Here is a 288,358-nt window from a genome sequence, read left to right as displayed (position 1 = left end):
CCCTTTTAATGCTTGAACCTACTTTAGAAGACCTGTCCTTTGTTTTTATTTGATCACTCTAACCAATAAACCCTTCTCTCAAAAAGTTTCTGGTGAGATATTTTCCTTTTTGTGTAGGTACAATTGCTTCCTTCTTGTATTTGAATCTTTACATGTTTTCCATCTTATTGCTTCCCCTGTTCACAAAACTGTTTTGCAGTTCACTTGTAGCTAAAAAAATGTATTGGTAGCTAAGAAAGTACTGGTAGTTCTACCACTGATGGACAGAAATTTATTAGTATATCTTTGGTTCTTTAAACCACAGATCAAATTACTATTTTGAACTGGAAACAAGAGAGATGTCATTTCTTTTCTAGGGCTTTTAGAAAACATTAAGGATAAACACTTTTAGTTGAAGTGAGGTGGGACATAATTTTCTGCCTGTAAATACGTGACTTTTAATTGTACAGCCAAGCATAGAATTGTTATCTTGTGCTCTTCATTTTAACTTTTTCTGAATAATAAAATTTGGGAAGGAATTGAATGTAGAGATGAAAAAGGTGAGGAAGACAGGAGGAAAAAATGGACAGACAGTGTTCAGTAATATATTTCTGCAGTAAGAATAAAGCCAGATAGGTGACTATTTTTGTTCTGGGCTTCTGGCAGCACTGTCATTTTATTCTTATTATTAGAAAATATTTACGTTAAAGTACTTTCGAAAATCAACAGTGTTTTAGTCTGCATTAGGAGGAACATTGCCAGCAGGTCAAGGGAGGTGATCCTTCCCCTCTCCTCAGCACTGATAAGGCCACACCTGCAGTACTATGTACAGTTCTGGGTTCCCCAGTATAAGGAGACATGGAAATACTACTGGAGAGAGTTCAGTACAACATGAAGATCATTATGGAACTGAAGCATGTCTCATATGAGGAGAGGCTGAGTGAGCTGGGACTGCTTAGCCTGGAGAAGAAAAGGCTCAAGGGGGATCTTGTCACTGTGTACAAATACCTGAAAGCAGGTTGTAAAGAAGACAGAGCCAGACTGTTTCCAGTGGTGCCCAGTGACAGGACAAGAGGCAATAAGCACAAATTGAAACATAGGAGATTCCTCCTGAACATCAGGAAAAAGTTTTAACACCAGGAAAAAGTTTTTTCCTGTGACAGTGATCAAGCACTGGTGCAGGTTGCCCAGAGAGGTGTGGATTCTCCCTCCCTGGAGATACTCAAAAGCCATCTGGGCAGCTGGATCTAGTCACCTTGGCTGGAGTGGGGGTGGTTGAACCAGAAGACCTCCCTAACTCCCTTCCAACTTCAACCGTTTTGTGATTAAAAATCAGACTACTGCTGTTTTGTAAAACTCCCTGTGTTGAAATACTACAGAAGAAAGTAAGTACCAGTAATGTTCAGAAATGCTACCATCCCGTGGTGCCTGAAATGACCAAATATGCTGATAGCATTCTTACATTCAAATATTTACCCACGTATTATATAATTAGACATAGTGCCTACATGCCTGGTAAAACAAGCTTTCAAATTAGTTTTGTGATTCCTTAGTACTACTGTAATGATTTCTTTCAGTAGATTAGGTTGTTTTCATTTTGAAATGAAATACTTTTTAATTACTTTGCAAGAAATTACTATACAAGATTATAAATTATATATGGCTTAATGGCATATAGAAGTTTTGTTTTATGAACCAAAAGGCTGTATGAAGGGTTCTATAATCCTCAGAAAGACCCTCAAAGCAGAATAGAAAGATTCTTTGCTGTCAAGAGCTTACAACTGATATGCTCCTTTTAACGTTACACGATAATATAACGTTAGGTACTGGTTAACAGATTATGCCTTTTATAATGCTTGGTAAAGACTTTGTCTCCATTGATTTTATACTTCCACTAGCATGCCTTGGTGTCATATGACATCTAACATCTGTAAGTATCACTCCCCCTGGCACTAAGTGTTATGCCTTTGCCTGTTTACATAATCATTCTCAGGTACTGAGAATGTTGTTTATTTCTTTAGAGAAGACAGACTAAAAACATATTTTACAAAAAATGCATATAGTTTGAGTTTCTTAATTACAATGTACAGAAAATGAAACTAAAAGCTTCTAACATTACAGCTAAATATGATTTATAGTTAACATAAAATTATTGTGCTGGCATTTTCATTTGATTCAATGAGCATCATAGTTTATTGAAAACAATATGCTATATTAGGCACAGTATTATTATATCTACAAAACTATATAACCTGACAAACTTTTTGTAGAGCTTCGTAAACACAGAATGACGCCAACTTTCTAAAAATCTAAATCTAAATCTTGTGATGCTAAAGACCTTTTCTGAGAACTGTCAACATTGACGTATATGGATGCATATGTGTGCACACAGACACACAGATGTTTAATACGACTTTAGTAAAATGCAGTACCATATCTTTTGTAAGAGTCAGTTTTCAGGCTTTTTCTCAAAGATATTCTCAGTTGTGAGGCCATCCTGTTTTCAGACTTGGAGCTTCAGCTCTCTGAGTAGGAGTATTCCATTCTAAGTAGGAGTTTGGAGATTCTTTACAGCTCTAGGTACTGAATAGATCTGGTTTGATTACTGAATGTAAAAAAATAGGAAAAATATTATCCAGATTTTGAAACAGTACTGTTCTTCCTTAGAACTTTAAATCTGGAAATTAGAAAGCATCTGTAAACATCTGGTCTCAGGACACAGCATATCTAGGAATTACCATGTCCATTGTATTTAGAAGAAGAGTAGCGCTAAAAAGTCTGGCTTGTTTAGGAATATACACACACAAATGAGAATAAAAATATTCTGAGACCAGAATATTGATTATGTGCTTATATAATTGTGTTTTTGCATATTTCGGTATATTGTAACTATTTGGATATGTTATTTGGTATATTATCAATAGATCCCTGTTTGGATCTATTGAAAATATATTTTTCCTGTGTAATTTTCAAGTTCTAAGTGTGTGTCAAGAACCTCTTGTTCACCAAACAGAGTTAATACCTGCCCCAAAATATCACCATCTAAATTAAGGTGTCTGCTGGTTAATAAATAAATAAAATTTTTCCTTACCTGTGTGTGCTTTCTTACACCTTCCATTTTCATTCTTCTTAAGTTCTTGTTTCCAGACATCATATTTCAACAATTCAAAAGAATGTAGGAACTGAATTTTAAAAGTTGACATGCATACTTAAAAACATTATTGTCTAACTTGCTTTTCAGATGTTCTGATAGAAATTGCTTTGAATTAATGAAGAGTACCCATTGATTTAGAACAGCCTGAAATATACTGACAGTATTCTGAAAAGCAATTGTCAGAAAGTGTTCATACCATGGTAAGCAGCAAGAAGTATACATATACAGATGAAGCGTTCATCTCCTTTATTGATAAAAAGAAATCCATTGTTTTAGAGTATGGTCAGATTGAAATAATTTATATGAAGTAAAGTGCTTTTGATCAAGTTTTCAATTTTGTTTTAAAACTATCATCCATTTCTAAGTAGAGGCTTAACTTTACTGGAATGCAAATCAAGAAGATTCTCGCAAAAAATCCAAATTAATTGTAGAGACATTTCAAAAATTACTCCAGCCATATACAAGTGGGAATGTACAGCTCAATAGTTTGATTTAGACTTTTCTGCCTTCATTCCCTGCCCACATCATCGTTAAGATAGCTACAAGAACAAAAGTACTACAGAGTTGTTATTATGGCCATGGGAAGGCATTTTTGGCAACTCAGTTAAAAGCAGAAATAATTTGGAAGCTGTTAATTGTTTTTGATGTTAACTGATCTGAATCTTTAGTATTATTTGAACAGTAATTCAATGTAGTATAATGTTCATGATTCACAAAGAGTCTGTACAAATAAGAAACACCTTTGAGACTGCCAAGGCATTTTTATGAATGGAAGGTGTATATCTCCAATGAGAGTTTCAGCAGTAGCCATAAAGTTTATAGTTCACTTATCTTGAGCTTTATATTTTTCTCCTTTATTTGTTGAGAATTTTGGAATTTTTGTTTGTTTGTTTGTTTTGCTTATCTTATTTCTAAGAATCAAGTGTGACACTGGTTTTAATGAGTGAAGATGTAGCCAGAGAGTGTATCTGTGTAAGTTTGCTCTGGAACATGTATCTCCTGATTCATACCAACAGTCAAATCAAAACTAATTTTTACCGCATCACTTAACATCTGTAGCTTTTCAGGATGATGAGTAAACTTCAACAAAAAAAAATCATTAACATTTTTTGTTTATTTGTTTGTTTTATATTCTGGGGCAAAAGTCAGATACATTAAGCAGTAGTTTCAGCTACGGTGAACTTGTTCTGTATAGTTATTCTAGTTTTACATTACATGTACAGAGAAAAAGGGGGCTAAGAATAAGGTTTCTGTTTCTGTGAACCAAGTTTTGCTATATCTAAACTGCAATGAGCAAGTTTGTCTTTGTGCAATTTCCTACTCTTTCTAATTTCTGCCTTTCATCTGCTTTTTTTGGTTGGCTGGTTAATTAGCTGGTTGGTTTACTTGATTACATTTACCTTTGAGAAGATGAAGCACAGAGCAGAGCTCCTATTTTATGAGTATTGTTCAAGAAATTAAGACTTCCTTCTGTGCATCCACAGAATTCAGATTTTTTAATTGGGCCAAACCTTGTCAGAAATCCTTTCTAGACAGGAGGTCTGGTACCATTTCCTAGAGCAATGCACGCTTTGTGAACTCTGACATCTTCCTTCTGTGAACAGCCAAAAATAAACGTTTTGTGGCTGAGAAAGGGGATCTAAATGGAATCATAAAATCGTAGAATTGTAGAACCATAGAATCATAGAATAATAGAATAGTTGGGGTTGGAAGAGACTCTCAAACCCTTCTGCAATGAGCAGAGACACCTTCAAACAGATCAGGTTGCTCAGAGCCCCATCCAGTCTGGCCTTGAATGTCTCCAGGGGCATCTACCAGCTCTCTGGGCAACCTGTTCCTGTGTTGTACTACCCTCATTGTAAATAATTTCTTCCTCATGTCTGGCCCGAATCTAAAATCATTGCCCCTTGTTGTATCATATGCCCTACTAAAAAGTCTGTCCCCAGCTTTCTTTTAGGCCCCTTTTAAGTATTGAATGGCCATGATAAGGTCTCCCTGGAGCCTTCTTTTCTACCTGGAGTTGATCTAAAATTTTCTAATAGAATATTTTCCTTTAGAAACTACCACTTTGATTGAAATGCTTCAAAGAAGGGTATTTGTTTTGTAATACAAAATAGAAAAAAATCAGACTTCTTGTTTGTCTGAGTTTGAAAGATTTTCATAAGATGAAAACTTTCTTTTTGTAGCTCTTTGTATTTTCACTTATAAATTGTATAGCTGAGATGTATATTATTAAGTTTAAAAGAATTACTTTATATTGAAAATGTAAATAAGTAGGTTTTAAGTAAGTGCCATATCCCATAGAATGGCAAGAAGCTTCTTACCATATTTCATATGATTAGGTGAAGTTTTTAAATCTTAAATCCAAATTCAGAAAAGGTGGAAATTAATTCTGCGGCCAAAATGTACTTGTTAACATACCACTGCTAAATGTCAGTTATGTCGTTATTGTGGAAAATTGCTCACATGATTGCTTATATGTTTTCTTCATTGAGACAGACTGCACAGCACCCTACATATACGACTATAGACAAGACTCTGCCTGTGGAAAACCTCTTACTTTTTTTTGAGATGTAGTTGGGATTGAGTGATTCAGTTACTGCCATGGCTGAACGACAGCAGAAAATAGAATTATTTCAGGTCCAGAGGAACTGTTTCGTCAAACCAAATAGATGCATTCTCTTTTCCATTTTAGTGTTATTTTAAACTTAAAAAATAATAAAAATGTATTTAATTTATAAATAATATTAAGGTCATTTCAAAATGGAATGTTGCCTAAGAATTACACTGTAGTATGTTAGCAGAATCAGCATTTCAAATTTTTCATCATTAAAAATACTTACATAAAGTTGTTTTGTGAACTCTGGATTAACAGACAATTTCGTTTGATCCAGAACTGCATTTTATGGCAGATAAATTATTTGCCACGATCGCATCAGCTGTAATGCAGACTAAACTCCACTTGTTAAAAACAGGAGTAGAGTCTTCCCTGCTTCTTCATAATGAGCTGTTTTCTTTTGCAGATTTAATGGTAAACCTGAAAGGATAGCATGGTTTAATCACATGTATGTGATCAAACCCAATTATGAACCAGTTGGCAGGCTGATTGGGAGAGTTACTTCATGCCAAATATTGTCTCTTCTTCAGCACTTAGTCTTCAGGACAAAATAATGTTTTTTTTGTTTGTTTGTTTTCTTGTTGTTTGTTTGTTTGAGGGTTTGTTTGGGTTTTGTTTGTTTGTTTTTTGTTGTTGTTGTTTGTTTGTTTGTTTGGGTTTTTGTTGTTGTTGTTTCAAAATAGCTGGTGAGATTCTAGGAGTAAGAGTAAATCTCAATATCTTCAGAGATTATAAGCATAGGAACAACTGTTAAATGTACCTTGTTTCATCCCTCAATTCTAAAATATCTTTATTTTAAAAATTGTATGGTTCTCTTTAAAAACAGCTTGACATAAATTCTGTTTTCTTTGTTACCTTCTAGGGATACCATGTTTCAAATGTAATTCCGATAGGTACATGGATGTTAGGTAAGATTCCTCTAGACTTATGTGGTCAGAGGGTAGTGTCTACAGTTTCTGCCTACATCAAGAAATCCAGGAGTTTCTCCTAGTTCTGAAGTCCATGTTATTTCTTGATTTCAGTGTGAGACTTAGACATGCTCTGTGAAAGGAGGTAAGGACAGACATCCTGGATATGGCCTAGTGCACAGTCCAACAGGTCCCTTACCTAGGTAGCTCTCATCCTGGGGAACACCAAGACTGCTGTGCTCTGGTATGCCACAGCCTAAGAAGTCCAGTGGAAATGTAGCTGTGCAGGCTGATTAGCCTGTACAGGCTTCTTTCACTGTGGAAGAACCTGTGCATTTGTCAGGGTTTAACCCCAGCTCACAACTAAGCACCACACAGCTGCTCACTCACTACCCCTCACTAGAATGGGGGAGGAGAGAATTAGAAGGGTAAAAGTGAAAAAACTCTTTTAAAGTACAATAATAATAATAACAACAACAATAATTATTTGTAATGAAAAGGAAAAGAACAAAAATAGAAAGAAATTAAACCCAAGAAATGAAAGGGATGCAAATGAAAAACAATTGCTCATCACCAACCAACCAATGCCCAGCCAGTCTCTGAGCAGTGGCCCCTGGCTAAATTCCGTCTGAGGTTATGTACTGAGCATGATGTCATACGATCTGGAATATGCCCCTGGTCAGTTGGGGTCAGCTGTCCCCACTGTGTCCCCTCCCAGCTTCTTGTGCCTGCCTGCTGGTAGGGTGGGGTGAGGAGTACAAAAGGTCTTGACTCCGTGTAAGCTCTGCTCAGCAATAACTAAAACATCCCTGAATTATCAACACTACGCTGCTTCCAGCACAAATCCAAAACTTAGCCCCATACTGGCAACTTTGAGGAAAATTTGCTCTACCCCAGCCAAAACCAGCACCATTGTACACTAGAAGTTATATGTATTATACTTTGATAAGATACCTATGACAGGACTCTGCGTTGACCCTTTATCCACTTCTGTTGGTATCCTCAGATTCCTAAACTCAGCTAGGCCATCTTTCTGTTTTTTCCTTCTCTTACCAGTTGCCAGTTAAATATTAATATCTTCTCTGTTAAATTCTTGTTATCGAGCCAATAAAGAAAGTTCTTCCTGCCTTTTCCTGCAGGACAGCCATTTACAGAACCAGCTTGGCCTAGTTAATAATTCCTTTGTGGGTTTGTGGTTTTTTGGGGTGTGTGTGCTTTTTTTGTTTTGTTTTGGGTATTTTTTGTTTGTTGGTTGGTTTTGTTTTGGTTTGGTTATGTGGTTTTGGGGGCTTTTTTGTGTTTGTTTGTTTGTTTGTTTTTTAATCTGAGAACTACTCACATAGTGTTTGTACAGACTTGAGTTCTGGCCAACAGTTTTCACAGATTGTTCCTTCTAATACCTTTTTGTCTTTGACCCCTCTCCTACATCTGGACCACAAAATAATAAACCTCTGTTCAAACCAGCTGGTGAATTTTCTCAGCTATTCCCTTGTTGCTAGTTCGTGTGCCAATCTCTGAACAATGTTGTTGGCGAACATTTGAACCTTGTGCTTGTACATAATGTTTTCTGCGGTAGGTAGGAGTAATTCTTGTCACCTCCCTTCAGTAACTTTCTAACTTCCAAATATAAAATTAAGAAAATTAATAAATCTTTTCCACCATCGTTAAGAAAACAAGTGTTGCAATATATTAGTAATAAATATTTTCAGACTTGCTTTTCTGCTGCTGCTCTGTTTGATGACATCTTACTTTTGCCCTAAATCCGATCATGATTTAGACCCATGTTCTTCAGGACTGTTATCCCACGGGCGACCAAGATATGCACCACACTATTAGTCCTATAGCTTTATACAAATAGGTTTGTCATAGCATAAACAGCCATGGAACAAAACATGCCTCTGGAACACCTCTTCAGAAAAAAAGTTAAATAAAACTCATTCAGCAGTTTCAGTTCCATAGAAAAAATAATTATCAGCCAGTACATACTGAATAGAGTAGCCTTCTCTTAGTAACTACTTTGGAACAGTGCAGTGCAGGTGGTCATTTAATTCGGTTCATTCTCATGTTTGATTATTGCATGCAATAAAGCTTTTTTGCTTATACTTTTTCCTTACTGACCTGCCACTTGCTTGTCACTCAGATGAAAAGCTGACCAGCTTGGCTTTACAAAGTAATTTCTGTCAGTGTCTGGGCATAATTGTTCCTCCTGCCAGACTTGTTTCTGTGTAACCACTGCATTTGCTGATATAAACTTTGTTGCTACTGTAGAACGGCAAGAAATACAAGACCCAAATTTTGTGCACACTAAAAAAAACCCCTTTTGAACATTAAAAATACTATACTATTGAAAAATGTTCGAATCTACATTACTTATAAAATAAGATTTGCTATATTTTAAAGCTGTATTTGCAAACAAGAATTTATACTGGGATGGTTACAGAGGTAGTGACAGAATTCTCCTATGTACAAAAACATTGCGACACTGTATTTTCTACAGTCATTCCAAAACTGGCTTGCAGAAAATTTCTTCTTCAAAACACAAGTTCCTAGGAGATGAAACCATTCTCTTAATTCAATTGATTATAAATTCATCTATTTAAATAAATTATAAGCTGTTTCTTACGAGAAAATAAGATCTTTCTGTTAAATGTGAGTCACACCATGGAGCTTTCTTTGCTTCTTTTTCTGAATACCAACTAAAAACTTCGTCTTCTCCAGTTGTTAGGAATAGGTCAAACTATTTTGTTTATGTCAAGATGGTGAGTGGTATAATTTCTGAAAAAAAAATAAGCTTGGGTTGAGGGAAAATGTAGTTTCTCTATTTGTGTGAGAAGTGTGTGAGAAGGGAAAGCAGCTCTGTTGTTTCTGTCTCACTCCCCTTTTCCTGTTTCTTGTCAAATCATCATCCTCATTTTTTTTTGTTGTTGTTTCTATGGCCTTGAAGTTCCTTCAGAGCTTTCCATTCCAAAAAACCACTTCATTGTAGACTTCTCATGTCTGCCACCTGATGTTGTTTCCAGTTTTTTCTAAGTGTTGTCGGCCAAGAGTTTGCAAATTTCCCTATTTCTATCCTTTCCAAAATTCCTTTCAATCCAAGTCCTGTTTGTCCCACATAAAGCTTCCCAGTGTCATGCAAGTTCTGAATCTCTTCTAGTCCACTTGCTCCTAGCTTGCCCATTCATCCCAGACTTTAAGCCCTCTCAGAGCTCTTCTGCCTCACTTCAAAGCCTGGTTATTCCAATCCCAGGCTCTGAGGAATCTCCATCTGAATAGCCCACCTAAGAAAGCTGTTGCCCTTATTTTTCTGTTCCAAGACAAATCATAGCTTCAAACCTTTACATACACTACTTTTCCCATCTATTTTGTGTTTCTATTAGGCAGCAACAGGCTTGTTATCAGTTGCTATAGCCCAGCATGCCTGCCCATGCTGTTTTTGAAGAAACAAAGCACTGAAATGGCTTTTAAAACAGTCCAGATACATACTTACTGTACCAAAACCCAGCATCTGGGCAAAAGTCTAGGGACAGGAAAGAAGGACATATCTGAAAAAAAATCTGATTGCTAACTCTCCAGAAACAACTCCCATTATCAGAATCAAAAGGAGAGGCTCTGTCATTCCTCCTTTCCTTTATGTTAATATAATATATCTAATTCTGTAGGTGTTTCTCAAATATGTGACTCAAAAAGCTCCAAAGCACATTTGATTGATCTTATTCTGAAGATTAGTTAAAGCTTCCACAATGCATTAATTCCTTCTGAAACTAAAAATCAAGCCTGACTTCTCAGATGCCCATGTGAATGCCCTTTTAGACTTCTAATGTTGGATACAAATATGATTTTTGCTTAAACCTATAGAACATATGCAGTGGTATTGGAATTATGCAGACCTCAAGTCATGTTATGATGGTTTTATGCAACAATTGGTGTTTGTTCTTAGTTTCAAAAATCATGCATGTATCTTTGATACACTTTGCAGACAGGAGAAGTTGCTAAAAATCAGAAAATTGCGATAGTCTATTGGTAGACATAATATTTGAGTTACCAAACAGGGTTACTTACCAAATAATAAGATGTTACAGCATTTTCAAGTTAATGAAACTTCACTAGAAGGTAAGCAGTAGCTAATTCAATGCATCCACTGGTGTCAAGAAGTAAATCACTGGTGTGGTAAAAGGGAAGAGTGCTATACATGATATTCTGAGAAACTACACCACACTGAGTTAATGCAAAGCAGGCAGATAGAGCTCTTAGAGGAGCAATGATAGCAGCTTTTGGGAAACATGTCAAAGGGAAGATAACAGATGTAATTGTAGTAACAGTAGAACTAATAATAATAGTGCTAACTAACTGTAGAACAGTAAATATACTGCTTACATTAATAATTTTGCTGCAAATAGAATAATGTTTGAAATGTAGAGGGAGAATTGTCTTTTCTTCTGAGTCTTTGTCTGTTCTATCCTTCAGTCTTTACTTCATGATTATATCTCCTTAGTCTCTCAGCTTCTTCAGTATTTTTGCCTGTAAGGCTATTTAATCCTCTTGTCTGCTTTGTCTGAGAGACAAAGTCCATACCCTTCACAGACGAGTGCAAACCAACTGTGTACAGTGTTGTCTCACCACAGTGGGAGAGTGGGAAAGCTTCTGAAGAGCCACTGTGCCACTCAGCTGGTCATTTTTCAGGCCAGTTTCAGAGGAAAAGTTTTCCTCCAAGGCCCAAGCACTTGTGCTGGCCATATTTCTTTTTGGTATAAGCCTGTGAAATTCTGTTACTGTAGAATCTGAGCAGCTGTTGGAGCCTGATTTTTATTGGTTTTATATTTAAGAAACAAAGTTCAGCCATGGACTATCTACGTACAAGTTCACTAACTGGAATTACACCTTTGTTATGCCAAGGCAAAATGATTTAGAGTGTACTATGCTTTTAACTAAATGAATTCCTCCCTATCTTGACTTAAAATTTCAAGTTCTGCCTTTTTGTGTGTCTGTCCTGTTTCTAAATTTATACCACCTTAATTTTAATAGAGCTGCAGTTTTTCTTTGCTGGTACACATCCTTACCTGTAGTTCCTGATGTGAAGATATACATAGCTGTGTTTCTTGTGTTAGTGACGACTTTAAGGTGAGGCACCTTGTCTAGTTTGTCTGGTATAGGATAAACATGCTAGAAAGGAGGACTGGTGCTCAACAGCTGGACATCAACATTGGAAATAAGTGATTTCTCTATTGGAAAATAAATGATTTCTCTGTTGATCCCGAACAGTCTGCCAAGTTAAAAAAAAAAAAAAAAAAAAAGATTGTTATTAAAATAATTACAACCATGAACCTGATTACATGCATTGTGTTTATATGTCTGACCACTGCGTACAGTGAATCTATCTTAGCTTGCAGCAGGAATAACCCACCTATTGGATAGTGAAAAAAATTAATGATGTTTAATTTCCCTATACATCTCGTGTGACTTTGATTATGGCAGGTAAAATTTCCTGATCTTACTTGATGATGCTGATACGTAGGATTTCATTTGATCAGTATGTTATAACATTTGTTTTAAAGCTTTGTATACATACCATCTAGTGAGCCCTCATAGGTTCATATGGAATTATGGGAGTATTGCCAACCTGTACTGAAGATGGAAGAAGAGTATTAAAGTTAAATAAATTGCCTAGTATTACCTAATATGCTAGCGAGAAAGCCAAAATTACAGCTCAACATGCTGCAATCTTTGCTTCAAGCAATTCTACCTCAGGATCACCAGTTTAAAGTAGTTCCATGAAGATAAATTTGCATGTGAAAATTTTTAGCTGAAGGAAATCACCACTAACAAAGAGAATCTGACCCTTCTGCTAGTCAGTGAATTTGTACCTAAATAATCCAATGGATAGGAATGGAAATGAGATGGTGCTAAAATATCTCCCCAGGCTGTTTGCTTATCGATGCATGATTGTTTCTGCTGATACCTTCTCTGGTATCTGGAGAGTTTCAGATTTGTCCTTTTATTATACTAATTAATTCCACATTTTTTTGGTGCTTATACACTTGAAATTCAAACAAGACTGTATCTTTCCTCTCTTTTTTAGCCAGTATATGTGTATGTATGTATGAAGTGCCTGAAGCTTTGAATGGCTCTGATTTTATACTTTTGATAAAAAGCATAAAGCAGTAGAAACCTTACCTTCTATCACCAGTGCTGTTGCTGCACATGTATTAACTTAGTGCAGGAAAGATCTGGAGCACACATTGTAGTTGAGAAGAGCCACCAAGCAGCCCAGCTTGGCCAGCCCAAACCAGACATGGATAAAGTCAGGTCCATTACACATCAGCAGGGCCACAGTGTCACCTTTTTTCAGATTCACATAGTGCAGCAAGACCTGTGTTATGCTGTTACTCCTCCTGTCCACATCCTGTTAGGTGTGCAATTTCCCTTCATGGATGAGAAACAGCTTGTAGAGAATCTTAACCACTCCCTGCATGAAAAGGTCAGTTATGGAGGGAATTCAGTTGCTTTCCCATTTCTTTTAGTCTCTTGTGAAACACCTTATGTGACACTCTAGGATTCAGGAACACTTCAGCTGTCTGGGAGGCTTTCTTCAGTGATGTGGCCTCTACTGTGTAGTTTAGAAATATTTTACCAACACTCTGTGCTTTTAGTATGTTGATCAAGTTCGTTTACATTTTTAACAATATTCAGTGTGTATAGTGGATTTTTTGCAGCAAGCAGGGTCTTGTACGTACCGTAAAGCTTATGTGATGTTGTAAGGGTAAAAGAACAGCTTAAAAATGAAAGCATTCTGGCATTAATTGCATGCAAACGTATAAACCAAGTTAAGGTGCGTAATGTATGACATTTTAAAATTCTAATCAAAAATTTAAATCTCATGGCTTTCTGAACTCTCTAATTTGTAAAGTGACAGTCTTAGTTATTCTGAAGTCTGCTGATTATTCTTCTTTATTTTTTTTATTTACTTTTTATTTATTAAATATTAAATAAATATTAATAAAATAAATATTAAATAAATTAAATATTTTTTATTTATTATTTATTTTTTATTTATTTTGTCATGTCACATATCAGGCCAATTTGTTGTTCTTTTTTTTTACGTTGAAAAAATGAAAGTAGCTACAAGTTTACTCTTACAATAGATGAGCCATTAAAACATCTTGTGTTTCACTTTATGTGACTCCCTCATTGAGTTTCTGGCTTTCTCAGAATGTTGTTACTGACTGGCCAAGAGCACTAACAGACTGCCTCATGACTTTCATGGATATTAAACACTCCTTGACTCTGACTTGGAAATGTTTACTAATTTTTCTTTGCCACATGTACAAGCATGCAAGATTCACTATAGCTCCAGTCAGTAAATTTAGCTCTGGGGTAAGTCTAAATGGCAGAGTTTATAAACTGAACCAATAAACATGTAGGCACAATCTTAAGAGAAAATAACTATGAAGGATAATGCCATAAGACCAGGTTCAGCCCCAGCTTTCTTCTAGGCCAGATCAGAAGTAAACTCAATAAATAATAGGCTGGCTATGGTGTTCTTATGTCACTTCTATTGTCAAATATAGCCATGGTGTATAAGTGAGAACTCATAACAAAGTAAACCAGAAAAAGGACTAAAGCATGCTACATGAAACAATTTTGGTCTTCAGAGTTGTTTCAGGATTAATTTGGGCTGATTCTTTTCACACTTTAAAGTATATGGGAAGACCCACTAATCCCTTATTTTAGAAATGCTGGAGCAAAATATTGTTTATGGGGCAGAAAAAGTAAATGTAAGTTAAACAGAGAAAATGAAAGGAAAGATGTAGAGTATATGGATGGAGAAGAAAATGAGCAAATATTAGGAAAGAGTGACTATTAAGAAGGAGTGTACTCTTCTCTGAGTGAGACTACACTCATACAGTTATGGTCACCTGGAGTACAGAAGCTGGACTGCCGTGACCTGCCCTACACCTGGTATGACAAGCCTGATACCTGCTTTTGGCTGCAGTATCCTGGCAGCAGCACCTAGCTTTCTTTTGATTACTGGACTTTCAGATTCCCTAAAACATTCACAAAAGCTGTGTGCACAAGAATTTAATCCACACTCCAAATGAAAGAGCTGCTCAGAGCAGTGAAATATCTTCTTAACTCTAGACAAACTCAAAGCACCTTAGAAGAAAAAAGTATTCATAAACTGTAATGAATAACTTATGATTTCACTATAAATGCAAATAACTCATTTTTTCACCAGTCTTATCAAATACATGCTCAATTTGCAGTCTAAACAAAAGCTTTGTATTCTTATAATCTGTTGTCGAGTTTTGGCATGGCTCATTGTTTGTGTGGTGGCTTTTTTTGGTTTGTTTCTGATTTTGTTTGGTTTTGTGGTGGCTGTTGTTGTTTGTTTGTTGTTGTCTGGGTTGTTGTTCTTTTTTTTAAGATCTCTCTCAAAGTAAGAGATAAGTGCTTGAAATCTGACTGCGTTATCTCTTCTTTGCATTCTTTTCACCAAGCTCCACACAGTGGAATTCTGCTGCATGTGCATCCAGATTTGTATCCCTGCATGATCAGAAATAAACTTATTCCAATGACTTAGTATGCTCTGGGATGTTTTCCCTGAAGTCTTGGAAAGGGCACTTGAGCAATTAGCTTGGAATAACTGAGTAGTTCCTTCAGCCTTGTTTTAATTATTGGACAATCTGTAATTTCCAGTCCTTAGTCTTCATTTGTTTTTCTGACAAAAGAAAAGTGCCAAAAAGTTTTAATGCAAACTGACTGCTAGCTCTTCTAAGTCTGAACTCCCTTTCTCTTTGCCTGGCTGTGGTCTGGGGTTGTTCTCTTAGAAAAATTGAAAACAAAAGAATGAAGCTGCCATCTCAAACACAAAGCTGTTACATGTCCACAACTTCGCAGACACATTCAGGGTAGCTCTGGGAGCCAGGGAACATACTGGAGGAAGGAAGAACACAGGAATCAGTCAGTCAGTTAGAGAACAGGTAAGCCTACCCTGAGATGTTCTCCAGTCCCAAGGGAAAGTAAACAGCCCTGTGTGTTGATTCCGACGTCAAGTTCATGTCCTAGTTCTCCAAGGTATCTGAGATGTCTGTGAATTACCTAAGATACATAGACCTTATGTAATTGCCCTTATAGTTGTTATTACAATGACCCTAGAAGTGCATACAAGACTAAGTATGTCTCATACCAACTTTAAATAATGATCTATCTATTTGCCTAAATTTCTGCTGTGGAAAAAAAAAAAAAAAAAAAAAGTTTTCAAGATAGAAATAGCATTTTAATAGCCTTTTAATAGTCTTATTATTTTAAAGTGTTACTACATAGCCTCTGCTTTGGAAATACAGAATTACAATTGAATTCAAGGAAACTGGTCACCAAATTCACTGGTTTTGGTTTGTCAAGGTTTGGTTGTTCTTTTTTGCTATAAAGTCAGAAAGTGGAGAAACATGAAGATTTGTTTACTTACTCCCTCTGCTTTGTTACAATGTTTCTTTTCAGCTTTTCCTCTGCAATCACAAGGACTGAAAACATATTCTTTTAATAAAAACTGAGATTCTTAAGTATCTATGGATATTTAGAGGTTGAGTTTGAAGTAAAACACAAATTCTCTCAAAGTACTCTATGGTATCAAAATGCACAATTAACTGGTTTTTATTATTTAGGCAATCACATGAATAATGATAAATATGAAAGGTTTCCAAATACAGTGAACCAAAACTTTCACTAAGAATTCAAGTGAATATTCTGTTTTATGAGTAATCTGCCAGCTTTTCCGGTAAGAAAGATGGGACAGTGCCTTTGCTAAAATAATCTAATTAATGGGCAACAAGTTCAGTTTTGAAGCTCACTGTACTGTTTAGTTAATAGGAATAGATGAGGGTGTTTATCCAATTGAGGCAGAGAGACAGAGAAGACAACTTCAGAGAAGTGTAATACAAGCATATAAAGGAGTTAGTTTAATCTGACTTTGGAGGCATACAGTGAACGTTGTTTAGTGTAAGTAATAAGAAATTACCTATAAAAGAAATGCAAACATCATAGTTCATCTAAGTTTCTAACTAGTGTTTTTTCTGGCATCTGAAAGATAAATAAAACTAATATTTTCTTACCAACTTTTGATTTTATATTTTTTTTAGTGTCCTGTATTGTTAGAGCCTTTCTGTCCCATAGGAAGGCTACATGAGTAATCTGAATATGTTCATTTTATCCAAGCAGGTGTTCTCTTGAAACTCCATGCCTGTACGCCTGGACATACAGCTAAAGACTCCTTTCTGTGTCCTGGATGTCTCAGGTCTCCTGTTCTGTACTTCCTCAGCTTTGCAGCTATCTCCAAGCATGAGAGTGGAAGAGAATCAGACAATATATCTTGGAACGTGGTGTATTTGCTGACTGTATTGAGAACTAATTCTTAAAAGACAAAAGACATAAAATTTTCTCTGCTAGTTTATGTGCTTAAAAGGGCCATAAGCAGCAAGACATAGAGTTATACTGAAGGACAGGACCAAACTCTTTAAATGACTGTTTCAAAGTAACACAGAGCTTATTGATGTTTCTGTAAACTCCTAAGTACGATATATTTAGTATACAGCAAACATTTCTATAGCAATTATCTCACATTGTCATATATTCTCTGTAATAGGTTGAATAATATTTTCTGATTGACGTGGTTTTTTTAAGGTTAGCCATACAAACCTCAGAGGACATTTTTGTTATAGAATGTAAATTCTGAAAAAGGACACTATAATATGTGTTGCTGACTGCCTAATTGGTTAAAGAAGCACATAAGATTACAGGAAAACATACAAAGTGTTGGCTAACAATTTAAATAATATTGATCAAACATTTATTATCTGAAACACAAAAATACAAGCTTAATACCTCTTGAAAAAAGGTTGCTAAATACACATGGGTTGGCTGCATGCCTGTTTGTGTAATTTGAAATTTTTTATAAGAAATCTCTTCTGACTTGGTATTAATATTTTCTGAGGCATAGTTATGGTATTCAGTTTTTAGAAAATCTATAGGCTATTACTTTTTTCATACCATTTATTTTAAAGTTTTGTCAAAATGGAAGTTGGTATCTATGTCCATCCACTGTGGTGCAGAGGAAGCAGCGGTTTGCCTGCACAGTGATTTCTGTTTTGTTTAACGTGTATAAAAGCTGAACAGAATGGTAGATTTTACCAGGACAGGAGCAGAAGGATTACTTCCTCAGTTCCTCCACCCGGATTCCCAAAGAGTGAAAAAAATGGAAGAATGAACAAGAGCACTTTTTATCTGTGCAGCAGAAGTTGCAGGACATGGGAGAAGGATTTGGCCTTCTCTTGTGACAGAGTAAAGCTGTTCCCTAGACTGTTAGATGTGCAGACGCTCAGTGAAGGTTCAAATCCTTCTGTGCCCACTTTTTTTGACAGGTCTGAAAAGCAATCAGATTTTCAGAGTGCGTGGTGATTTATAGCTGGAACAATGTTGCATGTCAGCCTGGTGTGAAGTTCTCTGCGAGGAAACGATCACCAAAACAGTCAAACTAAACGTAACAGTTCAGGGTGTACAAATTTCTGTATGGGCTGCCCCTTGGTTTTGAACCTTTTTCCGCTTGTAGGTCTGCAAAATCATTGTTTACAATTAAAGAAGCAATACTTCACTAAGATGAGCACTGAAGATACTAGAAATGAATCGGTGACAGCTGCTGGTAGCCAATATGGAGGAAAGGGCTCATGGCAAATGCAAGCAAATGGTGGTATTTTTGTAGCACAGTCATCCAGCGGTTGGCAGCTCAGAGACTTCCTGAATGTGTCTCTATGTTTGATAACTCTCCAATGGACTTTTCTTTCTGGGGCTTGGATTCCTTGTTTCCTTCTTTTTGAACATTTGGAAAGCTTCCTACACACAAAACTGGTCAGCCAGCAGTTCCATTGCTTAATTACACGAGAACTGCCTTCTGTATGCTTTAAATCATCCACCTACTGCTTGCATTTCATGCCACCTTTCTTTTCATTACCCTATTATCCTAAAATATACAAACACTCAGCACATTCCTTTTATTCAGGGTATCTGTATTTCTTGTTTTGATGTGGGTCTCTGTGTTTGCCACTCAGAAATTACGGAGGTTCCTCAAGGAAAAATTGCTGTAGAAGGTTCATCCAGTTGCCATGCTACTTCTTCAGTCCATCTTTTCTCTGATCTCTTTTTCTCTTTCATCGCAAGTGCAGCTACCTCTAGATCAAATTTAATCAGGAGAGGGCAGTATTTCACTGATTTCAACAAAAGAGTTTCCAAGCTTTTCATCCTCTTAAAAGTGAGTGGTACAGCTTGTGGAGCCCTCAGAACCTTCTCTGATGAGGGTTTGCTTTTCAGCTTTGCACACTGCTTAGCTTCCAGACCATGATATAAGCAGTTTTACTCACAATGAACATATTTTTCCTTAAGCTAATTAAAAATACCATATCCACAACACCTCAAATTCATAAAGAGAATGCCCTGAAGGATTTCTACTAGGTCCTGGGGGAATTTGACAAGAGCACTTTCTATGTGCAGTTAAAATTGCCTGAAGTGGCACAATTTTGTGCAATTGCAGAGAAATATATCTCATTTATAAGGCTTCAAATTTTGAGTGCTCTAAAATGCCTCATCTGATGGCTTATGGGCTTTTGTTGCAAGTGAAGGAGCTTTACTTCAGCAAAGGTTGGCTTGGGAGAAAGCAAAAGGTTGTGATACCATGGAAATGCTTCTTCCAATATGTTTACAGTTAGAATTACTGTGAGTGGTAAAATGACATTTGACTCTGGACCCCAAAATAATGTGTGTGTGTTGTGTGTGCGTATCTTTGAAAATATGTCTAGGGTCCTGTGTCCATTTGGAGCTTCAATGGTTTGAGGGGTCAATTAGTCACACACGTACATCCTCTTGGAGGGAAAAAAGACTCAACTGCTGAAAGCATCACTGTGGCTGTTGAGGGTGAAGTAGTGGTATTTTGTTCATGGGGTTTTTTGTCATTGTCATTGCTATTTTTGTATCAAACCACAGACCTGGAATTGTCGCTACAGGAAATGTATGTACTTGGATGGGTATTTTTGCCAACCTTTTAAGTTTTGCAAGTGTAGTTTTCAGCTGGAAACTGTGAACATGCGTACCCACAATGGATCTGTATTCAGGGGATCAAAGCTGATGTGCACACGGGTGCAGAGACGCAAGGTGACCGCAGAAAGCTGTCAATGGCAGTGACGGTCTGTAGATGGGAAGGGTATCCTGGCAGTCATTCTAATTCTCACAGATCAAGATAAATCACACTGGAAATTTTTTAAAGTGCATGAAGCAAGGAATTTCTGTGGTTTCTATTTCCATATTCTGCATATTAGCTCCTCCCTCTTAAAGCTGCAGAGACATTTCAAAGCACTAGGAAGAGAAGTTCCATAGTTACTAATTCCTTGTTTTGTCTTTCTCTTTTGAATGACTCTGATTGAGAAAAATGCTGCACTATTTAAAGTGAAAATATTCACAGAGCTTTGTGAAAGCAAGTTAGAAGCATAAGTGTTCAAAATTTCTGGAGGCATCAAAAGTAATATTGAGGTGCATAACCTTGGTGCTAGAAAAATGAATGCATTATGTGGTATATTTTCCTGTGCATATATTTACATGTACTTCTTACTACATGTTCAGTTACATGCACACCAGGCAGTTATCAAAAGTAATCTGTATGAAAATGTGTAGTCACTCATTTTCTAAAGTGTTTCTAAAGTGTTGCAAATTGTGTCTGCAAACTGAGAGTAAAATGCTAGCAAGTGTTGTTCAAATACAAATTTGCTGAGTGTGACTCCAGGTCAAATGCTCCTTGCACTGGGTCACACTGGCAATTAGAATATATAATGCATGAATACTGAGAAATAAACACCACCAAGAATCCAAGCCAGACACAGCCTGGAACCTGGATTAGACCACAGCGCCTCTCCACATGGTCTGACCTCTTAAAATGAGACCCTTTGCAGAATTGTTGTCGAAAGAGAACTCCAGGTCCATATGACAGAATTGCACTCACTGGCAAAAACCACCATGTTGTTCTAAGACCCAGTCTACCTACAACACAGAAAAAGCAGGACATCACTATCTGATGTATTTTCACTGTCTCAGAACAAATAGGAAGGGATTAGAAGTTAGTGATGTAAGTAATCGTAACTGTACAAGTTAATTTAAATCCTGGCCCTTGCGTCCCTAACTGAAACACTGAACGTAATTCCATTTTGGATGGAGGAAGTAAGTGAGAAACTTTTTTGTTTTCCAGAATAACATCATCAATCATAGAATCACAGAATCGCAGAACAATTTGGGTTGGAATGGACATTCAAAGGTCATCTAGTCCAACAGCCCTGCGATGAGCAGGGACATCTGCAACAAGATCAGGTTTCTCAGAGCCACATCTAGCCTGGCCTTGAATGTCTCCAGGGATGGGGCATCTACCACCTCTCTGGGCAACTTGTTCCTATGTTACTGCCCTCAGTGTAAAAAATTTCTTTTTCATGTCTGGCCTGAATCTCCCCTCTTTTAGTTTAAAACTATTACCCCTTATCCTATCATTACAGACTCTGCTAAAAAGTCTGTCCCCGTCTTTCGTATTCCCCTTTTAAGTACTGAAAGGCCACAACAAGGTCTTCTCGAGCCTTCTCTTCTCCAGACTGGACAACCCCAACTCTCTTAGCCTGTCCTTGCAGGAGAGGTGATCCGTATCTCTGATCATCTTGTTGGCCTCCTCTGAACCCTCCCCAACAGGTCCATGTTTTTCTTGTGCTGAGTGCTCCAGAGCTGGACACAGGACTCCAGGTGGGGTCTTATCAGAGCAGAGTAGAGGGGCAGAATCACCTCCCTCATCTTGCTGGCCATGGTCCTTCTGAAGAAGCCCAAGATACAATTGGCCTTCTCTGTTCTGTTCCTATGTCCCTGATGGCAGTTTCCCAGGGTGTCCTGTTGACTAACTCCTCGAAGAGCTGGAATTTTGCTTTCCTAAAATTAAGGGTCCTGACTTGACTTTACTCTTTACTTTTCCCACATCGCTCAGGACTGCAAACTCCACAAGCATGTGACCACTGCAACCCAGGCTGCCTCCAATCCTGATGTCACTTATTAGCTCAGTCGCATTGGTGACCATCAGGTTCAGTATTGCAACTTCCCTGGTAGGGCTGTCTATTATTTGGCTTAGGAAGTTATCCTCAATGCACTCCAGGAGTCTCTTGGATTGCCTACAGCTCAACATGCTACTTTTCCAGCAGATCTAGTCTCCCAGCAGTGCAAGAGTCTGTGAGCATGATGCCTTCTTGTAGCTGGAGTAAGAAGGCTTCATCAGTACTCTCTCCCTGACTGGGCAGCCTGTAGTAGACACCAACCACAAGATTTCCTTTGTTGACTCAGTCTCTGATTCTTACCCATAAGTTTTTAACCTGCTCAGCACCCATTAGGCTCACTTGGGCACTACATCCCACTTAAGGTCCTGGACAAGAGGGAGGCTGACAATCCAGAGAGGCTGGGGGGAGGCTAAGATGGTCTGTGAGGCTGGGGCTGGTTCAGCATGGAGCAGAGGAGGCATCAGGACACCTCACAGCACAGGACATCAGGACATGGGGCATCAGGGCACCTCACAGCACAGCCCGGTGCCCGTGGGGTGGGCATCAAGGGGATGGGGACAGGGTCTTCCTAGCACTGCCTTCTGGGATGGCAAGAGACAGTGGCATCTTCTGAAACTGAGAAGGTTCAGGCTGGCAGTAAGGAATCAAACCCCAAATCCTTGTAAGATCCATGAAGCACTGGAGTGGGTTACCCAGGGAGGAGGTTGGATCCCTGAGCCTGTAGGTCAGCCTTCAAGACCTGAGTGGTCACAACCCAAAGCATCCAGGTCTACATGGATTGTGGACCCTGCCCTTAGCCAGTGGGTGGACAAGAGACCTTGTCAGTTCCTTGCTAGTAGTAGTGGTTTTGTGGTTTGGTGATTGGTACAACCAAGCTTGAAGGGGAACTTCTGAGCATGATGGTGTCAGAACTGGTAGAAAGAGGGCAGTGAGAATAGCAGGTGTTGTTAGCACTGACACTATCACTTCATCAAGATCACGTCTACCTGCAGCTTTTCAGAACACTCAGGCAGAGACAGTCCAGGAGATGCAAAGAGGCCTCCAAGGGCTGTGTCTTTTCTCCTCTGTCTCACTGCAGGTAATTCTGTCCAGACAAGGTAGAGTTTCATATTTAGGTGCTTGCAAATAGGTGGATATAACAGAGTGAATGTGAATGGATGAAATAAATTTTAATTTGAAATAAAAATGTCCACTCCTCAATTTGAACTTTGCAACATTATTGAGATTTGTTGATACAGTTTGCAACAGAGGTTTTAGGCTGGAATACCCAGAATGCCCTGGGAGACCCTCAGACACTCTGCCTTCAGACCAACAGTGCAACATAATTTATATGATTAAAGGATAAGTTTACTTGTCATATTGCATGGCCCTTCTTCTTGCTCACATAGGATTTGGAGGGGCTGGGCAGATTGCTATTCAGGGATTAAAGTGGTTCTATTTATAAATGAGTACAATGTGATATAAAGAGTCTGAAAGAGCATGATGTCTAATTATTTATATATCCCCAGGTTCTTAATTTGTGTCAGATATTTTGATATAAGTTGCCTCATGTAATCAACAAGCATATAGAAAAAAAGGCTCTTGAACTCATTACATTATGAAATTCCATCCTCTAATTTTATCATATATTTATAACTTGTTGTGCAACATGGCCACAAAAGAACTAACAAAGACAATAAAAACAAGCAAGCAAAGGAGAGGCCAAAGAAGTATAACATAATGATTACTCTTTCTCTCCTGCCCTGGCACCCAGTAATCTAAATAAAAAAATTCCCAACAAGTAATGCATTCTTGCCAGCATCAGAGGAATGTGTTAGATTGCATGAGCAATTCAGAAAAGGTGATACACAAAAGGGAAGATTTGAGGTCATGGTGGCTTTGGTGGCCCTGTGAGCTGAGAGTGAAATGTACTCAAGCCTCCTTTTTTTTTTTTTTTTCTCCTTGATTCACCAAAACTCCTCTGAAGTAGTGTTGTTATTGGAAATGGGCTTACAATCTGTTCCCAGAGGAAATGAAAACTCCTTTCCCATTCATTCTTAATGCTTCAGTTCCTTGGAATCACACATTTCTCCACAAGGAGTGGGCTTCCCTCTCAAAACGTGGTTCCTAGGGCATGACTCATGGCAGCTTCCCTGAAACCAGTGGGGAACAGTATGAAAACCCAAAACTTGGTCTATGGGCATTTTATCAGATGTCACACTGAGAACAGAATTGCATTCTGGTTTGGCCTTTGTCCTTCCCTGAGAACAGGTTGTTTTTCATGGCATGGTGCAAACATACAAAGAAAATATAGCAGAAATGAAAAATACAAATTCATTCTTGATCTTGATACTTCTGAGTGTGCATATTGAATGGATAGGCAAGCCATGACAAACAGCACTTTTTCATGCAACCAAGATAATGTTGGGGATTTCCACTTGAAATCAGCTGCTCTCATTGAATTCAGAGTCCATTCACTCTCAAGTCAGTAAAGACAGAGCTGGAAAACATATTTCTCCCATAATGTGTTCTACTGTACTACAATTAGTATTACAAAATAGGAGAAAGCTGGGTAGACATTGTGAGAACTTTTTAAGTTCTACAAGTCTCGTTTTAAGTATCACTTTCCTACTCCTAAGGATAATTTCACCTCAGTCCCTTTCCTGTATTGCTTGAAGTTGATTTTCCAGCCCTTGTGACTCCAGATTTTATTTGCATTATCTCAGGACAGGCTTAATTTTCTATTGATATCTCACTGTTCACGTGCTTTTTATTTCACAGAGTTTGGGTATTTATAACTACTCTGGAGCTGATGATATGCTGTAAAATAAACCTTTGTTTAAAACTATAATACTTTCATTAGCCAAAACACAAAGCATACAGCCTGAATATTGAGTGAAAATCATAGAAAATAATTTATCTGTTCAATGTGTCATGAACAGAAAGCCGGCTGTCCTTTATCATCTGACTGTCTGGGTAGGGCAAAGCCATGATGTTCTGCCACCAGTGTGGTCCTTCCAGCTGGTGAGGGCTAATGGTGGTCTCCATCAAAGTCAGACGTTGGCTGGGTGCTCAGGCTTACTTCTCTGCACAGTACAGGGAGAAAAAGACATCACCTAAGCCTGCAAAGGGTTTCCTGTGGAAATAAGGGACAAAACAGATATGTTAAGTACCTAGTCAATGAGAGAGCTTTGGCATAAATGTCTCTTTCTTAAAGCAAATAATTTGATTCCTTTAATAACATATCCACTTTCCGCAACTCATCCTTATGGTTAGGGCAAAATCCTAAACTGCAGTAAATCACCATGACAGCTTTCAAGCCTCTGGTCCTAATTATTTCAAGTAAGTGAGAAATGAGAAATTTTGTCACTTTTTTTTTTTTTTCCCCTGAGTCATGGTGTGCTTGGGTCATATAATGTAAGCTGGTACCCAAGCTGGCAACAGAAAAGACTTCAGAAGATCAGTGAGAAAATGGTGTTGGACTTTTCAGAACTGAAAAAACCTCTGATCTAACTGTAATGTGAAAGATGACCAAATCCAATTCAGAGTACTCTCTAAACTTCTGTTGGCAACTGACTAGCCTCCTGAAGCCTCAGTTTCTGAAAATTGCATCCATCCTTATTTCAAACCCTTTTGCCAGAATCTTTTGTTTGTTTGTTTTGTTGGTTGGTTTTGTTTGGGGGGTTGTTTGCTTTGTGGGTTTCATTTGGTTTGTGTTTGTTTTGTTTTGTTTTTTCATTTCTGGCCAGTGGGAAGGAATATGCAAGTGAGTTTATTGCAGAAAGACTGGCATAAGCCTTCCTTAGACAAACACTTACTTGCAGTCTCACTGTTCTTTCTTGGATGTCAATTTATAAGAAAACATGTACCTGGAAGCTGCAACTTTCTTGTTCAATTTTAACAGTACTTGTAGCCTTGTGAGGCTTGCATCCGGGTTCTTTGCTTTCATGGATCATTTTAAATCAACAGTTCTGTATAATTCTATAATGTAACACACAGATCACTATTTCTGTAGTTTTAGGCATTAGAGGAAAAGCAGGGGACAGAGTCAAGATTTAGCGGGATGATGACACTGAGTCTCCTTTTGCATGTGATTGATCAGAGAAGCTACGTGGGGGAATCTGGCACTACTTGGAAGACAAACCTTTTCAAATTAGTGGCAGGTGCATTCCCATCTCCATGATCCTTTTCATTAAAGGCTCATTTAATCCTTGTTTGCAGTCCAGAACTCAAGACAGTGCTATGATCCTTAAAAGAAGGTAAGACATAAATGACAGCAAGCTCATATCAGTTTTACCTGTCATATACGTTCCAAGACCATTCCTCTGTGCTTATAGGTCCATGTGAAGGGGTTTGCCATGGTGCTGGGCCTCCTGTCCACAGGAGGAGCTGCTGACCTTTGGGAAGAAGGATCCTTTTATGGCTGTGGCCATTGGTGGAGGTTTGCTACTCCCCTTTGCCAGCTGTGCTTTTCCTATAGAAAATTTCTTTAAACATTTCAGCTAAAAAGACTGGCACAAACTCTGCTTCATATTCCACTTGTCATTTTCCTCATTTCCCAAGCTTTTGAGAAACTCTCTCCTCATTTTTGCATTTCACTTCAGACCTCAGTAATCCTCTCCTTTTCATACAACTCTTTAAGCTTTAGTTTTTTGGCAAGCAAAAATCAATGTCATTTTGGTCTCAGCAGCAGGAATAAAAACATTTTTATCTATTAAAAAGCAAGAGCATTTCTTGCTCTTTAAATCAATCCCTGTTTTTCTTTCTGTAAAGTAGATTGAAAGCTCTTGTATGAAAGAATCAAATGAAATCAAATCAATTGACATGTCATAAAAGAATCATGATTTGAAATGATTTTTAAAGGAAGTAATGTTTTTCCATACAAAACAAATTACTACTAATGTCCTAATTACAGTAAAGTGTTACCTTCTTTGTCCTGTCTGGCTTGAAATCAGAATTCTCTGATTTTTCTGTAAGTCAGTAGAGACTTTGTTCCTTTCTTGGGAGATTCTATACCCACTCTAAAATACTGTTTCTGTGCATACTCTTGCAACAGATTATATGTGTATATATCCATGCATTTGACTAAACCCATGTTTCTTGGATGTCAATTTGTAAGAAAACACATACCTAGAAGCTGCAACTTTCTTGTTCCATTTTAACAATATTTGTAGCCTTATGAGGCTTGCGTCTGGGTTCTTTGCTTTCATGGATCATTTTAAATCAACAGTTCTGTATAATTCTATAATATTCTATAACAATTCTAAGCCTACAACTATACTTATGCCTACACCTAGTCCTACATCTATACTCACACCTATACCTGTACCTATATTGTCTGTATGCATTTATCAGAGAGCCACAAAGATGACTAAGGGAGTGGAGCATCTCCCTTATGAGGAAAGGCTGAGGAAGCTGGGTCTCTTCCAATCTCTAACATTCTGTGATTCTGTGATCACTGTGAATTAGGAGTTGTTTTAGTAGGTGTGTTTAAAAGACTGACAAATCTGGACAGTTTTAAACTGTATTGAATTAATTCATTAACAATGCACTTAGTGCTGATGGGCAGTTGTCACACAACATGACTCAATATCAGTACTTGTACAAAATTATTAGTCCTAAAGAATCACACTCTAAGTTAGCTGTGGGTATATAGTACCATGGAGCTGATGCCATAATGTGAGTTCCCCTGTCTAGAGTCGCTCGTGGTTGTTGTTGTGAAATCATGGTAAGTGGGCTGGAGAAATCTGCAGTGAGAAAAATCAAAAACAAATTGTTTTGTTTTGATTTGTTTTTTTCCCCCTCAGGTCCTCCTTGCTCATGTCAAGTTTTATGCTCTCTTTCTAAAACAGCAGGGAGTAACCCTTCTGCCTACTGTGTTGCTTGATTTATTTTGTCTTGATGATCATTCTTCTTCTGTATTTGGGAGAGTGTCCTGCCTCTTTGCATGCTCATGTGCCTGTTTCGTTCTTTCTTTCATGGCTTGCATGCCTTCTATGTGCAATTTCACTCACCTTCGCATTTGGATAATTACACAGCTCACATCCTTATCTAAAACTGTGCTTGGCCAACAGTACTACAAAAAACTTACCTGCTATTGTTATATCATTTTAGAACACCTATATTCAGTTTCAAGGCAAACTACTGTTAATTTTATCTTGATTAGCACATTTATACCTTGTAGGTGACACAGGCCTCTTCTTTGGCAACAATACTGACACACCTATGAATATCTGGCAATTCCCCACAGCGTTAGAGGACTGTGGCTTGGAGAAGAGGGATTCCTTCAAAATCCAGAGAAGGCTATTTGAAGTGCCCTCCTGGGTTATTCAAAGTCAGAGCACTTGGGTAATTAATTCTGTGGCTTGGAGGGGCAAGAATGAATCTGGAGGCATCCTTGTTTGAGTTATGTGACTCCAGCTGGATGACTGTCTTAGAGCAAAATGAAAAATATTAGTTTATTGAATTGAATAAAGTGTTGCCAAATTTTTGAGTATATAATTAATCCATTTTAATGAATGAAACTTTCAGAGGTATGTTTTTAATTGGTATTTCAGCTTTGCATTTTGACATGGATTTTTCCTTTGCTCAAAACTTTTCCAGAATTTTTTCACAAAAAATGTTGTTGTAGCCCTCAACCTTTTGTCCTTCATTTTCATGTCTGACCAGTAAATTGAAAATTGTTTGTGCAGTTTGACTTGGGACTGCAAAATTTGAGAGAATAGATGCTGACTGATCTGGACTCTGAGTAAACAATGTCTAACATAATAAATATAACCAAGAGTGTGGTTAATGAAGTGCTTATGGCAATCAGTACAGTGTCAGCTTATGTTTTATTTAATAGAGGAGTAAATATTGCACAAAATGAGAATAAATTTTCTGGGACTGCAATTAAGGAAAAAAAAAAAAAAAGCCATCCAGCATGACCAAAGTACAGCTCAAAACATATGCAGTGCACTGAAATAAGGGATGAGGCTTTGTGTTCTTTATGATTTCCAAAAGATTGCAATGTTTTGAAGGGAGAAACAAGTCAATGAGTGAATTAGTTTGCAAACTGTTTTTGTTCTCTATAACCTAAAACATTCAGGATGACTGACAAAAATTGCTCTGTAATGAATGATGCATTTGCTATAAAATAGGCAAGTACTACCTTTAGCTTGGTCGTAAAAGCTGTCAACAGGCAAACATGGTGATGTCCCATAGAAATTTACAGCCTGTACACCAAGGCCCCGTAAAGTTTAACATTAATTTGTAAGGAAAACTCCATAGGAAACAGTTTCTTTTCTTTTCTTTTTTCTTTTCTTTTCTTTTCTTTTCTTTTCTTTTCTTTTCTTTTCTTTTCTTTTCTTTTCTTTTCTTTTCTTTTCTTTTCTTTTCTTTTCTTTTCTTTTCTTTTCTTTTCTTTTCTTTTCTTTTCTTTTCTTTTCTTTTCTTTTCTTTTTTTCTTTTCTTTTCTTTTCTTTTCTTTTCTTTTCTTTTCTTTTCTTTTCTTTTCTTTTCTTTTCTTTTCTTTTCTTTTCTTTTCTTTTCTTTTCTTTTCTTTTCTTTTCTTTTCTTTTCTTTTCTTTTCTTTTCTTTTCTTTTCTTTTCTTTTCTTTTCTTTTCTTTTCTTTTCTTTTCTTTTCTTTTCTTTCTCAGAGATGAGTTTCTTCTTGCTTTCATAATGATTTGCAAGTGTAAGAGGGGCAGTGCAACTAACTTTGATTTTGACTCATAAAATACCATGCAAACCATCTGTACTGAGGCTGTGTTTTATTCTCAATAGATGAAGGGATGGTCCTACACAATCTCTCTGATATCCTGCTATCATTCCTCAGTCTGCCTGATTTCTTTGATTTCTCTCTGTATTGAACTGTGCATCTGACTGTATGTACATGTATTTATGTATTATACAGGTGTGTTTCTATGTGTACACCTGCTAGGAGTGCATGTTTAGCCTCACTACCTGTTAGACTTGGGGCAGAATCAGCAGCTCCCAACATTAGCCTTTTGAACTTTTCATTTCCTGGCTTTTCTCTCTGCTAGCTCTTTTATCAGTTAATCAACTTTTCATGCATTTTGATCTTTGGAAAAAGAAAACAGTTTCAGTGCCTGACCTCCATCCTTGTACACCAACAGTCTGAAATGACAGCGCTGCCTTACCTCCTATGTTCCATGCCTCAAATTCTCTTATTTTGTTTCCCCTTTGCATATTGCCACATGCAAGTTTTGGTCAAGTTTTGTTCCTCAGCATGATTTTTCTCCCCAAAGAAGATCACACTACTGCTTAAGTAATAGCCTTGTTCAGTCTTTTGTGTGCTGATTTTGAACTACTGGTGGGCCAGGCTTACTGTAAGTAAAGAAGAGGTTTTTTGGCTCAAATCAAGTGCCCAGAAGAGAAGCTTCTGTTGTGAAGCTGCTGAGTCTTTCTACTGGTTTTGATATGGATACTCAGAGTATAGCCATGTACTGGTGATGAGACCTGTGTGGCACACAAATCAAGGATTTCTTACAGCAGCTCCAGAAGGTTATTCCAGAGCAAATGGTTCTGGTTATTGGTTTGCAATCCTTTCCTCAATTTTTTGCCTTTTGATTCTGGCTTTTAATTTGATAACCTTTCTCAAGCTTTCTCCAACCTGGCTTTTTCTCCAACCTGATGTGTTCCATTATCTTAAAACATTTCTTTAAAGCTGGTACTTTTCAGCAAAGTGCTGGGCTTAGGGCTTTAATTACTTTAATGTTTTCTTGTAATTCTGTTTAGAAAAATGTCAGATTTGTACCATTTTTTAAATTGTGTCTCTTTGCATTGATTAGCTCCCCTTTTAATCTACTTCTCTGACTGCAGCTTTATTTCTTGACTTCAACATATGTGGTCTCTGACTTAACTACTCCAGCTTTTCACTGTTACAAGGACCAAAGACTTTCTGCTTTTATTTGACTGAGGGTTCCTAGTCACTCTCTCATTCTTTTTCTGCTTTGAGTGAACTAAACACCCATCCCTTAGAGCCTTGATGGTTTTTTTTACTAACTTTTATTGCTTGCAAACAATCACATGGATCATGACTTTTAAAAAACAAAACTTACCAAAACAAAATAAAAACACACAAAAAAACCCCAAACCAACAAACAAAAAAGCAAAAAGCAACCAAAAAGCAAGCAAGCAACCAACCAAAACTACAGTAATTTGATATGTTCCCTCAAGGTGGATCAGTAAGGATGAATTGTTAAAAGTCAACCTCTCCTGACTGATTTGCTGATTACCATGACATCCATCCAGGATCAGTATTAAAACCTTGAGCATTTTGTCTGCCACGTTGGAAAGCTCTTTAAGACTGTGCAACTCTCCCTTGTGCAGATTGCAAGTCAGTAGTGTGGAGCAGCCCTTTGTGTCTGCAGAGTGCTTAGTACCTTGTGGTACCAGACCTGGTTTTAACAGGGTCAGTTTGCCAGACTGCTGCAGCAGTCAGTAGTAACTGTCTACAAAACAAACATCAAAATTGTGCAGAACAGCCCTTTGGAATGCGTGGTGGGGATCTAATGTTCAAACTGACTGAACCCTTATTCCTGTCAGTCTCTCCAGTCGTTTTGGTCAATTAGGACCTTGCCTTGCACTAGTAAAATCCTACTTTAGCACAAGAGAACCCTGAGGATCTGCTGCAAAGATCACTGAAATCAATGAGAAAAGCCTGTCAGGGCAGGCACTGGGGTTGCAGTCGGGTTTGGATGAAGCCAAACTTGGTCAGTCAATGGTGGCTCAGATTCCCTGATGCACTACCACAGGGCAAGTGAGTAACGAATAACTGATGCCAGTGGCATAAATGTTCCACTTGAAGTAATATATACAAGCTATTATTGGGGGAACTACTTAAGCTCATGGAATAAAGAGGTTTTTTGTTTGTTTGTTTGTTTTTCCTTCACAGTGTGATCTAAAAGATAAAAAAGAGCAGTGATAAGATTCGTGTGCCAAACTATCAAAATCTTCAGTTCCTCCAGCTTCAGCTTCTTCAGTCCACCAGCTCTTCCCATGCTAGACATGGTAGAAGAATATCTTGTGATAGGAGTGTGACCAGAAATGCCCTCAGCATTTTCCAAAACTCTCCATCCATTTCAGATGTCCTGGTACAGACTCAGCAACACCTGTGAAGAGAGGGACCTGTGCCATGGACCCCACTCTGGGTGGCTCCCGGGGGCTGGAGCAGGAGCTGCCATGCAAAGAGCAGCTGGACACACCATCGTGCTGTCTGAACATCCCAGCAATGTTACAGTCAAAATGTCTCTCCCAAGAAGTGGATGCACCCCACAGCTTCTCCAGCTGCCCAGCAGGCAGGAAGGTTGCCCACACAGATCAGGGTGCTAGGAATCAGTCCCTGCTAGTTTATCCACTGGTGTTTAGCTCTCTGAATGCCTGTGTTTGAAAATTAGTCTCCTGTATACATTACTGAAACTGCAGCTTTGACTTGAGCTCTTTGGAACATTTTGACCTTTAAGATGTACTGACTTAGCTGTTAGTAGCACTCATATGCTGATTGTTTGTTGGATTAAGAAAAGAGCAGAGAAGTATCTGCACTTTGTCAGCTCATTATTAATATATTCTGTCCTTTGCTTCTGAACTAAAGGAACAATTTAGTGCAAAGCTCATAAAGTAGAAAGATGCGCTTCCAAAGAGCGATAAATCAAAGATTTTTATGATTCTTGCAACCGAGAAAACACACAATGGAGAAGCATTCAATTCTTCTTTCTAAAAACAGTTAATAAATTTAAGTGATAATACAAGTTTTTAGAGTGTGGAAACCATTAGACAATAACTCTGAAGTACATACATTCTTTTACTCTCCAAGCTAGAATTACATTCATATATGAAATGTATCCAACATAAGAAACAGAACACAAGCACTGTCCATAAATGACTTAAAGTTTGATCAGGTATACCCATGAAAGACAAATAGAAATAACAGAATATGGAAGAAAGTCTCATTACAATGTATTGAAACAAACACTATAATTTGAATAGGACTGAGTGTGTACTTAGAGTGTATTTTATACTCTTATTTTGAATCAAACTTCTAGTAGAGCCTGTTTAGAACACTCAAAGGTCAGAACTCCATGAATAAATCTCTTAAAACTGAAGTTGTAAATGTAAGATCTGGAGGAGAATTAATGTTAACCCATTCACTGACACAAGTAGTTTAGAAATCCTTGAAAATTAGTAAAACCAAGGAATTCTTGAAAGGTCTAATGTAATGGCAATAAAACCTTTTTGTAGAACACTTTTCCTATTTTTCCTCCTTTTTTTTTTTTTTTTTTTTTTCCTCTCCTCTCCACTCCTCTCCTCTGTATAATTCTATGATTGGTGGCTGATTCTATATAATTATTGTCTGAAATAGCTGAATTCAGTGTAGCTCTAGCTTGTGGCTGTGAGCTTAGGTTTAAGGTTATGTTTGGAAAGAGAAGGAACATCTGAAAGTCTGTGGGTATGAATTCAGCCAACAGGGTAATCATCAAAATTTGCATTTGAACACGAGCGTTTTAAAATCTCTTTATATAATTTTATTGAGTTACAGAGAAAACAGAAAATCCCATTTTTCCTCCATTCTAGAATGCTTTGAATTATGTGTAGGTAGTAAATAACATTATTTTAATTTAGAATATATCAATGTTTGCATCATCATTTTCCCAATCAAGCCAAGAGCAGACTTGATGATGTTCTGTAAGAAACATGGTATCAAATCCTTCTCTGCTTTCACCACCTGGAGGAACTGGATTCACTTCTAAAAAAGTGGGACCTCTCTCTGGCTACAGCTTTGAGGTGTCGATCTTCTCCCATAGGGAGCTCACTCAAAAGACCAAACGTTTTTTGAATACAGATCAGGTGTGACTTGCAGTTTTCTTTGTGAATAAAGAAAATTCCCAGTGATTAAGCCAGTCTAGAAACAAAAGGCATTTCCAGCTTACTCTTCTGTGCCCACTGTGTCTTTAGAAGAGTCCCTCGCTTGTACATCTGGAGTCAGGCCACGGAGCTTCAGTGAACCCTACGCAGTTGAATCTGGTCCAAGAGAGTACATTTTTCCTTCTTCCATGTAACCTGCTAAATGTGTTCCTGGTTTCTTTTGGCAGTGGTATGTGACCTGAAGGTTTCCATAGGTGCAAAGCTACAGCTTTCTCTTTCATGTGACTGTCACATTTTGAAGTGTGGTGCGTGCCTTGAGCAGGCTATGTAGCCATCAAAGGGAAGAAGGGAAGATGATGTGTTGTCTTTGCAGAGGCCTTTGCCTTGCTCTTTGTTCATAGAGTGACATAGCCCTCAGTGAAAACAAGACATTCATACATGTCAGCTGTCTCACATGATAAAAAGGAAAACTGAGGAGGCTGGGAACAAAACAGCTCTTAATTGTGAAAACTTCAGAGTTGTAGTGTTCGTGACTACTTATCATAAAGATCGTGTTGGAGAAATGATGCTTCTGTTCAGACCTTCCTGCTGCATGTCATGCTCTTCCCAGCCCAAGAGAGAGGGTGATATTCCCTGACACGGGGCCTGCATCTGTATGGAACACAGTTTTATCATTATGTCTAGGAAAAATGGCACATAAGTAGATTTTAAGAAGGGAAATATAAAAAATCCTCTAGAATTTATGGACTGAGAGTATCAATTCTTCATCATAATCTCTACTTTCTGTTTTTAAATTATCTATACCAAAACTTCTAATAGGACACAATGTCCTGAGCAGCCGCTGTGAGAATATAAAGACTTTTGGTGTTATCAGGTAACAGAGAGAGTAGGGAAGGGAAGTGGTGAAGGATAAGAGCTTAATTTAGTAAAACCTGATTGCTCTGCTCCATTTTTTCTTACTATTTTTCTTAGTGGGTCAGTCATGAAGTGGTAGATGTGCAGGCATATTAAATGAGACATAACCTGTAACTGGGCAGATATTTCTTCTGAATCTTTTGTACTAAAGAATAGGAAATCAGGTTCTTCATTAAATCCTTTTCCTCCCAGAATGTCCTACTGTACTGAAAATGCCAATATATTTTATCGGGAAATTCAAAACTTTTAAACATAATTATTTCCCCCACTTAATAATTTTCACTTTAAAATAGCCTCCTTCTCTAAGCTGTCCCACCAGTTCTAAGTGTGGCTGCACCTTTTCTCCTGGCAATAATTAGCTCTCTGATCCTGGTTGGTCAGAGATATGCAAATGTTGTGGTTTTTTTTTCCCTGGAGCAGTTGTCTGGGTTTTAATGTGCGTGTGTCACCAGACAACATCACATCATCTGCACTTGTCATCTTTTATCACCTTCTCTGCAAGATGCTCAGCCCCTGACAGTGAATTGTAAAAATGGAAGAGGGCTCTTCTTCACTGTCTCTAATTACCCCTTGTTGAAAGAATTTACTTTCTCTCATGGTTGAATATATAATGCCTAGGTCTACTCACTACTCGCTCCTTTGAACCTCCTCAACAGAAACCTTGGATTATTATTAATTTACAAGTTTACCTTTAGTGCAGTTCCTTGATTGTGGACTTTTACAGTAGCAGTCTGCATGTCAGTAATGAATTGACTAGGTTGGTTGGTAGTAGAAAATGCAGCACATTCATTTTTTGATTCCCTGATGCTTCATATTTGATTCTGGTTATGGGGAATTCGGTTTTTTTCTTACCCTTCATGCCTAATAGTATTTATGGACTTTTACTTCTCCTTCAGTTCAGCTTTGATGCAATGTCTGTTCCCCGCACCTGTATCAAACACAGTTCTATTGTTATGTCTGAGGAAAATGGCACATAAGTAGGTAAAAAATCCTCCAGAATTCGTGGACTGGAAACATCTATTCTTCATTGTAATCTCTGATTTCCATTTTCAAATTACCTACACCAAAATTCTAAAGAGCACCTTGTAGGTTACAAAGTGCTGAACAGCAGCTGTGAGAATGTATAAATCTCTGACATACTGTCGAGCTTCATAAAGGGCACGCTGGAGTATTTCAAATCCCCACTTTAGTAATCCTCTGCCTCATCATAATTCCTCTGTGCACTGTGAAGTCTGTTCGTGTTCAAACCTGGGGTGTTGAGGATATGGCAAAAAGAACCCACAGGGCATTAAAGATGTTGTTTTTCGAGATATATGCACAGATTCTCTTACAGCTAAACTTGTCTTATATCCAAAGAAACATGATATCTTTGATTTAAGCTGAAATTCATACCTTTCCTGGGAAAAAAAAAAGAACATAGAACCAAGTGATAAAAGCCCATGTGGTTGTGCACAGGTGATGAGAGGTAAGAATGAAAAATGCCAAATAGAGTTGCATTTTAGTACTGACAAATGTTTGATTGTCTGAATTTGAAACCTTTAGAAAGTTACCATTAGAGTCCTTCATTACTGGTGTTTTACCACCTTTTCTGAAAGAATGAGCCCTCCATAAAGGAAAATAAAGTGTGGATCTCAAGAATTAAAAGAGCATTGAAGGATCTGATGCATATAGCATATTTAAATGGAAGGTGTTGGTGAGGTTTACTCCAAATCTGTTGTTATCACAGAATGGTTTGTAAAGGGTTTAGCAGAGAAGACATTTCATAAGGGAACATATAGAGTGACTTACCAAAAGGACGATTTTCACTTGCTGAGATGAAAATGTTGTTAATTAAGCAAAAAAAATGCAGAAAGGGACACTTTGATTACAAACAAATATTCACTTTGTGAACAGAGTTGAACCATTTCAGTTGAGAGGAACAGCTGACTCATTTCATGAATGGAAAGAAGTGACCAAGCTTCGGGAAGAAGGAGTCTGTCTCAACTCACCTTAGTTTCTAAAAGCCTTCAACAGGCAAGACTGGCTGTAAAAGCCAAAATGTTCCATGGGGAGGGGTGTCTTCATAGTGAGTCAAACAGAGTTTCCTCAACAAACTGTGTGTTAGAAAAAATTACAAGTTAGTCTACTGGCGGGAGAGGGTGACCACTTCTGATTTAATTCAGTTGCAAGGAGATTAAAAGTGCTTTTTCCTTTACTTTTTCACTTAAGTCTCTATAACGATAACTATATTCTGGATGTTGTGAATGTTTTTAATTGCTGGCAAGACATTCTTCACAGAGCAGCACAGTAAATCTACAAACCTGGGCACTGGGACACTATCTACCTCCCAGAGGCACGCTCCTCAGAGTATCCCAAGGGTGCCAAAATATATTGTGCTAGCACTGAACTAGGCTGCTAGAGAAGTGGTATCACAATTTTCAAGACAACAATAAACATCTTCAAATAAGTAAAGGTATTCAGGAAAGCTTTCTGGCACTTATCAGCTGGAAGCCTTCTCTACAAGGCTTTTCCACATTGTCATTAAAATACTGATTAACAAGACCTAGGTGAGGGAAAGCTTCTTTTGTGTATTCTGGCTTCTGCTGATATGCTTACAAGATTTCAAAATACTGAAGAACATAGTCTTGCTCTTAGGAAATAGGGAGTTGATGATGCACAGAGAGGAGAAGAGAATGGTAGAATTCTCTGGGAAGATCTGAGGCTGACGTGTTCCTGGTCTTGGGGTGGGGGTTTTAGCTTTGTTGGAACTTTTTAAATAAAATACTGAGGGAGATGGGATAAACTGTGCTTATCATTTAACTTCTCTGATGACAAGCATAATTTACAATCCGATCAATAGTTAGGGAATCTCTGTTTGACTCATTAGAGATAATCTTCTACTAAAACCAAATGTCCCCTTCTCCCTTCCCCCTTTTTAAGCTGTAGTCACTGCATGCAAAGAGGATGAGGGAAGCCACAAATTTGGATCTCTGCTGCATTGAGAGTGTCCAGATACATGACTTGCATTCTCCCAGAGGAATGCTCCAGTCCTTATGGCTAGTAACTGGTGTTGCCAAGCTCAGGGGTCATTGCTAATCCCTATTCATACTGTACAAAACAGAACAGCAATAGAAATCAAGAGTATCTCATGAACGCCTCAGCTTTGGAAAAGCCAGCTTTGAATTCTTCTACTTAAGGAGGCTTCAACTGGAATCATGCAGAGAGGATTCATACCATTCTGTCCTTATCACAGAGTGCAAATGTTTTCTGACACATGGAGTGTGTGTCAGGTCAGTAATCAGCAACACACATCTTCTGAACAGAATTTTACATCTCTACAAGAAGGCTAAGGCATTTTTATTTTGCAATAAGTAACAGAATTATACATCCTTGTCATGTTGGACATGGCTATAATTAAAAATATCACTAAAGTCTGCTTCCATATGCTTCCCCTACTTGTGTACTTCTGCATTCACTTAGAGATGATACAAATGGTTTGATTATCTTAAGATTTCCACCCAAACAGTTTTCAGCTGTCATATGATTGGTATATTTTTAGAGTCCCCTATTCTACCTGGCTTCCTCAAGTTAAAACAAAGGCATAGATCTGCTCTCTCAGCTACCCAGTTTTCCTCTCCTTTTTTCAATCTCAAAAGGTTTTTACTGTCTCACTGAATTTTTCAAGTTACATACATTTTAAGCACAGGTAAAAATGCAAGATGTCCTAGATTAATACAGCTGAACTCAATTGTGTTATAATAATCTCTTTAAGTCAAGGTTTAGGGTCACATTTTCTTTTAGTCTGTAAGGTGCTACCATGTAGTGATACTTAAATGGAGAATACTTCAAATCAGTCTTCAGAGAACTAACAATATTTCAGGTGTAGTGTACATGGGGGAGAAAAAGAAACATTGTATTCATTTTTTGGAAGCATTTTTTCTTCCTGCTACCTTTGTTGTTACTATCAGGAGGATAAGTGATGTAAACTTTCAAGGGAGAGGAAAAATATTTTGTTCCCAGTTATGATCATTGTTTCTCTTAGATCTGATTTATTTAATCATGAAGGTCTAATCATTCAAATCCAAATGGCTGAAATTCATTATTTTAAAAACATATTTCTAGTTTCCAGCTCTTTGTGTGCAAATCTGAGAAACGCAACTTCATATTCCTTCAACGCTATTGAAACAGATCAAAAAATGACATAGCACTGTGTTGATGAACTACATAGGGTAAACAGTAGGCCACTGGTTACAAAATGACAATGTTCTCAATAAACAATCATGTTTTTATCTTTTTAAAAAAAAGGTCTTGGATGTTTCAAATCTATTCTAATGCTATACTTCAGGCTTGTAGCACTATTAAATAATCTCCTTAATACCATATAAAAGTAACACTGAGCCTCAGTGAAGTACTAATGGCCAAAGGAATTATGATTTTTAAGCCTATAGTCCACAGCCTCAGTGCAGTGGCTTCTTTCTTTTTTTTTTTTTTTGTCTGATGGAAGAAAATGAACAAATACTTCAATGCACTTTAGCAGTAGCAAAGAAAGATAAGTGACAATATGGGGTTTAATCATGTGGCTGTGTCTTCTGTTTCAGCAGCAAAGAAGTGCTTCAAATAAGACTGTCAGGCTCTTGAATGAATGATTTCAAGGTCAAATGACCTTTGACTTCCATGGTCTTCCATCAGGCCTTACAAGGCCCCAGCTATCGTTGTTCCTGAACCAATGACATTTGCTTTATGAAAGGAAAGTTGTTATGAACAGACTATTTACGTGTACAGTTTTAATTTTTAAGTTTTTTGTTTCTCAGAAATTGATACTCAGAAAATGTATGCTCTTTTTGTAGTAATGTCTCTTGTGCTTGGAAAGATACATACAACAGTCTCTGTTTTCCTAGTAGACAATTTAATCACCACCACTGTAAAACTCAGTAAGAGCACTTGTGGGTGTTTAATCTGATGTGGTCAACCTTATTATGGCAGATTATGAAAATGCATGATCACTATTCCAGGCTGCTGTAGATACTGGGATATCTTCTGTACATGGCTTCTGGAGGAGAATGCACTTTGGTAGTTTTCATTTTTTGCCAAAGATGATGGTTTGAGGCAAAGGTGAAGCTACTTCATCCTGCAGTGGCCTTTGTAGGGACCTGTGACCAGTTACTAAAACCCTGGACAAAAGAAATGGCCAGTTCTTTGGCAGAGCAAGGGTAACAGGCTGCTCACTTTCCCCTATCTTGTCACCAAAGTTCAAGGAAGAAATAATAAAGTTAGTGGAGAATAATTATTAATAGCTGGAAAAATATTGAAGGGTTGGATGGTTAAACTTGTAAGCCAGTTGGGTTTGAGTACAGCAAAAAATTCTGACAAAGTTTTGATTTCTGTTCCTCTAAGAGTATAGTAAATATGTCAGATTTATTATCTATCAGGATAAAAATTCAAGGTTATATTACAGGTTTTGGACTCTCACATACTCATCTTTTTTCTAAGGAGTAACCTTGAGTTGGAAGTATTTGAGTTTACCCTCAGATATTTTAAGGTAAACACTTACTGCATATTTCCATCAACAACACAAGTAACTATGCCTCCAAGAGTCAGCATTTGTTCTTTACATTTTGAAGTTCTTTAAATAAGCCAGGGAGGAAAATAACCAGCACACTAAACTGGTATAAATTAAATCTGCCAGTGGGTGAACTGAGCTAATATTTCAATTTCATTTAAGTTTTATGTGAATATTTGGTTTGCTTTTAAATAAAACATGAACAGGTAATCTTGGAATACCTATCAGCAGTTCATGAAAACACACACCTTCAATGGTATTTGTTATGGCAAAGTTTAGTTGTTAGCTGAGATCAGTCAGAGATTTTGACAATACCCGCACTAGCTTTAGAAGGTCATTGACTATAGGACAGGAAGATCATCCCATCTCTGACTTTGAAATGTGTCTTATTGCTGAGAGACAGACAAAGAAGGACTGCAGATCCCTGATTGAACATTGCATCCTTGTTCAACAGAGTCAAATATGAGTTCAAGTGCGTTCGACATGATTTGCCTTACTTAAGAGGCATATGCTTAAATGCTTTGTTTTAGTGTATTTGTTTAAATGCTTGCAGGAGTAATGTGAAAAATGCTTCTGAGAACTAGAGGTATAACACCAAGATCGAAGTTGATTGAAGATTTTCTCAGGGCTTACTCAAAGGGGATTTGCGTCTATCCTAGTTGTCAAAACAGGAACACCCAGGCAAGAGCAACACATTTTCATTGGTCTGAGACTTCCTACTTAAATTTCTCAAGTGAAGGTTGTTTCCAAACCAAAATTTTACAGAGATTTTGATTTGACAGTTTGGCAGCTGATTTAGAGCTGGTGGAAACACTTTCCTGATCTCAACAGATTCTTCATTGTGCCTCAAACATAGTCTTGTTATTGTCATATTTTATATTATCAGGATTAACGTGCTTTGAACCATAAAGTTGTCAGCTTGGTCGTGGGGATAAGTAGAAGAGAATTTCCCTTGATGGGTACCTCTGGTTAGAAAAAGAAAGGAAAGTTAGCATGGAGTTAGCTAATTCTGGCACTTATCTACTGAAGCACAACTTCTCTGCAAGATCTAGGTACATGACATGTAATTCCCACTCGAGGACTAGCAACTTCTGTAAATTACTAAAATTTCTCTGTCCCTGATGCTCTTGAGGACTTTAACTCCCACAGCATGAGCAAAAGTAGTATAAGATCATGATGTTCCCCAAACAGGGTTCTTTACCTGGTGTGCATGTAAATGAGCCAAATTTAGCACACAGACAAGGTATTGCTTATGACAGAACTGCACAAGTCTGAATGCTGAATAAAGCCAGCACACCAGAAAGAAGAGTAACAGCCATTATATACAAACTCTTAATCACTACTCAAAGCAGTCCTAAAGAGCCAATTGGTAATACATTTGCATATTGGTTACATAATCATTTTAGCATATAGTGAGCAACATTCAGCTAAAGGGCACTTTAGCCAGTGGTCTCGAGATACATGTTAAAAGAAGACTCAACTAATTATGTGGGTTTCAAAATGTCTAAAGCTTGCAAGGTCAGTGGTTTCTGTAGTTTCTGATTAGGTGTTTTGCAAGTCACTCTTATCTTTGTTATATGAGCAGACCAACCTAAAACTGAAAGGATTTACATATCTTTAGGCTAGCAATTGCCGACAAGATTGATTCTTTGAAGTGGTAATGGCTACAATAATTCCTTCTATTTTTGCCAAGACAGTCATGGAATAGAGTCCTGGGTTATGGACATAAACATAGTGGTTTAGATTTTGCTTAATACAAAGAGTATTACTGCAAGGAAAGTAACTTTTTCTCTCAACTTCTTAAAGACTGAAAAGTGAGATTTTTAGTATTTCCTGAATTAGTTGCTGGAACTTGTCCTATACTTACTCATTCATGTGAAAACTTTTGACTAGAACCTACTTTGAATTCTCCACCTTTCTGTAATCAGTGCAAAAAAATATTTTTGATGGTCTTGTTTGTCATGGTGAGAAAGTCTAGTATTCCAGAAGGGCATACCTCCAGACAGGGCCTGGAGGCATAAGAACAAGTAGTAATGAAAGCATCTTCATTGCTACAAATAATTCATCATATCTCCAAAGAAGTAGTGGCTAGGAACTCGTCATGGAGTTTTATCCCTTTTAAACTCTATGTGTATTAGTCAGTACAACTTGGAATGCGCTTTCCTATCACATGCAACTTTAAAAAAATGTTTCAGTTAGTCATACAAAAATTGTCATGTGTCAATAAGCTGCACTATTTGACTGTGAACAAAGGAAAACATTTATTTTCTGATGCAAATGTTAATTTTTCTACCTCCTAATATGAATGCAGTTTTTTTGTTTTACTCAAGAAACCGTATGCAAACATGATTAAATCAATACATAGACACTGACACCTCCCCCATGCCTTTCCCACCACAAATGCTGGAACATGAGGTGTGAAGGTGTAGAATATCTGTCCTCAGAGACATGCAAGACTCCCTTGGACAACACTCGAGCAACCTTTTCTAAGATGGTCCTGATTTGTGTGGGCAATTTGACCTCCAAATATCCCTTCTGATCTATATTACTGTACACTTTTCTAAATTTACTTAAAAAAAAAAAAAAAATACCCCAAATCGGTACATGTGGAGGAAACAGAAGCAATGACTTTACTGTCCCATTTTAGGGCTGACTAGGGATGGTAGACCTAGGCACATACTCCTAATGCACTGCAGCTCATTTTTGAGACAGACACATGTTAGTAGTTCTGAACACAAAGCAAGGTGCAAGATACACTGCAAAAATGAAGCTTTCAAAGAAGATTCTCTCACATTTGGAGAAAATGTGTTCACCAGTGCTCTGCTGAGTCAAGACTATTTTTATGTGTGCCATAGTGGCTCAGACTTCTTTACAGAAGGTACCAGTCAAAAGTAAATAGGCCATATCCTGAAAACACAGGAGTCTGATTTCCTGTGTTCAAGTTCCTGGGCCAGATGCTATTCTTGCAGTTCAGTTCTATCCCTCCCACATTTACCTGACATTAGTTCCTGCCTTGTTGCCAGGCTGTTGCACGCTATGCATGTAGATATACTGTAGCTGGGCAGAATCAACAGTTAACTAGTGAGCAGGCAGCATGCCACAACACCGTCTTCCTTACGGGAAGCCACAGATTTTCTTTGGACCTCTCCCCTGCTTCACACTTTGATGGAAACCAGTCCAGATTTTCAACAGCTTAATAGCTAAACAGTTCCAAGTGTGAAGTCCTGCACTACTTAAAGAAGCAAACCAGGAACTTCTTAGCAAAAGATGTTTTGCTAAAAAAAAAGCCAACTTATTGCAGTCTCTGCTTTTCAGAAAAGAGTACCACTTGTCAAAACAAAACAAAACAAAACAAACTGTACAAGGAGACTTGTAGTTCCAAAGACAAAATGGACACGAGGTAAACAGACATTCAGTGGCATTTATGCATGTTTTTTTTAAATCTCAGTCTTCATGGTCTGTAGAACTAGTTTGATTCCAGCACTGTCCATATAATTTGTCAGACTGCTGAATAATAATTTTTTACAGGTTCCTGTCTTAGTGACCGTGCCGAGGCTTTCTTCCAGAACATGTAAGTTAATTTGGGAATGTCTCTCAGTGTTGGTGCCTAGAAGTATTACTGATTCAATAGTTGGAGTTTCAGGAATATGAGAAACAACATTTTTTATAGCCTTGGGCAAAAGTCACACCTGGCTATAAGTTCAGTTTCAGGCCTGGTGTTTCAGCACGTCATGAATGTTGCAGATGCTGTCCCTGCTGTCTGCAGTCACCCAGGTAGTGATCACTTTGTCATTGCCAGTTTTGTCACTGGCAGTTTTAAGAAGGATTTTGAAATATTATCAGGGAGATGCTGAGAAATATATTACCTACTTATACCTGCCATTTCCACTCCCAGATACCTATAGCAGTCAACAAATCACATTTGGGTCACAAGGAAAAGGACAAGCAAAATAAACATGGGTTTGTATCTTTTTTTTTTTTTTACTACACAGTATCTTAGGTTCATGAACACTTTTCATTATGTTTATATTCAGAAGCTGTTTTTTTGCAAGAAAAACAGGAGGACAACACTTCTCATTTAGGAAAATGGACAGGAGGAGATTCCAGAGCCACGAGGGCAGAATGTATGTGTTTGTTCTTTTTTTTATTGTTCTCTGCTTCTTATTGCAGTGGCCCAGAATCTTGAATGGAAGGAGAAGAAAACAGAGCGGAAATGCTGTTTTTCCTACTGGCAATATTGCTCCTGCACTTGTTCGGTGTTTCATCGTTTCTTTCTCCCATGTCTCTATACTCTTTTTTCAGAAATTGTAAAATAATTCTTGGTCCCTGTCAGCATAAGGGACTTCCATATTTAGGATACATATAGGTCTACAGAAAGTGGGAGAGGAAGAAGTATGTAGTCTTGGAACACAAAGAAAGATGCTCTCTACTTCAGAGATCCCTCTGATCTTGCAGGAGTTCTCTTTGGCAACTGAACACCATTGTAATTAGCAAATAGCATCTGGATTCATTTGACTTCTTGGCTGTGTCTGTGCTAACTCATTAACAGGTAATGATTTATCCTGAATAAATGATGAATTCTCACCACAAACAAAGTGATGAGCCTTTGGAGTGAGATTTTTTCTGTGATTTGTTTCATTCTAAAGTGGACTGCTACACTGGAGTATCAACCTCAGCCTAGGATAATCCTGCACTGTCAGTATTATCACCATCTCTCCGTTAACTGTACAGGGAAGACAGACTATTCAGGTGTGAACATCTGTACTGTTAATCACTGAAATAAAATGAAATTAATTCACTTTTGTAGAGCTCCTTTTTTCCATTTGTCTTTCCTGCATCCATTATATTTTTCCATTTTAATTTCTTTATCCTGTTTCTGTAGTAATCAGAAAGAGCTGTACTTTTTACTAACCTTGTGTCGATCAGTGGTTCTGAGACAAATGCCACTGAAACACAGGAGGAATGTTTGTAGCACCTGCTTACAGTCTTACTCCAGTAGAGACAAACGGTTTCTATGTTTAAGATGCAGCAGACTTGCTGAATGAACAGAGAAAGCTCCTGAACAATCATATTCTGTCTCCTGTTCAAAAGTGTAATTCTAAGATAATGAGTTTTTCCTCCACTGTGAGCGCATTTGATATCCCTGTGAACCAGAAGCAGATTCTATGAGTGTGTAGAGTGAATTGGGGTGAGGATTATGTCATAGTATTATATGTAATAATCTAGCAGAGACTGTGAAGAAAGAACACAGGGTGTTGATATTAGTGCCTTTTTGCTGATCATGCCAAAGCTTTCCTTCCACTGTCACCATTTAACTCAGAATGAACAGATGGCTTCAACTAGGAACAAAATTTTAAAATTCTTATACATGCTGATAAGATATCCTTTGAGCCTTCTCTTTCTCAGGCTCCAGTCACATCTCACTCAGCCTCTTCTCAGAGGACAGAAGCTCCTGAATCAACTTTGTGCCTCTTCACTGGGCTGTCTCCAGTATGTCTGTCTCTCCTGCACTGGGGAGCTCAGAACTGAGCAGAGTACCTGTGTATGGCCCCACCAGTGCTGAGAATTGGGGAAGTATCCCCTTCCCCAATCTGCTGGTGGCACTTTTCCTAATGTAGCAAAGAATAGATTTCTTTGCTGCAAGAGCACATAACTGGTTCATGTTCAAATTGGTTTCCACCCCCAGGGTCTTTTTAATCAAGCTGCTTTCCAGCTGAGTGGCCCTCATCGTATACTGTGCATGGGGCTGATCTTCTCTAGGTGCACAACTTTGCACTTCTCAATGTTAAACTTTATGAGGCTCTTGTGGGCTCATTTCTCCAGCCAGCTGAAGGTCCCTCTGGATGGCACCGTGATCCTCTGGTGCATAAGTTTCTCCTCCCATTTTTGTGTCATCTGCAGATTTGTCGCAGGTGCACTCTGTCCTGCCATCCAGATCATTAATGAAGGTGCTGAACAGGGCCGGAGCCAGTACTGATCCCTGTGGTACACCACTATTTACTGGCCTCCAACTACAATTTATGTCACTAATCACCACACTTTGGTCATTCAGCCAATTTTCAATACACTTCAAATTTATTTGACCCAAACCTTAGGGTTTTTTTTTACTTCATGATAGAACTGAGTGTTTGAGTCGTTAATAAAGCCAAAAAAACCCAAACTTTTTATAGGCCTATTTGTAAAATGCAATGTTCCAAATTTTCTGGAGATCTTCACTGCTTTCTTATGAGCTGTAAATGTTCCTGAGGAAAGCCGCTACAGTTACAACATCCTTGTTGAGTCGTTAAACTAAGTTGAAGAAACTAACACTTTGAACAACACAGTCTCAACTCTGATATTGAAGCTCCTAAGTTGTATCAATTGACTTTTACAAACATTTTTTTGACTAACTGTTTTTTTTCACATTCTTATATCAGTTTCAGCTATACTGATTTTTTTTTTTTACCTTGTCTGTTTGGATTGAGTTGTACTGATTGTGTTTTACTCATTCTTGGCTAAAACAGTCTGTCTTAAAAATAGATGTTTCTGTTTATTATTTTAGAAATAAAATCTGTTGTGACTTCAGCAAGAAATTGCAGAAACTAAAAAGAAATAACCCCCACACACCTGGAGACACATTTTAGCCATACAGTTCCTACAGGCTTATGATCCACACAGTGTTGCTTTCTTCTTTGTTCCATGTCTTGCCTCAGTACTGTGGTTTGCATGTAAAGCTGGTTTTCAGCAGCAGTGGGTGTGGTAGCTTCTGCGGCAGGGTGCAGAGGTTGTCACTCCTTCCTTGTTAGATCATCTCGTGTGTTTCCAGTGTCCCTTACTGCAGCTGACCTCCAAACAGAGAGCTTGTCACAAAAGGACTGTGGCGACCCAGAAGGAGGGCCTGCCCTGAACTGTGGCTGTCCAGGTCTCTGGCTACAGGGAACGCCAGAGCCTGTTGCTACTGGGGCAGGGAAGCACGCATTCCACCTGAATAAGGTGTGAGCAGGTGCAAGATCTGCTCAGCTTGGTGGTAAAACTTAAGGAGGAGGTCAAGAGACTGAGGACCATCAGGAAGTGTGAGAAGGAGATTGGCTGCTGGAGCAACTCTCTGGCATGCCAGTCAGAAAGAACCCAGGGCGATACCCCCCTAAAACGTGATGGACCCCCCGCCTTGTTGGGCAAAGCCAGGACACCTGGGACAGCCCCTGCCCTGTCACTGTTGGGCAGAGGTAGGGGACCAAAAAGATGAGAAGGGTTGGAAGCAAGTTCCATTTTGGCATCACAGGAAACCCCCCTCCCTATCTGCTTTGCTTCCACTGTGCGCCTCTGTAACTGGTTTGACACCCTGGATTTTGAAGGAGAGGTAGGTGAGGATGTGGTGCAAGACCTGCCTACAAGGTCACATAAGAGGCAGTTGACCCCACACCTCAAGATTGCCTCTGATAAGAAGGAAAGAAGAGCAATTGTAGTAGGCAATTCCCCTCTGAGAGGGACAGAGAGCCCAATGTGCAGAGCTGACCCTCATCATAGTATGTAGTCTACCTGGAGCCTGGATCAGGAACATCACCATGGCACTCCCCATCCTGGTGCACTCAACAGGCTACTACCCACTGCTGATCTTCCAGACAGGTGGGGAGGAAGATACATTCCATAGTCTGAGAGGAAAGAAGAAAGATTTCAAGGCCTTGGGACAGTTGGTGAAAGAGTCTGGGGCACAAGTTATTTTCTCTTCCCTCCTTCCATTTTTGGGTGCCAACATAGGATGAAATAGAAGAATTCAGTCCATAAGTTATTGGCTACAAGACTGGTGCTACAGACGGGGCTTTGGATTCTTTGACAGCGGCTGGTTTTATAAGACACCATTCCAGACAGTGATACATGGGAAAGGGTTATCTTATAAGGGCAAAAGTATGCTGGGGCAGGAATTAACAGGGCTCATTTGGAGAGCTTTAAACTAGATTCAAAGGGAGATGGGGTTGTAGCTGGGCTTGCACCAGTGGAACAGCACTCCAGAATTGATGAAGACCAGGAGGCCTCCCATCCCCCTAGGGTGAAATCAATGTACTCAGCTCACACCCCGAAATGCCTGTACACCAATGCGTGCAGCATTGGGAACAAGCAGGAGGAGTTAGAAACCTGTGTTCAGTCAGGAGATTATGATCTGGTGGCAATTACAGAGGCATGGTGGGACAGCTCACATGACTGGAATGTGGTTATGGATGGCTATGTCCTTCTCAGGAAAGACAGCCCAATAAGGTGAGGAGGTGTAGTTTTTTACGTGAGAGACCAACTACGATGTATTGAGTACTGTTCAGGGATGGATGAGGAGTGAGTTGAGAGTCTGGGAATTAAAGGATAGGCTGGCAGGGCTGACACTGTTGTGGGTGTCTATTACATGCCACCAGATCAGGATGAGGAAGTTGACGAGGAATTCTACAGGCAGCTGAGAGGGTCTGCTTGAAGCAGTAAAGGTTCAGGACTGCCTTGGCTGCAGTGACTGTGAGATGGTGGAGTTCAGGATCTTATGTGGCAGGAACAGAATACGAAGCAAATTGTGACCCTGGACTTCAGCAGGGCCAACTTTGGACTTTTAAAGCAGTTACTAGGGGAAATCCCACAGGAAAGCGTACTTGGCAGTAAAGAGGCCCAAGATAGTTGGTTAACATTCAGAGATTGCTTCTACTAAGCTCAAGATTAGAGCATCCTGACATGTAAGAAGTCAAGGAAGGGAGACAGGAGACCTGCTTGGTTAAACAGGGAACTGCTGGGCAAACTCAGGTGGAAGAGGAGAGTTTACAGATCACGGAAGGAGGGGCTGGCAACCTGTGAAGAATATAAGGCTGTTGTCAGAGAATGTGGGGAGGCAACTAGGAAAGCTAGAAGGCCTCCTTAGAATTAAACCTGGTGAGAGGGGTCAAGGGCAAGAGAAAGAGCTTCTTCAAACACATGGCAGATAAAACTAACACCAGAGGCAATGTAGGCCCACTGATGAATGAGGCGGGTGCCCTGGTAACAGAAGATACAGAGAAGGCAGAGTTACTGAATGCCTTCTTTGTCTCTGTCTACACTGCTGGAGGCTGTCCTGAGGAGCCCCGTACCGCTGAGGCCCCAGAGGAAGTCAGGACAATGGAGGAGTTTGCTTCGGTTGATGAGGACTGGATTAGGGACCAATTAAGCGATCTGGACATCCATAAATCCATGGGTCCAGGTGGGATGCACCTGTGGGTGCTGAGGGAGCTAGCTGAAATCATTGCTAGGCCACTCTCCGTCATCTCTGCTAAGTCATGGGAAATGGGACAGGTGCCTGAGGACTGGACGAAACCAAATGTCACTCCAGCCTTCAAAAAGGGCAAGAAGGAGGACCCGGGTAACTATAGACTGGTCAGCCTCACCTCCGTCCTTGGAAAGGTGATGTAACAACTTATCCTTGGCACCATCTCAAGGCACATCAAGGATAAGAGGGTCATTAGGGGCAGTCAGCATGGCTTCACCAGGGGGAAGCCATGTTTAATCAACCTCATAGCCTTTTATGAGCCTTTTATGTGGGCAGATGATGGCAAAGCAGTGGATGTGGTCTATCTTGATTTCAGTAAAGCATTTGACATAGTCTCCCAAAGCATCCTCACAGCTAAACCGAGGAAGTGTGGCCTGGATGATCAGGTAGTGAGATGAACTGTGAACTGGCTGAAGGAAAGAAGCCAGAGAGTTGTGATCAGTGGGGCAGAGTTTAGTTGGAGGCCTGTATCTAGTGGAGTACCTCAAGGGTCAGTACTAGGGCCGGTATTATTCAATATATTTATCAATGATTTGGATGAGGGAATAGAGTGCACTATCAGCAAGTTTGCTGATGACACCAAGCTGGGAGGAGTAGCTGACATGCTAGAAGGCTGTGCTGCCATCCAGCGAGACCTGGACAGGCTGGAGAGTTGGGCAGGGAAAAATTTAATGAAATGTAACAAGGGCAAGTGTAGAGTCTGGGTAGGAACAACTCCAGGTTTCAGTATAGGTTGGGGAGTGACCTGTTGGAGAGCAGTGTCAGGGAAAGGGACCTGGGGGTCCTAGTGGACAACAGGATGACCATGAGCCAGCACTATGCCCTTGTGGCCAGGAAAGCCAATGGCATCCTGGGGTGTATTAGAAGGGGGGTGGTTAATAGGTCAAGAGAGGTTCTCCTCCCCCTCTACTCTGCCCTGGTGAGACCACATCTGGAATATTGTGTCCAGTTCTGGGCCCCTCAGTTCCAGAAAGACAGGGAACTGCTGGAGAGAGTCCAGCGCAGGGCAACGAAGATGATTAAGGGAGTGGAGCAACTCCCTTATGAGGAAAGACTGAGGGAGCTGGGTCTCTTTAGCTTGGAGAAGAGACTGAGGGGTGACCTCATTAATGTTTATAAATATGTAAAGAGTGAGTGTCATGAGGATGAAGCCAGGCTCTTCTCGGTGACAACCAATGGTAGGACAAGGGGCAATGAGTATGAACTGGAACATGGGACATTCCACTTAAATATGAGAAGAAACTTCTTCTCGGCAAGGGTGACAGAGCACTGGAACAGGCTGCCCAGGGAGGTTGTGGAGTCTCCTTCTCTGGAGACATTCAAAACCCGCCTGGATGCCTTCCTGTGTAACCTTATCTAGGTGTTCCTGCTCTGGCAGGGATATTGGACTAGATGATCTTTCGAGGTCCCGTACAATCCCTAACTTTCTGTGCGATTCTGTGATTCAGCTTTTATTCCCAGAGCTACAGTGGAGTTCCAAAGGATTTCTCTTCAGCCTCTCTGGACCTCAAAGAACTTTCTTCAGCTTATCGCATGATAGTTGTTTTCCTGTGTAGTTGATTATAAGAAGTGGACAGCATGGTAAATTCGGTGTTTACCAAGCATGTCAAACATGTTTTAAAACTGAAGTGCTTGGTGATGAAAAGGCGTATTTTATAAGATAGCTACATATTGCAGCATGAAATATGCAGGTAAAAGAAAATCTTTTTTACATACAGTCTTAAACATGATAGTGTACTAAGAAGAAAATCCTAAGCAGGTATGATTCCTCATTATCAGGTACAAAATTTTATATGGGACATAGTCATGATCAGTATCTTTCCATGTTTACAATTGGTTTTCAAGTAAGTTTTAGTTTCAATAAGTGACCTTTAAAAGTGTTAAAACGTATTTAAATTAAAAATATGAGATTGTTCAACGCTTCTGTCATTTTCCTGTAGCTTGTATCAAAATATACTATTGTAATAAATGTTCATAGTTTAGTAAATAAGGTTCATAAATGGAAAAGCCACCATATGCACACACAAATATATAGTTAATAAAGACAGTATGTAGGGCCCTAGGATTGATTTTAAATATATGTTCTTGTATCTATTTTAGGTGTATCCTAAGTGGGAAAATACATTCTAATAAATAGTTGTGATTGATAGATCTCTAGAAGGCTTCCAATTAGAGATGTGCCAGTTCAACTGTCCCAAATATTTTACAAATCCATGTTGCCTTTAGCAGGCTTTAGAGTGTTAATGCCAGTCTGGGTAGTGTTCCCCTTCTTGGAGCTTTCACTAGGGAGCTATACTGTGCAAAATCCTAATCCATAGACTTTATATAATCTCAGATTTCCTTTACCCTAAAGCTATGTCTGCTCTGTCTGTTGCAGACAGAATTAAACTGTCTCTGTCTGCCAATTGTGATCCAGCTCTGAGCTTGAAGTCAGTCTCTCAGAAAGACTTATTAACTTGGGCATAGCACAGTTCTCACAGCAGTTTCCAATTGAGAGCTGGCTGGCATCCAGTTGAGCTGAAGCACAGGCAGAGACTTGGTTGGTCTGCAGAGATCATGTGGACTTGCTTTAAATGTGCTGAAGCACTTACTTCTCCCGTGCATGTGAAGTACAGACTGCCTGTTGTCTTCTCACAGAAGTGGCAGCAGCTTGCTCTAACCTGTAAGGTCACTGCTTACCCCTATGCCTTTTCTTAGTGTAAGCAGCACTTTTCAGCATGATGGTGTTGTAGTCAGTATTGCGGACATGTGTAAAGAGTGCAGATTTTGCATACAACTGTAAAACAAGTTACTCACTGCTATCAGAAAAAATGGAAGTACGTAATTAAAATAAATCCTCTGTGCACATCCATGTCTGTTTTGTCATTTTTCTGCAGTATTCATTGAGCTTGGGTTTACATCTCTTTCCTAGAGAATAATTCTGTCTCTCTAGAGTAAGTCAGAAAGCCATTACATTTTTCTTTCATCAAAAGAGCAGTTCTCTCCACTGTGCTTATATATCTGTGTGCATGTGTGTATTTCTGTATTCTCTCTAGTTCACAAGTGCTCTAACATCACACACTTTTGCCATCATTGAATTTTTCCTGTAACTATTTCAGCCTACTTTGTGTCTCTGCTCTACAGACAGGAAGTATATTCAGACAAATCTGAGCAGATTGTTCTACCTCGAGCATCAAGAGGAGGGACAGGGAGCTGGTGAGACAGGGCTACAAAAAGCAAGGTGCAGAAACATTTATTTAACTGCAGCCCACACTGTCATCTCCAGGAGAGACATTGACCTGACCAGGTCGCTGACCCTACCTGTCCTTCAGCAGGTGAGTCCAAAAAGGGTGGGATGCTTAACATCTGTTAAAAGGTCTTCAGCTGTAATATGGCACAGTATCTTAATGTACCACAAGTGAAAGAGCTGCAGGTATATCTTTGTACAGCTCTGTCTGTATATCTGTACATTAAAAAATGTCACTTGTGCTGCAAGATCTTTTTCAGAACATTGTAGCTTCCCTTGCCTGCATGAAGGCTTGCACACATGCAAGCAAAGGCTGTATTTAAAGTTTTTGCTTACGACGTCCAAGAGTTATGTAATAGTAGCTACTAAAAGAAACAAGCCAATGTGCAAAAACCAAGACAAAAATTAAATGAGTAAGAAATAATAATCTGTGGCATTCCTAAGGAGTCTGAAGGGAGCAGTAATAAAGACAATACAAATGCCACAATAATATATTGCAAAAATGTAACCCTTACCTGCAATAAAATTTCCATTATAAGTAACTAATTATTTAACTCAGTTAGGTGCCCAGACTATTTATCTGCTATGGAACAAAAAGACATTTAGATGAGAAAAAACAGTTGTCTTCAGACTCCACTCCTTGGAAACTTCATACGTGAGTAGGACCCAGGCCAACAGTCAGCTGTCATTCACTTGTGAGTGGTACTCAGTGAGAGTCCAATCATCTCTCATTTCTTACTTTGTTTAAGAATGAGATTTGTCTGCTTTATTCTGAATTCTTTATCAATTTATTTGCCTTCAATCAAGGTCTGCAAATTGGAAAGATTTCCCTGTATGTGCTGTGCTGTGCTATCTCTATCTATCTATCTATCTATCTATCTATCTATCTATCTATCTATCTATCTCTCAATCTCTCACATTCCATGTTGACTACTCCATGGAAACAGAGATAAGCTCCTAGCCCCCTTACCATTCTAGGGCCTATCCCATCGTCACACAGTTAACAGATATAAGGAATCTCACTGTCTTTGGTTCAAGATGACTGAGGTCTGAAATGTCTTTTATTGATTATTAGACTGTTGCTAATAAAGTTTTTTGGTAAGCTGGAATTCTTTCAAGTTAAAGCATCTTAGAAAGCTGACATCCTTAGAGTCTGCAAAATATATTCCTTTGCAATGAGCCATTTCCAATGCAAAGAGCCATTACTATAGTTTCCCACTGGCTTGAAGACACACAGAAATCGGTACACTCATAAACAGAACCATTTTTACAGTCACTTTTCTGACTATAACAATAATACAAGATTTATTGTATAAAAATGTACAGGGAAGTTAATTTTTCATTGACATGAAGTTTAATTACTAAAATATTTCTCATATAAATATACACATGTAAAATAAACAGACAGACTAACAGACCCCAGAAGCATATTACTAATTCTTATACAATAATGTATACACATGTACAATAAGCACATTAAAATGCCATAAGAGTTATCTTGGGAATGCAAAAGAAAAAAACCTGCAGTCAGATGACCATTTGGAGTCAATAAATGAGGAAGCCAATAATGTTAGTGTCTATAGAAAGAGATCTTTCACGTAGCATATTTTTGTTCTCAATAAATTTTATTTCAAAGAGGTTTTGTTGGTTTGGGTTGGTTTGGTTACACGGATTTGTTATAAGGGTCCAAGTTTTGACAAAAAATCAGAGAACACTTTCTTCTCCCACCATTACAGGGTTGTTAATGCTTATTTGCCAATAAAGCCTAGCCATGAAGGAGAAATACTTGCTTCTGTTAATTTATAATGAATGTAAAGAAACAAAGGAAGAGAGACCAAAAGTATGCTGACAACTTTACACTGAGAAATTTTGGGTAGATATACCTTGGAGTGAGGCAGAAAATCACTGAGAAAATTTTTACTTTTCTGAATTAATTTTCACTGCATACTTACTATTACTTTTGATAATGTAAGGTATTGAATTCTCTTTCTGGTAGTAATTTTCAATCATGATACCTGCTATGTAAATGCACATCAGATGTACGGGATTTTGACTGAAAGCTCTTACAATCACTGAAATATAGTTGTTGATATAGACATTTAGTTGAAACAACCTGTTTTGCTTTTTTACTTTCTTGAAAACACATCTTAGAAGACTAAAACAAAAAAGAAACATGCTAGGATTTGCTTTCTGCAATACGAAAAACCAAGCCAAACCAAACCAAACCAAATCAAACAAACGAACAAAAGAAAAAAGAACAAAAAAAACCTCTTAAAATTGATCCTTTTTAACATTAAAATTAATACCTGATGAAGTAAGCCTCATAGAGGCTGACAATCAGACACTTGCATCTGGGCCAAACTGCATGACAGGGAGCAGCAGATTCCTAAAACAAAGCTTAGTTTTGTCAGGAAAAATGCAAGAAGTTTGTTTTACTTCATAATGAAAAATAAACTGGCAAAAGTACCTGTAATTATGCCTAAATTATGAGCATTTTCTCAAATGGAGGTATATAAATCTGTATAATTATGGCTTTCAAAATGTTCTATGGATAGTGCAAATATGTCTATTCTTCCGCGTTTGTCTGTCTTAACATCCAGAGCTACACAGTCACAAAAAAAAATAAATCTTACTGGTTTTGATAATTACCCACGGAGTAAAAATTCTATTGCTGTGATTAACCACGAACTCAAATATAATCCACAGTTCTGAGCACTCACAAAGTTGCTTAGTATGAAGCAAGATTAGGTGACTTCTTCACCTCTCAAATTCAAGTATTGAGTAAAATTATGGCTAAATGAAACAACAAAAGAGTTGCATTTATCATATGTATTTAAGTGCATCCTTTAAGTGCATAATATTTAAAACCAGATGCAAATTTCTGTCATTGTATTATTCCAACAACTTATTGGTGCTCTCAAAATATATTTGTTTAAAATAAAGGTAGTGAAATTCTTGATTTTATTCAGCAAAGTTGCTGGTCTTTCTAACAGCCAAATTGTACCACGTTGTCTTGTAGAAGAGACACTAGATAAAAATCACAAGAACAGACTCTGGGATATTTATTACTCTTAGAAACACAGATTTCAATCCGCTATATGGTATTTCTGTCCTGTCTTTCAGGTTAGAGAGAGATTCATACGTTAATCAATTACTTCTTTGAATCGTGCAGAGGCAAGTTTGCTCTCAGGTAAAAGAGCTGTCATCTTTCTTTTTGTTTTATGCTCTTTATCTAAAACGCTTCACTCTTTTGGAGTATTTGCAAATCTAAGACTCCAGTTAAAAGTTTTGATTCTCTGCAATTATGACCCTTTTGTAGAGTTTCCATTTTGAGTGACCTTTATTTTGGCATAACATGTATTTCAGAATGAATACTTTTATTCACTATTTTACTGGATGTATCTAGGCACATTAGAAGATAACACAGATACAATTTGTTTAGGAAAGCCCTTGTATCTTAAAACCTTAAACATCTTGGTCAGATCATATTTAAACTAAATTTATAGTCTGGAAACGTGGCTGTTTTCTTTCATTATACTGAGGTCACTTTGTATTTTGTTCCATGTGATATAGTTTATCAAAGCAGTAGGTGGATATCAGTGCACTGGAAAATGGGGTTTATGCAAGGGGGCTTATGCTTGTTCTTTTTAGTGCATGCCAAGCTAAACCATTCTGGTCTGATGTACATATAGTGGCTCCAAAACTAAAACAGGTAGCAAGGCTGAAATGCAGTAATACATGATATAGTGATCTCATGTTGAATGTTACCTGTTTTGTTTGGTTGTTTGTTTTTTAATTTCACAGTGATCTAACCTTTGATCTGCTGATGACAGCCTGGTAGTTTGTGGTGTCCTGATTATCTGCTATGAAGTGACTTTTTCATGAGGATTTTTATGGCAGTTTCAGTGCACTCTTAAGTAGGTATAAAAGGAGCTGCTGTTTTAAAACTGCTGTCAAGGTTCTGTGTAATCTGGAGATGTGTCATTAGTGAAATGTGTGAAACATTTGTGTGTGTTTTCTCCTTCAGCCTCTCTCGATTAGAGAATGACTATTTACTGTAATATAAAGGAAGTAGACATGGGCACAGACTGAAGCACAGGAGGTTTCATCTGAACATGAGGAGAAACTTCTTTACTCTGAGGGTGCCAGAGCACTGGAACAGGCTGCCCAGAGAGGTTGTGGAGTCTCCTTCTCTGCAGACATTCAAGACCCACCTGGGCACATTCCTGTGCGATCTGCTCTGGGTGAACCTGCTTTAGCAGATGGGTTGGACTAGACGATCTCCAGAGGTCCTTCCAAACTCCAACCATTCTGTGGTTCTGTGATTTTGTGCGATACCCACTCTTATTTACTGAGACCAGCAGTTGCAGCTAAAAGGTATTTTGTCCATAGACAACAATGTAAACATTTTTTATATGTGCTGTATCATTCCATATTTTACCTGCTTTCACATCAGCATCCTACAGATTCAGCTGGGCCTTATTCTAGTATTTTTTTCATTTTATACTTAAGATAATTTCCACAGTCAAACAATATTGTCTTACTTAGAAAAACAATGTATGTTTGAGAGGTTCCATTAGAAAACGGAAAATAAAAGCAGGTAGCTTTGAAGAATGAGCCTGTGATGCCAACCAATATAAACACAAATCCAGATGTTTCAGCAAGCTAACACAAACTAAAAACTCTAGAGTCTTTATTTACATACTACAGCAAATATTTTACTAGAAGGAAGTGAAGAATGTTGACATTTCACCACTTAGACCCCAGTCAGAACAGTGTCCTGAATTCCAAAATGTCAACATTCATTGCAAAGTTTCCTTCACATCAACACACTAGGACACACATCTGGCATCTTTCTTTCTTTCTTTCTCTTCATTTTTGTGTGTGTGTGTGTATTTTGTGTGTCTCTGTGTGTGTGTGTTTTCTTTCCCCTTCTGGCTATGGTAGGTATGAAAAAGGGAAGGCAAGATAATTTTCATTTCTTTCATCCAACCATCATCACCAGTATTCAGCTATTTGGGGAAGAAAAAAAAAAAAAAAAAGGAAAAAAAGAGAAGACAGCATAATCTCAGGTGTACATATAATTAAAACATCCATATTTATTATCTGTAATCTATAAGCTTCACATTCCTCATAGAATATAGATTTACTTATTATAATATCCATTCTTATGACTTCTAATTATTATAGAATTTCTTACTCTTAAAGATTATAAGCTAAATATATTTTATCCGTCTGTCTGTGATTTGATCTGTATGATAATATCATGGTCAATGCTCTAATATGAAATTAATTTCATGGACACACATTAGGAAATAGGCCGAACTGTGTGCTCCAAAGCTATAAGAGAAACACACTGATTTTGGTTCAATTCCTCATCACCTATGCAAAAAACAGCCATGCAGCTTTTCGAGGGACATCTAGTAACAAATAAAGACCATTTTCTCCACCCAAATCTTCACTGTTTCAAAGAGCAAGTGGCTTTCCTGCTTTGCTCTAATTCAACAATTGTGAACTGAAAAGATTCTAGCATTGAGTCTGGAGGAGATTTTGCCTCCTGGTTTAAAGCAGAAAAAGAAGACAAACTTATTTTCTTCTGTATGAACTGTGAAAATGAAGAGTTGAGGCATGGTGTTCTTGTCCAGCTTTTCACTATTAATTTATTGCCTTTGTATATTTTTTCCCTGATAAACTGACTGCCTGAAGAACCAGTTATTAACATATGTGTTCCTGAAACTTCACTATTCCATTTACAAACAAAAGTAGAAAGTGCAAAAGGAATCCGTTATTGTGTAAGTATAAATTATTCCGAATTACTTTGCTGAGCTCCTTCTTTTTCTAACTGTGGGAAATCTCCAGAAAGAAAAAAAAGATACCCAGCCACAATAGTTCAGGCTTATTTCTAGCAGTCTAGAAATAGAAAACATGATGAGGAATATATACCTTTTTTCTCCTTCAGAATTTAGTTAACACTTGTTTTGCTTTGTCTAACTGTAGTTTGGGGAAAAAAATAATGTAAATACTCTCTCATATTAAAAAAAACTTCTGTGTGAATGAGCAAAAAAATCCAAAACCACCCCATAAAAATAAAGAAAACAAAATTAAATAATAATAATAATAAAAACAGTAAAAGTAGAACTGAACTGAATTCCATAATGCAAAATTCCACCATGCTTCATACTCTGGAAAAAAATATTAATTGTTAACAGGATTTGTGAATCAGTTATAGTATCAGCAGGAATACTGTGAAATTTACGCACTGGTATGCAGCACAGATAAATAACTAATAATTTGTCATTTAAAATTTTATATGCACCCAAGTAAATCAAAGTCAATAAAGTCAGTATCCCTTCTATTACGAACAGGAATAACATGCAGTCATCACTGCTACCAGCAGTAAGTAAAATTCCTTTTGGCAGTCTCTGTTCTCTCTCTTACAGCAATCATTTTAATTGAAGTTAGAGGTTTTTCTTAATTTTAAACCTATATTCATTTATATTTTCATCTTTTTACCATTATTGCAAATGTTTTTTGAGGTGTGATGCAATTTCAGCAGAATGTAATTGTAGAATTTTTTAGAGAGGAAAAGACCTCTAAGGTCATTGAGTCCAATGACTAAGCTAACACTATCAAGCCCACAACTAAACCATGTCCCTAAGCACATCATCTACATGTCTTTTAAACATGTCCAGGGATGGTGACTCCCTGGGGAGCCTGTTCCAATGCCTGACAACTCTTTCGATGAAGATTTTTTTCAAAATAGGCAGCCTAAACCTCCCCTGGTGCAACTTGAGGCCATTTCCTCTTGTCCCAGCAGTTGCTACTTGGGAGAAGAGACCAACACCCTCCATGCCACAACCTCCTTTCAGGTAGTTGTAGAGAGCAATAAAGTCTCCCATCAGGCTCCTTTTCTCCAGGCTAAAAAGCCCCAGTTCACTCACCCACTTCTCATCAGACTTGAGCTCCAGACACTTCACTAGCTCTGTTACCCTTCTCTGAACTCTCTCCAACACCTCAATGTCTTTCCTGTAGTGAGGAGCCCAAAACTGAACACAGAATTTGAGGTGTGACCTCACCAGACCTGTCTACAGAGGGATAATCACTTCCTCAGGCTGGCTGGTCCCCCTGTTTTCGGCACAAGCCAGAATGCTGTTGGCCTTATGGCCACCTGGGCTCATGTTCAACCAGCTGTTGATCAATACCCCAGATCCCCCCCAGGTAAGCAGCTTTCCAGCCACTCTTCCCAGAGCCTGTAGCGCTGCCTGGGGTTGTTGTGACCCAAGTGCAGGACTCGACACTTGGCCTTGTTGAACCTCATATGACTGGCCTCAGCCCAATGATCCAGCCTGTCCAGATCCCTCTGTAGAGTCTTCCTGCCCTCAAGCAGATCAACGCTCCCACCCAACTTGGTATTGTCTGCAAACTTACTGAGGGTGCCCTCGATCTAGATCATTGATAAAGATATTAAACAGAACTGGGCCCAATAATTTTTGTGATTATGTTTATTTTAAACTACAGAATCTATAGATCCATAAAGATATTGTGATCTCAATAATTACTTGCTAAATCCACGTGTACTCTTAAAAACAAATCTAACACATTTTCTTTTATGTTTTTTGGTTGTGGAGCCTACATCAGATCACAGGGAGACAATATTTGATCTCCATTGAAAGATTTTTGACAGTTTTGTGAAGAATTCACAGCCTGCACCTGAATGGCATCTTACTGACATTCAACCTAAATAAGTTTATTCAGAATTTGCTGTAATTACTGAAAAGATGTCAAATATGTCTGGTTAGCAGGATGGTTACCGTGACCCTTTGCTTGCATTGCCTGAGTTACCAATATTCTGGACCAAAAAAAGGCATTACAATATTTAAGCCAGGCAGACAGCCCATCACTAGTTAGCATACTCAGTATGTTTGTGCCTTGCTTTAACAGACTCACTTCGAGTAAGAACTGAGTTGAACCTTTACCTCAAAAGGCAAATCAAACCAAAATTTCTTACGCTTTTAAAAGATTTTGTAATATTGTCTTTTTTTCTTTTTTTTTTTTTCTTTTTTTGGCTCTTTGTTTCCTGTTGTTGACCACAACAAGAGACAGAAATGAACTGTAAGAAAAGCTATCTCCTCCAAACTAGACTGGTTTGTATAAGAAACTTTGGGAACCATGCACTGAACTTTTGATGTTTACCCAAAAGTTCACACCCACATTTCATGCCCCCAGCCACAGATTTGACAATGAATTCCCTGTAAAATAAAATGTCAGCTCTGTCCTCACAATTCTAAGGTTTCTTGGATTCTTTTAGTCCATTATTGTATCCCTCTCCCATCCCAAAGGACCCCCACCACAATTTTTTAAATTCAATTACTAATTTTAAACCCTTTTGATCAATAAAAGCTTCAGTTATTTTTCTGTCCTTTCCAGACAATGAAAAGACAAAAGGCAAATAAAAATATCTTTCTAAAATGTTTATCCCAGTTGATCTTTTCTCCTAGGAACACTCTTTTGTCTTAATAGCACTGAGTGAAGATTTATACAGTCTTAAGTTAATCGTTGTTTGGGATTTTTTTTTTTTTTGCTGTTCTTTCCTTGCCATTGCCTTTCTAAGTGGCTCTTTACATTTCCACGAAACACTTGTCAAGTAGTACATCATTCCAAAACTCTCTTAAGGTCTATGGGGCCCAAAGTACAGGCCCTAGTTTTGAAATATTCCTATGGGGTGATTTGCACGTAAGACCACAAGGTTTAAACCTTGGCCTCTCTGATCCAATTTCTGCTATTCATTTCTTCTATTTCCACCATCTTTTTCCCTGTTCTTAAATTTTTGAGCACTTGTGTTTCTTAATCTTTTTCCCATTCTTTTTCAGGCATTTCACTGATGGAAGCATTTCCCAACATTTATTCTTCTGAAAAAGATGGAGGAACAGTCTGTGCAAATTACAGCCTGTTTCACATTGGGAATGGAGCAACACCACCCCAGGCAGTGGTCCAGAAAGTACTGCAGCCACCAAATGCATGAGAACTTTTCAAAGCACAGAGAGACAAGGGTATTCACGTCTGCAGTCCATGCTTATGCTCAGCAGTGGATGTTGTCATGAAAATTAGTACCAAAGATATTTTTTAGCTGGGAACTAGACATATTAGAGTGAACATATGCTGGATTTTCTTGTTGCTTGTAAGCATATCCCTGAATTCAGGTAGTGCAGAACTGCATCATCCCCAAAGGAACCTTATAATATCTTTTACTTCAATAAGATACAGTGCCTTACAGACCTCTGAAATGTAATGTGGAAGTGCTGTCTACTGACCCTTTTTCAGGATGCACACCATCCACACACCTGTCATACAGCGAAGGTACAAGGAAATAGGTGTCACTTTGTTACCTTTCAATACCTTCAACCTGCTTTTGGTTTGTGATGTTTACCCAGAAGCTCAGCAGATCTTGATATTCTTTGTCTGTCACCATTATCTGATGCATATAAACAATTCAGGAAGAAGTTTGGGTTGGTACATTTGTTCAGGAAGCAAGCAGGGATTCCTGTCTCAGTATTATTTTTTGTTCTTCTCAGTATTCTTGCTTTAGTCATAAACTGAACAATGTAACTTGTTCTTACATATTGATTTTAGAGAAATAAATAAGTTGTTTCACATGTTGGCAACTTAAAAATATTCAAGATAGCTAGCCTTGAAGAAATGTGGAAAGCAATATGATTCTACCATTTAGCCAGGAGTAAGTCAAGGAAGGAACCTGATAACTGTGGTCTGCTCAAAAAGTATGAGCATAATTTGTACAGGGTTTCGCTTACTCTGTGTGCTCTAGCAGTCCAGATAAATATGGCACTTCCTTCGCCATCAAAGTCTCTTGAAAAAGGATCTCTAAAGAAAGTGCTTCTAGAATCTTGTTCTTAAACATAAAAAAAAACAAAAGAAAAAAAAAGAAAAAAAGGTTTTTTTTTTCCCTTTGTGAAAGGGAAATTTAAAGATCATGACATCCTGAGGGTCAGGACAGCTAAACCAGACTAATCATCACACCAGTCCTATTGGCAACTCCCTCACTAGTTTTGTCAGCCAAATGTGGAGCCAGCCAGCAGCAGAAAGAAATCCAGCCAGGAAGACAGCTACAGTCCCATATATTGATGCTGGAAAAAATGCATTCCAGAATTGGCGTCTGTGCTCCAGTGCTTGCCAAGCACACCCTAGGAGTGGCCACACATGTGCTGGCTTTTGCAGCAGAGAAGCATAATGAAAATAAAGCTTTGCAAGCCACAGCACAAGCAGTAGGGATCACTCTGCCATAGTCCATTTCTTTCTTCTAGATAATTGAGATTTTCCTGATAAGTCAAAGTGAGGGTGCACTTATTTTGCATAACGTACAGGAGGAATACTACTTTATATTTGCATCCATAAATCTTATTTTCAGTTCTGCTGAAACTTTTCTAGACATATTATTATAGGACATTGTATATATAGCTTGTCAGTTATTCCAAGTCATTCACATGGAAATTAGTTGGGATGAAAATGCATCCCTGACAACCTGCAGCATTCAGACAGCATTCTTAATGCCTGCCTAGCGCCATCAAAAGAGATTTTACTTCCATTGAAGTTTTTACCTATATATGCATTAAAGATTATTCCCTTAGGTGATGAACATTTAAAAATATAGGAATGGTTGCACTTTTTCAAACTAAGAAAGGTTGTCTTGGGCTGAGACTGGTCTCCAACACTGACCATAAGATGGTGGTATCTGGTGTTGGCTGTGGAAAATTTTGGCTTAGTGTATGTATGCTCAAGTCTTAGGAAAAGACATACCCTCATGCCATGAGTCAGAACACAGGGTCAGCTATCAGAATCTGAGAATGTATCCAAAAGACCAAATGACAGAGTAACTGATGATATTGAATAGCATTTGCTGTACCAGATGAACTAGGAATCTGTCCTGAACTAATCCAAATTGCAGTCTTTTTTCTTAGTTTGGCCAGGATCAGAATGTGCACAATTCTATAGCACTGTAGAAATTCCAAGTAGTATGATATCCATAGAGCTATTTAAGGAGGCTGTCGCAGTGATGATAATCCATCACATGTTACTAAACTGTTGAAAACTAGTTCAGCTACTGAAACATCCAGGATCACAAAGGCATAGTTATGGTTTAGAGGTACTACTTTCATCTTTAATGAGTTACATCTCTGAGTTGCACCTGTGAGAAACATCAACTCCAGTTGATTGTATCAAGTGTATTCGGTTTATGGATACTTGTTGTCATGCAACAATGATGACAACTATCCTCTACTAAAAAATGACAAAGTGAGTTTGCAGCTTTTTAGAAATAAAATGTTGGCAACCTTAGACTTCAGCATTATAAGAGGATTGCATTACATTCCATGAAGGATTAAGCTGACTGTCATATATAAGGAATATACAAGAACTAAGCACTATAGTTAGTGACTGGGAGGAATTCTGATGTCAGTTTAAATTTTAAAAGAAATAATGATAAGGTCCATCTAATCTCAGAGAAGTAGTTATCTCAGATACTCAGAAAGGCAATCTGTAAAATCTGACCATTTCCTGGGGATGAATTTGGTGTCTGCATTAAGCTTATTTTTACCTATTTTATTGCTTCAGTAAGCTTGAGTTTTTGTGAACAGAGTTATCTTTTGTTCTGAAACACTACAAAGTGTTTTCTTAAGAATGACGTCTCTGGGTCTCCTACTTTCTCTTGCAGTCAGAACTACAGAAAATTTCAGTGTGAACTCAATATAGTATCTACAGTTCCACCAAGATGAGTTGAAAATATATTATTGTCTCAACAGTTCTATGGCACCAAAGTACAAAGTACTCTGCCCATCTAAAAATACTAAATCATTCCAAGGATTTAACACCTTGTAATACATTCTTTCCAAGTATCTCTGCTATTAACAAAAAAGGTACAGACAAGCAATATTTCCCTTCAGTACTGATTTATGCACTGTCACCTATACATTTTAAGCACCTTAAGAGAAGGAAAACCATAGTAAGGAAGCTTGCTTCAGGTATGTTTTCAACTATAATATCTGTCCAGGCGGTGATACTGAAATGAGTACTACCATAGCAGGGTAGTGTCAATGTGCATTGGTTTGTTGAATACATCTGTACATAAAATGTGAATTTGATTTGTTGGAAAACTATCTGGAAAATTCTGAAGTTGTGTTTGTATACCATGTAGCTTTCATTGATTTCAGAAGGTATAATTGAAATGGCACCTAGTGTTTTATCGTCACAGTAAATCCACAAGTCGGTCTGGCTTGTCATACTCATAAATGGCCCACGTGTAAGTAGTCACTCAAATCTCCATTCATTTCTGGCATGGGCTTTCAAGTTCAGAATAGTATACAGTGTCATTCCTATAATATACATCAAAACACTACAGTGGTTGTTTATCAAGTTACTTTATATACAAATTCAGCAGATTGCTTTACAAATAACACTGAGAAAATTTCACTAGAACTGATTACCTCAGAAAAAAGCCCAAATATTTTTTTATTTCACAAGATTTCTACAAAACTAGTCAAATTATTGACAATTTTTTTCAGACATGAAGAAAGCCTGAGATAATTAGTCCCTGACAAAAGACATCAACTCACATTCGTGGAATCTGAAGAATTTCTGAATGGAAGAAATATTAAATACAGATATACTTCTATTTACTTTCCTCAGGCCAACAGGGAAATAGCATTTTAGGCAAGTTATGAAAGATGGTTGCAAATTGCTGATCTACAAGGAAAATCCAGAAGCTGGTTACTTGTTGTAGGTTACAGTCAGAGGTATGCAACAATCAAAATTAGTATTCCTCAAAAACTGTTACATGAGGAATAGAAAGACAAATTAGAATACTCTGAAGTGTAGTGCTTACAAAAAATAGAAGACTACAGTGACATTAAATATTTTTCTTTTACAATAATGGCTATGATAAATTGTGATTTTCCTTTAAAAAAAATAGAGAACATTTGAAGAGTGAAGCCAGAATATCAGGGAGTGGTTTTCCAATTACCTACATATTGAAAACAGCTTTCAAATTGCTTAGATAGCTCTATATATTCATTTGATTAATATAATATGGGTGTAAATAACACAGCAATAAAGAAATAAAACTATTTTAAGATGGAGAGAAAAAATAGTGTTTTCACATTTGTTAAAGGCAGAGGAAATAAAGTAATAGCAAAAATCAGTCAGTTTCAGTGTTCTAAAGTCAGTAATATCTCACAAAGCTGAAGCTGTTGTGGGGCATCTTATCTTCTGGCAGAACATAGGTGGTGTTAGATGTGCTTGTTCATCAACTTCTCAGACACATTTCCAGGAATAAAAAATCTCCTGTTTTAAGTGACAGTAATAGTCTGTCTTGAGTGCTGTGTTTTTTTTCTCTTCTTTCAGATATTCCTGGCAAACATCTATTCCTCACACACACTTTCTGAAAATGCCTATCCGTGAAAATATGTTCTTGCTCTGATTTAATTGTAAGGCTGTTTAAATCTCTCGATCCTGGATATATTTTTCATTAAACAGGTAGTAAAATACTAAAAAATTATATAATACAGGAAGTATGTTTTAATCTACTTTTTACAAGGATAGTGTCGATATACCTACCTTGCAGTTTCCCAGGGAAAACATATTTTCAATTAGTCAAAAGCCTGAAGCCTGTTTCATACTATAAAAAGCAGAAAAATGTTCTGATCATGGCAACCTGTCAGTTTCAGAATACCTGCTATTTTAGATTTGTGACGAGTAACACTCACAAATATTACTTAGGATGAAGAGCAAGAGGTTGTTCTTTATAGGATAAAGGAATTGACTGCAGCAGCAGTGAAAGGTTTACAAGCAAGAACTGGATCTAGTTTTAATGCTTTTGGTTTTTGCTTTGGCGAATAACCAAACTGTTTGGATCCAAACATTGCACGGTAGAAGTACAAATAAGAGACATATTTTCTATCCTACTTATTCTTAATAGAATCCATATGTACTTTTTAATGGCACTGCAACTTATTAAAATAATGCACTGTACATATTTTAGACATACTTAATGATTTTTGGAGGTTGCTGAACATGTTTGGGTGTTTCAACAGTAGGATCTGACACTTAGGGAATTAACAAAATAACCTCTGTTCTGCAGTTTCTATAAATAACAAATTTAATGTCCTCTACCTACAAAAGAAAGTAAGAACATCTGGAACTGGTGAAGAATAAGACCATGTAAATCTGAATCGACGTAAATGTAAATGATATCAAAAAAGTATGTTAACACCTTTCTGTAGCTGAAGTCATGCTCAGTCACGGTTTTAAACTCTCCTATGAGATTATGGAAGCTGATTTTTAGTAGATTAGGATTTGACAACCAGAGAATAAAAGCAGGTAAAGAAGGAATTATTTTAAACCTCTGTAGTTTTTTCTTGTTTGGGAGTTTTAAAAATCTATTTGCAGTATGTTCTGCAGTAGTGGGGATATGAAAAGGCTCAGCTTTACCTTGCACCTAGTATACTGTGATACTACTAATGTGCTTTACTGAAATAAGCAGCTCTAATAATTCAAATTATCTTGTTCTAAGATGGAAAATGAAGCAAATGTCAAGTTGAGTTACAAGTTAAAATGTTATGTGTGGTACCTGGATGTGCCTCAGTCTACATTTGGCTGGCTATGTCTTAGAACCACCAGAAAGTTTAGCTTAGTTGCCAGGCTGTTGAATACTAAGACAGTTAAGCTATTGGAGGTCAAAATACGAAGGAATATCTGTAGTAGCTTGCATAGCCATGCCTCCGTCAGAGATACTACATGCACCTCATGGCAGAAAGAACTGCCAATTTTATTTGTTTGTTTGTTTGTTTATTAATAATAGAATACTGTCCCTACAGAATTTAAAAGGAAGATAATTTGTGTCTGCAGGGATGGATTTATTTTATTTTTTCTTAGTTTGAAATAATCACTTACATGTAAAAATTAAATGCCACTGGCAAACATGGCCTCACTTCTCAAGTGAATGCTCCCAAAAATGTTTCTTGCATCTACACAAATTATGAAAGATCGTGGTATCCTTCTTCTGATACATTGACATTAATTTAACTTGTGTTAAATAATATGAGGCAAAACAGCTCCTGTAAGACTATTTTGCTTTTTTCAATACATTCTGAGAGTTCCTAAAGAGTGAAAAAAATCTACTATTTTAAGTAATTTTTATCAGACAAATTAGATCTTCACTATTATGCCACACTTACGACAGCTTACAGTTGCAGTAGCTGTTAGGTATGCAAGTCTGATGTGAGAATCCTTTAGAAATTCAGAAGCAGCTAGCAATTTTTATTTCACTTGTCAATTCACCATTAATACTAGTAATAAGTTATTAGTTAAACATACAGTGATGGACAGGGTAATCTACTAATAAAAGGAGATTTTTTTCTTCTCTTAACCTCCTTACACCTGTCCCTCAGACCTTTTTCATTCAGCATTAGTTTTCAGCCTTTCTCAAATTCTAAATCTCTGCATTTTTGAAGTGACTTGTTCCTACTTACCTTTGGTAAATCCGACAGACTGCTAGTAGACTGTCAGCAGACAACAGAAAACAACTTCATGCACATATAGGGTGAAGAAAGGGGGATCTTTGCCAGGAAAACATGCAGCACATGCTTCCTACGTATGTTGGTGAAGGTTATCTAAATGCAGTGTTTGGTGCAACACAACAGTACACTTCAAGTAGATTTGAGTAATCTGAGATATGTCTGTTTCATTTTTGGGATGTCAACAAAGGCTCAGATTTAACAGTCTATCATCCCTTTATATTAAAATCTATTTTTGTTTTGGCACTAGTGAGGATGTTACTCTGCCTTCCGATAATTGTCCTCTGAGGAGAGACTCAGACAGTCTCTGTGTATTTATTAGTCTAATACTCAGATGACATTAGACTGTTAACAAACACAGCTTTCACAATTAATTAGAATCTCTTGCTTTAAGTATAAAACAGATTATCTCTATTTTTATGCCACAGTCCATGTGAAACAGGCTTCAAAAAGATGTAAAGCACAAATGCAAAGCACATACAGTCATAAAAGAGTGAAAAAATGTATCAGTTGTCTAGCTGGAACAAGTCTTTAATGTAATGGTGTACTTAGAGTACGTCCAATACAAAACTGCAAATTTAATAAATTGCAGAGTATGTAATTTTCTTTCAGGAGCAAACTACTCTTCACATATGTAATTGAGTCACAGTCAGCCTACCCTCCCTTAATCAGAACAGGCAAGTACTATGGAAAAACCTACCTCTTCAAATCCTGCAAGTTAGAAAATAAAAGGACCTGTTCAGCTTTTCAGTCCATCTTCTTGCGTAGTGGGTGTCTTCCCAAAGTTCAGTCTACACCTTCCCCTTTCAGTTGCATCCTGTTACTTACACCCTTAATTATGGCACTAGTGATTCTATGGTATTCTTGATATTCACACACTTGAGCTACTTACAGACTCTTCCCATGTTTTCTGCTTAGTTAATACTTCACATATTTTGTCATAAGTTAAGATTTAAGCTCTCAAGACTTTTGGTTTGGTTTGGTTTGGTTTTCTTTTTCTCCCTTTGATTTCCCAGTAGCTTTCATCCTGTGTATATGTTAAGTTGATTTAGTGAGTTCAAGAACAGTTATAGTAGCTACTTTGAGGAAAGATAAACCTACTTGCTTTATGGTGGGCTACCTTAATATGTGAGGATAAACACATCCTTGGTGTGTTTGATTCTTTCTGTTCAAACACCTACACAGCATAGTGACAAGGTTCAGCATCGGGGGAGCTGGAAGCAAATGAAGAAGGTGTTAGGTAAATAGAATGCTGGGCATGGATACTAAAAAAAAAGCTGTCCATCGAACAGAGTCTCTAGTATTTACTCTTTGCTAAATATCAAAAATAAGAGCCTGTTCCTGAAAACACTAACATCAGTGTAGCTGAAATCGAGGGAATGTGCTTTTCAGCCTTTGGCATGACAAACCATATGCATCCACTCCAAAGAATTCAACAGAAACACATGCATGGGATTAAGGTGGTGTATAATTGCATGTTCTCCCATTATACAGCAACAATACAGCTAGTATTGTATATTGTTCTATATTTGCAAAACTTGCTGGCTAAAACTTTTAAAAGCACCCAACACTGACTACACTCTGTTGCTCTTGAAGTTAAGATAACTTTTACTGGGTAGTTCTCAAAATCCATCCCGCTGCATTAATTTATGTTTACCTATTAGTATAACAGTAGTACAGTGATCTTTTTGTAAACCCAATGTGAAGCAGGTTGGCTGGCACTAGAATTAGGTGAATGTTAAAAATCAATCCCTAAATCTTAATTATTTCCTACCCTGAGATACCAAATGTATTAACACTACTTGTTTTTAGATAAGTAAGTGGCAAACAGGCACAGTTTCTTTTCTTTTTTGACCAGGGCTGAAGCTGGAGCACAGTATTGGTGGTAGAGATGAGGTGGCTGAAGAGAACAGAACAGCTACACCAACACTGCATGTTCCAAGTGTCATGTGTTGAGTGTTATTTAAGTTGCATAGAGTGCCAGACAGGAGAAAGTCAGACAACAGTAGTACAAGGTTTTTAAGGTCTCAGCATGAAGGAAAGGTGCCCTAACAAAACAAAACCGAAACATTTCCAGTTAAAATAATCACAGAATCACAGGAGTTAGATCATCTTTTCCACTACCATGACAGTCTTTACTCCAGTCTAGTTCTAAATGACTCAAGCAAAAGAGTTTCCCTTAATAAACAATTCCACTAGTAGATTTCTCAGGAAATATTGCTTAGTGTTTAGATTAAGTTCTCTTTTCAACAGATTTCATTACACAGTTTCAGCAGGTTCTTTCTTTCATTGTTTACACCACTCAAGATTTTACAGAGGGGTATTGTGTTCTTATATCAAGTTATAGTTTATGGTTTCTCTAAGTCTATCCATACCTTCTATTTTAATCTTCCCCCAGTATGGGATGCACTTAATAACTGTCCAACTTCTTGTTATGTTATTAAGTAGTAGCTATGCATAATAGTCACGGGATAGTCTGTCTTGCAGTGAGTTATCAGATCTACATGTCAATTTGTTCAAGCAGCTCTAAGTGTATAACGTCTTTTAAAACAAGATAGTACTCATCATAGTGTCTTCTCACATGGGTAGAATTTATCTAGTAGAGTTTTCAGCAAAATAGTCCTCATAGTGCTTGAGATCTCCCTAGGGACTGCATGGGCTGACTGCCTGCTGTTCGCATACTGTAGATGCTACTTGCAAACCCTTGTGGTGACAGGGGTTAGAATAAAAGAGGTTATAGTGGATAAAACTACAGATCAATGATATGTACCTAAAGAAAAATATCTGTAAGAATTTATGTTTTAAATATGTTTATATAGTTCGGTCTAATTGTATCAGGTTTTTTATTGTTGATATATCAATCAATACCTCACAAGCAACTCCATATATACCTGAAAATAACAGCTAAATTCTGAACTGAATGCTTTTTGAATGAGGTGACATTTGAGGTTATTATCTAGCTGCTACACATCAACTGTGCTTAGGCAAACCACAATGAAAAACTGTCATTCTCTGATGCTTGTTCAAGAACGTTCATAGTTGAACACATAAAAATTTTAGCACCTGATTAATAAATAAATGCAGACCTTCTTTTAGACTATTGTCCATCACTGAAATCAGCTTTAAAGTGAAATTTCAGAACTAGGTTTCTAACTTTCAAGGAGTTTATCAGACACGTAATCACCACTTTCCCCTGGTGGCAATCATTTTGAGAAACCAATCTACATTTAATACTTTCACTCATGTCCTTTCTGCACTTTCCAGGTAGGAAAACCGACTGCAAGCTAAGAAGCTAACCTGTTGTAATTTCTCTCATTCTTGCAACCTCTGCACTCTTGTACAAACAGTCTCTCTTTTTCTTCAATTCTGTAAAATTTGATCGTAAAATATGTACAGCACAGCTGTGTATTTCAAAAGAGGTCTGGTAACCCAAGCAAGAAAAATAAGGGCAGTGGTTTCTGAGCAGCAATTACAACAACAGGTTATTTTTAATACATTGTGCAAAGAGAGGAAGCTTCATCAGATCTGATTAAACCCTGCACACTGGCTCAAGGATACCAGGGTTTTCATCTCCTCTGGAGCCATGTAACACAAACAATGACTTACCGATTCTTCTAAAGAGGGGTGCCATAAACGAAGGTGCTAATTCTAGCAGCAGTGTAGCTACCCTACAGTTTAAAAAGCCCAGCCTAAGAAAACTACACATAAGCCAGTCTTAACATGGAAGGCTTCACAAAAATGTAATGAAAGTGAAATCTTAATGATTTAACTTAATGATCTAAGTTTAGAGAGAGGCCAAAAGACCACAGGACGCACCATCCCTACAAAAACTGACTGAATGCTACAGATGGGATATCAGCTTTAGCAGTGTATCTGGTCAATGTTCTCACCTACAATGTTTCTGGAATGCTAGGATGCTGACTTCTCTGTAGTTATCAGATTTTTTTCTGTAGCGAGACTCAATATATGTCAGATTTTTGCTTTCTGAAAATATAATTCCTTTTAGTGTAACTGCTTCCTGAAACCTCAACTCATAAACGGAAAAGTCACTATAAAATTTAGTGAAGTATCGCATTAGCTTCCATTTACTCTAGCAGAAAGTACTTTAACAAATATATATTAAAAATTCAGATTTCGTATTTCATGAAATCTTTTCAAAATACAAATGACCCAAAATAATAATGACACTTTTTGCTTCGTTATAGAATAATAACATACACATCAAAGGGAGGAACTTGATTCCTCCACCTACCTTTGTGAATTACTTGTTTTTGTAAGACATTATGAGATTTAGATTACATATTTGTTTGGAGTTCTTTAATTAGAAAGTGGACTTCTGCAGCTGAAGTAACTTTAGGAAGTATAACATGTTCTTCTATTTATAAACACAGTGGTAAATTGTCACCTTTTAAATGAAAGAAAGAGCCTATTTTAAACCATAAATGCATAGGTTTATAAATTATTAAATTATTTCCCTATACACAGGTATATTTACTGTTCTACCAATCTGAGAGATAAATTAGGTTCACCAATATAGTGGCTGGACCCTCAATAAATAACAATAAAAATTTCCCATTTTCCCAAGACTGTTTTGATGAGATTTTGTCATCAAGGCACAGATGTTATTTACATTGGTTTTGTTTAGATATTAATGTATGAGATTTACAATATTCATTCAGAGACAGTGGTATATAGGGAAAAGATTTGGGTCATTCATTAAATGCAAGACTTTCAGCACCATGTGTGGTGAAATATTTACGAACTGTCGTAAGAAATAAAACTGTAATGAATTCAGGTTAATATTCCTCACAGAATTTCTTTCCCCCTTCTACACTTTATCAGGTTGGAATACAAATAGATGTCACATGTGGGAAATACAGAAAAGACATGGTTGTCTTAATTACACTGAGGTGTCGGGGCTTCACTTGAGTAATATCAGTAGTCAGACTTTTTGATGCCTTCTCTAGTTCCTGGGAAGGATTGGAACATATAGCCATACAACCCGAGGCACCTTTCTAGATTCATTGACCATGAAATGAAGTCACTTTATTTTCAATTTCTAATTTTAGAGCTGTATGAAGGAGAATTGAACACACGCAGTTCATAAAACAAATAAGTAGGCTGGATTACATTTCTAAAGGGACCAAAAAAGTATTTTAGGACAGGAAAGATAATTTTTCTCCAGTGAGCAACTTTTACCACTCCTGAATCCTGACAAGTTATCTGTCATGTCTGTATTTTCATGAGGCAATTCATACAGTATATACCATAGACTGTACCACTGTTATCCATCTATTAATTTATCCATTTTCAATAAAATGTGTAGCACTAAGACACAACTATAGCATAAATGTGAATGAAGTAGCAGACATGTTTGCTTTTAAACAGATACTTTTATTAAAGCATAAGAGATGGATAAAAGTCACTGGCACATCAGTGACTAATGCTTTCATTAAAGATTTTATGGTTTATTTGTTGAGGTCCAGTGACATACACAGATGCTGAGGACACTTCATGCAGTTAAACTGAAAGAACACAAGAAATATGAACCAAGCTGGAACAAAATACTCCAGTGGGTCCAGAGAGATGTAAACATTACCTGTGCTAGCAAATGCTGTCATGAAGTCAGAGAGCTGTGTACTGTCCTTCCATTTCAATAAGAAAAAACGGTTATCTGTGTTTCTTTTAATGGTCCTGTCTTATACTGAACAATAATAGGAAGTATTTTATTGACTTAAGAAAACTTTAAACTTATAAGACAAAATTTTTAATTCTGTAAACTTTCCTACTTCTTACCGAGCTGCAGCACAAGAATTTAGTTTTACTTAGGGAAACAGGGAATGCCTGTTCCTAAAAAGGAATTTAAATGACAGTCTTTTTTTTTTTTTTTTTTCCCCTCTACATTGTAAAAATAGGGAATTAATCATAATTTGCCCTTTTCAGATAGACCAAAGTCATTACTTCAATTTCCTCAAAATCAAATACTACTGACATAGAAATAGCTCCCAAGAGGAAGAATACACTGTGTACTCCAGTCAACCTACGTAGTATTCATGAGCAGTGCTAGAGCTGTCAGTAGGTCAGAACAGTTAGTGGAACAGTTTACCAAAGACCCAGATGCTGCTGTTGGAAGGATACTAACAACACCTCACCTGTATGGCTTTGAGCATTGAAAAAGGAGTCAAAGCAGTAAATAAAGGTTAAAAAAAATAAAGCTTCCTAGACCTTTGGCCCTGTTCAGAACTGTAATTCAAATGACAATGCTAGTTATATAAAACCTAGTTTTCTTATTCTATGAATGTAAAGGATATTCCACATGAATTAAAAGACAGAGATCATATTGCCAGAAGTCTTTTTTTTTTTTTCCTCTTTTCTTTGTTCCCCAAAGGTAGAGGAAAATGGGAAATAAAACAGCTGCAACTTAGTTTCTCTGAGCATGGCAACAGATTCCCCACTGTTGCAAAATAAACCCTGTCAAAGTTCTGAGTCAATGCATAGTTCAGCAATTATATTAAGCCAAAGAAGCCACATTCAGTACCGGGATTTTGCACCCTGGGGTCCTTTCTACTTTTCATGTAAAAATTTTTCTACAGCAAACACTGTTTGCTACAAAGTCTGCTTCATTTGAGTCTCTGGGTCATCCTGACTAATCTCTTTAAATGTATTTAAAGGAAGTGATGTTTACAGATTTACAGAGTGTTTCAAAAAAGATGGACTGAATTTAAAATCACTATATTTCTGCAATCACAAACAGTGGCCTTTTTTTGTGCCTCCATTAGTGACTACTCAGGATGACCTCAAAAGCAGAATCATAGCAGCAATGACCGGATATCACAAATGCTTGTGCCACATTTTCAGATAAGAATGAGGATATGACTGAGCTGTAACTCTGGACTCAGTATTTGCACGGCAAATAGCATCGAGTTCTGACTCTGGTGGTATACAGTATCCTCTGCTTCTGATCCCCACATGAATTCAGATAGGAAAGAAAGGCAGTGAAGCACAAATCATACAGTTTATATACTGAAGAATTTGCAAGAGCCCAGTTACAGAACAGTGAGGGCCAGAGTCCGCCCATTTGCTTCATAAGCACGGACCTTACCCAGCAATGGCCTGTATGGTCATTAATGCCTGTTGTCCCTTTCCTCTTACTTTTTAACACTGTGTGTCCCCTCATTGCACGTCCTTCAAAACTAGGGAGGGAATCTCTGGCACTTTTATTATCAGCTGCTATTCAGGCACTCTGAGAAGCTCAAACAGAAGTCATAAAATGATGGAAACAAAGAATCATTTTGGTTGGAAGAGACCCTCAAGGTCATTGAGTCAACCATTAAGCTAACAGACACTAAACTATGTTCCTAGCAACCTCAGCTACACGTTTTTTAAACAGTTCCAGGGATGGCAGCTCAACCACTTCCCTGGGAAGCCTGTTCCAATGCCTGACAACCCTTTCTAGGAATAATTTTTTCCTAATATCCAATCTAAACCAACACTGCCGGGTCCTTTTCCACCATGCAGCTTTCCGGCCACTCTTTCCAGAGCCTGTAGTGTTGCATGAGGTTGTTACGACCCAAGTGTAGGACCCAACACTTGGCCTCATACGATTGGTACATAAATCCAGTCAGTCCAGGTTGCTCTGTAGAGCCTTCCTACCCTCAAACAGGTCAACACTCCAGCCTGAATTGGTGTCATCTGCAAACTTACTGAGAATGCACTTGATTCCCTTATCCAGATCATTGATAAAGATATTGAACAGAACTGGCCCCAGTACTGGGCCCTGGGGAACAACACTCATGACTGGTCACCAACTAGATTTTACTCCATTCATGACAATCCTTTGGGCCCAGCCATCCACCCAAGTTCTTTACCTAGCTACGAGTACGTCTGACCCTGCCACAGGGTTGGAGAAGCTGAATGCATGGCATGTTTTTGGTGGGTCACTCACACATTAGCGTATCAACAGAACAGGGAAATAATCATCAGTAGATGTGTATGTACTGTATTGCATACCTTAAATAGACCAATGGAACGAGGCTCTGGGAAAAGAAGAATTTTCAAAATTGCCTTTTCCAGTGCAATTTAGGGCTGTCTGTCTTCTGAGTTTTACATCTCAATCAGGTTTCCTAATTTAGCATTATACAGAATGGGTAACAAGGGAATAATCCTACTTCCTTGCTGCAGTTTTTTGTCAGAGTTCTTTTCCTTCAAAAGAAATTTTCTGAAATCTCTTTACTGTATCATCCTGAGAAGTTTTCAAACTCTGTGCTTCTTATTTTGACAGAGAGGGGTCTTACTGTGCGCTGTAATGTAATCACAAGAAGAAATTGAAATGTTTATTTATTTTTTAAATTCTTTAAAATTAAAAATCTTGCTGGTAGTCTCTGATTCTATAAACTGTTTGGCTGCCATGCCTGAGCACCACGTCTAGGTGATGCTTACTGGTCTTGCCTCTGCAGCATACATTAATTGACATGGCATGTGAGAACATTCAGGAAAGCAATTATACACCCTGCACAGTGCCTGCATAAACAATGACAAAAAGGCACAATGTATCAGGCTCTGTTTATATTTTCTTGTTGTAGGAGTTAACACTTGAGATATAGAAAACTATCTGAGAAACTGCAAAAGTCATAGGCTGTCTCCATTTTCAGCCTTTTATTTTTCATGTTTGTTTTTAAATTGCTCTTGAAAGCAGGTGGGCATAAGCCTGGAGTTCAGGGAAGGAGTAACAGCTGCCCCCCTGGCTCCAGGCTGGCCAGGGTGACAGCAGCTGGACAACAGGCCAGGAAGGTGGATGACACTAGCCTGAAAAGGAGCAATGAAACACTAGCCTTCTCACAGATCAGAAGTGCCAAAATAACAGTCAAAACCACAAAAGGTAGTCAGGGTGTGTAGGTACAGTTTGCTGTGTGGGCTTTCAAAATTTAAATTACACTACTGTTTTATTTGGGGATTTTGTCCATTATAGAACAAGTTTAGGGTAATGGTAAGATTCAACAACTTTAAACGTATGTACTGTTTAAAGTGTTTTGCAGGGAGGGTAGCTAGAGAAGAGAAAATACATATGAACAAAAGTCAAATTAGGTGTGAGTAACCCATCTGATTTTATGAGACATTGGTCTACAGTCCTGTATTATAAGACTGGCTGGAATCTGTGTATCTTAGACTACTGTTGCTTCCTGTACGGGCAATTCATTGCTTTAGCTCTACCTTTCTGTCCATAGCTACCGCTGTGTGAGAGGCTGGGACTGTAGTAAGTAGCCAAATTCTCATACCCATTTCTCTGAACAGTTTGACTACCAATAAAAAGCGACTTGCTGAGTGTGGTATAACAGCACGGCAAGTTCAGTTGAGCTTTTCCTAGGGAATGCTTTAAGTTCTTGAGTTCCATACCTCTTCCCTATGCCCAGCCTCCCTGGCTTTCCAAATAAGAAGACATTTATAGGCTTCTGTAGCAAATGTGTAGTTATACTATCTATCATCTCAGCATGGTAAAGAGAAGATGATCTTCTATTTTAAAGCATGTGTAGGAAAACCACTATACTATTAAATCTCTGCTCTTGTTGAAACATTAACTGCGCACTCTCTGTTTCTTCCTAAAAAGTAGCTAAACTTGAAAAATAAGGTGAATTAGTTCTCAAATATTCATATCACATCTTTTTTTCTTCAAGCTGAGGTACTGCTACATTAAAAAATCCATATTCTTCCCCTGCCACAGTTTGTTCTGAAACTATTTCTTTAACTGAAGAATAAATCATGTCAAGCTTGATCGTGTATCACAAGAAGTTTATATTTGACTATTGAAATTAAATACAGGTTATTCTAAAGAACAGTGGCAGAGCCTCTTTAGCAGTGCCAACTTTGTCATACATGAACTAGAAATTTAAAAAGAAAAGCGTGTGTAAAGCCTTTTAAGTTCTCTTCAAATGCGTTCTGTATCCAAGAGTGGCAAAATGAAACATTATTTGTTTTTCTGAATCTCATTTGTAAGTGAGGGAATGTCGTAAGAAATATTGTGTAACAATTTTCCATCAAACAGTGATTTCACCATGGAGTATTTTATTGCATTATGTACTGTGTAATCTCAGTAGCTGGAAGGCTGGAAGATAACATGGTATTTTCTCCTTTTTTTTTTTTTTTTTTTTTACTCCCTGCTGTGTCTGAAAGCTAACAGTTGCAATTGGTGGTGATAAACACTCAAAATTTGATGACAGTGTTTGTTTTTCTGTAGCACTATACAAACGTATAGTACTTTCATATTCCAGTAACTCACAGAGTTTACAGGAAAGAGTCAAACAGAATAGAGTCTATTCCCTCTGGCTGTGTAGTAACAGGGCTTTGGAGACTGATCAAATCCTTCAATTTTAAGCAGTATATCCTATGTAAACGGTGAGGAAAATCACTTTTTGTGAAGGAACATTTGTATAGATATAAGAAACACTTACATGTAAATGCCACATTTCTTACTAAAGAGCTGCTTTCTACTCAGTCTCTGCTATGAAATGTTTATTCAGCTTTTCCTTCAACTTTGGGAGGGGGCCATTTTTCTTACAAGGTCTCGAGTCTGCCTTCTATATTCTCTGCAGTTCAAATCGAGGCAGAACTACAGCACAGTTAAACTCTGCAATGTCTGTAATCTTTTTCCACCTACAAACAACCTGGAATCCTTTTCTAGCTACAGACAATTAAGCCTGGAAGAAAAACTCTGAGGAGGTCAGGTAGACTTCCAAAAAAGAGTTATTTTTTCTTCTTCCTACTCCCCCTAAAGTCTTGAAGGTCTGTCGCAAAGAGCCATGTGTTTCTAAGTGGTGCCTTATAGAACCTCCTCACTCACTCTACAATAAAGCAAATATTTTCTGCTTATATAGCTATTATTTTTTTTTCCTGTTGCTTCATTGCAAGAACAGAATCATGGTGCAATGTCAAGTTTTAATAAGTAAAGTTTATAAAGATGAATACAGCTATCAGGCACACAATTCAGTGTAATCGTATGATTAGGCACAATAGGAGTTTTCTTGCTGTCACCTTCAGCTTTTTAGACATCTATCAGTCTGGATTTAAAAAGTTGCTTTCTTCATAACCGGGAATGGTAGTGTTTGGTATTTGGTATTTATTTTCTAAGTTTCTTCGAATCAACCTAAAGAATTTCTTTCTTATGACACAAAAGAGTGAAACAAAGGGTGATCATTTTGATAGTGGACTTTATAAGCAACGAGCCATCTCTCTTTAAAAATAACACTTAGAAAAAAATCATATATTTGTTAGTGGTGAAGGAGCTGTATGATATGTAGGGTTCCCTAGTTTCTCTACTTCTTCACACAAATAATTCCCCCAAGCCTTCTAGCCTTTGCTTTCTGGGAAAGTCTTAAATAACATGTTAAAGGACTTCTAGGGCTCCAGAAAAAAAGAAAAACTTAAGATATTTTAGATGGAAGCAATATGAACTGGTATCACTAGCTTTTGTTCATGCTCCCAAATCCTGTTTGGAGTTGTTGTTTTAAATCTTGCATATGCCTCTGTGTGTTTCTTTTTGATACTGCCATAAAATAAAACTCACCATTAAAACAACATAATTGAATGCCTCAGATGACAAAAAAGGAAAGAATCACACTCAAACTGTGAAACTTTTGTATTAAAAAGGCCTTCATATCTCAAAAGTGTGGTTCTACAAAGTCACAGAAAAACTTCGGTTCAAAATGAAGAGTGGATGGGGTGTCACTGATTTGAATGGAATATGAGAGCACTATTCCCAAAAATTGATTCTGCTGTTGTTGATTCCAATAAACATCAAAGTATTCCCACTGAAGTCAACAAGAATGTAATCTCCAAATGAAATCAAAATTCAATCTCTTCCCTACATGCATAAATAAAATCTATAACTGCTGTGTGTCTAAGGAAAACATTTATTTTAGTGAGAAAGACAAAAAGCCATATATGACAAGAACGCTGTAATAGAATACCCTATGCTTAAAATGGGCGTTTCTAGCAGCAGAAAAACATTACCAGCATACATATTGTTTTTCTTACCTTCCTAGCATATACACAATATTGGAAATTGTGTAAGAAGAAATATTATCTTGGGCTTTTAAGGATGGAATTCTTTTTGCACTCTTGCAAGAAGTCTTAACATTTGTTCAGTTTCTACTGTTTAGAAAGTTGTAGGTGGTGTAAAGTGGGAATGGAATTAGCTGATGCAAAAATAGAAAGGTAAAATAGACAAAGTACATGGTGACTTGTCTAACAAAACATATTGCCCCAATTTATCCACCTTTACTTGTTTACTTCTTCAGACCATTTTATCAACATGACACTGTTATAGCATAGGTACGGCAAGCTATCCTTAGAGTGAGCAAGCAAGATTTTGTTTCTTTAGAGGATCTGTTTGTCTGACAGAGTGGGTTTATCTCTGGTTAGTTGTAGAATCAAAAATTAAAGTCAATAAATAAGAGACAAGAAGGGAGATGTAAGAAATCAGAATATCACACCTGGAAAACATACAAATGCTGAACACAGTGGTGTTTTTGTTTACCATCATATCTTCATTAGCTGCCTGAGTAAGCAATATCTAGTTCATTTTTCTTAACTGCAGTAGAGCATTTTGATGAGTTCATTAGCATTTTGAACTTACTGATGCTTCAAATACTAAAAATGTCAGGTATTAAATTGTGGTTTGTCACAGTTGTATATATTTGGAGTATCTCCAGTGAAGCTTTTAAAATTACTCCAGTTCATATAGGAGACAGAACTTGGCTTAAAAGTAAGACTGAAAAGGCAATAGGAAAGCTGACTGGTATGCACCATTGCCCTGTTCCCATTGGAATGTCAAGGTCCCTCAAGCAGAACAGGGGGTATAGAGGTGTTATCTAATTGTAGGGATTATCTATGGAGCAACAACACTGTCTTTGTTTGAAAAGCCCGATATGCATCTGTTTACATCAGCAGGCTCTTCAGTTAGCAGCAAGAACTAGTAAAGGATGTGTTGTAAATCAACCCTAGTTCCTACACTATTGCATAAAACATCGATGAAAAGAATGAAAGATCACATTTGCTAAAACTGATGCCACCATTTTATGAGTAGGGAAAGAAATGATTGTTAGCTATTTTTGGTTTGATAAGGTGCCTATAATGTACTAGAGAATGACTAGTATGTAATAAAAGTCTTAGAAAAATGTAGGGCTTTTTTCTCTTATCTTCAGCTGAATTGTCTCTATAGTTTAATCAGAAGCAATGTATGCAGCAGCTACATTGCTGTGCTTGAACAATGTGTAAATTTTACAGTTTGATTTGGAAAGAAAATACTCCACCTCCTATTATGAGTTTGCATATTGTTTCCAAAGGTTGGTACTTATATATGAATTATAGTCTTGTTTTCTACTCTAAGATATGGATAAGATATGGAAGAAATGCTTTGTTCACTGGCTACCCTCTGAGTACAATGCAACCCCTGGAATAAGAGCAAGGTGGAATGAAAGGTTAGCAAGACAATTCTTCCTTTCAATTCAGTTATGATTCTAAGCAATTACATTAAAATACTCCTCTTGCATCAGGGGGGAAAAAGACTCAGATACATCTCTGAGTATGTAAAAGGCTGAAAAGAAAAAAAAAAAAAAAAAGAGAGAGAGAGAGAAAATAATTCTCCTGGCCAACCTAAAAAGAAATGGGCTTAAATTGGGAAGGTCTGGATTAGGCACTAGGAATAATTTAATAATTTTCTACTGGTGAAAAACAAACAAACAAACAAACAAACAAAACTCAGCAAAGACTCAGCAAAGATCCAGTGTAATGTATGGTTTGAATCTTTGTGGAAAAATGAGAGAAGAGCTTTCTAGAAATGTATTTCCAAGACAACTATTATTAAACAAACAAACAAAATGTGAACTTTTTCCTGGTTTTTATCCCTTTCTTATTAAATTATAATTTAACATTAGTTTGTATAACACTTTACCTTACCACCCTATTTATGTTTGGTAATTTGTATATGAACAGTACTTATGACAGCAAGAGTTAGGGAAGAAATACCAGGATGCAGCATTCATGGTTTTTGGATGAGGCCAAGTCTGGAGTTGTTGGCTGGGTCTATACTCTCTGTGGTCCTTTGCACAGCTTCACTACAGATAAAACCTTCACTGACTTTGATCAGGTTATCAGTTACCGCTGCTGGTTTTCCTCTTTCCAAATACCCTTGCACTGGAAGACTGTGGAGTCTACTGGAAGACACTTTAGCTGGTCACCTGCCAAGCATGAAAGACTACAGGATCCTCTTTCCGGCCATTACAATGCTTTTTCTGATGCACAGACGACTGTGCTCATTCTAATTTTCCTTCTAGAATAATAGGTCAAAATTGATTTTGTGACCATGTGGTGATCTCCACCTTAAACTAGCTTAATCCAAACTCAACCTATGTTCCCATGATGCTGGAGTAACAGCATTCCCACAGCAATGCTCTAAAAGTGTGTCTCTGTTTAAATTCCCTGTTTCCAACCTCTCTGTAGCATTAGGACATCTGGTACTTCTACAGAACAATGATGCTCTGCTCTCCAAGGCAGGCTTTGGAATAGAAACTACAGCATAGAATTGGGAAAGAACACTTCTGTTTCAGTCATTACTATAGAAAAAATAATAATACCAGGCAGCTGAATGAAAAATGACCAGACAATGGTAGTCTGTTGGCTTCAAAGCAAAAAGATAGCTTCAAGAATTTTTTTTTAAGAGACACAAGTGAAGCAGCATAATAGATTAAATGTTACCAACAATGCTCTCATGATTTTTATCACAGTTCTTAAGATAGTTAATGGAGTCAAAATGGTGTGTGTCAGACTTGGTGGGGAGAAAAGACAAGGAAAGGAAAATTTCTTCAAAATAGGAAGTAAGTACCACCAAAGTTAGAAATCCACTTTTTTTTTTGAGTCTGTAAAAAATACTTTGAAAACTTGGAGGGGTGGGGTTAAGCTGATTTTGTGGCCTGACATTATGTTTTTAGCCATAATAGCTTTTCACTGATTCCAGCCTGTTCAAGAATGAGATGCAGTTTAAGTGTATCACCGCACATTTTCAAGACGTGAGTTTGCATTTGTTTGACTCAATATCGCACTGTGCTACACACAGTGTAAATGTGCCCTTGGAGTGAAAAGCAAACTGCAAAGTTGTAAATTGAAGCAGTTAGAGGTTCAAAGTTTCTGAATGTCTAGAGCAGTATGGAATTTTACTCTGTCCCTTGAGAATGAAGGAACACTTGCAATTTTAAGTTTTATAAGGCTAAAATTAAGTTTTATTACTCATTTCTTGTGAGAGATCCTGTTATATATTTTGCTGTAATAAAAAAAAAAAAATATATAGTGATATAATATTGTCACCATTTTATTGTATCAGAATGTGTAGCTGGGCACCCTGGGGAAGCCAAAGCTTAATGAAGCTCACACGCTATGAAGACTCCTTGAGAAACAGTCAGGCTTGGTATTTTCTTAGTATGTTGTAGATCCAAAGCAAACTGGATACTGTTGTTTCCAGAGGGTTTAATGAACTTGTAAACCTGAAATTCAACCTGTTGGAGAGGAAAATACTAAAAAAGAGACAACTAAATAAATAGCCTTTCACAATTATGAATGAGGAAATCTATTATTTTAACAGGCAAATTGGTGTGGCAACATTGACTTTATTGAAAGTTAATTCTCTTTGATCTTTTCTTCTTATTTCTTTTTCTTTTTTTCTTTTTTTTTTTTTTCCAGATTTTAACACGTCAGTAGATACTGCATAAATACTTAATGCTTAACTAGTGCTTTCACAGTGTGGAAAAATCACAGGTTTGCTTCTAAGTGCTGCCTACCTTGTACATTAACATCAACTACTTTCAGGATTTACAGTGGTAGAGATCATAGTTAGTAAGAATTTACTAGAGGATTAGGATGCATTAATGCAAAACAATTACCATCACCTCTAAGATGTACCTGTATATCATACCAATGCTGTATATTTGATTTTATATTTAATAAAATTATTTTATACAAACTGAAAATGTTTGAGTTTATGGTAAACATCAATTTTAGGAAGCTGTTCGGCAGGAAAAAACTGGTGCTGGGTCACTACTTGCATCTGAATGTACTCAAAAAACACAACAGGAAGCTTGGAAATATGTATAGAACTTCAGTCACTGTTCCCTTCCATGCTATAGTGACATGGCAGAAAGATGAGCTGCAAGGCCGTTCAGGGTGGGAGGAAGAGGAGAGGACTCCACATTATGCTATCGGACAGGGATTTGCCTCTCTTACGAAAGTTACCAGCCCCTGACTGTGCAGTGAGCACAGAGGTGGGTAGCACCACTCGCCCATTGCCTGCCCAGGGCTGTGGAGCTGATTTCTGTCCTCTGTCTCTCTCACAGAACAACTCCAGGTGGTGTGTGGAATCTTCACGTCAGGCTTTTCCAAAGCATGAGGGGATTTGGATAAGAAAACTGAACAAGCAGATTGGTTTCATTGACTTCATGCTCTGTTGTGATAATAGCTATTATTATTTTTTAAATCATAATATAATAATAGCCAATATTTGTACAGAAAAAGCTACATAATTTTCTTGGGGTTTTGTAATTATAATTACAGTTGTTTTCAATACACATAATGCTTTTGTAAATCCTATCATCAACATCAGCCTGAAGACAATGCTATATTGCAGCATCATAAGTTTAGCAATCCACTGTCTTGCTCTGTGGGGAAAACACTTTTCAGGGTAGAAGGGCTTGTTGGAAAGTATTTCTGTGTGAGTACCGTTTCTGGGGTCAGTGCAGTAGGCTGGCACAGTAAAGAACAATCTCTACACTGTCCATGGTTTTAACCATTCAAGGCTCTAATCCAGAAAGCAGCATCACTTGTCTCTTCATTGTGACAACAGTATATAAATCAATAAATGAAGTTTTTGCATTCTCTCTGGTCTCTGTGAAAACTAATATGGCGTTTGCTATATTATTAAAGGAGTTGCTTGATGCCTGGTCATTTTGCAGCTCCTGTCTGTGAAATTAAAACTAAGAGTAGTTGATTTTTTTTCTAAATTAATATAAATGCATTTCCTTCAGCTGTAGCTATTGCATGTGCAATAAAAGTAAAGTTTCTGTAGCTTCCTATAGCTGTTCTGCTAGAAGCAATAGCAAAGGGAAATATTAAAAAAAAAAAAGAGGAAATATTAAAAAAAAAAAAGTCGTGATGTTTATCCATTCTGCTAGAGACATTTTCTCTTAAGTTATGGCTGAAATTGTCATATGAAGGACTTTGCGTAGGCAATTTTTACATTAAAAAAACAAAAACAAAAAAAAAAAAACAAAAGCAAAACAAAACCAAAAACAACACAAAACCAAAACCGAAACAAAACAAACACACCAACAAAACCAAATACAAACACAAAATTTCATGAAGCGTACCAATTTTTTACTGCTTTTTTTATAATGGGATGGCTTACACAGTACCAGGTTTGCTGGCATCAGATGGAGTTCACCTTTCTCATAGTGGGAAGAAAGTCATTGCACATAAATTAGCAGGGCTCATTGACAGGCTTTAAACTAGATACAATAGGGGTGGGGGATATAATCAGGCTCACCTGTGACATGCTTTGTGATGAGACACCAAGCATAGAAGAATGAGGTGAAGTAGGCTCTAAACTGATGAGCTTGAGGGCCGAGATCCGAAGTGGTGATGTTCATGCCATCACGTCCAACAGGGGAATAAGCCAGGTCAACCAGAGTAGTGACAAATATTCCTTAGCTGCCTTCCAAAATGAGAACCAGAAGGCCAACCACCTCAAGGGTACACACAGCTATCGTGGACCTTTCTGTACCCCTCATGAGAAACTTGCATGCTCTCTGAAGTGTCTACACCAATGCACGTAGCACGGGGAATAAACAGGAAGAATTAGACACCTATTGATTTTACAGAGATGTGGTGGGACAGCTCACACCACTGGGATGTTGTCAGGGAAGGCTGTGTACTTTTTAGGAACGACAGACTAGCAAGGCAAGGTGGCGGAGTTACTTTTTATGTGAGGGAGCATCTTGAATGTCTTGAACTCTGCCTAGGGAGGGATGACAAAAGAGTTGAGTCCTTATGTGTAAAAATTAAGTGACAAGCTAACAAGGACATGTCAAGATTTGATTGCAGGGTGACATTAAACCATGGCAGAAGCTTTGCTAACCCCTCTTCCCCCTATCCCCCCTTTTAGCCCCTCCACTCCTCACTAAGTGCAGGTGATAGGAAGGCAAAGAAAGACTAAAAAAGAGAGAGAACTGGAAAAGATTAAAAATGTTTTACTAATGCTACTAATAAAACAGAGAAAATAATACAAAATACACAAAACCGATCTTGAAAGCAAAGATTAGCGCTGCTCCAGCAGCAGCAGAGCCTGCACCCAGAAGTCCTGGACTGGACTCTGCAGCAAACTGGAACTGGATTCAGTCTGTCACTAGGCCTCAGTTCGTAGCAACAATTCGCAAGGTCCTTTCCTAATGTCGGCCATAGGGAAAAAAGGGACAAGATCCTTGAGATCTCCCACTTTTATATGAAGTATCATGTGAATGTGATGGAATACTTAGTTGGTCAGTTTTAGTCAACTGTTTCAGTTCGCCCCTCTCATGGGATGTGCATCCTTACCAGTGACCTTGGATTCCATCGCTATGTTTACCAAAACATGTATCTAGCTTTCAGAAAAGTGCAGATAGTAAGAAGACTTTAGCTGACAGGAAAATTAACTAAAAGAGAAACTTGTGTTGTTTTTAACAAAACCAAGACAGGGGACACAGTCGTGGGTGTCTACTACAGGCCACCTGATCAGGAAGAGGATGTTGATGAGGCTTTCTATGGACAGCTGACAGCAGCATTACAATCATATGTCCTGGTTCTCTTGGGAGACTTCAATCACCCTGACATCTGCTGGGTGGCAACACACCTAAGCACGCACAGTGCAGGAGTCTCCTGCAGATGACTGGTGACAACTTTTTGACACAGATAGTGGAGGAGCCAATGAGAGGCATGCTGCTGTACCTTTTCCGAGCAAACCAAGAAGAACTGGTTGGAGACGTCATGGTTTGGGTCAGCGTTGACTGCAGCCACCATGAGATTGTGAATTTCAGGATCCTGCATGGAGGAAGTAGGACTAAAATGGACTTCAAATCACTCTTTGCTTAAGGAGATGGTCACCACATTCACCAGTCACCTCATGTTTAAGGAGATCCTGATTTTTATGGCATGTTGAAATCACTTGAGAAATTCTGTGACTCTATTTGCCAGAATTAAAGACTTTACAGAAAGATTCATTAATATAATTGTTTTGCTTTTCTTTGTTGGCTCATATACTCATACAAATCTAGGTACCACTTAGAGATTCAGTTTAAGAAAATAACAAACTTTGAATATCTCTACTACTGGAGCACCTGTTTGGGGCACAGTTGCATAATGTAAGATTTTGGTTTAAAGGGTTATGCAACCAACTAAACTGTGTTGGTTTGGATGACATTAAAAGAATTGCTTTAAAGATGTTTCTTAGTTTCATGCGTGGACTTCAGCTCTGAGATCACCAAGCAGCTGTATTTAGTAGCTGTTGGCACACTTTGGTGGTCTGGCAGAAATAGGAATCAGGAAAACTGATGGCAGTGTGCTACTGACAGTGCTTTAAGACACCGTTCCTTTCAGCAATAAAGGGTTAGTTGATAAAAGGTTAATTGTGAAAATCTTGCAACAAGCTATGAAAACTCTTTTTCAGCTCAGTTACACCACTGCCCTGGTAGGAGAACAGGGAAACCAAAACCAGCGTCTTCTAGATTTGTAGCAACCATTCCTCTGGGACGAACTAGAAGCTGTGTCCACTCATCCATGTTGAAGATTTAGATAGGCGTTAAAAGACACATTTGGGTGGAGACCAGGCAGGAGGGGGTTGCATAGTTGAGGTCACAGAGTAATGGCTGTTACTATTCAGAAAGGTTCATTTCTTGCCACTTTTCTTCATGCTAACTATTAGTGTACTCCAAGAGCAGTCCTGTTGGAATCATTATGGCTGTTCATATGATTATAGGTTAGCTTCTGTCTGTATGCCAGCACCTGGCCCAAAGGAAAGGGAAAAATGTCAATGAGACATTTTTCATTCCAGTCATGAGCAAGTAAAAGGGTGGGTTTCGCAGTTAGAATAAGGACTAACTAAGGACTGACAGTGAAGTGAGTAAGGATAAAGTTGATTATTGCCTGATGAGGACCGTGTCCTTGTCACCAACGGTGGACAGGACAGACCCTAAACTGTCTATTTTTTCTTATATCAGTTGCTCATAATTTACTGAAGTTATGGTGGTAAAAGGGGGAAATACATTAGAAATTGTTGTCTCTTAAAAACTTTAAACCTTCACTTGGTATGTACAAACCAAAACTAGTATCGAATTTGAAAGAAGCCACATGGACTTGTAGGAAGCAAAAGATTTACCTGTGATTGTTCTATCCATAATGGATATTCACTTCATTTAATGGACTCTGGGATCTTAAATAAAGGCCTCAAGTAGCTCTCCTGCTTTAATTTCATCTCTGAAATGTTAATTTCAATGGCAATTTCATACATCTTCAATACTCATATAAAATTGTACATCTTTAAAATATTTTCTTTTTCAGGCTAAATAGAAACATTGTAAAGAACATTGTAAGGATTTTAAGGGACTGACGTGTTTTGTGTGATCAGTCCATCCAAAGTATAGATGCATCCCAGGAACAGTATTTTTATTCAGATTTTTTCCCTTTAAAAATATGGATGGATATTTAAAATTATCTGAAGACACTTCATTACTATTGAAAACATTGAGACTTTCTATTAAAATAATAGCAATCTGATTGATTGCACGTGCCTTGGTTTAGCAATATTGGGGTGTAATTCCCTCATTTAATGCCTGCTTTCCTTTTCATTCAGAATTCTGTGGGTAAATGCAGCGTAATATCTCCCATATATGATATGCTACGGCCAAGGCCTTTGGTATTGTCAGCTTTCCTGTTCATGAGTACAGAGGGATAAAAACATTCTAGAAATATCATTGCATTATGCCCAGCTAAGTATAACTCGGTATCTTAACCTTTGTCAAGCTATTTGAAGGTGCATTGAAAGAAAATATTAGTATAATCTGTAAATACCAATAACATTTTCTGTAGGACAATAAAGTAAGAAAACTAGCAAAAGAGAAGTTCCTCCTTACAGGTTCAGACCGACCCACTGAACACGTGTCTATGCAGGTTTCTCTGTTGGACACAGGTAAGTTATTTCCCCATTTTTTTTACCTATGCATAAAAGCAAAGTTTTAGAGAGTAAAGAACCTAAAGACTTCAGTGAATCCACTTATTTTGTTTGCATTGGCCACAATAATATTCATCAATAACTAGTCCCTAAATTCCAGACAATATGCTTCTTATATGGCAAAGGTTGCACATAATGGTTTGGGCTGGAAAAGATTCAATTTGCTTCACAGTAGCTTATATAGTACTAGGTTTTGGATTTGTAACCAAACCGATGTTAATAAGGACCAATGTTTTAGTTATTGCTGCGCAGTACTTCCACAGCATCAAGGCCTTTTCTGCTTCTCACACCACCCCACCAGCGAGTAGGCTGGGGCTGCACAGGAAGCTGGGAGGGCATGTGGCCAGGACAGGTGACCCCAACTGACCAAAGGGATGTTCCACACCATATGACGTCATGGTCAGCAATAAAAAGCTGGGGGGAAGAGGGAGAGATGGAGGGGGCATGTTTGGAGATAGGGCATCTGTCTTCCCAAGTAACACTCGATGGAGCTCTGCATTCCTGGAAATGGTTTAATATCTGCCTGTCAATGGGAAGCAGCAAACAAATTATTTATTTTCTTTGTTTGCTCATGCAGCTTTTGCATTGCCTTTGAAAATGTCTCTATCTCAAGCTTCAACTTTTCTGACTTTTACCGATCGGGTTCTATCTCCCATCATACTGAGGCAGGGGAGTAAGCGAATGTCTGCGTGGGGATGAGCTGCCTGCTGTGGTTAACTCACAACATTATGGGAGCAAAATGTTCCACTGTTAGCTACACAGTCACTTTTCAGATTTAACAGCCCAGAGCTCTTGAACTTCACTTAACCTGGATAATGAACTTAATTTTTGGACCAATGGCTCCCAAATACTTTGCACCAAAATGATTCTTAAACTTTAATATGTTTTCATGTGTCATTGTTCAACTTTACAGTGAAACTGAAGTCTATGAAACGTAAATAGAATCTAAGCATTTTAGTGCTCTAAATAGTTCTGTAGGGCAGCCACAAGCTAGTGACCATGGCTTTACAAATCAAGTATTAGAATCACAGTTCTAGACCAAACTAGATTTTTTGTCGTATTAGGCTTTAATGACTCCCATATGAGACCTGGAGTCCACTTTTTAAACTGCATCATTTAATCAATGTATAAATCTTCACTGATAAAATTTTAAATCTTCTACATACAACTTCTACATACAACTTAGGTAATGTCACACATACAGTTTTTCTGGTTGAAAAGCGAGGCCCAAACATATTTTAGTTTTAGAGCAAGAGCTATGAGTTTCTTAACACTCCACTTCTATTCAACATTATCATATATAAACTTGTGCTTAAGTTAAAGTGAATAATTCCGCCTATCCCATGGAAGGCTAGAAAAACAGCTTGTGTTCTCTCCACCCACACAATCTTTAGCTATGGAAGTGATGGACAGAATATGGTCCAAAATAAGGAAATGAAAACAAACAAGCTGTACTTGCAGTAATAAATACTATACTACAAGACTTTGTCTAAATTATTTGCATTTAGGTTAAAGAAAAAAATGAAAAGTCACCATTAAAGTGATATATTTCTCTCCCCACTAACATTGAATCACCTCAAAAAACTCACTTCAACAATTAAACAAGACATAAGTTAGTGCAAAAATAATGTAGCAAAATAATCTGTGCTTCTCACATGCACACAAGCACTTTTCACTGAAAGATTCATATCAAACAGTGCGTAACCAGGGACAAAGAAGTAGCAGGGACCACACGTGATCTGGAATGGGAAATGCATTCTTAAGGAGCTTTACTTAGTGTCATTAAATGAAGCATGATGTCCAGATGCATCTTTCAGTTCATGTTCCCGGTGAGCCAGACTTTGATTTGTCCAGCAGAAGGTAACTCTTTTCCTTGCCTGCCTTTCATGATTCTCTCAGCTACAGGTTCAGGAATTGCTATAACTTGTTCTTTGGGATACATGCTTTCCTGCTGCTGTAGGCAGCACAGTTTGATCACAGAACTGCAGAGGTAACACGAAGTAGAAGCAAGATGAGATGGAGATGAGAGGTTTAGGTGGGGTTTTTTTAACCAAAATTTAACTAGCAAATGCAAAGGTGGCTGGATACGCCAGGACACTCTTAGCCTTTCCATTTCCTAGAGACAAGTGTTCAGTACACCACAGAAACACTCTAGTATGGAACAGAGCTGACACTTGCAAAGACCAAACTTGAAGGAAGGTACAAGAAAACTATCGAAGGTTGCAAGGTCAGGTCGTTGGTGGATTCTGGTTAGCTTTTGCTCGTGATCTGGTCCCTTCTGTCTCAATGCTCGTGCCAGTCCAATGTGACTGTGAAGTTGCTAAACTAGGCAATATATGAGAGATTTGTAATTAGCTGCACAACTGGGTTGAGTTCTGTTCTGCAGTACGCATTTCACCCATTCCAGAAATTCCAGTTGTCCTAGTTCAGGGTATTTCTCAATGTCCATCAGTAAATTCCCATGCATTTAGCATATGATGAAAAGTATTGAATATCACTGACTCTGGAATATTTGAAATGCTGATTTCAGTGCAGTCAGCAAGAGCAACAGTTACATTGCACAATATATCCATTAATTTCTTTTAATAATGTCAAATTTTCAGAATTTTTAGCCATGAGGGAAAAATGAGGGTTTGTATGTCCCTCTATTGTTTGCTTTGTTGTTGTTGAAACTAAAGGAAAAAAAGGGATGGTATTGTCATATTGATTTACAATAAAAGCACAGAGATGTTGGAATAAAGATTCTGTATCTTATTTTTTGGCAGTTGAGACCTAGATGAATTTTATTGCAGATGGGAGTAAGAAATGGTTATCTTGCCCCTTATTGCCTTTTAAAACACTTTTACCAGCTGAGTTTTTGCCTCCAGTCAGAAGGCAGAAACTGAGTTTTCAATTTGCAACAAATGAACAAACTAATCCTCCCCACAATCTGTCATAGGCTCTTCTTCAAGTGAAAGAGGAGTTTCATGGAAAAATACCCAAATGCATGCTGAAGTCAGTATCTGACAGTTAAAGAAGTTTGCAAACTTTATATGTGTGATGTACCTTAATCTGGCCGTTTGGAATGTAACCTACAGTGCTAACAGCATGCGTTTTAGTAGTTTCTGTTGGTGACATTCTTCTAAACAGGTGAGTGGCAAGTTCCTAAGATTGGTTGTTTCAGTATCGTATGAATTATATTTCTCCATCGTTTTAATTTCGTGGCCTATGAATCTGTTCCTGATCGCGTAACTCTGTCTTTTACCCTGCTACATAGCTTTCCCATCTGATGTCTCAGGCATGGTCTTGAACCTCTTTCTCGTAGGTCGGCTTCCATAAAGCTATGAGGAAGCAACTGAATAACCAGAACATACATTTACTACGTGGGCACCTGTTCAGTAGAGAAATGTGTCAGGCCTAATCCAGGGCAAAAATATCTTGCTAGAGGGGACAGAAAGAATTTCTTACTACAGCTGGAATTAAAATGTTGAGCTCATTAAAAACCACCACTACCAACAACCAACCAACCAAACAAATGAAACAACATAAAGGGAGCTGGAACAAATGGATTTCTGGAAAATAAGTGGCAGAATTAGGGAGCCGACCAAAATGCTGTCTAGGGACAGCTTGCTTATACATGGAATATGCATTAATCCAAACTCAGCAGTGACAGGCAGCAGGAAAAAAAGTTCTTTACATTTTTGACACTCATTTCACACGGAGCACTTAGAAACTGTCTATTTTCATTTTCTGTCATCTACAAATAACTTTGATTTATTCATCCATTATCCACCTTAACTGACAGTCTCTCTTACTAGTAACCATGAATTCGAATGCATTATGATGTTGCCAGCTGTCTAATGTGAGCGATGTGCCCTTGCTGAAGCTCATAAGGCCTAATTCGTGAGTGGTGTGAAGCCACACTGAACCCAGGAAAGAAACTTTATTTCTTGCAGAATACCTTCCTATTATTTGCTAATACCCTTTTAAAGTGTGTTGATTCTTCCACATTTCTTCTTGGATTTTTGATATATTAATAGACAGGATAAAAAGATTTTAAAGGTTATTACTCAAGAGCAAGTACCAGAGCTATGTCAAGCAGACCTGGCTAGTCCCTGCTTGTGCAGTATTTCCAGTTCTTTCCAAGGAGCACTGCCATGTAGAGGAAAGAAATAAATGGAACACAACAGAAAATAGAATAGTCCAGTTGGAAGCAATTTCCAGTGATTTTCTGATCCAACTGCCTGACCAGTCCAGGGCTGACCAGAAGTTAAAGCCTGTCAATAAGGGCATTTTCCAAATAAATGCCTCTGAAACACTGACAGGCTTGGGGCATTGGCCCAGCTGACCCTCTAGTAAGCCTGTTTGACCACTCATGAAACAGTGAGCCAGGAAAAGCCAGGAAAAGGGGGAAGAAGCAGCACAGGTGGGGACAGCAACACCACCCGAACTGTTAGTAACAGCCAGACACACTCTGCAGTTTTCAGGACTTTATTGTCTTGTACTGTCTGACAATCATGCCTAGAGGTCTGGGAGCCCTTGCTGGCCGGCACAAGCCCCAGCTGCTGGCCCAGCCCTGGTTTTGGCAGAGTCTGGGCCATTCTAGTGCTGCTGGTGGGGTGGCCTCTTGGCGGCTGGAGAAGACTCCTCAGGGCTGCCGGCCCTCCTCCGCGGGGCTCACTGTGGCTCCCCCCGGGGAGGGTTCCCTGCCCCGGCTGGCAGAAGATGGACCTGGTGCAGCCTCCTCCTGGGGCTCTTGCTACTCCCAGGGGATGGGAAGCAGGGCAGAGGGAGGGCTGCTGGGACCCCCAAGCAGGACAGCTGCTGAGGTGCTGGGCCAGTCACCCACGTTGTCTCCTTCAGGGCTGCTAGAGAGGGCTGGGCCAAGCGTGGGAGACCATCCTTGGGAGGCAGCAGGCACCATCTCCACAAGCTGGAGATGCTGCTGGGCTGGGCTCAGCTGGATGGCCAGGAGCTCCTTCTGCCTGGTCGCCAATGACTGGTGATGCTGCAGGTGGAGGGATGACAGGCTCATCAAAGCCCTCATCTCCCCACAGTGAATGTGTGATGGAGAGGACCCTCCCCTTGCAGAGAGGGCACTCAGGCTTAGTCTCTGCCCACTGCAGGATGCACATGAAGCAGAATTGGTGGAGGCATGGCATCACATAGGCAACATCGTCCCAGCTGTCCAGGCAGATGGGACAGCTGTCTTCCAGCTCCATGGCCATGCTGTTCATTTGCTGCGGTGGGCTGGGGGGAGCTGGGGGTGTGGAGCTGCCCCCTCGCACTGGTGCTTCATCAACTGATGATGTGCTGGAAAAAGAGAGGCCACGGTTACTGGCTGGCCCGGGAAGGGGTGGTAGAAATGCCCAGGTGCCTCCAGAAGAAAACTCTCCCAGCTCCCCAGGGTGAGGTGTCCCTGCCCAGCTCACCTCTGCTGCTGCGAGCTGTCTCCTGGGTGCCCCGGCTGCCTGAACCTGGCAGGGCCACGGAAAATCCTCCAGTGGCTCTGGGCTTGTGCGCTGAGAGCTGCAAAAACGACTCCCTGAGCACAGCACCAGCACCAAGTCCTCATTCAACACTCCAAACCTCATAAACTTGCAAGTGGAAGGGTGGGGAGAGGAGAGAGAGAAAAAAGGGAGAAGAGAGGGAGAGTCTATTACTAAGGGCATTGTTCAAATGCTTCTGAAACACTGTCAGTTATCAACCACCTTTCTAGGAAGCCTGTTGCAGTGTTTGACTTCATTAGGAAGGATGAAATATATTCGCTATAGTACTACTGGCAGACGCTTTTTAGTCCCAATAAAAATGGAGTGAATGTGTCACTTCCCATGCTACCTGTCTCTTAAGCGGAGATAATGAGTTGTGCTGGAGACAACTTTCATCTTAGAGGTTGGTGTAAACAAAATGCCTTTTAAGGGGTTTACATTTTCCAGATACTGATGCTTCTTATAGGAAGAGCAAGCTATCAACAACCCTGAAGAATACACTAGTAATGTCCTCTCAAACAAAGACTGAATTTACCTATTTCCCATCTTGCCATAACTGTGTGCCAGCTCTTCATCTCCCAGGACATACTGAATGCTGTACACCTTGGTAGGCTGAACTTAGCACACGGGATGCGTTCTTAGCAAGATTTAAAGTTGATTCTGTAGTGCAGAGAGTGTGAATTCTGACTACAATTTGTAGAACTCACAGAAAACCCAAGCCAGTCATATCAGCTGTGTCAAAACTCTGTGTGTGTTGTGTGAGGGGGCAAATTATCCTGCACCACATGTAGCCATTGCATTTGTGCCATGTGGTGCTTAACACATTCTTCCCTGCTGGGACCTTGATATCATGCTTTTTCCGTGTTGTAATCTGTCCTACTCCACTGCTCACAGCATGCAGAAAACTGGCATTAATACACACTCATGTCTGCAGTCTTAGTGGAAATACCAAAAAATCTGGACACGAAAACTAAACTCCTGTAAGTATCAAAAAATACTTAGTAAGGTGCAATTCTCCATTGACAGAAGGAATAGATAACCTGATACCTATTTGTTCCCCTTTTGTTAATATTTGTTACCATTGTTAATTCTCTGTTTTTTGAAGGGAACAGAGGTACTTTCTTACTATCAGAATTGTATTCCCTAGAACAGGACTATCATATGAGCTGGCTAGTATACAGTAATTTGTGCTGAGTTTAACCTTTGCAAGGGCTTAAGGAAGAACTACAATCTCCAGATCTGTCATCTTGACCCTTTACAATCACAGTTAAAATTTTTTTGATACCATAAATTAATAGGATGGGACTATATGGTAATATATCCACACTTCTCAAGTGGAAGAACTTGCAAGACATGGAGTGGGGGAGCAAAGTCGCTCCCACTGCAAGTGAAGATCAGCTTCATGACCACTTGAGGAACCTGACCATACATAAGTCTATGAGACTTGATGAGATCCATCGCAGACTCCCAAGGGAATTGGCTGATGTAGCTGTCAAGCCACCCTCCATGACATTTGAGAAGTAATGACAGTCAGGTGAAGTCCTGGGGACTAGAAAAAGGGAAACATTGCACCCATTTTTAGAAAGGGTAGAGAGGAGGACCCCAGGAACTACCAACCTGTCAGCCTCACCTCTGTGGCTGGAAAGATCATGGAACAGATCCTCCTAGAAGCTATGCTAAGGCACAGGGAGAACAGGGACATGATTCGAGACAGCCAGCATGGCTGCACCAAGGGGAAGTCCTGCCTGACCAACAGAGTGGACTTCTATGACGGAGTTACTACACCAGTGGACAAAGGAAGGGCTACAGATGTCGTCTGTTTGCATTTCTGATGACCCTTTGACACGGCCCCCACAACATCCTGCTCTTGAGGTATGGATTTGATTGGTGAACTGTTCAGTGGATAAGAAACTCAGAGAGTAGTGGTCAATGGCTCAATGTCTGGACGGACACCGGCAACAAGTGGTGTCCCTCAGAGATCCATATTGGGATCAGTACTGTTTAGTACCTTCATCAGTGACACAGACAGTGGGATCCAGCGCACCCTCAGCAAATTTGCAGATGATACCAACTTGAGTGGTGCAGTTGACACAGCCGACTCTTAAACACATACATTTTTAGACCAGCTATGATATGAGACTGCACCCCTCAGTGCACAGCTCAGCGGAGGATAGCACTGTCATGGGAAATGAAGGTGCTCATCACCATCCTAGCTGACACCACAATGCCGCATTCCTAGTTGTCACTCTGAACTACTTACAAAAGTTCAGTCTCTCGTATTTTAACTCTATTTCTTCAAATCTTGAGCTGGCTGACCCTCAAAAGAAACATATTCCAGGATTCTGGAGAACAGAAATACCAAGGTAATAGAGGCCTGTCTCTCTAAAGGAGGTGATAAGCCAAACTATCAGTGGTTTTTACACCTAAGTAGATTAAGAACATTAAAAATGTATGTAAGTTTAATTTCATGAAACAAGTAACCTTTTGCTACTGAAAACTACTACTAAAATGACCCTCTCCTCCCCACACCTGTACAGTTAACTGTCTTGAGTAAAACCAAAGATGTGGGATTCACCACTGTGTACACATATTTCCTTATAGAAGTTTTATCTACATAGAAGTTTATCTTTATCTAGGACACATTAATAGTTTCTGAATTCAGTTCCCAGAAGCAGAATGCAGCAAAAAAATCTTACCTCAACTGGCTGTGTGCTCAGATTATGTTATTGTGAAGAGGTTTTAGAAACCACAGGAGAAGTGAGACTGACATACAGAAATGCAGTAATCAAAATAACATTAAATTATTTAAAATGCATGCAAATACAGTGCAAACAAATTGCACCAGCATGAAAACACCTGCTAAAAAAACTGTTGGACAAGAAATAAATTCTTCCAGGTGATCAGGCTGATTTACGAAAATAAAGTTTTAAGAGTTTTAGGAGACCATATGCATCCTATACATACATAACACATGGGTACATCATAGGCAAAGCTCGGTGCTTTGTTAGTGTCAGCTACCAAATTTTCTTCTGTAGGTTTTATTAGATCTAACAGCAGTAAGATTATGATTTTTTGCATGATTCTGATAGTCTTTGATAATTATCTTCTACAACTGTAAACACTAAGAAAGGACCTTGCAAATGACAGAATTATTCCCTGCTTGTTAGCCCACCTGTGGTGAGGAATGGCAAGCCTTGAAATCACATTAAAGGAAACTAACAAGAAAAATCTAAACACAGGGGAGGGATGAAGTAGGTATTAGAAATCTTGGGAATCTGCTACCTGTGGGTTGAGGGATGCTGGGTGCGGCTGGGGGGCTGTTGGCACGGGGAGGTGTTGTTGCTGGATTGGTTTGGGTTTTGCCTTGCTTTTGCTGCTCTCTAGATTTTATTCTAGGTTTACGTAAAATTCTGCTGCTAAGCCAGGATAAGTCTTCTGCCTCCAACACCCTTCAAAAGACCTATCTTGTCCCTCAATGTGTTGCTTTCAGCATCTACCTGCTGTTTTAGTGTGTTAATATGGTAAAACACAGATTATACTGATAGAGAGAAATACAGATGAAATGGGCATTATGGAATATGAATTTGATATTTAAGAGAAAACATTTTTGGCAAAAGCTAGAGCTAACAAGAGGAAAATTAGACTTCATCAGTAATTAGAAAAATCCTGGCAATGTTAGAGACATGAGAAATGGGAGGACTGTCCTTGAAGGGTGAAAATTATGCAGTGATGAGGTATTGGTCACCCAAACAAAAACTGAAATGGTAGGTACTATACACCATCTGCTAAAATATTTTTTCAAATCGGATGTTTCAGACAAGATGTACATGAAATCTTCAGCATGGTTAGCCTTCATAATTTCTGCTACACTGAAAGAGTGGGGAAAGTCCAGGTCTGTGGAAAAAAAACTTCAGTCAATACTTCTAAAAGGTCATCAGATCATACAGTCCAATGGATTACAAGTTTAACTTCAAAGTTAACTGAAAGTAGGCAACTAAATGATACAGTTTTCAAATAATGAAGACTTTCTCAACAATACAATTAATACTTAATATAGTAATATATTATATATGCTCTATATAGTTAACTATAATTGATACACTTATGTGGAAAAAACACCTTGTCAAGCACTATATTTTGCAGAATGAATAAAAAAAACCACAAGTAACTGCATGTGTAATAATTTAGCATCTACATGGCATCTAATATCATACTATGTCATACTGATCAGATATAAGAAAATGTAGTATCCATAAAGCATAGTATATGGTGTGAAGTTGGCCAACTGAAGGATCTCATAATTCAGTGTTAATGGGACTTTTTACTGAATATTACTCTGAAGTTTACTTTTTCTAATGAAGCCCTGAAAAGACCAGTATCTACTACAGACTGGTACCGATATTTTCACAGCCAATCAGATAAAAGCCTGGATTTCATGTAGTCAGATGCCGCATAATGTTTAGATACAAAGCATGTAGACCATATAGCAGTATGAGAATTGTGCTTGGGAGAGAAGAAATCAGAAAGGCTGTTTGAGTTAATCATGTAAGTATAAACTTTCTGTGTGACACTGCGTACAAAATTGTGGCAATTTAAGCAGCCTAGCAAAGGGAAAGCTGAGAGGAGTCCTGTTAGTATAGTACTGCATAATTTCGTTTTAAAAAGCACATAGAGTGTTGAATGAGGCTAAAAGTTTAATTAATTAACTCAAACAATGTTACAAATGTGGGGCAGAAAATATTCCAGGATATAGAGTGCAACTTCCCTTTTCTGAGGTGACTATGCAAGTTATAATGGGCTTATTTAAACTGTCCATGAGTTAATGTTTATGTTTTTTGGACAATTTACTTTATCCTTTAGGTATTTTGTAGTGAATGTATTTACTTTGCTGTAGTCACTTTAATCTGGTGTAGCTGTTTTTTAGATGTGCTTAATTAGGAAGATTTTTTTCAAAAAGATATTATTTTAAAATTACCAAAAAAAAAAAAAAAAGGGTAGAGATAAAGGGTAGAGATAGAGAATGGTTCTAGTGACTGAAATTAAATGCATTTTTTGGAAAATGGTTTAAATGTCAACTTGATAAAAGAATACAACTACTCAAACAGTTTAGTATATACCAAATGTGAGAAGAATGAGTAGAGAGTGAAAGATGCATTACATAAAAACACAGGGTCCAAATATTAATAGATTTACATTCCCTCAGAAGTCTGACAGTCTTGTCTCAGTCATAGTTGGAATATGGCTCTCTATTTATCTAGCAGTTGACCAGCAGCATCCCTGTAGTCCTTAGGAAAGTCTTGCCAAGCTAAAGGGACTTTGCCTTCTCCAATACATCCTTGTGTGTTTTGATAGTGCTGGAAAGTCTAAAGGAAAGCAATGAAAGTAAGTTATGCTGCCTGGATTCATGATAGTTTAACAGAGTGAAGTTTGGGGCTAGTTAAATTTTTCAGTTATTTTAATTTTGATGAGAGTGTGTAGAAAGAAATGTAATATTTTTTGTGTTAAAGGTGATTTAATTGATTTAAAATTTAATGGGAAATGCATCCACTTTTAATACTGGGAAGTCCAAATTCTGGCTGTTTTCTTCTTTATTTAAAACAGATAATTGAAAGTGACGGCACTCTGTGTTAAACCACTCTTCTACCAAAAAGTCTCTTGCAGTCAATATCACAAGTGCCATACTACTACTGATAGTAGATCATTGTAACTTTTTTTTCTGGTATCAATGTAAATTTGATTCAACAAAACTGTGTTTGAAACTGTTGTATGTTTTGTTTTTGTTGTGGTTGGGTTTTGTTTATTTGTTTGTGGTGGCAGTTTTTTTGTGTGGTGGGTTTTATTTTTTTTAACATTAGCAATTTAGCTACTTCTTGGTGAAGTAAAAAATGCATTCTCTGGAGTTTCAAATTACCTATTTTAGGTACATGACACTTAAGAGAATTCATAAGGTCTTGGTAGTGTATTTTTAAAATTCCAGGAAAATCTGGAAATTAAATTACTCACATTTTCCAAAGGAACATGTTACATTGCAGTTACACACACACACAAAATAAAAAAATTATACCCTTTTATTAATTTAATGAAGAATAAACCTTAATATATTTTAGGATTCTTGCCAGCAAAAGTATATAAAGTGATATTTTACAATTTTCTTGATACTTCCACGCATAGGAAGACAACTGTTTGTGGTAGGATGACTATGGATGCAATCCTGTGAATAGAAACCTTTTTTAAAAAATGTGGTTGCATCACTGTTATCTTGAAAGTAAATTAAGGGAGGGAGAAGCTACTTTTTTTTTCCTTTTTGTTATCTTCCAATGTATCTAATGACATGCTTTTCTAAATGACTGTTTATGAAGTATGGAGAGGACTAATCTGCTCTTTCTCAAGCGTGTGTTCCAAATTAGCCAGTAACAAGATGCAAAGCATACGGATGGGGGAGGGAGACAAGAGGCATACTTTCCTTTGAGAAGTATCTAAGATTAGAGTCATGAATTGGTTCCTCAGTACTGGAAAGGGCATAAAAGACTGTTTTAAACTGGGCATCTAACTTTGAAGCCACACAGCTAAATTTACAATAGAAATTTGTATTGCATACTGCCCTTAACGTATCTTCCATTACTGAAGCTCATTTACAGACTAAACTAACTTCTCAATAAGAACTGTAAGCTCTCTTTCTTAGTGTTAATCTCCTAATTGTGTTGTCAAAATGGGACAAAAGCATACGATGTTACATTCATGCAGTTGAGAATATACTGAAATAGCAAATAGAGCAGGTGTCAAATGTTCTGGTCTTTAGAATAATTAGCTGTCTGTCAAGAGAGTTGGCTACAGGAAACTGGCATCATTTACACTCTTAAGATTGTTGAAAAAAAAAAATCTGAATCTGACTTGCAAAATGATTGGTGAACACAAATCTTAAAATTTCTGCAACTAAGATATCTGAGATGAGATGAGATAAAACTCACTCTTTAGCGCTCCAGCTTTGTTTTAAAACCTCAGAACTCTGTTTCCGGGTTTCTTATTTTTCCATGCTTTGCCTTTTATCTACAGATAATTACTTTTCCAAAGAAATGAACTATATTCTCCTTTATGGTTCTAGTCTCCTCATTTTGTCAAAGTCTTTGTCCTCTAAATTAATCTGGGCCTGTTTCTCTAATTTGTTGTCTTGGTATTCAGGCTGTTAGTACAAGCTATGCAAGGATAAAACAAAACTTAGCTCCATATTTTTCCCCACCTCTTTTCTCTAACCATTTGTAGTAGGATTGCCATTCTGCCTGTCATTCGGGCCTGTACTCCTACTATAATTTTCAGTTTGCATCATTTGAACATGATGTTCCATCTGTATGACTAAAAGTCTTGTTCTGGCTGTCATCTCACGTGTCAGTGATGACCACTCCTTGTCTAGTGCTTTGAAATGCAGTACATATATGGATTGCTAATAGAAAGAGAAGTGTCTCTCAGTGTTTCACTGATTCCACATTCTCTATTATATCAAATATAGCTTCTGTGATCTTACTTTCTAAGACTCTTGCAGCCACTCTTCCTTACAATCAAGAGACTGCTGTCTGGCCTGCGGAACAAACCTTCATAGACAAGCATACTTAACAACAGGATAAGTTTTTGCATCTTGCTCTATTTCCTCTTTGGAAAAATAAATAATGTATCTGTAAAACGTCCTTTCCCTGCCTCATTCATATCTCTGTTTTTTAGTAAATAGCTATGTCACATGAGTAATGAATCCACCTGTCAAGCTTACTAATACTTCTTCTGTGCAATCTCCCATAGATAATTCCTGTCTCTTTTGTATTGATTGTAATATTTTGCTAATAAGAAACTTTAATTCATGTGTTCATCCCAAACTTGCAGAACACAGTCCTGATCCATTAATAAATCCCTTATATGTCACTATAATAACATAAAACCCAGTAACAATTGTAAACAGTAGCAGAATTGTTTTACAATTAGGATGATCTTGAATGACACTCCAGTAACTGGATGTTAATCAACAGATTAGGGAGAAAAAAAAAAGACATTTTGTAAGTTGTTGAAATTCGAGAATATTACACAGAGGTTGTGTTCCTTCTGCCTTTGGCATTACCTGGCTAAAAAGAAGTTTCAATGACAGCACTGTTTTAATAAAATACCTGAGCTGTAACAAAACAAAAAGTTATTTTATAAAGCAGTGAATTAGACTATGATGACAAAGACCATCTGCTGCATGAGCTGGTGTCCATCCTGATCCCCAGCACATTCTAAGTGGCCTGAATTATCCTCGTGTGTTCGAGTATTAATTTTGTTTGACTGATAGTTAAGACCACTTCTGTTTGGCGAGAGACCTTCACGAGTTTCTTGAGCAGTGATTTAAGATAAGTTTTGCTACACTGTTTACAAACTGGAATCACAGTACTAGCTGTTGAAGCATAGCTGTCACTGGCAAGATCCAGTATGCAGCACGGAAGGAGGTTTTGAACAAATAAACCATTTGGAAATCTGTCTTCTTTTAAAACTGGATTGTGATGTCCAAAGGTGACTCTTAAGCCTGAAAATTTTATAAAGGCTTCACCCAAGGCAGCATACTCTGCCCTTCTGCTTTTACTCTAGTCATTCCATCTCTAGCTGCTTCTACAAATTTTCTCAGGCTGGGAAGATGGATATTGGATGTTTTCTACTGTCACATTTACATATATTTTCCACTATTGAAAGTCTCTTTAAGTTCTGTGCCAATGGAAATCAGTGGAGAACATCTCTTGGTTTTAACTGCTGGTCTGGAAAGCTCTGTCATGGTAGTCTTACAAGTCCTTTCTCTTATTCTGTGTGTTCTATTATCTTCTGCTCTTACTCTGTACTTTCTAGGCTAAGGTAAGTATTATCACATTTCCTTTGTTCAGTTTTCTTAGCTGTAGCTGGGAAGTTGGTACTAAGACTTTCTAAAAAAATTTACATTTTACATATATTGAAAAAAAATTTGTGTATTTGCACATATCTAAAAATATAAACATGTTTTCTTTCTAGGCAAGTAGAACATCTAAGAGAAGAAAGCTGTTCATGTTTTTGTGTATGCATTTTGAAAAAAAATCCAAGGCCCAAAGGTTAGGTTTCTTAGATTGTTAAAAATATATATCTATCATAGATAGGATGCTTGAATTAGCAAGCACAGGTTTTCAATTTTAAAATGTCAATGACAAGTTAAAAACAGAGGATCTGGTCAAAAAGATGTACGACTATTTTTCTCTGAATGAAAAACACATATGCAATCTGTGAAATGTTCTACTGTAGGCTGAAGGGGAAAGGGGTGTAACTAGCATTTCCTTTTCAGTCTGAAAATTTACAGGAATGCAAAAGCACATCTGTATGGAATTAGCATGGCTTCTTTCCCCAATACATTCAGATTCATGTGACTGCAAATCTAGAGTCTATAATCTTCAGTCTGGACTTGTTTTACTTAATAAAAATATCAGGACTGATTGTACCTTAGCGTCTAATATTTAAAAAGACTATAATTATATTTTTAAGAAAATAAAAATAAAAGCAGACAGTTTCATAGTATTGTTGAGCACTTTCATCTTCAGATATCCATTTAAGATGCTGTGTGTAGCAGGCTATATACCAAACTGATATTTGCAGGCACTACAGCTGGATTTGAGACCATCAGTATACTCAGACAAATCCTTCTTATTGGAAAGCCACATTACAAACTTTTCTGCTGACTGTCAGTTTTCTTATGGAATTTACACTGATGTATGACCTATTCTGTTTTTCTTTCATTAGTCTATACAAAAGCCATGCTGTATGTAACATGGTCTAATTACAATATGCTGGCATAATGCTGCTGAAGTAAGTTAATACAAAGTTAGAATTGCTCTTAGTATATGTAATGTCATCACAGATTTTTTAAGCATTCCATAATGGCAACATATATATAAAATATTCTATATAATATTATATTATATATTAGAGTTTTATAATGTAACATATAATAGACATTTATTTCTCCATTTGTTTGGAGCATAGACCTTTTTAAAAATCTCCTGAGTAATGATCAGACTTTTATATATCAAGATAATGCTGATTTGAACCATACATATAGTTGGCATGCATTTCAATTTGCAGCTGAGTGAAAATTACCAGCTTTGCATTTCATAGATATGTGTTCATATAAAGAAACAGCCATGATAGTAATTTAGCAACAGAACACATGCATGTGTCTTACAGTGTGAAATGAATCAAAGTCTACCCGTATTTATATTTCATAAACCTATTTTAATTTCATAAAAATAAAGCTTGGTTCTAGTATGCAAAAAAAATCTTAATTCACATCGATCGGATAGAAAGAACACAAACAAACACTGCTGTCAAGATTGCTTTACTTTCGTGACTCCATAGATGAAGTGAAACTTTATAAAAAAGAGAGAGACCATAGGCTTTAAGCATTGATGCAGCCAGAATAGCAGTCAGTACAAAATTGCATCATTTACATAAATGGTGCAATTCAGGTGAACTGACACTTGGCTGCAACTCTTAAATACTCTCTCAGTTTGTCCTTGCCATCTTTAGTCAAAACTTTATCTTCATGTGGACATGTGGAAGCATTGAAATGTAGTACGGATCACTTTAAACGTGATCTCCAGTTTTTCAGATTCCTAATTTGTGGTGCAACGCCTATGTGCTTGTAGCAGCAACTCCTAGAACTTCACCACTGCTTTGAACAAAGAAAACTTGTCTCAGTGAATGAACTGTGGAGATGTTCATATACTGCATAATATATTTTAAGCATACTTTTAGGTGAACAGCTAGAGGAATGTGTATTTGAATATGTCAGCTCAGTGAGACCAAGGATATTTGAATCGTCTATTTTTAAAGATTTTGTTAAAGAGAAGCTGAGTCAGAAAATAATGCTTAAAGGAACCTATAAAAGAACAACTTTTAAATCATACATCTATAAAATTACTAATGTATTTAGATAATTAAAACCATGTAGTCCAGAGCTTACTGACAGACAAAACTTCTCTTGAATAACTAAGCCCTTTTACGTGCTTCACCTACACATTCCCCTGGATAGACAGCGAAGACAAATCAAAATAATTATAACTACAGACATCTTCCTGTAATCTGTGAAGTACTGCAGCATCTAAATGGGTTTTTTTCATAGACAAAACAGAATATGCAAGAATCTCTGTTGTGTTTTGTATTTAACCTGATTCATTTTAATATAGGGACTGAGGTGTTTTAGCGCTGTGAAAGGATGACTTCAAACTCCTCTTTCATTTAAGACATACATACAGTAAGAGGGCTACTCATGTCCTGAGGTACATCTGCACTGCTCTGCACTGGTGAGGCCTCACCTGGAGCACTGTGTGCAGTTCTGGACAACACAGGATAAAAAGGATACAAAGCTACTGGAGAGTGTCCAGAAGAGGGATACAAAGTTGGTGAAGGGTTTGGAGAGGAAGCCGTATGAGGAGCAGCTAAAGTCACTTGGTTTGTTCAGCCTGGAGAAGAGGAGATTGAGGGGACACCTCATGGTGGCTACAGCTTCCTCACAAGGGGAGGAGGAGGGGCAGATATTCATCTCTTCTCTCTGGTGACCAATGACGGAACCTGAGGGAATGTCAGGAAGATGTGCCAGGGGAGGTTTAGGTTGGACATTAGGAAAAGGTTCTTCACCCAGAGGGTGGTGGAGCACTGGAACAGGCTCCCAGGGAGGTGTCATGGCCCCAAGCCTGACAGTGTTCAAGAAGAGACTGGACAATGCCTTCAGACACATGGTGTGAACTGTGGGGTTGTCCTGTGCAGGGACAGGAGTTGGACTTGATGATCCTTGTGGGTCCTTTCCAACCCAGGATATTCTATCATTCTATAGATCCAACTTGCATTGCTAATTCTTGCACATAAAATCTGGTTAATCTTTTCTGCATCTACTAAAAAAAAAAAAAAAAGACATAGTGTGAGTGCTTAATATATGTATTTTTTATCCTCCCTTGACTCCTTCCTTCTGATGACAGATTTTGGAGCTTAAAGTAGAATTCCACTTCTAGTACCTGAGATGTTTAATTAGGAACATTTCATTTTGTTTATTCTCACTTAAAAGAAAAATCAGTACAGACGAGTATACCTACCTCTCCCATTCTTAAAAAAAAAAAAAAAACAAACACAACAAAAAAACCCCAAACCAAAAACAAAACAACAACAAAAACACATAAAAAACCAAACCAAACCAAACAAACAAAAAAACAACTTTCAAATAATGTGAGGTTTTACAGACAAAATAGTCAAATCAGTCCTGGAAGGATGTGCTGAGATATTCTGCTATGTTTACATTTTTGTGTGTATCATAAAGGTGAAGTAGCATAAAGCTAAAGAATCAGACATTCAAAACTAGGTTACATTCCTGTAGCTGAAGATTTTTAGCACTGAAAGATTTTTTTTTTGTTTAATTGCATGGAACTCTTATGTTGTGTTACGGTATTGTGGTAGCTTTTTTGCCTTTTTTCAAATTGTTGTCTGAAGTCTTATGTATTTCCTGGTTTTATTTTATAAGCTCCACTTAATGGTTTCATTTCTTCTTTTCAACAAGCCTCAGTTATTGTATACTTTTTTTTTCTCATCTTCAGTGAAAGCACTACTTTGAAACCACTGCTAAAGTAATTTTGAATTTTAGAAGTAATAAACTTGCAATTCTGTGGGATGATTTTTCTATCTGTAGTAAATGTAAGGGACTTTATGTTGAGGTTCTAACTGCAGAGAAACTATAAATAAATTAGTCAAAAATATGAATCGGAATTTCTTCTTAAATGGTTGTAATATTCTTTTATGCATTGAAATTTTACAGATGAGCACAGACATGGAAGAGATCAGAACTATTTACTTATTTTTTTAAATTTAGAATAAATTTAGAGTTGGAATGAATTAGTTTTCTCTCTTTTTGCTTATTAGTTTTTATTTTTTTTCTACTAAATTAGAGGCATATAACAAACGAGTGCATATATTTAAATATAGGAAAAAGGAAGATAGAACAACTAATCTAATTTCCTGTCCTCAAATAATGCTGAAAAGAAATGATTGAAGTTTCCATGTGAAAACAAAAACATTGAAAACAATCAAGTGAGACTTGTCAAAAGCAAGGAAGACACGGTCAGATAACAGGACAGATGGATAGAACAAAAACAAATAGATATTGTCTACCTCATTTTAGTAATGGTTTCAAAACAGTCTCAACTGACATTCTCCAAAACAAGCAAGAAATCACAGCCCAGATTAAATTACTCTGTGAATATATAATTGATTAAAGAAAACATACTGGAGCAGTTATCAATAGCATATTGCCAAAGAGGAGGCAAGTACTATGTGTCAGTTTCAGATAGGCTTGGACACATCATTTTTTAATATGTTCTTTTAAAGAGCAGATGATTGAAAATTTATTCCATTTGCAGATTAATGCCAACCTGGAGGGAGCACAACTACAGTGAAAGACAGGATTAGAATTTAAAATGGTCTGATAAATTAGATAAATGGAAAAAAGAAAAATGAAAATGTTAAAAAAAAAAAAAAAAGAAAAACTATGTAGCTCAATAAATTGTGTTTTCACTGTTTAGGTAACACTCTTGCAGAAAAAGATTGGAGTTTTATAGGATGCTGTAAGCTGAAGTGAGTAATAACATCAGTACTGTTTTGAAAAATAAAAGCACCCTGTAGTCTGTAAACATTATTGATTTTAGGCTGTAAAATCAATGAATTACTCCCTCTTCTCTGATCAGCCTGGGCACCATCTCAGCTAGAGAACTGTCTTGAGCTTAAAGTACCCCACTGAAGAAGGATGTTGACTCTGTAGAACAAATCGAAACAACAACTGAAGATCTGGAAAGCCTGAAAAAAGACATACACTGGTTTAGTCAAAGAACAAAAAGAACAAAAAAAGGACAGAAAGATATTCTTCAAGCATGAAGCATGTAAGAAGATGCTGGAAATAACAAGTGAATTGGGAAGATGTGTTTAAAATGCAGAAAGCAATATTCCTATAGGATGTTTGGGAAAGTCTATGGGTAGATCAACAGCATCTGTAGCAGATCACCTGCAGCCCTACAGAATTCCGGTACTTGAGGCACAGGTTAAATGGTCAGTTTCTAGGATACAGGTTGTAGTTGTTTGGTTGGTTTCGGGGCTTGTGTTGTTTTTTGTGGCTTTTTTTTTTTTCTTTGTTTTGGTTGTTTGTTTGTTGATTTACAGCAGAAAGGATTAACCAGATGACTTTCCAAGGTCTTTTCCAGAAACACTTTTAAAATATTTCTCTGGTAAAGATATTAGAGAAAGACACCAAACAAAGATTTGGCCCTGAGTGAAAAGGTGAAGCTAGGAAGCATGCACTAGATCCAGTGGGGAAGAGAGAACAGCTGAACAGAGTCAGAGAGAGTGAGCTTCTGTAGTTAGAGTTATCTCTATCAGCTGTAATCTCAAACAGGTTTATACAAACAAATGCCAGAAAGGAGGAGACAGCAACGAGTTAAATGCAAAATTAGACCCATGAAATCAGTTTTTTATTCAGGTAGACATTACATCTTGAACATGTGCTTCTGAGGAGAGAGAGGATGTAGTAAAGAATGATATAGAAGTTACAAAACTGAGCAACAAAAAGTTTACACGAGTTGTGTTGGTTTAGGGCTTTTTCACAGATGAAGAGGAGGACTGGTTTAAGAGGACAAGTCCCAAACCTCTATTTTTACAATGTTTATTTTAACACAACAACTAAACATTCACAGGAAGATGTCAGAAAGAAAGGATGGCACGTTAGACTTGTTGAAGGGAAACAGTTTTTCAGGAATGAGTGGTATTTACAAATCTACAGCATACGGGCAGGAGTTCACTCAAATGCCTCCATTCTTATGGAGCTTGAGTTCCACTTTGGCCCATTTTCTATAGGATTTAGTACATGGAAGCCCAGCGTCTCTTCAGAATCCATAGGTATTTTGTAATTTGCTTTATTAAAAGTGGAACAGAAAGAGGAAAGATCAAACTGCACTTCACAGGCATTCCATTCAACATGTTTGTAACTTTATAATTTAACATTTTCCAGTATTTTCTACTTCTCAGTGTGCCCTGCCACATTTAAAAAAATGTTTGTCAAAAGGTGGCAGTAAGAAGTCAGGTGGGAGAATTTGCCCTCTTTTCAAAATAAAGTATGCTGGAATTATACTGAAAAGATACATATATTTAACAAGTAAGGATCTTGTTTTTATAGAACAAGTCAGCTGTGTAGGTGGAACTTGATATGTAAACAGAAAAAGCAAAATATTTACACATTCTTGAATGACTGGATTATTTTTAGTTTATTTTGGTCACTTCTAACAAATTTTTGTCACTTTAACAAATTTTATCTAGAATGAAACCAGACCATCTTTAAAGCATTATTCAAGCACTTTTTCTTCCATAGAAGAATCAGGAGGCATTACTCATGATGCTCAAAACCTGAATGCTTCCTGTTTTATTTGGTATGGCCAAACACTCAGATACCTCCCTTGCTACAAGTGCAACTGTGTGGGAGGACCAGCAAACTGCATCCTGTACCTGTATGTATCTGAGTGCTTAGAAATGTCAGCTGGTAACCGTACCATACCTGTTGTGATTTAACCCAGCAGGAAGCTGCACACCACACACAGTCATTCACTTGTTCCTCTCCCACACCTGCAGTGGAATGGGGGAGAGAATTGGGAGAAAAAAAAAAAAGGTAAACCTCATGGATTAAGATGAAGACAGTTTAATAAGACAAAAAGAAAAAAAAAATAGAACACATAAAACACGTGATGTACAATGCAATTGTTAATCACTTGTTGAACTGATGCCCAGCCTGTCCCCAGGCAGTGATCCCCCAGCTAACTTTTCCCTAGTTTATATGCTGAGCATGGCGTCACAAAGTATGGAAAATCCCTTTGGCCAGTTAGGCTCAGCTATCCTGGCTCTGCCCGGTCCCAGCCTCTTGTGTCTCTCCAGCCTCCTTGCTGAAATGTCCTGGACTTGGTATAAACAAGGCTTAGCAACAAACAAAACATCAATGAATTATCAACATTCTTCTCATACTAAATACAAAACACAGCACTACAGCAGCTACTAGGAAGAAAATTAACTCTGTCCCAGTCAAAACCAGGACACCACGGTGTGCTAAGGTCCTAAAACTGGTGTCTGGCACTTAATACTGAAAAGATAGGGCTGTGGTCCTGAAATGTGTGGAAGAACAAGTTCGCACATCTGCAATTGTATCATTCTTACAGTAGTGTCTTAGCCATGAAACAAGGCAAAAACAACGACAAACCTCAAAACTATCCTACTGAAAAACCCTTTGAAACAAGTATGTTCTTTTATACTAGGTATGAATTGCAATTTATGTGACTTACACTTTCAACTTACGGCCTTGGGCAAACAGATGAACCCAATCCTGTGGTCTCTTCCATTAACTTTAAGGGAAAACTTTCCATAGGACAGGATCAGTTTACAATAGATTAAACTCCCCTTGATGTTGTGGAAGGAAAACAAAAATGACGGCAGTTTGCATAGCAGCATTAAGAAGTGGGGGGGGGGGGGGGGGAGGAAGTTGTTTGTTTTTTTAATCCTGAGATTCTCTTGTCATTTGCACTTTTAATACCTGTACTGATCTAGGCATCCACCATTTTTTAATGATTCGGGGTAATGAATAGCTGAGAATGGTTAAAACTGACCATCAAATGTGGACATTGAGAGACATGATTTTCAGGACTAAAATAAACTATTTACATCCAAAAAGTCTAGTTTAACTGCATCCTGCTTTAGCAAAGTGGTAGCCCACATTTTTACTTTGTTTCCAAATGCCAAAATAGTAGAAGTGCCTTTACTTAAAAATAACTCCTACTCTTTTTTGGGAAGGAAAGACGTCAACCACATGGGAAAAGTGTGAATTCAAAAATTATCTGCATTACAAGTTTTTCTCTGGGAATATTTTCTGTATGTAAATGTACACTTACATGTTTCCTGAACATCCACTATATATAACATTTTGAACTATTTTTATCAGAATTGGTCAGACTTGAAGTTCAGCTAGAGCAAAACAGACATAATTCATCCTTCTGCATCAGTCATACAATGCCACTATATCATGGCATCCTCAGTGAAATAAACTATCCTATTTTGTAACAGCTAGGGAATAGCATAGGAGGGAGCCTCTGGGTTCACTGAATTCAAATGCTTTTTAGAAGTTGAGAGACTCACCCTACAACATCTTTCCTAGATAAATTTAGTTTCATCCCAAAAGTACTTATATTTGTAGGCTTTATTTTTTTCTAATGCAGAAATGTATTCCCATCTTATCTAATAAATTCTTCTAATTGTACTAATTTGAATGATCATCACTTTATACTTTTCTTATACTATATATTTTCCTTCACTATTTTTTTATGAGAAATGGTATGAGCTAAAGAACCCAAACACTTCAGCAGTGGTTTTATTCCCTTGATCATACAAGTGGCTTTTATGTGTAGCTACTCCAATTTTAACACATCTGTTTCTAACATGAATTATCAGAACATAATAATTATTTCAGATGATGTCTGATCAGTGTCTTTTACTCATAGAGAAGTACTAATGCTTCCCTTTCTAACGAAGATAGCTTTGTTGGTAAGTACTTAATCTGTATGCATATTTACATGGACCTTTTATACAACAATCATATCAGAATTAAGACTCCTTGCTACTGAAGGTTTTATAGTCTTGTGTGCTAGTTCCTTTTAAAATTCTAGAAAGATGCTACCTAGTCCTCTTCTGGTTTGAGTGCAGGGTCTCTGAGCCTTAGAAACCATGAATCACCAGTAGCTGCTGACCAGTCGCTTTTGTTCCTCTGCTCAGTATCTACAGTTTCACAGTTTCAAAGTAAAACAAAACAAAACACAGCACAGTAAGAAGTATATATATCTATCTTTGTTTTGAACCGTAACTTCCCCCCCGCATCCCCCCTGATTTCTAGACCCAGGAGTGGGCTAGAAATATATTGTTGTTTTCAAGATGTAGCTCTGTTTAACTTCTAGGAATTACTTCTTTATCTCTGTGGTTCCTGATATCCAAGGCCCTAAGCTTATCTCAGAACAGTTCTTTCCTTTTTATTCTTTGTAGACTCCCTCCTTATTCTTTGCATTTTTCTTCAGATAGTTATTCAACCAAACAGGCACTGAATCCTTCTCTTTCCCTGGCTTTGTTAGGCTTATCTCATACATGACAGCTTTAACAGCTTCTGTTTTGAAGAAACTCCAAACCTCACCTATGCCCATGAGGTTCCTGAATTCTTCTACCTAGTTGTCTTCATTAAATAGTTCCTTCATTAAATAATTATCTTAATTTCTCAAGGTTTTACCTTTCAAGATTCAGATTTTCCAAGCCAAAATTATTTTACCAACCTTTCAAATTTAAACAAAATTAACTTCTGATCAGTCAGAATCCTGATCTGTAAATGGAGTGTCTATTAGAGGCACTGGACCATCAAAGTAAGGCAGTGACTTGACAACAAAACATAGCTCCTGCTTCTCATTCCTGAATTAAAAGGAACAAGTAATATGCACATGAATCTAAAAGAAGCTGCTATATGTTTTTTGTTTCGCTTTAAAAAATAGAAAAAATATTTCCTGGTTGCCATGGTATGCACGGTGAGGTGCTCCACCCTACAGCTATAATCAAAGTGATCCATCTTGGATGACAAAAACAGATTGTGTCCTGCTGTCAGAATGACCCACAGGAAGCACCCTGGGACTTTGAGCAGGGGGCATGTCTTCGTTGCTTTTGTTTGCTTTTTACTGATGGCTAACTATCCACCATATCTAGATAAATGCATGGGTTTGGCCTTAAAAAAGTGTGTAATTAGCCAAGCATTCGCTTTAAGATGCTTATGTAGAGAGAAACGTCAAGGGCAAAACAAGTAAAACCTTAAGGTGTGAACTAGCAAAAACCAGTCGTGAAAGAAACCGCATATATACTCCAAAATCTCTTAGCTCTCGGTGTTTTCCAAGTGGTTTGAAGAAATTTGACAACTTGCTGACAAAAATACCAACGCACACGGCTGGACCGACGCGGGACCGGAACGAGCTTCAGACGCCTCTGCCCAGCACTGCGGCGCCCGGCCCCAGCGGGGCCCCGCGGCCACTCACAGGGTGGGTGCAGTTGCCCCCCTCCTGCCTCATCCTCGCGCCGGCTCCCAGCCCTTGCGAGGCCCGGTGAGGTCCATCCCAGCCTTCACCGGGACGTGACTCATCCTGCGGCTCTACCTGGACCTTTTATTTGAACCCCCGGGTTTTACTTACAAGTCCGCGGGACCGCGTACATAAAAGTGGTAGACTTCCCAGAGGTTTGGGAGGGGACACCGAAGGAAAAGGGAAAATTACCTTTTGGGCAAACACTACCTGCACCGCCCAGGCTCCATGTGCTCCGCGCCCCGCCCCCCCAGTAGCCGCCCGCCCACTCGCTTTCCTCCCCCACGACGCCCCCTCTTCCCGGGCCCCGCCGCAGCCCCCATGTGCAGCGGCAAGGACGCGCGACCCACTTCCCTCGGCCCGCTCGAGTCCGCCCCTCCCAGCCCCGTGGTGACGGTAGCGGCACCACCAGCCGCACCCCGACCCCGCATCCTTGCCCAGCGCCGGGGAGCCGCTCGCCCCACCTCGCCGGGGCCGGGGCAGCACAGGCCGGGAGGCTGTGGCCCCGCCTCCTGGTAGGCCCCGCCTCCTGGCCTGTCTCGCATCGCCGCCAGCTGTAAAACCGCCCCTTGCGATCTGGGCAGGGGTTCTTGCTCTCCTTTCAGTCCAACTCTACACACTTCTTTGGACGAGGCTGTTGTTAAAGATCATCTAGTTCTTATTTTTTTCTAGGGAAATTCAGCGTGATTCTCTTAGATTTTCTTTTTCGGAGGGGGGAAGAAAATTACAACCAACACAACTTTTCTTGCTTTTTCCCTTTTTTTTTTTTCTTTTCCCCCTCTCTTTGGAGAGAGAGGAGGGGGGGATGCAACGTGGACCTCACTCTTGGTATCCCCGCGTCCCGCTGACGGCTGCGGCGACAGGGCAGGCTGGGGAGGAGAGAAGACTGAGTTTCCGCGGCTGAAGCCTTTCCTCCACGAGGAGCGGAGCCGTACCCGCTGCCGGCGGTGCGGGACAGGCACACCTCTCCCGGCTCCCCGCCCGCCGCCGCCTCCGCCGTTTACCACCGCGACAGCAGCAGGATGGGGAGACGGCGGTGGCTCTGGGTCCAGCTCTGCTTCCTGTGGCTGGGCTGCCTGGCGCTCTGGGCGCAGGGAGCAGCCGGGCAACAAAAGTCGCCGCCGCCGGTCCGTCCTCCGGGAGGAGCGGGTGGCATCCACCCTGCTGCCGCGTACCGGCACGATGGGGCCGGCAGCGCCGCCGCCGCCGGCAGCCGGGTCCGCAGGCGAGGACAGCAGGACGTGCTCCGCGGGTAGGGACGCGCCGCGCCGCTCTCGGGCCTCCGCCTTCCGCAGCCTGAACCCCCTTCCCTGCTGTCCCCAGCCCCGGCGGGCGGAGCCCGCGTCGCGCAGCCCGCTCCCCAGTGAGCAGCCCCCCACCTCAACCCCAACCTGTGACCTTCGTTTTTGCTTTCGGTACATCTCACCTTCCAGCCTCTTTATATGACTAAGTAGTTGTGGCTAATTGAACTCCATATTTTGTTCTCAGCTATGAAATACGGTCTTTTAATTATTGCGATTATATTAAAAACAGACATTGTGTGGGGCTATGTTACAACTAACAGATGTACCACTTTGAGCTTTTTATTCAAACATGTTACAGTATTAAGATACTTAAATATTCTCTTTGGCTTCTGAGAAAGTGTGCAAAATTTGTGTTTTTTTTTTTTTTTTGTGTGTGTGGTTTTTTTTTAATTTCTAGTGTTTTGGGGAGTTCTTGGTAATTTGAATCAGTTTATTAATCTTTATGACCAGTCATCCCTTCTGTTTTGTGTCAGTTGGCGGCATGAAGTCAATTTTTATAGCAAGACTTCTAAGACTGTATATGAGTGCAGAGCCAAACTCATCCCTTGCATATCCTAGTTCCACCAGAGGTGAATGTGTCCTGTTGGTGCCTTGTCTGTCTCTCCTCTTCATACTAACTAGCTAAAATAATACAAAATAAAGTTCCTTGGAACTTCTTATAGTGGAGGAAGATTTTGTTCCTCTGGGAATGATTTTTTGTTGACATCTTTGCTATACACTTTGTTTCATGCCACTGGTTTCTTTCCTTGTGTGTACATAAAACTTTGGATTCTATTTATGCTGGTTTATACTTCTGTATATGTATTTATTTGTTTGTCTGTGTGACAGGCCAAATGTGTGTGGCTCTAGATTCCATTCTTATTGTTGCCCTGGATGGAAAACACTCCCTGGAGGAAACCAGTGCATTGTTCGTAAGTGTCTCACTTCAAGTTTCTACTGCCCTAGAGGAAATAACAAAAATAATTATTAATCTGTGAGTTACTGTTCCATTCAGTATGAGAAAAAGGAGTTAATATCTTTTGCTTTATTTTTAAAAATAATAATAAAAAAAGGTCGATTTACAAGTCCACATTTGTTGTAATTGAAAGACTGGAAAATTGCTGTAGTTTCTTTTGTGTGTTCATAAAAGGCATGTCTCCACTTAGTTTTTTATTGTTTTTGTTTTTAAAGAACACAAGAAGGGAGGAAAAAGGAAAAATACTTCCATAAGACAAATGATCAACTAGAGTAACAGGAGAAGGAAAAACAATAAACCCTCAAAACAAACAAAAAACCCCAACCAAACATAGCACACAAACCAAACATACACACAAAACCCCAAACCAAAAGACAAAACACCCCTCAAATTATCTTGATAATAATACAAATCAGATCTGGAGTTTTGTGAAACTTCCATGCTAGGCATGGAATTACAATGAAATGGGAATTTTTTTTACATCTGGGGTGCTTATTCTGTCATTTTTAGTTGTGTTTTAATAGCTATAAAGCATGTAGACTCAGGTTATTGCCTGGTCATAGTATGTAATGTGCTGATACATGTGACTGTTGACATGGCTTGGCAGAAACAAAAAAAAGGCTAAAAAAGATAAATTTGTTCAATATTCTGGTTAGGGAATGTTGTCTATCTAGAAAGGAAATGAGTTAAGGTATTTTCTGTCTGATAGATAAAAGCTGGTATTAGACACACGGTTCTTTAATGTGAGACCGTTCCATACATCCTAGCTTGTCACCATCTCTTATGCTAGTAAGTGTAGCCAACTTCAGGACTGAGGTTCAAGAACATAATGTCCTTTATGTAAGCAGTGAAGGTCTTTGCAATACTTAGCTAACAAACTACAGCATCCAGGACTAAACGAGGGAAGGAATGGGTGGTAAGCCAAGATCTGCCAAACTTAAAGGTGACTTTTGGGCTGTTGCCTTATGATTTGGGACTCTCACCCTGCTCATATCTATTTGTTTTACATAAGTAAATTTGCCTTGGTAAGATTTCTTGTAACTGTGCCATGTATCACTGACTTTTATCTAAAGTTGACCAAGCGTTTCCAAGCGAAATTTAACTGTCATTCAGAGGAAGATGCTGATATCAATGCCAGTGTGGAATAAGAGGGGGTTTCTCAACGTTTTCAGTTCACATTTATGATCTCTTAGGATATTGGCTTACTTAAATGTAAACTTGGGTTTTTAAAATAGAATTAGCCTGCCTACTTGATAGGTTTTTTGAATTCAGCTGGGTATCTAGCTCAGATTAAATCAGTGAGAGACAATGATTTAGATGCTTTCAAAATTCCTTATAAATTAAATTGTGACTCCCGGAGCCTCCTAAACACGTTGGTCTCAAGTCTCTTCACATCCATAATAATCTTTGATTTACTAATAATTTATCGGCACAAAAGACATCTTTTAACTCCTGTTTGCTTACGGAAACTTAATTGCAGCTCTCTGACATGTTTGAAGGGTGAGTGATTTTGCCAGACAGTCTGTAAGACTGGCTGTTCTACTTGTATTTGTGGTGAACGCTTAAGAGTCTTCTATGCTCACACTGAATGTTTGTTGACATGGTGGTCTCCCAGGCTAGATGTGTAGCTAGACAAAGCCTCCTGCATAGGATCACCAGCAAGCTAGCAAAGTTCTTATTGGAGATGTGTTGATTATAATCAGTGCAGATTGTAAATGGTGAAATGGTGATTTTAAAGTATTATTTCATGAAGAGACATCAATGAGCTGGTGGTAGGTCAACAGGAAATGATTCTAACCTTAATGGTGTTTTTAGTTGATAATGTGATGATGATTGTTGGTGGTTTGTGACAGGTTTATGATTAGAAGTGATCTCTTTTTTTTTTTTTTTTTTTTTTTTTTTTTTAGATAAAAGTCTGGTTGTGTTTACTTTTTCTTTAAGTAAAATAAACTGTTGATGAGAGCATATTTAGTATATGCTTTCAGCTATAGGGATTTCAGTTGATAAAAAATTGTTTCCTAGCAGATAATAATGGTCTACATCAGGTCTAAAATATAAATGGTCTAAATGGCTTAATCAGGAGATTGAGCTACATTGTATAAAGATGAACTAAACAGCTATATGAGGAAAACGCTGTTCCCTGTTTTTGTCCTGTTCCTGTTTTTCTAAAAGTGCTCTAAGTATGGGTCCTGTTTCTCACTTTTGAGTCTGCTAATAAAAGAAGTATTTCCTGTCAGTCAATGGCGTGTCTGCAATTTCAACTAAATGGTGAAATCCCGCAAACTCTTTCACCTGTCATGCATTTGCATTTAGAGCACAGTTGTAAAGGAATTTGATTATGAATGTTGGTGCACGTTGCATCTTTTTGATGCCCAAAAAGTGGTGTAAGTGGACATCTAATGTGGCTTTGTCTACTATTCACCTGTAAAGAAAGTGTGGCCTTCATTGAAGTATGTCAAAGAGGAAGTTGGTTTACAAAATCTGGTCTGGTTTGGTCATGTTCGGCATCAGTAAAGAGATGATTTGGTGGAGAAGGGATAAAAGGGAGCATGTAAATTTACCAAGGGGTGTATTTGAACTTCTCTAGTGGGACAAGAAAATAATTTGCTTCCTTGTGGGAGTTGAGTCTCATTTCTGCATGTTTTTTTAAATCAGAAGTGGAGCACAAATACTCTGGGAAAGGTCTTGTCTCTGCTTTCTTTTTTTATGTATATGGCCAGGTGTTGTTGATGTTTGGTTGTTGTTTTGTTTTGTTTTTCTTTCCTTTTAAAGTATACAGATTTTTATTTTTTTTTTAAGTAGTCAGTATGTTCTTGCCAGATTATCTAGCAGAAGAATTTGTTGCTTTTGTAGTCCTTCAGTGGAGATATGCTTCCAGATAATTTGATTATCTCAAAGCTCCAGAGTTATTTACAAAGAAACTGTGATTCTCGTTTGTTTTTTTGCTTTACAAGCAGTCTCTTGTACGATACATGTTTTTGGGGTCCTCCTGTGCCGTACTGGTTCTTAATGTTTCAGGTACCCTTTTGATGCATTTGCCAGTCCAGCAGATTATTTAGATGTATTCATTTGAATCTCCTTTAGAATCTGGATCTAGCCTTTAACACTTTTCTGATTCTGTAATTCCTTTGTGCAATGGAGCTGTCTTGGCTGGTGAGTGAGAAGGGAAGATGCAACTTAGATCCATCAGGGGATACCACAATGGTGTGCACGTTGTGGACACGTGGTAGGGTGTGGACAGGCTTCCCTGTTAGTTTTTAAATGACAATGTGGAAATATTTGAGTACAGAAAACTATATTAAGGGAAACTATGCAAAATCTGCAAAGACCAGCATTTGCACATTGACTTCCCATGAAACAGCTGTGTGTAAAGGATGTATAGTCTTAGAAGAAAAAGAGACTCTAAAATAGCAATTGTAAGAGAGAAGCCATACTATAAATTGGCATTTCTGATCTATATTATGTATATTCATTCAAATCTTGGATTCTTGGTGAAGTTTTCTACAGGTCTTGTGGTCTAAAACATATAATTTTAATGATTTTACATAACTTGTGTAGTAGGCTGGTATTTCTAATTAGGGAAGAGTTGATTATCTGGTTTCAGTGGTCAGACCAGTGTTTGAATATGCCATATTTAATTCTATTTTTCTTTAGATTTGTCAGAGATACCAGTTATACCAAAATTTTGTTTGCTTTATTTAACTTAAAATTACTTTTACATGTTTATTAACTGTTCTAATGAACTAAGCATTCAAGTGAGTGGGATTTTGTTGTAGTTTGGTTTTCTTCTTCTTAAAAGAAGCTGTTAACATCCTTTTAGGTTTCACTTTTTTTTTTGTTTTGGTGTCATCTAAGACTAAGGTTACTGTTAATCACTGTCTTTTTAATTGCTTTCTTCCTCAGCCATTTGTAGAAATAGCTGTGGTGATGGATTTTGTTCCCGTCCTAACATGTGTACTTGTGCAAGTGGACAAATATCACCTACTTGTGGATCAAAATCTAGTAAGGACTTACTATATTTGTTTTTCTTAGAGATTTAATTTTAAGTAATTATCTTTGGTGTCAACTCAAAAATAGCTACTGTGTAAATAATTTAAAAATAACTTGTCATTACTGCAGACACACACTTTGGTATGTCTCTAGTTTTTGAAAAGTTTGATATACCATGTATGCACTTTTACTCTGTCTGACAAATTGGAAAAAAAATGTGTTTAAAGAGATGAGCAAGTTTAAATACAAATGTGTGTGGTATTAATGTTTTCATTGAGGCCATTATCCTAAGAATGAAGATTATACAACCTTGAAGATAATTAAAAAGTATAAGTTTCTAAATATAGTCATGGAAAACTCTAAAGAAGCTCTTCATGGCTGCTTTTAAATCAATCCAATCATCCAATCGATGGCTTCGGTTACAAGAACACCTGAGTGTACACTTGAATACATAGCATATATTGTACGAAGGTCCTGTCTGGTTTCTGCTGTCTTTATTTTTATCCATGTTTGCTTCCCAATGTGACATTTTTGCTTAACACTGATGTCTCTCCACTGCAGTACAACAGTGCAGCATCAGGTGCATGAACGGCGGCACGTGTGCAGATGACCGCTGCCAGTGCCAGAAGGGCTACGTGGGAACTTACTGTGGGCAGCGTGAGTAACTGCTTTGTTGCAGCTAAAATTAAATCCACCTAAGTCCTACAAATAATCTTTCTCACTTTAGGTAGAAAGTAAGTATGAAAAGAAAGCCAGTATGCTGAAACATAATGAAATGTCAGTGAAAAACGTAATGCTGTTTTGGGGTGTGGTGTGTAGCTAAAAGTCAGTTCATGCATGAAGTGTATCTGTGTTCCTCAAAATTCAAATCAGGAATTGAATTCACCAAGTAGTTTTGAAAATCCTTTGGGAGCAATGGCATTATACATCCCATTCTCCTTTTCTAACCAGATGATCACTAATTTTTCATTCTCTTTGACAAAGTTTCTCTATCTCAAAAGAATAGCCTAACTGCTAAGTTAAAACATTTTTTTTCTTTTTCTACTTAACTATGAAAAAAGATGAAATATTGTTCAAGCTTTTGGATACCTTTTTGGTTTAGCAGGCAATCTAGAAAGTCAATTATTTGCACAGCTCTACCTATCACAGTGCAGTGTTTACAGGCTATGCAAATTTAGCTAACAACAGAAATCACTTATGGCTCAATGATGAAGAAAGACTCAAAGTGTATTCTGAGGCCAGCTGGCTACTAATGAGCTGAGAAACTGAGGTTGTGTGAAGGAGCCAGAGACAAACAGAAGGCAGCTTTGCAAAGAACAGTTAGATTTAATAGTGTGAAAAAACATCCTTTTGTCTTAGTAATTTTTGCAATCCTGGAGGGTAGTCTTGTTCTTGCTTAATTTCTACCTGAAAACAATTATCTAAAATTTTAGTTAATAATTGTAATCCTAAAATGTGACCCTAGTCACAGTCAGATTTAAGAGCTGCTGGCCCCTTCCTGCTCATTTTGAAGTATTGGGTCAACACCTGAATGCTCTCAGGCAGGGCATATTTCCACTGAATAAATGAAAAGAGGATTGAATTTTCACGCAGCAACTCTAAAGCAATTCAGAAAATCTGTACAAACTATGGAGACTGATCTCAGTGTATAAGATACTTAAAATTTCAAGTAAGAAACAGTATGAAATAAATGTAAGAAAATGTAAATACGTCTTTTTCTTTTTAGTAAAGTGTAGTTGTCTTAAATCTACTGAACTTAATTGTCTCACTAAAGTGTCATTGACCATTAACTCAGTAACGTAACACATGCAGAGAAGCATCTACATTTTATGCATAAAACATGCATTCTCAGTAAAAAGTGATTCAGTTTTATAGCTCTTAGTAACAAGCAAGGCTTTATCACATTTCCACATAAGTGTATGTTCCCCATTGTGATATAGGAGGCATGTGTACATTTTTTTTCCAGTTTAACAAATTTACCTTCTCTAGATTGCTGAGGTTCTTTTTCAGTTGGTACTCAAGTATGTTACAAATGCCACCTTCATACTGGGCAGGCCTTCAAAGGAAAGCACCTTAGAGACTTCTAGACTGAAATCTCTTCACTGTTGTTCAGAGGCACTTGAAAACAGTGGGATTGTCTTTTAAGGTGAAATACATTGATTAGTAATGTGTGCTAATTCTGAACAAGGCTGTATGTCCTGGAAGCAATGAGCCTGAAAACAGACAGTATCAATTAAAGCATTCTTTTACTGGTATTTTTCAACCTTGCTGAAGAACTGTCTTCCTTTCAAACTGAAGAGATTTCAGTGCTTTGGCAGGAGGCTTTGTTCTTCATTCACGCCATCGATAAATAGCCTGAGTGTGTGCTCTGAGGTCCCACAACTGTAAAGTACCTTCTCCATCTATGTATACTGTGGATTTATAACCCACAAAAATATTTTTATCTCTTGTTGGAATCTTTTAGGCACCACAGTTTTTTACGGTACTTAAAGCTGAGTTAAACCAGTAGTTCTTTTCCCTTGCCATAAACATCACTTCTGCCTGCAGTATCAACTCTGAGAGCTGAATTATCTGTCTCTCAGACTCCCCAGGCCTCCCTTCTTGAAAGGCTTGTTGCTGTTGTGACTGAATAGCACAACTTACTATGCTCAAAATACCCTCAAAACAGTTGAGTTTTTATCTGCTAACTTTGGTGATGGATGTAAGATGTTATGAGTAGTGATTAGAGCTGCACAGCTATTTAAAAATACACTGAAGTTAACCATCTGCTAAGTCTGTGCTGAATACGATTGATTAAACAGCTGCTTGCAATTAACATTAAACAGGTGCTAGTGGAATTTGGGGCTAGTGGAATTTGGGGCTAATGCAATTTGACTTGAATGATTGTTATTGTTAGTAATGATGGATAGGAAGGACATCAGTTTGATCTTCAGATCCAGAAACGCTTAGCTGAGAGGAAAAGATAAATTTAATACCGCATATGGTAATCTTTGAAATATCATTGCTACAACATTTAAAACTTCATTGTTGTTGTTTTGTTAATTAAAGCTGTCTGTGAAAATGGCTGCCAGAATGGAGGACGGTGTATTGGACCTAATCGCTGTGCATGTGTCTATGGATTTACTGGCCCTCAGTGTGAAAGAGGTAAAAGAAATACATAATTAAGGAAATTATGAGCAGTTATATGCAAGAATGTATGCACATGTTTTATGCTGTGCATTTTCTGGCTGAGCCAATAAGCTTCCAGTAAACCACTAATTATTTGTAATTTTAGAAAGTGTTGCCTTTTTTGATCTGGTAGCCAAATTTCAGGTTTGCAAGTACAAAACTGTCACAATTGGTAGGGATTTGAGCTAATTTAGCCTGCTTATTTTGTTTGTATAATAGTTAATAGATCAGGTGTCTTTTGCTCTCAACTGTGTGAGATAACGTTACAGCAGAATTACTGATGATGTTAGAATTTTGTTAATGTTGCTAACTGAAGGATTGTTTTTCTGTATAACACCTCTTTCAGAGGAGAAACTTGGGAACTTGCTCTGGTTAGTTCTATGCTGTAGGAGAAAGAAATGGAGTGAAAAAATAACCAATTACAGTAATACTGAGATCAGTTCCTAAATCTCTTTTTACTCAAAAAACCATCTAAAACATGGCTTAATTTATAGTGCTTTAGTGAACTGGGGACTGAACTAGGATTTTATTTTGAAATTCTGGAGAAATCCCTCAGCATTCTTTTATAGACTTAGAGGTATCATCAAAGTCAGTTTTAATGATGCTGAACGAAACATTTTTAGCATTACAGTATGTGATTAACACACAAATAATCAAGGCACTAAGTCCATATGTAATGATTTAGAATAAACCTGCTTCCACTCTCAGAAATGTATACTTCTTGCTTTTTAATAAATTGGAGCATTGCTTGTATTTTAAAACCAAGACTGTGTATATATAGTGATGTAGAACTGCTCAACAATAGATATGATTGTAGAATGTATTCAGTCTGTATCAAACTGTCAAATGTAATGCAAACTATTGCCTATTTAGAACGGATTTTTATTGAACAGATATAGTGAGGATTGCTTACCAAAACAATAATGTACATCCTTCAACAAGAAGTTTTCAAGAATTATCAAAGATGGTGCTGAAGAGCTTAGCAGAAATATTATTCTTTGTGTTTTTCCAAGTCGGCAATGTTTGTGAATACATGTTCTCATCAAAAAGAGTACTGAAGAACTGAGCAACCATAGTGGGAAATACTAAATACCAGTTTACATTGTTATCTTTCTCATTTAAAATATTTAGAAGGTTGTCAATATTAAAAAGGGGGATGGAATAATTTACATTAATAGAAAATAAAAAGTCACATTCTTAATTTGCATTAGGAGTGGGCAAGACAACCGCTCAGGGCAGAAGTAGACTTCTTAGATTCATAGAGTAATTTAAGTCAGAAAGAACTTCTACAGACCATCTAGGTCAATAGCTACTTAAAGCAGGTCTAATCAGATCAGCCTGCTCAGATCCATGTTCCAGGTCCGGAACACATTCAAGGATGGAGATTCCACATCATCTCTGAAAAACCTGTTCCAGTGTTTGAACCTCATGGTAAAAATAAACTAATACCAATTTTGTATGTTCTATCTTGTATTTGTTGCTTCTTGTCTGATTGCTGTGAGCCTCCAAGAAGAGTCTGGCTTCAATTTCTCTGTATCCTTTGAACAAGTAGTTACAGACAGCAGTAAGTCCCCTTGAAACCTTCTCTTCTTAGGGCTGTTTGAACTCAGGTACCTCAGCCTCTCCACACTGACCAAATTCTCTAGTCCCTGACAAATTTAGTGTCCCTCCCCTGGACTTTCTTCAGTATACCCATTGCTTTCTTGTATTTAGAATCCAAAACTGGACACAGTACTCTGTGCAGTCTTACAAGTGCCAAATGGAGGTGAAGGACCCCTTCCCTGGATTGGATGCAACACTCATCCTGATAGAGCCCATGCAGCTGGTCATCTCTGCTGCAAGGGTACACTGCTGCTTCATGTTCAAGTTGTTGTCTACTAGGAATGACCCTGTTCTGGTTTTGTTTAAAACAAGACCAATTTTCTTCTAGTGAATTTTCATTTCAGCTAAATTCTTTTAAGTAACTGTATTTTTCTGAAGTTGGCTGCGTGTTTTTTGGACATTGTTTGCTCCAGAGCTGATAATGGTAGGAATGGTATGCAGAAAAGGCCCAGGTATATCCTTATTGCTATGGCAGCCAAGGTCACTGGTAAATTTTGTAGGTCACATAAGCGAGAGGGGTATACTCGCGGAGAGGAGTGGACAGAACAGATGACCAAAATTATCTAACTAGGTATTCCATACCTTCTACGTCATACACCATATAAAACTGGGAGGGAGATCACGAGGGTCTCACTGTCTTTGTCCATGGTGAGCATTTGAAGAGTACTCTGCCAGTTCTGCCTGCAATCCTAGGCCTGATTCTAGGCTGTGCATCCCTGAGTCCAGTTCCTTTTTTTTTATATAGTTTGCATTATTATCTTTCTCTCATCATTAGTATTATAAGTAAAATATTTTTAAGTTTCCAACTTGTAAGTCTCTTTCATTCCCTTTCCTTAGCAGGGAGGGTACAGAGTTAACAGAGAGCATCTGCAACAGTTTATTGTTGCCCTGCAATAAACAGTGACAGCCACCCATAATCCTTTTCTCAGAGCTGCTTCACAGGCATTTAGCCTCCAGCCTGTGTTGTTCTATCAGGTTATTCCATCCCACATGTGGGGAGACTTCCTTTGCTTTTGTTTAACTTAGGGACATAACTGTCCACTCATTTTTCCTAAGTGGTCTGGACCACTCTGAGTGGTAGTCCTGCCTCCCAGTGTATTAAGTGATGGCTCAAATTTGGCGTCATCTGCAATCTTGCTGAAAGTGCACTCTTGTGCCATCACCCAGGTTGTTAACAAAGACATTCAACTGTTATACATGCCAGTACACATCCCTGAGAGACTGCACTAGTTTCCTGGCCTCTAGCTGGACTTTGCTGATCACAACTCTTTGAGCCAGTAGTCCAGCACATTTTCCGCTCACCTTACCTATTGTTCCCTTATTCAGCTTGTATCTCATCGAGCACAGTGTCTGTGGAAGCCTGCCTCAAAAACCTTCCTCAACACAAGCAGCATCCACTGCCCTCTCCTTGTCTTCTGCACTAGTGACCTCGGGGTTGAAAGCAGTGATGAGATTTGTCCTTGGTAAACCCACACTGCCTGCTCTCAAACACTTTGTCAATCATGTGTTTAGAAATTGCTTCTGAAGGGAATCTTGTGGAGTTCTCTGTTTGAAATTCAGCTCTGAAGTGCTCAAAGTTGTATATAAATTGTGACAAGATCTTGCACCATTTTTTTTACATTTGTTGACTGTCACATGGAAATAATTTCCATGTAGATGAAGGAAATAACTAAATGAAACACTGAAAAAGGAGGAGTTTCTATTTGCTATTCCAGGCTGGTTTTGTATACCCACTAGATGTCACAAGCAACAGAGAAATGTATAGGATGAATTTGTTTCTTTGTCTCTAATTGCTTGTTGCTTTGATTCATAAAACCAGACTCACAGACTTCAATTCATTGCTGTTTGTTCAGGTTTTTACTGTCACATGTTACATCCAGCTCATTCTCTGTACTTGCTTCTTATGAGCCAAGCGCGAGGACTCAAATCTTCTGTATTTTGGTTAGTGGGGAAAAAGGAAGCATTTTTGTCTTAAAAACTCTATTAATATTTAAAGCTATTTTCAGAAATATGTCTTTGTAGAATGTACACCTACCTTCTAGCTAAGAGACTACCAAGTCGGTCAGTTTAGGATGGAGTTTCAAGGGATTGGACAATGTTAGATTGCTTTACAGTTTGAGCCTTAGTTCATATGGAACTTCTGTTTGTCCAAATTCAACTGTCTGAGCTGTGTATCCAAGGTGGATAATAACTACAGCTGAACTTTAACATGATAGAACTGCAATATTGCAAATTTATTTATTTTTTTCTTTTTTTAATTGATTGCATTCAGATATCAATATTTTTTGTTGTTGTTGCCAGACAACTTGGTAAACTTGAATTTTTTTCTCTGAGATAGAGGCAACTGTTCCTGCTTAAGGTCTGCTTCTGTTCTCTGACTCAAATTCAGGACTGTAAAATCATGTTAATACATATGACAGACTCCAGCTGTGATGATGGCTCATGGTTTTTAATAACAGTGCTTATATTTGAAATAGATTGACTTGTTTAAAAGGGTCTAGTACATATGGGTATTGTAACTTTGCTTTTGTGGTGATGAGAGCTTTGAAGTTTGCTTTCTTACAATTAATTGTGAAACTTTAAGCTGCAGAATTCGAGCCACGTAGAGGAATAAAACACCACTGTTTTGGCATCTATATTTCTTTGCTGTCCTTGAAAATCTTAGCCTTTCAATTCTATGTGTAGAATGCTATTGTCGTACAAGATTTAAGCTATATTGGGTGGCTATTTGGAAATGGAGTTATAATTAAGAGTTTAAATTACCTTACTTGAAATTGGATGTAGGAAGCTAAATCTGCTTCTGTCATTGTCACAAAAATACAATATATATATGTAATATATATAGTTGCATATATAATTTGCATTTCTAATATAATATAACATGCTTTTACAACAGTGGACTGGCTAAGTGACATTTCCCATAGTATCTTTCCTTGATGCCTAGACTTTCTCATGTTCAAAACAAGAACTTGTTACTAATTTATTGTACTATTATTCAGCTAAAGTAAGATGACGCCTGTAATATATCTTGTTAATGAATGTAGAAATTCTCTAATACAGTAACTGTAAATGTGATTTTGGTTTTTTTTATGCTTTACATGAGCTGGAGTACATGAAGAAGCTGTAAAAAAATACATTAATGCCTATTCTGTTCAATAGTAATTTGTAATATATGCTTTTAACCTAATAAGAAGTTTATGATTTCCAACAAAATGCAAAAGGCAATGATTTCTTCATCTGTTGGTTGCAATAGTTGCCCATAATACTTTACAGTAAGATAAGCCTCTGTAGTTTAAACTGAGTTTAGCAACAATTCATAGCTCTTTAACTCAAATTTTATAGTTTAAAGTTATGTGAACTTCCTTTGCTAATCACATCAGGGTTATAACAGATTTTGTTGTTGAGTTTTTACATCACTGTGCTTTAAATTCATGCTTTTTATTTTTCTGTAAATTATTTAAAATGAAGTATTTTCTTCCTAATATAGAACATATGTGTCTTTCCTTCAGATTGGCCTTCCAGCTTCAGTTATATGATAAAACGTGACTGCTTGTTCAGCTATCTGGGCCCTGAGCAGACTAATTTCCGGGCTGGAGACAGGAGGCTGAGCAGTAACTAATGACTGGCATGATTACAGTATTTAACTTGAGACTTGCTGCTGGGTTAACAAGAAAGTAGAACCTGTTTGAGACCTCGTACTTTCCTCTTTCTGATATTTACAATGATCTTTTATATTTCCTATCAATGTCTGCTCTTTTCTTCAGCTTCTTGTCTTTGATTTGTAAACACGTAAGATTCAAGCTTTTGATTTGTCTGTTTTGTTGTGTGGTTTTTTGTTATTTTTTGAAAAGAAAATAGAATTTTAAATTGTGCTGTTGAATTTTTCCCATTGAAAATAATTGAAAGAAAAAAAGAGAGGGATTGAGTCCTCATTCTCAGATACACATATAAGAGCAGCTTTTTCTTTCATGACCAGTTCCTTTGGTTTCTTGAGACTGTCTGAGCAAATGATTTTTGTATTAGTGCACATGACCTGTGCATTTTTTAATTTTATTTTTTAATTGATGATCTGTAGAGGTATGATGTTGTGGAAAAGAAGTGTTGTTTTTTTTACTTCTTTATCCTTGGTTAAAGGGAGGAAGAAGCAGATGGAAAGGAGAGTTCTGTCACTGATCTTAGTTTGCCTTCATTCTATGTAGAAGGAGAAAGAACAGTGCCTTCTTACTCTGTATGTAAGTAGCTTATAATGAGAAGGAAAGGGGTCTGGACTGAGTAGAAATGCATAGCTTGGGAAGAATATCCTTTTGAAGAAGGGAAAGGATTTTAGATAAAGGTATTGAACTTGTGCAGATGAAAAAAGAGGAAAAATGAAGAAATGTAGTAGTTGAATGTAGCATGAGAACTTCTGAAAGTGGAGAGCTTTTGGGCTGTTCTCAGGAATATTGCTGTTAATGTGTCTTAGCCCAGCGTGTTTGTTGCACCTGGTACTCCCAGTACAAGTATTGGGCCGCTTTCTCTGACTGTCTGAATTTTGGAATCTCTGTCTATCAAAGGAATTGAGAGCCTGTACCTCATGACAGATACAGTAAAACAGTGATCAGGGCAGCTGCCTCCCTGTAGGTTCTTGCTGGGTTAATAGGGATGACTGTATAGATGTAGTCAGGTAGAAACTCAGTAGAAACCTTCCTCTGTGCAAAGCAGCAATTCATAGGCCAGTTCTGCGGTGCATACAAGAACTTGGCCCATGCAATTGAAGAGTCATATGAGGGTCAGCAACAGAGTAAATCAAGTGTCCCTTGACTTGGAGAACAGGGTGTTCCAGAGGATAGTGAAAAAGGTTTGAGGCAGAGGATGCAACTGAAATAAAGGGTTCATTTTGTGGGATAGGAGAGCATACTTCTAACATTTGAGATCAGTTACCTTCATCTGACCCTTCTTCCTTATAGGAAGATAATCAGTGATCCTGTGTCTAAGGACAATAGAAGAAAAACTGAAAACCAAAACAAAACCAAGCCAAAACACAACAACAAAAGAGAAAATAAGGAAGAAAGAAAAAGAAAATAGGTATTCTTCAAGCTGGGAAGAGGATGAAGAAGGTAATTAACAGCACGGAGGAAGGGGCAGGAGGAATTAAAAAGCATTCTCAGCAAAAGTGTTAATGGTGTGTAGTGACTGAGGCTAAAAAGGAATGAACAAAGAAGACAGAACCAAAGTGGAGCTGTACAGAAGAAACTGATTGACATTTAAAAAGTTACAACAATATTTGGGGATTATACATTTGAACAAAATTCAGCTTATGTAGGAAACTGACAATTTTAGATAGGACTCTATGCTTATCAAATAGATTTTTATTAAGAAGAAAATCTACAGTTCACATTTAGTCTGTAGTGCTGCTGAAGATGCTTGAGTGTGCTTAAGTGACAGTGATTATGTGTAAATGAATCAAGGAGGGAATTTCTTCTGACGGGTATTCAAAAGATCTTATAACTTTACACAACTTTTCTGTATCTGTTGATGGCAGCAGTGTCATGAGAAGAAGAAGTGATAACTTTTTGCGGTTGTATTCAGATCTTGTTTATTTGGTCTTACCCCTGTAATCTCATAAACTGCACAACTTCTTGCCGTGAAGACAGTGGCAGGTTATGTTCAAAAGGTTTTCTGTCTGCCAGCTGTGCATGAGCGGTTATAAAAGGACCTGTATTTTTTCCTCAAGTTTCTTGGTTTGTTTTAGCTGTTCCCCAATGATTGTAAACTTTATTCAGATACTTAACAGCAGAATGTTCTTTTGATCATTGATGTCTTCTCTTTTTGTACGAGTTGTGGGAATGTAACTTGTTAATTTTGCTGGTTTTTGTTTTATAGTGGCTACTGTTAGCCTGAACTAAAAAAGAGGTTCTTTATGTGGAATAGGATGTGTATGAGTAAGTGGGTCCCCACTCTCGAGAGCTAATTGGACAAAGGAAGTATTATTACTCTCTTCCCTGCCCCCAAGACATGCTGAGGCACGCCAGGTTGTTACTTGTTGAAGGCTGAGCAGGGAAGCTCCAGCAGGCTTAGCAATCAACCCAATATCCTGAGTTTCAGGCTGAGGTTTTAACTAGGGGCTCATCCTGCCTGTTGTATTAATGTGGTGTAAGATTACTGAATTTTACATGTTCCTAGGGGTGAGTATAAATGCAAGTGCAGGCATTTTAGGAGAAGGCAGGAAGAAAGGAAAGCAATAGGATTAAATAAAAAATAATTACTGAATGCTGCTGTTAAATATCAACCAGCAGTCTTCTTTTCTTCTTGCCATGGGGCCATGTGTCCTGGTGTCTTTTTTTCAGTACACTGTAAATGGAATGCTTGCCTGCTAAACACTAGTTTAATTCACTTTCAGTCTGCTTTTAGCCACTGGGAAGTGGAGCATATGGTCTTTAGATATTTCCTGAAAGTTCGTAAAGAAGTCATTCTGGGCTTCTTGAATGAAAAAAAAAAAAAATTAGTTCACTGTGACACACTGTAGCTACATGGTCCAGTTCACATAGGGTGTTCATCACCAGTGGGGTAAACACAAGAGTTACGTCATCAACTCGAAGTCTAATTTACCTGAAATAAATTTAGTTTAATCAATTTAACTCAAAATAAGTTAGTGGTCATTTAAAGCTCTACAAAATGTGATTCTTCCTAAAATTTTCAATTTTCACCATTGTTATCTACGTTATTTTCTAACTATTCTGTTAAAAACATTTGTCAGTTTTTTCTACATGTAGTGTAAAGTTGATTATAAGCAAAATGCCACAGTGGTGGTATTATCTTTTAAAAAGGCTTCCGTTTAAAATAAGAAACCACACTTCTGATTTCTTTTGGAGATTTTTGTAATACATACAGTTAAGTGCAGTCCTTGTTCAGATAACTCCTTTTTTCTTCTACAGGTTCAGACCTGTAGATATTTGCATATATCAGTCTTTGATGGATTACACTAGTTCTGAAGGGCAAATTCAGAAAGCTACTTTCGTGCTCTTAGATACCAATAGCCAGTAGGATTAGAGGATTCTGGCAATACATGACCTGGTTTTGCCATGCATTGTTATCTCTAATAACAAAGTTTTCAGCCTTTCCTTGCCTCAACTTTCACAAGCTGAAAAATACTATCTAAGCATTGAAAACCCCACAAGATGTCTACAGAGTATGTATTTGTTTGTCATCAGCCGGTAGATGAAAAATTCTTTCTCCTATCTGTGCAAAAGATATAACTTTTTGCAATTTAAAGCCAACATGGATAACACTGTACATGCCCTTGATAGTAATGACTAGGAAAGTATTATAATCCCAGTCAGAGTGTTTCTCTTTCTTCTCTCTTTTCCGTTTTTTGGGGACTTCAGGATGTGATGACTAGTATTTGCCTCCCTCTTGCCCACTTCTCCTCTGGTTTCACTAGCATAGACAGTTTTATAGAACTGTCTAGCAATGAGCAGAGCAAACGAAGTCACTTTATGCTAGAACGCTAATAATAGGTAGCATATACTTGTAAGTTACTTTATGCCTTTCCTCACTCCCCACATCACGTAGGATTACTGGATCAGTGAAGGTCCCAGCATTCCTTCCAGTGTGAAAACTAGTCACATACTCCCCGTTTCATCCTTCTTGTTTCTTAGCCATGTAAGGAACTTCCTTCTTGCTTTGTGCCTTGTTTTCTTGAAAAGCCTGTGATTGAGGTCCTTTGGGTATCCCTCTAGACTGTGTCTGCTTCCACCTAATAGATGTGTACAAACTGGAACACAAGAGGTTCCACTTAAATTTGAGAAGAAACTTCTTCTCAGTGAAGGTGACAGAGCTCTGGAACAGGCTGCCCAGGGGGGTTGTGGAGTCTCCTACTCTGGAGGCATTCAAGACCTGCCTGGACGCCTTCCTGTGTAACTTCATCTAGGTGTTCCTGCTCCGGCAGGGATATTGGACTAGATGATCTTTTGAGGTCCCTTCCAATCCCTAACGTTCTGTGATTTTGTGTTGATTCATTAAGAAACTACACTAGTCACATAGGATTTGATTTTCTTTCTCAAAATCCAAATTGTTGCTTCCACAATGCTATGTGTATCAGTGTTCCTACATCAGTTAAAAACCTGGCTGTTGAAAAAAGGAGGCTTACAGGATGCTTCTTGACACTGAAATTTTTTTAAATTTAAATTAGGGTGGGGATGGGTTTAGAAATGGAAACTGTGGGAATTCTGCAGTTTCTTGCCTTTTTTTTTTTTTTTTTTTTTAATGTGAAGATACTTGAATTTCTGTAAACCTTGAACTAAAGTCATGCTCTGACTCTGTGGGGCCTAGGTCTTCCTTTTACCCTCTGACTTAATCTACTTCATTGGCTTATGTTAGTCTTCTGGTTTTTAACCCGCAGTCATGGATTCTTTGTATAGAAACAAATAATCTTCTTGTGAATGTTCCAGTTCCTCCAGTTCTTCTATATGACACATATTTTGTTATTAATATCAACTTTCAAAAAGAAGTCTTTAGTACAGCATGAAAATGCAAGAACTAGATTTTCATGATTTTCCACTGCAAGCTTTATGAAGATTTTCAAGTCTTTACTGACTGAATCAAAAAGTATTTTTGTCTCCCATCCTTAGTCATTAACCTGGATGCTGACAGCATCCACAAAAAAGCAATTTTTGCAAATGTGGGAATGGGACAGAGGCTGTCACTCTGATGATCCAGTGCCTCAGACTGCAGTCTTGGTGTATATGAGAGATTAAAAGGAACCAGTCAGCTCCTGTGGTGGGTTGACCATGGCTGGCAGGTAAGTCTCCACACAGGTGGGATGGGGCAAAGAAACTGAAGGACAAACGCTGAATATTTGTGGGTCAATGTAAAGAGGAAGTTTGGTCGGTGAAGCACAGTGGTGCACACAAGCAAAGCAAAACACGGAATTTATTGACTACTTCTCGTCGGCGGGTAGCTGCAGAGCCTTTTTCTGGGAAGCAGGGTCTTAGCATGTGTAACAGTTGGAAAGACAAATGCCATAGCTACAAACCTTCCCTTTTCCTTCTCTCCCCTAGGCTGTTTTTTTGGGTTTGTTTGTTTGGTTGGTTGGTTTTTTTTTGCTGAGCATTGAGTCATATGGTATGGAATATTCCTCTGGTTCATCTTGGGTCCACTCCCAGCCTACTCACTGGGGAGAGCAGAGTAGGAAAGGGATGCAGAAACAAAGCCTTGACACTGTGCGAGCACTCCTCAGACATGGTCATAACACCAGTATATTCTGGTTTAGTCACAAATCTGAAACACAGCACTCCCATCAGCTGCTGTGAAGAAAATTAACTCCATCCCAGCCAGATGCAGTACACTTCCCAAAATGTTTCTCAGACAATATAGATTGTTAGTGGACCTTTCATTTAAGAAAATAAAGGAATGGATAGGAATTTTCCAGAATTCAGTTTTAATTAAAATTAACATTCATTTTTGAAACTCAAATTAGTCAAATTAAAAATGTAATTATTGGTGCAGCAAGTTGAAAATAAACCATAAAGCAGTCACTATAGGACAGTGAATTGGTTTGACTGGAATGGGGTTAATTTTCCTCCTGTGGTCAGAAACTTTTCAGTAGCTAGCATGGTCTTCTGTTTGGGATTTACTTTAAGAATAGTCAGATAACATTGCTCTTCCCTGGGTTGGAGTTAATGTGTATTTCTTTCAGTAACTAGTTGTGGTTTTGAGTTGTTGTGAGAAGAATGTAAGAACTTACTGATATCTTGGCAGTTCTCAGGAAGACCAAGGACTTTTGGCCATCCAGCTACAGGTGCAAATTGGTAGGATGGCGCCACAAACAAGACAGCACTTTGACTGACATAGAGATTGATCAATGGAATATTTCCTACCACTTAGTATCATGTTCCGTATATAATCTGAGTCGGCTTTTCTGGCTCATTATTTCTGTTTTGTTTGGGTTTTCTGGCTGGTCAGCTCAGTTTAGGAATTCCATTCTGTTGGCAATTTGGTATTAGTTCAGCCTTTTGCCATTTTGCAGTTGGCCTTTGGGGCTTTCTGCCTTTTTGTTCTCCTGCTGGGATTTGCTGTTCGAGACCAGGGTGCTTTCCTTTCCAGAATGACTGTTTGGCATGTCTGGAGTTGTCAAGGATTGCACTGAGTATCACTTATTTTATTTATATATATAATTATTATTAGTAGCATATTGTTAGTTTTTTTGTTGTCGCATTAAACTCTTTTTATCTCAACCCATGGGTTTCTCCCTTCCCTTTTGATTCTTTCCCTTGCTTAAGGTGCTAGAGGGAGAGAGAGTGAGCAGCTATCGTGCTTCTTACTTGCTGGCTGGGGATAAACCATGACAGATGGATCTCACTGAAGTTCTGTACCACAGTTTTGTGTGATTCCACTGTGTTAAGCATTGATGTCATGGATTGTTCATGCTGGATTCACAGTTTCAACTTGTGTCATGACAACAAATGCGATACTGTTGTATGCATGATTTGTCATACTTTTATATGCAAAATGAATCATTGAATGGGGTATGTATTTGTGTACGCTTTTTATTCCAGTTGTTACCACATGGCAGTTCATCTGTGTTCTTTTCTAAAAACAGGTGAGGAAACAGTGAGAAAACAGTGTCAGCTGCTGTTCTGACAATGGTGAAATAATGGCATTTTACATATTTTTACAAGTTTTCAAGGCCATATGAGGTCATACTGGTCCTGTTCTCTTTCTTCTAACTTCCAGAGTGCCCAGAGCCCCTTCTGGGTTTTAACATACACAGGACATTTTCGTAACAAGATATCTAAGTGATCTGTAGAGCATTTATTGTACATTGCTCAACTTACATAATTAAATAGTTGACTGGTCTATGACCTGTCTATTATGACTTCGGATTTTGATGAATAACTACCCTGAAAAGCATCATGAGCCCTCTTGTTCTTTTGGCATACCATAATGGTGTGATGCTCTTTGCCCTGAGTGAATATTTGTCACCATTTTTATGTGTGGCCATAATGCAAATGTGGCCTTATATCAATATAGGAAATGTATTAATAATTCAATAGAGTTGCTTCAATAGAAAAAAATGCATACTTTCTTTATAGTAACAACAGATTTCACTTAATGTTGTTCTCATACAATCATTGTGGCTGCTGTGACATGGTTTGTGTGTTTGCAAATTACTCCTGCTGTTTAAATAATGTAATTTTTTATACCTGGAAAGTTGCATTTCCTCTGTCTTTTTCCTGTCTGAAAAATGTTTGAGTCATCCAAACTGCAAAACAGGAATAATAACATATAACCAGCTGAACAGCATAGCAAGAACAAATAAGTGTGTGGATGTGTACTACGATTAAAATTATTTGAAAATATTTAGTTAGTTTGTATAGTCACAGAAATCATCATCGTAATGTGAAAAACAGGAATTAACTGCACTGTATTGGTGAAGAAGCAAGAACATGGCTGAAAGAAAGTATTGCACAAAGCATGTAACTGACAATTTTTTCATCAAAATTGTGAAAAGGAATGTATGCTAAGAGATTTGCTATGAGTCCTTTGGGAGGTCACTGTTATTTCCTCCTTTAGCAGTTGCGTGCTCAGGCTACTTTGCTCTGTAATTCCTTCAAAAGAGCTAGTGGCTTGTTTTTTCTGGTTGTTCTAAATGCAAGGAAGGAAGGATGTTATTTGCTCAAGTTTCTTACTTAGGAAATTGAAATTCTGTAAACGTTAGACACAGATGACAAATATCTATCTTTCCATAAAATAGAACGCAAAGTGCTAGCAGAAATCTAAAATAGTTAAATTTATTATTATTAACTAAGTTGATGACAATAAAATGTGATTTAATTGTAACTGATATTGAGATTAAGTGTTATTGAATCAAAGTTATGTATGTTTCTACTATAGTTATGACTTTTCGTGATCTAGTAAAGATAGAAGTAATTGATGACGTTTTCAGGCAAATACATCCTTAGGAACACTGGTTTGTAGAAGCCTATTGCTGACCATTTTTTAGATGGCTTTTTATAGAGAAGATTTTTCATTAGTTGTTTGATACCTTTAATTAACCAACTAACAGCCAGTGACATGCCAAATGTTCAAAGCATGAAAAGTCCAAAAGAGCAGTAAAGGAACAGTCAGTGGAAGTAATAAACAGGAGTCAAAATATTCCTTGTGAAGAAAGGAGGTGCTGGAAACAGTGGAAGAAAAACGGTCAGAAATTAAATTGAATAGAATAAGAGCAACATGGGTAAATGGTAAAATTTGTATTAGATGGGGATTGACAAAAAAACGTTTTGATGAGCCCCATGGAAAATGAAGACATTTGTGCTTAAGGTCGGTACATAGTGAAGTTTCAACACATTGTCAGTTCACAGTGGTGGAGCTATACACACTGTAACACCACATGTAACTGAAAAAGCTGTGGTGATGTATTGGCTGGAAATCTTGACATGCTGCTAAACTCACTGAGCTGTTAAAAACCGTGCAACAAGAACTATGGATTGGCCAGCATTATGAGCCAGAGTAAAGCCATCTTTTTATCTTCTCTTGACAAGGCACCTAAAACACAGTTTGAGTGTGGCACTAAGAATAACTGAAGTTCTTTGTTCTTTTCTGCCTAGAGAATCATTTAACTTCATTTGTATTAGCTTGTCCTAGCTGATGGAAACTTTTATAATTAGATAAGTATTTTACAATATAAAACAATGTAAAAGGTATTTAAAGTACAGATCTTCACATTAGTTAAGCAAAAACTTTTCTGAGTAAAGTTACTTTTTTTTTTTTTTTTTCATTTATTTTCGGAGACAGTAGCTTTTGAAGAAATAGAGTAGTTTTCACTACTATGAGGTTCAAAATTACAGTGAACTGAACCAAAAGCAGTTACTTGTGATGCCTGCCTATTTCTAAAATGTAACACCATAACAAGCAATATTTTTGATGATTTAATAGATTGTTATAATTTTGTGGGTACTTTGAAAAATACGGCTGTGTAATGCTTTTCACTCTGCCTCTCCTCACACTTTTCCTGTGTTTATTTTTTTTTTTTCTTCTTTAAGTGTAAATACATAGAATGGATTAGGAGAAGGATTAGCAGAGGAAGGGGTGGGGACTGCCTATAAAAGAAGTAGAAGAAGGCTAAGCCAGAAAGTTCTAGCAAATCCAGCTTTATTGAAATCTAGTTGAAAGATTTATTTTCACTTCAGTCAGGTTAACCAAGGCCTCCCAAGGAGGAAAGGAGAAACCTGTGAATTGATGTAATATGCTTTTGCTTCTGCACTGCTTGCTAGTAACATCTGAAAACACAGTGACATGCAGACACCAATTAAGCAAACTTATAGAGATGCTTTCTGAAGGAAGGGATGGAGGGAAAGATACCCCTCACTAGACTGGTTTACATAGTTCAACAAAACAGACAGAGCCTGAGTCTTTTCAGATGTGATAAAGGGACACAGTTCCGAATTACTTTTCCATTTTTCCTCAACCATTTCAGCTTTATCTGGAAAAGAGCTTACCCTTCTGCATACAGGTTAGGTAAAACTATGTATCTAAACTGAAAAAGCTATAATAGTACAAATTCTTACAAGACACTTTTCTGGTCAAAACCATCAATCACATGGTACTTGGCTTGCTTTTTAGTTTATTGTAAACTGAAACAAAGTATCAGGATAGTCTGGACAATAGTGGGGGTTGATGTTTCTTGCAAGCTAAATGTGATTTTTTTATTTTATTTTATTTTTTTTTAAGAGCAATGTGTGAAACAGGGGGGTTTTGTTTGTTTTTTGTTTTTGTGGGGTTTTTGGTTTTGTTCTTCTTTGTTTTTTGGGTTTGCTGTTTTTTTTTCTTTAACAATTAACAACATGACAGCTCCATGTCTGTGATTTTAATAGGGTTTCTGATCTGCTGAGGCTTTTTGCGTGTTCTTTTTAAATTACGCAGGAAATTTGGTTTCAAAATATTTCCCCCCTCCCTTCCTTCTGAGAGTATGCATGTATTTTGAAGGCCTTCCTAAAATGGCTACTAAGAAGAATACAGTTAATGAGAGAGACTTCACGGCTTCTGTCATTCACTGTTACCTCCTTCCACAGAGGCTCCATGGTGCCTTATGGTGCCTGACTTTGTTCTGGCTCTGAGCTGTGGCCAGATGGGGCTAACATGTAAATATAATCTCCTTTTATGTCCGCCTTCTTATTTTTGACCTCACCAAGTAGTATGCAGATTGCCAGATGGTTTAAAAAAAAAAAAAAAATTAGACCACTTTTCCACCTACCATGAAGGTTTAAGTTAGGTTTAGCTGCTTCTAAGTCTTGCAGCTATAGAAAACTGTACATATGCACCTTGAAGTTGTCCTGACTGCTCTTTCACACTTAGCTACCTGAATTATGTTTCTATACCATGGTGAGATCAGAGTTTCTGAAAATTATTAAGTATTTGCTGTGGACCTGTTCTGCAAACCCTCTCCATGTGGGTACTCTTAACCGGTGTCACATGCCTCACTTTGATTAGTGGGATTGGTTACTGGCATGAGTCATGACACTGAACTCCAAAGTAGAGGGATGGGAGTAGGATGAGGGAGTCTACACTGTACTCTCTAGACTGATACTCTTAAAAGTTTTTCATATCTGTAGACCTGAATGTTTAAATTTCCTCTTTGCTGACAAGGGATTCTGTACCTTTGAGACTGAACTGAATAGCACTGATTTCCTGGGACAGGGAATCAAAATATAACTGAAATTTCATTTTATGGTTCAGGAAAGTAGCACATTTTCTTTGCAGGCATATAGCAAGATATTGACTTATTAATTGTTGTGATGTGAAGGAATTGAAGAGTGTAATGTGTATTTGTTTGTTTTTTCCAGAGGCCAAATTTTAATGAGTAATATCTTTTTATTTTCATCATATGGGCAAATGTTGTCTTGTCAATGAAACTGGAATACAAGGTTTTGTGCAGGGTACCAAGTTTCAACACAGGTAATGAGAATCCCTTCTGTCATTGTAAATCAAACATCGAGCTGTCAGGCTGTAACAGAAAATATTTCTGCACACCCCTGTTCCACCTATGAAGCTTTTTTTGTGGTGCAGCATGCTCTCCTGGTAAGGATTTATGTGGCCTTGGCTTTACTCTGGTCTTCTGGTATTTGGTGGACTTAGGTCTTACCCTTGACTGTATAATGGAAAGGAAAATCTCTGGCTTCACTTCCATTAAAGTTTTGATGTTTGAGGTTTTGGGTATGGTTATTATTTGTTGTGTTGTAGTTCTGAAGGAGCCTAGTTGTGGAACAGAATGCCAGGGGAATTCGTCTAACTCAAAAGAGAGAGCAGTAGTCAGCATGATATGGAGTTACTTCACTGCTTTGGATTTAGCAGACATTTCAACAAAGTAGAGATGTAGTAAGCTAATGTTAGAGTAGTATGAAAGAACTGCTGAATCTTGCAAATTTTTTTTTTTGTGATTTCTTATCTTTTATCTTTTTTATCTTTTTATCTTTTATCTTCTTATCTTTTGTATCTTAAAATATTAGAAGCATTGTCTTCAATGTTCACACTGATTACAGAAAATGGCATTTTATTTCGGGTATCTGTTGATTATCAGGTACTTTGCCATACTTTCCCGTGTGCTTAGGTGTGTAAGAATGAATTATTTTTAATAATGGTTATAACAAAAGAGTTTTAAGATCTGCAGATAATGCTATATTAATACTTCATCTGCTTAAAACTGACATAATCTCAATTATATTAAAATGGATGTGCAGAACCTGGAATGTTGTTTTTGGAAAAGAGCTACTTTCACTGTTTCAGCAAGAGGAAAATGAGAATGTGCCTAAAATGGACATGACAGCAGTACTGGTGGAAACTGGAATTTTGCTAAAAGCTACAAAGCCCACATAGACTGCTACATAAAACACGCTTTATTTATTTATTTATTTATTTAATTTAGAGCTGCCCTCCACTCCCTTTTTAATTGCTATGTGTATATTAAGTTGCCTAATCAATTGTAGGATTTTGTGTGATGGAAAGTATTGCTTTGCAGGAGCTGGTCAGAAATGGTCATGTGGGACCAGTAGAACAGTAGTAAAAATTCAACCTGTAAACAAAAGCTGTCAGCTGTGTAAAAATGTTCAAAACTTCATGATATATTTAACACAAATGTTCAAAATATTTTCAACTAAACTGTTCTCCACTATTACATAACAAAATAAGTGTTATAAAAATCGTTGCTTCGGAGGGCTAAAGAACCTTCTGGGGATATGTCTCAACTTTGATTTATCCACAATTTAAAATGTTTGGGACTTTGTTATTTACGTTAATAATTAACTTCTTACTTTAAATATTTCATTAAGGACTTGACACCTGAGTTTACATTAAAAAAAAAAAAAACTCGGGGAAGGAGGTGCAGACTTTACTATTCAGGCTTTGGTTTATGTGAACATCTTAGTCTAAATGGCTGTACTGCCCATAGACTATTTTTTTCCAAGAGAAATTAATATCTTTGCCAAGTCTCTTTTATTTTCCAATAGACTAGCTCTCATTTTCAACCAACAATCTTTTTTTCCATAACTTGTTGGATGTCACCTTTGAAAAAAATGCTTTTTATTTATATCAAACCCGAATCAGTACAATTCATCTAACTTCTTGTTATCTTTGAAACCTCCCTTACAATGAACTTTCACTGCTGGCAACTAAGCATTACTGCAAAAAGAACAATTTTCCATACTAGGATGATTAAAATTATTGAAGGAAAAACAATTTTAGATAATATTTAATAAAACAAACATGTACCTTTGTAATGTTTAAATATTTTTTTTGCATACTGTGACTTATGATCTGCAGATGTTGAATTTGAACAAGAAGAATAGTATTTGCATATGCATTCATTTTGGATTTGTGGTCTGAACTCAAGTACAACTATGCATATTACCAACTCTTTCATACCCTAATGAAAAGTTAATCAAGGAAAGCCCTGTTCTGCTATTTTTTTGGAAATGCAAGGCCTGGGCAATGCTGTCATTTATGCAGAATGAATGGGAGAATGGTATATACCTTACTCTGCCAGTCCTGCTGATATAATGGTAGGACTCGCACATTCTGGGATTCCCCATTGCAAGAAGAGCTCAGTTACATTTTTAATTATCAAAACATTTAGATTTCACATTGCAAAGGGGAAAATTCAAATACAGTTTCTTTTTAAAATCTCATCAGTAATCAAGGAGCAGATGCTGCAGCAAGCAGCTAGAATCAGTTTCAGGCTTTTGGAGACCTCTTAGTGGTAATTATGGGGAAATTTGCCACAAAATCCTACCAAAGGTGTAATAAAGACAATTGCTTCTCCAGCATGTTTCCTGTTGGACCGTCTTCTGCTGGAAAGAGTCCAGTGCGGAGCCACGAAGATGATTAAGGGAGTGGAGCATCTCCCTTATGAGGAAAGTCTGAGGGAGCTGGGTCCCTTTAGCTTGGAGGAGACTGAGGGGTGACCTCATTGATGTTTATAAATATACAGAGTGAGTGTCACGAGGATGGAGCCAGGCTCTTCTCGGTGACAACCAATGGGAAGACAAGGGGTAATGGGTGCAAACTGGAACAGAGGAGGTTCCACTTAAATATGAGAAGAAACTTCTTCATGATGAGGGTGACAGAGCCTGGAACAGGCTGCCCAGGGAGGTTGTGGAGACACTCGAGACATTCAAAACCTGCCTGAACACATTCCTGTGTAGCCTCATCTAGTTGTTCCTGCTCCGGCAGAGGGATTGGACTAGGTGATTTTCTGAGGTCCCTTCTAATCCCTAACATTCATTGATTCTAGCAAGATGAATTTAACTTCAGATCTTTGCCAATATAGACTTTATCTCTCCACTCTGAATGTTCCCTGACATGAAGTCCAGTCTCTCGGACTTTCATTCAGTGTGCTAGTAGTTTTTCTTTTGGAAAGGAATAAAGTTCCTGGTAACAGCAGATACTACTTTCCAGCATTCAGGTCCTGTGTATTAGGTTGTTTAGCTAATAATGCTTATGTATGAGATGGATTTTCAAGGTATAATTAATAATAGTAATAGTAATAGTTTACTGTACTTGAGCCTGCAAGTGAGGTGGCAGAAGTTGAAATGGCTTATTTTTTCTCCCCTTCATTAATATTTGCTAAATCATACTTATGGGAGAGAGGCTCTGTAAAATGTCTGTATGAAAAGCAAATTCACTTTGTAAGGAAGTGAAAGACATTTATCAAGAGTTAAGTTTTGTTCTTTAATTGACAAGGGTGGGAGGGCATATCTCAGTATTTTATTTTTTGGTAACAGAAATATCAATATTCCAAATAGTGCCAAGGTAAAAATATTTACTTCCAGACACCTTGTTTCCTTATTTAGTTATGATTCTACGGATTTTGGTTTAAATAAAAATGGTGGAAGAGACTTCACAGTTCCTGCTAATTGCTCTAGCACTCACAGACATGAAATACAGGATCTGTGATAATATGCTGCTTCAGGACTGCAGCCTATGTTCTTTTACCCTTCTGGAGCTTTTACACAGACTTTAGGCAGATCTGGGAGATTACCACTGTACCACGGATAGTACTGTTCAGGTTTTCATATTCTTCCAGATAACTTCCACTGGCCATCCCAACATGCCTAGGTGCCTTTTTTAGCTTTCTTTATGTCTCACTTTTTCTAGTTACCCGAGAAGGGGTAAAATTTTCACAGGCAGGAGTAGTTAATTAACATAGTATGAAATTGTGGCAGCTAAGACTGACAAAATTCAGATAGAAATTGAATCCTTATATGTGTACCAAAATATTTTAATGTTGTGTCCTGAATGACAATGGTAGTTGGGATGTTAAATGTTATGTTTCAGGTCTTAAGCTAGTGTGTGTTAGACACCAGGAGGAAACCTAATGTGTCAGACAGATTATCTACTTACAGCAGGTTTTTTGCACTTTCATCTGAATCATCTGGTTTTGGCCAGAGGTCCAGGAAGAAAAACAAAATGGATGGATATTGGACCATACTCAATATCAGAATTCTTTTGTTTCTAATTTGTGTGGCAGGCTCTCTTTCAAATAGCCTTTTTAAAATTACTGGTAAAATTATAATAGATGTATAATTTTTAAATTAATAATTTTTTAAAAGGAATTAATGAAAAATATCCCAAGAACTGCAATACTTGTGACACCTCTATGAAATAATAAAAATGCTGTAGTATAGTTGAATTTAGAACTCCAGAATGCTTTTTTCAGTGTGGTGGGGTGGGTTTGTTTGTTTGTTTGTTTTTACATTGGTGCCAAGAAAAAAATACTTCTTATTAATTTTAATTATATTAACAATTTTGATTGCTGATAAAGGTTGTTATTCTTCAAGTCATGGTGCATATTGAATGTAATTTTGTGAGGTTAAAAAAAAAAGCATTACATGTATGTGCTGAAAATCACTTCCTTTCATCAAGGTGGTTACCCATTCTAAGCAAAAAAGAAAAAATTATAACATATGTTGTTTTTGGCAAAATTATTCCAACAGTAATGCTGGGAAATGAGCAAATGAAGAAACACCTAACAATAAGACAAGAAAACCAATATGGAAAAGATGATTGATTCATAAACTCAGGGTTTTTAAGGTGTGACGAACTATTCTAATCATGTAGTCTGACTGACTGTATGAAGCAGACCATAGATTCTCCCATAGTAATGTCTGAGTCAAACCCACAACTTCATTTGAAACTATAAAATTTCTTCAGAATGACATTTCGTTTTCACATCTTTATTTCTCATAAGTGAAAATATACTATGTGACTAAAGACCTTTATGTAAACAGCTGTACTTTACTGTTAGCTCATATGTGCCTGCCTTCACATTGTAAAATCTTATGTTTTCCTCTTAAGGTAGAAGACTGGCCACTACTTACTCTCTACCTTTAGACTTCATTTGGATAAACTGAATGGATAAAGATTTTTTTTAAGTTGATATATTTGTTACAGATTATTTTTAATTACAGTATTATTTTAAAATACTAATATTGATATAATACTTGGTTTTGACATCTGAAGTTATTCTTCTGACTCTTTCCATTATTGTTCCAGTTTTTCAACATCCCGTTTGAAATGCAGTTGCCATAGCTGTGCACAGAACCATTCTTCCTGGGTACGGATATCAGGTTACTCCCCTGTTGTTATCTGGAAATGGTCTGCTGCTGGGTTTCTGCTTCTGTAGCACAAGGTTATACCAACCACACATTCTGTTAGGAGCTCAGGATCTGTTGCTTTAATGTCATTATTCTGAAATATCATTCAGGATGTTAGCATTTTGGGTTGAATTCTTCTTTTTTTTTTTTTTTTTTTTTTTCCAATTTGCTAAATCTACCTGAAAGTTGAATAGCCGTTTGTTTGTTCTTCTACTGTCTAACTTACAGTAGTCAGGTATTTTTATGCCCTGTTGCAGACTTACACTGATGGAAGTTGCTTGATTGTAGAACCTGAATGGGTAGGCACATACATATATGTTTCCAGAGCATATGTGTCTTATTTAATAGGATGTATTAAGCAATGGGTGTATTGGTGTAACTCCTTGTATAATATCTAACTCATTCATATTCTTTTGCACCAGCGCTCCCTGTAGACTAGTTATACTCTCTAATCCCTCTTTCAAACACACTGCCCAAAATGAACTTTTCATTACTAGAGCTGACACCAGAGTAAAACATGAAAGAAGTGTAGTTATAACCTATGATGGAGTCTTAACCTTACTCTTACCCCTCAGATGAGATCCAGACAAGATTACAGTGAGTTACAATGAGTTTCTATTGGAGTTTCTATTTCAACTATTGGAGTTTCTATTTCAACTATTTGTCATTCTCATGTGAAGCTATAGCTTGATGAGATCACTTTCTTCTGCTATTACATCATCATGATCTGTATTTTATGTTAAAAACTAAGCTCTCTCTGATTCGGTAAGGGGCTTGGATGCAATTAAATTGAGACTGTTGTAAAGCTGCTTGTTTTCCAAGATGTTGAAAGATCACTGAAACCTTTTGTTGAATGGACAGGATTTTATTTTATATAATTTATGTAATAAAAGTACTGTCTTTGTGGACTGATAGACACAGGGAAATCTGAAGATTGTTTTCTAATGAAAATCAAGAAATATCAAAATCCACAGTCCTTACCAAGTATTTAAGATCTTTAATCTCTTTTTATTGTTATGTATTTTTGTTATGGATATGTACATGCTTGCTTAATTTTATTCAAAATGAACAGCCCAACTGAAATGAACTACCAATGCATGTAAATAACATGCAGACATCTTCCCAGAGTCATACCTGAATGAATCGTATCAACCGTATCAAAGATAGAGAGCAGAACATTTGTTTCCGTTTGAGCCAGCTTTTAAGAGCTTTGTGTCTTAGTGCAAAGAAAGCTTAATATGAGGTATCACTGGGAAGACCATTTTCTCCCTTTCCAAGCATGTCAGAGCTCTTATTTTTATTCTTCAGGGTGAAAGTGTCAAATTCTAGGTGACATCAGTTGTCCCATTTGTAAGCTTGGTTGTAAGACCAATGAAAGTGTGCAGAAGGCAGTGTGTGACCCACATAGCAGTTTTAGAGTACATTTTCAGCAGGAAAAAAAGAATAGGACAGGATTGCAGAGAACAGCTGTAACCCCACTGTTCTGCCTTCTTTCATGCGACTGGGTCTGAGTGGAAGCTTTGCATTTTCTTTCTTTTTTTTTTTTTTTTTTTCCTCCTCTTAAAGTTTCCATAAGGATATGAAGTCTGGCTTAGAGCAACCATCTGTTTCTCATTCGTTCCTACAGAATTTCAGTTAATTCTTGTTCCCAGTTCGTGTTGCCTCATAAGGTCAAAAAATCTTTTTCTTTATACAGATTGAACCTTAATGAGTTAACTAATTACGGGAATTCGACTAAGAATATCTTTTCAAATAGTTTGTGTGCTATATTCCATGTACTCAGTATAGCTTGAATAGGTTGTGTTATCTCATGTTATTCCTCTGAAAATCCAATTAGTCTTCAATAGGTAGCACTATTTTGCCCTAAGCATTCCAGCAGGAATGTTAATTCTGTGACGGTTGCTGGCATGGACCTTGATCAATGTGGAGTGAACAAATGTGTGGCTGCTGTGGTCTGTAGTTCCCTCCCATGAATCACCATGAAGTAGCTTAGGAACAAGGAAGCCAATTCCCAGTCCTTGTTTGCTTAATCTGATCTGCTCTTTTGGTTCTTTTCTTGCTTGTTTGCTTGTAAAATTCCTTCACTTGTTATGGATTTTACTGGTTACATTGTGAATGCACAGATCAGTTTTAAGACCAGCTGCCTTTCATTACTTGCATCTACCAGAAAGAAAAAAATTGAAAGACAAGATAACCTTGTGAAAATCATTACCTGCACTGGAAAGTGTCATGCTACTTCTGTAAGAAGCAATATAACTTGAATTTCAAGGGCCTCTTGGGTTTTTCTTCATATAGGTATTCATTGGGTTCAAAATTTATTCCTTCTATAGTCAGGAGTACACTATCTTGTAAAATACAGTGATCTTTCTTTTTTTTTTTTCCAGATTACAGAACAGGCCCTTGTTTCACACAAGTTAACAACCAGATGTGTCAGGGACAGCTAACTGGAATTGTTTGCACAAAAACCCTCTGTTGTGCAACCATTGGGCGTGCATGGGGTCACCCATGTGAAATGTGCCCTGCTCAGCCTCAGCCATGCCGTCGTGGCTTTATCCCTAATATTCGCACTGGAGCTTGTCAAGGTAAGCCTTCTGGTTTAAATAGTTCATGACTGTGGTGTTGCTGATATGCATTTTGAAAACCTTGCTTTGACTTAAGACAAAAATCACCATTTTCCTTGTGTGTGTTCTGTGTCTTGCTTTTGATAAAATTCAGATATAAGTTGCTGCTTCCAGATTTTAGCTAGTGTACATGTAGAACAACACTCAAGTGCCTGGGAAAAATGAATGTCACTCAACAACCCATAAATATGGAGCATGAAGGTCAGAATGTCTGTTGAGCAAGGTGAGTATTGAGTATTGAGTATTCTTGCCATGATGACAATGGCAAGACAAAGGTCTCAGCAGAATACAATGACTGTGTGCCATACAAGTGAACCAAATTATGCCATTCTGAGTCGTGAATTGATCCATGACATTCCTGTAGAACAGAAAAGGAAATGGTCTCAGTGGGGAAAGGCCAGACGCTTACCCCTGGGTCCACTTGTGGGGAATTTTTAAGCTTTTGCTGTCAGAATGCTGGATGCTCCAGATGTTATTATGCATGCTCAAAAGAGGCCTTGTTTAAGCCACTCAGTCGGGTGGTTAAAAGAGACTGCTTGCCCGATCTGACAGGTTCAGCAAGGGCAGTCGAGGCAAAAAAGCCTTGCCAATTGCTTGGCCCTTTGTGCCTCAGCAGAAGTTTATTTTTTCCATGGCTGTCCAGCTTCCCCAGTCAGGCTCATGGAGATGTAGTGTTTGTTTTAGGTCAGGAAAAAAAGCAGCTTTAACTTTGCAAGGTCTCTTCATTGGGAAGGTGTAACATCACCCAGGCACACTGACAGGTTGGACGCCTGCTCCTTGAGTGTAAACTCATGCACAGGGAGAGATACCTGGGGTTGCCATTGAGGCAGAGGGAAAACAAGAAATCTGGGCTCCAATGTCGATCAAGCATCTTACAGGGAATCTATTAGGGCCTCGGTTGACAATGATATATAGACCCCCGCTTGGTGTCCCACTCAAAAAGGTTAAGCTGCTGTACCCAGAACACCAGACAGGGTGTGGGTACTAGTAGTTTTCTGTCAGTGAGACAGTAGCATGTCGAATGGCATCTAGAGCCTCTTGGGCATATTTATAGAACAGGTCAGTAGATGGACGGTCTGCATACTTGCTACACCAGCCGGCTTCATAGGCAGCTTGGACCATGGCCCCTAAAACTGCTAGTGGGTTTCTTATGCATTAATTCTAGTGATAAACTAGGTCTAAACCTGCTCTCCACAGTCTGGTTCTGAGGTCTTCATCATCTCTTGTCTTGCTTGACAGTCTGTGATTCTGTGAAAAGCATCATGATGCAGGCAGCTTCTGGTGCTCATGGTGTTATAAAAGATTTCAGGAAAGTTACTCTTCTACTGCTTCAAAAGAGTTTAGATAACATCCTCCTTTTCTCTTTTGTTTCCCTATTCCTTCTCTTTCAGTCTTCTCCATAGCCCCATGTATTCCAGCATTATTCATGATGCTGCTTTCCCCTACACTGCATTATATTTCGGTGGCCTAAATTTGCACAAATTTAATAAAGTCAGTTGGCTGGATTTCTGCTTCAGGTCTCTTCTGTAAGAGCTCTTCGTGTGATTGCTCTGTGAACTTGAGTTGAAAAATTGAGAGGAAATCAAGATGTTGTAAGATTTTTTATTATTAGAAATTAAAACTTGTTGAAACACCTTTTTTTGACTTTTTTTTTTTCCTTAGTTTTTATTCACATAGTGGTGTGGTTGACCTGAAACTACAACTGAAGCTGTTAGCTCAAATTCACTTCTGTGGAACTCCTCACAGCATTATCTTAGCAAAGGCATCTCTTTTCTTTAAAATACCTAGGTTAGTTTTAGGCAACAATAAATCCCTTCATTTTTCTTAACTTCAAATATTCGCTTTCATTTTTTTTTATGCTTACCCTGCTTAAAGCATCCATATTGCACTAACGAGAAATATTTAATAGTACATTTATTTATATGTCAGAAATAGGCCTCTGTGTATAACAGCTTATGTTTTACTGTTCATCTTGAAGTTATTAGTGTGTTTTAGACATTCTACTAGTAACAATGTCATAAACAGAAACAGAGTACTGAAGGCATGCGTGTTGGTTACAATCTCCAAGTCAAACTCCTTTGTGTGACAAAGATGTTGGCCAGATATAATGACTTTTAAAAACTTCTCTGCCAAACCAATCCTGGCATAGCTTCTGGGACTTCATTTAAATTATGTGAGCAATCAGTACAGCTCTTTAGCACCCATGCCCATAATACAGGGTTTTTTTTTCTGCCAGCTTATGCTGTATGGCAAATATTTTTAACTTATGCAGTTAACATCATTACATATTTCCCCTGGGAAGCACAGAAACAATGTGGTAGTCTGTTTTGTGTGATAGATGAACAAAGGAAGTTTAAACAGCCATCATTTTTGCTGTGTTTTTAGTGTATTATTACTATATGTGAAGATCAGATTTTATTTATGTTAACAGGAATTATCATGTGAGGCACAAACAGATGAGGGGAAGTTAGATTTTCTGTGTGGAAAAGGAGAGACAAAGAATTTACGTGTGCCACAGAGTCACTGCCTTTACTTCCAACAGTCAAAACATTCAGTTTTAAGTACTGAGTACTGGTGATTCCTCCTGATCAAAGTTCTATGGTGTTTGCAGGTTGATAACATGTTGTCTACTCTGTTCTGAATTACCAGACCGTGCTGCTATAGGAAGGAACTGGATGTAGTAATTGACAGTGTGGAGAAACCGTTTAACTTTCTGAACTCCATGTTAGCGTACATTGTCTGTTGAAACAGGCTGTAGTATTTTGCTACAGCTAGGTAGAAAAAATTAGAAAAAAAGCTATACAGCAGCATTGTTCATAGGCGTTCAGAAGAAACCTTCAGCAGTTGGTTAAAGTAGAAACTCCAGGAGGGAGCCAAGGAACAGACAGATTGGGACTGAGGTACTTAATACTACACTGTGATACTGCAACAAAATGTAATAAACTCTTAAAATTTCTGTGACAAACTCAACCTGGCAGAGAAAAGTGAATGGAGAGCTTAATCCAAATAAAGGAGTAAAGGGTGGTAGATCTGTGAGTTGTACATAGACAGAAGCTGCGGTAATGATAGTATATATGACTGTACAGAAGTAAACTGTAAGGAAGAGAATAAACGGGTCAAGGCAGAGCTCTGGGCAGATGTTACAGAAATTTAATAATAGAGGAGCATTAGCAATTCCGGAAACAGTTGTCCAGGTGTGATAACTCCTCTCAGAGGAAGCTTCATTTCGTGAAGTAGATGAGACTGGTATTAAATGTTTTCTCTGAGGCTTTGAGAAACAAATACAGATATCGGACTAATGCTTTTCTTTCTGCTGAGGACATGAGATTTACAGAGACTCTTATTAAAGGAACACAAAGCCCCTTGTTATTCAGTAATACTGTCTTTGTCACATATCAATTAGACCAGACCCACGCAGTCCGTAGTTTGAATGCTTAACATTTTTGTCAAGTGAATGCTTATATCAGGAGATAACCTAGTCCAGGAGCTGATATGAACAAGTCAAAATTATTGGGACTTGCCAGCTCTACTATTGGAAAATAGGTCATAATTTCAGTATGTGTTAGATGTCAGAGTGTGACAAGATTTAACTACCAAATATGAAGTTGCTCAAGCTCTTCACAGGAAGTACACGTTGCAATCTTAGTGTATGTTAAATGGCTCTTTAGCATGTTTTAAGGATTGATTATGTTCTCGGAGTAATGTGCTTGTATAGAGCATTATGGTAGTATTGTTTCATCATTACCATGAAAAGCTTTTTAAAAATTAAAGAAGCAAAATCAATCTTTTTTTTTTTTTTTTTTTTTTAACCTCCAGCAGTTTCTATTCAGTTATTGCTTAAAACAGGAATTGTAGCTGTTCAGACATCTCTCTTCCCAAGAATTCAGGCAAGAACTTAAATGTTCTACTTGAAAGAACTTTATTACCATTGCTACATGGCCTTAGGGATAGCATAATGGCAGAAATCCTGTAGTGGACATTTCCTCAGTTCCTCCCTACATTCCACAACAGTCCATTTCTCAGCGCTTTCCCTTCAGATAGGCAATTTTTTGCACTAAGGAGAGAAAAATAGTACTGGCTGAATTGCTGCTGAAAATAAGAAGGTTCTTCTTTCTGCTGCTTTTGTTGACATTAAGTATATACAGCCCTGATAAGAGGTAATATCCCCAAAATCTGTTCTATAGAAGGAATATATTGTAGTTAATATTAGGGGCACTGACATGTACTGGACAAAAGAGAGAAGATAGGTGAAGGTTCAAATTCACAACGAAGAGTGATAGATGATAGTTTATAGATAATCTGGTGTTTGGCATTAATTTGTCTGGTTTACTGACCGTATTAGCAGTGTCATCTAGGATCCCATTCTGCTGTCATGAAAATAAATATTAGAACAGAAAGAAAAAAAAAGGCTTAGTATTTTTTATGTTGCGTGTTTGTAGTATTTCTGTTATCTAGGATGCAGAGGAAGAACCAACATTTTTCGCTGTACTGATGACCAGTTTACTTTTTAGTTCCCACATGGCACATCCCTTGCAAAGAAACTCCCCATACATATTGTAGGTAGAAATCAAGAGTAACTTTGTATTTGGGTAATTGTTATTGCTACCATTGTAAATAAAATGTGCGCTATCCAAAATTTGTTTATAAAACCTGAGAGGATTTATTTTTCCTGAGCTTTTTGGTTCTTCAGAGTTTTTTGAGAAACAGCCTACTCATCAGACAGGGAAACTGAATCTGACTGTGTTTTCAAAGGTACGTGTTTAAAGTTAGCTGTGCAAATCCCACAGGTGTTTTGCAGAGAAAACTGCAAAAGAGAACCTTTTTTCACTTGCCAGATATTATCAAGCCTATGAACATTCTACCTAATGTGTAGCATATTGAAACTCTGTATACAGAACTGTATCTAAAGAGTTATTCATCTAATGTTCCGTTTATGGTTTTGTGTTAATGTGGTTGGGGTTTGAAAGTGTGAATGAATCAATAATTAATAATGCTGAAACTCCCGTGTAGCTTAGCGTGACTGTCAAAGTTGTAAAAAAGTAGATAAAAATATGCTTAATTTCAGATTTGTTGTATTTTCAGGAAAAAATGTTCTTATATCTTAAAATTGTGTTTAGGAAGCCTCTAATAAAATATGTCCTTTTAAGAAAATACTCTTGTCCTTTCTGACTTTTCTCAGTTTGAAAACACTAATGATATATTGAAAAAAATACTTAGGTTTTCCTCAAAATGTGATACTGACCAAAAAAGCATCAGACTTATAGTGTGTATATATGTTTTTAAGCTAACACTGGAGTTGAATATACTTATTCTCTTTACATTTAAATAAGACTTAGAACAGTTAGCGTATAAGTGCCCACAGATTAAGACTGATATTAGCACAGAAAAGCAAGTGCATGTGATTCAAAGATTTGCAGGATCTCACCTTTCATAATGATAATATTTCTGTTTTCTTCACTGGACAAGTACCACACTTTGTTTCATAATTGAGATCAGCTTTTCAGACTTCATCAGAGCTTGATGTTTATTTGTCCTTTTAAAACCACAGGACTGGAATTGAAAGCAATTAAGGGACTCAATAGGCCTTTAAATTGTGTTCGCTTCAAGGCTTCAATGTTACCTTCTCTGTTTCTGGAAAGTATTAGTTTCCTGCTGCTACTGCCATTAATTTTCTATTACTTGACATCTTTGACTTACAAAACTGCGAAAGATGCGCAATGGTTATTTTTAACCGCTGATCTGCTGACACAGTTGACTTAATTTAAATAAGCATTAAGAAGTGACACAAGGCACAGGCATACTGCATGTGATAAAGGCATTTTGAGGCCCAGGGGTCAAAAAACATACACCGTATTAGTTTTCCTCGGAAGGGAGCTACTGGGTGGACTGGGTGTGAATAAATGATGGATCCCATCTTCTGTCTAGATGTTGCTAAATCATGTCCAAATTCCTAAAAATACTTCAAAGTGGAAAATTTTGCTTTCTAGGTAAACTGGATTGCACCAAGTACTAGTTATTTAGAAGAAAAATGATTCCAGAAAGTTTATGCCTCCAATAAAGACCTTAATCCATTTATGATCAAACTGTTGCATTTGGACATGGGACTGCGCTGACTAAATCAGCACAGATTCAGGAACTAAATGTAAATTTCTCCAGCAAATATACTTAAACCCAAGTCCAGTAGTTAATTTTTTTTTTCTTTTTTTTTTTTTTAATAAAGCAATTATACTGCTTAAATGAAAAAATGTGTGCATGGACAAAGCATGTATCATAGGTTTCATCTATAGTATAAACACCAAGAGTAACCAAAACTAAGTTCTATAACCCACAAACTCAGGTGGAATTTCAGTGTCTTATAAGGGCTTCAAGATAATGAACATCCTCCTGAAAAGTAGAATTCAACTATTAGTATGTTTGTCCTACCCCATCTGTATCTTGCTGTTCTCTACATTCATAGTAGCATGGAGCTGGTTGTAGAAGGGAAAAAGTAGAGAGAAAGAAAATGGACATGAATGTGAAGAGGAAAGAGATATTTTGTTCTGCATCTTAAAGTTTACCAGCTGCTTCATTGAATAACGCATGCAAGCTAACAGGAGAACTGACTAAAAATGGAAAAACAGTTAAAATTCTTTGTTTATTTGGCACTAATGAAAACCCTGGGGGGGGGGGGGAAGAATAAAAAAGAATCCTAAACACTTTAAAAATATAATAATCTTAAACATGTATTTTAACCATATTGGAGAAAGGAGTGAAATAAAATTATGGGGGTTTTGTGGGTATTTTGGTGGTTTTCTGTTTGTGTTGTTGTTGTTATTGTGGATTTTTTAATAGGTATTGCTTCAACTCTACATATAATTGAATTATATACTTAATTGTAATCCAAGATAAAAAAATGATATGAAATTGGCCTCTGCATAGGAGAAACTCTTTGGAAGCCATGTGGCTTTCTTTTCTACAACCTGCAAGGGACAATTTATTTCTGTTTCCCAGTGTGGAGAACTTACAAAATCGGTTGATTTTTGCCTCTTTTGTGAAAGGGCAATCTGTTTGACAAGAAGTTTTACCTGAAATCTTACAGAAGAGCTTCTGCAAATTTTGGAACAAAGCTTCCAAACCTTTTCTCCTCTATGAACATTTGGATACATGTGAAATTTTGCTGTGAAGAAAGTAGTATGGTTGCTTAATTCTGAACTCTCTGATAGCTGTAGACTAAATGAACTTTTAAAACAAGCTACTGATAACTAAATACCCACATGTCATATGTCATGCACTAATCTAGAGCCTATTCTTCCTTTCCTTGTGTACAAAGAATTTCAATTTTCTTTAGCATTGGTTATTTCATAGAGGCATCTGTGATCATTGGTCTTACTTTAACTGCTCATTTGCAATTACACATTGAGTTGTGATGGTTTTGTATAAAAAACCTACAGAAATGCAGGATGCTTTCTGTATAAACAAACAAGAGTGGGGAGCAAAAAAACCTGACACAATTTGAACTGGAAATAGCACATAATTAAATACAACAGGATGTTACCGAAAGTAAGATGTAAAGCAAAAACAACACTGCATTTTCTAAGAGCATTTATTTAACATTGACAGGCTAGCCTAAATAAATCAATGAAATTCTAGTCCTACTTATTACCTCAGTAAATAAAGTTATGTGGATCGTTTGCCATACAATGCATACAATGCTGAATAGCACCTGTTTTCTATTGACTTGAAGTTTTACTTCCGTGAAGAAAGAATATCCTGCAAGAATTATCATATCTAGTTAAGTTGTACGGTAAGGTAGTCCATACATACAGGTAGTGATCCTTTCAAAATAAGAATCTGTATTTTGTAATGGAATATAAGGTACAATCTGAGTGCTTAGAATACCAACAGTAAGTTGTATAGATTTGACTTAAGTACACTTCTTGACTTACAGCATCCTGGCTTGTATCAGGAATAGTGTGGCCAGCAGGACTAGAGAAGTGATCATGCCACTGTACTTGGCACTGCTGAGGCCCCAGCTTGAATCCTGTGTTCAGTTTTGGGCGTGTCATCATAAGAAGGATATTGAAGTACTAGAGAAAGTGCAGAGGAGGATGATGAAGCTGGTGGTGGGTCTGGAGCACAAGTCTGATGAGGAGTGGCTGAGGGAACCGGGGCTGTTTAGTCTGGAGGAAAGGAGACTGAGGGGAGACCTTATCGCTGTCTACAATTACCTGAAAGGAGATTGTAGCATGGAGGGTGTTGGTTTCTTCTCCCAGGTAGCAAGTGATAGGACAGGAGGAAATGGCCTCAAGTTGCACCAGGGGAGGTTTAGGTTGGATATTAGGAAAAAAATTCTTCCTGGAAAGGGTTGTCAGGCATTGGAACAGGCTGCCCAGGGAAGTGGCAGAGTCACCATCCCTGGAGGCATTTAAAAGGTCTTTAGATGAGGTTCTTAGGGACATGGTTTAGTGCTGGAGTTAGGTTATGGTCGGACTTGATGATCCTGAGGGTCTCTTCCAGCTGCAATGTTTCTGTGATTCTGTGGTTCTGTGACTTACATAGCTTTAATTATTTAATACGTGTAATATGTTTTGAGCTAATATGGAGCTGAATACAATGCACATGATTGTCTGAGTCCTGTCACTGCTGTTATTGCCGTATCTTAAATTGGTTCTGAAGTGGAGCAATGTATTGAGGTTTGCTGTTTTTATTTTTGAGAATAATTCCAGAGCTCTTTGTCTGTTAGCAAGAGCCATGATGAAATTTGGTGTCTTTTGTCAAGTAATCCTTCCTTTTTGTCTTTGTAGATGTTGATGAATGCCAGGCTATCCCTGGAGTCTGCCAAGGAGGAAACTGCCTTAATACAGTAGGTTCGTATGAGTGCAGGTGTCCTGCTGGTCACAAACAGAATGAGGCAACTCAAAAATGTGATGGTAAGTCATGTTTTCAGAGAACATACCTAAAAAGTGGTTAAGTAAAGCATTAGAGCACTTTAGTAATGAAACAAAAGGTTCTCAATAGTTGTCGTGTATGATCTGAACAGACATAACATCATTCTACTGTGTTTTTTGTTTTTTCTTCACAGCATAGCCTATTTGCACTTTGCTGTTCATATTTTGCATTAGATTTTTTTTCTGTCTGACTCCTGTGGACCAAGATGCTGTTCAGCCTTTGTCAAAAAGGCTGCATATACACCAAATGCATCTGTGAGCAGCATATAACTGCAACTGATTTATTAAGATTTTGTTTTCTCAAAAACGCCCAAAATATTCTAGTATAAGTAGGTATTTTCAGCCTACTGACTGCAGCGTGAAAAGCAAATGTGAAAGTTTTGGTAATGGATATAAGAAATTACTGCTATATACAGTTCGTGTTACAGAGCCTGGGTAAGTAAAAAATACATAGGAAATGTCCCTTTTTAGATGTAAAATAAAATAGACCATGTTTAATAAGCCTAGTTTAATAAACATGGACTGTGTTTATTCACAAAACATCTTGATGTAATTAAGAGCAGCAATTCTGTATAGTTTAAAGTAATGTGATGTGATAGAAAATTACTGAGTTTTTGTGGGTTTGGTGAAGATTTCATTGATTTGCATGGATCTGCCATGCCTTTGAAAGAAATCAGAACTCTCAAACTTCATCCCACCCAGTGGGTACCTTCACAGTCAAGTTACACAGGTAAGAGGACTACTTGGTCAAGGCTTCACTTTGTGAGTAGGCAGCAGTTTGTTATCAAATTACATTTTTCTTGCTAGGAGTGGCTGGATAGGATACAAGAGATTTGTAGGCTCTCAGTGAGGCACCAGTGAGGTTTCTAATTAGCAGAAAAGGAAGAAGAGAGAGTGCTTTGTTTTCCCTTCACAAGAACCTTCCTTTGGGCTGGTCCATATTGGAAAACATGGAAAGATGGTAATTGAGATCACTTTTCCACTGTACCTTCTGTTTTTAGGAAAGGATATCATACTTATCAGCTTGTGACTCTTTACTTGGCTTCTTTATCCTCTTCATCTGTTTGGAAAGAAGGCCAAAGGATGAAGCATTGCTTTCTATTAATTGTCAACTGGAAAAAAAAAAAAAAAAACCAAAACCAAAAACCGCTGCTATTGGAACTGCCTGCTGCTTGATCACTGGAAAATTATAACTTTTGGTTTTCTTATTGAGTAGTCGTGGCAAGAGCTGTGGAGGGCATTAGTAATAGATTAATCAGAACACAAAGTATGAAGATGTATGGTAATAATCTAGCACTCCTTGCTTTTCTCTGATCATGGAGTCTAATCTTGGAAAGGTAAATTGGCAGATATCATTAACAGTTAGTAACAATGTCTGGCACTACTATGAGGTTAGACATTGTGCTGTACTGATGTGAATATATAACTTGCACTCCAAAGCTAACTTGTATCCTACCAGCTCACAGTACAGGCACAGTGAACAGCTACCTATACCCACCTTGAATCTGATATATACCTGACATGATTAATTTTTTTAGTATCCTAATGCTATCATTAGCTTCTAAGCAATGTACTTCTTCAATAGTTACACAACATTTAGGAAGTGAATAAGCATCTACTGTTTGCAATTGTCTTTGCATAACTGGCTATTTTTACCCTCATTTTGCATTATGTGGGACATAAAATGATTAGTTATCATAATCTTGAAAATTCTGGCAATACAGTTTATCTTTCAGTAGAATTCAAGTTTAAGTTTACTGAGCATGAGAATATAAAGTACACAAAATTCAGAAACATTTTCTTGTAATGCTGCCGTTCAATATTAACAACTATCAGAATAAACCTTGCAAATGTTGAATGTTTTCCAAAATCTGACTGAGATGCCTCACTTGAAAGAGTGGATTTGAAAATATTAATATTAGAACAATAATCAACCCATTGTTTGTGCTGTTCAAACAGTCCAGCTGCCAGCCTCCATGTGTGCTTGGTGCAGTCAGTGTGCAGACATTGTCCACCTCCAGGGCAAAGACCGTTGCTGCTTTTGCACTTAGAACGGACCACTGGACCACTTCAGCAGTGCAGCCCAAGCAGATGTCCCTGAAAGCAGTTTCATCCCTGTGTCCAACCCCTTTGGACCATCTCATGTTGGCGAAATGAGGCTCAATTCCCTAGTGCTCCCACAGTGGGGTGGGTGTAGTGGCTGGCTTCTTGCAAACCCAAACTGGTAGCACAACATGACAGATCATCTTATGTCATTTAATGGGACCTTAGAGAAAGGCGGGAAGATGTGCCAGAGGATGTTTAGATTGGACATTAGGAAAAGGTTCTTCACCCAGAGGGTGGTGGAGCCCTGGAACAGGCTCCTCAGGGAGGTTTCACGGCCCCAAGCCTGACAGTGTTCAAGAAGAGACTGGACAAAGTCCTCAGACACATGGTGTGAACTGCGGGGTTGTCCTGTGCAGGGACAGGAGTCGGACTCGATGATCCTTGTGGGTCTCTTCTAGCTCAGGACATTCTATGATCTCAAAGCTGAAGCAAAACAAGCTGTGATTGCTAAACAAATTGGATAGGTAATGTATAGATTAGAAATGTATGCTTTGTCGTTGTTCATCTTGGATTTGTGTTGTTAGTTGCAAGAGATTTCATTCAAAAGCTTTTATTCAAATTGGTATTCTTTGAATTACATGCATTTATTTTAGTAGGACTCTTTCTGCTTGAGATTGTTTAGTACTTGTTAAATTAAATGCAATGATCACTGTAATGTTAGAGAGCAACTTTTAAATTTTTTTTATGAACAGCTACTTGTTCATTAGAAGGACACTTGGTTTTTCAATTCTCTCAATCATGGTGTATATATTATTATTCTATGAGACTTCTACAGCAGGAGTAGGGCAACAGAACATTTGCCCAAGCCAGCTGTTGGGGTGTTAGTCCTGAAAAAAAAAAAAAAGCATTTCTAATGTGATAAATACACAATGAGATCAAAGACAGCATTTGGATATATGTTATGATGGACTACTCTCTCAGTTCAATAAATGACGTCCCTGTTCTGATGATGTCTGCAGTCTGCCTATGGCTGTCCTCCTGCTTTACTGTTGTTAACCCCAGAAGAGCTCCATGTGAAGGAGACCTGATACCTCCTTTCAGCAAGGATGCAGTTAAAATACATCAAACAGATATTTTCCTAGAGATTCAAAAAAATTCAGGTTATTCATTGTGCTTGTCAGACTCAGACAATATTCTAAAATGGTGACTCTGATGTGGTGTGTCAGCTGGAGACTAGATTTATTGTGCTAAAAGTATATAACAGCATTATTAATTTAGAATTAATGTTAGAATAAATTACATATATATGCATATATGGAGGATTTTATGAAGTGCATAAATCTCCAATAAGATCTATTGGTCTGAAAAACTCCCATTGTACTTTCTTTCTGTCTCCACTCAAAAGATAGTATCAGAGTTCAAAAACAGGCTGGGAAGAAAAACTGCCATTTTGTTGGATGCAACTAAACCAAGAGTTTACAAATAGTCATTTCTTCATATGAACTCAAAACTCAGAACACATACTCATGCACCTTCTTTTGCCAGTAAAATATTATTATAAACCTGTGACACCATTGGAATACCTGAGATGTGGTGACCAGCATGTGTGACTGGAGTTCTGCAATGGAGGCTATTTAGGAAAGTCATAAAAGATGGATGAGGATTGCCTTTCACCCAAAAAAGCAGCTCAAATATAGAGTTATTCTGTGAAACCAGTGTTTGATTAGCTGCAAGCTCATGAGTCTGAGTCGGAGGGGAGCCTAGTAAAGGTAAAATTTCAGTAACATTGCTGTGATTTTTTTTAATGTCTGCCTTACCGGGATGAGGTATTCAATCAGCAAGGAAGCCTCTAGATCAGTGTGGCTGGTTCTTATGAGAGAATCTCTGAAATCTGCAGGAATGGCAACACCTGTTCCCTCCTGGGACACAAGCTGTCCAGGAGGTTTCTGGATGGTGTCGGGACTGAGTTCTAAATACATATATGTTTGAGCCCTAGCAAGTGCACTGAAGCTTCTACTCACGAGAAACAAAGAACTGTTTGGGGGCATGATAGTCTGTGTCAGCCCTGGAAACAAAATAGTACAGTTCAAAATCCTGAGGGGAGTGAGGACCGTGGACTTCAGGAGAGCAGGCCATGACTTATTCAGGGAACTGGTAGTTAGGATCCTGGGGGAAGCAGCTCTGTAAGGCAAAATATCTCAGAAGAGCTGGTTATTCTTTAAGAAAACCCTCCACCAAGCACAAGAATGGTCTATCCCAGCGCTCAGAAAAACATAGACTTCTAAAGACTCCAGCCTGGCTGAACAAGGAACCCATGGCTTTTTTCTTTTAAATATATATATGTTTATATATATATATTTAAAAATCATAGTTTGTTTTTTTTTTTTTTTTCTTATTTTTTCTAGCTGTTTTAGAACAAGCAGGCTTTTTATCCTTGTTTGACCTATGTTACCTGATGTTGGCATGTTACCAGTGCTCTGGCAGTTTATACAGATAATTGCATGTATTTTTGTGGCCTGATTGTACGTGTGAATTTTGTGTATGTTATGTTTCCATCTGTCATCTGCACTCCAGCTATGATGCCAAAAGAACTGATTCAGTAATAGGTTTATTTCCTTCTGAAAACAGTAATTAAAGCATTCTTTGCATTCTACTGCTTTAACCTATCTAAAGCTTTGCCTTCATTGTTAAAAGTTGTGTTCAGCAGTTCTCCCTGACAGTATCAACAGGAAAAGTGAAAGTATTTTTAACACATATTTGCTTTAAAAACTTTGGTGCTTCTGGAACTGTGCATAATAGAAGTGAAACATCATCTGCAGTCTGAAATATTTACTGTTATTTCATAGTTCAGTAATCAATGGGTTTTCGTTTCCTGCTTTGTTGGCAGCCTGCTGCAGAGCAGGTCATATGCTATGACTTTGTTTCATCTAAGCCCTTGCCGCTTTGGTCTGTAGCAGAAGCTAGGTACTAATTAGTTCCTGGTCACAGCTTCCCACGTCATATAATTCCCCAAAGGGAATAATGTGGAAAACAAACTGCAGTGCCCAGTTTGTACCAGTTATTTTGAGAAAAAAAAAAAAAAATATAATGAAGCTAGTATTTGTTCTTTTCTCCATGCTTCACAGCCAACATGGTAATGCCAAAATTATACCAGCATAATACCATTCTTACGTTGTTCCAGGAATGGAGCAGAGAATGAAAGCCAAGCCATAGTTTTATTCAGACTGTTTTGTTTTATTTTGTTTTGTTTTTTAACAAAGGCTTTGAGAGTTCATATTCTCTCAGTGTGAGAGATAAAACTATAGCCAGCCCTCCAAAGAATTACACTTTAAGTTAGTGGGACAAGGGACTGGTCATTTGAGGAAAATTACATTGCTTATATGTATGGATTTGGGCCATTGGGAAGGATTTAAGTAATCAGTCTCCTATGAGTTAGAACCTGCGTTCAGATAAATGGTTTAATAGAAATAGTGTTTTTTTAATGAAGTTTTTAAATGGAGTATGCTGTTCCTTTCCCTTCTTTAAGTATGGAAAACCAGATCAAATGTTACTTGCTGGCTACAGATGACAAAGTCGAAGTTGGATCTTGTGGCCGGGCAAGGATCCAGTGTTCAGAGGCTTTATCCTTTGCCCTGGAACATCCAAATCTAGTTTGTGGGTTAGGATTTTTTATCAGAGACCTGAAAAAATTTGGAAAAGACCGGTACAGGAGTTGTACCAAATTCTAAATATCTGGAGCACTAGTGTGATTTCTTAACTAAACAAAAGAAAACCCCAAGGCCTTCTCTTTTTTGGCCTAATAGTTTTGATCTACAATATATTGCATTTTCGTTGTCTTTTTAGGAATTAAATTATGTTCATTTTTAGGATGCTATCTTGCAGAATTGATGTAACTTAAATCCATAGGTTGTTCAGATAGGGATTGTATATAGATAAAATGAGAAGAGAAATAAGCTTTCAGTTGTGCCTGCTGGTTTACATACAAAGTGGAATACTACTTATTAGTACTACAAGAACCTAATAAATGTGTTCTACTTACTCTTCCAAAATTGTAAATATATCACTCTCCTTGACTAAATGTATTTAGTTATGACACCCTTTACCACCAAAATACTCTAGGAGATAGGATGCATCTGATGCTCTTCCAAAAATATGTGTTGCTGTGCTATTGCCATCAAAGGCCTAGAACCACATGACACAGGCTAACTCCTTTTTTTAAAAAAAATGTGGCACTGAAATGCAAAGAACCTTTCAGAAGAAACAGTTCTATTTTTGATTTTCCTGCTTTAACGTGGAATTTCATTACACTGTGTGTTATTCAGATTTGATATTACCAGGTAGTACTTTAGACTAAAACTAATTTGAAGGAACCTTTTTTCAGAACTCAGCAGTTGAGATCCCCTTTTCTGGTACTTTTAATTCAGTTATTAATAAAATCCTGCTTAGTGTAGTAGTAAAAGTCATGAATTCTGGATGACAGGTAGCCAGGCTGGAGTTTTTTGGCAGAAGCTCAGCTATTAATACTCACACCTGCAAAGTTTATGCCACACATTTAAGACTGGTTTTCACATTGAGACTGGCTTTCTCATCTGGTATGCAACATTGGAACCACAGCCATTAATGCCACTGATTCTTTTCACCCTTAAGACAGCATCTTCTCTTAATATCTTTGGAGCATTTACACTAAGACTATTAATTTATGTATTTTGGAGGAGGAAGGGAGGAAATTGAGTAACTTTTTCAATCAGCCATCCTAAAAATAGCTCTTCCTGAAGTAAAGTCTCAGAATTTCCAGTCAGAGGTAACAGAGATCTTGTTGAAAGAATTGCACATGCAAGAACCAGGGAGGGGGAAGGAGAGGCAGAGATTTAGCTCAAAAACTACTGGAACAAAAAATCCACTGACTTGGAACTGTTCCAGCAAGTAAGAGAATTATTCTTTCACAAGGGCCCTCTGTGTTAATTGGTGAAAAAAAAAATATGTTTTTTTCTCCACATGGAGAAGACTGTGGAGTCTTCCATTCTGGTCAGTGCCCAGATTTTAGGGAAGTTACTTCCTCCCTTCTGAGCTCTGTGTCATTTTTGGACGAGAGCCCCTACAGTATTAAACTTGGGTGCACGTAGCCAGGTGAGAAGAATAGTCTAAGTCTGCAGCTTTGCAGAAGTGGCTAACTACTTCATTGTCTTTCACTTGCCAGCACTACAAACTCCACCTACTGTTTACCTTAATGAGCTTTGAGCCTGTATGACCTAGGAGTTTGTAATTTGTTTTCCTTTGGTAAAAGATCAGGTATTATGTTCTTGTAATTAAGATTACTGCCTTTAAAGTAGCAGACACCTGTGCTAGACAGGGTGAAAACAAAGGGTTTCAGTTTTCAAGTGTCTGCTGGTTTTAGTAGTCTGATTTGTATTGATTCATTTTACTTGTGTACTTTTTTCCCCTTCTGTATATTAGCTGCAGTTGGACTTCAGGTATTAAAAAAAAAAAAAAAAGAACAAAAGCAATGAAAAAATTTACAAGATTTAAGACCCACTCTCTAAGAGAGTGACTGAATGAAACAGGTGTTTTGAAAATGGTATGTAATTTGTTCCTAGCACATGGATTCTTGAATTTAATTTGTTCACATATCACCAGTGGCAGGTCCTACCAGCTTTGTGTCATCCTGTTTGTGTGTACAGCATTTACAACTTCACACAGTATTTCCATGCTGCTAAATCATGATCACCATGCTGGTATTATCTTTACCAAAGTTTGGGTTGCTCTGAACCACTATGGTAGTGATGCAAAAAGGGTTGTGTATTATTTCTTTGAGATTTAAGGTATGCATCAAGGGACAGTAAAATAAGGGAGTTTTCTTGCGTAACCATCCAGTGACTCTAGCAACAGGAAGGTGTCACTTTCCAGAAAAAACTCTTCCTACAGAGTCCTAATTTCATCCAATTTTCTTGCCTTTCTGTCATGACGTTTCAGACTGTGTGGATACAGAAGACAATATTCATGCTTAAAAGGCTTATGGGTTGTGAAAGACCTGTACTGGATAAAAAATCTGATCAAAGCATGCAGCCAGTTCCGGTTCTGTTTTAATTTACACACATGTTTTCATTTCATTGGGTTAAATCAGATGGTTAGCAGTTCACCACATTCTATGTATTGTCTTTAATACAGTAAATTAAGGCAAGATTTCAGAGCTTCTAGGGAATTATTTGGTTTTGATTTATACCATCATTTGGAATTCTGGAGTCTCTGCAGTGGGTAACTATGAAGTCTTAAGTGAAAGCATTGTTTCTTAGAAGAGTTTTGTTCGAGCATAAATTGTGTTTTCTTTTGTACATACTTGAGGAGATGTCAAAAAATGTGGGGAACAGTTGTCATAATTTCATAAATATTTTAATATAAAATTTAATTTTTTGTGTCCTCTGAAATGTTTAAATAACCTTCTTTAAAAAGCCCCAAATTGTCACCTCCTATGATTCTGCTTTGAAGAGAAAAAACAAAACAAAACTGAAAAAACCCGACAAAGGCCACAGGATGCTTATATGTGTAGACTGGTTAGAATGTTTGAAACCATGTTACTTGTAAGATAAATTTTATTTTCTATAATTCACTACAAATGACTTGCTGGTGGAGGAGTGGTTTTTTCATATCTTCACTTTAAAAAAAAGCAGTTTTCAGATTCTTAGTGGCCCTGTGGCAAAACTTAATTTTCCTTTCAGTACTTAAATGTCCTGTCTAGATTAATATCTAAAGGGAGTTCTTCACATGTGGACCTTGCCACAGTGGGGAGTTACCTTTTTGATATAGTCCCTGTGCGCGCCAGATCCTTTTGGTATTCCTTTTGGTATTTCTTTTTTGGTATTCCTTCTTTTGTTTGAGTTTTCGGTGTGGAGAATGTAGCAAAGGAGAGAGCAAAGTACTCATCGCATAAAAGCTTCATGAGAAATAACACCGACTGAAGTTCATTTCTCAAGTAGTTATTTGTATCAAGGGAATTTCTAGAGTGACGGGTCCAAGGAAAAGCTAGTGCACAGAAGTCAATTAAAAGCAAAATTAGGTGACTAAAATGAACCTACAAGTATGTATATGTCTATAGATTGTCACAGTTGTAGAATGAAGTGGCTACTTAAAACAGGTCATTTGCATAAATGGTCATGACATAGTCTTTACTGTCATATTATTTTTCCTGCTTGTGGTTCTTCCATTCCAGTTCGCTCTGCCATGCTTCACAGTTCTAACAATACAGTCAGCCTGCTTTCTCCTGTTGCTTCTCATTGCCTCAGCACCTGATTTTGCTTCCAGTGTCTTCTGGGGCAGCACATGGTGCTCTCAGTTCTGGTGCCAAATGCCCTAGCAGCCCGTTGTTACATACAAAAGTTCATTCGTCAGTTTGATAACTTCTCACATTATATGTATTTACATACAATTTTTTTCAGTGTTCAGGTGAGACCACTACTTTTAGTTATCAGAAACATTTTGATAGATTAAAAATATCTGAAAAATAAGAAAAATGCAACATTTGGTCACATTTGAAGAGCTTGGCCAAAATTATTGCTTACTTCTAATAAGAAGGCCAGAAAGCAGTCAGATCTGATGAGCGATATTTCTCTAGTTACAGAAGCCCAGAGCTGTCACACTTGGCTGCTCTACCATCCTCCTTCCTTCAGCTCAGAAGCAGAAGGTGTATTCTGGTATTGCATTGTAGCTGTTGCGTGCTTCCTTGAGATGGTCCTCAGTATGTGTTATTTAGAGGAAATCCAAGACTGCTCTCACATAATCAGTGAACTTGGAGTGGTGCACTGCTTGAACGTATAAGGAAAGCTTCCATTAGATGGCAAACAAAGTTATTTGCAGTATGCAAACACTAGCAATATGTTACTCAATTTAAGTTGAATGACAATTTCAGGAAAACTCTCTTTCCTTCTTTTTTTATACAATGTGTTCAAGTGCTCTGCTAGTTATCCTATGTCCTTTCCTTTTTGGATAGATATTGATGAATGCAGCATCATCCCAGGAATCTGTGAAGGCGGAGAATGCTCTAACACCGTGGGAAGTTATTTCTGCATCTGCCCACGGGGTTATGTGATATCCACGGATGGCTTGCGCTGTATTGGTTGGTATTCCACTCTTGTAGGCTTCTAGAGCTCTCAAGGTTATTAAGGCAATTTATACACAGCAGCATAAGACCTTCTGCTCCAGCCATCTAGCACTGATTCTCACTTGCCCCAGGAGCTCACTATATGTTAACTCACTAGTATCTCTGATCCAGCTGCTTAAAGTTCATAACACCCTCCTCTGATGATGATTGCCACTGCAACCATCTTTATGTAGACAGTAGATACCTCTGTGTGAGCTGTATTGTAGCCTGAGAACTCCTGCCTGAGATCTGAATCTTCTTAGGATAAAAGCAGTTACTGTTTCTCTGTTGTTAAGCAAACACAGAAAATGTTAATTATATTTGTTCTCTAAGCTGCATCTGATAAAACCAAAAGCTAAGCTCACTTTGGTTCTAAAGGAGCAAACACTTATCCTTATTTTGAGTTTCAAGTTCGATCTGACATAAGTTAATTTAACTTTTAGAGATCAATAAAAACACATATATAAACTCAGAAGGGATTAAGTAGTGTATGCTGAGGTGCCACTAATTTGATTGGAACAGATAATTAAAAAAACCCCAAATATTATATTTCAGTAGATTGCCACTTTTATGGGAAAATTTATTTTAAACCTGTTTCTATATTACAAAAAAAAAATGTATACTTGTTTTCACATGAGGTAATTTCTCTTATACAGCTGCACACGTCAAATAGATGTTATAAACTATTCTAATTAACTAAAACACTGCATACCATGTGTAAAAATAATTAACAATTGATAATAATAGTTTCTTTTTTAGATCTCATGTGATTCTTCTATTTCCCACAACTCAAAGCATTTTGTTCTCATGTTGGGAAAGGGATGTGAATCCTGAAGGGGTTTCTGAATTACAGACAAATTGTGTAAACCAGTAACAATACAAGATTTAAAAGTGATTTCACGTGGATAGCTTTTTGCGCAATGTAGCCAGCTTTTGTTATCCAGGTTCATATGAAAAATGCCTGACTTCAAGTATATTGTGGCTGGCTGCAGGAATAATGAGAACCTATGATTTCTATTATGATCAAAATTTCCGTGGGTTTTAGCACATTTTGCAATCTGGTCTCAAAAGTCAGCTCCCAAAAGCAATTACAGAAAAACCAAATGCCCTAATCCGCCAAGACAGGCCCTAAATCACAGAATCTCCTTCGCTTAAGTGAGCCTGTGTCTGAAAGTTCTTGTGCTCTCAAATCTTTATGGTATTGGAATATAATTTGTATACTCTAGAGGTATAATTTTTCATTTACCTAGGAGAAAAGTTTAAAATGTAATCCTCGTTAATACAAATTGTTTTTCCCCGTTTAAGATAAATATTTGCTTTTAGCCAAAATAGCAGGATGTGCTCATTTATTGTAATTAGTACCATGTCTTTCCAAATTCCTAGTTCTTTTCTCCTAGTCAGCATGCAGGAGTGTGACAATAAAAGATACAGGGTGGTTTCTTGAAGGAACTAGAATATAATGAACACTGACATATCTATGTAGAGTAGTTTTCACATGGCACTACTAAAATTACTGTTGTGCATTCAGTCTACTGAGCAGAACAGAGCAGACTGGATAGCATTTCTTCAGTCAAGATACATCTACGCCAAGGAAAAGGAAAAATCCATTAAATTAAATCCATTAAATTAATTTACTGATGTTGCTGTTGTTATGTGAAATGTCTCAATTTTTGCCATACTAGGCTTTTTATATAATTCTGTCTAATTTCTATTTGTATTGCTTTGTATGTTTTGTATCATCCATATTTCCTGTTAGCTTCAGCAGACTTTAAGATCATGTGTTGGGTTAATGCAGGACTAGTGTCACTATAAATGTAAAATGCAGTGGTGCTGATCACCTCAGATTATTATTGGGTGTGGTTAGGGGTGTTTTTTTTGTTGTTTTTGTTTGTTGTGGTGGTGGTTTTGTTTTGTTTTTAATAAAACTTTTTCAACAATTTGGTCCTTGTGTGAATTTAATAAGGGAAAGTAATTTTGAGAGATTGCGTTATTATTTTTTATTTTCTTCTTACATTAATTCCCAGATCAGAGGACAAGTACATGTTTCTCCAGCATAGTGAGTGGCCGCTGTGCGCAAGAGCTTCCCGGTAGGTTCACAAAAAGGCAGTGCTGCTGTGAGTCTGGCCAGTGCTGGGCCATTGGGTCTGTTCCAGAGATGTGTCCTGTCAGAGGATCTGGTGAGTGGCTTGTTAACTGGTTGGTTTGTTTCCACTTCTTGCTGTCCTTTCTAGTTGGGATGGAGGTCACTGGAATATATTTTAAACTGCTTTGAAGAAAGTCAGGAATTACATTATTATTCATTCTTGTGCTTTTAATACTGATGTTACCATCTGTGAACCATTTTTTCTGGTCCATGACTGTTTGGGACTAGTTTTTTTAACATCCTTTTGTTGACCTTGGAAATAGTTCTTGGGAGATGGGAAAGATTTTGTGGTCAGTCTCAAAGAGGAAATGACTCTGAGGGTCCATAGTTCATTTCGATTTAAAGGAACAGCTGCTTTCTTGCTGCATTAAATTCGGGGTTACTTTGAACTAGAAATGCATCTTTTAACTCTAGTCACAGAACAACGGTTCCCGTCTGAAGTGAAATGTGTTTTCAGTTTATCTGTATCAAGATCCTTGAGTGACCAGGGAGTTACAGTGCTGCTGGAAACACATCAACAAAAATGTTTCAAAAAATAGTTGTACATTACAATATTTCCTTTTATTATTCTTAGTGTCCTTCCTTAAATAACACCTGTCACAGTCATGGGATTTGCCTGAGATTAGGAGTGGGAGAGGGAACACATAACATCAAAGAAATGAGGAGCTGGTGTTCTGTTTTTTGTAGCATACAAAGATCTGTATCTTCCTTATAAGCTGACTCTGAAGAGCTGATTTACTTTCTGCTTCTTGTGTGTTCCTGTTTAACAGATGAACACCGCAGACTTTGTGTGGATGCTGCTCGTGCTGCAGGTGGTTCCAGAGGCAGCGGGACAGGAGGAAACGGGTTCCTTCCCAGTGGCAATGGCCATGGCTATGGCCCAGGAGGAGCAGGATTCATTCCCTTCCCTGGAAGCAATGGTTTCTCCCCAGGTGTAGGTGGAGCAGAGCTAGGGACAGGTGGTCAAAGTCCCACTGGAAATGGCCCAGTAATTACAGGGCTAAGTAAGTACTTGCGCTGTTGTGACTTCTTTCTCTCTTTTTAAATTCCTTTTGTAATTTCTCTTTTTTTTCCGCATAGCCTTTAGTCTGGAAATGACAAGGTGTTCTTAACATATAAAAATGTCTTTTTATCAAGCACATTTAAGAGGCCTCAGCTGATACATGAAGAAGTTCAGGACCCTTTTTTCTAACAAGAGTTCAGATTTAGAGATGTTTTTTATTTTTTTTTTCACTTCAGTTATAAAGTTCTTAAGCCCATGCTGTGCCTGCTGATCTGCCTTGGCCAACACTAATAAAAGTCCAAATTTCTAAGTGTTTTCAAAAAGCCTCTAGATTTTAAAATAAACTTTTCTCTTTTCTTGTTCTTCCAAATGTAAAACTTGCCTATTCTGCAGGAGCACTGCCTTGACTTAAAGCCTGAGATGAGTAATATTCAGAGGGAACTCTCATGTATGTAAAGTTGCTTTTAACACATGTAAGCACATCTCTAGCATCAGAACGATGAAGTTAATAAAATGCAGAGGGTATTATTAAGACAAGTACACTGAAAATAGTAAACACATAGGAACAGACTGCTTCATCTTTCACTTAAATTGTGGGTTATTCGTAAAGTCACTGACAAACTCATCAGGATATACAGATAAAGGGTAAATAATAATTAAGACTGTCTTATATGTTTTGTTTCTGAGAGCTACTTGATTTTGTTAGTTTACTGTTGTGTCAATAGATAGTGCTTGGAAAAAATACTTGGCTTGATGGATATATTTATGCACCTGATAACATACTTTCTGAAGCAAAGCATAATCTTCATATTTACTTCTATTTGAAAATATGAGTATGAAAATATGAGTATGTCTCATGTTCTGTTTTTTTATTAGCAATTCTCAATCGGACAATAGACATCTGTAAGCACCATCCCAACCTTTGTTTAAATGGACGTTGTATACCAATCCTTTCTAGTTACCGATGTGAGTGCAACATGGGATATAAGCAGGACACAAATGGGGATTGTATTGGTAAGCAGACATTTCTAAAATCCATTATTCACTTCTAAAATGCTAATATTTTTCTGGTTTAAATCAGATTTAAAAAAAAAAACATATTCTTTTGCCCTCACATACATATTAATTTTCCTGATATTGCTCTTGTGAGAGTGCAAAGACCATGGTATTACTTACTGATATTGACTATTTCTGTACCTGATGAGTATTGTACATTTTTGAATTCACATTCAGTAATGTAAGTTCTATTCCACATTCTCTTTTTTATGGTCATATAGCTACATTTTTACTACAGGAGTTAGTGGTGAATTATGTTCAAAATAATAATGCGTAGAATTTGTGTTTAATCTACTTGTAAGGATGAATGACATTTTTAAGTTTATGAAGTCATTAAAAGAATGTATTTATTAACTTCTGGTTATATTTCAATTCATTTGAAAATATTGAATGCTAACTTTTTATAACGAGCTCAATTTGGGATTCTGCACTTTTATTCAGACACTGTGGAATTCACTATTTCAATGTCAAAGGCTCATTAAATATTTCAGTGAAAATACAAAATTTCAGTGTTCTTCTGGGGTAGTTGTGTCGAGAAGAATCCTGTATGCAGGACACAACTTACTAAACATATGGGATCCTAAACAGAAAGGTCTGGTTATATTTCTGATTGAACATTTCCTTACTGATTCTTTATAAAGAGATTTGAGATCTGTGAATGAAAAATATTTACACAAGAGCTTATTAGCAATAGGCTTTTCTCACTGTAACTGCTTTTAGAATAAATTTCTAGCATGCCTGTAAATTAGAGGAAAGTATAGGAACAAAAGGAACACAGAAAATGGCAGCTACATCAATCCTTTAAAAAATCTTCTAATCCAAGACTGTGCAGTTTATCTTACACAAGCGAAAGTAGTAAAGACAGATTTTGCCCTACGTGCAGCAGAGTGGGTATCAGCCAGAAGGTGAGCTGGGGACACTGCGTGTCTCTGTTGCAAATTCTTCCACCTCCCACTGAATTACAAACTGAGTGTTAATACCTGCCTGTCTTGGCACTATGCCTTTGGGAAAAGTGAAATTTGACAACTGTTGAATAGTACTTTTCCTGTAATATCCCTGTTTTTTACTGTTTTTAAACTCTTTGTTTTCATTTCTCATATGGCTAGAAGTCAGAGTCCACTTAGCTAGGTCATTCTCATGCACCAGAGAAGCCAGCTATAGCTACATCATTCCTGACAACTGTCTTGTACACCCTCTTCTTAAGAAATGTCAGTTGATGGAGATTCCATCATTTCCCTGGGCAGCTGCCATGCTCCAACAATCGAACTTCCAGAAAGTTTTCAGAATGTCTAATCCAATGTAAACACTATTTTGCTAAAAAACAAAACAAAACAAAAACAAACAAACAAACAAAAACACAAACAAACAAAACAACAAAAAAAAACCCTCATTGTTCTTGTCTTATCCATAGTATATAAGGAAAGCAGTTCAGTACCTTTAGCTTTGCACATTTGTGTACACAGGGAGCGTTACCGTTCTTCTTCCAACTTGCCCTCTGTGATACAGCAAGCCTGACTTTTTCATTTTTTTTTGTTTGGGTGAGAGTTTTCTGTACCTTTAATTCCTTTCTGGGAGATTCAGGCATCTTAGTCTCATGCTGCATCCTTGGTCCTCAGGAGCTATAAGTGCATTCTAATGGGGAGTGGTAGTTTTACTATAAAACTGTCTTGCTTGGCTATTCTTTCTTTATAGTGTAAGGAGAGCCGTGACGCTTTCACTCCAAGCACTAGATTTTACGTCACTGAAATCAATAATGTTTTTAACTATGGTGGACCTTGACTTTTGAGGAAGTCTTGAAACATGCTGAGCAGCACCTGAAAGTTGGTGTATTGAACTAATGTTTCTTGATGAAATCTAGTTCAGAGCTTACATTCATACTCTTTGTTAATTGGCAGACAAGTTGAAAATAGCATCTTAAGCACATAGACATTTTTTTTATTTATTATTTTTAAATTCTTTTTGCTTTTTAAGTTCAAATTAAGAAATAAAGGTGAGTAATGTTAAAAATCTGAATATATGGTTGTTACAAAGCTAGCAATTGAAAACAGTGAAAGGTCTTTCTAAACTGTACTTTTTGAGGCAACCATCCTGTGTATGAATCATTAAAAAAGCAGTGATAAATAACATTGTGATAGAGCATGATTATGATAAATGCTTGCTCATGCTTATGAAGAATTATTCTGCATGAAGAAATATACTGAAAGAGCACATAGCTGAGCTATGTATGAGCTATTAATACTTAGGTTACAGCAAGCAAAAATATATGGATTTAATTTAAACTTTTTTATTTTCAATTTTCATTGAAGAAATAATGCATGAAAAAAAATGAAGTAGGACAACCACCTGTAGTTTAAAAGGTCCATCAGATTTACATGTCTGAGTGCTGGAATTGATAGACAGAAAGATATAACATGTCCTTAACAAATGGCTGGCATTCTGTCCATCTCTTTTCTGTGAGGTCACCCTGGAGGCCACCAGCCTTGCTGTTCACCTTTCACTCCAGGCTTGTGGTAATAATGAAGTTTTTTGATTTTCAGTTTGAGGTTAAAGTGCCTGAAAACTGTGAGACTAGATTGAGAGGTGCACGGGGAAAAAAAAAGAAAAAAAAAAAAAAAAAAAATTACCTTAATTCTCTAATGCACAGTTATGTGCCCAGAAAAAAAAAGGTGTATTCACTTAAGGAACTTTGTAATGCACACCTCAGCATGAAACAGTAGTCTGAAAACTGAGGAAACTTTGCATGCACTGAGATCAAAAGAAAAATTTCAGCTGCTTTAACAAAAGCAGAAGGTTGTGTGCCAACTACAGTAATATTCTACATTGAAAGTGAGGCAAAAATACCCAGTGATGGCTTTCAGTAAATTAAAGTGCCATTTTGCCTGGCTTTTTTCTATGTGAAACAAATCAGTCATTACTAATTATTTTAAGTCTTCAGTGGTTTGCCTTTTGAGTAGCTTCTTGGATTCAGAAGGCTTTTAATAAGAGGGTATACTCTATGAATACTTTTCTTAGATAACACAGCTTTGGCTTGCTGTTACTTTCAAATTGTATTATAAAAAAGTTAGACTTAATTTTTTTATTAATAGAGTTAAAGAGCCGTCTTATTTCAAAATTATGCTGACAAATAAGAAAATAATGGCCTTACGTACTGCCCTCTGACCTAAACTTGTATGATGCTGAACTCAGGATGCAACATGCCTGGTGGGTCAGTGGCCGTAAGTGTGTCATAAGTGATATGACCCTGAATGGCCAGTCATTTTACCAAAAATGACAGACAACTGTAATATTACCTTTCCTTATTTCATTCTGTTTATAAAAACTCTTGATAAAACTGTGGAGACTTTGAAAGCGGCAGTAAGTCTGTAGCTGTGCAGTGTTCAATTTTAGTTGTTTTGCGAATACCAATCTTCGTATTTTAAATTTTGTAATGTATCTTCAAAGTCATCACAGTAATTCTTAATGGGGTTTTGGAAGTTCCGTACTGTATCTACTGAAATTCTGACAAGTGTTACGGACGGAATACTGAAAAGTGGGGATAAGTGTGATGTAAATAGCGATAGAGTGGTATACTGGGAGATAGAATAAATGGGTTAAATATCTCTGTCTCAGATGTTTCCTGTTTATACTGCTGTAATATGCATGCTTGCAATGCAAACACAAAGCCCACAACTCCTTTATATTAACATATATTTACCATCTCCCTCTTTTATCAGGAGCTAATAAAAATAAGAGCATCTTAAGATGCATATTTTATGTGGAAATCAACTGAAGCATATGGCTTTGGAAGGATTTTCTAACCTTAAGTAAACTATTTTATAGAGGAACATTGTATTCCTGCTGTACAATTTATAGGTTAATTTACAGTGATATCCATTCCTAGCATGAACATGTTTGGTTTTTATTTAAGCAGATGAAGCAAGTTGAATCGTGTAATAAAGTCATAAATATCATCGCCTGTAAGAAAATAAACAAAACAGACGAGTGCCATATCTATTATTTACAAGTTCCCCCTGTCCTCCCCTGTACTAAAGTAAGATTAGTATACAGTAAAGTCATCTGAATTAAGACATTTGACAAAACATTCATGTGAAAATGTGATTTAGAGTTTGACATTTTGTAGGCAGCTGAGTTTTTTCTGGAGGAATTATTTCCGATCCTCCTTAACCCCCCATATCAGCAGAGCACTGAGGAAAAAATACCCTATCTAGCACTTCTAACAAAGAGCATCCCAACAGCCAGGCACCGTAGAGAAGCATGAGAGCAGGAAACTACTATAATTACATAGTAGTATATATACATATATACATACATATAAATACATACTGCAGTATAAGGATACAGTTACTGTTTTCTTCACTACACTTAATGCTCTGAATTTATTTTTTCTTTACTTTGCTTCATTCGTGTGGTTTTACTGGAGTGGTGTTATGAGCTGCTATGCAAATATGAATGAGCTAAATATTCATGAGGGGAGGTATTTAATTTTTCCATTTGCTTTGCTTTTATTCATTTAACAGTTTATCCGTATTAACGATCTGATTCTATCTAGGCAAGAGGAGTGATGTAAACCATCCCATTAAATCAATTATTGGGATAAAACCCGATCTCTTTGATATATACATAGATGCTATTGGTTTTAGATGTGTATATATTAACACAGTAAATTCTGTGAAAGTTATGGTCTTGTTTATGGTTAACATAAAAGTAACCTTTTGCCATTTTTAGAATCGAGTCATTCATGGTACAACACTTTCTAGATGTATATATTTATTTAACATATACATCTGCTTATATGTTTAATTTCTCATTGCATCCCATTAGTTCCAAGATGTAATGAATGAAGTTTTAGAACTAGACCTCGTAAAGAGTAAGCACAAACAATCAACAAAATTAGCCTGTTTTTTTCCTGGTACTTCTGGTAGCATACACTGCAAAATGCATGGGCAAATCATCATGACTAACAACTGATCAGCAATGGCTTTACTTAGCCCCAGCTTCCTATGGCAGCTTGCACCCAGATACAACAAACCCCTCACAAATCAGCATTGGCTTTGTGGTGTTAAAACCTACCTAAATGAAGATATGAGTAATTTCAAACCTGTAAGTGGAGGGCATAGCTAAAGGTAAGAAAGTCAAGTTAGCAAAGGTGATTGATGAAGAAAAGAGGATTTAATCAAGAGATTGATTCAGTTTGTAACCTGTGAATCTAGATGGTCAGTTTATCCCCTAGTAGCTGCAGGAGAGGCTCAGCGAGCAGTCCTGTCTGCCAGACCAGTGGGATGCACTTGCTCTGCTCCCTGGATCACAGAGGGCAAGGATCCTGGTCGGGTTTAGAGGAGCATAATGGAGAGGAACAGTCAGTGTTATTTCAGAGCTGGGAATAGCTGTCTTGGGCCAAAGACACAGCTGACTCATTGTTAACCACTGGGGACCAAGTCTGAGAAAGGTGCTTGAACAGAGTTAAAGTTTTCAGAGCCTTGTGTCAACTGGGAGTTCTTTCTATGCAGTTACCTGAGATTTAAGGTGGTTTGGTTGCAAATACCAAAAAACCTTCGGAAAGAAGAGTAAGGGACACTATAGAGAAGGGCTAGATTAAGTCTGGCATTACTCAAATGCAAACACTGGTATTCAGGATGAAATGGGGCATAAATAATTGAGATGTGGTGCACAGACTGTGGTCTCATTAAGAATCCCTCCTGCTGCTGTGTGGTACCTCTCACATTTCTACAATAAACCTGTAAAATACTGCAGGGTTTTTGGATTCTATGATTTGCTCTGATTTTAAAATGCAGTTTTGATTGCTTTTAGTTTAATTCTGAAGAAGAATGAATGGTCATTCTGTTAAATGAAACTATGTTGAATAACGTGGTGTTTGCTTTCAATAAGCAACTCTCAGATCCCATGTCGCAAAATCCTCACACCTATTTTTACTTCTGTCTTTCAAGATGTGTATAAATGAGTAGTCATATTTCACTTCCTAAAAATGTCTGCCTCATTGGACTAAAAACAGTGTTGTGTTCTTAGGAAAGTAATGATTTTGCTCCAAGAACAAGTTCTAGTATTTAGCATTTGACTGTTAGTTACTGTTGTTTACACTTACAGTCTTCTAGGCCTGGTAAAAAATTTGTATACATAGTGAAGTTACTTATGCTTCTCTGTGCTGCCAACAGATGTTGATGAATGCACATCAAACCCATGCTCTAATGGTGACTGTGTTAACACACCTGGTTCCTATTACTGCAAGTGCCATGCAGGTTTCCAGAGAACTCCTACCAAGCAAGCTTGCATCGGTAAGAAAATTTGCTTCACATCTACTGACATTGTATACGTTCTGAACCCTTATGTCAGATCATGCTGAATTAAAAAAATAGTGAGCAATGCTATTTCAGTAAATCCTAACAGTTGTTATACTAATCGAAGCTCTAGTTCTGGACTACCATTCCAATTTGGTTTATTGTCTTTTAATGTTTATCCATTATTCTGGAATATCTGTCACTTGGCTAGGGAATTCCCCAGCCAGGAGTTCTACAATAAAATCAGGAAATAGACTGTTAGTACAACAGATGTATGCTTATGTATGTGTTCAGATGAATGTGTGAGAAGATTTTGATATATTCATAAAGTAATTGCTGAGCATCACAAAATGTAGCATTTATTGTGCAAGTCTGTAAAATAATGTTTTGCCTGTCTCTGATGCAATGACAGTAAATTCCTATCTGTCTTTGGAAATTTTTTCTACCTAATATTTAACTAACATGTCAGAATTTATCAAAGCAACAATTGTCACTATATATATTTTTATCTTGGAGTAATTACCTGATTGTGTGATTTTTTTTTTTTTTTTTTTTTTTTGTCTTAGACATAGATGAGTGCATCCAGAATGGTGTTCTCTGTAAAAATGGCCGGTGTGTAAACACAGATGGAAGTTTTCAGTGTATTTGCAATGCTGGGTTTGAACTAACTACAGATGGAAAAAATTGTGTGGGTAAGAACCCTTCTAAGTAATGGGGTAGGCGTTAGCTCAGTGATTCTAGAAATTGTACTTCATGCTACAATTAAGGGTCATTAAGGACTGCATTTTTTAAAATAAGCTACAACCTGAGGTGAACTTATACCCCCTGCATTCCAATAGTTATTCTACGGAACTGCATGATTTCAAAGAAAACTTGAGGTAATTTTTGGTTTTGAAGCCACATATTTCCTCAAAAGTCTCAGGTAACTCAGTGCCAGGAATAACATTTTTTCCTAAAGCTTCATAGGAAGTGTTCCATATATCAGTGCTGCTGAAGAAATACCTGTTTTTAATTTGGGCTGTACTACGTCAAAAAAACTTCCTAGATAAGCAACAAGCTCTTAATCTGTCAGGCAACTGAAGCTTTTTATCCTTTCATGTAAGAAAGAAAGATTTACCTTCTTCTTCCATACACAGTCTGCTGAAACATGCAAAATAACTGATCACAATAGGAAAAAAAAAAATGCTGCTTTGTATATAGAGTGAATAATCTTCAGACACTTAATCAGAGTTCTGAGTAGAATTTAATCTTCAGTGAAGGCATATGTCACATCAGTCCTGATTGTTTATTTTTGCTATATCATCTTTTGGAAGATAAGGAACTATAAGCAGTTTTCTTTGCAATATTTTGCAGACCACGATGAGTGCACCACTACAAACATGTGTTTAAATGGGATGTGCATAAATGAGGATGGGAGTTTTAAATGCATCTGCAAGCCGGGATTTATTCTGGCTCCAAATGGGCGTTACTGTACTGGTATGTAGAACTGAGGGGTAATGCAGTAAGACAGTCTTGATTGAAAATGGCTTTTCCTGTCCATTCATTCATGCAAGAATGGCGATCTTGTCACATGGATTTAATATCATACTCTAATACCTTACTAACTCATTACAGTAGATTTCTTAGGATAACTAGAATAGAAATAGGTCTTTAACTTGCAGAAAGAAATAACTGAGGTATTTAATAGTATTGTGAAAGCTACAACAGATGATAAATTAGCTTTTGAAAAGTCTTTGAGCATGATAGGTGCAGTGAAGTGTGCAGGCCCTTCATGAAATAGTGAAGTGTGTAGCAATATGTGAAGTTTAAAATATTTTATGTTGGTGAACACACACAGCTATGTTTTCCACATCATTATTCAGGTAATTCAGAGTGTATAACACTTAAGACATCGCATTTCCCACGTAGCATTACAAACTTTTTAAACTGAGGTTGTTGAAAACTCATATTAAACATTTTAAGAAGGGAGTCTGATTTACCATCGGTTTAAGTAAACTAATGGAAGATACCTGTTGCTGCCAGTAGAAGTATGCTGGAGTTTGAGTCATTTCTAGTAAGTGCAAAATCATCTAAACTGTTACTTTTCTGATTTGAAGTTGAGCCATTTCTAATAATTGTGATTTTCTTGATGTACATGCTCCTGGGCTATTGACTTAGATAGGAATTGATGACCACTGAAAGTTGTTTGAAATTCATATTTACCATCATATGAATATTCTGTGATTAGTACTTCCTTAACCACACTTTGAAGCAAAGTTATAGTATCATGGGATGGACAAAGAGGAAATGTATCATTAATTTTGCTTCATGTAGAATCTGAAGTTCCTCTAATGCTACATTTTTTCTGGTTTGGGGAAGCTTGATTATTTAGTGCAATTCCAATATCAGAGTTTTATTAGAAACTCTCAAGAACATGTTGATGATTCATCTGCTATCATAAAGACTTTTAGTAATGTTTTATAAATATTGATTGTAATCTTGCTTAAAAGCAGCAAATAGATTGATGAATTGTGTTGCCTCCTGGTAGATATTGATGAATGTCAGACATCAGGAATTTGCATGAATGGTCACTGCGTAAATACTGAAGGATCCTTTCGGTGTGAGTGTCCATCTGGCTTGGCTGTTGGGGTTGATGGTCGTGTGTGTGTAGGTAAGTGAGATTTTGTTTTCATTGAAAAGCAAATGGAATTATCAGGTTTTCAAATTAAAGAAATGCATCAAATGACATCCTTCTAGATAATGTTGACATCTTACCATAGAGGATCTGTTATAGGATAATCTGGAGTATTCTTCTTCCATTCTGCTATGTGTTTGTGTTCACGTATGTGCACTATATGTAGATGTATATTCAGTTGTGCATGATCCACTCCAAATCACTAAAACAAGTACATAACTCAGTTGTGACACTGATATTTTTGCACACCCCTTTTAATCTCTTTCTCTAATCTGAAAACATTTTATTCATCCTGTAGCATAATGTTGAAAAGAAAAAGCTCTAGTAGGAGAAATAGTAACAAATAGATAGACTTGTTTCTGTGAATTTGAAAATCATTATTAGTATCATTAGAAAATCTTGCATTATGCTCTCCCATAAACCTAGTGTTAAAAGACAAGAAGCGTGAGTGAAATCCTCTGTGGAATTGGAGTGGCTCCAACTCTTGCTTACGTGTTATTCCTATAAATCAATCTTACAAACTTAAGGTATTTACTCTTCCTGGCATCTTTTTGCTTTTGAGCCATGTCCTTTCTAGTCTGTTGATGAGTAATCTTTTTGTCATATAATCTGAACTGCAGCCTCTTATCCCCTCAAATGTTATTGGTTGACAGCTAAGAGATTCTTCACCCAGCTCCACCAGAAACTCTAGTGTAGCTTCAGGGAGTTGCCTGGAGAATAATAGAGCATTTTCAATCTGATGAAGAATAAAAAAGGGTGAAGGACAAGAGATATTAAGTCACTTGTTTTGTACTGGGCACTGGTGAAGAGCAGGGAGAAGAATATGCATTTTTTAGAAATTTCTGAGAGTGATGGGACTACATGCTCTAGGGATTTCAATACTACAAAGTTCCTTAAACCACTTTAACCCACAGGAGATACCATTTTCCCTTCTTCCACATATCAGAACATCAGTTCTGTATCCCCTAAGTTTCCTTCTCTCCTAGCTTACGAACGTTTCTGTCATCCGGCACATTGGTGACCCAAGGCTCAGTTAGTGGCTAGGTGTGTCATTAAGCTTCACCAGGCAAATGTGCCTGTGATGAGGCTTCTTGGAGTGAAAAGATGAGGCCAGCTTGTAGATGTTTGACAAGTTAATGAAGCAGTAAAGACAGAGAGGAAAGCATCGGCTTTGCTCTTTAATAGTCACATATATTAATCAGTGCTATGATTGTTCTTGATGATGGATTCTACCTATGTCTTATCTGCATGTGTCCAGATAAAGGAAACACAGACTTCATCACAGTGTTTGGAGGTTACCTTGCACATAAAGGGATGTGAGATACTACATCCTTGCATTGCTATTATCAAGTCATTTAAAATAAAATTTCAAGTTGTGCAGAAATTCATAATTCTTTAAAATAAAATCTAGTGCAATCATTCCTATCAACTGCCTGTGCAAGCTGGCCTTTTCTGTTAAGACTTCAGTTTAAAAAGTGCACAATAAAAACTCAGGATGGCTTTAAAAATAGGCTAATAGAAAGCTAAAACACTTACTTCCTCAGTCTTTTAGTTGGAACCCAAATATTTGTTGTTCTAAATAAGTGAGATTTTTTTTTTTAGTAAGCAAAACTGCTTACACACTGAAGAATGAACTGACAAAAGCAAGGTTTGTTCTGTCCTGTGCAGTAGCCAAGTTTAATAAACATTTGGAGAAAAGAGATTAAAAGATAAAACAATGAGGAAAGGCTGGGTACACTGTTTTTAATATAGGAATTTCACTGTTTAGTAGCACAGCAGCAAAACCAGATTTGAGTACAAACTGTTCAGTACCTTTTTTGTGGTCCAAGTTGGCCTCATCTTTAGCCCTGTCAGTGATACAGCTGCAAAGAATCAATGCAGTGCTCAATTTTCTGTCCTTTCATTTACCTAATGCTACTACAGTTCTAGCAGCTACATGCTTCCCAAGTTGGCCATCAGCTGTGAACACTATTTTTTCTTTGAAAATGTTCAGCTCTACATGTCACATAACTTTAAGGTTTAGTATAAATGCTTACATTTTCAACAGGAAATATCCTTAATATGACAAAAATTGTTAGGCAGAATGATCATTTATTTAGAAAATAAGTTTAAAAAAGGTGATGTAATTATTCCAGGCATAAAGTAACATAGGAAATTTCAAATATTGCGTAACAAAAATGTCCTCATACATGACCTTTAGAATAGAATTTTCAAGCCAATTTGCTGTTCAGAATTTTATGTGTGTGTATACATATATGTAATTATATATACATATACATGCTGTGTTAACTACAGGAATTCTCTGTCTGGCTATTCTGTCCCCTGCATTACATGAGCTAAATAATCCTTTTCAGACATTCTGGCTGCTAGAAGAGTGTTTGTCTGAAAGTTAGTAAGTTACATAGGTCTTCCTTTTAACAGTACTCCTATAAGTGTGCTAGGCAATTAGCAAAACTATAAAGTCCAAGAGCCTACAGTCTGATTCTCTCACTCTTGCCTTGAGCTGTATTTTCCTTTTGAATCCTGACACTGATTCTGGTGAGGCTATTCAAAGAATAGATTTCTTTTTTATTTAGTACTAGTAAGTGTGGCAGAGTCAATCACAAAATCACAAGCTGGGAAAAAAAAAAATTCAGCAATGGGGAACAAATGCTTGGAAAAGAAACAGTTGGCTAAATACACAGAGCCAAACTTCTGTCTGCAGGCATATCAGGTTTGGCTATACTACTAACTGCAGATCTGTGCTTGGTTACCTCCGCTGGCTCTGTTTGTGTGTTTGTGCATCACCTCAGAACTTATGCTGAGTTATGACTATAGCTTTAAGTAAAGTTTTTTGTTCTCTGCTGAGACGCTTTTAATTATAATTCAGGTTGCAGGTCACATCTCTGCCAAAAGCTATAGGCATCCAGGACAAATTAGCTAAGTTTTATTTTACCCTGGTTATTTTGCAGAACCATACCTCAGAGTCTCTGTTATACCATTATTTGACCTGCTGTTTAAGAGTTTAGAAATGCCAGCAGAGTTTCTCATAAACAGCTACACAGTTACAGCAGAACCAATGCTAAACTCTGATGCTGGGCATAAAGTAAATTCTCTAGTGTTCTAAAATTAGTAGCACTTTCCAATCTTTTCTCCCCCTGCAGTTTTCCTTGGTGCCATTTGCTTCCCTAGAATAGCTTCTCCTTTCTCTCTCAGATACATAGCTATGGGGAAGCCTTCCCTTCCATGACAGGGCAGTTATTGAAGGCCCTTTATTCATGCCAGACTGTGGCAGAGTGGCATCTGGACTTGTTAGATGTGGAGGGAAAGGATGTGATGCAACTAATTATTTTGCAGACTACATGAGCAGACATTTCTTGTGGAAGAATTCTTGTCAAGCGTAATAATCTTTTCCTGCTGTGAAGTGCAAGCAAATTGTACTGGCTTCACCTAGACTCTTGGCAAGGAATAGGCCCTGAAATCTGGGCCATATTTAACTGTGCTCCAGAACTGTCTGTTCCATAGGGTACCAAAAGCAACAGAAAACATTTATGTCCTGTCTTATAGAAGCCAGCTTACAACACTCAAAGAGCAGGCAGAACACATAAGGAATTGCAAGTTCTTATTCCAATTGGCACAGACAGGATATTCAACATCCACTGTAAGATTTTTTTCATGCAACTTTTCTTTGCTGTTTTAGGGTCATCTGTTAAATAGGTAACTGTCTGGATTCCCTCAGACACTGCTTACTTTCTGAATGCACCCAGGCTCATGTGCCCGTACGTATGGTAACTTTACTGGAAGATTGACAAGGAGCATAAATTAAAGCCACGTTCTGGTCTCGTCCATAAGGATGTGTGAAACAGAGAGTATTTCCACAGCTCAGATGAGTGTTAGTAGAAGTATAGGAGTTAAAACTAAAGGCTATTTACTCCATCTGGATCCTGCAGTTCTCAACCACGTGTTTAGGTTGATTGTCCACTCACATGCTTGTTAGAAGATCTCCAAAATTATCCTATAAGCATGAAGATGCAGAAGGCATCTCACCCTGGAATGACCAAAAATCCTGAAACAATAACAAAAGCCCAAACAGGAGCAAATAGTTTTGAGAATTGGCCTTGGAGTCATCAGGATTGCAGTGGCAGAGCAGAGCAGATGTAGCCAGTGTAACCATTTTGTTGAAATTTTTATTTTTTTTTTAACCCTCATTGAGATAGTATACATACATTTCATTCTCAGCCTGAGGAAATAAATTATTTCTTTGCTTGTGCTTCCTTAGATACTCATATGCGTAGCACATGCTATGGAGGCATCAAAAAAGGAGCATGTGTTCGTCCTTTCCCTGGTGCTGTAACAAAGTCTGAATGTTGCTGTGCCAGTCCTGACTATGGTTTTGGAGAGCCGTGTCACCCCTGCCCTGCTAAAAACTCAGGTAAAATTTTGTGTTTCTTTGCATACTAAAGTGAACGTACAGACATTCAAAAATCTTGTTCAGATCAGGTTGTTCGTTTATTCCATGCCTTAAAGAGAAGTGAATAGAGTACTTATTGGAATTGTACACTTGTTCTGGAAATAGTTTCTTCTTTAAAGAAAAACTGTCTGGTATTTTATGGTGAGTGCTTGTGTTTTTATGCATTGTAACATTCAACCTGAACCTAGTTCCAGAATTGGCCAGACTGTGACAAAATTCAAGATGAAGGACCTGAGTATACTCTGGATAATGTTGGGTCCCTGAATTAAGTTTTGACTATACGAAATAATACTTTCAAAGAGAATAAGCAGAGTTCTCTGATGAATCTGTAGATTTCCTAGTCAAATCAGTCCAGTTTAACAGAGCAACTCATGTTAATCTTAGAAATCTGTTTTTCATTTTATGAGAATCAGTTCTCCAAATAAACCTGGGGATCAAAAAAAAATAATCTCTTAAATATAGAACTGAGATGATGTATCTTAGAAAGTATTTCCATTCAGTATCATTTTCTGAGATAGAAGTGAAGTAAAACTGGCATTATGGTTGAAAGTAGTAACTTGAGACAGTACCGTCAAGACTGTAATGAAATCGCTTGACTTTTTAATTCTTGCTAGCAGATTTTGGTTTTGTCTATATGTGAAAGTTCAGGGTAGAATGTCACTTGACATATTTTATTATCTATAAATAGTTGTTTCATGTGAACAGTGCCATTTTTTTAGTTACATTGTCGAAAAATTATTTTGAAAAAAGATCAGGTAGATTTGGTTTAGGATTAACAAAGATGAAACACTGGAAATAACATTTTCATTTTTCTCCAACAACTTGCTTCAATTGAGTAGCTGAATTCCATGGCCTGTGTAGCAGTGGAATTGGTATTACTGTGGATGGACGAGGTATGTTGCACATTTTAATGCATATGATTCATGGTTAAAAATATATATACTGAGATTTATATTTTTCATTAATTTACTGAGTTTTTTGCCTCAATATTAATATGTTGATTTTAGTATTTTCGTTGTCAAAGTAGAAACCACCAGAATTAATTCTCTATAGTCCTGGATTTTGCAGAGAGAGGGATTTTATAAATAATAGCTGAGCCAGGTCTGAAGTAGGGGTGATGGATGCTGCAGCTGCCAAGTAGAGCAGGTTGAAAGAGAAATGGTGGAATGTAGTGTTATGATATTTTGCAAGATAGTTCCCTGTTGTGTTAATAAAGTTGCAGCCAAATTAAAGCAGATACTGTACATTTAATATTTCCAGTAATTTAATTTGTATAGCTTTTATACTTGTCGGCATTAAAGCTCCTATTCCGTTCAGCTGGAACAAAATGAGGCCCTCTGATTGTTATACTTAGTAACAGCCTACATAACTTTTAAAAATAGTACTATAATAAAATAAATTCAGTTTCTGTTTAATACTGTAAGTGTATATGTATAGTTTTTTCTTCTCTATGAGCTCATTTCTTAACATGTTGCCAAGCTTACAAGTAATTTGTAATCCACAGAGTTTGTAAATTCTCTCAGTTTTCTCTTCAATGAATTATACAAGGTCCATTTGAAGGATATCTAAATCTCATGGAGAAATAATGACAGTGCAACATAATGTTGTCTTACCAACAGCATCCTACCATGAGAATTTCCTTGTATTCTGGCAGGGAGTTTGTATGTTATTTTGGATACATGGAAAACATACAGTTAGTCAGTAAAAACATAAAACCAACCGGGGTCTCTACCAACTGCATGATAAAGACTATAATCTCTTGGGGGTTCATGTCTCAAATAAAGTCCCTCGTTCTTTAGAGCTCTAGACAAAACCCTAGTACTGTCTGTACGTCTTGTGCAGCGACCTTTCAGACAATTTCCTTGCCGCTACTCCTATCACTGCTCCATACTAAGGGACTTTGTTTGCTAATTCTGTTTCCTAAGGAAGAGGAACACTGATCCCACATTCAATCCCCAATAAAAATTCTACTGTGTTCCTCATGCATTCTCCTTATCAAGAGTGAGAGTCAATACATTTTATTGGTGAAACTCTTGTCACAGAGATTTTATTTGACTTTTAGCTGATACAGAGCTTGTTAATTAGATTGCAGTCCATCACCACATCACTACTCCTCTCATTCAGCTTGTGATTAACAAGTGAAAAACCTTTATGTCTTCATGTAACAGAATTCTCGACATAGGTGAGGACAGAGATTTTGTGGTCTGGTTCAATATAAAAAGTGACAGGAAGGGGTGGACCTTCTGAAATCATTCAATTGATAAGGAGAGACAGAGGCTTGTTTCAAGATATGAACAACTTTAGTAAACTACAGAAAACGTATTGCTCAAAAGACAGCATAAGGCTAAAATATTATGCCAATTCATATTTTCTCATAAAATTTTCAGATGTCTCGTAGCTTTGAGTTTAACCCAGGGATAGCATGACTTTTCCGAATGCTTATCTGAGTATATGTAAATCGTGATCTAAACTGCACAATGATTGAAGAGGAAATGTCCTATATTAAAAGTTGAGCAGTACTAGTATAAAACAAGCTTTTTATGAAGTCAGAGCTAGGCCAGCACCCTCACTGTTTTTTCCAGGATTTGGAAAGGGAACTGTTTAAAGTAATGGGTTTACCGTATGGGAAGAAATAACTTAATATTGAAAAAACCTCTTTTCCTCAGAGACAAAAAAAAAAATATTAAAACTAGCCTGTTCCTGTTCTTACAGTTAATATGAATATTTTGGAACTTTCCAACTACAGCAGAAATTCTATATGGGACTGTAAATTCAGGGAATATGTCTCATTCATCATGCTATTCTGTTGATCTGAGAAAAATTTTGAATTTCCAACAAGTGCTATGATTTCTATGGCTGTTATGGTATTGACCTATGCATTAGTTCTGTATTAGGAAAAGTATTTGTGTTTCCTAATAATTTATAACTTCTTACCTAGATCTTTAAACCACAGGCACTGAGTGTACAGGCTACATATTTTGCATCAAGGTATTCTTACAAACACATAGTTCCCTGTTGATTTATGTTGGAAAGGATATCTGGAGGTCATCCACCCTAACTTTCTGCTCAGAGCACGGGTATCTTCAAAGTTGAATCAGGTTTCTCAAGGCCTTACCCAGTGCAGTTTGGAAAATCTCCAAGGATGGAGTTCCCATAGCGTCTCTGGGCAGCTTGCTTTAGTGCTTAACCACTCTTATGGGGAATAATTGTTTTACTGGTGTTCAGTTGAAATTTCCCCTGTTGCATTATAACTTGTAACTGTTGCCTATTGCCCTGTCATTGTGTACATCAAAGAAGAGTCTGGCTCCATCTTTTCTGCAGCTATCTATTAAGATCAGAGGACTGCTATTAGATGTCCCTCTCATCTTCCCCCCTGCTGGCTAAACAAGTCTAGTTCCCTCAACCTTTTCTCATATGTCAGGCACTCATCCTGCTAGAGGACTTCAATCATCCTGACATCTGCTGGAAAAGACACACAGCAAGCTGTATGTAGTCCAGGAAACTCTTCAAAAGCACTGAGGATCATTTCTTAAACCATGTGATAGACAGCCTGACCAGAGGATAAGTGTTACTGGACCTGTTGCTTACCACACAGATGAACTTATCAATGAGGTCAAGACTGATGGCAGCCTGGACTGCAATGATCATGCCCTGGTGGAACTCATGATTGTAAGCGATGTGGGCCAGGTAAAGAGTGAAGACAGGACTCTGAATGTTAGGAGAGCAAACTTTCAGTTGTTTAAGAAATTAGTGGATGGGACCCCTGGGAAACTGCCCTCAGGGATAAAGTAACAGAAGAGAGCTGGCAGCTCTTTAAGGTCGTTTTCTGTAGGTCGCAGGAGCTCTTTATTCCCACATGTAAGAAATCAGGCAAGGAAGTCAGGAGACCAGCAAGGCTGAGTAAGGACCTCCTGGTCAAACTAAAGTGTAAGACGGAAATGCAAAGGCAATAGAACCAGGGACATGTATCCTGGGAAGAAAACAGGGATGCTGCACAGATGTTTAAGGATGAGATCAGGAAAGCCAGGGCAAAGCTGGAGATGAGTTTGGTAAGAAATGTAAAGAATACGAAAGGCTTCTATAGGTACATGAGGCAGAAAAGGAAGATTACAATAAAATGTGCACAGACACAAACAAACACCATAAATAACACAGGAGAAATAGTGACAACCAACATGGAGAAGGCTGAGATACTAACATTTTTTTTTGCCAGAGTTTTCACTGGTAATCATTCTTCTCATCTCTCTCAAGTCTCTGGGATCAAGGATGGGCGAAGAAAGTCCCTCCCATCATAGGAGAAGATCAGGCTCAAGACAACCTGATGAATCTGAACATACACAAGTTCATGGGACATGACAAGATGCATCCCAGGGTCCTGATGGAACTGGCAGATTAGTTGCTAAGCCACTCTATCCTGTATCATATTTGAAGAATGGCAGTCAGGTGAAGTCCCCAGTGAGTGCAGAGAAGTGAATATCTCACCCATTTTTTTTAAAAAGGGTAAAAAGAAGGACCCTGGTTATTACAGACCCGTCAGTCTCACATCAGTGAGATCAAGGAAAGAATGAGATCAGTAAGATCAAGGACCAGATCCTCCTGGACGTTATTTCAAAACATGAAAGACAAAGGTGATTTATGACAACAAATGTGGCTTCACCACAGACAAATTGTGCCTGATTAGTCTGGTGGCCTTGTACAATGGAGTTACTGAACCAGTGGACAAGGGTAGAGCTATTAATATCATCTACCCTGACTTCTCTAAGGCCTTTGATACCGTACCCCACAACATTATTTTCTCTCCACTAAATTAGAGATAGATGGGTTTGATGGATGGACTGTTATACAGGTAACGAATTGGCTGGATGATCATGTGAAAAGAGTTACAGCCAAGGACTAGATGTCCCTCAGCAGTCTATACTGGGACCAATACTGTTTAATGTCTTCATAAATGACAAAGGTAGTGGGATTGAGAGCACCCTCAGCAAGTTTGTATATGACACCAAGCTGACTGGTATGGTTGATTTTGCTAGAGTCAAGAGATACCATCCAGAGGGTCCTTGACAGTCTTGAGCAGTGGGCCCATGTGAACATCATGAAATGGCCCAAAACTAGGCATAGTATTCCAGGTTTGGCCTCACTAGTGTCAAATAGATGGAAATAATCACTTATTCTAGCCTTCTGGCTGCAACCTTGCTGTACCCTTGGTCTGAATGGCAGCCCCAATATCCAGTAAGTCAGATATTATCCACATCTATCGCATAGGTTTTTCATATCTTTCAGTATCTGGTTATCTTCTGTGTTGTGTTAATACAGATATTAATGAGTGTGCATTGGATCCTGATATTTGCTCTAATGGAATTTGTGAAAACTTACGTGGCAGCTATCGTTGTAACTGTAACAGTGGCTATGAGCCTAGTCCTTCTGGAAGAAATTGTGTGGGTAAGTTGCCCAGTTTTTTTTATTGCCTTTGAATAATTCATCACTATATTGATGCTAATTTGGCCTAATTTAGTTTGCAAGACATCTGCTTCGTAAAGCTACAATAAAAATGCAAAAATTCTCTAACGAAACTGCTTTTCTCAGTCACTGCATAACTAATATTCTTACAGGTGTATTCTTCTGTTATTTGGTGGGGGCTACTACTGTACTGCAGGACATATCGTTGCAGATTAGGAATTAATTTTCTCAAAAGCATGTATCATTTTCGTTACATTTTAATGTCATACATTTGTAAAGACCACCTAAAATGGGTTTCTTTCAAAGCTGGATGATAATTTATCAAGAGCTAAAGGTAACAATTTTGCATGATGAAATGTAACAGATTGCTATGATTGTCATAATGGGTGATAACTGGTAGTATACATACACAATTTCTTCACTATGCAATAGTTTGTTGTGTCCCTAAGTTACACAAATACAGCAAAATGTATTGCTTCACACTTAGTTGTCTAATTTCTGAAAGCTTCAGCTCATGAGAAGCAACAACCGACTCTTAGGATTTCACAAATCATGTCTGAACAGTGAGCTCAAGTTCAACAGCTCTTCTTTTAATCTTCAGAATTTCAGGTCACCAGTATACAGGAATGATTCACTTCAGAAACTTCTATTTGTCTTTGTGGTTCACTTTGAGTTTATAGGAGACTGTTGTTACAGTATCTAGATTTCTGCAAGTGTTTAAGTATACCCAGCAGAAGATACATATGTTATACATTTCACTCTCTGTGTAATTTATTTTATTATTTGTGGTCATACATGAAACTCAGTATTTTTTTTTTTCTTTTAAGAATTCTTACACCCAAAAAGAGTGTATTATGCCACAGGTACATTGTACAGTAATACTGCTTATAGTCCTGTTATAGTCCTGTAATTCTAAATAGAAAACTGAAGTTTGTTTATATTAAAAGCTAATGAAAATCTATCTGAAGCCATTAGAAAGTCTTAAGTATCATCCTGCCATCTGATGTGTTTATTTTGGGTAATTATTTCTCTCTACACTTGAAAGTTGATACTGACCTATCACTGGTATTTGTGGTCAACAAAACACCACCATTTTTGGTAGGGAAAACCTATACTATATAACTGTGGTATTATTTCAATACCAAACATTCCTACCTAGTGATGCAAAGCAAACACAAAGTAATAAAAGTGTTTCTTTTTATCTGCTTGACTTAAGGAATTTTGCAGCTAGTTACTGTCGTATATGACCTTTTGGCAGGAAAGGCACTGCTGCCAAAAACTATTGGTGGTTTTTTTTAAATACTTCACATAATATTCATTTTCCAAATGGATTTTATTGCAAGGGATTTTATTTATCTAGTTACAGTTGGGATTATGTAAGTGCTAGTATAGGTACATGTCTCTTTAATTATTTAAATAAAAATACAGCATACTGACTGTGAAGATGCATTTATTTTTAGCTAGTAGAACTTTTGCACAAAAAAAAAAAATAATGAACACACAAATAAAAAGTTGAAATCCTTTTATTAATGATAAAGATTATGAGCTGCCAGGAAATAAAAATGGTCATCAGACAGAATACAGACAGTATTTTTTGTCAGTTTTAAGTGTTTCAAGAGAATGAACTATATCGTTCTCTGTTTTTACAGTGCATATCACCATAGGTTACAGTCCAAAACTGAAGTTATTCTGTGAGACCCTAAGGAAATAATATGTTCATAATACTGCTAGTTGGGTTAAGGGATCATATGACAAGAAGCTCAAAATTAAAGTCTGTTGCCTTTGAAAATGTCAAATTCCAAATCCATCCTCCTTTATTTAGTTAAAATCAGATGAAGCTAGATTAAGGACAAGTTAGTTTAGAAGAGTTTCTTCACAGCTGCCAAACTTAAATATCAGATTCATCATCTGTGGAAATTTAGACTTGTCCGAATCCTAAAGGACTTTATAAGCATAGCTCGCAAAATCTAATGTGTTTGAGAAACCAAAAGCTTCCAGATTGTAATTATATTGCATTCTTGTTTTTCTTTTTTATTTTTGAACATAAACTCTCTAAAAAATCTAGTTGATTTAAGATTTCAGTTGCAAGGTTAAGTTTGAGAAATCAAGTACTCAAAATATAGGAGGCACCCTGAAACAGAAGACAGTGCCAGGTTTATCATGGCTTATCCTGTGAATATTCTTTTATAAACCTAAGGATTTGTGCCATGTGATGGGCATTAAAGGAAAGTAGATTAAAATATTTTTTTTTTCCTATTAAAAAATAAACAGTAGGTCAATGAGGAAGACTGATTGCTTTTTATTAGCATTATTTGCACTTAGCATAAGAGGAGTTCAGGGAGTGATATTAATTTATGTGGCTTCCCTATGCAGCGTGCTTGATAACCTGGTCTTAATCATAGGGGTTTTTTTACTGTAATATACCTCTGGAGGGGAGGTACATGTGTACTCTTGAGATGTGTGCCACACATTCACTGTGCAATTTTGATTTTGACACTTATATTCACTTCATGGAAAACAAAATCAATGTTTGCCTATAAAACAGGGCTAGAATGGTAATCTAACACCATTATTTGGTTGTTTAAAAAAAATGCTGGTTTCAAAGCAAATAGACTTTCATGAAGTTGTCATGATGACATAGTCACACAACTGACAGATATCCCAAGGACTTTCTAGGAAAATGTAATTATAATTTTAAAACTAACCATGAACTATTTTTAGAGGCTGCTAATGAAAAAATTTAGAAGTGGGCTAGATTTTCTGGTAAAGAGAATCTGAAAAGAATTGGCATTTTTCGTTGCTCAGTCACTGTTGTAGAAAACTGCATATCCAGCAACATAATTATTGCTCCAGGAAGCAACATGGGCTAGTTGTTGAGGTGAAGACATCTCTCGGCATTTGCATTCATTGATATGTCCCACTTCATCTTTTTGCAGACATTGATGAATGTTCAGTGAACGGGCTCCTGTGTGATAATGGTCTCTGTCGAAACACCCCTGGAAGCTACACCTGCACTTGTCCAAAGGGTTATGTGTTCAGCACTGAGACAGACACATGTGAAGGTGAAAAATCTGCAAGTTGTGTGAATTTTATTGATTATTAACTAATGTTAAAGCTAAATGATAACAAGAGATTCAGAGTGGTGACGAATATCAGAGGAAAAGACAGAACTAAGATATTGTGTAAATCCTCTTAAATTTCTCTGCAGTAATTTTTAGTGTTGGGTCCTGCCATTGAATTTCTTTCAAAGTAATCAGTTCATTTTTATATTAAAATGTTTTCATTTCCTTAGATAAAACACTTTTAAGCTGGAATAAAAATGGATATATGCTTGCCTCTGGTCATGTAGCAGGGACACCTAGTCTGTCATTTAGGTTAATCTATTAAACTATTAATCTATTTTGGTCACAGAGTCTCTGCTTTATTTTCTCCATTCAGCCTCTGGCAATAGTTAATTCTAGATCAAATTCTGGTATTTGCGATGCTCTATGTGATGCCTGAATTCCAGGATCTGGATATTACTACCTGGGGGTACTAAAATTGTCCATTATTTTTACAGTATAATCAAAATTGCTTTCTTATATTACTAATGAACACAGATGTTAGAGCAACGAAAATGTTACATAGCTGAAACCAATGAGAAGTTTTAATTATAAAAAAATTAAGGCTGTATGAAAAAGTCAAAATAGAAGTGTTAGCTTTTGCCTCCATTTTTAATTAATATTTAGTGTAGTAGAATTTCACTGGTCTTTGCTTTGTGTTCTATTTGGTTCCATGATGTGTAAATCTTAATATTTGTTATCATTAGAAAGTTTTTATAGTAAATATTCTTGCATTTGAGTGAGCAATGGGGAAGCTGTATTCCTTTGCTATGGAATAACTATTATGTGAACAAATGTTTTCATCCCGATTTGTCTGAAGCAGTGGAAGACATTATTTTCCTCAGCTGCTTGTTATTACTGATCAGACAGAAGTTGCTGCCACACAGCTAAACAAACACATAGCAAGGAAAGTGGAAGCACTCTGTAAACCATTCTTGCTGTTTAAGATCAGTCAGGTTAACTGAAACAGTCTCCTCAGCAGCACATGCTGGACAGGCTGTCTTTGAACCAAAGCAGGTGAGGAGCACTCCTGTGCTCTTTGCCAGTTTTCAGCAGAGAAGGGGAACCAGGCAACATGGGGAGGAGGCAATAGTGGTTTGAATGTCTCCAACTGTTTGAAAAGTTAACATGTGTTTGCATTCAAAACGTCTCACAAAATGTTTTAAATTCTGGCAGTATCAACTCATTCACCTCTTCACCCTTACTGTTCAAAAGAAATTATGTTCCTTTATATTTTAGTACATGTCTGTTTCAGAGGTCACTTTTAAAAGTTAAAATTCCTTCTGTCCCTGTATGTTACAAATCAGTAGCACTTGTTTAGATTAGGGCTTTTCTTACATCATACGCTCATGGATTTATAGCGCTCTCTCTGGGAAGTTGTCTCAGTGCCTAGTATCTATACACAATGCACAGGTGAAATTTATTATTCAGGGTCTGTCTATATGTTAAGTTTCCATGCACTCAAAGATTTCTAGCTGTGAAAAAGGCTTGCAGTGTGTCCTAGTTTGCACGTGTCTTAAGGATTCTTCTAGATAGAAGAAACAGAATAGGAGTTCATTACTAGGATGACAAAGCCATCAACTTCAAAGCATAAGACTGACCAAATGGTAGACGAATGAGATGCCAGAATTCAAACAACCTAGCCAAAATTATTGAAATAAAATTTATATAGATTTTCAAATATAAAATGTAAATTTGTTTTAATTATGATAATAAAAGTAATATTAATATAAAGGCTTGAAATTAGGATTTGACAACAACAAAAATTTGGTTTCATGGTCTCATTGAGCCACCGCAGCCTTGGGGAAAAAAGTGATCTTTCCTGTCTTCTGGACATTTTTATCATTAATGCAGTGTTTTCTCTTGTTCCAGAAGAAGTTTGGGGATCATGATGTAGTGAACCAAATCTTATCTTGTTTTGTTTGTGAGGAGACTGTAAGTGGAGAAAAGAATGAGGGACTGTTGTCCTGGAATGGAAATTAATTTAATTGTTCATTTGAATTAATAGTTCATTGAGAATAGGGTGATTTCTTTAGATAGCATTGCCAGCTGATACTGATGGCAAGCCATAGTATTAAAAAAAAAAAAAAGTTACAGTTAAGATAAAATAGGGTTCACAGGAAAGTATATGAAGAAAAGATACTAGCAGAAATCCAAATGGCAGGCATGTCCCCTCTTAATTGCACTTTAGTGCGTTTTTCTAAGTAATGTGACTACTTTTACGTTTTGTCTGAGGGAATTAGGTGCATTTCCCAAATTACCAATTTATGAATGAATTCTAAAAATATGAATAAAGAACCAGTATGATTTACTCAAACTAACATGTTACAGTCTGACATTCATCCAGTAATACAGGAACTGAGATATTTCACAACTCAAGCCAGCCTGAGCATGAGGTAGAAAATGCACACACACCTTATTTAAGCTAGTTATTACATAAATCAAAATATATTTTCTTGTGAAAGAATAATTACTGAGGTGATTATTCAGGCTTATTAAGTAAGTTTGCTTGGGTTTCTGTTTGGTGGGTTTGGTGAGATTTTAATTAATGCATTTACTGTTGTTTTCTTTTTTTAACATTTCTTTTTAGATATACATAAAAGAACACGCTTCTGTGCATATTTGCAATATTTGTACTGTGACTCCTGCAAAGACTAATGAAGGAGTATTATTTGATATTCCAAAAGATCCTAAAAAAAGAATAGATCTGTCCCTGTCTTATCTCCCTTTCTGGTGGTATCAGGTTTAGCTTGTGATTGAAAAGAGGGTGTTTGTTGATGAGAAACTCAATATGACCCAGCGATGTGCACTCACAGCCCAGAGAGCCAGCTGTATCCCGGGCTGCATCAAAAGAAGTGTGACCAGCAGGTTGAGGGAGGCAATGCTGCTCCTCTACTCTGCTCTCATAAGACCCCACCTGGAGTATTTCATGCAGCTCTGGAGCCGCTAACATAAGAAGGACATGAACGTGTTGAGGAGAGTTCAGAGAAGGACTCTGAGGATGATCTGAGGAGCGTTGGATCACCTCTCATGTGAATACAAGCAAAGAGAGTTGGCGTTGTTCAGCATGGAGAAGAGAAGGCTCCAGGGTGACCTTATAGCACCTTGCCAGTACCTACAGGGGACCTACAAGGACATGTAGAGATAGGACAAGGGGTAATGGTTTTAAACTGAAAGAGAGTAGATTGAGATTAGATAGAAGGAAGAAATTCTTCACCATGAAGGCACTGAGACACTAGAACAGGTTGCCCAAAAAAGTTGTGGATGCCTCATCCTTGGAAGTGTTCAAGGCCAGGTTGGATGGGGCTTTGGGCAACTTGGTCTAGCAGAAGGTGTCCCTGCCCATGGCAGTTGATCATTAAGGTCCTTTCCAACCCAAACCATTCTATGATTCTGTGACATAGCCAGCTTCATAGAATAAATCTGGCTGTGCTTCTCTTGGCTGTATTTCGTATTTCTGTATGTCTGCTGAACTTTGAACAATGAGCTTGTGATTGGGCATAAATGCCACAGTAATATTTGAAATAATAAAGCTTTTTGTTAATGGAAGGAAAAAAAATGCTGTTTTCTCATTTAGAAAAAAACAATACAAAAAACAACTGATAACTGAAACTTCAGATTTGTAAGATTATTTTGTTTCTGAGCATAGTTTATTGTTATCAACCTAAAACTTTTTGTTGTCTGTAGAGCAGAATATTGAAGGATTTCCAATTCCTTTCAATATTATTGTCAACATTAACTTGTATACATAAGTCAAGTAGGATTTGTCATCTTGAATCTCATATTTAGATGATACTTAAATTTATCAGGAGGGGTTTGGCATAAAACTGTGCATAGAACCTATTAAATGTATTACATTTTTTCTAATGTTGAGTGGGTTGGCAGTAGAGAAATAAATTTCTCTGTCTGTCCAAATTCTGCTTTCAAAGAAACACTACGTAATTCAGTTTGGACTTAGAAGTTCACGAGCTGTAAAAAACTTACGTGGCTAGAAGCTCTGTGTTGTGCTTTGAAAATGCTCCGATGCTTATTACTTACACATATATTTTTAATTAATATGACTCTCATTAGTAACTGTGAAGAAACAAGAAAACTCTTCGCTCTTCCCATTTATAGCTCAATTGAAATTTTTTTCAGTTTGTTGTGGGGAGTGGGGGCATTGTTCAAGGCTCCAGAGGCTGTGAAAGCTGATATTTTTACAACAAATTCTGTGGTTTAAATTGTGTTTCCAGTGACATAACTAGCTAAACATAAACCAGATGTGCTTTGAAGTTCATTTCCAGGAATGTACAGTGGACTGTTTCAATTTTTGTTTCTCTGATATTTACAACTTACACTCACTTAAGAAATTGTTTTTTTAAAAAAAACTGATTAATATTTTCAAACACATTGGCTTTCATTTTAAAATATAAAACAGTATTAAAATCAATTTGCTTTATTTCTCATTCTTGTTAAAATTACCTTATAAGGTGCACGGAAACAATTTTTGGTGTTTGTTTAAATTGTGCATATGACACTTTTTTGACTGTTTCAGCAGAGCACTAGTGCTGAAATGCATTCATCCTTTATTTTTTTTTTTTTTCCTGAATGGTAGTTTTGGAAAAAAAGCCAATGCAATATTACAAACTTGTTGATGCCCAAAATAATTTGATTTGGGTTTTGTTTCTTTTATTTGTTTGTTTCTTTTTTTCCTAGCATAGTGCTGAATCCTGTCAAAAGCAGAAAGTAACAAACTGTTTTTTTCAGGGTCAGAGGCCTAGGGCATAGTCACATGATTGATTTATAAATGACCAGAAGTTAATGCCTCCAGATATGGATACCCCGTCCTCAGTGAAAGCTGCTCTCCCTCTTTCTGCTCTGTAGAGAGAAATGGGATGAGTATGCCTTGCCATGCACTAGGGTAAAGGGAAATGTGGAAGAGTCTGGTTCTGTGATACATCTTCCCTCACCCACAGTCTTCTCGACCAGCTTCTGCTGTTCTCATCTCAGGAGACGGAAAGTGACTATTTGTCTGTGAGATCAGTGAGGGGCTGTCACTGGTGCTTGAGAACGGTAGAAACTGAGATTGGGAGAGGAAGGAGGAGGAAGGATGAAGGGAAATGTCCCCTGTGGAGAGCAGCAACCTGGCAGATTGACTCAGCTGTTTTGCCAAATAAGGTTTGATGCAAATTTGAGTGAAGATTTAGACTAGATCGTCTGACTTTGACTTGAAATGGGCAGGCAGTTCTCGCAGTGTAGAAAGTGGCCAGCTCTGACAATGATGTATTGTCTTTCTGTTCTTCCCTGTTTTTGCTCTCTCGTACGTTCAGTTTGAGTTTTTTTCTCCCCTTTCACTGTCTTTGGGCAGAGAATGGATAACATGGCCCATGAAGTCAAGAGAGCTGCTTCAGTCGTCATGAGGTGTTGACCTCTAGATGCCTTAGCCCCTCTGTCTCCACTTACTTATCTTTGGTTGTAGCTTTGGGGACACTGTCCAAGTGTAGCCCTCAACTAGTTTTTGATAGGTTTGGGTTTCTTGTTAACTCTGAAAACCTGAAATACAAGATGTGTTTTCCTAGAAGAAAATAAATTCTAAACCTAACTTGCTAAGTAACAGGGAGAACTAAAGATAGGAATTACAAGATGATATTGCCTCTATAAATGTGTTGTATTTTAAGTTTAATGCTTTTTTTTTTTAATATTATGAATATGCTATCTCCTTATTACAGTGTCTTGTCCTGCACATTGGTTGTGTGTGTGGGGTTGAGCTGCCAGCTGTTAAAACTGTGGGACACTTTACATGAAAATCCCTTGTTTTCAGCTATAAATAGCTGCAGCAATCTTCAAGCACTTCACCTGTAATCTTTTTCATTGGGTGTCTGAGACAGACTAGATTTTAATTTTGCCTTTAAAAAATTCAGACAAAGCTTTTTGTTCATTTCCAATAAAATGTTAATTTGTATATTTAGAAACATGCAAACCTTGTGACCTTTTTTTCTTTAAAAAGCTGATGGTCCTTTCTGCTCTTGCAGCTTGAAATTTCTTGAGTAGCATTTGTGTCAGGATAGTGCTTCTTTACTCTGAAAATGTGTTGCCTGGTCCCTCACAGGAACTTCTCTGAAGTTGCATCTTAGCTAAAAGCAGGGTAGAGCACTTGCAGCTAACTGGACAGAGAATCATATCTGCATAAAAGCAAAGACATAATGGCAGATACTGATCAAAGATCATTCTGACCGACAGCAGAGCAAGTATACAACATTGCTTTCCAAAGATACTTTTTCAGTCTCCAACAGCTGTGGTTCAGGGACCTCTGACACCAGAAGCAGGATCTTTGCCTTGTACAGACCTTAGTGAACTTATCTTCCATGAACTTTTCCAGGCCAATATTGATTAGTGCAGACTTTCAGCATCACAGGGCAAGGGTTCCCAGTTGGTCTACCTGTTGTGTAAAGAACCAATTTGTTTTAAGTAGATCCTGCATTAATTTATAATTAATTTGATTCACACTGTTTTAGTTTATAGATATGACATTATTCCTCAAGCACTACTAGCAAATATAAGCAAGCACTAATCAGTTTTATTTCTGGCCTACTGAAGGAACTGCCAAGTTGGATTAGAATGTATCGCTTGGTTCAGGACCCAAATCAAAAAGTTAAATTGGTTGAGTTGAGGAAGAAGTGGTGGATGTGCCTCTGCAAATATTCTTTGAACAAATTTGCCAGTATTGTTTTAACCTTAAAATCAATTTCACTTTACAAGAAAATAATCAGCAAATAGTACTGTTTTCAGAGGTCCTATTCTTACATGTGAACAGGCTTGAAAAATTCACAAGGGCAATAAATAGAAGGAGTTACGGGCTAGACGGAAGTACCATTTACAATGTTCCAGCTTTGACTCCTACTTCTTGAATGCTTTCCAGAACTAGAGAATCACAGCCAGCTTTGTGATATTTTGCTTCTGAAAGGGTTTTGTGAATTCTTCCAAAGCCTACATGGAGCCATGAACGACAGAAACAATAAGGCTTTTATTAGTGCGCTGCATGTTGTGGATGGGAAGGCATTGCATTCTACGAAAAAAGCGTTTTATTTTCTTACAGGACAGTTATAATTGATGCTGGAAAACTTTATAGTCCAAGTTGTTGAAAATTTCTATCTTCGTAAAAAAGAGCCATTTAATTAACATTTTCACAATATGCTCTCCTATACATATGCACATACATGCTACCTGCCTTTCCCTATATCTTTTGAATATTATGCTGAGAGGAGCAGGGGGGGCAAATATAGCAGGCAGTCTTGGTGGATAATGGTCCACAGTGGAATTTATACTGTGTAATATTTTCCAGAAGCAGATTGTAGTTCTAACAGTGTCTTTTGTTTCTGGATTATAGATATAAATGAATGTGAAAGCAGCCCATGTGTCAATGGTGCCTGTAGGAACAATCTTGGATCTTTCAATTGTGAATGTTCACCTGGCAGCAAGTTGGACTCTACAGGACTGATATGTATTGGTGAGTGTTTCCTTACGTTATTTTCCCTTTTCTTAATAACTCGGAAAACATTGATCATATTGATTAATAAAGCAAGAAAAGAATGCATTTAGATAATTTCCCCATGATAACAGACAATATGTCTGGTTCTGTAGGTAAGACTAAAGAATCACATACTCATTTAATTATTTCCATGGAAGCAGGAAAAAACTGAGAGAAGCATAATTCATGAGGATGTCCAAACTATGGCAAAAGTGGTGAAATGCAGGTATCAATTGGTGGGAAAGAGTGGGGTGTCTTAATAGGAATTATCTTGTCCTTTGGAAGAATAAGATTCTGAGTAAAGCTGAAGGTGATTAGTCTGGTAGTTGAAAAACTCCAAAGCAGAAATGGTCACTCGGTTCTTTGGCCACTTTTAAATCTGGGACAAGAAAGCAAGTAAATCTGGAGGAACACGAACTCAAATAATGATAGGAAAGCACATCTCATCAGTTCAGAACACCCTTCATGGATTGTGAAGACTGACTTCCCTAGCTATAAGGAGACATTAATGGCTTTTTCATTATAGCACAGTTTCTTACTTTACCTCTTTTGCAGGAAGCTGGTAAAGGTAAGAGAGATCTGAGTTTTTCCAGATCACTGCCTCTGAAGCAAACACATGAGTATTGTCCTGGTTTTACATATATACATACACAAAATATATATTTACATAAATAAATAATGTTAGCACCCTCTGAGGATTCTGTTGCATTGAAAAAAAAAGCAAAGCACTGCACAGATTTTACTAGAACTAGCAGCAACAGTTGTCTGCAAGATGTTGTTGGTATTATCTTTGGAAACCATTCGTTGATGTTTTTTTCTTGCCTTTCCAATAAAGCTCAAAGGATTGGAGACGTGTACTTCTCAGGTGATCACAAGCTGCCATTGTTTCATCTTATTTGTGTAACATAATTGAAGTCATTGTAGGATATGTGGGATAAATTGGATTTGAGTGTTGTAACTGCATGGTGCTAATTTTAAATGTTCCTTTTATTTTAAGATGGATTTGTCTGGTGTCCTTGGTTCAACTTTCTTGCCTTGCCAAGATTTTCTTAGATAGGAAATTGAATGCAAAGACGCAAGTTCCCATTTAACAATTGAGCCCATGTATGCCCCAATATGTTTTTGAAGTGAATGTTACTTTTGTGCCTAGGTCTTCTCTTAGATTTCCTTGTAGCATCACTAGCCAGTAAAATTTTGTATTTGCTTTGTTCTTTTTTTGCATTGTGCTAATATCTTGGTATTTCTTCACTAGACTAACTTACGTTTTTTGTACTGCTTGTCGTTATTCTTCTTGTATTTCCACATCCAAAGGTGCTACAAATTCACTAGGGGCCTAATTGTAACAATGTTCTGGATTTACTTTGCAAATTGTTTCCATTGGAATGTTTCCCATGCAATGTTCCATTTGGCCTGAATATTAATGATAAGTAACATAAAATGTAAAGAAAAAAATACCTGAACAATCAGATAAAAAGTGAAGAATGTGAGTCATCTATACACTGGAAGCCTAATTTTTTTTTTTTTTTTTTTTTGTTGACCACAGTCATCTCAGGAAGAGTTTTCTGTACCACAGGGGAGAATATGTTAAGAAAGAAGGATCAGAATTATAGCTAATGCCAGGCATACAGATTTATACTGATAGAGCTAGAGCCCAGTTGTACGATTTTATACCTTGGCAAAACTTCCTTTGGAATTGGTACTGAAGAGAGGAGGGCAGACTGGATTATTGAAAAGTGACTAAGGGGTTGGAAGTTACAGGTACTTTACTGTGTGAAAAACTTGCAAATGCTCTTGTCTTATGTAAGTCATTTTACATCTCCACAGTAAAGCAAGGGTTTTTTTCCCCATTACCACTGCAGTGAAAGACTTTTAAATTGAATGTATTTGCCTTACTCTTTTTAGCAGATTGTTCCTGTAAAGCTTTCCTGTAGCATCAGATACGAAAAGCATATGACAAAACATAAATGTATGGCTAAAATAAATGCTGTAGTTTGGGCATGTGTTGCAGTCTTATAAGAATGATCAAAGTACAGTAATGACAGATTATGACCCCTCTCTAGTTTTTCTTTAATTTCAAATTTGCTCTCGTATCAGAATCACAATCAGTCCTACATTTTACAGTTTTTTTCTTTCTCTCCTTCTTTCTCTCTCTCCTTCTCTCTCTCTTTCTCTTTCTTGCTTTTTCTTTTTTCTCTTTCTCTCGATGATGATTAAAGTTATCGAACTTAAAAATGGCACAAAATTTTAAAATAAAGGCACATAACAACAAGATTAGAATAAAAAGGGGTTGACATAACATCACTGTTAATTTGGTTTTACAATTTATTTCTCCAATGTGTTTGTTGGTGTTATTGCTGATTTTTACCATCTTGTGGACACATCAGACTGCTTTTATATGGAGAAATTATATGGCCTTCTTTACACAGTTTGTGGACAGAAGACTTCAGTTTGTCACTTCCTCTGGTTCTTTTGCTCAGTCTGCTCATCCTCAAGGCTGAAGAACCAGGTGGCTTTAGCCATTTGCATCCATATTATCTGTAGAAGTTGAGTACGGGCATGATCCATTTGCCTCCTTCTTTGAACCTTTCTAGTTAGAGAAAAAATGACTTGCTCAAATTCCAGTCAGAATTCAAGTCACAAGATTTGCACTCAAATTTAAGATCAAACCTCCAGTAAATGAGGGTTGTTAGTTTAGCAGTTACAATAAAAGCATTCAGCAAAAAATGCTGATGTATATTGCATTTATTTTGCTTGCACACTGACAGCGTTTGCAGTATTGAGTCTGCAGCCTTAGAGGAAAAATGTGAAATTGTTTTTGAAATAATCTGTCAGTTATACAAGTGTTGCATTGCTATTTTGGGAATTGCACATATAGTAGGGATACTGCCATTTGTGCTTTTTGAAATATGCACTTAATATATGCTTTTTATTCATGTTTTAGTCAAGATTTGTGGAATTCATACATTGCATAATCAGCAGGCTGCCATCTGCCTGTAGTATGCATATATTCTTCTTCAAGTCGGAATCAAAGAGATGCAAAAAAACAGAAAGAATGCTTTGATGCTGGATAATAGCTTTTTAACCAAAGCAAAACTCACAGTTACTGCCCATAGTAGATTTTTTTTTCTGGACAAGAGAGATTATGTAAAATAAAGGAAATTAACTCATAGACTGAAAAAGATAAGACAAGCAGACTTTGGCAGGATAATATAGATGCAGCTGATGTGAGAGAAGTCACCAGCTGATCTGTATAGTTTAAGTGATTTTTGAGATACTAGTTTGATTTTTCCATCCTGTAAAGTTGGCTACTAAAAATAAATAATATTGAGCTCAAGAAGCTTCTAGTGAATAAAGCAATGGAAGCATTTACATTTTGAAAACATAAAGCAGAATCATCAAAATATGGGCAACAAGCTGGATGTTGTGTAAAAGAGCAGCTGAAGAACCTATATTCCTTCTCCCAAGGTTGATCCCTGAATTTGGGACATAGGATGAACAAGGACATACCCATCTGATGACTGGTTAAGAGCCAACCCAGCTAATGACTGTCGAGGTTTCATCTTCAGTCTTGTTATGTTAATCCATGTCTTGAATGTTGGTTTAAGGCTGATTAGGGTGTGGAAAAGATGCATTTTCCATGCTTCTACACCCCTTGTTAGTTTGTGCACTTGCTTAAGTGTTCTGCCCTACATGTTTTAGACCAACAGTAACCTAAATAATACAACTGTTTTACACTAAAGCACCTTGCTGAGTTTCTAGAGCCGGCTCCTGTCACATTCCTGGGCAAATTTTTTTCCAGTTACTTCAGCCAAAGAAGGGTTGTGCTCTCTGTAGTCCACATAATTTTCTAACATAAAAATTTTGTAGAAAAGTTAAAGTTGTTTGAAAAAAGTAAGCTGAAATGATTCTATCTTAAGCACATTGTTCCTAAACATGATGTATTAGTAACACTGATCAACAGCACCCTATACATAGTCCGGGTTTTTGTACTTATACGTAAATCTTAAAACCAAATCCTATTCCTCTTTCATTAGTCATCTCATTAAATTCATTTGGGCCACTTAACTTTGCTTTGAACTCTGTGTATGCACATGCATTTAAACTTTACCCAGGCTGACGTCCCAGTCTGGGTTAAATCTTTACAGACTACTTTTGCTATCTGATTACAAAGGTTGTTGTCTGCTTCAAGAAATTCTGTACCATTTGAGTGTAACATTGTGAAGGTACAGAGCAAAGGTGCTCTAGGTGCAACTTCTAAAGTATGTAACTGATTTAAGATCTAACATTTTAAAAAGTGGCTTGGGCACTGAAACCATGTTTTAAGAACGGAAGATTTGAGTACCTAAAAAAGAATTCCAGAGGATTTCTGGCAGCAGAGACAACAATTGTGGCTGAAAATCTGCCCCCTGCTCAGTGCCTGTCAGTCGGGAGGTGCTGCCTGGTGTGCCTGGGCACTTACTGGAGTGGGTTTTCCCTGAGCTGGCCTGCTTTCCCAGCCTGGCAATCTAGTTTGTGATTCAGGAGGTGGGTGTGCTGGAGCTGAGCCCTCAGGAACAGAGAGTCGACTATAACCTAACAGGCATGTTCAGACCCCTAAAATGATATAGCACACCCCTATTCCCCACATATTTAAGTTGTTGTTTGTTTTTTTTTTTTTTTTTCCTTGAAGGTTAACTGAGTGAGAGAGAGGCAAGAGCACCTGGATTTCATAAACCAGTGGTTCAGGTAGTCGGCTGGAAGGGAGAGTCACAGGTTATGATCCCTGCTTTTGTTGTAACTTCTGTATTTTAAACTGATCAGTTATCAAAATAAACAAATAATAAATACACTGTGGTTTCTGAAGGATCTCTGGTAGCATTGAGACCTAGGCTATAAAATGGCTCAAGCAGTGTGCTTTATTGGTTCCTTGTAGTAATAGTGCTATTTCTTTCTGCCACTGCTAGTCTAAAATACGTACAAAATAACTCTGATGGAAAACTGCACTGATTGAAGTCTGCACTCCCTTGGTACTCTGTCTGCTGGTGGCATGGACATGGCGTGCCAACTCTTTTTGCTGTGACAATTCTGTATCGTTTTTTGTTCCGCTGCAGATAGCCTGAAGGGAACTTGCTGGCTTAACATCCAAGACAGCCGCTGTGAAGTCAACATCAATGGTGCTACACTGAAATCTGAATGCTGTGCTACCTTAGGAGCAGCTTGGGGCAGCCCATGTGAGCGGTGTGAATTAGGTATGCCCTCGTACCCTGCATTTTTGGAATAAGAGAGGAAACACCACAAGATAGATTCTTATCATATTCTGTATAGAAAACAAGTAAACAGACAACACACACAAAAAAAAAGTAAAATGAAATTCTCTTATTTAGCATCATTTATGATCTCCACCATCAGAGATCATTCTAATAGCTTTGAAGTTACTAGGAAATAACATGTGAATAAATCTTTTATTAATGACATATGTTTCATCTCCACAGGGACTGTGCATTGGTGTAGGGAAGTAAAGACTACAATAATAAAGTGAAATATCTGGTAAAAGTCTTGAGGGCTTTTTATGTTGTGGGCTGTTAACAATTCTTTCATCTGTTTTCAAATACATAGCTTATGTACAATTATTTATTGCAGAATAGTACTGCTATTAGATTACAGGTTAGGTCTAGAAGTTGCAAGTGGGAATGTTCACTGTTTGCTCTAGTTTGTGGAGAAATACTGTAATGCATTCTCCCCATAAGGTTTGAATAATGCCACTTGCAGTTGAACCAGCGTCAGGATGTTATAGCCTTTCATTTCTAATTGGAACAGTAACTTTAGGCACGTGTATCACATCTAACAACCATGTTGCAAACAATATCCAACTGAGCTCTTAACTGTGCAGGGCAGCATCAAGCAAAGGTATTACTTTGGACTCCAGGAAGCAGCAACTGTCAGGTTAGACTGGTAAAACTAATAAAACCCCAGGAATCTAGAGACCTAATTATCTCAGACTGGGTACATTTGGCCATTTAATTTTATATTCTCTGACTAATTAAATTTCAGCAAGCTTTCATATCACTAAATCATGCTACATTTTACATGCATATCCTAAAATAATGTTATTGCTCAGATCCTTTATTAAGCTGCAGTGGGGAAAAAAGCCATTAGTGATAACTGGCATCACTAAAGTTTTAAATCTTCAGGCCAGTTTACAGGCAATTTACCTTTCAGCTGCATCTGAGTGCAGAGACTGATAGAATGAGATGCTGAGGATTCTCATCCCCACTAAGGAATGCACATAGGAAAGTAATTGTTTAAGATTTAATTTCCTCGTCTATTCACTTGTTTTAAGTAATACATATGACTCAGTACTTTTCTTGATTGAGGCTAGAGCACTCACCACCCTGTACAGTCAAATTATTTGAGAATTCTGAAGATACATTCATTTTAAAATTATTTACTCCTGTGTTTCTGTCATACTAAAGCAGTGATATATCTTTCTGGCTTGATTCCAGACCCAGCTTGCTCAAGAGGATTTGCCAGAGTGAAGGGTATAACCTGTGAAGGTGAAGTTTTTGCTTCTTACTCAAGATGTCACTTTTTTTTTTTTTCTTTCAAAATGAGATAAAAGGGGATTTATTATGTTGTTGTTTATGTCATACATAATCATGTTAATCTGAGATGAATGCCTTCACAAACGGTTACTGACTGCTGGGAAAAGTTATGTTCCGCTGTTTGTTGGAGAATATCAAAATAATACAAACACAATGGAATTGCTCCTTCAAAATACCTTTGATCCCTTTAGATTTTGCTTTTCTCAGCCACATCCATCATCTTGTCTTAGAGAAGAGAATGTGGCATCTTCGGGCCCTATGACTTGAAGATCTTGCAAGAGTCCCTTGAGACTAGGCCAGGCACTTGTTCAGAGCACTGTTCAGACTCTAATACAGTATGGATGAAAGCCTCTTGCTTTCTTTCATGTAGCTTGAATTCTCAATAAAGCTGTAGTTGTCTTCTTCCACTTGCAATATAACTCAGCTTCTTGTTTCCCCAACAGATGTAAATGAGTGTGAGGTTTTCCCGGGGGTTTGTACCAATGGGCGGTGCGTTAACAGCAGAGGCTCATTCCACTGCGAGTGCCCGGAAGGGCTGACACTCGATGGAACAGGGCGAGTGTGTTTAGGTAAGAGTGTTCTCAATTCCACCAGCTTTTTAGCTGTATCCATCAAAGTTATTCTCAAAGGCATGTGAAAGAATGTTTGGTTTGTTTCTGAATTCATCCAAAAGCAGTTTAGTAAGGCTGTGTTATAGTTTATGGCTGCTTAGATAGCAAATGCCTGTGCCTGCCTCAGGGCAGAGCTGTTAATTCCTTGGGGAAATACGAATGTTTGTGTTAGTATTTGGTTCACCCACAATGCAATCAGCAGGTTTTGCTAGAGTGCTGCCATTGCTCTGCCTCCTGCTCATGGATAGAAATGTCTGACTCGCTGGAACGGGTTGATGAGCAGCCAGCTGCTCAGCCCACAGCTGTAATGCGGCATGAATGCTGCTCTGCCCTACTGCTATCTCACCACCTTGTGCAACTTGGATACTGCCTTGTACCACAAATACTCTGGTGCAGATTGGTCTGTCTGAGACTAATAAAAATGAGCATAGATAAAAATAGGACCTGATCTTTGTTATACAGATTAGTATCGTCTACTGACAAAACATGATGTCTGTGAAAGCGTACATTTCTCTAGGAAAAACTTCGAGTATAAAAAGTACTGAATCCCTCTGTGAGTTCAAGAAAACACCAGTATCCTGTAGCAAGTGTAGTTAATTAATCTGCATCTTCACAAATTAATGATCAGAGATGAAAAAAGATAAATTCAGGGTCCTGCATGTTTAGAACAGATTCTGGAACCCATATTAATTTTTCTTAACAGTTCTAAAGACTGTAAAAATATGATTACTGAGAGCATTGATTTATTTAAAGAAAACAGAGCAGCAGAACAAGAAGAAAAAAAATTCAGCCCTTGCTTCATGTCAAGGATTCTTCTACTCTAACTGTTTGTTGTTGTTGTTTGAAGAGTGTTCTCGTTCCTCAAGCAGAATCAAATTTAAGCAAACATTTTTGCTTTAATTGCACTATGCCTCACCAATCACTGATACAAACAGTTACCAGATTGTGGGGTCTTTTAATGTGAATGTTATTCTTATTTTTTAAAATAAGCAGGATTTTGAAACCAAGCAGATGTGTACAAGTGGTATAAATGCCTCAAGAAAAAAAAATCAAAACCAAACCAAACAAAAAATACCCAAACAACAACAAAAAACCCCACACCAGTTCAAAATCAAGTCTGCCCAGATGCACATATCTGTTAAGTTTGTGCATATCATATGCAGTTTTCCTTGTTATGCTTTCCTTAATATTCCACTCTGCCCCAACTCCTCCAAACTTACTTTTTCTGGTGCAGTCACTGTCTGTGGCCACCAACCGTGTATTATTTCTCAATGCGAAATTTTATAAGGACAGGTGTGGATTTAATCGTGGTTGATAGATATAATGAAAATTTGAAACAAAGGAGACATTTTCAAGCAACATTCACAATTCCTTTACTCTCAAAGCTGTGTCCCCTTTTCTTATTTTAATGAAAAAACATCATTTTACATTACAAGGTATGAGCCTTCTCCTATGCTACACATAACATATAGGTCTGAAATATCTTTTTTTTTCCTGAAAGACCCGCTATAGTGATTTTATTCCAAAGAAATACCTATTAGCAGTATGTTTGCTGAATCTCTGGAAATTGAATAAATGTGGAATAGTTTACAGGAAACCATGAGTATTATTTGAACCATTTCCAGTTCTTATGCTTGTTTAACTTCAGATGTGCATAGGGTAACTTTATATTGTAAGTCTGCACAACTTTGAAGGACTTGTATGGAAAATAGTTCAGCAGTTTATCTGTGTTATTTTTAAATCTTGTATCTTCTCCAAAGCTCTTTGCACAAAGCATTTAAGAGTTCTGTCGGGCTTGCTAAAGCCTAACTTCCAGTCCAGTATATCACATGAAATGTGAATATTTATCCTGAAAATAGAGCTTGACCTCTACTCCATTTCAATCATGTCAGAAGGCTCTAGAAGATGTCCAGAACTTTTGTCAGATGCAGTATGTCCTTGTATTCTTCCCTTACACAATGAAAATAACTCTTGTTTCATGGAGAGTATTAAGTTACCAAGAAATTTCTGTATAGTATCACAGATATCTTCTCTAGCACTACTGTAATTTATACTGTCCATTTCTCATTATTGGTATTGTTTGATAGATTCTTAGAATTTGGGCATAAAAATTTTCCTATGTTGTGGAAATTAACATATAGAGACTTAACAACCCATATTTATACCAATTTTATATTTTAACAAATACTACATTTTTTTCTAAAAATTTTAAACTATTTTTCTTTACGAAAATACAAATAGGTGAAAAGTGTGTAATGTACTGACGGTTTCAAATGGGTTATTGTTGTTATTTTTTACTGTATATGGGAACTGGCAAAGCTGATTTTTTCTGTGTACAGACCAGTGTGTGGTACTTTTCCTGACAGCTGGGTATGCAAGCACAGATTTTGCCTGCACACTTGGTTGACGTATCATTTGCTTGACCTGCTTGCTTGCTTTCCTTGGATATAAGCATAACTAATTTTTCTGGAAGCCGTATTGTTTTCTCCTGCTAACTGGTGTTAAAGTAAGCCTAACAATGATGAACATTTTTTTCTGTATTCCTTGTATTAATAAATCAATACAATAATATAAACATAGGTAGGATTAGGTTTGGTTTGGGGTTTGTTTTATTTTGTTGTTGTTTTTTTGCCATGAATGCATGTCAATTTGTAAATGAGAATACCTGATACAGTAAAGAAATACATGTCTCTGTCCTATCAGATACACATAGGAACCTAAAAAAGCACTTTCATGTTAGAGTAGTGGTACATCTTCATATTGCAAGACAATAAATGAAATGTTTGTACTTTTATGTGGTGCAACAGAGATCCAGAAACATAATTATAATGTAATATTAGCAACTTCAGATGGTCGAACATAGTGCAGAAGTGTAGAGTCTTGCACAGAAATCTGTCTCCCAGAAACGGAGCCTCACATGTACTCATGCCTTAGAAATATATGCTTCTGAAAAACAAAAAGCTTTTGCAAAGGGTAAAATGCCTATTTGTTGTAAAATGAGCAGATATTCGCATGGAGCCATGCTACCTGAAGTGGGATGAAGATGAGTGCATTCAGTCTGTGCCTGGCAAGTTCCGTATGGATGCCTGCTGCTGTGCGGTGGGGGCTGCCTGGGGCTCCGACTGCGAGGAGTGTCCTAAGCCTGGCACCAAGGAATACAAGGCTCTGTGCCCCAGAGGTCCTGGCTTTTCCAACAGGGGAGATATTCTAACTGGCAGGCCATTTTATAAAGGTAAGGGTTCATTCTTGGGTCTAAAATTAAAATATAGGTATGTCTGTGTGAATATTCTAAGAAAATGCCGGGATTTGTGGCTATGTTTGCTACATACTTGAGATGAGAGATATGATAAAGATTTTTGTCCAAAAGAGCTAACCTTGCAGGTGGGAAACTCTCTGCTTGGTACTCAAGAGAGTTACAGGAGCCTAAAAGAAAAAGCTGCAAAGTTTAAATTTGGTAAGGAGAAAGAGGAAATGTCATAAAAGAACTGAAGGGAAGGGGAACTCTGAATAACAAGAACAACATAAAATGTGTACCTTTATTAGGGCAATGCTTTTCAAAGTGTGAACTGAGGGTCTGATGATGTTCCATGAGGTCAAAGAGTTGAGATGTAAATGTAAAATATTACTAAAATTTGGCCAGGGTTCTGTGAAAGAGATACTGAAGAAGAATGGGTTCTCTCTCTGGCTTGCAGAATTATTAAGTTATTAGAAGGGAAGTGTGTCCAATATTGCATTAAAATTACAAGAGCAATGATAACAAGGAGCTGCAGCAATAAAGTAAATAAAAGCCTTTTGTTCAGTTTTTACTAGCTTCAACTCCTGTAGGGCAAAAACAAAACTGAAGAGGCTGGAAAATGTTAAGAAACTAGATCTGAGATGTTTTTTTAACCGATTGAGATCAGAGAATAAAAGCTGTAAATTTCTCTGTGCAGAAGCTTAGGTGATCCAGAAATTATTTAGGTATGGGTTTTGTTTTTGTTTTTTTTTTTTTCTTTTTAATGTATTCTGAAGCATTTATCTTGAAATATATTGAGTTGCTTGAGAAAACTTTAGCAGATTGGACCTTGGCTTCCCCATAAATAAGGTCTGATGTTCAAAAGTTACTATTCTCGGGCAAAGCTCTGAACATTCTGTGGTGATATACTAAAACAAATTAAGGAATTTAATAATAACAACAATATAATTGCTTGTTTTTATTAAAATTCAATTCATTATAAATAATAAAATCTTAATTATTTAGTACTAGTAAATATCTCATCCACTCCAAGATTTTTTAAGGTTTTCCTGCTTGTTTCTGGTTTTGTATGTGGACCGCACTTTTCTCCCACTCACATGAGTACATAGGAGATAAAATTTTGTTTCATAAAAGATGACTCTCAGGTTGGGACATTCAACCAGCAAATTATATGACAGAGTGTAAGAAAAGCTCATTCAAGTTTGTAAATGCTGCTGGGGGTGTATGTATGAGAGAGGCCAAAACATGAAAAACCTTTCTTGTCCTGTGCAAGAAACTTCAACAGCAAAATATATTTAGAAGAGGTGAAACATTTCATTTGATATTCAACAAAAGATGAATTAACCTTTTCTAAACTGAGCTCCAGATATCACTCTAGCAATCTCAACTTAAAACAAAACAAAAGAAAAAAACAAACAAAACAAACAAAAAAAAAAACCCAACAATCAACCAGGTGAAAGTTACATCTTTTACAAACTGGCACAGGAACACCATGAATGTTCCTTGTATTAGAAAGCAAAACAGAGGACAATACACATTTTGGCATCATGGGCAGAAGAGTCTTAGCTCGGGGAATTTCACTGAATTTGGTTCATTGCTGATTGATGTGAACTGTTACTGACTTGGACATTGAGAAGCAAAGAAAGCATAAAGAAATCAACAGGTAGGGAAACATCTTTTCTCTTCTACCGCCAGGCATGGATGCAGCCCGGCATCTCTCCTCCACACTTCCTGGTGTCTGGCTGCCCCAGTCCCATGGATGAGACAGCTGGCAGCACAGGGCCTTCGGGACACTGCAATGGTTTCTGTTTGTCACCACTCATTGCTTAGTCTTTTATTTCACTGCTCCTTCCTTCTGCTCATTTGCTATGCCATGACATGGGCTCCTCCATGGGACAGAGGCCCTCAGGTGTGTTCCTGCTCAGCATGGGTTGTCCACAGCCCATGCTCCTTCAGGACATCCCAGTCCCAGTGTGGGTCATTTGTGCTTAGTCCTGGGAGGAAACACCCACATGTCGTGGTCACTCAGGGATCTCCCTGCCCTAGCAAGGGTTGCCTATGGGTCACAATCCCTCAGAGGTATCTCTGCCCCAGCATGCATGGGCCACTGTCTCTCAGGTGTTCCTGCCCCTGCTTGGGCCACCTATAGGCAACACACCTTCAGACATGTCCCTGCCGTACCACGGGTCACCCACAGCTGCAGTCCCTCAGGGCTGTCCCTGCTATGGCGTATGGGTCTTCTACAGGCTGTGGTTTCTCTGGACTTTCTCTGTGCTGGCATAGTTCCTCTAAAGATGGCAATTCCTCGGGGGTTCTTTCTCAGATGTGGAGTTCTATCCTTCAAGAGTGCATCTCCAGTCATGTCTCCAACAATGTCCCCTACTGCTTGCCTCCTTTGTTTCATTTCTCCTTTCTCCTAACCTGCGTAGGAGGAGGCCATACCTCAGACCCTGCCTTTTACACCCAATACAACTGGTAAGAAGCAGCAGGAAACTCTGATTATATTTATAGACGCATTTGTGCTTAAGAATGCTCTTTTGTTTTATTTCATAGATATAAATGAATGTAAAGTGTTCCCTGGTATGTGCATGAATGGTAAATGCAGAAACACAATTGGAAGTTTCAAATGTAGATGTAACAATGGGTTTACTTTAGATATGGAGGAAAGAAACTGTACAGGTAAGTCTTGCATTTTCTCCAGTTCTTCCTAGAGTCATAGATTGGTTGAGATTGAAAGGGACCTCAAAATATCATCTTCACCAACCTTTTGTGTGTCAGGGAGCCTAAATAAGAATATCTAGCTGCTGGTCCATCTTAAAAACATCCAGTGATGGGGAGTCCACCATGTCCTCAGGGCATTTTGGAGGAACTTGTACTTGTTGCATATCTTTGTGATCCAGAAACTTAATGTAATTCAATTCCTTCAGTTTCTAAGAGCTTAATCTTTACACAGAGTGACCAGGTGTCTTAAGATTCCCTTTCAGAAAGTGATTTTTTAATAAATGTAACATTCTTCTTCTACATGTACATTAGGAATTTTTTAATTGATGTTGAATATTCTCAGGTCATGGTCTATCAGTATAAACTGAAAAATCAATAAGAATCATCAGCAGAGATAAGTTCAATGTTTAAACAGACAGATTAATTTATATTATATTCCTTACTCTCTGGTCATTGTGATACCAAACAAACTTAGAAACTCCACTGCAGATTAATTTTCATTTAGATTTGAAAGCCAAGCACACTCAGAGGCACCTCTGCAATTCTGTCATCAGTGCAACGTTAACTCGAGAAGTGCATTTAATTTAAAAGTTTAATATTTTATTGTTTACTGCCTGGAAAAAACTGAAACAGAAGATAAGCTTGATAGTTTTCTGGTTATGAGAACCTGGATGCCTGCGTTGTGGGTGGCTCTGTGCTGAAAATGAAGGAGGTTTTGTTATACCACACAGGCGTCTATGAGTGAGTCAGCGTAATATGAAGTGTGGGTGGTAAGGCATGTTAACTGAGGTGGGTCTGGATGTTAATGTTACCCTAACTGGTGATTTCCTTGTTTTTATAGTGATTGCATTGATAAGAAATGCATTTAATAAACTTTATTTCTAAACTAACAAGAATAGTTAGGAAAACTTCTCCCTCCCAAAGCTTTTTTTGGTTCTGTTTTCCATTGGAAGTTTGTTCTGACAAAAACGTTCCACTGAGCAGCTGTAGAGAGCCAGGTTTTATTAAACAGAAGATTTTGGTTTGTTTTGTTTTAAATTAGCAAAATGTTTTATAAAGCCTTCAGAAGGCCAGATAACATCCCAGGCCCAACAGGTGGATTACCATCCAACAACTCCACACATCTGTGTGTGACGGAAATATCTTCACCAGACAAAAACCTGGCCATGGGGGGTGACACAGAGGCAAAAGAGACTTTTGCATGTTGTGAAAAAAGAACTGTTGCAAATCTTTAGTGGTTTCTTTAGTTAAACCAATACTTGTCTAGTTTTTCTCAATCACTTACACAAGTGAATCTACTGCCCAACTCACCAACTTACTGCCCAGCTCACCAACTTACGACCCACATATTAATGCTCTTCTCTGATTCCTTGCTCCCTGGACTTCTTGGATGACAGAACCAATCCTATGCCCTATCCTGGACTAATGTCTTCATTGTTTCAAATATTCTGTTATTTTTACTCCCAGTAAAGGCTTAATGATTTTTTAATATGTAGAAATTAATGACACAGTAGTGAATTAAGCTGAAGGTAGATCGTATCATGGAGAACTTGAAACTAAGGCATGGAACCCTTGTTCACCCCAAAAACAATGGATAGGCAGTGGAGTAAGGAATAGAGAAGTCTAACGGAAAGGGTAAATGCAAATTCATATTGCTATTAGTGGTTTAATGTCTTGATAATAAGCAATTTAATAACAATGACACTGTAGTCATGGAGTCAATTAGTACTTCTGTAATAATAACAACTTAGAATTTGCTACAGCTAGTAATTTCCTTAGAAAACTAACCTTAAATTAAACTTAATGAAAGCCTGCTTGTTAAACAGTGTAATGTATAGTTCAGAGCTCTGAAGGCATTGCATTATGAATCTTTCAGAAATCGTTTCACATAATCATAATTCCTTTAAATATTAAATTAATTCCATTTTTCTCTGTTGATTGATATACTGTGAATTATTTCTGTAGAGTTAATTTATAATGGCTAAGTGTTCACTTCTGTGAAAAGCAGGATAACCGTGAACTCTGTTTGATTTTTCTGTCTCTCCATTACTATGAAATAGACATCGATGAGTGCCGGATCTCCCCAGACTTATGTGGAAGTGGCACTTGTGTCAACACTCCTGGAAGCTTTGAGTGTGAGTGCTTTGATGGTTATGAAAGTGGATTTATGATGATGAAGAACTGTATGGGTAAGTGTTGCCAGGATGATCTTGCGTGTGTCCGCTGTCTGCAGAAAGCCTGACCTGTTCTCTGTACTCTGTACTATACTAGCTTTGCTCCACTGAATACTTCATATGTGTAATTATTCTGACTTCTTGAACAAGATATACAGTTTATAGGCCAAATAACTGAACTGTGCATATAGCTTTGCTAGTTCTTTTTGCTAATCACTTTTACACATTTCTGTATAGACATTTTAGAATGGCAGCAAATATTCATTTACATAGTTTAACAATGTCTAATGAGGTATCCAAACATTTGGTAAAGTTAGGAATAGAAGGCTGGAGTTTCAAAAGTAGTGTGATTCACATTTCCTCGATTCTTCTGGTACTACAGAAATTCTGAGAGCATTTCATGAAAAAAAAAAAAAAAAAAAATCACATCTCTTTAATCTTTTTAAAGTTGTAAGAATAGATATGGAGACACCAAAAGTTACTAGCCACTGTAAAAACTCTTGAGTTAGTATCATGCAGTACTTCACTAAATATATCACAAAATATATAATGAAAGTGAAAAATCTTAGGTTTTCATCTTGATGAAGCTAAATGGGTCCTCCTCCTTGCCCTTCTTGGAGACATTTCCTCTCTTCTCACCCTAAAGATTCTTGCCTAATTTCCATGGCCTTTCACAGGTGGTCAAGAGTGGCTTCAAAATGCCATTGGCCAGCTCCCTCTCAGCACTCATGAGTCTTTTCCACATACTTTGTCAGCAGTTCCCTTCCACCCTTTCCCCTCATCTTTTTGCTGCTGCTTTTATACCCTTCACATCCCTTGCCAGGGTCAGCTCCTGGTGCCTTTGGCTTTCCTAACCCCACCTCTGCAGACTCAGTGCCTCTGTATTTCTCCTGCATCACCTCTCCCTGCTTTGGCTTATTTTATGTTTCCTTTTTGTGTCTGAGTTTTGCCAGGAGCTTTTGTGCTTGTATTAATAACTGAACTCAAATAAGTGGTCCTATGTCCCTGCCATGCAAACGTCCTGTCACCTTTACTTGATTTCCTGCCAATTGTGATGCTTTTAGACTCAAAAAGTCGGCAAAAATTAATTGCCTGAATCACAGGTGGACATGACAAAGACAATAAACTGTGTGAGCTGAATAGTCTTCAGGAAAGACAGAGTACAAATGCAGAGAATCAGTACCATATGGTGGAGATATGATATCTATAAAACAGAAACAGTGTATCAAGATGTCAGGTAAATAGCAGAGAGGAGACAAGAAGAGGAGTTACTTATTGAGCACCTTTTGCAGGGGTGGGAGAGCATAATGTTCAACAAAAACATTTTTGAGCTGCAAGCACTATCCAAGCAGGAGTGTAGCAAAAGAGATGCTAAATTCTGTCATCGGGTAGTTTCTCCTCTCATGTGAATAACCTGCAAAACCCAGTGATATCTTGGCTAAACTCCCAGGCTAAGGTAAGATAACACTAGTCTGCCTATCTGGATAAAAGTCTCCAGTTTTGAAGACAGGTAGCCATAATGCTTCTCAGCAGTCCCAAAGTGTAAGTACATCCTGCACCTTGAACACAATTTGATCATATTTCTCTTAATCTACATGTACAGTGTTAGCTGTTTTTATCGGGTTTGGGAGTCAAATATTGTTTGTCATTATAAGCTGCAGTGAGCTTATTTCTCAGCCAAAAAATGACATATGCAGGATTTATCAAACTGAATAGCCATTTAGGTAAAAGTTTACACATACAGCCCCATTAACAGCATCCATAGACAACAATTTCGTTAAGAAGCACTTTTAAAAAAATCCATCACATTAATACATTGTTCTAAATGGCAACCATCCAAACAGTTGCCGTCTTTTCCTAGAATACTTAATTTTGAATGATGAATCCCTAGTTTTCTCGAGGAGCAAGATACTAATTTTTAGAGTTAATAATGCCTAGTTTTTTATTCACCATTATGCAGTATGAGGAAAGGAGCAATACTGCTTCAATTAAACAGTCCTTTTATTTCTGACCTCCAGATTTTAGCACATACAGACACTGATAATTGCTTTTCTCTTTGTTGCTCCTGAGTAATGATTTTGTATTTGTTTATCATTGTGTCTTCACAGATATTGATGAATGTGAACGCAACCCTCTGCTGTGTAGAGGTGGCACGTGTGTGAACACCGAAGGGAGTTTTCAGTGTGACTGTCCTTTGGGACATGAGCTGTCACCATCACGTGAGGCATGCATAGGTGAGTTTTCATTTGTGCTATCAAAACTTCTTGTCTCTGGCAAGGATAGGGTCTCGGGAATATCTTCTACAAATTCATGTTCCTTCTTTATAAGCATACCTTCAAATTAAAACCTGAAAACAGATCCTGTAAAATCTCCGGTGCCCTTAATGCTGTTGACTTTAAAGAGGAATATTTTACAAGGCCTCCTATCAATTATTTAGCAACTCAGAGGACTGCACCAGTCATGTTGGCAACTTTCAAGAAAAATACATACCAGCACATAGGGAAGTTCGTTACTGCAGTCAGAAAAAAGCATTGTCTCTTGCTGAAATGCAGCTCTCCTTTTTGCACATAATTAATCAAAATGCTAAACAAAATGCAGAGAACATAATGCATATTATCTCTTTGATTTCTCTCTTTAATTGATAATTGCTTCAAGACTTGCTTTATACTACTGCAGTTAGTGCTCACAGACCAGAAACAAAGTTAAACCTTTGGGCACTGGCTTAAACATACTATTCAGAGCTCCATACCCTGGACTGGAACGTGCTAGGAGCAAGAAAGAAATTGAAAAAGCCCAAAAGCCACTCATTTAAAAATCTACCTCTCACCCTCTTTCTCTGACGTTCAAGCAGTTTTGCTTAATGAGGCTGCATTCTGAATAAGAAGTAATTTATAAGAATGATTCTTTTCCAGATGTAAATGAGTGCTCATTAAGTGACAATCTCTGCAGAAATGGCAAGTGTATGAATATGATTGGAACATACCAGTGTTCCTGCAACTCTGGGTACCAGGCCACTCGTGACAGACAAGGCTGCATAGGCAAGTGTTGCACACATTCACCTGTGTATTTGTGTTCCATTTTATATTGTTTCATCTATCTTTCTTTTTATTTAATCTCATCTTTTCCTTTTGAAACTGAGCAGGGCCATCTTCTCATCTGTGATTAGACATATCCTGAGCTATTGTGGACCCACACACTGATAGCTTCTCTTTCATTTTTCCTCCTAATTCTATATATCTCTTAAATAATTCGCTGAATATATGTATATAATATGTATACATAATATATGTAGTATCGAATTATGTAGGTGTCATCACATTGGTAAGGAGAACAGAGGTATTAAGAGTTTTTTTATTTGTATTTTTATTTTTTTTGCAAAAATATAAATTTGTGCTACCTTTCAAGCTTTAATGAAAGCTAAGTATCTCAGGGCTTTTCTTTCTTTCCTTTCCACATGCTGTATTTTGCACCTTTTTTACATCCACTGTTAATACATGTTAACAAAAGCAACAAGTAAAAGTAGCCACTTGCTCCCACAAATGACAATAAAGTTGAAAGAGAGAAAGCTGAAGAAATTGTAAATCAGAGACAGTAGAATGAGAATAAAAATTCAGAATTGTGTCACTGCTAAACTGTTTCATCTGCTAAGTAAAATGGCAAGAGAAGATGGCTTTTCCTTATTAAAGTAGAGTTACTAGTACTAGTGTTGCTTCCCCAGATATTGATGAATGTATGATAATGAATGGAGGATGTGACACCCACTGCACTAACTCAGAAGGCAGCTATGAATGTAGCTGCAGTGACGGCTATGCTCTGATGCCAGATGTCAGGACATGTGCAGGTAGGTTTTAATATCTTAAAAGTTCCTCCATTGTACATTTCAGCCAATATGAACATGGTATTCTTTCAGCAAAACCATAGGAGAGTGTCAGAACTACTATCTGTTGTTTGTTTGGTTTGTTTGTTGTTTTTTTTTTCCCTAGATATTGATGAATGTGAAAACAATCCAGATATCTGTGATGGTGGGCAATGTACCAATATTCCAGGGGAATATCGCTGTCTCTGTTATGATGGGTTTATGGCTTCTATGGACATGAAGACTTGTATTGGTGAGTAGCTGTATGCACAAAATTTAACAGAAGTCTAAATATTCTTCAGCTAATGTTTTAGGAAGTTCTGATGAATCCTTGAAAGTGGGTCTTGAAAGTATTTATATTGTTAAAAAAAAAAAAACAATGGTAGGGGGGGATTGGACTAGATGATCTTTCAAGGTTCATTCCAACCCCTAACATTCTGTGATTCTGTAATCTTTCTTGCCTATCAATGTGCATGTCAAGAAGGGCAGAAAAATTTTTGAAAAGTCCATAAAGATGAAACAAATCACATTGTTCCAAAAATAGGAGTGATTTAATTGTAATTATATGATTCTGCTAAACCATCTTTGTTGAGAAGAGATTATTTGAGGGTCCCAACATTTTCTTCTCTCTTGTAAATGTTTTAGTTTATACCCTCAACTACAGAAAGATATAATGAGTATTTATAAAGGAAATTAAAATGAAATTATCTCCTCAAATTAACTTAACCTGTTTAGTGTATCTTGATATTCATATGAAGTTCATACATTTTACATTAAATATGAAGTTTCTTATGTTCCATATTTCAAGGTGATTTTGGCTATTCTAGTAACATCATTTTATATTTTGTGAGCATCTGTCAAACCAACCTTCACTTTGCACAAATGCACACTCACAGACATACTCACTGTGGAGAAACTGGTCATATGTATTGCTGAGCATAGTTGTCCTGAACAGTTTTTTTTTTCCTTTCTTTCATAGTTAGAGTTGCATTTAAAATTTTCTTTTCACCCTCACTTTTAATGTTACTCCAGGTTCCTGTTTTCAGTTTTGCACACATACTCCATGTTTATGCAACCAACTTGAAAGTTTAGAACTAATAATTTCAGTATTTTTTTGGTATTAACAATGTTAGTAGCTGTAAAATCAGAATACTGTTTTTAATTTTATACATAACTGCTCATAAATGTTCTTCTTTAGGAAAACAGTATCTGATATTAATGTAGAAACCTACAGTGAGAAAGAGTGAATTTCTACCATGTAGGTAATTGCTTTCCTTGCTAACATTATCCAGTTTGCCAAAAAGACTTTGGGGTAACTACAGTTCTTACTGGTCGTAACACTACTTTCAACAAAGTACTTGATTTTTTATGAGCAGAAGTATTTGCAGTGTTTTGTATTTGTTTGGTAGTATGTGAAATTAGATTATCTTTGCCATTTAACTAATGTAAAATTGGAGCTATTTGAATACAGTAAAAAAGTTGACAGGGGTATAGCTCACAAGATGACTATGTTTTAACTAGAAGTTTTAAATCAGATTTTTAATTATAAACTAATTAGCTCTCTAATGACAAAAATTCTGGACTAATGTCAAAGCATTGAATTACAGTTGAAAGCATATGTTGAAGATTTAACATGCAGTATAAGAATCTAAAATGCAGTTCAGGTGCAAACTACATTATTCTTTAGGAGAGGTTTTTTCCTAATGGAAAGTTCTCATCATATATGCAATGGTCAGTGAAACTACAAAGAACAGAGAGACATCAGCAGCAAACTTTCCTCTTCCTTGAAACTTCAGTGTGCATCAAGGCAGCAAGTGCTGAGCAGTCGTGTTGTCGAGCTGCCTAGGAAGGGAGTCTGGCACAAGAGCACATCTGATGTGCTGCCCTGTTTTTCCTTGTGGCTATTTTATTTTTTATATGGTTGCAGGAAAGCTTTCCTGGTCATGACTTATCATTTGCTCTTTCTGCAAGTGTCATCCTCCCACCTGCACCCTGAATTCTCCTTGAATGTTACCTTTGTGGTAGCCTTGTACCTTTGTATGTGCCAGAGATTGCTGTAACTTTTGGAAGCAGTTCTCAAGGGCATTCTTGTAATATCTCTGCTCTTTACCCTGTCCAAAACTGGCTTTCAACACCACCATTAGGACAATGGTTACTGATTTGTTCTTTCATTCCTACTTAACCTCAGTCTTGATAGACATTTTGATTTTTCTTCCTCTCTTGAAATATCTTTAAGTTTATTCACAAGCAGTGGGACTTTGCTTCTTCTCAGTAAGGAATTCACCCCACCATGCACACACACTCACTCTTGGGATAAGTAATAAACTTTATTTCCTAGCTACCCATTTTCTAATGGCATAGCAGAGTGATATGTAGGTCTGTACTAAAAAGCTGGCAATGAACTATAGGCTTTCTCTGAAACCTAGATGGAAGGCTGTGCCAGAGCTACTCATAGCCATGAGCTACTAAGAAGAGTTTGAGGTTTCCTTGTGGTGTTACGAGTTCCCTGTTTGATATGCTTCATAGTTCAGGCTTTTCTACAGAGATTTTGAAAGAAGAAGGTCAATTCTTATGTTCCAGATGTGTCTGAGCAGGCAGAAATAGGGAGGTAAGTCTGCAGCTACTGCGACTGAGAAGACTTAAAGCATGGCAGCTTTCCTTTGCCTTGTAATGTGACAATTGGATATACTGAGAAAATAAAGGTTGCAGTAATTACAGTATTTAGTAGACTGATGAAATCAGCCCTGTTTTAAAATACAGAACTGAATTTTACTAAATTCATTTAATAACAACACATTTGCCAATAGTCAGTTCTTACACAATATTGGTCATTATAACTGCACATACAAAACTGTTAGTTTTTAACAACCACATTCTAATTTATATGCAAGTACACAATACCACAGAGCTGTTATGGGTAGTTTGTGTTGACTGCCTTCCAGGCCATGGTGCTGCTTAGTCATGAAGGTCAGGTTGACCGGGTGGGTATAGAAGAAAAGACAGAATTGAAGTGTGTCTGTCTTCTTTCTTTTAGTACTCCTCTCAAAAAAAGCAGACTCCTTTCTATGCCTTGTAGGGCTTACCTTGTTTTCTTGTCTTGCTAGTCATTCTCCTGCTACCTATGAGATTTTCCTGCCTGTCTACAATTCCTTGTGCTTATATTGTCCTTTGTCTGGCAACTTGTATGATTTTGATGTGCCCTACATGCAGCTACATCGATCTTTCTTTGTTCATTTGGCAGTCTCCTTGCTCACATACTTATGCAAAACCGTGTCTGGCTATGCCATCAGAGTATTACACAATACTTACCTGCTATTGCTAGTTACGCTGTTCTAGCATGCTTATGCTGCAGTTTAAGGGAAGCTAATATTAATTTTATCTCGATACTCTACTAATTTATATGTGATGTGGACCTCTGCTTTGCATTACATGACATCTTACTTCACTCAGAAGGACAACTACAAATACCAGAAACGCCTTTTTCATCCCCAGTACAGTGACTTTCTTAAATGTCATAGTATAATATTGTTAGTTAATGTCATGCCAAAGGATATATTGGACAAAGCGTTTTAAAAGCTCTACAGCCATATGGCCCCACTGTAGCACAACTCAGAACACTCATAGGAAACTCTTCAGTTACCCACCTGGCAGGTGCCCAGTTCTAGGCTGTTATATCAGTTGTATTGTTTCATTAGATTTGTTGTCTTTCCTAGGTTGAATTCTTATTAAAAAAAAGAGTTTACTTTATTATTTTTTATAATTTTGACAAATGCAATTCAGAGGTATCAACACACATTTCTGTATAACATTATTCAATTTTAAATAGTGATCAAAATGTGCAAGTTGAAACCTGTATTTACTATCAGTACAGGAAAAGTAATCCATTTATTGTAAAAATTCTTCTTCAGAAGAAAATTACAGCTATATTACAGTCAAGAACATGCTTTTAAAAATAATTTAAAATTATTATTGTAAGAAGTAGTTGACTTAATAGTCCAATAATTAGCATTCTAAACAAATTAGAAAACACTGTATTTGAACTACACATTCATCCTTGTTTCTAGGAAATTAAAAGATTACAAAATGAAAAAGCCATTACGGTTATAATATATGTTATATTGTGGTGAAGATTAATAAATGTGACATGCCATAGAAGCACACCATGCTTCTGATATTTTCACCTGAATGAAAGTATTCCAAAAACACAAAGTATGCTGTTAAATGACAGTAGTGTTCCACTAATAATGATTTTATGTGTACTCACAGATGTGAATGAATGTGATTTGAATTCCAACATCTGTATGTTTGGAGAGTGTGAAAACACTAAAGGTTCCTTCATTTGTCACTGTCAGCTAGGATATTCGGTCAAGAAAGGAACCACTGGATGCACAGGTAAAGCAAATTTCCAGCATATATATCGTGGTGTGCACATATCTTGCTTGACTTTCAGGTAAAATAAATGCCTGAGTGTTCACAAACAAGTGAGAGATTGTAACCTATGCATAACAGTAAATATAAAATTAAGTATTTTATTTTTATGAGCAGGTATACAGAGTTTGAAAAGGTATGTTCCTTCAACAGTATCAATATTATATGAGATGTCCCTCACATGACTGTAATTTTAAAAGCAAAGCTTTTAGCAGTATAGATTGGGGAAATATCTGTGGTATGAAATATAGCTTGGGTGGCCACAGCCACATTTGTATTAGAAGTGTTTTATGAGTACTCATTTATCATACGTACTTAAAGTATGAACTCCTCTGTCAACTAAAGTTTCAGTAAATGTCTCTGTGGTCTAAGAACAGGACAAAGGAAAAAAGTAAAAGAAAATTATTAAAAATAGTGGTGATGTAAAAGGGCTAGTATATGCCATCATTCAACCCATCCTAACAGATTTTAAAGAATCATAGTTGGTCATTTTGAAACTCTGTGAGTTCCCATGATAGTTAAGCAGTACCTTGTCTTCTGCAAGCTGGATCCACAGTGTTCAGGAAGCTAAGTTAATCCGAAATTATTCTTCTGGGGAAGCTGGCAGACTTTCTCCTATAAATTAGAATTAAGAATTAGTTCTACAGTTATTAAAATCTTGGACTAATCATTTTTGTAACTGAAGTGAGCCTATGTGCCCAAAAGTCTTATCCCATTTTTAGATATATAGAGATCAGCATATTTAATGTGTCAGGAAAACAGCATTAATTTCAAACTGAAATGGAGTTGTAGGAAAGCAGACTAATTTTGACATGTATACAAAGAACAAAATGAAAATACAATTGTCACTATTTTTTAATAATGTGTAATACGAAGTAACTTGCTTGAATTATTCTGTAGTCTTGAGTTAGGCTTTTTAAAGGACTGCAAACCTGCACAGTGGAAATAAGCAACATGTAAAAGGAACATAATTTGTAATATTCCACTGCTCCTAATGTAAATACTAATACCTTTTTTGTGCTTGTAGATGTGGATGAGTGTGAAATTGGTGCTCACAACTGTGACATGAATGCTTTGTGTGTCAATGTACCAGGAATTTTTAAATGTAGTTGCAGAGAAGGATGGGTTGGAAATGGCATTAAATGTATTGGTAAGTATCCAGAAAATAAAGCTTCCCTCCTTTTTAGATATATATGGTTTTGGTTTTTTTTAAATCATGTAATGTGAATGTGTGGTTACTTCTTTAGAAACAGTGTTATTCTTCTATCTGCTGCACTCTGTGGATAGATGAGTAGGAGAGAGTCTTATGTTTCAGGCATTTGGTCTTCTGAGAAAAAAAAAGTTTTATCTCAGAATCTTTTCTGTGTAACATCTTAGTGAATTAACTACGTATTTGACAAAGTTTACATATAACTACTAGAATGTGCAAAATTTTTTTAAAAAGGTCAAAAATAAAATGGAATTTATTTTGTGATTTCCTGCCAGTAAGATATTATTTCTGTTACTTAGCAACATTATTTGGAAAAGTCCTGTAGTATATCTTGTTAATAGGCCCTAATATAAAACAGATTGGACTTGAGGCACAGGAAACTTGATTCTACTTTTGTTGGGATGCTATAGTAGCATCATGTCCCCTTGCTTTTATTTTTTAGTTTGGTGTGTAAAAGATTGTAATATTTACCTTTTTTCAGAACATTTTGGGATCTATGGAAGAGGAGCTTCGTTTAAAAATTAAGCTTTATTAGTTTAATATGTGAAAGAAAATGTACCATATTATGAGATTTTACTGCAGTCCAAATTTTGTAAGCTTCTTAAGCCATACCTGAGACAAAAGGGAAGGCCCCCTAGTCTTTATTATTGTCATTTAATTAAAAATATGTGAAATTCTACTAAGAAAATAGAAAGTACCATTTGAAGGAGAAAACTTCAAAAATATTTTCCAGAAGCATCTTCATAATTTGAATAGTGCCTGAGTATAGAGTGTTCTTCCACTCTGCAGAAAGGTGAGACGGGACTGTCAGGCATGCCATAGCACCAGCTAGTGTGACTCATGTGTCATGGACCCAATATGGTCATCCCCAACAAACATTACCTTGAAGTGAAGAAAATTATCTTCCTCTTCCTTTTTCCCTTTTTCATTTGAATTGACATGCAAGTAAATAAGTGAGCCTGCATTAACTTTCATGGGGTTACATTGTTGTCAGATTCTTGTTACATGTACAGCAGATTTTCACCACACTGTATTTCTTTGGTTTATTGGGGTTTTTTAACTCATTTTGAGTTCAAGTTCTTTTGCACGGTATCAACATTCAAGTAACAAGTTAGCTGAATTCCATGTGTTGCTTGGAAACATTTTACCAAATCCTATGCGTTTTAATTTAAAGGAAAAAATATTTAAATGAAATCACTATAGATTACGCTTGTATATTCTAATGACAATTTTGTGTATTTATGGAAACATAAATCATCTTTGTAGCTGCATTTGTTAGCTTGATAGTGAATTGTAGGCCAGGTACACTAGCTATTCTGTTACTGCTTGCACTCTTTTGCCCCTGATGTGCAGATCTTGATGAATGCTCCAATGGGACCCACCAGTGCAGCGTGAATGCCCAGTGTGTGAACACCCCAGGATCATACCGCTGTGCCTGTGCAGAGGGATTCACTGGGGATGGATTTACTTGTTCTGGTAAGAAGTTTCTGTGAAAGACAACTTGTCACTGATTGTTTCTGTTGTACGGAAGCTTTGCAAAATAGATCTAAGCCTGAACTGCAAGGTAATGAACGTAAAAGTGTCTTTTAAGATCAGGATTCTTCCCATCTGCTGATTGTTCTTTTGATTTGTGTGCCAAGTTGGACCTGCTGGGCATGTTTGTGAGGTGAAGTTCCTGTCTTTTTCTTCCTCCTTCTCTGCTCCTTCGAACCATTTTTTTTGGAATGTGCATGTGCTGCTTGCAGCAGCAGGCTCTCCCGTCAAGGACAAAACCCAGGGTTAGGGTTCCTGGCTTGTAGGCCAGGTCTGTCTCAAGCAGGGAAGACATCATCTGTTTTCTCCTCACTATGTTAGTTGAACAGCAAATGATTCACAAGGGAGTTTTTAAAAAGAAAAACAAATTGCAGTTGAAAAATATTACCCATGTTCTCTGCATTTAAATTTGTTCGTAAACGCTTACTGTTAAGAATTAACATCGTTTAGCACACATCAAGTGATTCAAAATAAACTGTGTAAAAGATCATATAAAGTGTAAAGATTTTGTGTTAAACGTAATGGCCAAGCATCAAGTTACTGTCTTTTTTGTCACTTGCAGAGTTGAGATGCAATGATATCTCTGCTCTTGACTTTGAACAAGTCCTGTATGTGGTCAGCAAATTTGAAGGATGAAGGAATGCATCCTAATGCTAGTAAAATACCTAGAAGATAATGTGAATACATTCAACATTAGCTAACTGGCTAATTTGAAATCAAAATAAATTTACAACTTAACTAGATAGTCTAGTCTTCTGATTAATATTGTAAGTTTCTTGATTTCCAAATAAGGATCTTCAAGTATTATTGTTCATTTGTTTCAAGATTGTGGTTAATGAACAAGAACTTTCATCCCTATTATTAACACACTACTTTTCAGATCTTGTGTTTTTTAAAAAACAGGTGGGATACTAGGGAATGACTAACAAAATGGAGAAAGTATATATATATATATTATATATATATATATAATATATATATATTATATATATATATTATATATATATATAATATATATATATTTTATATATATATATATATATTTATATTTATATTTATATATATATATATATATATATAAAATAATCATAAGTATACCTGGCAAAATTAGGAGTCCTTAGGATGACTGCAGTGGTGATTGCCTTCCTTTGTCATTCTGCACTTTTTTAGCTCTTAAAGAAAAACAAACAAACAAAACCCGTTCCTTTTGGGACATACTAGAAGAATCCTCAGTAGTGTGCAAATTGTAGTTATAATGTTCATAATCCTCAAAGTATATTTTCTAAAATGCATATGAAAATAATTTTCTATGTATGATCCACTTAAGAAGATGTGCCTTTTGAATGTATTTTATGTCAAAGTAACATAGCAACATGTACTAGGAGATGAAGCTTTGAATTGGCAAGCAAAGCATTCAACTTATTTGTCAAAGCTGAGTACTACTGAATCTGAAAATCTTGCATTATTTAAAAAAACGAAATCTGTTAATGAAAAGCAAGGAGTAAGGAGTCATGGCATGGCAAAAGGAACAATTTTGGAAGTGACACAATGTTTGCTTTTCTGCATTCTTTCAAATTACTTCATCTTCAGATGTGTTTTGTTTTATATCAACAGTACTCAACAACACTATTATTTTGAACGTCGGGTTAATATTATTTGTATTTTGCTAGTGAAACATACAGTTTTAAAGACATTTTCTGTCTCCCACAGATGTTGATGAGTGTGCAGAAAATGTTAATCTGTGTGAAAATGGACAATGTTTGAATGTCCCTGGTGCCTATCGCTGTGAGTGTGAGATGGGATTCACTCCCGCCTCGGACAGCAGGTCATGCCAAGGTAAGCCACTGCTACTTCAGGTTCATTTTCTGAGTTTGGATTGGCTGCTATGAAACAAATAACAAATGCTGGAAGGACCTCGACCCGGAAACAGAATATTCAGCATAAGCTTCACATATAAGTAATTTCTTCAAGTGACGATTTTTTTTGCAGTGTGACTTATGTTGAAGGTAGCTTTCATCATTTTATGAAGTTTTCCTGGCCTTGCTCCAAAAACCTCAGAGGAGAGGTTTGGCTCAGTAATTTTGGGGTTTTAAAAATTATTATTATTTCTCCTCTTTATGTCACCAGTGAATAGTGTGTGGAAAATCCTGTCTTCATCACTGGTTTATTTAGTGTACTTACATAGGAGACACAAACTGCATTGTGACTTCATTTTAAAATAAATGTTCTCAGGAAAACTGAAGTAGGCAAGTCACTGATATATTTGACAAGTTTGTAACACTTCTTAAAATGCATACTGCAGATTTTTTATCATCACCCTTTCACTCTTAATATTGTACCAGATCATCTGGATGGCAAAAGGAATTACTCTCTTTCTAGTCCAATTCAGTCTCTGTTGCCTGTTGTGTTCTTTCATCTTTTTTTTTGTTTTGTTTTTTTTTCGTGTAAGAGAACTGTCTATTAGATGAAGTATTTTTAGCTGGTGCTTCAAAACTTTTTAACTTATTTCATATTTAATGGTAGAAGCCTCATAAGATCTTACGAAGTTGAAATTCTTGATAAGACATTAAAAACAAATTCCAAAATATCACCTCTGAGATTCAGTCCATAACTTGATATGTTCAAACATTGAGGTGCACATATATGAGTCAGACTTCTAGCTGTAAAAAAAGTGCACATGTTTCTGAAAAATTAGCTCTGTGACTGTTTTGGTCAGATTTGTTAGTAATTACCAGCTAGTGTCAATCATCTTTACTGAACTCAGTGCAGCTCAGTTAGTTATTCATGTTAGAGTCAGGTCAGTGTTCTAATAAAAATCCAAAAATACATATCAGCCAATCAGAGTTTTGAAAAACAATATGATTCTGAATCTTGTGACAGCAGATCACCAACATTTGGCTTTTCAATTGGTCCACAGTGATGCTCTGAAAAAATGAATGGAAGAATTTGGGAAAAATATTTGGTGTATTGGTATATTATTATGATTCCAAGAAAGATCTGAAAGCATTCCATAGATTGTACGGTTGGAGAACTAAAAGATCTGGGTGCTGAATACTTAAAAGAAGTTATCTTTGTTTTTTTTTTTTTTTTTTTTAAAGTTGGTAAATTAGTTTGTCCTTTGATAAGGTGAATCTTAGATGATTTCTGGCATCAAGGGACAAAATCCAAAACCTGGATTTAGTACAATAATTGTGATATTATTAATTCATCCAGTTCCTTCAGAAACACCTTGAGATGTCAGTTCATTAGCATCTCAATGATACAGTCTTTTTATGAAGCTTTATCTGAACATAAGCTATATTTGTGACATGATTTGGAGGTCATTCCATAGCTGTACTCTGAGGTTCTAAGGCCTCTAATTTCCACTTTAAATTTACTGAGGACTGTCAGATATTAAGAATTTATATTAAATTTCATTTTCCCTTAAAAATTTATCTCTATTTCCCCCCCAAAAGTTACCCCTTCACATAAGTTCCTGTAAGGAGGCAAGTAAGCCGAATTCAAAGTAGACATTTAATTCACGATTTTAATATTGTTTTTTACACCTCATCCATTTTTAGTTCATCACTCTTAAGGAGAGCATGGTACACAGAATGTCAAATGAAGGTTTAGCTGTGTATTGCGAGATGGTATGAATGCTTTCTGCTTTCCTGTCTCCGCTAAAAATAGCTCGCTAGTACATTCTAGAGGTGGATTAGCCTTTGGCACAGCTGCTTTACTTTGGCAACTTAGAAGTCTTGATATCAGACAATGTATGCACAGATTTTTTCCCTCTTATCTTACTTACCTTAAACTCAGAAGTCCTTCATAGCTTGTGTCTAAAACCATAACTTTTCGCTCTGTGTTGTTAATATTTAACTTGTTTTCTAGCACTGTAGTTGACAAAGTAATCTAATTCTTTGTCCATGTCTTTCAGCTTTTTTTCGTCTTCAATTTACATGAGCACACAGGCAGTCCTTCACATGTATTTTAGCTCATCTATATGTAGTTACTGTATAATTGGTTTAACATGGGTTAGAGAAGATAAATTCTTATGCCCTGTATTCTTTTTCCCTATGTCCCTTTTTCTCCTTTTTCCAAGGAGATGTAAGTAACTGTTGATGCCTTCTCCTTCTCTTATTTTTTAGTATATTTTTTTCCCTGAGAATGGTATTTTGAAAATCTTACCATTACTAAGAAATGTTGCAGACTATGAGCTAGGAAATGAGTGACACCTTTGTACAGTGTTACGCTTCATTCTGTTTAATGCACATTTTGAAAGGAACTTACTGACTTTTTGACTTAGCTTTCATTTTGATTTCTGAGAAGTCAGTTTTACTATTTTTACTTCACACTATGTAAAAGAGGAATAACTAACACATGGCTTAATGGAGAATGCCTCACAAATCCCTAGCTATGGCTTCTACACAAAACCAAAAGTGATTACTCAGTGCTGCTCTTTAAAATATTTTTTTACACATGGCTTCACTTGCTTTTAGTAGTACAACACACTGTTGCAATATTAATATGGTAATGATGTGTAATTTTCTGTCCTTAATATATTCCTTCAGATATCGATGAATGCTCCTTCCAGAACATATGTGTATTTGGTACCTGTAATGATCTGCCAGGAATGTTTCATTGTATCTGTGATGATGGCTATGAACTAGATCGAACTGGGGGAAACTGTACAGGTATATCTCTTCTGTTCAAAAATATGTCAAGACTTAGGTTTTTTTTTAATTACACCAAGATAATTTAAAGATGAGTTCAACAGGCATTGTATTCTCTTACAAAAAGTGCATTTTTCTCCACTAAACAAGCAGTATGTAGGATTGCATGCTTTGGACTTAGTTTAAGAATGGAACAAAAAGAATGGCTTTTTAAATATACAGCTGTACAAAGGTTATTCCTAAATGGTTGATGAATTATTAGAAGTTCTTTTGTTCAATTTCAGCTAAAATTCACCTGCATTTGAAATTTTTTTGAATATTTTGTCTTTTAAAAAGTAAAACTATTCTTATTTTCTGTCTGGTGAGTGGATTTACAAATGTAACCTTCCTATTTTAGATATTGATGAATGTGCTGATCCCATTAATTGTGTTAATGGCCTTTGTGTAAATACTCCTGGAAGGTATGAGTGTAATTGTCCTCCAGACTTCCAGCTGAATCCTACTGGAGTGGGTTGTGTGGGTAAGTGAAAGCTACTTAAACTATTTAGAAACCACAGCCAAGGTGACTGTTTTGATGCAAATAAGGGTAGCAAGATAGAAAAGTTTTACTTCCATATGCTGCATATCTTGTTATATAGTTTTCTAGAGATTAAGTTAATTATTTTCACTGATTAATGGTGTTTATATTTTGTTTAAAATACATATCTTTAAATTTTGTCAAGATGTGCATTGTCTGCATTTCAGTTCTCCTGACAGTCAACAATTCTCTTTAAAAAAATGATTTTTTAATCCTCGGTTTCTCTTGGCACTGATCTATGTGTTTAGCTTAAGTTTAAACTGGAATTAAAATTGGTTGTGGCACCCATTTGGCTGGAGACAAAGTAAAAAGCAAAATGATTCACTGTAGTTTTTATAGTTCTCTCTGAATTACACAGACTTCAAGTGAATTTTCATTCTGTTTCCCCCTTGCTATATGATAGTAGGACTGTCATGTGATTAGTGTATATACTAGCAGCCTAGGGAAGTTTCGGGGAAGAGGGAAGTTGAGAGAGAGACTAAGGTTCAACCATAAGTATTTGTGTGTGATCCTGGGAAAGCCTCCTAACTTTTTATTTGGAAAACAGCCTTTTTATTATATTACCTTGGTTACACTCCAGTTCTCCTGAATTGGTAGTTAGAACTCTAACCATTTTCTAAATGTGTGCAGTAATACTATGGCGTGGTGGCAAATAAATATATGCTAAGCAAATAATTTTTAAAGAAATGCAGATTCCCTTCAGAATAAATTTTTATTGCTTATCTTTTCCATGTTTCTCCATTTTCTGCCTATGAATATTCTCTGTTGCTTCTCTGGATGCTTGAAACAAGTCCTGTTTGAAACCCCTAGATGTCCACAGTCTTGATAAATTTATTCTAAAACTTTAAACTGTGATTTTTAAAAATAGAGTAAGTTTATATAATCTATTCCCATTGAATTGGAAACCTGTGTTTCTGTTTTCCATAGACTCTTCTGACAGTTCCTGCCTTAACATTTTTCTTCTGCAGTCTGACTTAAGCTTTCAGCTTGGCTTTATCTGAAGAATCAGTTGAAACTATGAATCCTGCCTTTTTGGCTCCACTTCTGCAGCATATAACTGCTGAAATCCTCATTCTTTCCTACAAACAGATGCTATATATGATCAGCCCTGCAAGCACTGAATTATGACCAAAGAATTTAAGTGATCTCTGAAGAACCTTACGTGAACGAATTGTCCTGTCCTGTTTCACTGAAAAGTAGGAGTTTGAGTTGGCACTCAACCTTGGGACCAGTTGTCCCAATGACATTTTTGACAGATATCCCATGTTTTCTCAGAGAACCTTCCACAGTGAAAGGGAGCCTACTCAAGGGAAAATCTAACAACTCTAGAGTCCCAAATGAGAGAACAAGCTCTTCTTCTCTGAAGAAAAAGTGCTGAGTAAGAGAATGGTAGAAAAGCAATTTGACCCTTCCTTGTTTATGTCTTGAAGAAATACTGCTAGGGCTGTCACTCTCTCTGGTACAAAGCCTCTTTTCCTTTCCCGTGTGTAAGAAGCATTTTCAGTTTCAGAAGGACTGATCATACAAAAGAGAGATTCCCAAGACTTAGCCCCCTGAGTAAACATGAGTTTTTTTGATTGTGTGTTGTTTTGTTTTGTTTTTTTCAAGTTCAATTTCAAACAGTGGCAGAACTGGAATCCAGTTATCTGTCTGTGGGAGGAGCTGCAAGCCTCGGATGTACATTTTCCATCTCTCTGTAGTTTGATTCTATGACAGTGCAAAAAACACCCAGTGAACATTAGGCTTTTGTTTTTGACAGGGGCAAGCAAAGCCTCTGTTTCTCATGAAATATCATCAGAGTAAGCTAATAGAAATAAAGCCCTAATCCATGAATGAAATTATACTTTAGTGCCCATTTTTTCAGAAACCCTTGAAGAGATGGGTCACCACATGCAACAAAAAATATTAGTTAATGTGTTTTATATTATTATAGACATTGTTAGGTTTTGAACTTTTTTTCTTTCACCAACAGTTCTCCTTTGTAGTATTTTCAGAGACTTAAATTGTTCTACATGGGAAGTGAAAACAGAGAGAGTTGCAATTCCAATGCAGCTATACTAGTTCTGGATCTAGATTTGGGATGTTTTGTGTATGTCTGCTTTACTGATTACGGAGTCCAAATAGGGAAGAACTGAAGTTCGGTTTTCTTGTGATCTCACAGTCTCAGAACTGCAAATCCAAATCGCATCTTCACTTGCAGTGGCATTTGCGTCACTGGCACATGCTAAAATATTACCTAGTTTGCAATCTGGGCTTGTACTCATCTGGAAGAAAAAACTCACAGAGGCTAGTAGACCTCACCAAGAGAAAGGAAAGTTTCTTGCTTATGGAATGCACAAGTTTTGCTGAGAAATATTCCAGAAACTTTTTGTCAAAGAACAGCAGCTTCTGTTTCTCTTTAATAGCACTCTTTCTTGCACGCTTGAGGAGAAAAAAAAAAAAAAAAAAAAAGGCAGAGGAATTTAAACTCCAGTTCCTTTAAGAAGAAACAGAAATATCATTGGCAAAGAGGAACGTGGTGCTGTGTCAAGATGGTTCATGTGAGGAATAAACTGAAACTTAAAACTCTTGGTGGACTCAGTACTGATACTCTGCTAGAGAATTCCAGGATCTGCCTTCATTCCAAGGTCTGTCATTTCCTATTGTTCTTGATGGGCCTGAGGTCTTGGGCTGAATCCATCTTCCAAAGTGGTCATTGTTTTTCACTTCTACCAAAAAGAATGGAGCCAAATCTCTTCCTGGCTTCTCTTAAAGAGACAAATGTCTTGTACTATCACAAATGGAAATCTTGCCTCTAAGGAGATAAAGATATCCTGCCTGAAGTTCTTTTTCTTTCCAACAGCAACTCAGAGGTACAGAGCACATATGCCTTTACCACCTAATTCTTAACTGAGTATTTTAGCTTTACCACAATGTGCATTTATGGTGAGATACTGAAATTTGTTGTAAAATATGTAGGGCAAAGAACAACCTCCTTTTTCACAAGTTCTGCTAATGTATGTTTGGTCTGTACAAAAAGATTAATCCAAACTTGTCTATTAATGCTTAAATTTAAATAAATTTAAATCCTTTGGACAGCTTGAAGGTTTTGTCTTGATTGATGTTAAGAATCTTTAAAAAAATATTCTGTCTTCAAATGAATACGAAGTTGTGGTTTTATATTATACATATTTAACTAACTTAAGGGTCTTGAGAAAAAGTATTTCCTAACAATTCAGAAAGCTGCCTTCAAGTTTCTCTTATAAATTTGTCCCAAACCTCAGGATAACTTAAAAACCCATGTCATATCAAGACATTTCTTAACCTCTGGAAATTCTGAATGTATGAACTACCCACATTTATCATACTGTGCTCATTTTACTCCATGTAAATTACAAAGTCTATAGCATCTGGCACTTGCTGCAAACAGTAAATTTAAAACATATTTCTTGGTAAAATATACATTTGGGAAATAACTCAAAAATTAATTTATAAGTTTCTTAGTCATATCATTAACAGAAATAGTGAAAATGCAAAAAGGTATTGTGGCCTTTATACAATGAATTTATTAAAAATTTTTGAATGGGTTTCTGTGCCTCTTTACAGGCAGTCTTTGATAGCAAGTTAATTCTTTAGAATTACAACACTACTCTGTACTATTTGTCTCTAATAAGAAATATATAAGTCCCTATATTTGTACCTCACTGCTGCTCATTTATAAAGAGCAAGGAGACAATATGTACAAGAGTAAGGAAACTCATAGCTTTACTTCTCTTAGATTCCTTGCTCGTTATACTGACGCCAGCAGTTGTCTCAATCATGAAGTTACACTTTGTGTGAACTAATAAACTAATTTTCCTCAAACGTACTGCACAGGTAGATTATTTGTTTCAATATTAATGCCTTTTCGAGAATTTTTTTGCCAATGGAAGAATTATTCCACTGAGATGACTTTATTCTCTGATTCCATAGAAAAATATGTCAATTCTAATTCCGCAAGAGTTGTAGCCTAATCACAGTCATAATATTGAGAAGAAATAATAACAGTAAACAGCAGAAAGCTCTCATATTATCTGGAGTGAAAGACTAGTAAAAGTATATGTGCTATTAGAGTATGGTGTGACTTCAAAAGACGTGCAAACATTTAAAACTTGTCTTTAGGTACTTAGGAAGCTGAAGCTACCCATTTTCTATGCTGTCTCTCTCAACATCAGTAACTGTCAGTGTTCTTGAGTGTTTTCAGCTTGTCCATGGCTTCAAAGGCACAATGTTATCTGAATTCCTGCTTCTTGATACAAAATGTTAAAGTGAATGCCTACTGTTTCTTTGTCTGGATCGTTGTCTGCAGCCATAGCCATATGTGTTTTATATGTAGATAACCGTGTTGGCAATTGCTACCTGAAGTATGGACCACGAGGGGATGGGAGCCTGTCCTGCAACACTGAAATTGGGGTCGGAGTCAGTCGTTCCTCATGCTGCTGCTCTTTGGGAAAGGCTTGGGGGAACCCCTGTGAGACATGTCCCCCTGTAAACAGCAGTAAGGAAATGTTCTCTTGGTCTCCACCCACCCTCTTATTACAGAAGATTCTAACAAGGGAAGGAAAAAGTGTTTGAAATGTTTTACCTTATTACTATACATTTATTATTTAAGCAATCTATTTTCTTCATGAGGCAGTGTTCTGGCATAGTTATCAAATAAAATCTCCCTACTGCTATCAGAGGGGTGATGCAGAGGTGCAGACCCAAGTATTAGAAGACCTGACCTTTAGTCTTCTGTGACAGACTGCTTCCTATTCTTACAGTGTCACATTCTTATGTATCTTAAGAATGGAGTGGTTTATAGGCATCTACTAGGAATTTTTACTCAACAGCTCCATGTTATTAGGGAAATAAAGAAATTAATAATGCTTAGAATTCAAATCATGCCTTTAATTGGAGAGCTGCATTAGCTCTCTATTGAGAGTTTTGGTAACTATTGGGCAACTATTTCTGGTTCAGTCTGAAGTACTTTCAAAACTGCTATCCAATTATAGTTATCCATTTTTTAGAGCGTTGAAGTCCTTTGAATGACTGATGCAACAGAAAGGTCAAGCATGCTGTTCTTTGAAGTCTCCTAATAGTATGAACTCTAATTTTAATACTTATCTTGATCAAGGATATACTGATATTTCGTATTAAAGAACTAGTCAAAACGCAACATATGTGCCTTTATAGAAGCACAGTATGGAGGAAACAACATTGTGCCTTCCTTAAAAATATCTGAGGTTTTGATGATGTTTTAAGCAGAACTCTTACCTTCATTTTCTAGTAATTTAATGCACTTGCTTTATGTACCATGAATAGGTCAAGAAGAGCAGAAAACGGATGAGTGTAGGGAAGAAGGCTCATTAAAAAAACAAATGAAATTTTATGTTTTTATTGTTAGCATTTTATTCTTCATATGACTGATATGCTCTCTCTTGTTATACTTCACTGTAGCGGAATATAATACTCTTTGTCCAGGAGGAGAAGGCTTCAGACCAAATCCCATCACTATTATTTTAGAAGGTGAGTTTATTGTAAATGACTGTGATGGCTGGTAATAAAAAAAGTGTCATCTTCAGACAGATGTATACAGTAACTATATTTTGCAGAAATCATTGCATTTAATGGTAACATGAATTTGACAACAACGTGATGAAAAGGCGTACTGTAAATGAATATTGAAGAAGTCCAACAATATTTCAGTAGGAAAATAAGCTGAGGCATACCTTTTGTGTGCCTCCGTACTTGAATTGACTTTTGAAATTGGCCCCTGAAGGATAAGTCATTTATGAAAATTATAGCTTATCAGTAGAAGGTATAAGTTTCAGGAAATACTCATTGGGCAAAGAAATTTTGGTTCCAATGAGTGTGCAGGAATGAGGAATTAGGTGCCAAATTCCTGTAAATATTAATGGAAGTTGAACTCCATGAGTTCAGCAAGCTGGAACTTGCTCCTGAAGAGGTATTTAAATGGAAGTGAATGAGCATCTCATCCATGTTTTCATGCAGTGCAATTTAGAAGCAAAAAAAAAAAAAAAAAATCCACTTGACATTTAAAAGCTACTAGGTTGTAAAATTTCAGGAGAGTACTTAAAATCTCTTGTTTCTTTTCATTCTGGAATAAAAATATGGTTATTTTTTTTTCCCCTCTGTTTTCAGACATTGATGAATGTCAGGAACTGCCAGGTCTCTGCCAAGGTGGGAATTGCATCAATACTTTTGGCAGTTTCCAGTGTGAATGCCCGAAAGGCTACTACCTCAGTGAAGAGACAAGAATCTGTGAAGGTTACGTCCCTTTGAAACCCCCTTCTCTGTCACAGTGCAGTTATTTTTTAAACCCTCAATTTTAGCCTTAAATTCATAAGCGGATATGGTACTCACACCTTTCCCTAAAGTCTTATCTAAAAATCATTATTTTTGGCATCAGTGGTATGACCAATGTAAAACCTGAAATGCAACACTTGAAAATGCTACTGTTTATTTTTACATGATAGATCTCAGCTATGTGTTTTCAGTAAACTAAGGGTTATTCATGATTTCTGGCTTCTTAATTCAACACCTTATATCTCCCACCAACTTCACTAGTCTCCATGTATTGTAAGTGACTAAAGGTGTTCTTTTCACAATATTTCAGAGTAGCAGCTTAATTTATGCAACATGAAGTAAAGTTAATATTGGTCTTCCTATTGTGTTTAATATTAGTCATAAGTGTTAGAACAAAAAATTGTAAATAGACCAAATAATGTAAAGAATCTTTCATGTTTCTCCTAGCTTGGAGTGTCATAAATCAGCTTCCCTCTCTTCATTCTCTTTGTGAAAAAAAAAAAAAAGAAGTCTCCTTTCAAAACAGAGCCCATGAATCCTGAGGCTTTGCTAAGCTTTGTTGAAAAAAAAAAAAAAACTGACCAAAGTGAGTTTGGAATTAAAATTGAATGGGCAAAAATGTCTTACATCCCAAATACCACAAATAAGAAGATTCAAAGTTAGAGCAGCAAGACTGTGATTATTCACTTTGCCTGTTTCTAAACAGAGTACTTAAAAGGTCTTTCCTCAGTGGAGTAGTAAACACATGAACAGAGCTGAAAAGGGACAGTAACATTCCTCTGAGAAGAGTGTGAATGTCTTTTGTGGAGCTGGTGAGGCAGGAGGTACTCCAGCTCCAGTGGTAAATTCAAGAACTGTGAATTTATTTAGGGTGTTCTTTTGTACTTCACTGGCTGGACTTTAATAGAGATTGCAATATTCTATTAATAATACTTTTCAGCAGCTTTTACACTAGCTACTTAACCCAAATCTGAGCTCTGCTTTCCAAGCTGGCCTTTAAGTGAAACGTTTTTTGTTATCGTAGCATAGTTTATTAAGGTCATATTTCTCAGAAGCATTTGCTAGGACCTGGTCCTCTTTTCCCCTGTTAATTGTAGTGTTTTCACTTGGTCTCTAGATATTGATGAGTGTGTTGCACATCCCGGTGTCTGTGGTCCTGGCACCTGCTACAATACACTGGGGAACTACACCTGCATTTGCCCACCTGAATATATGCAAGTGAATGGAGGACATAACTGCATGGGTATGCAAAATGTCATCTTTACTAGAACTGCCTGAACACCAGACTGTTTCAGGGCCAGACACTCTGCTTAAAATTTCCTTTTAGATGTGCCAGTTCTAAAACCTTGTATTGCTTTTTCCTAACTTTAACTCCCAGACAATTATGTCATGTAGCTAGGAAAGAAATCCCAATGACATGCAGTGTTCAAGTGCTCTTATTCCTTAAGAGAACTTAGAAATCTTTTTTTTATTATTTTCACTAGTAATTTCCAAATGGTGAGGTTTACTATAGAGATGGATCTGATGAGCATCTATAGTGTCTTTCTGATTTCTTGGGAATTTTTCTTTTTCCCCTTTATGTCTTTGAATGAAAACTGAAAGTATGTCAAATTTCAGGTAGGTCTAAAAAAAAGAGACTAGATTACTTCAGTTCTTAAATTATTTTAAAATGCATCCATGCATATGGTTGGGTTGCATACAGATGCCAGAGCTAATGAACTACTGTCTAGGTTGGTAGGGGACCAATATTTACTTAAGTTAGTTTGTTGGTTACTTTGTAATTTGATTATTTTCTCACGTCTAGACATGAGGAAAAGCTTTTGCTACAGAAGCTATAATGGAACCTCCTGTGAGAATGAACTGCCCTTCAATGTGACTAAAAGGATGTGTTGCTGCACATACAATGTTGGGAAAGCCTGGAACAAACCTTGTGAACCATGTCCAACTCCAGGAACAGGTAAAGCCTACTATAAGCATCCCATTTTGTTACTTTCTTTGCTCGTCTACTCCTTTGACCTAAAGTTACATTTCAGACCCCAGAAAAACTTTGCTGTACTCCCAAAGCAAAGTGACAATATCCTGCCAACCTGCCACTGGCTGGATTAAGTCTTGGTGTGCTAAGCAAGGATAGGTATTTCTTCCATATTTTTGAGTGTAAGAAGTATCACTTCATATTGAATGGAAAGATGTAGCTTGAATAATTTGAAGGCACCAATCATTCCCCATAGATGAAAAAAAAAAATCAGGAAGAACATGCATATTTTCTCTCTCAGCTACCCCTGAAGGCAAGGGCAAGAGAACAGACCCCTGTCAGGTGTCACTGAGATGAGTAAAAAGGCCTGGAAAACACAGACTGACCTTCCTATCAGCAGCAGGAGTAAGTTAACCCCGTGGCTAAAAGGATATTTGTAAGACCAGTATCTGTAGGTAGATCTAATTATTTAGACCTTTTTTTCAGTCATGTGGCTCAATAAAATGAGTATACTGTGGTTATTTTCTTTTTTCTTTCTTTCTAACAAATACCAAGCTTTCAGAGGTCTTGTCTGGATGTAGTATTACTTTCACTTATCTAGATTTATGTCAAAGATCTATGTTTGTGTAGGTAAGACTCAGCAGTGTGGCACAGTAGGCATAAGTAAGTTTTCTGAATGCATTGTTACAGAACTCCCATCTCTAAAGCTGTCACTTTGAGGTTTCTGGAAAAGCAGTCATTGGGCAGTAACACTGGGACTGAAGATACTGGATGTCAGGATAGACCTGCTACATCATCTGTCTTCCAGGATAATTAATTTAGGATAGTGCAATTTAGTTACAGCATAGCTGGGCGTACATTTATCCTGATAGTCCTAATCAGTCAGAATAAAAATTTGGTTTCATTGCTGAGCGTATTGCCTTTCTAGATTTTTCACTTGTGTCTCACATCTGAGTGTGATCCTCTCAGTTGCTTTTATATTTCCTTTATTGAAGGTGATGAACATGCAAAAGCTCAATAAGCAGGGTGTTATAAAAAGGAATAAAAAAATCCCTTCTCTAAAGGGAGGTGAGAATAATAAGGTACAGTTCTTTTTCGGTTAGTCTTTATGGAGTTCCTTGCCTGGAACAAAATACCCTTAAAAGCTGAACTCAGAAAAATCATTGCTGGGAGAATCACCAACTTGGAAACTTGACAGTAATACCTGGCTTTCATTAAAAGAGTCTTACACTTGTGAAAAAAAGCAAAGGTACCTAGATAAAGCTAAAAAACTCAGGTGCCTGTTTAGTACAAATGCATTTTATTGTTTAATTGAATTTATCCCATGTTTACTGCCACTAAACCTGTACCTCTGGTGCTGCATCATTTGTGATGTCAGTGTGAAGAATGTATCACTTTCATTCCAAGTGGTTTATCCTGGTGATATAAGGGAAAGAGCAGATAATGTAGGAAAGAGATTCCCCCACAGGCAGTAAAGACGGGGGAAAATGGGACTGAAAATAAAAAGTCTCTTCCTTTTATTTCTTAATCAGGAGGAAGGAGAATGAAGAAGGGTTCCTAGTAGTCAGGAATGGGAGATGGAAATAATCTTGAGAGGGGAAATAGATGTTTGCTGTCACCGAGAGCTCATAAAAATTTTTCCCATAGTTATTTATCTCAGTGCAATAAAATTGTCATCATGATGACAAAATGATGAGAAAAATATAGCAAAGTACTAGCAGGGGTTCATGCAATTATTGTTCTTGAATGGAAGAAAGAATTCTCCTTTCAAATTGGTAAGACTGAAGTTCTCAAAAACTTCTACAGCTTTTAAATATTTGTTAAGACAACTCCACTTAGTCTGCAAGCAATTATGGGGTTAAAATATTTCTTGAAATATTTCTATATTGCCTTGTTAGCTCTTCTAAATGCCTTTACTGTGTTTGGAGACATGGTTGAACCTTTTTCACCCTGAAAAGCAATTGAGTGAGGGATCAAACACAAATTCCAAGTGTAAATGGTTGAATAGCTGCACTTATTTGGTATAATCAATTGTTCTGAGATCTGGGTGGGAGCTACACATCACAGCCAGGGGTTATGATACACTGACCTTAACCAGTTTGCTAGACTGAGCCTAGTAGCTCATTAAGAGCATTATTCTGCTCCAATGAGAATTATGTTTTTCCTCTAAATGAACTTCACATGCCAATGTGTTTGCATTTTTTTTTCCATTGTGAACAGAGGTCTTTCTTCCTTTTTATATATTTATATAACAATCAATCTCTGTTTTATGACACTTTAGGTAATAAAGACTGTATTGCTTCTTTTTACACATTATAGAGATCATAGCCATTACCATGCAGACTTTGATCAGAAGAAACTCATTTTTGTTTGCTTATTTTTTTTCACCCAAAGAAGTGTAAAAAGCTGCTTCACTGCTAAGAGGTAACCAAGTACTTACAGAACTCTTTCATAGTTTGATCACTTCAGAAGTACTTGACCTCAGAGAGTTTTTTTCCTGTTGTGTGATATATCATATTTTCCTAAAAAAATAGCAGTCATAAGAATATGGGGTTTTGAAATATTTTTAAGTCATTGATGCAAAGGCTTTCAGAAAGTAAATCTCTGGCTTGTTTGTGTATGGATAATTTGGCACTGTGTATAAATATATTGTCATAGAACCCGTGCCTCTTCTTCTACACAGTACAAACTGAAAAAAATATGGAAAAACTTTATTAAATGGAATACATGGAACGTAGAGGTTGCATAACACAGGTGAAAGAAGGCCTGCAATCCTCAGTGCCTCTTCTTCATCCTTGCAGATCTGGTATGTTAGGTGTTGTTACAGGAGTAGGTTATTATCGCCCATGGAAACAGGGTACTGAACATAAGGTCGTCTTTTTATCTGGTGTGTGTGTTTCACCAGTTTACTGAGAGCACAGTAGAATTCACAATGCTCCTGACAGAAGAGAACTGTTTTCTAACCCTCAAGTCTTACACGTTAATATAACAAAGCAGAAAATTTCTGGTTCGTAAAACACTGTGGCAGGGACCTATATGGTCCAGTATCCTGTACTGCAAGAATAACCTCAGTAAGTTTTAAGCAGTCATTAAAGAACATGACAGAAGAAGAAAATGCTGAAGTTCAGGTATACTGGATCATACTTGACTTACAGAGGAAATAACAAAGAATGTTTGAATGCGAGAAAAATATTTTGTCAAATCTCATTCAGAGCAATAATCAACCACATCTGCCTAAATTTTAATAAATAAGACTGTTTGGTGTGAGGGGGACAAGAATTATTCAGGTTGTAAACTTAGTGGTTAAACTTTACAAAAACATAAGCTACTGAAGAGCTGCCATTAAAATGTAGATGATCAAGAAACTCAAACTACAACTAGTAGAGAAATCAACTATCACCGCTCTAGATTAAAGATCTTTACTCAGAGAAAACCAGAAGGTTCTTCTTTCTCTTTTTCTGATACTATAAGAGGTTTGTTTGCATTTCAGGTTTAGAAATGCGTTAAAGGTAGCTCCATATACTTTCTCTCATTGGATAGATAATAGGCTTCCTATAGGTCCTGAGCAGCATGAACAGTGGACCAAGCACTCATGGAAGTCTCCAGATATTACACTTCAAGAACCCCTTTGAATTTTATGTCAGCAGGACATTTTTGTAAATTTTATCTATGCTCTTTAGAAGGATATTCTACCTTGGCTTAATGCCCTGAATATACAAATTATCTACTGCATGTGCACAGAAGACAGCTTCCTAACACAGCTGGTTAGTGAGCCTACCAGGTAAGAAGTCTGACTGGATCTGTTTGTAAACAGAGAAGGGCTCATTGGCCACATGTTAGTTGGAGGCCGCCTTGGGTATAGTGATCATGAAATGATTGAGTTTACCATCCTTGAAGAAGTTAGAAGGGTGGTCAGTAGGGCTGCTACTTTGGACTTCTGAAGGGCAGACTTTGACCTGTTCGGAAGGCTGGTTGGTGGAATCCCTTGTGAAGGAGCCCTGACGGACAAAAGAGTCCAGGAAGGCTGATCTCTCTTCCAGAAGGTAATCTTAGAGGCACAAGAGCAGGCTGTCTCCATGTGCTGAAAGGGAGCTGGCAGGGAAGAAGGCTGGCCTGTCCAAGTAAAGAGCTGCAGCTGGAACTTAAGAATAAAAAGAGAATGTATAACCTCTGGAAGGAGGGGCAGGCTACTCAATTGGAATACAAGAATTCTGTGAGGTTATGCAGGGAGAAAATTAGAAGGGCCAAAGCCCAACTAGAGCTGAGCCTGGCCACCACTGTAAAAGGCAACAAGAAATGTTTCTATAAATATGTTAGCAACAAGAGGAAGGGTAAGGAGAATCTTCATCCTCTGATGGATGTAGAGGGAAGGGAAATATAGTAACAGAGGATGAGGGAAAGGCTGAGGCACTAAATGCCTTCTTTGCCTGAGTCTTTAATAGTCAGAACAGTTGTGCTGCAGGTACCCAGCCCCCTGAGCCAGAACACAGGGAGCAGAATGAAGCTCCAATAATCCAAGGGGAAATGGTTAGTGACCTACTACACTACTTGGATACCCACAAGTCTATGGGGCCAGATGGGATACACCCAAGGGTGCTGAGGGAGCTAGTGAAGGTGGTCATTAAGCCACTTTCCATTATCTCTCAGCAATCATGGCTAACTGGGGAGGTCCCAGTTGACTGGAAGTTGTCTAGCATGACATCCATCTACAAGATGGGCTGGAAGGAGAATCCAGGGAACTACAGACCTGTCAGTCTAACCTTGGTGGCAGGGAAGGTCATGGAGCAGATGATCTTAAATAACATCACACAGCACACACATGACAACCGTATGATCAGGCTCAGTCAGCATGAGTTTATGAAAGGCAGGTCCTGCGTGATCAACCTGATGTCCTTCTACAACAAGGTGAGCCACCTAGTAGATGAGGGAAAAGCCGTGCAAGTTGTGTACTTAGATTTCAGTAAAGCCTTTGACACTGTATCCCACAGCATTCTCCTGGAGAAGCTGGCAGCTCATGGCCTGGATGAGTGTATTCTTCGATGGATAAAGAACTGGCTTGAAGGCTGGGCCCAAAGAGTTGTGGTGAATGGAACCAAAGCCAGTTGGCAGACAGTCGTGAGTGTTTTTCCCCAGGGCTCAGTATGGAGGCCAATTCTGGTTAATCTTTATCCATGCTCTGGATGAGGGGATTGAGTACACCCCTCAGTAAGTTTGCAGATGACACCAAATTGGGTGGGAGTGTTGATCTGCTAGAGGGTAGGCAGGCCATACAGAGGGATCTGGACCAGCTGGATCATTGGGTCAAGGCCAATTGGATGAGGTTTAACAAGGCCAAGTGCTGGGTCCTGCACTTGGGACACAACAACCCCAGGCTTGGGGAAAAGTGGCTGGAAAGCTGCCTGCCAGAGAGGGATCTGGGGGTGTTGATTGACAGCCAGCTGAACATGATGCAGCAGTGTGGCCAAAAAGGCCAACAGCATCCTGGCTTGTATGAGCATTAATGTGGCCAGCAAGACTAGAGAAGTGATCGTGCCACTGTACTTGGCACTGCTGAGGCCCCATCTTGAATCCTGTGTTCAGTTTTGGGCCTCTCGTCATAAGAAGGACATTGAGATTAACTAGAGAGTGTAAAGAAGGGTAATGAAGCTGGTGAGAGGCCTGGAGCACAAGTCCGATGAGGAGCAGCTGAGGGAACTGGGGCTGTTTAGCCTGGAGAAAAGGAGGCTGAGGGGAGACCTTATCGCTGTCTGCAACTACCTGAAAGGAGGTTGTAGCATGGAGAGTGTTGGTCTCTTCTCCCAAGTAGCAAGTGATAGGACAAGGGGAAATGGCCTCAAGTTGCACCAGGGAAGGTTTAGATTGGGTATTAGGAAAGATTTCTTCAATTAAATGGTTGTCAGGCATTGGAACAGGCTGCCAGGGAAGTGGTGGAGTCACCATCCCTGGCAGTGTTTAAAAGGTGTTTAAAGAAGGTTCTTAGGGCCATGGTTTAGTGCTAGAATTAGGTTATTCTGAGGATCTCAGAAATTTTTCCTTAATATCAGTTAGGAAACTTATTATTGAAAGATAATTACTGCTTTTCTGGAAAATTTGAGTGCTGATTTGATCTAAAAAGATGCTGAATAGCAGCTGCATGGTTATTGTTTGCGAACACACAGTTAAAGCAAATTGTTCGTTCAAAGTGGTGGTGTGTTCACATTGGAAATATTTTCCTCTCTTCAAACAAGTGTGCTCTCAGTACACAGTTCTACTGATAGTATTTTGCAAGTTTGACATAGTTATAGTTGTAGGCCTGTCATTTTTCATATTCCTACATAGATCAAAATTTATCAGTGTACTGTAAATGTGTAATACAAGGCAGTGTTTTACTAGTAAAATCTCATGCCAGCAGAGATGCTTCACAAGAAATACTCTTTTAAAGTAAGTAGTTATTTCTTACATCCTGCAAGAATAAATAGATTCCGTGCTAGCAGTTTTCCTCTATATTTTTCAAATGCGCTTATCTTCATACACCTTGCCTGGAAAACCATGGGTTTGTTGGCTTTGTACTTTTTACTGTACAGTTCTGATCCTCAATATTCTCCAAAAAAGAGGACATAAAATTATCATTCTAAAACAAAACTATTTTTTGGAGTGAGTTTGTTTGTTTGTTTGTTTGTTTGTTTGTTTGTTTGTTTGTTTGTTTTTAAACAGAGTGCCAATTCTGCTCTACAGTTTAGTGGAATTAAGCTTCAGCAATCTCTGCAGAAAAGAACAGAGATCGTATCACCAAAGAGCGCTAGATACTGCTAAGTTACATTTATTTCTCCTATCTGAAACTGTTGCTGCAGTTTCTCTTTACAGATGTCTAGAAAGCAGGAAGAAACCTTTAGAGGTAGGCTGAGGAGTTCTGCTTAAAACAAGAACTAAAGTGCTGCTTTCTCAAACCAGGTATCTACTTACATGTGAAAGTCAGCAAAGATTTGAGAAAAAGAGAAGTATGAATTGGTGTTTCAATTTCCATTCATTTATTTGCATTCTGAATTTTCAATACAATTTGTACAGGGGGCGATGGTTTTTCTGAGCAGATTTGGCTTCTATCAGCTTTTGAAATGCTGAGAAGACTACAAGTAACTCTTGGGAGATCTAGAAATATTCACTAAAAATGCATTGCTCTCTGTTTTGGTGTAGCTGAATTCAAGAACTTATGCGGCAATATTCCTGGCTTCACTTTTGACATTCATACTGGAAAAGCTGTTGGTAAGTTTCACTAAAATTATTTGAACAAAAAGTTCTTTTGTGTGAGGTTGTTGCAGCTGTATAATGGTACCAAAATGAACATTTCATATAATAAAATTCTAATTTAATTGTGGAGCTACAATTGTGACATAAAATGTGACACTAGTTTTTGTGTAAAATGTTTCTGATTTACGTTTTTTTATTTCAACATTTTGTTATGGTGTTTTCTCACCTTTCATGGTTTTGAGTTTTAATTGGTAAGATGAAATCTTTTGGCTTCAAAAATGTTGCAGAACTTATCTGCACATATGTAACAGTTCTGCGTTTTGTCTAATATTTAGTATTGTTCAGTTTTAATCACTTCCTGAAGTTCACGTAGTTCATTTTCTTTCATAACCGGCGTATGTTAAAGTTTATGTCCTGTGTATTATTTTTGTAGAATAAAATGAATTTCTCAGCATTAAACACAGTGAAACTGAGAATCTAAGCTGTAGGTAAAGCCTTGAAGTACTGTACTTTGACTGACTCATCTCACTTTCAGACATTGATGAATGTAAGGAAATCCCAGGAATCTGTGCAAATGGCGTTTGCATCAATCAGATTGGCAGCTTCCGCTGTGAATGCCCTACTGGATTCAGCTACAATGACCTGCTCTTGGTCTGTGAAGGTGATTTGAAATGACATTATTTTCTACTTAGCCCCTGTAAGCATGCTTATCTTGAAAGGAAAGTGAACATCAAACTCATATGTTTTTCAAAATCTAAGAGACAGACTCTGATCTTTTTTGTAGGGCTCAAGTCTATAAATCAGTTTGTGATGTGTTTACCTTTAATACATATGCACATGCACTTAATAAAATTTGTAGTAGTTTTGTGTCAAGCAATTCACTGACTCCTAAACTGGAAGTAAATGAAATGCTTTTATCTAATTTTATTTTATTTTATTTTGGGAAAGAACTTGAATTCTTGCTCTTAAAACTTCTCAGAGAAGAGTTTCCTTGATTTTTCGCCATCTTGTGTCTGTTGTTGTACAGTTCTATAGTTAAGAGATATTCATAGAAGCTAATAGAGAAATTGTGTGTGTCCTAAAGTCAACAGGAGTTTTGTCATTGGCATTTAAGGGTCCTGTGCTGATATGTGCGCCTTAGAAAGCTAACAAACTGTGATACTTTTTATTTCAGTTCAAAGGCAAGAAGGAACATTTTTTTAAATACAAAAACTAATTTCTTCAGGCTGGCACTTGAAATTGCAAAACCACTTCAATGTGTAGTGAGTTGGATTTGTAGGATCCTCCTTCGTCCAAAAAGTGTCTTATGGATGGAATAGTATTGATTTTGCTTTTAACTTGCATTTATGACACAGGAGGCTGGAGGTCAGCATATTCATACTTTATTGAGAACAAAAGATTTGTCTTGCACAAGATGGACAAAATAGCTGAAATTCTAGGCAGAAGTGACTGTCTTGTGGTTTCTGTTGCTTGAACCATGATTCTTGGTGTTTCAGATATTGACGAGTGCAGCAATGGAGACAATCTCTGTCAGAGAAATGCAGACTGTATCAACAGCCCTGGTAGTTACCGCTGTGAATGTGCTGCTGGTTTTAAGCTTTCACCCAATGGCGCCTGTGTTGGTAAGAAATTGGTTGATGTTTCTTGCCTGTTTGAATCTGTTTGTATGTAATCAATGGTATGTGCGTGATTCTCCCAAAGGGTAACAGCATCCTTTATTTTCTGTTACTTTGTATATTCTGCTGTTTCATGTAACAGTTCTTACTTTATATCCCGGGTTCTCTGTAGAAGGAAAGAAAAGACAGGATAAAATTTTTAAAGAGCATTCTTGGTGTATCAACCAAATCCTGACAGTAGTTTTGACCTCGAGGTGTATAGGCAAGACATTCCTGTAAAGTGAAGTTTTGTTATGATTCAGGTTTAGTTATGGATAATTTTGAGTCTGGTTTTAATAACAGTAACAGATTGTAAAAACATGTTTGTGTGAAATGAATGAATAATAAAAGTCAATAATGTGTACCATCTGTTTTATATTTTTGTTATAGATCGCAATGAATGTCTGGAAATTCCTAATGTTTGCAGTCATGGCTTATGTGTGGACATGCAAGGAAGTTACCAGTGTGTATGTCACAATGGTTTTAAGGCATCCCAAGACCAGACTATGTGCATGGGTACGGAAAATTTTGTATATGGTTTGTTTGGTGTTTTTGGGAGGAGATGAGTCTAAATTCTTCACGAGATTATAGTGACATTAAAGACTAATTCATGTGGTTTTAGCTTTTTGTGAATAAAGTATGTGAAGTTGCCCTTGGAGTGGATACATTAGTTTGAGGGGAAAAAAGATCACAGTATTCTCACAGATAGCTCCATGCTACGGAAGAATATATTAGCACAATTTTCACAAAAATACTTCATAGTGGCTTGTTTGATGGAGAAGTTTATATGAGATATCAGAAAGTGATAGAGTTTGGACATTAAAAAAAGACAGATTTTTCAATTATTTAGAAAGTTACTGAGTTCATGTTTCATTTAAAAACCAGAATACTACGTTTAATGTAACAAATCTATACTCATTTTGTATTCAAATGATGACATGATAGAGATGATATAAGAAATAAGAAGACTGCAAAATAGGAGTGTTTTTCCAGTTCTATTAGTGTTTCATGATCAGTTTTACAGGGCTTTAAAAAGAAAAGGTGACGCATATGTGAATGCAGTTCTCTTAGAGAAAAGTATATAAAAAAAAATATTTTGAATTTTGAAATAATTATAATCTAGATGTCAGTCCTAAGCTATAGAGAAGTTCAGTGTGTTCCAATTCCAACCTTCAACAGACATTTAAAACCTATTCACATTGTATTACATATTCATATATGCCTTGATTCTTCTCATATTTGGACTAAATCATATTTGTCAAACATTCTGAAAAGGATATTTGGGAAAGTGACTTCTGTTAACAATGCAAAATTTTGAGAGTGTGGTTACTCAAAACAGTAAATTCAGTAATTATAAAACTAATTTTAAATATTTTGTAGCATGAAATGCAATCTTAGACAATGACAGGTTATGGAAATTATCTGCATGACAAATGTTTACCTTCTGTAAATAAATGTTTCAGAAAGTCCACAAGAACTAGGAGAACAAGGTCTATCTACATTCCAGATCCACATGAAACTCCAGAAATTACTGAAATGCACAGCAGGAAATATTTAATTTTAGTGCCTTTTAGAAATAGATATTCCCAAGGGTTTGTGAACGATCTTTATAGTTCCAGATGTAGGACTGAAATGGTATATTTACATATGTAAATTGACTTGTAGACAATGACACGAAACTCCTTTATAGTGTATTTTCAACAGGTTTTCATGAGCGTAGGAGTAAAATATGTACATAAAATTTGAGGCAGTTCCAGGGCGGTGATGCTCAATCCTTTGTACTAAGTTCTGATCACTGGTGTACATTCAGAAATTTAATAATGTTAGTAAGGAAACAAAAAGAGAGAATGCTTTGAGATACTGCACATGCACTTTTATCTTTGCATGCAACAGTATTTTTTCTTTTAAAATTTATATAAAATATGTGTCATGTAACCTTCTCCTATGTGTACCCAGAAGCTGTAAAAATCAGTAGTGTAAACAGAAAATGTGACAGATGGGAGACTGAAGTTTAGAATATTGTCACTGTGCACAGATTACACATTAACATATACCTGGGAAAATCAGTACCCAGATACAGTTTTGTTTCTCTTTGCAGATGTTGATGAATGTGAACGCCATCCATGTGGAAATGGAACTTGTAAAAACACAGTTGGATCGTATAACTGCCTGTGTTATCCAGGGTTTGAATTAACTCATAATAATGATTGTGTGGGTAGGTGATGTAATCCAAACTTTATTTTCATTGCTGCTGGCTTGTTGTGCCAAGGAGGATGGTATATAATTAAAACTCAAACAGAAGACAGGTCAGGGTGTTAAGAAAGTTAATTGATTGCAGTTACTGATACCGTTAACAGCCCTAGAGGTTAATAATTACTATAATTTTTTAAACTAATTAAAAACACTTTTTATTGGCCACCTTGAAATAATGTAAACCCTCCATCTCTGGACTGCTGGGGCAACCTTTCAGTTCACCGATGTTTTAATGCAGCCCTCACCTCCATTAGATTTGTTGGGTAGTTACAGCACACATCCTTGACTACTGGCAAAGTCCATAGGCACCACTCACAGTAAGCAAATATGTCACCAGTGTTGCCTCATTAATTTAAAAACTTTCATTTATTTCACTGTATTACTTGACACTTGTCCACAGGGTGAAAGAGGAAGCAGATCAGCAGGAAGAAAGCCAGTACAACTAATCTAACAGATCTGCTCTCCTAAGACGAAATCTGCTTATACAGGGTTTATACTGGCATTGCTATTTCCTGTTTCCTAAAGCACAGGGCATGGGAATATCTGATGGTTTTGGACAATTTAAATTCCTGCATATATGTGATAAAGCAACTAAAATCTTCTTGGGCTGAAGAACAGGCTCATAATACTTTGGAGATCCTCTCCCTTGTGCAGAACATAAGCCAAAAGAGAGGAAGACTTTGCATTCCTTCCTGCTACAGAAGGAAGACAGAACAAAGTCTACTTTTTCCTTTTGAGTTCAGGAAAAAACTAAAACATCTGACTTAAGTATTTTAAATCCTCACCTTCTCCAGGAGAGATAAAATTAAAAACTTGTTCAGGTATGAAGAGTCTGCTGCCAAAGATTGGCACTATTTGCCAAGGAAGTTCTTTCCTTTGGCAATAAAGCTGCCAGTCTTCTGCCAGGAGCATCCTGTGCCTCTGCCGTTGGTGCTGCCTTTAGGGAGGCCAAGGAGCCCAGGCTGACTCAGAGACTTGGCCTTTTGGTAGCACTCCTATCCACAGCTCGAAGAGTCTTGAGGCTTTATTCCAAGCAATCCCAGTCAATCAAAGGCAATTTAGCCATGCCAGTTTAATACCTTGGAGGCATTTCTGCTTGTAGAACTGTAACATGGAAGAAATGTGTTATGGAATAAACTAGTAACACAAGCATGGCTGTACGGGCTGAAGCAGAAGGTGCCTCTTTTTCAGGGGCTGGTACTTAGTACTTCTGAAGAAGAATATTACCTCTCCCGTAAAACTGATGTTAGTCTTCATCATTTAAATTCAAGTGTTTTAAAACAGAGAAGTATAAGTTGTGCTTACACCACGATGCTTCTCTGATCTCCTTTTCATTTATTCTGAAACTTTCTCATTAGCATTTTTTCTTATGCTATTCTCCTTTAAGTCTGCATTACCAAAGTAACTCTGCAAACTAATAAGCATTTCCAAGCCTCATTTTCAGAACTCTTATGAAGGAGAAAATAATTCTGCAGAAAGCAAATGACATATTCCAAAATTGGGAAAAGGCAAGTAGGTTTTAGGAGGAAACTCAAGCACAAATAAATCCACATAAAATCCAGAACACTCCATGTAACATATTCTTTTCTGTGTCTGGAGTTAGTATCATACAGTCACTTGGCAGTAATTTAATGTCTCCAGATGCAGTAGCTGAGGTAATGCTGCAAGTTTGAAAATTATAATACCCTATTAAAAAAAGTGTTGTTTATATAGAACATATACCTTAATGGAGTGTTACTTTCCACTAGCTGTCATCTGTTCTTTTGTTGCTGCAAGATTTGCCTTTTCCACAGAAATATGTATTGCAACTTGGGTGTGTTTGTAACATACAGTATATACTATGCTGGGACTCAGTACTTGCTTCTGGGGTTTTATTTTGTTTTGATTTGTTTTGTTTTTTTCAGATATTGATGAGTGCAGTTCCTTTTTTGGTCAGGTGTGCAGAAATGGACGGTGTTTCAATGAAGTTGGTTCCTTCAAATGTTTGTGTAATGAAGGATACGAACTTACTCCAGATGGCAAGAATTGCATTGGTATGAATGATCCCACAAGGACATGTTAAAGTAGTGGTGACCTGAAATAATCAAACTGATACCTCCCATCTCTAGGGAAGCACCACAGTCTGAGTATCTAAATATGAAAAAAAAAAAAAAAAGACAGTGATTTTAGTGAAAACACAGTAGAAGTAACTGGATTTTGGAATAATTGTTGACCTTTAAGCATTTAAATGCTTTAGAAAATTAGAAAAGAGACCTACAGACTTTTTGATGTATAAGCCTGTTTTGTTACCATAAGAATTACATGATTCTAAACCTTTCTTGATTCCATTTACTCTCCAAAGATACTAATGAGTGTGTGGCAGTACCTGGTTCATGCTCTCCTGGTACCTGTCAAAATTTGGAAGGATCATTCAGATGCATCTGTCCACCAGGATATGAAGTAAAAAGTGAAAGTTGTATTGGTAAGGCAATTTGTAATTGTTGCTTCTGAACAATTTAAAAATTAGTGAAAGTGTCCAGTTCTAATTTGGTAGTATTTAGCTGTATACCATAATATTTGTGAATGTCGCCTGACTTAAAATCATAGTGACAGGGAATAAATAAGTAGAAAAAATCTTCAGGAAGAGGTTTTAAAAATGGAAGGCAATATATTTTGTACTGTATTGAATGATATTTTGCACATTAACTTCTTCATTAATGCAAACAGAAAAATATTTACTTTTCAAAAAAATGGTATTTTATCTTTCATTCGCTTTTTTTTTTTCTTAAATATCATTCATAAACAAACCAATCTGTGTACTGGATTTATTTGATGTTTACAGAAAGGTAATTACTGGCAATCAGTGCATGAACTAAGCTTCTGGTTTCAGAGGGCTATGAAGTATAAAAATCTTGATAAAATTATGGAGCTTATGGGAAAAATTGCTTAAATTGGTTTCTTCTAGCAACTATTTTCTGATTTTGTGTTTTGTATAATGTCCCTCAAGTGCTGAGATTCACGTGAGGATGAAGAGGGTAGAGAAGCCTTTTCATCATTTTGCATGTTCTTGATTGTTCATAGAATTCTCATTTAAACCCTTGAATATCATTCAGGAGCCGAATGTCCCATAATAAATTAGGAACTGGCGTGACAGAGAATGAGAAATAAATCCAAGTTACAACTCCCTTTTCCAACAGAGCAAAGCACAGGACTACTGTGAATTTATTGGGCATTTAAATTGACTGTTTGAGGCACCTGGCAAGGAAGATGCACACAACTTGTTTTAGTCGCTAACCTAGATATCTTAGGTTTCTGGATGGTCAGAGGACAGAGTAAGCACTGGTCTCTCCCCTGTGACTACATTAAGAAAACTGGTTTTCAGCTTAAATGGCTGAAGTTAGGTGGTATGAAACCCCAGACACTCATTCATCCAGATAATTCCCAATAATAAACGAGCAGCTTGTCCTTGTATGAACTGACAAAAACTCTGGCAAGGACATAAGGACTTGGCCAATAGCCAGCTAATCTGTATGGGTGCAGGAACTGGATCACAGAAACCTTTCTGAATTTTTGTCTTGAACAATAGGATGTGTTTTCTAAGCCCCAGAGTTCTCTCATCCTTTTGTATCATGCATCATGCCACCACATTCAGTTTGCCTGCCAACTTCATTGTTTCTTTTGGCAGCTGCTGTTTCCATACTAGCAGTTATGTTTGATATGAATTCAAACCACCTACAGTTGTAAAATCATGGATTTAAAATGAAGGCTTTTAGTTTTCCAGGAATATCACTGGCTATAGCAAGTTGAACATGAGCCAACAGTGTCCCTGGCAGCCAAGAGGGCCACCCGTGTCCTGGGGTGCATCCAGCACAGCATTGCCAGCCGGGTGAGGGAGGTGATTGTCCCGCTCTGCTCTGCACTGGTGCGGCCTCACCTGGAGCACTGTGTGCAGTTCTGAGTGCCACGGGATAAAAAGGATATAAAACTACTGGAGAGAGTCCAGAAGAGGGCCACAAAATTGATGAAGGGTTTAGAGGGGAAGCCGTATGAGGAGCAGCTAAAGTCACTTGGTTTGTTCAGCCTGGAGAAGAGGAGACCTCATGGTAGCTACAGCTTCCTCACAAGGGGAGGAGGAGGGGAAGGTGCTGATATCTTCTCTCTGGTGACCAGTGACAGAACCCAAGGGAATGTCAGGAAGGTGTGCCAGGGGAGGTTTAGGTTGAACATTAGGAAAAGGTTCTTCACCCAGAGGCTGAAGCACTGGAACAGGCTCCCCAGGGAGGTGTCACAGCTCCAAGCCTGACAGTGTTCAAGAAGAGACTGGACAAGCCCTCAGACACATGGTGTGAACTGTGGGGTTGTCCTGTGCAGGGACAGGAGTTGGACTCGGTGATCCTTGGACATTCAGTGATTCTAGTTTTGTTCAAAAATCTGTCAATCAACACGAAAAAAGCCCACCTTTAATTACAAAGAACCTCCAACATACAGATTTTTTTTTTTTAATTAATCTTTGGATGTTTTATGTTTACACAAAAATACTTATCAGAAATATGTGTTCTGTTTCATTCTGAATGCATTTATTTAAAGTTTATACTATAAATACTACAAGAACAGAGAATGGTATTTGGAGAGGGAAACTCATGCCAGTGAAATGCTCTAATTTGAAAGAGTTAGTGGAATCTTCAGGCTGCTTTATGTCTTGAGTGCTTTCTTCGAGAGGCACCTCCTGCTGAAGTTGAATAAATAAACAATCTTTCTTAACTGAGAAATACACAGCCAATGGAGTCATGGTGAAGCTTTTCTCCTTTAATTTACAGATATTAATGAGTGTAATGAGGATCCCAACATCTGTCTCTTTGGCTCTTGCACAAACACTCCAGGAGGTTTCCAGTGCATCTGTCCTACAGGTTTTGTGCTGTCTGATAATGGACGGAGATGTTTTGGTAAGTTAATGATTAAGGAATGTAATAACTTATTCTAACAGATAACAAATACTCTGTAGAATTAGTAAAAAGTATCCTCTGCAGGTCCCATCTATGTGTTTATGAGGAGTAGAAAGTACTTTCAAAATAGTATGAAAAATAAAGGCCTAACATTACTCCTTTCAGAGCTAGACAGTCGTCATTCAACCAGGTAGGAGGTGCAAGGTGATAGCTCCACATAACTGTATTTTCTTTTTTAGATACTCGACAGAGCTTCTGTTTCACTAACTTTGAGAATGGGAAATGCTCAGTGCCAAAGGCTTTCAACACCACAAAGGCAAAGTGTTGCTGCAGTAAAATGCCAGGAGAAGGATGGGGTGACCCTTGTGAGCTCTGTCCAAAGGAAGAAGAAGGTACACATCAAGATTTAAAATAAAGCCTTTTTAGGTGGGAGAAAAGGAAGAGCACATTCGTGTTCTACCTTTTTGATGATTAGAAGGAGAGATCTTTTTGGCATTCTCTCTTACAGCCCTTTCTAGAATGATTTTCAGGTCAACAAAAGGAACAAAATTAAATAGAAGAAACCACAGGAAAAAAAAAAAAAAGGAAAAGGAAATATGGAGTTGGTTTTTTTTTTTTCTTTGTAGAGAAATGAACTATTAGTCTCCATCTTTAGATCTAGCCTGCTTTAGGCAAAAGAGAAGAGCAAAATGGGACCGTGCCAAGAATTCCTGAAGTAATCAACTGTCTTCAGTTCTTGGTTTTCTCCAAGCACAGAAAGGGGAAGCCTGTCAGGGTTGTCTCTCTCACTCATTTTTCTTTTTTTAAAAAACATACCTCTACAGTTGCCTTTCAGGACCTGTGTCCATATGGTCATGGAACTATTCCTGGAATTGATGATACACGTGAAGGTATGTATTCCTTTTCCAGATAATCAAAAAAAAAAATCTCTTTACACATAAAACTAGATTTGGATATTTTAGAATGTGATCACTTACTCACCACAGCCGCAGGTTCCAAGAAGCTGACATTTAATAAATGTGAACTATTATGAAATGGTAGTTAAAAGATTACTTTTGAAATCACATGGCTAGAGATAAACAGAATAGGGTGCATAGTTTTTTGAAAATGCTTTTTTAAGACTTGATACAGAAATTAACTAAGTGGTTGCTAATATCTTCCTGGTTTTTAGATGTCAATGAATGCCTTGAAAGTCCAGGGATTTGCTCAAATGGTCACTGCATCAATACTGATGGATCGTTCCGCTGCGAGTGCCCCATGGGATACAACTTAGATTACACTGGAGTACATTGCATCGGTGTGTCCATATATCATAAATTATGAGAGTTGTAACACTCGAATTTAAAATACAATTTTAAATGTGTCACAGTTCTCTTCACTATGCATTTATTCATTATATACAGATACAGATGAATGTTCAATTGGCAACCCATGTGGAAATGGTACGTGCACTAATGTGATTGGCAGTTTTGAGTGCAACTGTCATGAAGGATTTGAACCAGGCCCAATGATGAACTGTGAAGGTAACTTGTCCTCTTTTTTTTTTTTCTTTAGTTTTTGTCCTGTCTTCAGTATTCAAACTATTTTATTAACTAGGCCTTTGTTGCTATAATAACTAGGAGGAAAAAAAGGGTTTCTGCTTGAAATATGTCATTAAAAAGTAAGTTCTGAAATGATTTAAGTGGTATTTTTAGCTTACCACAGGATTTTCCAACTGCATATTGCAGTATGTCACATTATTTAGCTGCTTGTTCGGGAAGTAAGGAGGAATGTAAACTGGGGGATGCATCTCTGCAGAGTGGGTTTAATATCCACTAATGGTTCTGTTGCCCAAGAATCTGTCCAGTGCAGTCTTGCATCGCTGATACCATCTGCCTCCACAACCTCTTGTGGCACTAAGATCCAGAGTGTCACTACTTTCACTGCTTAGAGAATTATTTTATTTCATCTGTTTTAAACTAATCCTCTGTTATTTTCATTAAGTACCTCTTATTTTTCATAGTGTAGGATTTGTGTACAACTGTTCTGCTCTCATTGAATGATGATCAGGGTACTTCTTACTCACAAGTTTTCTATTTTATGAATCATAATTACTTTGCTTTCTGAAGCAAGAATTCACTTTTTTGTAGAGTTGGAAAAAAAAGCTGACATCTCTCATCACACACACAAACACAAAAATACATTTAAAAATTATCATAGAGTAGAATAGAATAGAATAGAATAGAATAGAATAGAATAGAATAGAATAGAATAGAATAGAATAGAATAGAATAGAATAGGGAGGAAGCTGCTTCCTGTAGTCTGAGGGGGATGGAGAACGATTTCAAGGTCTTGGGAAGGATGCTGAAAGACTCGGGGGCTCAAGTGATCTTCTCTTCACTCCTTCCATCTTCAAGTGACAATGTGGGATGGAATAGGAAAATTCAGTCTGTAAATGGTTGGCTCCAAGACTGGTGCTACTGGCAGGGCTTTGGATTTTTTGATAATGGTTGGTTTTATAAGACTCCAGTCCGGACAGTGTCACGCGGGAAAGGTTTATCTCGCAGGGGCAAAAGGATGCTGGGGCAGGAATTAGCTGGGCTCATTTGGAGAGCTTTAAACTAGGCTCGAAGGGGGATGGGGTTGTAGCTGGACTTGTCCCAGTGGGGCAGCATTCTAAAACTGATGAGGACCGGGTGGCCTCCTATGCCTCTAGGGAGAAATTGGTGTGCTCTGCTCGCTCCCTGAAATGCCTGTACACCAATGCGCGCAGCATGGGGAATAAGCAGGAGGAGTTAGAATCCTGTGTTCGGTCGGGAGATTATGATCTGGTGGCAATTACAGAAATATGGTGGGACAGTTCACATGACTGGAATGTGGTCATGAATGGCTATGCCCTTTTCAGGAAAGACAGGTCAGCCAGGCGTGGTGGTGGAGTTGCTCTCTATGTGAGAGAGCAACTACAATGTACTAAATTCTGCCCAGGAGTGGATGACGAGTGAGTTGAGAGTATATGGGTCAGGATCAAGGGGCAGGCTGGTAGGGGTGACACTGTTGTGGGCGTCTGTTACAGGCCACCAGATCAGGCTGAGGAAGCTGATGAGGCAGCTGAGAGTGGCCTCACAGTCACAGGCCCTGGTTGTTGTGGGTGATTTTAACTTCCCTGATGTTTGCTGGAAGGACCATTCAGCCAGCCAGCCACAGTCCAGGAGGTTCCTCCAGTGCATTGATGATAACTTCCTCATGCAGAAGGTGGAGGAGCTGACTAGGAGAGGTGCACTGCTGGATCTCATCCTCACTAACAAGGAGGGTGTGGTTGAAGCAGTAAAGGTTGAGGGCTGCCTGGGTTGCAGTGACCACGAGATGGTGGAGTTCAGCATCTTGTGTGGCAGGAACAGAATAGCAAGTAGAACTGCAACCCTGGACTTTAGCAGGGCTAACTTTGGCCTCTTCAAGCAATTGCTGGGGGAAATCCCATGGGCAAGACTGCTTGAAGGAAAAGGGGCCCAAGACAGCTGGATTGCATTCAGAGATTGCTTCTTCCACGCTCAGGATCAGAGCATCCCCACACGTAGGAAGTCAAGGAAAGGAGCCAGGAGGCCTGCGTGGTTGAATAGGGATCTGTTGGGTATGCTCAAGCAGAAGAGGAGAGTTCACAGGTCATGGAAGCAAGGGCTGGCTGCTTGGGGAGAATATAAGGCTGCTGTTAGAGGATGTAGGAAGGCAGCTAGGATAGCCAAGGCCTCCTTAGAATTACAGCTGGCGAGAGGGGTCAAGGACAGCAAAAAGAACTTTTTCAAATACATAGCAGATAAAACTAATACCAGAGGCAGTGTAGGCCCACTGATGAATGGGGTGGGTGCCCTGGTGGCAGAAGATACAGAGAAGGCAGAATTACTGAATGCCTTCTTTGTCTCTGTCTACTCTGCCAGAAGCTGTCCTGGGGAGCCCTGTACCCCTGAGACCCCGGATGAAGCCAGGTCAATGGAGGAGTTTGCTTTAGTCGATGAGGACTGGGTTAGGGAGCAATTAAATAGTCTGGACATCCATAAATCCATGGGTCCAGATGGGATGCATCCGCGGGTGCTGAGGGAGCTGGCTGAAATCGTTGCTGGACCACTCTCCAACATCTTTGCCAAGTCTTGGGAAACGGGAGAGGTGCCCGAGGATTGGAGGAAAGCAAATGTCACTCCAGTCTTCAAAAAGGGCAAGAAGGAGGACCCGGGTAATTATAGACCGGTCAGCCTCACCTCTGTCCCTGGGAAAGTAATGGAACAGCTTATCCTTGGTGCCATCTCAAGGCATATCAAGGATAAGAGGGTTATTAGGGGCAGTCAGCATGGCTTTACCAAGGGTAAGTCATGCTTGACCAACCTCATAGCCTTTTATGAGAATGTAACAAGGTGGATGTGGTCTACCTTGACTTCAGTAAAGCCTTTGACACAGTCTCCCACAGCATCCTCACAGCTAAGTTGAGGAGGTGTGGTCTAGACAATAGAGTAGTGAGGTGGGTTGCAAACTGGCTTAAGGAGAGAAGCCAGAGAGTGGTAGTCAATGGTGTGGAGTCTAGTTGGAGGCCAGTAGCTAGTGGAGTGCCTCAGGGGTCAGTACTGGGGCCAATATTATTCAATATATTCATTAACGATTTAGTCGAGGGAATAGAGTGTACTATCAGTAAGTTTGCTGATGACAGTAAGCTGGGAGGGGTGGCTGACACGCCAGAAGGCTGTGCTGCCATCTAGCGGGACCTGGACAGGCTGGAGAGTTGGGCGGGGAATAACCTAATGGAGTTTAACAAGGGAAAGTGTAGAGTCCTGCATCTGGGCAGGAACAACCGCAGGTTCCAGTATAGGTTGGGAAATTACATATTAGAGAGCAGTGTAGGGGAAAGAGACCTGGGGGTCCTGGTGGACAACAGGATGACCATGAGCCAGCACTGTGCCCTTGTGACCAGGAAGGCCAATGGCATCCTTGGGTGTATTACAAGGGGAGTGGTAAGTAGATCGAGGGAGGTCCTCCTTCCCCTCTACTCCGCCCTGGTGAGACCACACCTGGAATATTGTGTCCAGTTCTGGGCCCCTCAGTTCAAGAAGGACAGGGAACTGCTGGAGAGGGTCCAGCGTAGGGCAACGAAGATGAGTGGAGCACCTCCCTTATGAAGAAAGGCTGAGGGAGCTGAGTCTCTTTAGTTTGGAGAAGAGGAGACTGAGGGGTAACCTTATCAATGTTTATAAATATATAAAGGGTGAGTGCCATGAGGATGGAGCCAGGCTCTTCTCGGTGGCAAACAATTATAGGACAAGGGGTAATGGGATCAAGCTGGAACACAAGAGGTTCTACTTAAATTTGAGAAAAAACTTCTTCTCATTATGGGTGACAGAGCACTGGAACAGGCTGCACAGGGAGGTTGTGGAGTCTCCTTCTCTGGAGACATTCAAAACCTGCCTGGACATGTTCCTGTGTGACCTCCCCTAGGCATTCCTGTTCCAGCAGGGGGCTTGGACTAGATGATCTTTTGAGGTCCCTTCCAATCCCAAACATACTGTGATACTGTGAATAGAACAGAAATCTGAAATAGGCCTGTCACAATTTGTCATACTAAGCTCAGGTAGTTCCATTGTTATTATGCAATTGTTTTCTAAGCAGAGCTTTGTTCAGTTTTCTCCGGCTACTCAAAACCAAATGTCTAGAAGTTTCTGGTTTGAATTGTTACATATCTGATACTTTTTAGCTGACAAGAGAAGCACAAGTATAAGAAAACTTCCTAGGTGATTGTTTTAAAACTTAGTGGAGAATAACTATTTTGTTCCTTTCTGTTCAGATATAAATGAGTGTGCTCAGAATCCCTTGCTGTGTGCTTTTCGTTGTATCAACACTTACGGTTTTTATGAATGCACATGTCCAGTTGGCTATGAACTAAGAGAAGACCAAAAGATGTGCAAAGGTAATGACTGATTTATGAACTTAACTGCAACTTCCATCACACTATACTGGCCAAAGCATAATCCAAATATTTCTATGCACCTTGCATTCATCCTCTCAGTGGAATGTAGCAAACACCACAGTGGATCATTATTTACTCTTTCAAAACTCATGTCAGACCAATATCTAGTGGGTTTTTTTATCAAGTGTACCTCTTTGTAGTGGTTTAACCCCAGCCAGCAACTAAGCACCGCACAGCCTCTCACTTATTCCTTCCTGATGGGATGGGACAGAGCACTGGAAGGGTAAAAGTTAAGAACATTCGTGGGCTGACATAAAGACAGTTTAATAAGTAAAGCAAAAGCTGCACACAAAAGCAAAGCAAAACAAGGAATTGGTTCTCCACTCCCCATGGGCAGGCAGGTATTCAACCATATCCAGGAAAGCCGGGCTCCCTCGTGTGTAACGATTACTTGGGAAGATAAACCTCATAACTCCAAATATCTCCCTTTCTATCTTCCCCCAGCTTTATATGCTGAGCACAACATCTCATGGTTTGGAATATCGCTTTGGTCATTTGGGATCAGCTGTTTCAGCTGTGTCCCCTCCCAGCTTCCTGTGCACCCCAGCCTCCTTGCTGGTGGTGTGGGGTGAGGAGCAGAAAAGTCCTTGGCTCTGTGTAAGCACTGCTCAGCAGTAACTCAAACATCCCTGTGTTATCAACTCTGCTTTCAGCCCAAATTCAAAACATAGCCCCATACTGGCTACTATGAAGAAAATTAACTATCCCAGCCAAAACCAGAACATCCTTGAAGGGGATTGTGAAGCCAAGAAAGTCACAATGATGAACTTCATCTTTAACGTGACAATATGATACAGCTCACAAAGATTAAGACAATTGTAATTAAGCATAGGTCTCATATTTTTCTTCAGTGCTTGGAGTTAGGGAAGTCTGTATGTCCTTTTTCTTGAGAAAGTGCCAGTGGTGTTCAGTAACTGAAGCTACTAGAAGGAAGTTCAAATAGAAAATATCTCTTCTTTCCAGACCTGGATGAGTGTGCTGAAGGTCTCCATGACTGCGAATCAAGAGGCATGATGTGCAAAAATTTGATTGGTACCTTCATGTGCATTTGTCCTCCTGGAATGACCCGAAGACCTGACGGAGAAGGCTGCACAGGTAAAGCTTAGAAAGGCAAGAAGACATTACTGAAATACAAACAAGCAAACAAATGAAATATTCTCTGTATATGGATACAGTAAACTAGGAAATAGTAATTCATAAAGGATACTTAGGATAGCTAATAATTCCCAACATCTTAAACTTTCTTTTTTGTTTCAAGGCTTGAGCCTTATCTGAAAATAGTTCTAAATAACTAATACATTTTTCAAAAGAAAAACTGATTTTGTTTCTTCTTTTATACAACAAAATCAGGAAGTTTTTCAGACACTTGTTAGATTTAAAAATTAAAGTGGCCAAACAAAAGAGACCTCACTTGATGAGTAGGAAGCAAAATTATTATATATAAAAAATTACATTTCCTTTAACATTAATGCTGTTTAGAAATAGTATGACAGTTCCTTAAGGAATTAAAGCTATAAGATTCTGAAACAGCATAAAAAAAAATCATGAAGAGCAAAAGATGTGGAAACTGCCATGTTTCAAAATAATTCTCTATCCTGTAAGTAAGCAAACAGATTTCCTCCATCATTTTCTTAGTCACTTGAGGTGGAAATGATAGCTACATATCTAGCATACTTTCTTCTGGTACATAAATTTGGAATGGTCTTCATTTTTTTTTTTTTTATCTGTGGGCAGAAGTAGCTGAGGCTGTCATTGGCACAAAGAGAAAACAAAATCTGTCTCCATGAATGCTTTAAAGGAAAATATTTTAAAACAGTGCTAACAGTGCTCCTTCAGCAAGTCAGTGACTCTCCTTGACAGATCTTTATGTTTTGTTTTTTTTTCAGGGGAAATAATCTTTATTAAAAAGAACTCTGCCTTTTTTGCCATGTCATGCTGCCTTTAAATCACCTGAGGCTTTTCGGAGTTTTTACTTTAAGAATTTATAAAGATGTATAATAGCTTAGAGTATCTTTGCAATTAGCTATGGAACAAAATACACTAAAATTGTAAACTGTTTCAGGGAAATCATGTGTGGATTAAAATGTGACTGATTGCAGAAGAGATCAAATGCATTCAGAGGCTCTTACTAATTATGAAGTGAAAATTTGTTACTCAAATCTTGCATGTATTCCAATTTTGTTTAAATGCTATCTGCCAGGTAAGAGTAAGTACTAGAAGTTTCTCTGCTGCAAGTTTTTTCTTGTTACAGGCTGCAAAGAATACATAAACATTAAAGTTTTCATCTTAGGATGCAGTGCGTAAGGAATGGAATAAGATAGTGTTATTAGGAAAGTCTTTTCCAGGCTTAGTCTGTTGTTGATATTCCAATTCTTGCAAATATTTTGCAAAAATTATGCAGAACAATGCATGTATTCTATAAGGCTGAAATATTTTCTTGTAACAATTTATTTATTTATCTATCTATCTATCTATTTATTTATTTTGAATTATTTAACTATTTATTTTTGTAAAGATGAAAATGAATGCCATACCAAGCCAGGGATCTGTGAAAATGGTCGTTGCATGAATGTTATTGGAAGCTACCGATGTGAATGCAATGAAGGATTCCTGTCAAGTCCGTCAGGCATTGAGTGTCTTGGTAAATACTTCTTTTGTACACACTTTGTCTTACATTGAAGTATAAAGGCTGTGGAGTGTAAATTAGGCTTCTGAGTACTTAATAGCTGTCATAGTTACAGAACTTAAATAACAATCCTTATTAGTTAAAGAATGATATGATATGATATTAAATAATGATAGGAATGAGGAGCATCTTGAAAATGTCAGCTAAGCCTAGCAATTAAGGCCCTCACCTAGGAGTGTCTAAATCCCAAAGGACATAAATGGGGTGCTGAGCAACACTATCCAGACGGTTTTTTTTAAAGAAGCAGCAGAATTTAGTTACCTTAGATAGATCAAAAACTGGGGTGCAGAGCAAAATGAAGTGTTTACATATTCAGAACATGATCGTAAGCACCCCGACACTGCAAGTAGGCTTCTGAATTTTCTGTCCCTTTAGTTCAGACAGTGATTATGGATACAAAATACTAGGATTTCACAAAAAAATTGCAAGATATATTAAAAAGTTTTGAGGCAGGCCTGCACATTAAGTGCTGATGGAGGGTTTTATGTTCATCAACCTGAATTTCCTTTTCAATATGTTCATACTTGTCATTTGCATTATAAAATTATTGTTCCCTTTTTAGAAATCAAACAAATGCAAAACCTTGCTTTTTCATTATAAAAATTCAAGTGTGGATGCTTCAAAGTGTTTTACAATACTGAAATGGTATGAGTATTTATTAGTATTCTTGTGTAAAAAAAATACTTTTATGTTGTCTTATGTTAAGTACTATAAAACCAGTTCTCTGCCAATTGCCATCAATAGTGTGTTGACTTCATAGCAAAACTATAACATTGGAAGTGCAGGGTATTTCCTAAAGATTAAGACCAGATGGGGAGAAGATGCCACAGTCTGTTAACTCCAGACAGTCATTAATGCCAAGGAAATACTCTGCTTGGAGGTCATTATTACTTTTTTATATTTAATATATTATTTTTTTTATTATTTTCCAAAAACTATGCTTTGGGTTAGTTTGTTCATTACTGTTTTTCCTTTAGGGTTTTCTGGGTCAAAAATTACAACAAAAATGAGCCTGGCAGAAACAAAATACTTCTTCAGAATTAAAGCACAGAAGAAGTGTTAGATTATATTATTTTAAATATATTGTGCAAATATTTGTATTCTGTTAACATTAAAATTTATTCCATCTCTCAAACTAGGGACAAAGCATTATATGTTCTTCAAGTCACAGTGTCCATAAAGACCTGCACAATGTACTGATGTAGGAGAACAGAAATCTGCTGAGTCTTGCAAATTGCTACAGCAAACCTGCCAGATCACACAATAGGCACTTTAAGTGAGGACAGCTTTATATCGTGTAAACAATTAAGTTATCAGGCACCCAAAGTATGTTTTGCCTAAAGCTAAAGTTCACATTTTACTTAATGCATGTAAAAAATCTACAAATTCTACTCCTCATACTTGTAAAAGAGAAGGTCAGCTGGGTGTTGATACATATGCACATTCTGAGGGATATGAAGGGTTGTAACTTTAGGGGAAAAAAAATAAAATATTTCATTCAAAAACATAAGCATCTATCAGACCATACTTGACAGTGTCTCAATTTTAATTAACAAACAGGTGACATACAAACAGAACAGGTGACATAGCCTATTTAGAAGATATAATTTCTGCAAAATTCAAAGTTCCCACTAGCAGTGGAAGGTGGGATCTCTGCTCTCCTCAGCTGCCTGTTCGAAATAAGCTTGTAAGAGTTTAATGATGGTGAGGTTTTGCTCCTCTTGCATAATTGACGGGTATTAAAACAAAGGTTCAAAGGTTAAGTGAAATAGCACTAGAAAGAAACGGATCAACAGTAAGTCCATCTAATTTTTTCCCCCCAACAAACACTAGGAGGGCCATTGAAAATGTACACTTTCAAGCAGTAACAATTTTGTCATTTAAACCACATCAGGATAATTACAGATGACCAACATGCTATTTCAGCTAGTAAAACAAACAAACAAAACGAACTTGTAACCCCACTCCAAGTAAATTGTTCAAATGCTAGCCAAACATAGGCAGCTTAAGTGGAAACTCAGTTTGGCCTGCAGCCTGTTTTACTATTAGGCAAGCTCACCAGATATGCCCAAAGGGCACATCGTTCCTAGAGGTAAATTCCTATCCAGCTCATGCAGGTACTGAACTCAGGCATATTTGGAATACACTGGGAATGGTAGCAGATTATCAGAAGACACAAGAAATCTGAGAGGCTAAATCAAAATAGACTTCACAGACTGATGTCTTAATAATCTTCTAGTCCTTGCATGTGTTGACAGAGAGCCAGATCAGATGCTTATCTCCTGCTCTTTCTTGATCTCCCTACTTCTTCCTAACAGATAATCGCCAAGGGTTTTGCTTTGCTGAAGTTTTACAGACAATGTGTCAGATGGCTTCAAGCAGCCGGAACCTTGTCACTAAATCTGAATGCTGCTGTGATGGAGGCCGGGGCTGGGGTAACCAGTGTGAGCTCTGTCCGCTGCCTGGAACCACCCAGTATAAGAAACTGTGTCCACATGGTCCAGGCTATACTACAGATGGAAGAGGTATTTTCGGGGATGAAAAGAGGCAGAGAAGGGGAAAACTGTCTTTGAAGTTCCTTTGAAGAATTTCCTGCCCAATAAGAGTTTGATTTTTCAAATGTTGCTGAGAGACCAGAAATTAAAAACATCTTTAAACAGTCACTGCACCAGAATACTTGCAGCTGTGCAGAATTTTGAGGTTGGGATCTAAAACAGGAAGTACCAACCGGTAACTGAAACCTAGACATTTTTTGAAAGGTTTTGTATGCTGAAAAATTGCATAGTAACAATTGTTCTAACAATGGTCTCACTTAATGCTTTGCCATTACTATTAATATTTCCACACAAGTAGCAGAAGCTAACTTTTCTTTTAAATAACGGTGAAAAATTTTTGACATCCTTTCACTGGTTATAAGAAAATTAACTTCTATGGGATTTCTGTTTTGTTAGCAAAACTGCAACCTGATTACCCAATGAAATAGCAGGAAGGTTTTTATATTATTATTATAATTATCATTAATAATAATAGTAAAAGTTTGAAGGATTTTTTACTTGGAATGCAGATTCTGTTTTTAAAGAGAAGGAAAGGGTAAAGTTTCCATCAGAAGCATGATGACAAGGAACTGTGCAAAAATGGAAAAGAATAAAAATATCAAATTTAAAATGGAAATATGACATATTTAATATTTTCTGTACAGATATTGATGAATGTAAGGTCATGCCAAATCTGTGTAGAAATGGACAGTGTATTAACACTATGGGATCCTTCCGATGCTTTTGTAAAGTTGGCTACACCACTGATATAAGCGGTACATCTTGTATCGGTAAGATTCAGGATCTTATTCCTCAGTTACGTTTTTATTTGGTACATAACAACATATCAACCTGTGCAAAGCTTTGTATCAAAGCAGTTTTTTCTCTTTATCTCTTCATATCGTTTTTCTGTCTTTTTTTTTTAATACACAATTCTATTTTTGTATTTCATTTGGGTAAACTGAGAAACAAGCTGTACTGGCAATATTTCTGCAGCAGAACAAGTGCTGAAATATGTTTCAGCTGTATGTAAGTATATCATAGTATGTCCAAAAATAAATACTTAGTCCTCAGATGAAAATATTAATGCCACTATATATTACTCTTTCAAGACACTGAGTTTGTCACTGTAATGGTAACCTCCTAGAAACTCCACAGTAACACATCCATCAAGAAAGAAGTAGGAACTCTGAACAACTGTAAATGGGGGACTTTTTATACAAACATTTTTTCTCTTTAATAGTGCTGTTTAGAAAACACCCGTCAAAGACAAAAAAAATCAGTAAAACAGACACTCTTCTCTGTTTAGATCTTGATGAGTGCACCCAGTCTCCTAAACCATGCAATTTTATCTGCAAGAACTCTGAAGGAAGCTATCAGTGCTCATGTCCTCGGGGCTACATCCTTCAAGAAGATGGAAAGACATGTAAAGGTAAAGAAAGTTATACACAGTAACTTTTAATTTTGTTGTACCTTAACTTCAAAGGAAATAGTTTTGAAGTGTATATTTTTATCAAGTTAGACTAAATGCACCTCTTTTTTGTTGACTCTTCTTAAGACAACAACCTCTCTTACTTTCAGATCTTGATGAATGTCAAACTAAACAACACAATTGTCAGTTTCTTTGTGTCAACACACTTGGAGGCTTCACATGCAAATGTCCATCTGGTTTCACACAACATCACACAGCTTGTATTGGTAAGAAAAACACTGGGATTCTTGCATCAGTTTTTTCTTGAAGAACAGCATTCTCAAGTCTCTTTTTTTTTTTTTTTTTAAATCTGTATAAACAGTAGTAATACAGAGCAATAATGTCAGCAGTCTAGAAAAAAGATTTTGAAAAGCAACAATTCTAGCTAAAAAAAAAAAATCAGTCTATCCACCATTTGTATTTTCTTGCTTAGTAAACAGTTGTACGTATTTAATATGTTATTATATTCTAAGTATAACCACATGGAAACAAAGGGGTAAAGTATTGAAATCTGATTTAAAACGTGGTTAAACAAAAACAGACTGCCTTTTTAATAGATACAGATGTCTTTAGACCCTAAGCATATATATGAATCTTGCTACTTGAAACTATTTTAGTTCAGCTAGTACAGAAATGCAGGATTTTTCCACTGTCAGCAATTACTCACCTGGGTTTTTCACCCATAACTGAATTACAACTTGCACTTCCAATTTATTAATTACTCATAGTTCTGCATGAGTCATCAGGTCACTTGGCATTTAAATATGAAAAGCTACATTTTCAAAATAAACTGTTGCACCTCTGTGGATTTCAATCTGTTAAAAAGTGTTACATGAACATGGGCTAAAATCCTGCCACAAGATATACCAACCACCTTATCTCTCCTCTGCTTTTTTAAGATAACAATGAATGTGGTTCTCAGCCATCGCTTTGTGGATCAAAAGGAATTTGCCAAAATACCCCTGGAAGTTTCACCTGTGAATGTCAAAGGGGTTTTTCTCTGGATTCTACTGGGTTAAACTGTGAAGGTAATTAGCAAAAGTCAAATGCAAATCCTTACTTCTGTGTCTAGTGAATCCTGTGATGTCAAAGACATAAAACAGAACACCAGCTATGGTAAAAGTAAATACTAAAAAGAAATAGGAATGTATTTGAGTAATTTTAAGCATAATTGTATGGAAGAACATACTGCCTGAGTGATTTTTACACAAACTAGGATAAAAAGTGACTTTTTAGCTGAACTCTTGAATGACTGTTTCCAGGCTGCCATTTCAACTTCAGATAGGTTTATGCATCTAAAACTCTAGTTGCTTTTTCTTTTTGATTTTCATACAGTCTAAACAGAATCTCTCTACAATTTTTGTTTCACCTAATTGTAATCATCCACCTGAAGGTATCTAAGATTAGATTTTAAATTCTGTGCTTTAAACCTGCTATCATAGAGGTACACATTCAGAAAAATAATTCACCACAGTTAAATACAAATTGTATTAAGCTTTATCTCTCTCTTTTGGCCTAAAAGTGAGCCCCAGTCAGGAAATCCCTATTTGAGAGCTGCAGAGTCTTCAGTGGGCCTTAGATATTTAGCAAATAAGAAACTAAAAAGCAATACTAGGCTATCTGGCTGCTGAAAATTAGAAATGCAGAGGCATACATCCACAAATCTATGACATCTCAAAATGTCAGCTGCCTTGATACGGCATTTAAAACAGGAATTGATATTTAAAGCCTATTTCTAGTGTAAAAGTGTAGAATACACGCAGCCAGAACTTGTAGAAAGCATTATCTCCTGTCAGATTGCTTTGTTCTCATAAAGTAGATACATCCTTATTGTGTACTTATCCAGCACGTATTAAACAAATCACTAAATTATACGTACCAAAGCATTCACAAGATATGTACACAACTGGCACATGAGAACAGCCGTATACGCCATCACCAATAAAATGACAGCTTTCAGTTCTGGGTGTGATGGTTTTCTGCACCTCAGGCTTTGGGACATCACAATCCATTAAATTTGTTTCAAAGTGTGGACAACTAGAGTGTAACTTAGGACCTGTGATAGCATGCATAGTTTTTTTATTTTCTACTAGAGTTGCATACTGTACTTGACACATTAGGCTGCTTCCAATCTACTTATTTCTTACAGCAGACACAATTTCAGATGACTGAGGTTTTACATTTTGGTTTTTTGTGTGTCTTTCTCCTTTATTTACACATAACTCAGAGACTTTTTAGGTAGCTTTTTCTTTTTACTTGCAAAGGTAAGCACTTACATCCAAATTCAGTATTTTTTCCCCATGTTCAAATGCTTCAGTATGTTCCAGGAAACTGAAAGTTTAGTCCTAGATAGTTGTTTTGAAAACTGAAATTAAAAAACATTCAGATTCTAAACATGACACCAAAGCAATATCATGTGGGATTACCAGGAATAGTGTTTTTTCTTCAAATTTGAGTAAAGACTCAAATGTTCAAATCAAAATCAGGTTATTGTTAGACAGAAACAACACTACATTAATTTACTTTCAGGCTTTCCAAAAGACCAACCTGAATGGTGTTTCCATCTTAAAGCACTAGACCTCTGTCAGAAATACTGGTGTTTCAATAATAGTGATCAAAGTGAGTAATGTATTTGCAATGTGTATAATTGTGAAGTCTTTCATGTTCTGCTTCTCTCCTGATTGCAAAGATGTGGATGAATGTGATGGAAACCATAGGTGCCAGCATGGCTGTCAAAACATCCTAGGTGGATACAGATGTGGATGCCCACAAGGATATATTCAGCATTACCAGTGGAATCAATGTGTTGGTAAGGAAACAAACAGCACAGAATATACTTAAACAACGAAAACGTCATAGTGTTTATAGTGACAACTGCAAGGCGAGGACAAGAATGGGCAGGTCAGAGGGTATGCAAACATGAAGTTTTTTTAACTCTCACACCCTCCTTCCTTAATACTCCAACATAAATTAATGGTGTAACAATGAGTTTTCCTAGTAAGGCTTAAATTCTGACTCCCTTCTCCTTGGGAAAATCCCCTTCTTAGAAAGGTAGAAAGATGTTTATTGAATTCCCAAAACCATCAATGTAAATACCACTACTGGAGAAAAAAAAAAGAAAGTTTAAGAATCACCATCGTTAGCAATTTGAGAACACTACAGAATAGTATCCATAGTAAACAGGAAGAAAAAATATCCAAAAAATATCAGCTCACCACTTTTATTGTAGATTTAGCTCAATGTGGGAATTTTTCTTTTAATAAAATGCAAGACACACCTAAATAACCCCCTTCTGTACTGTTCACAAGGCACCATAGCAACATATTTACCTTTTCAGGTTTGCTTTCATGGTTTTCTGTCAGTGGTGTTGTAATCAGAGGATGGCTGTGAGCATTGCCGCACATTTTTTATAGGCTGATCTTACTGTCCTGATCCTAGACATATGAATTAGTTTATTGCACCCATTTTACTTTAAGTAGCACACCAGCAGTTTTTGAGAAATCCCAACCACCATCATCACTCCTTACTTAATAGTGCTCTACAGCAAAGAAAGCAAAGAACTGAAGTGAGACTGGCAGAAATACACAACAAACAACTCTTACAAACCTCCAAACCAGCTACATTCTCTGAATATTATAGATAGTCCTCAAAATTATATGTCTCCTAGTAACTGCAGGCAAGAATGGTAAAGCATGTTCTAATGGTATTGGAAAGGAAAACACCTACAGGAAAACAGTACCTTGGTAAGAGAAATAAAACAGACAACACATGCCAACTATCAAAAGCATGATCTTCCATACAACAAGCTATTTTTTTTACTCATTTTTCACAATATAGCCTGGAGCAAATCAGTCACACTAAATAGATGAGTCATCTTCTCTGTACCATATTTCAGCATCCACAAGGCAAAGACAACACATCTTCCATTTTGGTTGGCTACTTAGATTGGATTTCCCCTTGCAGAGCCTTCAGGTTTCCACCACAAGTATGTGCTAACTTCTCCCCATTGCTAGGTGGCCAGGAGAACTATCGTGGTGGCAGTATGATTGGAGTTCCAGCTTATTTCTCCTCTGTGGACCTTATATGGTAGGAGGGTACTCTGCCAGGAGAAAGATGACCCATAAGCAAAACACCAGCCATACTTTGAAGGATGGGGGAGCATTCAGTCAATATAAGGTGAACAGTAATAGTATCCTAAAATACCTCTGCAGCCCAGCTATATGTGTTTGGGACCTTTGTCAATGTACTTTTCCTTTAGAGACCAAGTCTCTATGGGTAATGAGGTTAAGGATTTAGCAGAGCTGTGGGACTTGCAGATATTCTAATTTGTTAGCTACATCATGCTTGTCACGTGTCTATCAGATTAGAAGATATCAATATATTTTTGTTTACATACTAGATGAAAATGAATGCTCCAATCCTAACACATGTGGCTCTGCTTCTTGCTACAACACACTTGGAAGTTACAAGTGTGCCTGCCCATCTGGATTTTCTTATGACCAGTTCTCCAGTGCATGCCATGACGTGAATGAGTGTTCTTCCACCAAGAACCCCTGCAATTATGGTTGCTCCAACACTGAAGGAGGTTATCTTTGTGGCTGTCCACCTGGCTATTACCGAGTTGGACAAGGGTGAGTATCTCCACAGTCATTCAACCAAGACACATTCAGAAAGCCATAAAATGCTACACCATAGCCAGAGTGAAGAGTGGAAATGCAAATGAAGGACAAGCTACTAAGTCATCCTTTATGCTCCCTTAGCACAAAAGCTGGAAAAGGAGACATGTCTGTACATGCAGCATGACACTCATTTTAAATCCAGTACATAAGTGATGTTAAGCAATTAGTTCTGCTTTCTCACCCAGTATCCACACAAGAACTACTTCACAAACCTGTTTAATGAGGACTGTTACTGTATTAGGATAGGTACCATCTGTACAGACATAATTAAAGGTTTTAAGACACACTGATCAACCCAGAACATTAAACACAAAATAACATTTTTCTGGTACATGACAATGGTTGAATTGTTTAGTTCCAAAGTTCATGGCAGGCTGGTTTTGTTTGTGTCTTTGTAAAACTTGTAAATTAAAATTAGAAGAGCCTACAGGCCTTCAGCCAACAGTTGTATTTCATTCAGTATGCCATACTACTGTGAAGAAAATTAATTCGAAGACCTCCTACTGAGGAAGGGAAAGGAAGGGGACAAAGACACCATGTTACAGATCACATACACTCAATTTCCATTTAACAGGACACTTCATAAAACCACAAAAAGTAACTAAAACAGATGTTTTTATTCAACAGCCACTGTGTCTCAGGGATGGGATTTAACAAAGGGCAGTACCTACCACTGGATGGAGATGCTGATGAAGAGAATGCTTTGTCCCCTGAAGCATGTTATGAGTGCAAAATCAATGGCTACTCCAAAAAGGACAACAGGAGGAAGAGAAGTGTTAATGACATTGTACGTACCAGGATAGCACTATAATGTATTTTGAAGTATTTTCTGAGATACCAGACCCCACATTGTCAGTAAATGGAGGAAACTTTTTAACAGGCCACATTCAATGGCAAAAATATTTTTTCCCCTGCCTCAGTGTTTTTCACACTTGGGTCCTATTGGCAGGAATGATGTGACAATCAGAAAGACATCAACGACTGTGAACATGTGAAGTCTTAAAGCTTGTTAAGAATCCTTTGTAGTGCAAGGCATGGTCTACTTTCTCAAAATATATTCAGTGAAATAACTTTCTTGTGACTACAGAAAGTTGGGAAACTAGTCATGTCTGCAATCTGTCCTGCTGTCATGAGGAGACTGGACAGCAATGTATGGTCTGGGACAGCTAATAGATCTTCTTGCAGATCGTTTTAGTCTAAGTGTCTATTCCATAGTAGCTGACAATTGGGGGGGACTCTTGTCCATGACCCACCTGGTACACTTAAGTCCAATATTTGCAGAATTGCTGAGGGTACTAGAGAATTACAATTCACACTTAAGTTTTTTTAACTCCATTTTGTGGGCTTTTAAAAACAAGTTATGAGAAACTCATGAAAAGACAGGCCTACTATTTACACTTTTTACATCACTTTTTTCATACACATCCGTACTCCCCACAAACATCCTGTTTCACTTCACACCATTGTTCCCTATTGGACCTGTTCATAGAATCACAGAATCAGAGAATGGTAGGGGTTGGAAGGGATCTCTGGAGATCATCTAGTCCAACCCACCTGCTAAAGCACGTTCACCCAGAGGAGATCACACAGGAATGTCTCCAGGCAGGTCTTCAATGTCTTCAGAGAAGGAGACTCTACAACCTCTCTGGATAGCCTGTTCCAGTGCTCTGGCAGCCTCATATTCAGATGAAACCTCCTTTGCTTCAGTCTGTACCCATTGTCCCTCATCCTATTGTTGGGCATGTCACCATTTACTGCTGGGTGACACTAGACCATGGCAGTTGCTCCTGTTAACCTCCTGCTCTCCCCACTAAGGAAAGGCAATAGGAGGAAAAGGAAGAGAGACTTGCAAGTTGGAAAAGTTAAAAATGCTTTACTAATGCTACCAATAAATAGAGAAAATAATACAAAATATATAAAAGCAATCTTGAATTTCTGGCGGTAGTGCAGTTTGGTGTAGCTGGCGTTGCTCTGACAGCTGCAGGGCAGGTATCTGGAACTCCTGGGCTGGATCCTGCAGTAAACCAGAACTGGATTCAGGGATGCAGGGCCTGGAACTAGACCTCGGATCACAGGCACGACAGGCAGGCTTGAAGAGAATGAGACCCTTGTGATCTTCCACTTTTATAGAGTTTATGACGTATATGGGATTAAATACTTAGTTGGTCAATTTTAGTCACCTGTTCTGTGGGCCTCACCTTGCAAATACGCCCCTCTTACTTATAGGACTCCACTGAAAGGAATCTGGTCCCATCTTCTTGACATCCATCCTGGATTTATAAACACTGATGAAATCCCCTCTCAGCCTTCTCCAGGCTGAACAGACTAAGCTCTTTCAGTGTTTTCTCATAAGAAAGATGCTCCAGCCCCCTAATCATCTTTGTAGCCCTCTGCTGGACTCTCTCCAGTGATTCCTTGTCCTTCTTAAACTGAGGAGCCCAGAACTGGACACAGTACTCCAGGTGCAGCCTCACCAGGGCAGAGGGGGAGGATAACCTCCCTCGACCTGCTGGTCACACTTTTCCTAATGCACCCCAGGATACCATTGGCCTTCTTAGTCAAAAAGGCACGTTGCTGACTCATGTTAAACCTGTTGTTGACCAGAACTCCCAGGTCATTCTCTGCAATGCTGCTTTCCAGCAGGTCATTCCCTAACTGTACTGGTGCAGGACCCTACACTGGCCCTTGTTGAACTTCATCAGGTTCTTCTCTGCCCAGTCCTCCAGCCTGCCCAGGTCTTGCTGAATAGCAGCACATTCTGGTGTGTCGGCCTTTCCTCCCAGTTTGGTATCATCAGCAAACTTGCTGAGGGTGCATTCAGTCTTCATCCACGTCATTGATGAACAGGTTGAACAGGACTGGATCTAGTACTGAGCCCTGGGGAACCCCACTAACTACAGGCTTCCGACCAGATCTGCACCATCGATCACAACCCTCTGAGCTCTGCCATCCAGCCATCCATCCAGCTGTGCATTCATCCAGTCTGCACTTCCTGAGCTTGCCTATGAGGGTGTTGTGAGACACAGTTTGAATTCTGTGGTCAACTCACCACAGAAATACATGGATGCTTTAAAGAAGCATTTTTTTTCTATTACATAGTTAATTTCATACCTAGTTCATAATTGTTATATCTTGTAATTATGATTTCTTTATAGCATTAACCTTTTCAGTTTCTCATACTGGAACTACCTGAGCCATAAAAGTGAAAGGTTTCACATCCATAAAACTACATGAAAAAAAGAAATAATCTCATTAACAATGACATCCATGGGGTGCGGGATTTAATACACAATAGTACTTGCTCCTGTCCACAAATTTTCCTTGTTTTCACTATGTGTTTTCAATTACATTACGTATTAGTACACATATGTACTCACATGTGATTTGAATTCCCTTAGAGAGAGAAATCCTTTGCTATCTTTACAAGCATGAAAGGACCTTAAAATGTAGGCTAGCTGTACACTTAGTATCAGGTTTCCTAAAGAAATCTACATATTTTTCTAGAAGCACTTTCAAAAGCTGTTGCTTGTTAGATGAGTTTCCTGGGAATGCACTAGTTCTTGTCCCCACCCACCCCCAAGTGTGTTCACAGCTAACAACTCTGGACAGATTCACACCTGCACCATAACTACACAGAAGCTGACATTAAAAGACAACACATCACTGATTTGTCAGAAAAACAATGCTGGGACTTTTTTCCAGACTCCTTTCAGTGGTGCAAATAGGATGTAATTGGACAACATGACATAATAGCCCCTTCTGTAGAAGGATAACAATACAGCAGTTCTCTCCTTACTTCAGTTTTCTTTATAATCACTGTACTTCCTTATCACCAAATACTGAGCCTGCTTGTTTTTAGAAGCCTGGATTCATTAAAACAGTTTTACTAGGAGTTTCAGCAAATTCCCATACAGTGTTGTGATATGTATTTCTCTAATGTTCCTCACTCAAGTTGATCATAAGAAGAAGACTGTGCCTCACATACAGTCTTTGCTGCAGTAGTAAACATAGGCCTCTTCTTTACACGGACTTTTTTGCAAGCATGAAGTTAAACAGATTCTGACAAGAATCTGAAATCTGAGTCCCCTCTGTAGACCTCGTGCTGTAACTTTAATTACCCTGTTAACCCTGTATGAGAAGCCTTAGGATTTACAGCTAGATTTTGACGAATGCAGAAATAATCATATATTATTCTTCTCTCAGTGCAAGTGAATATCTGTTTCTCTCCTGCTATAAATAATCTTTCCTCCTCTACTTCAGATCAAGCAGATTAGCCTGGAAAGTCTAGACATGGATAGTCCTTTGAAGATGAGAGTCAACGTCTCCAGACTTGACAACAAGGAGCACATCCTAGAACTCATGCCAGCCATTGAGCCCCTAACCAACCACGTGCGCTACATCATCTCACATGGGAACGATGATGGCATCTTTCAAATCCATCAGAGGGATGGATTGAGTTATTTGCACACAGTTAAGAAAAAGTCAGTGCCTGGATCTCACACACTAGAAATCACCAGCATTCCTCTATATAAGAAAAAGGAGCTAAAGAAGCTGGAAGACAGCAGTGAGGACAACTACCTCATAGGAGAGCTCGGGGAGGCTCTCAGAATGAGGCTATGGATAGACCTCTACTAGCCGTCTCCCAGACTGAATCCAGAGTTGCTTCTCTTCACCTGTCTATCCACCTGAGCATATCTTCTTTCCAAAGGCTTTGGAAGCCACTGACTTTTTGGGGGAGGAAGGGAGAGGAGAAGACCTCTTTCCTTCCATCCTGCCAAGACTGCAGGACCACCCTTGCAGGAGGGTACCTTAAACTTTGCCATGACCAAAACTTAGATTACAGTGGCGATCATGGTTACTGTATCTTTTATATAACCTCAATTAAAAGTATATTAAAAAGCTAAAGTTCTAGAAGTCATCATATGGCACTAAATGGCACAAAAATGTGAGCTGTTTTTTTCCTATTAGCAGTCTGTAACACTTTCGGTATTTTGCTATAGTTCCTAATTAAAAAAAAATATAGACATTTATTTATTTTTAATGCAGTAATATATGGAGAAAATAACAAATTATGTAAACAAAAAGGGGAACTTGCTTGTTTTTCTTTAGATTTATAAATTTGAGCTATAACACTTCAGAGGTACTTTTTTCATTTAAAAAAAAAAAAAAAAGAATATTTGAAAGATGTTTTGTTTTGTGTTTGGGCCAGTCATCCAAAGAGTATATAAGTAATTTTTTTAAAGTATCAGAGCTGAAAGAGGACCACAGTACATCTTCTGATCTTTTGAATATTCTAAAGTGCTTTTGCAAAACTTTGAGTATTCAAAAAAAAGTAAAAAAAAAAAGTGTCTTAAAGGACAAGAATTACAATATCAGTCTCTGCAGAGATTGTATTTCACAGCAGCTGAATAGAATTGTATTCTGAATCAGCCATATCAAATAGTGGAAGAAGAGGCACAACCACTGTAGCAAAATACCTTGACTGCTTTTAGTACCATTAGAATTGCAGAACCAAACTGTACTGTACTTCTTTCCAATAACCTCAAGGAACCACACATGAAACCACACCTCATTCTCAGAAATGGTGCTCTATAAACTTGCATTACTGTAGGCAGCTGAAGAAGATGTCTTTCTCTGAAGAGAATGTGTGATGTGTCATACTGTTTGGTGCTGGCTTGAATTAATGGTGCATTTACTAAAAACTGAGAGCTGCATCAGGACTGCCATATGTGCAAACTAATTCTGCAGCGCAGACAAGGAAAATGTGTATTTGAAATCCATTTGTTAGAAGTTTCATTAATACTGTAGTTATACACCGTAAGCCTCATTATATCGTATCTTATTTTGTAAGAAAGATATTTGTATGATGAGTTGTCATTTAGTTTATTTTAGTCTTTTTTTTTTTTTTTTTATGTCTTACCATTATGTGTTAAGTGTATGTCTCAATGGTGCTTTTTTTGGACAGCTGGTACCTGTAAGTAGTCATGTAACAGAATCTCATATGTGAAAATAGTCAAAGCACATGCTGACTCCAGGATTGTTTCAGTTGCATATCAGTGCTGACCAAAGATTATATCAAGTTATACTCAGTGATTTTTCTTTTCTTTTTTTTGAGTTTGGGGATCTTGAAAAGAAAAAGAAACTGTATATTTTTAATCACATGTTTGTAAGAAAAAAACCAAAAAAGGTTGGTTTGAAGCTCTGTATCAGTAAGACAACACTTTTCTTGCAATAAAGCTTATTTTGGGTTAGTTTTTTTTCTTTGAAATGTCTGTGTTCTTTACACAAAATAAGCATCTAATTTTAAATCTGAAGGATTTCAGAGCAGAAAAAGGAGCTGGTATGGCCCAAACTCTTAACTCACGTTTGAGGTTATACACCATTTGCTGACTTAGTTTCTCTATCATGACAGAGCTGAAACACGGGAATTATCCTGTCCTTAAAAAGTTAAACGTCTGTCTCAATTCTCAAAATCTGTCATATGTTAGGTTCATGTGGGCCTGCCTTGCTTTTGCTTATCTGTGTAATGAAGGCTGAAGGACCATCACAATTTAAGTCTGATAATTCAGCTCTAAAAAAAAAAAAAATCCCCATACATTTAAGAGTAGGAGTGTAAAACCTCCGTCCTACCTAAATGGTAAAAATCTGGTAAGACCATCAATGACTGTAGTCTTGCTTGCTAGTGTTTCCTACCTTGAATGCCCTTCATTAGGTACACAGTCAAAACGAACAGTGCAAAAAATGTTTTTTCTTAAAGTATGCAAGGTTTCCGCAAAGACCTCATTACATAAGCTACACTTTTTTATACTGTTGACTTAAACTGATGTTTGTTTTTAAGTAACAGCCAATAATGACTGTATGTTTTTGTCAAAATGATAATAGCTAGAAAAAGGGAAATCTGAGATACTGGCTTAAGCACTGAATCACGATGCAAAATGCTTGTTTCAGATATACTCTTTAGTTTCTGAAAATAAGACTCTGACGGTCTGCATCAGCAGAATTAGCCCTACATGCTCTACTCCTGTTCTTCTGGAGGAGTGGAGTGGCATTTCATAGGTGAATTGCCTTAAAAGCCAAATTGCAGGTCTGAAGTTCTAATTCCTGGGTGCAGTAGCAATGAGTTTACCTAGCATTTGAGAACTTTTTTCAGTATAAAATTTCTCTTCCTCAGGCTTTCAAAGATCCATGGCAACATACTTCTGCCACTCTGCTGTTCCTCTCCTCTTCCCTGAAGTATTCATAAAGTAATAAAAGAAATACAAATTTTTAAAGGAATCATACACTTAGATTTCACTCAAGAAAGAAAACAATCAGGACTTATGGCATTACGACTCTTTTCATAATTACTGATTTGTTTCATGTTACTTGCCTTGGGTATTCCTTGAAGCCTCCAAGCATATTCAGATTTATCTGAGATTTAATAGTACATCAGTTTAAACAATATGAAACAGTATGAAATTGCCTGGAACCAGACTACTTTAACATTACCTTCAGATATGGCCATGCAAGTTTCATTACAATTCAAAGCTCCTTCTGGGTAAAATGACTGACATCTACAGAAATAAAATGGTCTCTGGAGTTCTGATAAATAAACCCAGTATGGCACTGACTTAACAGTTCTAACAGCTAGTTTCCAAGAAGGCTACTCATTCTCCAAAATGGGAACTTTCCAGGAAACACTTACTTACCGCAAGAAACGCCAACAGACTGAACCCAGTGGAGCATAATCTTTCATTGCCAACTCTCAAAAAAGGTGAGAAAATAGTAGCAACACTTTTACTAATGACTCCTCTGAGGCTACAAGTTCTGGAGATTTTTATTGGTAGACAGAAATTATTTCTACATGGTATGCACACTTCATAGATTTAAAGCCTTTTTTCTAAATAAGAAACTATGATCAGATAATACCTGCATTAACTAATCAAGAAGTATGTATGAAGTACAAATAATACCTTATCTCTTCACTAGAAAGTCAGTATTATCCTCTGTCATCTTAAAATGCACAAGACAGTTACTCACAATACCCAGAAATACCCTTAGCTTCATATCCAGATGAAAAAATATCTTAGGTTTAAAAAAAAAAAGAAAAAGAAAAAGAAAAAAAAAGCCCAATCAAGAAATCCAAAATGGATGCACTTCCCTTCCACCCACCCTGTCGTATATATTTGTATACTCATTTCTCCAAACTCTACTTTTTAATAGATTCTAACCTTTTAGTATCTAAACATTTAATGAGAAAGCTGACTACATATGCACAGAAAGACTAGTGTTCCAGAAAGCTACTAAACCCTGAAATTTGTTGCTAACAATAAAATGAAAATTGTCTTGCTGTTTAAGAAAGACTGCAGTATAAATCTCTTGGCAACTTGAAGCATGATTGTAGTGAGTAAATCATAGAACCATAGAATGTCCTGAGTTGGGAGGAACCCAGAAGGATCATTGAGTCAATTCCTGTCCCTGAGTAGGACAAGCAGAAAATGCACACCATCTGTTTCTTCTTGAACACTGTCAGGCTTGGGGCCATGACACCTCCCTGGGGAGCCTGTTCCAGTGCTCCACCACCCTCTGGGTGAAGAACCTTTTCCAAATGTCCAACCTAAACCCAGGAGCACTGAAAAATCACAGTGAGAAGTCTCAATATAATATCAATGGTAAAGACAGCATCTAAACTAGGACTCAGCAATAGGGGCATCACCAGTGCACGCTAGCTATCCTAGCAAGTCTGTGATACTTCCTCATAATAATAATTTTTAAAATCTATATGTATGAATAACTGATAACATAACATTTCATTTTGAGGAAAATATTTTGGTTCTTTCCAGCTTTACCACAAGGACTCAGCCCCTCAGTTCTAGATCAAATCATCTTCTTTTCCAGCATGCCAGTATCACAGTTCAGCACCATTTACTATAACCCCACAATGTTACCAGGCCCGTCAAAGAATGCATGCCTCCTTTTCTATCCTCAAATGCTCCAGAGTGTTTGAACTTCATGTATGTGTCAAAGCATCTAAGATGTGTGTGCAGGCTTTTTAGAGCTCTTCCTTCTTCCTGAAGTACGGCTCCAATTCAATAGACAATGGAGCATTGCTGGGTATTGCTGACTAAAAGGATCCAGTAACTGTTTCTGAGCACATCATTTCCTTTCTTCATAGCCACACTTGTTAATCTAACCAGTAGTAATGCTACAGCAATTCAAACACTCAATTATTTCATGTTCATTCTCTGACAGGATGAGCCTGTAACAGTTTTTCATAGGCCAGGCTCTTCAGTGAGCATTCTAGAAAGCACTATTTTTCTATGAGACTTTAATAAACTGACTTGGAATTGACAGTTAAACTTTGGTGTAATGGATGTGATCTGCAGATTGAAAGCTGAAGAACCTGCCTTTGGGCTAAACCCACTGAAGAATTCAGGAGTGGTAATGCACTGCAAAACTAAATACAGTAAAAATCTCACTGCCCTAAGTGTGTTTCTTAATTCTTGCCATGTGTTACGAATGAAGCCTAAGCACCTAAACTAACTAGTGCTGCAAACCAGACATGCCTTAAATCCAAGAACAAAACTGGATTTATGAACTTTACTGTGAGGGGATGAAGATTCACAACTCTACATCTATGCTTCTTAAAGCAGGAGAGAAGAAGATGAAATGACAGAAGTACATAACTTTATATCTAAAATAAAACCCTAATGCAACTGCTTATGTTTTTGACACCAAATTGTTATAGCAGAGACAGGAGATAACTTCTTTGCTACCACAGCCTCACAAAACTGATGACAAAGGTGGTCATCTCAAACTCCTGTCAGTTGCCACTAAGATTTGCTCTAGGGCAAGACTACTAGGAAGCTAACAAAACAAAACAAAACAAAACAAAACAAAACAAAACAAAGAACATACACATGCACACAGCTGCACAGACACTCACTCTTCACTGCAATGAAACAAACAAATGAATTACTGTCTCTGTTGCATCAGAATTGTAGATGATACATTTTGAATTTTAGGCCAGATCAACAAACTGGTCACTGAATACCATATGTGTTCTCAAGGCTTGGCTTGTATTTTGAAGCCAAAGAGTACATATGCATTCAAGAAGAAAGGACCCCAACCCTAGTATATTTATTTATCAAAAAAATAATGCACTATATATCTAAGTGATGCAAATACAAGGGGCTAAACCAGAATCTCTGAATTCTGTAAAATAATTGCCATATCTCTAGGTCTTACTGTTCTTTATGTGGAGATAGCTTATAGAACTTCATTGTTCATCTCTCTACTCTTTGTTATTAAAACTGTATTCATCACTATGAAAGAAAAAAGGGCAGGGGGAGGAGGAATCAAATAACCACTAGGCCATAATCTTCAAGTGCACATTCATTTTTTTCTGAAAAACACTAATTTTAAGAAAAAAGTCAACACAGAGATCAAGCATGTCACCAAAAGCCTGAGTTTTCTTTGCTGTTTTGTCAGCTCCAGGAAAAACATCTAGCAGAAGACTGAAAGTAAGCAAGAAATAATTGATTTAAAAGTTACTAATTCAACAGAAAGCCTGCCAAGTAGTTCACTCCCAAGCTTAAAAGGTAATTGCACTGTTCTCTCCCACTCACATAACATTTTAGAATGGCAAAATTTCTTACAAATCAGAAATAAAGGCAATTTCAAGCATCTGAGACAGGAAAGAATGAAAGCATTTGAGCATACTGCTCCCATACAACATTGACTGGCCCAAATGAGCTATGGCCTGAGTGATCTGCAAACATTAAAGTTTAACATCAATGAGGAATTGTTTAATACAAATATAACACATTTGGTATGCTATAATGAGCCGAAAAGCTAATATCACCATTTTGTGCCCATATTTTTACCCAGGTGTATGCACAATTAACCCAGGATGAAGTGATGAGACTTTGGAATCTTGAGATTAACTGTGGCAAAACCCACTAGTTCCTACTTCTTCCAATCTAGCTTTTAATATCATATAACCCTCATATTATATGCTTAAACTCTCAAAACTAAGTTGCCCACACCAGTCTCCTTCTCAGTCTTAGTGACTCAGTACTGCCTGATGTATAATCCTAGCCTGCTCTTACATCCTCAACATCCAAGCTGCACTCACTTCCAGGTCCTATTTTTATGGGCAACCACAATCTTCAGCTTTAATACTGGAACTAAGTCTACAGTTCCATACCATCCAGAAGCCACAAAACTCCTTTCTTTTTCCATCTAAATTACTCAAAATTTATTCAAACACTAACAATAATTCCTGTGTCACATTTCTGAAGGCCATTATACTGTAAAAAGACTGCTATTTTTTGGCACAGTGTCGGTGGATGCCTTATTTTCATGGCATTGATTCAAATACACAGCTTAAGAGCCTAATATATGAATTCAGGAGTTTGCTCTGGTCTTTATTTTCCCCTAGCATGTCTTCTGAAATCCCTTTCTCAATTTCAGATAAGGCCTCCAATAGACTAGGTCACTTCACATATTAAGATCACTTCTTTCAAGGAAGACTTTTTTACTTTTTTTTCCTTTTTTTTTTTTTTTCCACCTGGATAGTCGAACTATGATAGCAAATAAACTAGTAAATCTGCAGAAAAACTCCAGTTCTACTAATAGCAACATCCTGACATTTTTATGAAAAAAAGCACATATTCATATGATCTGCAGCTAAATTTTCAGTTTCAGTTAACCTTTTCTCATTTTTCAATAAGACTACAAGAGGCACAAATTTTCTATTTATTCAGAAAACATGCAGGAACACAGGTGAGGCAAAGTCTCAGTTTCCACAGAACTTGCAATATGACAAGCAACGTCCTGCTTCAGTGTTGGGCTTAGCATCTTCAACCCAAAGAAAGAATGCTTAACAGCTCATGTAAAGGTGAACCTACAATATAGCAAATAATAACTTTAAACACTATAATTTGAACACCTTACACTGTAATTATATTTCTACTCATTTTGCAACATTAACTGAACAAAATAATCTACCCTATGTCCCACATTTCCTACCTAGACTAAAAACTTTTTATGAGTATCCCAACAAAGAGTGGAAGAAAGGGGAAGTTATAAATAAACCAAAACAAACCTCCTTCCCTTGGAACTTGCATTTTAGTAGTCACATCTCCCACCATACCAGGTGTTTCAGCTAATTGTTTCTGCTATAAACTTAAGAACATTAATGTCATCAGCCTTGTAAGCTGAATTGCCCAACAGTATTTTTTTCTGTACAAACCACTCTTTCTGGCATGCCTCTTGTGTTGGTTCCCCCCATAATTTCCACACATATCCCTGTCTCTTAATGTTTTCTTCACAATGAAAATAATACTTAGGGTTTATATCATCTATGCTTACATAAACTGATGTAGTCATGCCGACTCGGGAGGGGAGGCTTAAAAAAGTTATTACTTCAGAATCTGCCAGTTTACATGCATCACTCCTGGAATAAACTTTTATTGCCTTTTTATCTTTATACAAGTGTTGATGAGAATAGGTCATAATGGCACCATTGCTACCACAATAAGTAAAGGTCCTGTCAACACTTCCCAAGTAAAACCCTGTACTCAGTCTTGTTACACAGCTGTAATAGGGCTCCAAAGTGAGTGCATAAGGCTCGTGTGAGAGTGTATGTGCTTCCTCCCCTTGTTACTTCCAAATGTACATTATTTAATCGATTGTCTATTATTTATGAAGAAAAATAAGCTAGTTTATATATTAACAATGCACTTAGACACAGGTAAATTTAAAAGAAACCAAGCTAGATAACACAGATGATCTGACTTTTTTTTTTTTTTTTTTTTTTAAATAGACTGAACTGGCTCTTGTGTATTTCAGTTTGTATTTAATGCCCTCTCTACTCCTATATGTTCCCCAGCTTCTTTCAGTGAAAGTAAAACTAAGTTAACCTTCATTAGGACATGTGTTCTTAAGGAAAGCACAGTCTAGAAGAAATAGCTAAGAAAAACAAATGACAGTAACCAATGCTTGTTCTAAGCACCAGCAAAGCAAATAATTGAAAAGCTCTTGTTCCCATAGAGTTACTTTAAACCTTACCAATACATTGCTGTTTCTGAGACAAAAAGCCACTAAACAAGAATGTGAAATGGGCCTCAAAAATGTATATAACTTGTTATGGTTAATTTAAAAACAAAACAAAAGCGAAGAAACCAACCCCACCACAAACGAACACATAAAACAACAACAAACCCAATCTTTGTGGAAAGCAGGGATTTTTAAATGTTTCTGAAGTTGCAAGACCAACATTCACAGAACACTGGGTCATACTTTTTTATTCACAGACCATGAAAAATGTTACAGCCATAGTGCCAGATTTACCTTCTCTATTGCTCAGACAATACTTTCTAAAATGAATATAATAGATATGTTTTCTAGACAGGAAAGAATCACTCTTAACTCCCTCAGTCCTTTATCTCTCTTCAGACTAACAGCATCGGCTAATATCTTTTGTGAAATAACTATCAGCTGCTTAGAAAAGCTGCTTAGTTTTGCTTTTGTTTCCTGTTGCTGCCACGTCAGCCACTCTGATTTTAATGTTTCACTTTCAGCCACCAATTCCTTTAAATAAATCTTATCCATTTTCTAGTGTCATGGCTTCTCCCATACTTTTCTCCACAATATTCAGAAGTCTCATCTCCAAAAGCAGTACACCCATCACCAGTACTCATAAATACACAAAGACTCCGACACATCCTACTGTAGTAGCGTGTCAAAGAACTACACATTCAGGTGTAGAACGCAGTCTACATCAAACAAACACACAAGGATGAAAGCTGGTTATGAAAACAACCAAGGACAAATAATCTAAACTGAATGAGACAAAATGTAAGATTTGTTAAAAACCAAGAGGAAGTAGTCTACATAAGCTGTCAAAACCCAAAGTTTTCAATGATGCAAGGAATAGTAAGTATTCTGTAACTAAGTGGTTAATTATGAAGAAAAAAATGATGAAAAACAGTGAGAAAAAAACAGCAAAACGCTTTAAGCACTTCCATAGTACATTGTACTTTTAAAAAAAAATTGCATGCACAGACAGTATTCGTACATTCTATACACCGGCTCTGATAGAAAATGGAAATAATGAGAAAAACAATTAAAAATGTTAATCTGCACTTCCAGGTATCCTATAACACTTCTCCAACGTATTTTTATGTCAATTTACCTTTCCGCACAAGATCTTAATTTCTTTCCAGAAGAGTGAGAAAAAAACAGGTGACAACATGTGAGCTTCCTCCTCTTCTTGGGACTCATCTGTTTATCCCTAATTCTGCTCCATGGTTCATACATCTTCTCAGTCTATTCCTTGTGTTCTTACCCTCTGAGTTCCCAGTTTGATTCTCACACCCAAATCATGCACTCCACTAACCTCTCTAATCCATGTTCTATTTTTCTTTCATCCTTAGGTGAATAAAATGTG

The 288,358-nt window shown here is 37.5% G+C and overlaps 1 protein-coding gene, 1 long non-coding RNA gene and 1 pseudogene across 2 annotated transcripts; 1 reads left to right on the top strand and 2 right to left on the bottom strand.

Annotated features, from left to right (window-relative positions):
* Window positions 1–10,747: 10,747 nt before the first annotated feature.
* LOC106145690 (long-chain fatty acid transport protein 6-like) lies at window positions 10,748–13,151 on the bottom strand (annotated as a pseudogene).
* Window positions 13,152–93,895: 80,744 nt separating this feature from the next.
* On the bottom strand, window positions 93,896–111,498 carry LOC110359031 (uncharacterized). The gene is made up of 3 exons (XR_010468903.1): window positions 110,498–111,498; window positions 94,831–94,995; window positions 93,896–94,711 (listed from the first exon to the last, which is right to left on the bottom strand). It is a non-coding gene; the product is annotated as an uncharacterized LOC110359031 (long non-coding RNA).
* Window positions 111,499–114,613: 3,115 nt separating this feature from the next.
* Window positions 114,614–280,192, top strand: FBN2 (fibrillin 2). The gene is made up of 65 exons (XM_065045711.1): window positions 114,614–115,335; window positions 116,216–116,298; window positions 120,246–120,344; window positions 120,894–120,989; window positions 123,381–123,476; window positions 147,616–147,813; window positions 156,636–156,761; window positions 166,807–166,932; window positions 168,981–169,133; window positions 169,870–170,103; window positions 170,979–171,116; window positions 177,329–177,448; window positions 178,018–178,143; window positions 178,805–178,927; window positions 179,979–180,101; window positions 184,384–184,536; window positions 185,415–185,468; window positions 189,889–190,014; window positions 192,969–193,094; window positions 200,500–200,619; window positions 205,731–205,868; window positions 207,123–207,173; window positions 207,665–207,790; window positions 210,837–211,064; window positions 213,621–213,746; window positions 215,849–215,977; window positions 218,071–218,196; window positions 218,875–219,000; window positions 219,681–219,803; window positions 219,946–220,071; window positions 224,085–224,210; window positions 225,274–225,396; window positions 226,810–226,932; window positions 228,700–228,825; window positions 231,540–231,662; window positions 232,039–232,161; window positions 236,573–236,734; window positions 237,676–237,744; window positions 238,381–238,506; window positions 239,663–239,788; window positions 240,350–240,502; window positions 247,688–247,756; window positions 248,277–248,402; window positions 249,238–249,363; window positions 249,787–249,912; window positions 251,495–251,611; window positions 253,554–253,682; window positions 253,991–254,110; window positions 256,446–256,571; window positions 256,811–256,963; window positions 257,396–257,461; window positions 257,743–257,868; window positions 257,975–258,094; window positions 262,372–262,494; window positions 263,518–263,649; window positions 265,070–265,195; window positions 267,559–267,765; window positions 268,440–268,565; window positions 269,084–269,206; window positions 269,356–269,472; window positions 270,145–270,273; window positions 271,935–272,054; window positions 273,645–273,876; window positions 274,552–274,711; window positions 278,185–280,192. The coding sequence occupies exons 1-65, from the start codon at window positions 115,106–115,108 to the stop codon at window positions 278,557–278,559; spliced, it is 8,703 nt and encodes a 2,900-aa protein (XP_064901783.1). The 5' UTR covers window positions 114,614–115,105; the 3' UTR covers window positions 278,560–280,192.
* Window positions 280,193–288,358: the final 8,166 nt, after the last annotated feature.

This window comes from Columba livia, chromosome Z, assembly GCF_036013475.1.
Source record: "Columba livia isolate bColLiv1 breed racing homer chromosome Z, bColLiv1.pat.W.v2, whole genome shotgun sequence".
In the NCBI taxonomy this organism is placed as follows: Eukaryota; Metazoa; Chordata; class Aves; order Columbiformes; family Columbidae; genus Columba; species Columba livia.
This window is presented reverse-complemented; position numbering and strand designations above follow the sequence as displayed.

What these genes read in the sequence shown, in the direction of transcription:
- FBN2 (XM_065045711.1), top strand. Translation starts at nt 115,106, where the DNA reads ATGGGGAGACGGCGGTGGCTCTGGGTCCAGCTCTGCTTCCTGTGGCTG. An exon ending in GGGAACTTACTGTGGGCAGC is followed by an intron (nt 120,990 to 123,380) that starts GTGAGTAACTGC and finishes TGTTAATTAAAG; the next exon opens with CTGTCTGTGAAAATGGCTGC. An exon ending in CACTGGAGTACATTGCATCG is followed by an intron (nt 257,869 to 257,974) that starts GTGTGTCCATAT and finishes CATTATATACAG; the next exon opens with ATACAGATGAATGTTCAATT.